Here is a 270,268-nt window from a genome sequence, read left to right as displayed (position 1 = left end):
GGCTATAAAGCCATGTGGAGACCGGTAGGAAAGACAGAGATGAGGAATGGGCAAGTCCCATGCCAAAGTGTGGCAATTAAGAATTGGCAGGGACTTCACGACTACAGAGGTGTCCCCTGAGGAGCAAACGGTCCCAGCCCTACATTGCACAGGGGGCACCGGGATTGCACAGGAAGCAGGGATTGCTTCCAGGAGAGACAAAGGGCCGGTAGAGACTAAGTGCTATTTTTTTTTTTCATCCTTACTGGATGATATGCCTGTTGACTTTCAGAGCAAGAGGAAGGGAGAGGGGGCAGAGGGAGAGAAACATTGATCAACTGCTTCTCGCACACGCCCTCACTGGGGCTGGAACCTGCAAGCCCGGCATGTTCCCTGACTGGGAATCAAACCTGCGACCTTTCAGTTAACGGGACAATGCTCTGACCAAGTGAGCCACACTGGCTAGGGCTGAGGTGCTTTTCTTAAAGGGCTTAAGAACAGGCTCACTCATTCACAAACTAAGCTCCAGTGCAGGGGTAGCTGTTCAAAAAGCACCAGGGACATACGGAAAATAACTAAATTGACTAATTTCAGACAAGCCTACAGGGGCAGGGAGTGGGGCAACTCTGGAATCAAAAATACTGGCAGACACCATTGCTCCTTTGTTGAGCCCGCCCCCAACCCCACTGGCCGAAGCAGGCAGGCACCAAATCTAAGTTCTCCATTCACCTGGCTAACACCGTTCATCCCACCTTGGTGATGCTCTGAGACCCCACCCCACCCAACTCGCTCAGCCAGCCGGAGCTGCTTGCAGCGGCTTTTCCACACAAGCAGCCTGCCTCGGCTCACACTGCATATTTTCCCCCAAATCCACAAACCTCACACGAGTGGTGGCTGCCCTAGGCTTGTGCTGCATACTTCTCAAAGTTCTGCAAATCCCAAAAAAAGCAGTGGCCAGCCTTGATGTGTGTTGTAACAATTGCCAAGCAGCTCCAAGCCCAGCACAAACTGTGACCAGTCTCAGCTTGAATTTCAACTCCCATCAGGTGGCCCCAAGCCCGGCACAAGTGGCAGACAGTCTTAACTTGGAGCATAGCTTCAGCGAAGCAGTCACAAACCGGACACGGTGGCAGCTGGCCTCAGCTTGTGGTGTAGTGCCCTCCAACGGGCCCCAAGCCTGGCACAAGTTGCCGCTGAACTTGGCCTGTGCTAGAGCCCCTCCCAAGAGGCTCCAGATTGAAAACATCCAGTGCCTGGCTTCACCAAAGCCCTGTTAGAATGACTCCCGCCCCTTGGGGTCATCCCTCACACAACTCACCACTGTGATGGCTGGTCACTGATGGGTTGTGACCAGCCATCACAGGCCACCAGCCTGAAGGTCAGCCCCACCCACTGACATGCCAGCAGCAATCAAGGCCCAACTACAAGCAGGCACACTCAACCCACACGGGACGCGCCTGGGGCACTCAGCTCAGGCGACCAAGGACACCACTGGGACCCACAGGACACCTACTAGATAAGGCCATTCTGTCAAGAACGGGAGATATAGCAGATCTACATAATACATAGAAACAATTACAGGAAGGCAGCCAAATTGAGAAGACAAAGAAACACCCCAAATGAAAGAACAGGACAAAACTCTGGAAAAAGAACTATATGAAGCCCTGACCAGTGTGGCTCACTCAGTTTGGTGTCATCCTGCAAAGCGAAAGGTTGCCAGTTGTTCCTGGTCAGGGCACCTGCCTGGGTTTCGGGTTCAGTCCCTAGTCGGGTCACATACAAGAGTCAACCCATCGATGTTTCTCTCCTTCTCCCCCTTTTTCTAAATATAAATAAACAAAATCTTTTTTTTTTTTTAAAGAACTAAGTGAAATGGAGACAATCTATCAGATACAGAGTTCAAAACACGTATAAGGATTCTCAGTGAACTTAGGGGAAGAATAGATGAACTTATAACTTCCACAGAGTTTTAAAACATTAAAAGGGGGGTTGAAAAGAAACAAATGAAAAAGAACCAATCAGAATGAAGAATACAGTAACTGAAATGAATACCTAGAGGGAATCAACAGCAGATTATATGAAGCAGAGGGTCAAATCAGCAATTTGCAAGATAAGGTAGGAGAAAAATACCCAATTGGAACAGCAAAAAGAAAAAAATTTTTTAAATGAGTGTAGTTTAAGGGACCTCTGGGACCACATCAGGGATACCAACATTTGCAGCATTGGGGTATCAGAAGAGAGAGCAAGGGATTGAAAAACTATTTGAAGAAATAATGGTGGAAAACTTCCCAACCCTGGCTAAGGAAACAGACGTACAATTCCAGGAAGCACAGAGTTGCAAACAAAGAGGCCCACATGAAGACACATCATAATTAAAATGCTAAAGGTTAAAGACAAAGAATCTTAAGAGCAGCTAGTTACCGACAAGGCAGCTCTCACAGGCTCTCAGCTGATTTTTCAACAGCAAATTTGCAGGCCAGAAGGGGTTGGCACAAAATATTCAGAGTGATGAAAGGCAAGGACCTATAACCAAGCTTACTCTACTCAGCAAGGCTATGATTTAGAATCAGAGGGCCAGTAAAGAGCTTCCCAGACAAGACAAAGCCAATGAAGTTCATCACCACCAAGCCAGTATTAAAAGAAATGTGAAAGGGTCTTAAGTAGTAAAGAAAAAATATGAATAAGAAAATATAGGAAAGAAAAATATCTAACCAAACAAAGGCAAACAGTAAAAGCAGTAGGTCAACCAACTATAAAGTTGGTACAAAGGTTAAAAAACAAAAGTAAGATCAGGGGACAACAATAAATTAAGGGATAAACACAAAAGTAAAAAAAAAAAAAGGCAAAAATATAAATATGGGGGATTGAGTGAAAATTGTAGTGATTTTAGAATTTGTTCGAACTTAAGCAACCATTAACTTAAAGTAGACTGCTGTAAACATAGCTTGGTTTGTATGGAGTATGTATGAAGTACATGGTAACCACAGATCAAAAATCTACAAGAGCTCTACAAGAAATAAAGAGGAATCCAAACACAACACCATAGAAAGTCATCAACAAAAGAAGAGAGCAAAAGAATAAAAAGTAATACAACTACAAAAACAATCAGAAAATAAAATGGCAATAACTATATACCTATCAACAGTTACAGTGGAACCTCAGTTCTCAATTCATTCTAGAAGGCTGTTTGAGAAGTGATTTGTTTGAAAACCAAATCATTTTTCCCAGGTGTCAGCATGAAAGGATTGTCAAGTATAGAACCAAAGCTTGGTTCAACAACTGAGACTTTTTTTCCATGAACAACTTGGCTGAGAGCTGAATGGTTCGAGATGGGAAGATGTTCGAGGACCAAGGTTTGACTGTACCTCAATTGTTAATGGACGAAATGCTTCGATCGAAAGACATAGGGTGTCTGAATGGTTAAGAAAATAAGACTCTTACGTATGTTACCTACAAAAGAATCGCTTTAGAACAAAAGATACATACAGACTGAAAGTACAGGTATGGGAAAAGACATTTCATGCAGATGGAAATTTTAAAAAGCTGAGGTAGCAATACTTATATCAGGCAAAATAGACTAAAAAACATGGCTTGTAACCCAGCCAAGGTGTGGCTTGATTGGGCATAATCCTGCAAAGTGAAAGGTCACCAGTTCAATTCCCAGTCAGGGCGCATGCCTGGGTTTGGGGGTGGGTCCCTGGTTGGGGCATGTGCGAGAGGCAGCTTGTCGATGTTTCCTCCTTCCCTCCCCGCTTTCTAAAAATATAAATAAATAAAATCTTAACAAAACAAGGGCTGTGACAAGAGACAAAGAAGGACATTTCATAATGATAAAGGGATCAATGTAACAAGAGGAAGTAACTTGTAAACATCTATGCACCCAACGTAGGAGCACCTAAATATATAAAGTAAATATTGATGGACATAAGAGAGAGATCAATAGTAACACAGTCATTGTAGGCACTTTAACACCCCATTGTCATCAATGGATAGATCTTCCAGACAAAATGAACAAGGAAACATGCCTTAAATGTCACATTAGACCAGAGGGACTTCATTGATGTTTTTAGGATATTTCGCTCAAAAGCAGCTGAATATTCATTCTTTTCAAGTGCACATGGAATGTTTTCCAGGTTAGTCCACATTAGGCCACAAAACAGGCTTCAAAAAATTTAAGATTGAAATAATCAATCACGATGGTATAAACCTAGAACTCATACAATAACAACAAAAACCCAGTCCAATTTAAGAAGGGGGGGGGCCTGAAAAGACACTTCTCTGAAGAGACGGCCAACTGCTATATGAACAGATGCTCACCTTCACTAATCATCAGGGAAATGTGAGTCAAAAACACAATGAGATCTCATCACACACCTGTCAGAATAGGTATCAATATAGCAACACACAACAATTATTGGTAAGGATGTGGAGGAAAGGGAACCCTTGTGCACTGCTGGTGGGATTGAAAATCGGTGCAGCCACTGTAGGAAACGGTATGAAGTTTCCTCAAAAAATTAAAAATAGATGACCTGGCCAGTGTGGCTCCGTTTGCTGGAGGAGCATCCCATAACCGTAGTCAAGTGTCCATCAATAGCTGAACGGGTAAAGATGTGCTAGATAAATGCAGTGGAATACTACTCAGCCATAAAAAAGAATGCAATCTCACCATTTACAACAATGTGGATGGACCTAGAGAGAATTATGCTAAGTGAAGTAATTAGAAAGAAAAAGACAAATACTATATGACTTACATGTGGAGTCTGAAAAACAAAATGAACAGACTCATAGATACAGAGAACAAACTGGTAGCTGCCAGATGGGCGGGAGTAGGAGGCCGGGTGTAAAAGGTGATTGGATTAAGACACAAATTGGCAGTTACACCGTAGTCACGGGGATGGAAAATGCAGCATAGGGAATACAGTCATAATATTGTAATAACTGTACGGTGCCAGGTGGGTACTAGGCTTACCAGAATGATCACTTCCTAAGTTACATAAATCTCTAACCCCTATGCAGTACACCTGAAACTAATACTGTATGTCAACTCTAATTGAAACTTTTAAAAATTTGTTGTTTAAAAAGCAAAAACCCCTAGAGGTGAAAACTCAGCACCAAGCAATTCAAACTATTTTCACATACTGCCAATGGAAGACATGTGCTTTTATTTAAATTTTTCTGCAGTGCTCTTTGGTTTTTCCAAATTAAATCCCAAATTTATGAAGAGTTAAGAGGCTGAACAGCCCAGCAAGGAACAAATACAGGCATTATGCATATTGGTGAATTCAGTCAGCAGAACCAAGGGCAAAGAATTTCATCTGGGCTGTGACTGGTTTGGCCCACTGGGTTGGGCATTGCCCTGCAAACTGAAAGGTCGCTGGTTTGATGCCCAGTCAGGGAACATGCCTGGGTTGCGGGCCAGGTTCCCAGCTGAGGGTGTGTGAGAAGCAACCAATTGGTGTTTCTCACATCGATGTTTCTCTCCCTCACTTCCTCCCTCCCTTCTCCTTTCTCTAAAAGTAAATAAATAAAATCTAAAAAAAAAATCATGTAGGGATTCCCAGGACATTCAAAATTCACCTTTGCTTTTGAATATGACGGGATATCTCTTGACTGGACAGATAAGAGGGAGAGTCAGCCTGAGAATGGTGGAGTAGGAGGTAGGAACAGCTGGCTCTCAGGTGAAAGGCTTTGGTTTATTCAAGGAAGCAGAAACCAAACCACAAAAAGGCTGACTTGAACCTGGGGTCAAAATCTTATCAGCCAGTGCAACAGGCCAGGGAGAGGCAAAAGGGAGTGATGGGAACTGCGACTAAGCAGAGAGGGGCAAGCTTTATGCAGCCCCACCAGCAGGCAATGGAGGCTAGCTGAGTTTTTGAAATTCCAATTCCAGATCAGTATATGCAAGTCCCCAGTTTTAAATGTTGTCACCTGATTGCAGATGGCTCAAACACTGGATGGAGGCAAGCATCTTCTAGCCTCATAAGGCCTGTAGGCCTCCTGTTTGCCACCTTTGCCCTGAACAGACCAGACCTAGCTCTGTAAAAGAGTCACAGGACATCATTCCTCCTCTCCCTTGGGTGCCCGAGAAAAACCTTCCCAAACCTGACACAAAGGGGTCTGCAGCCACTTTGCAACCATCGCCCCCTTCTGACAAAATTTGCAAATATGCTCCCCCATGTATCCATCCGTGCCCTGAGTTAGGAATCACGGTATCTTTTGGGTATCCCCAAAGCTAAGATTTGCTGAGCTTTGCTTTCTGAGGTCTGAAAAATGTTTGTCAGTGTATTTGTTTCCCAAACATGAAATGATCATTGAAAAACATGCACACATCTCGGATGGCTTTACCTTCACATCCCATATGTGGGGCACCCCTCCCCGGGGGGGGGGGGTCAGAGCTAGGATTCCAGCTAAAGCCAGGTGTCCCCACCCATACACCAGCACCCACCGCAACCCTCTCCACGGCTCCCTGTGCTCATTCCCTGGGGTGCACGGCTGAAATAAAAGACTTGTTTCCACTTGGTTCCGGAGGCCATAAGTCTGAGATCAAGGTGTCAGCCAGGCTGGTTCTTCCTGAGGCTGTTCCAGGCCTCTCCCAGCTGCTGGGGTTGCTGGTGATCCTTGGTGTCCCTTGGTTAATAGCACATCCCTCCAGTTTCTGCCTCCTCCTTCACGTGGCATTCTCCTCTGTGTCCAAATTTCTCCCTTTTATAAGCACACCAGTCATACTGGGCAAGGGGCCCACTGTGCTCCACTGTGAGCTCATCTTAACTAGTTACGTCAGCAATGACCCTACTTCCAAATTCAGGTCACTGAGGGTTAGGACTTCAACAAAGGAATTGGGGGGGCAGCACTGCTCACCCCATAACACTTCCTTTCTTCCAGTTCAGTATGACTCATTGTGGGGTTTTTTTTTTCCTTGCCTTAAGAGAGAGAGGAAGGGAGAGAGAAACATCGATGTGAGGGAGAAACATTGATTAGTTGCCTCCCATAAGTGCTTAGACCCGGGATTGTACACATCCAGACTGGGAATCGAACCTGCAACTGAGCCAGACCGGCCAGGGCAGGGTGACTCCTTTCTGAACAAATTAAAAAGCCCAGGTTACAACATTAAGTGGGCAGCACCAGCCTTCAGATGACATCCAGTGACTCAGGGGGTGCCCTCTGGCTACTGCTGTCCAGGACAGGTGGGCCCGAGCAGCCCCGCAGTGCGTGGGCAGGCTGCTGGCCCGGGAGGCCGTGCTGGCTTCCATGCTGAATTCCCCTCCCCAGCAAGATTAGGTGGGGGAGGTGACATGGGTCCTTAAAACTGCTGCTGTAAATGGTTTAACATCCTCAGAGAGGGGACGGGCCATCTGTCCAGGGAGTTTGGCTAGAATCAGACTGGGGATAAAAGAGGTGATTTAAAAAAAAAAAAAAAAAAAGACACCTCACAAATCCCCAACCCCCAGCAAGAAAGCTGTAGACAGGGGTCAGATGTTGTCCTCGTCCAGCATCCTGGTGAGCCCGTCACAGATCCGGCGCAGGTGGGAGCAGTAGGGCTCCGCCGGGCCGTAGAGCGCGGCCAGGAAGTCGCAGTTGGCAAAGTGGCCAAAGACATGGTTGATGCGGCCGTGGGACTTGGCGGTCAGGTGTGGGCCCACGGCCTGGTGCAGCAAGTCCCGGCACTCGAGGAGGGCAGTGGCCAGCACACGCCTGTCAAAGGTGAAGTCCACCTGGTGGAAACTGATGGCCATCATGGCCAGGCGGCGCGCCCTCTGGCGGAAGCGCTGCAGGAGCGCCAGCTCCTCCCCGCCGAGCTGGCCACTACGGAGCAGGATGCCCAGCTTCACAGCCACCTTGACCAGGTTCTTGAGCACCTTCTGAGCCTCCTTGCGGCTGCGGGTGAACTCCTTGGTGGCGCGGTACAGCTCATCCAGCACCTCGCTGCTCGTGTCGTCAATAAACACAGACACTGTGGCCTTGGATGCCACTTTGCTCAGGAGCTTTTTCTGGGCCTGCAGAGCCAGGCTCTTGGTGCTGAAGGTGTCCATCGGCCCTGGCCAGGGGAAAGACAGACCCAGCATCAGTTCCCACGGCCCTGGGCCACAGGGGCATGCCTGGGTAGGCCACTTTCGTTTGCTTCCACTATCTTCCCAAGGTCTTGCCTCTTCCCTCGTGAACTCTTTACATTCCCCCCAACCCTGGCCCCTTAGTCCCTGCCCCTTTCCTGATGGACTCACACACATCCCCTATACCCTGGCCCCCAAGCTCCGGCCTCATCCTCTTGCAGATTCATCCCTCAGCTTAGCCGGGACACTACCTCCTCCAGAAAGCCGTCCCTGAACAGTCAAACTGATGGTGAGGCACCTTCTCTGGGCCACACAGCACCCCAAGTCCCCCCATCACTCCTCTGCTCCCCCCAGCTTTGCTCCCCTGCTCCCTGCCTCTTCCCGGGCCACAGCAGAGGCCACAGGCCTGATTCCTTATCCACCGCATCCTTGGAGGCTCTAGAAGCATCTGTGGAATGAATGAGGGGAGCCTGAGACCCACCCCCAGGCCCTGGTCAGAATCCATCCCGGCTAGGGCCCCAGGCCGGCCAGACCAGGAACGTCATGTGGGTACCCACTCACACCCAGAGGTTCCCACAAAGCCCATCTTTGTGGGAGCTCAGGCCCTGGAAGAGGTCCCAACCCTCAGCCGCCATTTTAGAGGTTAGGGCGGGCACAGGCATTACTGGAACAGCTTCCCCGCCCCTACACCACCCACCGGACCTCGGGGCCACATAGGCCGGGGCCAGAGCCAGGGCACTGTTGACTCAGCACCATGTGGCAGGCCCTGAGCTGGCGGCATGTGCCCATTTTGTCATTTCCACCAGGTATTGGGCAGGTGGCCCATTTTGCAAAAGAAAACACAGAGGCCGAGCCACTTCCCCAAGGCCACACAAGAAGACAGTGACTGCCTGCCCCCAATGCCTCTTCACATCTAACCCCTCGTCTTTCCCATCTGACACCTGCAAGTCACCCCAAGTCTTAGACGGTCAGGAGCTGTCCCCCATGATAAAACCAGGCCCAATATTCAGGGCCTGCTCCTGGCTCTGACCACTAGGTCAAGAAACATAACTGCCCTGTGCCTCAGTTTCCCCATATATAAAATGGGGAAGACCAGAGGTAACTGCCCTGGGGCAGAAGCTTGTGGCCAACCCCAATGCCCACCAGGCCGTGACTGTCCCCCGGGTGCCACCGCCCGGGATTCCGCCATTTAAGCGCTAAGCCATCCAACAACCTAGACATGGAGTCAGCAGCAGACTCACCACCTGACACAAGTTCCTCTGGCTCCTGAATGCTCACCCACCAGTTTCTCTAGAACATTCTATCCCATTCCCTTTACCTAGATCCCTCCTCCCATTACTCATCTTATAAACTTCTACTCATCCTTCAAGTATCAGCATCACCATCACCTATTCCCGGAAGCCTTCCCAGAAGTCCCAACCTGGGCCAGGTGCCCCTGAGCTCCCACAGCGCCCTGGGCGTCCTCTGCTGTGGCCTCAGGCACCTTGGTTCCCATGTCCATCTCCCTGGCCCAGTGGCACGTTTAGGGGCTGTGTCTCCTAGCCCAAGGCCTGACACACAGCAGTGGCCCATAGCGTCCGTTGAATGTGTAAGGGAAAGCATGTCTGCAAACACTGGAAACAAGAGGGTTCTCCCACAGCCCTGGGTCCAGTCTCCCCAGTTTACAGATGGGCAAACTTGAGGTTCAGAGAGGAACTTTCCCTGAGTCCAGGGGCCCCGGAGCCCAGCTCTTTCTGCCCGTCTTGGTCACCATGTGAACCTCAGCAAATCCTTCCCCTCTGCAGGTCCTGAGGTTGGGCATGTTGGCTCTGGAGGGGAGCTGAGCCATTCACATCCTTAGGAGGGCCTGGGCCCCCAGCAGCAGCCCCCCTCCAAGCCCAGAAGGAAAAGAGGAGGGAGCGGAGGCAGCTGCAGACTCCCTTCCCAGCCTCCACACCCCTAGCCCCGCCGGCCAGTCTCCAGACCTGCCTGCCACACCTGGGTGAGCCCAGCTGCATGACCCCTCCTCCCTGACCCATTGTTCCTCCAGAAACACCCCCATTCAAGCAGCCAGAGCGCTGACTGCTCTCCCAGGGGAGCAGGCCTTGGACCAAAATAAACCCTGGCCTTCCTTCCTGCCTGCTGTGCTCACCCAGGTCCGAGGGCCAACAAGCCAGGAGACGGCCAGCCTGCGCCATGCCGGCCCTTCTGTGTCAGCCTTCCCAGGGACTGCCCAGAGAGTCGGGGGCCAGATGGCTAGTGTCCCTGGCCCCTGCCCACCAAATGCCAGAACACCCCACGGTCATTACGACCAAACGAGGCCCACTAAAGAGTTACAGGCTGTGCCAGAATATTCATTCAGTTGCTCAGTGAGCATTTATGGACCACCAGCTGTGTACCAGGCACTGGGAATACAACAATGACCAAAAGATATCTGGTCCCTGCTTTCTTGGGGATCCCTCCCCTCCAGATCCTATGCCTCTTATTGCAAAATAATTTGGGCACTCCAGCGCTACCCGGAAATGGAGTCCGCGGGCACTACCACCTATCTCTACCCACCACTTTAAAAGTTAGTAGATGGTGATAAAGGCCACCATCTGTGGGGATAGACGGGATGGGAACTGGAATGTTCCATGTTCTGTTCAATCTGGGTCCACACGAATATCAAATGCCATTGGGCTAGATAGCTGCTAGATATCTCTGCGAATATACTGCAAACTAGTGAAATGTACACCTTTAACATAAATTCACCTTTAAAAGGTGAATTTTATGTAATGTGAATTATATCTAAATAAAAGAATATCTAACATTCTCCAAAGAAGATATACAAATGGCCAATAAACAGCTGAAAGATGGTCCACATCATTGGCCTCTAATTAAATGCAAGTCAAAATCATAATGCTGTATCACCTCACCCCCTGCTAGGACAGCTCTTATCAAAAAGACAGACAATATCAAATGCTGATGGGGATGTGGGAAAACTGGAACCATCACACATGGATGGTATGATGAATGGAAAATGGGGCAGCTGTTTTTGGCAGTTCCTCCATCACAGAGTCACCAGGTGACCCAGCAATTCCACTCATAAACATCTACCCAAAAGAAATGAAAACACACATCCACACAAAACCCTCATATACACATGCTTAGAGCAGCATGATTCATGGCCAAAAAGGAGAAACAACTCCAATAGCCATCAACAAATGAGTAAACAAAATGTGGTCTATACACTGGAATATTACTCAGTCATGAAAAGGAGTGAAGCTCTAACACAGGGTACGATGTGGATGGACCTTGAAACCACGACGTTTAGTGAGAGAAGCCAGACACAATAGATCACATAGACCCCTGCTGGTGTGGCTCAGTGGATTAAGTGCCAGTCTGAGAACCAAAGCATCACTGTTTCAATTCCCAGTCAGGGCACAAGCCTGGGCTGTGGGCCAGGTCCCCAGTGGGGGGCACATGAGAGGCAACCACACATCGATGTTTCTCTCCTTCTTTTTCTCCCTCCCTTCCCCTCTCTCTAAAAATAAATACAATCATTTTTTAAAAAATCATACAATGTGATTCCATTTATGTGAAATGTCCAGAACAGGCAAATCCACAGACACAGAGAGTGGGTTGCCAGGGGCTGGAGGAAGGGGAAGGGGGTGACTGATGATGGGGGCAGGGCTTCCTTTTGGAGTGTTGGAATGTTCTGGAATTTGAATACTTTAACGTAGTGAGTTTATATCTCATCAAGCAGAACTTCTAATTTTTTAAAAAATATGTTTATTGATTTTAGAGAGGGAGAAAGGGAGAGAGAGAAACATACAACCTAGGTATGTGCCTGACCAGGAATAAAACCCCCAACTTTTTGGTGTATGGGATGACATTCCAACCAACTGAGCCACACCAGCCAGGGCTTACCGTTAAATGTAATTTGTTGGAGGGTCGTCCTGCTATGCCAAGGTTGCGGGTTCGATCCCTGGTCAGAGCACATACAAGAATCATCCAATGAATGCATCAATAAGTGGAACAACGAATCCATGTCTCCCTATCTCTCAAAAAAAAAAAAATTAAGGGTATATACTTATACCTCTGTGTTCCTTACTACATATGTTTTAGACCTCATTTTTATAATGTTAAATGAATTTAAAATTTTTAAAACAGGATTTGGTCCAAACTGTAATACAAACAGAAAATAAAAGGATTTCACAGGTTGAGATTTATAAATCACTTCCGCATTGACAGGCACTCAGTCAGTACTCAAGACATGCTTAATTAAAAAGAATTTCCCTCAAAAGCTCACGCTCCCGGCCCTTGAGGATGAAGCGAATGTATCAGAGCTTTGCCCATGTGGTAAACATATACCTATAAAATCCTGTCAAAAAAGAGCTCCATCTCCCTCCGATTTACCCAAGAATATTCACTGAATATTAAAACAGTACAAAACACAAAACAAAAAAACAACCCACTCATCAGCATGTTTTTGGCAGGACATGAGGAAGCGGTGACGCCCAGTGCTGCCCTGAATGCGGCTGGACACCTAGTGTCCCTGGTCCCTGCCCTCAAACACCAGAACATCCTGCTATTTCAGAAGCAAATAAAATAGCATCCCTCCAAATTTCCAACATGGCCCCTAAGAGATGTCCCCCACATCCACACTGGAAGGAGGTGCCAGGCACCGATGAACATGGAAATAAACAGGATCATTTCAGGAGAGGTAGGAGCCATGGGGGCAGGGAGGGGGTGACAGCCGGGAACAGGCACGTGACGTGGGCTGGGGTGGTCAGGAAGGCTTCTCTGAGGTGGAGCTCCTGCAGCTGAGACTGTAAGGACAGGTCTGGGGGAGGCTGGGCCAGGCAGAGGGACCGCCTGTACAAAGGCCCTGGGGCAGGACCACGCCTGATGTGCTGGCAGAGCAGCAAGAAGGCCACTGTCCATACCCTCCCATGGTGGCCATGGACAAGCCCGACGCCCCTAGGGGCAGCTTTCCCATCTGAGAAACGGGTGTCCAGGCACCGAGGGGCTCTGTCGACCCCTGCCCTGCCGCGCACGCTCCTCCCCAGAACGCTGGAGCCCGGTCCACACCTCGGGCTTCTGCCCTCCGCCAACCGCATTCTGTGTTTTAGACTCCAACCTTTGCCCCCATTCCCATTTTGGACACTCCAACTCCCACAATTCCTGGGCGTCACCCCCCCATTTCCCTCTTCTTCCAGCTGCAGGCAACCACAAATCCACTTCCTATCTCTGGAGATGTGCCCGTTCCAGACGTTTCACAGAAATGGAATGACACGCTGTGGGGCCTTTGTTGTCTGGCTTCTCTCACTGAGCGTCATGGTCTCAAGGTCCATCCCCATAGCAAGTGTCAGTGCTTCCCTCCTTTTTATGGCTGAATAATATTCCATACCTTTGCTTCAAATATAATGTGTTTAACTGTAAGGGCATAGTATCATTTTTAATAACAAAATCATTAAACGGTAAAATTCCTGAAAATCCAGCAAGTGGCTCTTGTGAGCTGGGTGAGACAGCTTCAGCATGCCACTGGTCCACAGGCAGCCTGCCCCCAGCCCCCACCACATAAATTCTTCATGCCCCACACAAAGGGTGTCAATAATTGATGGGCCCGCTCAGCAGGTCGAAGCCAGCCACTCCTCTCCTCTCTCAGTCCTTGCTGCAATGGCCCAGGATGGCCTCAGGGGGCCCCAGGCCTCTGCCCACGTTGGCAAATGACCCCACAGTCCTTGTTCCCACACAAAATCAGACACCCACTCCACTGAGACCTTTACTGACCATCACTCACACTGCTCGGTCAGTGTACATTTTAGATATGGCCGAAGGGAGAGGGGAATCTGCTTGCCTGAGTTTGGGGAGACACCAGTGGCTACCAAACTGGGTTTCCCTGAGTCTTTGGGGGCCACTCCGTGGATGGGCAGGGTCTGGCCACCTGCCAGGCTGCAGTGGGAGCTAGGACACTTTTAACTGTGGTCAGACTGAAGAAAGAGTTTGGGGGCCAAACATGAATGTTGGGAGACCACTGTCAAGCCCCAGGCAGGGAGGGACAGGACAGGACAGGCAGGGGCTCAGGCTGAGCAAAAGACACTCAACAGCAAGCGGAAACTTCAGGGTCACATGGCAGGAACGTGGATGCAGCCCCTAAATGAGTCCTGGCTCCACCTAGTTCTCACCTATACGCTCCTCAGCCCTGGTCCCCTGGTGCCCCATGCTGTCCTCCCTGCAGCAGCCACCAGAGGGTGCATGTGAGCACATAATTCAGGTCCCATCCCTCTGTTACTCACTCCTCCCCCTGGGTAAAGGGCACAAGCCCTCCCAGAGGCTCACAGGGCCCTGCACAACTTGCCCCCATCCCCTCCTTGCCTTCACCTCCTCTCTCTCTCCCCCTCGCTCACTTTGCTTCAGCCACAAGGGCCTCCTCCCTGTTCTGCCCACACATCAGGCAATGTCCTGCCCCAGGGCCATTGCACGGTCTGTTCCCGCCACCTGGAATGTCCTGCCTCCTCCTCCCAGGTCTCTGCATGGCTATTTCTTTCTTGTCATTCAGGGCTTAGATCAAATGTCACCCCCTCGGGAGGCCCTCTCAGAACCCCCAACTAAACTAACTTCCCCATCCATCTGACTCTCCATTATCTTTAGGCAGTTGCAAATAAGTGTAATGATTTTTCTGGATGAAAGTACACTTCTTCCAACCCCCAAGCTTGGCTCACAGCAGGTGCTCAGAACCTGTTTGTTGAATGAATAAATGACCTCTCAGAGGGTCACAGAGATCTCATTTAAGGTCTCCACTGTTCAGCCAGGAAAACTGAGACCCAGAGAGACAGAGCTACCACAAGGTTACATAGTAACACAGCACAAGCCCCTCTGGAGGGGGGCTCCCCCAGGTGGAAGGTCCCCAACGTCCACCACCCCAGTGGACATAAGGAGAAACTGAGGCCTAAAGGACGAGGCCTTAGAAGATCTCAAACAATCAGGCAGACGTCCCTTCATCAAAGCTCACGAGGATGGGATTCCAGGGGAGGTCATTTCACGGACAGATGTAGGGGGATCCCAAAGAAGGTGTGCACAGTGTGGAACTGGGCCTAGTCCTGCCAGCTCCAGGCGCCTACCTCTCCGAGTGGGAACCCAGACACACGTGGGTCATTATTCGGCATCTGACCCTGAGTGAGGCTGTTTTCATGCCAACAACTGGAGTTTTTCCTATGCACACTACTGTGGCCCCATTTGACAGACAGGGACACTGAGACCTCCTAAATCCACCTAGTCAGACCGCCAAGCAACCAAAAGTCCCCTTACCTGCCCAGGCCTCAGATGAGAATACTGAGGCTCTGGGCCTCAGACATGCCCAAGGTCACACAGCAGAAGAGGACACCAAAGGGCCTCAAATCTGCACCTGCCTGCCCGATTTCTTCTTAGGGACCCCCCTGTCCTGCTCTCCATCTGGGTGGGGTTTGAGACCCCAAGGGTCTGGGCACTCACCCACCACCAGTGTCCCAGGCCACGGGGCCTGCCAAGTAAGAGAAGCACAGCCAAGGTGTTTGTGTGGCTGGGGCTCCAGCTCTTTGTTCCGGTTTCCATAGGTACAGCGTCCTGGGCAGGCCCCTCCTCCACCCCTCCCAGCTGCCCAGCCCTTGCCTGGCAGTTCTTTGGCCCAGCCCATCTAGGCAACTTGTTATGTTTTAAAGTTGACATCCTGGACCTAGCCCAGCAGTGGAGGAAACAACCTGTGCAAAGGCCCAGAGGCAATATCATGCCACGCGTGTGACTGTGGAGGCTGGTGTGGCTGGAGTGGAGTGAGCTGTGAGCGAGAGGGGGAGTAGGAGGAGATGCAAGCCAGAGACATGCAGGACCCACATTCCTGCATTTAACCTGGAAGCAGCACTCACCCCCAGGGATCCTCCTGTTATACAGATAGGAAACTGAGGCTGGGAGAATCGAATCATCTGTTCAAGGTACTATGGTGAGTGGCGAAGTGGGAACGCAGGTTTGTCAAATTCCAAGATCTGAACTCCCCAGCCATTTGGTAAACTGCTCTCACCCATCAGCAGCCCCTTGGGGTCTTCACCTCCCTCAGCTGGGCTCAGATATACTCAGGAGGTAACCATGAAGGCCTGTTCACACCTGGGGCTGCCCCTCCTCCAGGAGCTCCGGCCCCCAGGATAAAGGAGGTGGTGATGCCCGCAATCTGAGTCAGGGCACCTGCCAATTACCTCAGCGGGTGACAGTCCCAGTTCTCAGCTGGCAAAACTGAGGCCAAGGCTTCAGGCCACTGGGGAGCGCCTCGGTGGCCAGCCTGGGTGGGCCTGGCCTTGGCTATCCCAGCAGCCTGGACCTGCTGGAAGCCACACTCATTTCCACCTCCATGCCTTTGGCAGGGCTGCCCACCACCTGGAATGCCCTTCCGACTCTGGAATGTGGCCCTAGCACCTGGCGCCTGCACGGTGAAAGGGGCAGAGTACATCAGAGTCCCCATGGGGCGGGAAGGGGCGGGGGGGTCGCTGGCCCCAGAACACTGCCCCGTATCCAGGGGTGCAGTTCAGGCCTTCTGTGCCTTCCCCTAAGCCATACAGCAAGAGAGTATCAGAGGCAGAGGAAAAGGGAGAAAAGAAGAAAGGGAGAAACTCAGGCAGGAATACAGACGACAGGGAAGGGGGGTTTGCAGGCGCATGGGGGAGCGGGAGAGATAGACAGAGGGCGGCCAGTGGTCCCCGAAACGCACCGAGATGGGGGACGCCCCGGTATCGCTCTCACCTGGTCTTTGGGGCCCGTCGCGGGTCCGACCACCTGGATTCCGCCCCGCAACCTCCAAGGGATCGCGGCACTCGCACTTGATAACCACGCGGGGCGGGGCGGGAAGCTCTGCCCGCCCTTCCATCGCTCCGCCCCCGCCCTGCCCCGCCCGCTTCGAAGGAGCGGGGAGGCGGGAGGAGGAGGGGATGGGCCAATAGCGGGGGGCCTAGCCAATGGCAGTGCGGGCAACGTACGAAGAAGCCAATAGGAGCAGGTCACCTCCGCGAGGGGGGCGGGGCCCAGGGCGGGGCCAGGAGGCTCGGGGGATTCCTCCGGAATCGCACCAGTAGCCGGATGCTGGGGGTGCAGGGGGCCGGGGCCCGTCCGAAGAAAGGGGAGGAAGGGGACAGTGTGAAAAATAGAGAGAGACCCGGGGGAAGAGAGGAAGACACAGAGAGCCATAAGGAAAACAGATCGACCGTTCTGGACAGGCCCCTTCCTCTCCCTGGGATTCAGTTTACCCATCAGGGTAATAGCAGTTTGGGTAGAAGCTAGTTTCTTAAAGGACAGAAAAATCACCTGGGAGCCCCTTTAAAAATGCAGATTCCGGTATCCCCAGACAGGCTGAATCTGACCCAGAGTTGAAGATCAATAGTTCTGGGTTGCTGATAAATTCTCAGGGTGAGGTTTGAGGCAGTCTCTGGGTGAACAGGACCTGGAGACCCCGCCGGGAGACTCCCAGATCCAGCCTGTGTTTCCGTGGGAATGAGCCTCCTGGCCGCCAGCGGGTGGGGCGGTGGGGCCAGCTGGGGCACCCCCCGCCCCCAGAGGATGCAGCTGTGAGTTCTGGGAACTGGGCCCAGGAGCAGCTCCCAGCTCCTCTGCTGCTCCTGTTTCCTCCCTGCAGCCCCAACCCAGGGTCCCAGTTGCTGCTAGAGCCAGGAGAGGCCAGGGCAGGCCAGACAACAAATGTTTGGTGACTGCCTAGTCCTGTACTGCACATGGAGGTCACACAAGCCTGACTCAGACCTCATGGGGCCCAAATAAATGAAATGTCTCTTTACCCCATTTTGGAGGGGGAAATTGAGGCCCAGAGAGGGTAAGTGAATTGCCTGAGGACATGCAGACACAAGTTGCAGGGCCACAATCCAAAACCCAGGACTGCTGGTCCCACCTCATCCCACCCACAGCTAGATCCTACTCGCTCTTTAGTCCAGGGTTTCTCATCCTCAGCATATTGACATTTGGAGCCAGTAATTCCTGCTTGTGGTAGTGGGGAGCAGTGCTTAGCACTATGGTATGGTCAAGCAGCATCCCTGGCTTTCACCCACTCAGTGCCAAAGTAGCCCCACCAGGTTGACAACCAAAAATATCTCTAGTCATTGCCAAGTGTTCCCTAGGAGCAGAATAGCCCTGGGTTGAGACCTAGATCTATCTCTTCATGTCTCTGAGCCCCAAATTATGGAGACCGATTCTTTGGATCAGGGTAGCTAACACGGCAGAGGGAGCTGTTTTGGGCACCTTATCAAACCACAGCAGATTGTTTCAATGGGTGCCGTGTGGGCTTGGGCATGTGTGGAGTGTGACTGAGGTGGGTTCAATTCAATGCCAACATGTGTTCACCTTTTCAAGACTCAGTTTTCCACATCTGTGACATAAGAATAATAAAGCCACCCTGGCTGGTGTGGCTCAGTGAATGGAGTGCTGGCCTGCAAACAGAAAGGTCACGACTTAGATACCCAGTCAAGGCACTTGCCTGGGTCATGGACCAGGTCCCCATCTGGGGGCATGTGAGAGGCAACTGTATCTCTCACACATTGATGTTTTTCTCCCTCTCTTTCTCCTTCCCTTCCCCTCTCTCTAAAAATAAATGAAATCTTTAAGAAAAAGAATAATAAAGTCTACAGGTCCACAAATAAGACAACAAATAAAAAATGCTCACAAGGACGTGAAGAAATTAGAACCTTTGAACATTGGTGGTGGAGCTATACAACAGTGAAGCTTCTGTGGAAAAGTTAGGCAGTTCCTCAAAAATTTAATCATAGAATCCCCATATGACTGAGCCATTCCACTTGTAGGTTTCTACCCAATGAAATTGAAAGCAGGGACTCAGTGTTCGTAGCAGTGTTATTCACAATAGTCAAAAGGTGGAAGCCACCTGTGTCCATCAACAGATGATGGATAAATACAATGTGGTCCATACATGCAATGGAATATTATTCGGCCTTAAGAAAAAAGAAAATTCTGACATCTGTTATAACATGGATGAAACTTGAGGACATTGTTGAGTGAAATAAGCCAGACACAAAAGGACAAATACTGTGTGATTCCACTCGCATGAGGCTCCTAGAGGAGTCAGATCCGCAGAGACAGGAAGTAGATGGTGGGAGCCAGGGGCTGGGGGAGGGGGAGTTACTGTCTAATGGGGACAGAGTGTCAGTTTGGGAAGATGAGAAAGTTCTGGAGATGGATGGTAGTGACAATTATACAACAACATGAATGTATTTAATGCCACTGAACTATATACTTAAAAATAGTTAAAGTGGTAAACATTATGTTAAATATTTACCACAATTTTAGAAATGAATGATTATGTCAAAACACTGAATTGTATGTATACTTTAGATGGGCGAATTGAATGGTGTATGAATTATGTTGCAATAAAACTGTTTTTTGGGGTTTTTTTTAGAAAGTGCCCAGCAGCACATCTGGTAGTAATAACAACAATAGTATAGCTAATATTTATTGAGCACCTATTATGTGGCAGTCACTATTAGCAATTTAAATAAATTAACTCATTGAATCCTCAAAGCAACCCTGCCAGGGGCTACAACTGTTTCATTTCACAGATGATGAGACTGAGGCTCAGAGGAAGCAAGTGACTTGTCCCAGGCCACACTGCCAGGTTGGTATTAGAATCTGGGACCGTGTGCTTTGGGTATCATATGTACAGCTCTTCTGAGTCTCCTGGACATCCTTGGGGTTGCCACAGCTGGCCAGGGGGCTGGCTGATGGTGCTCCTGAGTCTAGCGAAGAACAGACCAGGGGCTCTACCCGGGGCCAGAGGCTCAGCTCAGAACTGGGGTTCAGGTCGGTTCTCTGGATAGTAGCTGTGCCGATTCCGGCCACGCGCAGCAGGGGGCGTGCGTTGCCCACAGCCAGTCCAGCAGCTCCTTCTCTCTCCCTGAAATGGGTGCTGGAGCACGCGGGATCTGAGTGCGGAGAAGGGTCGCATGTCCAAGTCACCCCAGGCCCTAGACCCATCCAGCTCGCACCTCAAAATCAGGCCTTGCATTCTGCCGGGCTGTGTAACCCAAACAAAGCGATCCCTTTTCTGGGCCTCTGGCTAGTCCCTAGGCAATGGTACCTTAGCGGTGCGGGGGCGGGCGGGGGGGAGGGAGAGGGGGCGGCAGTTGCGGAGGGGCAGAGGTTTCTCCAGGAGCCTCCGGGAATCCCGTGACTGGGGGTTTCCCCACTGCCTGGGGGTTTCCCCACTGCCTAGGTGCTTCGAAGAACCAGTTGTGGCGATGACCATAATACCCCGCGCCATGCCGCAAGTCCCACAATCCATCTGTCCCCAGCCTCTCTTGTCTGTGGGGCGAGACCCTTCCCAAGGTGGACAGACTCCTAGAGGGACAGGGTGAAGGGTGTCGAACCTTGCTGGAACCCCTACCTTGGGCCACTTGGGCCAGGGCAGGAGGTCTCACAGGACTTTCCTAAGGGCACTGAGGTTGGTAGGGGCTGTTATCATCCCTGAGGTCACTGGCTCAACCTGAGGTCAGGGTCACAGGGCCCAGGGGACCCCTCTCCTCCCCTCCTCTGACAGGAAGGCAGAAGAAAGGTGGGGTGGGAAGGTCCTAAAACAACTTCAGTCCTTTGCCTGCTGAGCTGAGGGGCGAGTTGGCCTCAGGAGGAGGATGCATCTACAGCTGTCAGCGGCACAGCCGCCGGCGGGCTGCCGGCGTGTGGGAGGTGGACACTGCAGGGATACACTCCAGCTGTGGGCCTGTGTGCAGGCGTGTATGTGGGGTGTGTGTGGTCGGGGAAGGGGTGGTCCCAGCTGCTGTAGCCTCTGCTGGTAGGGAGCCCCGCATCACCCCTGGCAGGAGGAAACTTCCCTTTTTTGGAGCCTCAGGTCCATTGACTGGAAAACAGGCGCAGTCACAGCACCAGATTCAGAAGTTTGTAAAACTCTGAGGACACAGTGGCTCAGAGCAGACCTGACACACACACGCAGGCGGCCACGTCAGGGCTGCCGTGGGGAACACCCGGGCAGCTGTGGGAGCCCAGACTAGTCACCTGACCCCGCCTGGGGACCCAGGGAGGCATCCAGGGGGAGGTGACAACTGAGCTAAAACTTTAAGAGCAGGAGTCAACATGGGAAGAAGCAGAAAGGAGCGCCCTTTCTAATCTCGGCCTGCCAACCTTGGTCCAATCATAAGACCACTCTGAGCCTGTTTCCTTATCGTTCATGATATCCACCTTGTGGGACAGTTGCAAAGACTGGCTGAGAGGATTCAGGAGGGTCCTTAACCCAGTGTGAGTGAGTGCCCAACATGGAGACTGGTTATTATAATTTTGGGGTTTTGCCTCCTGCCCCTGGGAGCCCCTAGGCCATGGGAAGGAGGCACAAGGATTCTGTGAAAGGAACGAAGTGTTGAGTAAAAGGCACACTAGGTGAGAGCAAGGGGGCAGAGGTTAGGAAGCTCTGGGGACTGACAGGGAACAGGGTGTCCTGATCAGACCACAGGAACCCTCAGGGCATCGAAGGCTGGATATGAAATTCCACATTTCATCCTGAGGCAATGGGGAGCCATGGAGTGTGTCAGAGCCAGGAGAAGGTTAGGGTATTTGGAAAAGCCCTCTGGGGCAGCGTGCGGCAGACAGCAGGAGGCAGCACTGAGCCTGACAGATCAGCGAGGGGGGTGGGGACCGCGGATGCCCTGCGGTTGCATGTGGTGGGTAAAAGAGAAGCCACTGGGGACCCTGAGCAGGGTAGATGCAGGCAGAGCCAGAGTGCGGGGACCCGGCTGAGCTGCCTTTTCCTGGGGGAGATAGTTGGTGTGGGGGTCGTTGGGGGGTCACTGATACGGCGCAGAATCCAAATGTTTGAGGGTGTGACCAAAGTTGAGGACAAGGGAAATGCAAAGAGAGGGTGAAGGTCAGATTTGGGGCAGAGTTGGTCCTGAGCCGCTGCTTTGGTTGTGACTACCATCCCTAGCCCCAGGCTCTGGGGACCCCGTAGACTCCAGTCTCTCCAGGGGAACCATCTCTTCCGGTTTCCCTTGGGCCACCTGCTTCCCTCTGGCGCTGTGTTACTGCCACCACCAAAAGAGCTGCCTTCCTCCACGGCCCAGACTGGCCCCATCCAGGGAGAGGCGGAGAAACTCCCAAGGTCCCTGCCCTTGCTCTGATCAACACCTGCTCTAGAACCCGCAGTGGCTCTAACGGGCTCTGCCACACCCATCTGGAGCGCCCCACTTGTCACCTCGCCCTCATCCCACCCAGCCACCCCATCATCTCAATGCTGACAAAGTGTTCTCCTGGTTTCTCAAGGATGTAGGGCCACACCTTTGGTTAGCTGTTCCCTCCATCCTGAGAACGCCCTTGCACTCCCAGACTCAGCTGGTGAGTTAGCTCCATGCGGGAGGAAGTCCAGCTCCCTAATCCCGCAGCTTCCGGCTCAGGCCCCCTGATTATCTGTTTGGCAGCCTCAGTTCCTTCTAGCCATCAACTGGGACTAATTGGCCCCACTGTGCTGAACTGCAGGGTATCGTGGGATTGGGTGGGCCTACCAATGTGGACCGTTACTATCACCTGTCCAAAGCGGCCAGGTGTCCATGGTAACCCAGGCAAGGAATTCAGAGCTCTGGACTGCCCCACCCTGGGCACCTCCCCACATGCTCATGCATCCCACATATATTTAGTGAACACTTACTTTATATTAAGTACTGTTCCAGGCACTGAGGACCTATTGAGGAACAGAACAGACAAAAGCCTTCATGGAGCTGATTTTCCAGTAAAGCATGAAGCAGGAATTATGCAAATTATTTAAAATTACAATCGTGCAATTCTAAGAGGCAGTGGACACTCAGAGCAAAGCGGGATCCTGGGTTGGACCCTGGGACAGAAAAAAGGGCAGTAGTGGAAAAACAGGAGGAATCCATCTCCCGAGCTGGGATTCAAACTCGCACCCTCTGTCCTCCCTGTCCAGCTCAGTGCTTTCCTTCACCTTTGGAGTACTTCTGCCATCTTCTCTGACTGTCCTTCCCTCCCAGAGCTTAGTCTGGTCAGCCTCTCTGGGGTCCCTGACTATTTCCCTGTGACCCTCCCCCCACCAGGTTTCTGTAAGTCCCCAGAGAGTCAAGGCAATCCAAGAGGGCTTCCTGCAGGAGGAAGCTACAAGGTAGCAGGGTGTGCTGAGGATTACCCAGCACAGCCTGTGATTTCCCAGTTAGTTTGCTCATCCTCAATTCTCGGGAGGCACAGGGCTCAGGTGGAAAATCTATTCCCTCTGCTGTCCTCACACCCACCCATCTGTCTCAATGACTTCATCTGGGCCTGAGCAGGGGTTGCTGCTGACCTCATCCTCCCACCTCAGGGAGGGGGTGTTAGGTGAACCCTGACCTGATAAAATAACTCAGTAGCCCCACACCCAGCCAGAATCTAGGGCAACATGCATCTCTACACATTATTTCAGAGTCCCTGCCTCAGCCCCTCGAGTAGGACATCGTTACAGGCCCCCTTAGACAGAAAAAGAGAAGAAATTAACTGCCTGGGGACACAGCGAATGACAGAACTGGGACTGATCAGCCCTTAGCCACTGCACTCTCCTTTCAATTCATTCTCCCTGCAGCTGCTAGAGGGCGCCTCTGAGCACCTGAGTCCAGTAAGGTCCCCTCCTCTGCCCACTGCCCTCCAGGGCTCCCACCTCCTAGCTTTAAAAGCCCAAGTCCTCCCCACAAGGTCCTACAGGACCTGCCCCATCCCCTCCCTGCCCTCACTTCCTCCCTCTCTCCCCTTGCTCCCTGTTCCAGACATATGGGCATCCTTGATGTTCCTTTAATATGCTGGGCATGGTCCTGCCCCAGGGCTTTTGCACAAGCTGTTCCTTCTGCTTAGGATGCTGTTCCCTGAAGATCTTTATAGAGAATCTCCTTCATATCAGCTGAGGGTGAGGAGGGTGGAGGAGATTCCTGCTCACAGGTTGGTGAGAGGGTGGAGAAGATGGAGTGTTTTCTGCTCCCTTCACCCCTCCCTGTGGAGAAAGACCTTCAGCCCACCCTGCAGGTTGTGGTCACCGGGAAGTCCTTCCCTTACCTGGGCCTCTGTCCCTCATCTGTAAAACAGACAGGTAACCTTTCCCAAATCTATGCCAATGGTTCCTTACACTTTCCATTTCCCACATATCTGTAATTGTTTTAATATTTTCCTCTAAACCTGTTCACATTTGGAACATCAATAAATGTATCAGTTTTTTAAAGTCTTTTTTAAATCACAAAAGTGAAAAGATCAGCATCTCTTGCCATAGGTGGACGGTAACTGAAAATACAATTTAATCTGTATCTCACTGGCTACTGCTGTCTTCAGAGCACTGACCCTGGAGCATATCGTGGGATTAGCAGGTGGAAAAAGTATTACAGACCCCCCAGGGTCCAAATGAGACTAGAAAGAAGATGGAAATGAAATTTAAGAGGAGTCCCTTTGCAACTGGAGTTTGATGTTATTTCCTACCACATCGAGCTCCCCCTGAAGTCATGTTATTCCTTAACTAGAAGCACACAGTACTTGGGGCAATGCTGGCCACAGATTCTAGGACTTTGCCCCCAAGGCAGATGCCCCCTGACAGTTCACGTCAGATATTGTGTCTGTTTCATCAGTTGCATTTCATGTCCGTCTCTCTCACGATGCTCCATGAACACCAGATAACTGTCTATCTTGTTTCCTGCTGTGTCTCCAGTACATAGAACAGCTTGGCATGCAGTAGGTGCTCAATAAGTGTCTGTAGAATGAACGAATACATTCATGTCTGCATCTCCTTGTGGTTGACAGAATAACAATCTCCCCCAAAAGATGGCATGTCCTAGTCCCCAGAACCTGTGCGCATGTCACCTCATGTAGAAGAAGTGACTTTGCAGATGTAATTAAGTTAAGGGTCTTGACATGCAGAGGTGGTCCTGGATTATCTGGGTGAGCTCAATGTCATCATCACAAGGCTTGTTGCAAGAGGGAGGCATGAGCACCAGCGTCTGACAGGATGCGGCAACAGACGCCAAGAACCGCAGTGATACCGTTTGAGGAAAGACTTGACCAGCCTTTGCTGGCTTGGAAATACAGAAAGAGGCTGCGGGCCAAGGAATGCAGGAAGCCTCTAGAAGCTGAAAAAGGCAAGGAAAGGGCTTCTTCCATAGAGCTTCCAGAAGGACTGCGAATCTGCTGACACCTTGAATTCAGCTCAGCAGAGCACACGGTGGAACCCAAGCGGGAGGGTGAAGGTGTCAGGACCCTGGAGAGCTCCACCCAGCCCTGCTCGTCTGGTATTTTCTGAATGCCTACTGTGTGCCAGGCACTCTTCTGAGCTCTGGAGATGCAACAGTGGAGAAAACAGACAAAACACCCTGCCCTCGAGGAACTGGCATTCCATTAGGGAAGCTGCACAATAAATAATAGAATACAATGCATAAGATGGCAGGTGTAAGTTCTCTCATGAAAAAGGAAGCCGGTTACCAGAGGAACAGGGTGCTCATAAAGGCATCTCTGAGGAAATGACATGTGAGCTGAGCCCTAAGGGAGGTGAGGAGGGAACCATGTGCCTATCTGCAGGAAGAGTATCCCAGGCAGAGGAAACAATATGTGCAAAGGCCCTGAGGCATTAACTCTGGCTAGCTGTCGTTTTGGGGACAGATGGAGAGACGATGGAGGAGGATTGATGCTTCTGTGTGCACATATCCAGTGCCCCCAGCGATTCCATTTTTAGCCATAATCTTTAGAGAAATCCTCTGCCAAGTGCATAAAGAGATGTGTAAAAGCTGTTCACAGCGGCAGTGTTCATAATATCAAAAACCAAGAATTAACCTAAAAATTCATCCACAGGAGAACAGATAAATGAATTAGTTGAAATGAAGAAACAGTGTAGAAATTAACTAGATTGATATGATAATAATTTCTAACATTTTAGTGCCTACTATGTGCCGGGCACTGCATTAAGCACTTTGTGTGATAACATTCATCATCCCTTGGAAACCCCTACAAAGTAAGGGAGTATTATTTCCAGACTGGTGTGGCTCAGTTGGTTGGGCATTGTCCTGGAAAGTGAAAGTTTGCTGGTTCCTTGTTTGGAAAGTGGTCAGCCCCCTTTTCTTAAATGCTCTCTCCTCACCCTGGGAAGTTGGTGGCCTTGACCCTTCGTCAGTTCAATCCTCCTTGGTAGGCAACCCAATGCTCTCTACTCTCCTAGCCCCCAATTCATTTTCAGATAAGCCATTTCCACCTCATCTTCTCACCCCTTCCCCCCACCCAGGCACCCCCCTGGCTACCCTTTCTGAACAAAACTAGCCGCTGGAGGAGGGTCCCAAAGCCACCTGGCCCCTCCTACCTCCTGGGTATAGCCACGTTTCCTTGTTTTCCTCTTTCCCATGTTGCAAGTACCTTCCCTATGCTAGTTTGCTTAACTGTCCCCAGTGAAGTGGCACTCTCATTGCCCCCATATAGATGAGGCTGAAGTGCCCAGGTCATATAGCAAGTGATGGCCTGATGGGTCTCACACCAGAAACTGCAGGGGTCCCAGGCCAGGTGCTGCATGACTTTGGGGAGCCCACCTTCCCTCCCTGTTCCCCTCTCCAACTCCCAGCCAGGCTAGGAGAAATAAAGTCATAGAATACATTTCAATCCTGCCTCTCAGCTCTAAATTGAATAGCTGGGGAAGCAGGGAGCAGATGGGGGGCCCAGAAATAGAGGGGGACCCCACCCAGTACAAAAAGGGGAATGTGGAGCTCAGAGAAAGGCAGTGCTAGGGGAGGGCACCCAGCACATCACAGAAGGGTCTATGAGTCCACGCAGTTTCATGGAGGACGGGGAGAAAAGACAGGAGGGGACGGGCAGTGAGGGAGATACAGTGGGGAGGAGAGTTGGGGTGGGGGAAGGGAAGAGGGAGAGAGCCAGGAGGCTGGAGAGGAGGCCGGAGGCAGTAAATGAAGCGGGGTGGGGGGTGGGGGGCACAGAAGAAACAGAGACGGGAGAAGACCTACAAGGAGAGATGGAGAGACAGTCATTGAGATCCAGGAAAGACCTCCAGAGGACATTCAGAAGATGCTTGTTTCAGATGCTGGTTTTTGTCCTTCCAGCAGTTATCTTTGGGTACCTGGGCAGGTCCCGTAGTTGCTGGAGCCCAGGGGGTCCCCCATAGGCCGCCCTCTCTCTACCCATTGCGGTCAGGCTGGGCTGTAAGCATAGAACCAGTGGGGAATTGTCCGGAGAGGAACAGGGAGGGGAGGCTCTAATCTGGGTGGGAGGTTAAGGCTGCAAGGAGAGGGGCTTGGAGCTGGGGCATTAAGGGTTAATAGGCAACCAGTTACTAGGAAGGACTGACTTTGGGGGAAAGGCATTCCAGGCAGTGGGCACAGCCTGTGCAAACGTTCTGGGGCAGGACTGTGCCTGGTGTGTCGGAGGATGGCAAGGAGGCCCATGTGGCTGGAGCAGAGTGGGCGAGGGGGCGAGAGGGAGGGCGAGAGGGAGGGTGAGAGGGAGGGCGTGAGGGCAGGGAGGGCAGGGAGGGGACTGGGGCAGGTCCTGTAGGGCCTTGTGGGAGGGCTTGGGTTTTTAAGCTGAGGGAAGTAGGAACCCTGCAGGGCTGTGGGCAGAAAAGGCATTGATCTGACTTAGATTTTAAATCGATCATTCTGAGTTCTTTCATATGAGAAGAAAAACAAAAGTCTCAGGCAAAAGTGACAAACCATTAACTGTCCGTTAACTGCAGTTGGTCTTTATGTGGTATTATTTGCAGGACTTTGTCGCTTAAGAATTTCTCCAAATATGCATCCACTAATAACTGAACAATGACAGGCTAAATTCAATCTGTAGGTCTCCAGTCTGGCCCCAGCTGAACCCACTGGCTTTGGGGCATCCAGGCCTCCCTCTGGCAGGAACACTTAATCCTTTCCTGGGGCTGGGCACCCCACTGCTGCCCCTCACCTTGAGCCTCTCTGGCAGGAAGCCTGGCTCCTTCCCTGAACTCCTCCACGAATGCCTCAGCTCTGAAGGCCTAATTGTGCGTGAAATCCAATCGAATTATCAGGCCCCGATGAGCAATTTCCGAGATTATTTAGTTCAGTGAAGTAAATAATGGCATTAGCTTTCTCCTGCAAGCTCCTGGAGACGCGCCCCCCCGCCCCCCGCCATTTTAGTCCTGCAATCTAGTTGCCTACAGTTTTTTCCCTGGGTGGTGAGGACCAAGGGGAGAGTGAGGGACTTGAAGTCCTTGGACGTTAGCACCAGAGGTATTCTTGTTTCCCTGCGGATGGGGAAACTGAGGCCCAAAGCAGGACCTGCCTGAAAGCAACACAGAGCGTTAGGGCCTCTGCAATCCATTACCACCTCTTCTGCCTTCCCTGAGGGTGAACAACAACTGTAGGCCCTCCGTCTCCATCCTTGGGGGCGCCAAGGCGGAGCTCAAATTCCAAACAAGAGTAACACGCAGAGTGGAGTTGATAGGGGGTTCCGGTGGGTGGGAATCCTAAGACCTGCTCTTGTTAGGACATACAAAGAGACGTTGATTAACTTTCTGTCATGATAAGCTAAGTATGCATGTTAAAAAGTATAAGGGTTACCACTCAGAGGACAGAAATAGAATGAATAATCTCAATTCACTAGAGGGAATAAGAAAGGAAAAAATGAAAATTCAACAAATTCAACAGAAAGGTGAAGAAGAAGAAAAAAGGAAGCAATGGAAAACAGTCACATTGAACAGAAAACACAATAAAAGGTGACAGAAATATAACCAAATATATCTGTAAATACAATATATATAAATGGATTAAACTTACCACTTGAAAGGCATGGAGCTCAGACTGGATGCATAGAAACAAGAACAAACAAACAAAATCCACCTCTACAAGGTGGGGCAAAAGTAGGTTTACAGTTGTTTGTATGGAAAATAATACAATAATTAATAAGAAATAGTGCAAGAATAAACTGTTTCATTTACTCACAACTGTAAACCTACTTTTGCCCCACTCCATATGTTCTTTTGAGGAAACATGCCTAAAACAGAATGCTGCCTCGTCAGCACATAACAAGGAAGAGAAAGAGATCGATGGGAACCTGCAGACTGAAAGAGACTTACAAGCATATCAACTATTTATATGTGTGGATCTAATTTTGATCCTGCTTTAAACTGTAGAAGGGATGCAAGTGTTGTTCAACATTCACAAAAAAATGTGATTTATCACATCAACAAAACAAAGGATTAAAATCATATGATTATTTCAATAGATGCAGAAGAACATTTGATAATATTCAACACCCATTTATGATAAAAACTCTCAACAACAGAAGGAACTTACCTCAACATAATAAATGCCATGCAAGACAAGCCCAGAGCCAACATCATACTCAGCAGTGAAAAGCTGACGTTCTTTCTCTAAGATGAGGAACAAGTCCAGGATGCCCATTCTCACCCCATTATTGAACATAGTATTAAAGTGCTAGCCATAGCAATCAGCCAAGAAAAAAATAACATCCAAATGAGAAAGGAAGAAGGAAAACTGTCACTATTTGCAGATGACATGATACTATATATAGAAAACTCCAAAGAACCCACCAAAAAATGAATGGACTTAAGAAAATATTTTAGTAAAGTAGTGTGATACAAATTTAATATACAAAAATCCTGTGTTCCTATTTGCTAATAATGAACAATCAGAAGTTAAGAAAACAATCTCATTTATAATTGCATCAAAAAGAATAAAATACTGAGGGATAAATTTAACCAAGGAAATAAACTATACTCATACTCAGAAAAATTATAAGACATTGAGGAAAGAAACTGAAGAAGATACAAATAAAATGGAAGCATATATTGTGCTCATGGACTGAAAGGAGTAACATCATTAAAATGACCATACTACCCAAGCAATCTACAGATTTAATGCAACCCCTATCAAAATACCAATTATATTTTTCTTAGAACTAGAACAAATAATCCTAAAATTTATGTGGAGACACAAAAGACCACAAATAGTCAAAACAAGTTTGAGATGAAGAACAAAGTTGGAGGCATCACACTTTCTGATTTCAAACTATACTACAAAGCTATAGTACTCAAAACAACATGGTACTGACACGAAAAAACAGACACATAGCTCCATGGAACAGAATAGAGAACCCAGAAATAAACCCACATCTGTATGGCCAATTAATCTACAATAAAAGAGACAAGAATATACAATGGGGTAAAGACAGTCTCTTCAATAAACAGCATTGGGAAAACTGGACAGATACGTTGACAAAAAATGAAACTGACCACTTTATTACACCATATATACAGATAAACTCAAAATGGATAAAAGACTTAACTGTTACACCTGAAACCATAAAACTCCAGAAGAGGCTCTGGCCGGGTAGCTCAGTTGGTTAGAGCATCATCCTGAAACCCAAGACTGTGAGTTTGATCCCCAGAAACAACCAATGAATGTATAAATAAGAAGAACAACAAATCAATATTTATCTCTCTATATAAAATCAATAAATAAAAAAAATTTAATCTCCTAGAAGAAAACATAGGTAGTAAATTCTGAGTGATATCTTTTTGGACATGTCCCCTCAAGCAAGGGAAACAAAGCAAAAATGAACAAATGGACTTCATCAAACTAAAAAGTTTTTGCACAGCAAAGGAATCCAACAAACAAAAAGACAGCCTACTGAATGGGAGAAGATATTCGTAAATTATACATCTGATAGGTTGATATTCAAAATACATAATAAATTCATACAACTAAATAACAAAAAAAGTAAACAATCTGATCAAAAAATGGGCAGAGGACGTGAAGAGACATGTCTCCAAAGAGGACATACAAATGGTCAACAAACATATGAAGAGATGTTCAATGTCATTAATTTTCAGGGAAATGCAAATCAAAAGCACAATGAAATATCACCTCACAGCAGTCAGAATAGCTATCATCAATAAATCAACGAATGCCCTTCTCTTCAATGAGATGCCTGAGCAGCCTCCCCAGCAGGTGCAGAGAAGCAGCAGAGCTTTGTGAAGACTGATGGGCAAGACCATCCCCCTCAAGGTCAAGCCCAGTGACACCTCTGAGAAAGCTAAAGCCAAAGCTAAAATCCAAGACAAGGGAGGGCATCCCGCCTGGCCAGCAGCGTCTGAAGGCGTTCTCCTCTGCGAGGAGGCATCATCCAGCCCTCCAGCTGCCAGCTCGCCCTCCCGGAAGTACAACTGTGGCAAGATGATCTGCCCCAAATGTCACGTCGACCTGCACCCCTGTGTTGTCAACTGCTGCAGAAAGGGCGACCACACCAATGTCCTGCGCCCCAAGAAGAAGGTCAAGTAAGGCCACTCCAATATCTCCTCGGCCCACAGGGCAGCCTCCTGCCTGAACCCCGTGGCCCTAGGACCTCAATAAAGTTTCCCTTTCATTGCCTGGGAAAAATAAAATAAAATAAATTGACAAACAAGTGTTGGTGCAGACATGGAGAAAAAAGAAACCACATGCACCGTTGGTGGGACTGCACATCGGTGCAGCCGCCATGGAAAACAGCATGGAGGTTCCACACAAACCCTAAAAATAGTGCAGTCAGACAATCCAGCAATTCTGCTTCCGCATGTTTATCCAAAGAAAATGAAAACACTAATTTAAAAAGATATATGAACCCCTGTGTTCATTGCAGCATTATTTACAATAGCCGAGCTATGAAAGCAACCTATGTGTCCATCGACAGATGATTAAATAAAGATGATTAAATAAAGGTGTGGCTCGTTTGGTTGGCTGTCATCCCACAAAGCAAAAGGTCGTCAGCTTGATTTCTGACCGGGGCAGATGCCTAGGCTGTGGGTTCGGTCCCCGGTTGGGAGTGTGTAAGAGGCAACCAATCGATGTTTCTCACATTGATGTTTCTCTTTGTCCCTTCCCCCTCTTTAAAGATAAATAAATAAAATATTTTTTAAAAAAGGATGTGGTACATATACACAGTGGAATATTATACAGCAATAAAAAAGAATGAAGCCTTGCCATTTGCATCAACATGGATGGACCTGGAGGGTATTATGCTAAGTGAAGTAAGTCAGCTGGAGGAAGATAAATACTGTATAGTTTCCCTTATATGTGAAATCTACACACACACACACACACACACACACACAGAAAACAAAACAAAACAGACTCATAGAAACAGACCAAATAGTTGGGGGGATTAATGAAAAAAAGAGAAATAAAGTCAGTTGCATTTGGGTAAGCTTTCATGCTGAGAGAAGGCGAGGAAACCGCTGTGGTGGTTGCACACAGTAGGGACATTGTGACTGCGGGCTTCCCTCCAGCTCAGGCCTGGGGGGAGTAGACACCTCCATCTCAGGAGGAATGGTGCCACTCTGAGTTCCAGGGCCGAGCCCAGGGCCTCTGTGGTGGGGATACCCCATGTTAGCGACTGTGGCCCCTCGGGAAGGGGGTCTCAAGTACCAGCTGGGGGAATGGGGAGGGGGCAGGACAGAGCCAGAGATACAGGGCCTGGCGTGCCCCAAGAGGACAAGCAGGGCATGGCCTGGGAGCCTCTCTCACTGCATGCTCCCTCTCCCTCTCTCGCTCTCTCTTTCAGTCTCTCGCTGGCTTAAAACAACATGAATTTATTATTTTAAATTTCCAGAGGTCAGGAGTCTGACATAGGTCTAAAATCCAGGTGCATGTAAGTCTGGCTCCTTCTGGAGGCTCCAGGGGAGAATCTTCACCTGCCTTTTCCAGCTTCTAGAGGCACCGCATCCACAGAGCGTGGTCCTTCCTTTGTCTTCACAGCTGGCCTTGGAGGATCAAGCCTTTATCACATTGCATCACTCCCATTCTTTGCCTCCCTTTTTACAAGGACCCTGGTGATTACACTGGGCTCACCTGGATAATACAGAAGACTCAGTTTACCTTAATGTCAACTGATTAGCAACCTTCAAACAACTGAAATGTGTAGAAAAATTCTTTACCATACCACAGTAGTCCTCCTCCCTTCATCCTTCCAGAGTGGCTTCTATTCATCTTCCAGATCTCTGCTTGTGTATCACTTCCTTCAGGAAGCCCACCTGGATTCCCCTCCGGCCCCCACTGCTATCTGTGTGTCCGCATCAGAGCCCTTACCATCCTGTGTGGGTTACCTGGTGATGTGTCTATAACCCCTGCTGGACTAAGTGGCCCCGGGAAGTGTGTCTTGTCCCTGCTGTGTCCTCACACCTACCACAGGGCCCAGCACACAGCCAGTGCCCAATAAATGCTTGTGGCCAGCAGGATTTGAAGGCTGCTCTACTCAGGTCTGTAAATTGCCAGCCTAATGATGATACACAATAGGAGCAAACACAGGGACTCACAAACTAGGCAGTTGGGTGGGCCCGCATGGCCTGGGGACCCCTTAGCCGTGGGCCGGACGGACCAGTCTGGCTCTGCCTAGCTCAGCCCAGGGCCTCCCACCCACAGCAGCTCCTCCTGGCGCCCTCATTAAAGCAGGCCTTTAACTTAGGCGGGAGCTGCCAATCCTAATTGATTGTCTATATATCCCGGGGGGTAGGGGGCGGGGGGATGGACTCCAGTTCCCAAAGTTAGCAGCTGGGCCTGGGCCAGGCCACAGCAGGCAGGAGGGGCCACTCCAAGAGGGAAACAAGGCCCGAAGGCTGAACTCTGCCTCCTGGAGGCGGCCATCCTGGCCACTTGCCCTCCCAGCCACTTGCCCTCCCCACTCTGGCCCCCAGGTCTGAGGTACCCACTGACCTGCAGGCACATGAACAAATGCAAATGAACCCATTACCCACAGACCAGGGTAGCATGGTGATGAGATAAGGGGGCACATAACAGCCCTGTGCCTCAGTCTTCCCACTTGTAAAATGGGAGTGTAACAGTACTCGCCCCCCTACCCCTTCCACACAAATGCATTGGGCTTCTAGGAGAATTAAATAATAGAAAGTGCATAACATGGGCCCAGCATATACTCAGTGTTCTTCAATGCTTATTATTTACATATTCAGCAAGTATTGATCACCTATTGCACACCAAACCTGGTGGTTAGAGTAGTGAACTGGAAATGCACAAATTCCTGTCCTGGGGAGCTGACACTTGAACGGAAAGGGACAGAGTAAAACTAACAGACACACCCACCACCTGGAGAGGTAGTTTCTACAAGGTTCTGCTATTATCCCCACTTCCCAGATGGAGTATATGAGACTCTGAGACGAGAAAGAAATGGGCTTGTTCATGGTCACACAGTTTCTGCAAGATTCTGTGCTCTGTGTGGCCCCAGGGCCTTTGCTCCTGCCATTCCATTGCCAGGCTCCCTTCCCTCTCCTCATCCTCCGGTTCTCAGATCAAGCATCCCTTCCTCAGGATACGCCTTCTGCTCCCTCCCTCACTTGCAGTCCCTGGTTCCTTGAAACTCTCTGGGAGCTTCTTCCATTAACATCTGTTGTAGATGTCCCTAAGTTCCCAGAGCCTGGAACACAGTGGGTGCTCAATAAAGGTGTATTCACCAAAAGCACCAGCATTCAGGCTCAGCTCTGGGGTGCAGCCCCTCCCAGGGGACCTGCCAAGTGCAGCTGGGGAAGGCCAGGCTGGGGTTTCCCACCTCCCCACTTTGACCCAGGCTGTCCCCACCTTGGCCACCACGATGTTTCCAGCTTCTGATCCTCCCTAGAAAGGCCGCATTACTGCTTCCTAACAGCCTGTGAGGCAGAAAGCTGCAGCCTCCTGGGTTTTGAAATCAACACACTGAATCAAAATCAACGCCTCCTCGCACGGACACCCTTGGGCTTAGACATTGGGCTGTGAGCCCCCTAGGCACCTGCTGTGACGTTAAGCCCTTCCTTTGTGAGCTGAAGGGGTGGATGACAGACTTTGGAGCAGTTTGGGATTTGCCCAGAGCGTCGAGAACTGGTAATAACTGTCATTGGGATAATGATTTTTAATTATTATTTAATAAAAGCATATTTAGCAGCATCCATTTTGGTGAACACTTACACTGTTCAAGGCACTATTTTTAAAACACTTTTGTTGACCCACATGCCTCTCCAGTGACCACTGGCTTTTCTGTCCACGCTCATTGTCCCCACTTCCCTTTCTCACGTTCCCTCCAGAACCTGCTCTAATTAGACTCTCTCGCCACCTCCCCTTCCCGCCACACACACAACAGGACACTGTTCTGGGAAGGATGCCACTGGCAGGAGCACCCACCTTGGTGACCACCCGGGCAGACAAAGGGGGCAGCTGGGCCCCTTCTCTTCTCAGGGGAAAGCTGCCATCTCCGCTTGCAGGGGGAGAGCTGGGGAGCCTGCCTGTGGCCCCCCTCCACCCTGGGGAGTCACAACGTAGGAACATGGGGGCTTTGCTCCCTAGGGATTATCCAGACAGGGTCATAGCTGGGTGAGTCTCCCAACTTCAAGGTGGGCTGCACAGCCCAGGCAGAGGAGATGGAGAGTTGGGTGGGGGAACCTACTATGTCACTCAACAGGAAAGGGGACCAGTCCCAGACACAGCTCCCTCAACTTGGGAGTCCAAGCTTGGACCCCATGGCCGCGGCCCATTTACCTGGTTCCAGCCTGTGTCAGTTAGATCTGACTCCCACCCCCAGCCCCTCTTCCCAGGGGCTCGTTCACCTAATGTCCCTGGAACCTCCCAGGAAACAGCGCTCCCTCTGTGTCCCTAGTCGAGGTTTGCCAGCGTTGCCCAGAGACCAGTGGGCAGCAGGCAGGGGACTGCTCTGCACGCAGACCCCTGCCCGCCCAGCCCCCTGGAACCCAGACCCAGGACAATAAGCAGGCCGGGCCTAGGAGGGGGTAGGCGGAGCTGGGGCCTTGGGGGCCTGGGAACGAGGCGACTTGGGGATGGTGTTGCAGAAAGGGGGCATGAGATCAGACGGGGGCTCGAAGAGAAGGTGGCACTGGGCGGGGGTGGGGGACACGAGGAGGGGCGGGGCCTCAGAGGGGGAGGAGCCTGAGTGAGGGATGGCACCTTAGTTCTCCCGTCGCGGCTCCTGAAAGGGAGGCCGCCCACTCTCCCTGGCCTCTGGCTAGCTCCAGGAACAGGTGTGGGGGGTTCTGAAGGCAGGATAAGGGACACAATCCATTTCGGAAGTGAAGTGACATCGGCCACACCGCTATAAATATGGACACAGCTGACTAGGGGGTGGAGGGGAGATAGAAGAGAACCTGGAGGACCCTAGAAGAAGGGGGTAGGGTGCGGGATAGGGAGGCGACTCTGAGACCTGGGGATGCGGCCAGGCTTCTGGTTGGACACGAAACCCGGCGACAAGATACGCCCCGGACCCTGGCGTCCTAGGGCCCCAGGGGAGGGCAGGAGGAGGGCGGGCCTCCGCGTGTCCTCAGCATTTCTGAGCCCCGCGTCTCGCCGAGCTCCCTTTCTTCCTGAACCCCGTCCCTTCCTGAGCTCCCTCCAGTCTATCAGCCCCTCCCGCTTGTGAGCTCCTCCCGGGTTGAGTCCCCTCCCCGTGCTGAGCCCCCTCCCCTCGCTCAGCCCTCTCCCCCTGAGATTCCAGCCCTCCCGGAACCCCGCCCCTTCCTCAGCCCCCTTCCCCGTCTGAATACCCTTCTTCCTCCTCCCCTTTCTCAGCACCGCCGCTCCCCCCCATTTTCAGCTCCTGCAGAGGGGGTGGCCTGGGACACCCCTTTCCAGAAAGAAATGTGACCCTTTGGCTGGTGGGGACCACCCTGGCACTTCCTTATCTGTGGCAGCACCCTCATATTTTGTGATAGGAAGTCCGGCCAGAACTTTTGTGGTTCTGCTCTTTGGCCCCTGCAGCCTGATCACCCAGCAAACATATGCAAACAGCACCGACCTGGACAGGCAGTCCTAGGCTAGGCTCCTCACTGGAAACGTGCGGGAAAGACCTTTACCCACCCATACCCCGACCCTTTCAAACCCCAGCACAGACCTCTCCACCTCACTTCCCATCTAGGAGCCAAATGTGAAATGGGGGAATGAGTAGAAATCCTGACATCGTCCATTCATCTATTCATTTATATTTTTTTCATAATGAGCTTCGCATTTTTTAAAAATTTTATTTGCTGATTTTGGGGAGAGAGAGAGAGAGAGAGAAACATTGATTTGTTGTTCCACTTATTTATGCATTCACTTGTGGCTTCTTGCAGGTGCCCTGATCAAGGATTGAACCTGCAACCTTGGCTTATCCCAACGATGCTCTAACCAATCTAACTACAGGGCCAGGGCTCATGCATTCATATTATTCAACAAACATTTCATGAGCACCTGTTCTCTTCAAGTCTGTGCTGGGGCCCCAGGGTATAGCCTGGGGTACCGTCCAGTGGAGGTCAGAGGGCTGTGATGGGGAAACAGGTAACTGGGGGTCAGGGAGCTGGTGGGTTTGGGAGGACTTCCTGCAGAAGGTGTCATCTAAACTGAAGGCTAAATGTGTTAGGGGTAAAGGGAGTGTATTCCTGGCACAGAGAACAGGAAGTGCAAAGGCCCTGAGGCAACAGCCCCTGGCTGGGGTCCCAGCTTTGCCATTTATTTGCTTTGTGATCTGGACAAGTGGTCAACTCTTCCTGAGCCTCACTTTCACAATCGTGGGCTGAAGGCCCAGAAGGGCACCTGGAACACAACAGGCACTCCATAAGTATTTGCCAAGTGTTGATGAGAAAATTGAGGTTCTAGAGGGTTGTTGTGAAACAGAAGGTTCGTGGTCCCTGTCTGGGGTGAGCAGGTTGGGGCAGCCTGTGACCTTTTTCTGGCGCCCCCTCCTAGGGGCCCCTCTCCCCCTGGCCCACCAGCCTTCCACCAGCTGTCCCTCCATGTGTGCCCTGGTCTGTCAAGAGCAGGCGCCTGTTCCGGAACACCTGATGCCTTGCTTCCCAGGGATTTCAGAGGAGTAGACGCACGGAAGTTCAGCTGCTTCACTGGCTTAACCCTGGAGCCTGGGCGCCGGGTCCTCAGAGGCCCCGTGCCGTCCCTCTTGACCCCATAGAGAACCTTGGCACCGCTCCCAACCTTTGCTGGAAAGAACCCACTTCAACTCCTAGCTCTGGCACTGCCTGGATGTGTGGCCTGGGGAAAGTTAGACAACATCTCTGGTCACCACCACAACTGATAATAATGCCAGTCAACACATCCTCAGTGCATATATGTGCCTGGGGCCATGTTTAGAACCTTTCTATAAATAAACTCTGTCTTGTAGCAGGATTCTCAGTTCTCAAGCACTGTTGACATTATTTCACAAGAGATGGAAACTGAGGCACAGAGCAAGGTTATATGATACGCATGGTGAAATAATCTAATCAGTAATAACCAACATAACATATTGCGTGCTCACCATTTGCCTTCTTTATATGGATTCGCTCATGTAATTCTCCCCAAAACCAGATGAGGTTGTGGGAAATAGATGTCTCCTTTATAGAAGCCCAGAGAGGCTAAGCAATCGGCCCCAAGTCACAAAGCTGTGTAAATGGGACCCCCTGGGAACACTCTAGGAGTAGGGACGTTATTATTTATCATTGCTGCTGTTATGTTATTATTGTTCTTCCAGCTGGTAAGAAATCTTATCTAAAACTTGGATGTGAAGGAAAAGAGACTGCTGCATGTGATTTCTTAAAAAGATACTTTATTTATTTATTTTGAGAGAGAGAGAAAGGGAGGGAGGAAGAGAGAGTCATATCTACGTGGGACCGAACCCTCAACCCAGGCACGTGCCTTGACTGGGAATCAAACCAGTGACCTTTTGCTTTGTGAGACGATGCCTGACCAACTGAGTCACACTGGCCAGGGCTGCAGCATGTGGTTTTGAAGTTCCTCTGGGGCGATATCCAACATGACCACTATAGATTATTTCATTTTTACAGCACCATTCAATATGGGGCTACCAGTCACTTGCAACTATGTCAATTTAAATTTAAATCAAGTAAAGTGAAATAAAATAAAAAATCCAGTTCCTCACTCATACTAGCCACAGTGTAAGTGCTCGATGGCTGGGGGCTGCTGTATCAGAAAAGCACAGATTCCAAACACGTCCATCATCACAGGAAGTTCTATTGGGCCAGGTTTCTCTATGAGAAAGCGCCTCTACTTAGATTTGCTCTTTATCATCAGGTTACAGCCCAGGCCCCTGAGAGTTATAGTTACCTTGTAGATTTCTGCCTGGTACAAAAGAGAAGCCCTATTAGTTTGTCACATGCAGGATGTGCTGCTGCGTTTGTATCACAGCTGAACCTTATTCTAACAGTCTTAAAAAAGAAAAATCTGGATAAATACCTAGTTCTGCAAATGCTCTTAGAACCAGCTTTACCATTTACCTGGTTCCCTGAGTGAGTTAATTAATCATTGACACGTGTTTACCCGGTTGGAAAGAGTCATGTTTTCAACTTTCTGAGAACTGTACACTGCACGTGGGGAAACTGAGGCCAGCTCCCTACCTCCCCCCTCCCCAGTCCAGGAGCCTAGTCATTGCACACCAGGCTCCACACATCAAGGCACCTGGGCCCAGCTCCAAGCAGCAGCTCCAAGAACCTGTCTTCCTCCCATGGTGGCAGAGAACCAGGTCAGCCAACCGCTGGGACATCAAAGGGAATCTATAAATACAGCTGCAGGAGGAAAAATAGACACTTTTCTAGCTCTTCTCGGCCTTGACTCTCTCCCACTCCGAATCTTTCCTGGCTAGGTGCCTACCCCAGTAGTTGCTGGGCCAAAGCCCCCAACCCTGGGTACCCCTGCTGGAAAACGGTAGAGGGATCAATTGGCAGAGCCTCAGTTTACCACAATGATCTCAACTTCTGCCCTTGCTTCCCCCTGCCAGGTGTCTGAGGGACATCGCTCGGCCTGTCACTGGGAAGTGCAGATGAGATATTAAGCCCAGAGCTGAGGATTATGGGTTTGTTGTAAACTTCAGATCCCAAAACTCTGGAATCTTCCTTCTCTTAGGGAACACATAAGACTTCTACATTGTGTTGGACACAGGGAAGCAGGCAGGACCAAGGCAGACAGTTCAGACTTAGGCAGAGCAGTCAGGAAGGCTTCCTGGAGGAGGTGACATAAACTGAGCCCAAAGGGGAATGAGAGAGCTGGAGGGTGAAGAGCCAGGTTGGGTGAGGGGAAGAAGTTCCGAGTCCTCCTGGGTTCTTCCTTCTTCCTCACTCCCCAACTCCTGTGTTTTTGCATCTGGAATGCCTCTCAAATCCTTCTATTTCTCTCTACTTCTGCAGCCCCTGCCCTGGTCTAGGCCCCTATGTTGCTCCCCTAGTTTAATGCAGTCACCTTCTCCCTGGTCCCCATGAGCCTTTCCTGTCCAGGGTGCATCGTTCTCCACAAGATCGCCAAAGGGAACTTTTTAAAAATTAAATCAGACTATCTCACTTGGTCACTATAAACTCTCCCATGATCAGCTCGATTTTGGTCACTGCTATGTCCCCAACACCGCCCGGAGCCTGGTGCACAGTAGGTGCCCAGTAAAGTTAGCTGAATAAACAGGTTGATGAGGGTCAGGACCCATGGGCTCTGCTTCCTGAAGATGTTGGAGGCTTGGTGGCTGGAGCTGAGCTTGCCCCAGGAAGGGCAAGAAGGGTACCAGGGGTCCGGGTGCTGAGCTGTGAGCTCAGCACCTGCCAACAGCGCCTCCACACTCTGACACCAGCATCGCTGGAGCGCTAACCCTGGTGGCGATGAGGGAATCGCCACCGGCTGAGGTCGTTCGCACACCCTCTCCACTGTCGCCATCTGGTTTTTCCTCCATGATAGTTTTTCTTTTCTTTTTAAAATTGTGGTAAACTATCTATAATAATACTTATCATTTTAGCCATTTGTAACGTACAGCTCAGTGGTATTAAATACGTTCACATTACTGTGCAACCATCCCTACTGTTCATCTCCAGAACTTTCTTATTTTCCCAAACTGGAACTCCGTCCCCATTAAACACTCCCCACCCCTCCCCGCTCTCCCTGCCCCAGCCCCTGGCTCTCATCATCCACCTCCCTGTCTCTATGGATCTGACTCCTCTTGGGATTTCCTGTGTGTGGAATTATACAGTGTTTGTCCTTTTGTGCCTGGCTTATTTAACTGAGCATAATGTCCTCAAGGTTCATCCATGTTGTGGTACGTGTCAGAATTTCCTTCCTTTTTAAGGCTGAATTCCACTGCCTGGAAGGGCCATGTTTTGTTCATCCATTTACCAGTCTGTGGACACTTGGGTTGTTTCCACCTTTTGGCCATTGTGGATAATTCTGGTATGAACATACGTGTGCAAAGATCTGTTCCTAACATACAATTATATGTTCTGTCTGTTTTTGATTCTCTGTTGACAATGCCCTAAACAACGTCAAGGGTATCAAAGTTCCTCACAACTTCCAAGGACGGGTGAGGAAGAAATGTGGAATTTCAGAACCTCAAAGGGAGTGAGAAGGAAACTCATCTTTATTAAGCACCTACTATGTGCCAGGCCCTGGCATCTTTTGAAACATCCTCACGTTAACTGATTTGCTCACGCCAGGGAGTGGTGCAGCTGAGGTTTGGACCCCAGGCTGCAGAGAACACACCTAGTCCACCACCGGCTTGCTTGCCTCTAGTGAGAGGTGGCTCACCACTCTGTCATTGATTCCAGAGTGAATTAGTAAAATAATCTGAGCCCTTTCTGGTGTGGCTCAGTGGGTTGGGCCTCATCTACAAACCGAAAGGTCACTGGTTTCACTGCAAGTCAGGGCACATGACTGGATTGCAGGCCAAGTCCCTGGCTGGGGGCGCTGAGAGAGGCAACCCATCGATCTTTCTCCCCCTTTCTCCCTCCCTTCCCCCTCTCTAAAAATAAATAAATAAAATATTTTTTAAAGATAATCATAGAGAAAAATCTGAGGTGACAAAGAACTGCCTCCCCTTCCCTTGGAATGGTAGGAAAGGCCTCTTGCAGAAAGGACATTGGCCAAGCACAAGTGTCTTCCCAAGCCGAAGGAGCAACCAATGCAAAGGCTCTATGGCCGGACTGTGTCTGATTTATTGGAGGAACAGAGAGGAGGCAGGGATCTGTGTGGCTAAAGCAGAGTGATGGGGGAAGCGTGAGAGGGAGCGGGCCCTGGGGGGACTTCTGGGTGAAGGAGGCCCAGGACAGGGTCATGGCCGAGGCTCCTAGACCTGTGCACCAAGACAGAACCACCACGTGGCCTTCCCCTGGGCTGCCTCTGCCCCACAGCAGCCCCATTTGTGCTCGTGTCCTTGAGATTTCTGGATAATAAACATTTATTGAGTACCTACTGTGTGCCAGGGTTGTTCTAGGCAATGGGGATCCTGCAGGGAACAAAATGGTGCCATGAGAGAGATAATATACAATGTTTGGTTGTGAAAAATAAAACGAAGAAAAACAAAGCAGGATAAGAGAAAAGGAAGGACGGGGTGTTGCTGTAGGTGTGGAGGTCAGGGTGGCCTCCCTTCAGAGGTGACATTTGAGCTGCCACTTGGAGGAGGAGAGAGCCACATGGAAATCCAGGGAGAACATCCCAGGCAGAGAGAACAGCAAATGCAAAGGCTCTGGGGCAGGGCAGGCTTGATACAGAATTACACACTCAGAGATACCCTCAAACCCTTAAAAGCTGTACCTTCCACACTTCTGAGTGATGCCTCCTCCCTGAGGAACCCCCCTAGATCCTCAGTGCTCCCAGGTGAGAGCGGTACCCATGATGGGACTGGAGAAACAAGGACGGGAGGGTCCATCCCAGACTCAGATGTGCTAGACAGGGGGCAGGAAGGAGGTCCCACAGACCCTGCTCACTCAGCCCAGGTCCCAAGTCATTTGTCTTAAAAGCCTCCCAAGCTACAGAGTCCCTGAGCCCATGTAAATGATTAAAAGCGTGGGGTTCCACTTCCAGCTCCATTTCCTGACTATGTGAGTGGCGAAGCCATTTCTCTCTGGACCTCAGTTTCCATACCTGAAAATGGGATAGTAACAGCAGCTTTGCTCTAGAATCATGGGGCTGCATACAGTAGATGCTCCATAAGTGTTTGCTTATTATTATACTGATTAATATATGCACAATAGGGGGTATTTTCTGGGCAGCAGGCCCAAGGGTGCTGTGTAGTCTCTGGAAAGGTCCCCACCCTCTCTGGGCACTAGTTACACCCAAATCCTCCAGAAGCCCCAGAAGAGTATTTGAACTTGGGAATGTGTCCAAGAGACAACCCCTCACTCCCCAGTGAAGAGGCAAGGGTCAAAGGGCAGGGTCAGGGAAGGGTAAGGACTGTGACGCACACACAAACCTACCCATCCACCGTCCCTGCCCCCCCAACACAAACCACGGACTCCAGGCTGTTAGCTCTGTGGAGGGACCAGCTGGGCGGATTTAGCCGGTGCATCTGCCACCCGAGCAGCTGCTGTACTGGGGGGGGGGGGGGGGGGGGCGTTTGGAGGGGGATTTGGGACGAGGGAAAAATCTGTCCGAGGAGAATTGCGTCTGCGCCGCCCAGCTGCCAGTTCAGGCTGGGGGGACACCCCAAATCCGCCCGGACTCGGGCCCCTCCCCTGCGGCGACCGCCCCCACGTGTCTTTGGGGGAGGGGGCGCGGGGAGGCCCTGACGTCATAGGAGGCCTCTGCCAATCGGAGCTGCCCTTTCCGAGCCCCAAGGGGATTCCCGGGCCACAGCAGGAACCTGGGGCGCGACCCAACATTGATAATCCCCAACCAGGATTTAAAGGAGGGCCGGCACTTAGCCGGGGAAACTGAGGCTGGGACCTGCCTGAGAGGAGGCGGGACCCGGCGTGCCGCTGCCCACGAACCAGGCTCCAGCGAGGCCCAGAGAGGGGCAGGGATTGCCGGGAGTCACACAGCGGGTCAGCGGGGCAGGGAGTACCCGATGGGTGGCGTGCAGGCAGCGATCAGGGTTTCCCTTCCCCGCTGGCGCCAAGCACCGGGGACTGGTTCAGCCGCAGATCATTTCGGGGCCCCCAAAGGCCTTATAGTCCCCTCCAAGTCTCCCCCGGCCCCCTCCGACCCGGGGCCGCAGCCCGGCAGCGCTGGGCTGAAGGTGTCAGTGGCCGTGGTCGCCCGGAAAACCCGCACTGGATTACTTCCGTGTTGGAGCAGGACGGGAGCGCAGTGTTGCCCAACCAGCAGCTCAGGTGGGGAAACTGAGGCCCAGAGGGGCGGGGCTTGGCTTAAAGTCACACAACTAGGAGGGTGCTGCTGGCTCTAGTGACCTCGGGCGAGGCCCTGCCCCTCCCCGGGCCTTCTTGCCTCGCCCGGAGGGGGAGCTGTGAACTTCCTGCCACCCTCCTCCAGGTCAGGGATCAGACAGTCAGGAGCCCAGGGCGGGGGGAAGGAGCAGCCGGGCCTGACCTTGCCCTGGTCCAGGGCATGAAAGACCCATTCATGGCCGCTGAAGACTGGGCGGCAGCTGAGCTGGCCCGAGGGGGTGGGGCCTCCCTCAGGGCCTTTGTTCAAGCAGGTCTCTCTGCCTAGTATTCCCTTCCCACCCCTCAACCCGCACTCCATGTGCTTCGCCAAATCCATCCATTGTCCTTCTCTGGCCCCCAATTCACCTTCTTGTGGTCCTCCTGGGCCCCCACTCAGTCATAGTGCCCTCGTCCATCTCAGCCTTGGTTCCTCTATCTCCCCTGCTAGGTTGAAGGCAGGTAAGTGGTTTGTCTTGTCGACTAGTCAGCCCAGTGCCTGGTATGCAGTAGACAGATGCTCAATAAATGTGTGCTGAAGGAATAGGTTGCAGGAGAGGGCGGGCATGCCAGGGGTTGGGCACAGCCCAGGCAATGCTGTGGAGGTGGGAGGAAGGTGCAGAGCCTGGTCGCCACCCTGCCACCCCGAGGCGCTGTGTCTCAGCCCCCTCCCTTGCTGGCAGGCATCACCTCTGTAGGTGGGCAGGACACAGGATGTGGGGCTCATTGCCAGCAGGTGCAGGCCCATTTGCCTAGGACTCGGGCTCTGCCGGAAAGCGGGTCAGGGCAGAACCGCTGGCAGGAAGGAACCCCTGCTGGTGGAGGTCTGTGGTCACCAGGACAGCCCCTGGGCAGATGCCTGGGCCCTGGAAGAATCGGGTTACCCAGACCCCATGTGTCCCAGGGAGCAGGGTTCAAGTTTTGATGCCGCACAGGGAAGCCACACAGCCTCTGGGAGCCCTGATACTGTTGGGGTCCATGGACGGGCCTCAGTGGGTAAGGCTCACATGAAAGATGCTTTATAACCAGTGGCAAGAGGACTAATGCTCCCTTCCCATCCACCTGTGCCCTTGGGCAAGCTCTTTGGCCTCTGTGCTTCAGTTTTCCATCTATAGGAGCCTCATGGGACTGCCCTGAGGAGTGAATGGTATGCCTTAAGTAGATATCAAGGCCTCAGAAGTAGCCCAGCATATAGTAGGTGTGCAAGACATGTTGGAAGATAAATACATAATAATAAGCAGTTCATTGAGTGCCTGCTACATACTGGAGATGCTGGAGGGACCAGTGAGACAGACGCACGTGGCCACACCCACATGGAGAGGTGCTTTGGACAGTCGGGAACTCCTGTTGTCCTCAGGTCACAGAGGGTCAGGAGGTTACAGGAAGGTCTCTGGAATCAGAAGACCAGCGTGCCCTGGAGTACCAAAGGTAGGGGCCAGGCATGCTCCCCGTGGGCCCAGGGGGAGCTGCAGCCCCCTAGAAACCCCTTTCTGTGCCAGGCCTCACAGGACGCTGGGACAGAGGACAGCCTGTGTACCATGATCTCTGCAGCCAGCTGGCTCAGGGTCAAATCCCCACTTTCTTACTGGGTGACTTTGGACAAGACGCCTCAGTTTCCTCACATGTCTGCTGAGTGTTAAATTTAATGCTTGCGGATTGAATAAATGACCTCATATGAAGGGGGCCATGTAGACCACGGGGGCTCCTAACACCGCCCCATCATCAACGGGTGTGATTGGGGATGATGGATCCTGAGGATGTGAGTGCGGCCAGGATGGACTGAGCAGGAAGTCGGGGATCTGGGGAGATGCTCCATTGGGCGCTCCACCTGGACAAAAGCAGGGAGCCTTCTCTTGAGTCTCTCTCCCACCCCCTCCCCCGCCCCCAGTGCCGCGGGCCTCTCACCCGGCTCCGCCCTCCGTTCCGCGCAGCCGTTACTCCGGGCCGCTTTTTGCGCGGCTCCGGCCGGGTAGGGGGGGGCCGACGGGGGGGCGGGGTGGCCGGGGGGGGGCGGAGGTGGCTAGCCGCGAGTCGCAGCGGCCGCCGCGGCGGGCGAAGGAAATGGGGCCGCGGCGCGCCCCCGGTCCGGCCGCCGCACAGCGCCCCCCCCAGAGTCGACGCCAGCGCGCGGGGAACCGGGGCTGAGCCCCCTCCCCCAGCGCTGCGCCGCGGCCCGGGGGCGGGGGAGCGCGCGCCCCCAGCCCCCCTCCCCACCCGGGATGCCCGGCTGAGCCGGCCCGGCCAGGACAGGTGCGCGCACCGACCCCCCCAACCCCGTCCCCCCCGCCTGCGCCCTCCCGCCCTCGCGCTCCCTCCCGCGCACTCGCGGCGGCCGCGGCTCGGAGGTAAGCGCCCCGGGGCGTCTGCGAGAGGGGGCTGGGGAGACGCTGCCCTGGGGGTGTCTGTCGGCACTCAGCTGGGGGTCTGAATTGTTGGCTAGGGCGGCCGGGTCAGGAGCTATCATTGGGGGGGCGCTGAAGACCCAGCCACTGGAAGAGGGATGGATTTGGAGCCGGGAGGGTGTTTGTGGAGCACCATACCGGGAGGATCTTTCAGCAACGCAACTGGGGAGGGGACTAGATTTTAGGGGGGGGATCGCTGTATGGAGGGTTATAATGGGGTACAGTAGCAACGCCTTGAAGAGGCTGGATTTGGGCCTGGGGCTCTTGAATGAGGCTCCGTAATGGGGGTGTCCAATGGCACCTCAGCTGGGGGGAGCTGGATGTTGACTGGGGGCCTGTATGTGGAGGTATAATGGGGGTTCTGTCGGCACCGCAGCGGGTGGAGATTTTGTCCGGGGGGGGGTGGTGGTTGGAACCGTAGGAGACAATAATGGGGGCTCAGGGCTGCGCCTCTGGGGAGCTGGATTCGGGCCCAGGTGGGGGGTTCAGGGCAGGCAGGGGGTCTGCGGGCAAGGGATGGGGGCTGGTGTTGGGGGGCGGGGCCCTGAGGGCTAAGTCAAGGGCCACCCGGGGCTGGGGTGGTGGTCCCGGCTCGGGGAGGCCGCTCCACCCGACTCCACCGTCAGCCACCGCACCTTGGACGCCCCTGAGCCCGCTCCAGTCTCCTGCCTGGCCCAGATCGAGTCCAGGGCCCCAGCCACGAGGGAGGGGCCGCGGCCGGGGGAGAGAGCCAGTCCGGATACCACTCGCTGCAGTGGGGACCCCAGAGGGGCTCGCCCCCCCTCAAGAGCTGACAAAGGGACAAAGAAAACATCTCTCTCAGAGGGTGCCAGGCAGGGTGGGGGGCACCGAGTGCGGCCCCCTCCTGCAGGCGCTGATTGGTCCTGAGGGCGGGAGTCACGTGCCCCTCTGTCCTGCTCTCTGCCTCTAGGCCCTCTGGTTGGGGGCACCTCCCAGAGAGGGGTGCCACAGAGAACCCCTGGCCCTGCCTGGGACATGCAGACACTGGAGCTGGAAGTGTTGCAAGAGCCTTGGGACTGGGGCAATTCACATGCCTTTGGCCCCTGTTAGGCCCTCTCGGGCTGGAATCTCTGGCATCCCCCCTGATGTTGTCATCTTTGACCCTCAGACCCGAAGGGAACTGGCACTTGGGGTTTGGAGGGTCTGCATTTGGATTTAAGGAGGAAGGAGAGGGGAACCATTGGCTGGGGCTACAGAAGGGAACCACCCCCTCCCCCCCACCCCATTGGCAAAATTGCATGTCTTCATGTTTCTCTGGGGTCTCTCAGCTTCACAAGGGGTCCAAAATCAAAGTTTAGTGGCCCTGGGCTTCCCTTCCCCCGTGAGTTCCCCACCCCCATTCCCTTCCCCACAGCCTGGTAGGCACCGTTTCTTTCAAGGATAAAAATTTCAGATGTACCTGGACAGTTGCTGAAACTCTATTTTGAGAAAGCACAGGATGTGGGGAGATGGTTGGGGGTCATGGGTGGGGTCAGGACTCAACAGAGAGGAGGTCCCAAGCTCTCCAGGACGGCGACTGGGGGTCAGTCAATGGGGCCCACTGGAGACCCCTTGGATACTGGGTAGGTGGCAGCCTGCCAAAAGCCTCATTAAACTGTAGTGTGGCCACCCTGTACCGGTTCATTCCCAAGAGCAGATGGAAAAGCTGAGGGCCGGGGAGGTGGCTGAGTGGGTAGAGGGAAGCCAGGCCTCTGTGCTCCTGGGGCTGCTAGGTGGGGTCCAGGGAAAGGTGCCCCCTCACGAAACCCAAATGCTCTCCCAAAGTTTACCCTGGAACCCACTCCTCTGTCCACCCTGGGCTCTGCAGAAATTAGACCTGGAGCTTCCAGTGCCTCAACTCCTCTCAAAAAAGAAAAAAAAAATCAACTTAGAGGAAAAGGCTGGGGACTGAGAGATGTGGCCTTGGACAGGTATCTCGCCCTCTGTGGGCTCTGATCTCCCCAGGAGGGCCCCATTACATTTAGGAGCCAAGTGCAGGGAGATGAGGCAGAGCGAGTTCACAGGATAATGCCTTGAATTTGTAACCTCTCCCCTCTCCCTCCACTTCCCATCTGCCTTCTGCCAGAGCGGAGCATCCCTGGGTCCTCAGGGTCCTGTCGCCTTCCCGGCTTTGAGGTGAGCAGGTGCCTCTAAGCCAGCAGGGGTTCTGAGCCACCTAGAAGGTGCTGCTCCTCCTCGGGCTTCGGTTTTCACCTCTATCCACTGGGCGAAGAAAGTGCTGGAGATTTGCTCTGTAGAGGGTTTGGCATCTGCAGTGTCCGCCCAGGGCTTGTGACAAGGAGTTGCTGGGGTTACCTGGGATTGGACCTGGAAGATAGAAATCAGACTGTCCTTGGAAAGGTGACCCTGACGTCAGCCGGCAGGACAGGGGAGCTGGGTCCCCAGGGGCTGAAGGACATGCCGGTTGCTGCCCGTCTCCTGGGATGGAGGGTGTCCCTAGCTGAACCTGGGGTGTGGCCCTGTCCTGTATGCCTGGCCCTTTGCCAGGTGATGATGGGGACGCAGAGAAGACTCAGCCAGGGTCCTGACAGGTGGAAGCAGGAAAGGCTGCCTGGAGGAGGAGATGCTGGCACAGGGCTACGATGATGGAACGGATGTTGCCAAGAGGAGAGGGGCAGGGATTCCAGGTGGAAGGAGACACAAAGATAGCCGCTTCGTGGTGCGCTGTGGGAGCCCTGAGTGGCTGGACTATTTTAAGGGTGGGAGACAATGAACGATGAGGCCTGAGAGGTGGCAGGGACTGTGAGTGCCAGGCTGAGGAGTGGGCTTTATCCCAAGTGGGACAGGGAGCCATGGAAGGTTTTAGAGCAGGAGAGTGAATGGGCAACATTTCAGGCCTTGAGCAACAGTGGGGAAGAGTAGCAACCAGGGGACAGGCTCCTGGAAACCAAGGTAGCAGTCTGGAGCAGTGGTGAGCCGCTCCTCCCGGGAGGCAGGCGAGTGGGGTGGACACCCGTCTTTCCAGACTCCTGGAAGAATAGCTCTGGTATTGGTCAGGCCAGGCGGCCCTCCAGGCTTCTTCTAAATTTCCAGGTGCTGTGGGTTTCCTGGACCTCCGTGTTTAAGATACCATGATCCTGAAATCCTAAGTCATTTAAAGAGCTGCAGATTCTCAGACTGATCCCTCTAAGACCTAGCGGTGATTGGGGTTGACTGTGGGTGGAGCCTCATTTAGCAGAAATAGAGAAACTGAGGCTCAAAGTAGCCCCCAACAGACACAGGCTCCAGCCACCCGCCTCACGTCCTGCTGTTGAATTATCTAGGATCTGACTGCAGGGTAAGGGAGCTCCAGGGACAGACCCCTACCCTAGACACCCCCACCATCATGAATGGGGTGCAAGCTTGGCTTACCAGAGCCAGGGTTCCATATGTGGCCTAAGGGGTCTGGACCTGAGCCACAAAATTATCTTTTATTTTCATGGCCATTCGTCACTGTCCTTCAGGGATGTCCAGATAAAGTGCCAAGAATTAGAACACTAAGGAGGTGACCTGGAAGGGTGGGACCCTCTTCTATTCCTTTGGGCAGAGATACGGGACCCCTACCAGCCACCCTCAATCACCCTACACCCACTTGGGACCCCAGGGTCCCAAGGTGGGCCACCCCAGGGCCTTCTGAGAGGGAGGCCATCTAGTGAGGACTGCATTTCCCAAGATGCACCTTGCCCAGGCTGAGCCAGCATTGCAAGGGCAGACCTAGGAGAGAACTTCCCAAAGGCAGGAGCCCAGTTAGGATTGTGGATTCTCAGGGGAACCCTCATCCAAGGCATCTGGGGAGATCAGTCACTCAATAAATGTCCCTAGTGGTCCCCATAGACTGCGTCCCATGCTGGATGACACTGGGATCCCAGAGAGGGCGGCTTTAGCTCTGTTTGGCTCTCAGAGGGGAAGGGAAACAGAGGCAGGCTTTGGCCCTCGGCTACATGGGGTCAAGGCCTGGGCAGAGTGAGGAAATGGGACTGGTGAGAGCGGGCTCTGCCCAGTGAATCAGAGAAGATGCACTTTGGAAAGACATTGTAACTAGGACCATGATGAATGTGTAGGAGTTCACCAAGGGGCAACCACATGTTTTCTGATAGTTTCAGAAGAACCTTCTTCCTTCTCTGGAATAAGAGCCCCCAAACAGTTGAAATAGCCATCTGACTTTTTGCCCGTAGAGATTGCTACAGCAGCCAGGTCAGACTGGCTACCTAAGTTTGAGGCCATCTTTTTATTCCCTCACTCACTCACTCATGCACCCTTCTCTGAGCCTCAGCTTCCCCATCAGTAAAACATAGATGCTATTCTTCCTCTCTTAGGGTTCAACATTTAAACAAGAGGATGCAGGCAAAATGCCAGGCATAGTCCTGTTGTTTTTCTTACTCCAGAAAAAAGAGTTACTTTGAAAAGCAGAAATTGCGGCCTGTGGCCCTGATCGCAATGGGAGCTGTGGGTCTTTGCTCTCATTCGAAGAGCTGACCAATATTTAACGAGCGCTTTCTGTGTATGGGCCAGGGGCTAGGGACCCAGCAATGACCGAGGCTGACTGGGCCCTGCCCTTGTCATGCTCACAGCCAGGGGGCGATATGGACACAAACTAAAGAGAGAAAGTAAATCAAGTATAATGAGTACTCTGAAGACAATAATGCGGGCTGGTGGAGAAGGGCAGAGCTGATGGAATAGGAAGGGTGTCTCTGAGGAGGTGGCGTTTGAGCTGGGACCTGGAAAATGAGGAGCCAGTCATTCAAAGATCTGGAGAAACAGCGTTCCAGGAAGAAGGCACAGGCTGTTCAAAGGCCCTGGAGCAGGAATGTGCCTGGCACATTGGAGGAACCGGGAGGAGGTCCGTACGGCTGGAGCAGAGCAAGTGAAGGGGAGAGAGGGAGGAGGTGAGGGCGAGGAGGGGGGTGCGGGGGCAGGTTGTACAGGGCCTAATGGGAGGGCTTGGGCTTTTGCCCTGAGAGAGGTAGGAGCCCTGAGGACTGTGGGCAGAGGAGCTCCCTCAGGTAACCACAGGTGCCACTGGCTTCTGCAAGGAGGATGGCCTGTGGGCAGCCGGGGCCAGCGCTGTTGTGGGGGGGGTGGGGGGCAACTGCCCTGGGCCTGCGAGCGGTGACAGGGGCTGGCCAGGCTGGGGCAGTAGTGGGGGAAGAAGTGGGTGGGCGGGGTAGATTCCGGACTTGCCGACGGGCGGATGTGGGGAGGGACCGAGAGCCCCGTTCTCCAGGGGTAGGTGGTGCTGGGGTTAAGAGCATGGGGTCTGGGCCAGATGACCTGGGGTTAAATGCCAGCGTGGCCATTTCCTGGCTTGGGCACGTCACTTGCCCACTCCAGGCCTCTATTTCCTCCGCTGTAAAACGGTGAGAAGAGCTCCTCTTGCCTACTCCACCACTACTGTCTGTAAGCCCCTTAACACATCTGTTGGAACACAATAGATGCTCCATACGTGTGTGCTGTTGCTTCCCTTTGAAGGTCTAATCCCCAGGCTCTGGGGAGAAAAATGAGGCACAGACTGGGTGGCAGATTCCTTGAGGTCACCCAGTAAAACCCGGGGCCCCTCACTGTTCTCCTCCATTGATGCGCATTTCTCACGGCCCGTTCCCCAGAACCCATGTCCCTGTGCCAGTGATTCTGCCATTCTTGAACCATGACTCACTAGGACTTGTGATCTACTCTGACCCCAGGGCCTTCCCTCGGGACCTATTTCCCGCCTTTGTCTTCTTCAAGTTCATTGGCCAGGTCTTCCGTTCCCAGCAGCGCTTGGCACAGCCCTGCCTGCCTCCAGCCCAGCATCTCTCAGTGGTGTTGCCTTGCAGACCTGCCTTTCTGGCCCTGTCCCATCTGGGAATCCCTGTGTCCTCCCAGGCAGGGCCTCTGAGAGGGGCAGTGAGTGCAGGAATTCTGGGTGGGGCGCAGCCTGGGGTAAAGGAGGACCCCCGGAAACCCCAGTGAGAGAGGCTGGGGTCCCCATCTTCTGCTCTCAGATGGAGGACACCAAGGGCAGGGACCAGATCTCTTTGTCCTCCCTCAAGTGGAGCCCTGAGCAGGACCTGACTCTCTATTTCCCCCAAACTGGGGCTGAGAGCAGGGCCCATCTGCCCTTGGCCTGCCCAGGAATCCGTGGGTGACCTGTCCCACAGCCCCAGCCTGGATTCCCTAGGAGCCTCCGGCCCCCTTGGGCGGCCTGTTTCCAGGCCCCCTGATGACTTGCTGGATATAAATGATACTTTAATTTCCTCGAAATGGCCTCAGCATCATGGAGAAAGCAGCCCGTCTTTCCCATTCCTAATTACAAGTTGCTGCTTCCGATTTGCCTCCTGGTGGCCCAATTTCCAAACAGTGATTAAAATTAATTACCCAGGAGCACCCCCTCCCCATGTGGGCCAGGAGCCCCAGGGACCTGCTTCGTCCCCCATTCAAAGCCTTGCCTCTGCCACCTGGTCTCCTCTCTGGTTCCCTTAGTGGCCTGGGAACAGGACAGCCTCTCTCTGGGTCTCCGCTTGTTTAGCCTCAAAATGTCCCTTCAGACTGTGGTCTCATAGACAGGTGGCACATTGTGGGCACTCAATAAACGTCAGCAACAGGCAACGTAACCACACACCTGGGTTCAAATGCTGGCTGTGTCCTATGCTGTGTGACCTTGGCTAAGTGACTTAACCTCTCTGAGTCTCAGTTTTTCCGTCTGTAAATCAGCAGAGAAGGTACTGGGGGGATGGTCCTGCTCTCTGCCTCATCTGGTTGGTGTGGACAGGGAACTAGTTCACGTGTGTGAAGGGCTTGGCCCAGCCCCTGGCACATGTGTACTAGGGGCTTTCTAAATCTTAGCTTAAATCCCTGCTCTGCTGGGCTGCTGTGGAGTGGATATGGCTCAGGCACTCTGAGTACCATTCTCTTCGACAGAGACACCTAGCATTAGTTGAGCGCTGACTGCATGCCTGGCTCTGTGCCGAGCTCTTGCCGCACTGTCCTGGTCGTGGCTCAACCGCTGGCCGCGTTCATGCTCAGGAAGCCTCGACTAAACATACCCTTGCAACAGACATATCCCAGGGGCTGTTCCTTGGATATTCATTTAGCCAGTGTTTGTTAAGCACCTATTATGTGCCAGACCCCCTGCCATTGTGGAGCTGACATTTTCATCCCTGATTCACAGAGGAGGAAGCCAGCCCAGAGAGGGGGAGGCTGTAACCCAAGGCTGTACAGAAGTCTATACAGTTTACTAAGCCCCTACTATGCACACCTCATTTACCCCTTGTGATAACCAGGTGGTGATAGTTATCATGATGGGGAAGCAGGGCGGCGGGTGGAGGATGAAGTGGATGTACTGGCTGCCTCCCGGGCTGGGGAGAGAATTAGCTGGCATTTAGAGGGCACCAGGGTGCCAGGGGGTCTCTCCACAGTCCTCCATGCCCAGGGCCCCAGAAACACCCTCTGGCTGCTCAGCCAAGTTCCTAGACAGCCCCAGAGCCCGGCTGGGCTGTGACGGGGGTCACTGAGGCAGCTGGAGGAGGCAGCTGTAAGCAGAGCCGGTAACTAGACCTGGATGGTGCAGGGGCCTGGCTGTCAGGCCAGGTTACTTGATCTCCTTGGGGACGCAGGGCCCCGGAGCTGGAATCCTAGGGCGGCTGGGCTGACAGGAGCTCCTTCTATGGAACTGAAGACGGGCATCTCACCCCCGTCTTTGCCAGGGCAGATGGAGAAACGGCCTCTGAGGCTGGCCCGGGGTCACTGAGTTCCTGTCATGATACAGAGGCCCAGAGAGTGCTAGCTGCCGGCCCAAGGTCACCCAGCAAGGTCACTTCACATAGAGTGAATGTGTGGACCATGCCCTGTTCTAGCGCCTCATTTTACAGAAGGGGAAATCCCTTTGTCTAGAAGACGGGGAGAACCCCAGGTGTCCTCCCTCCCCCGGGCCGGGAGCTTCTTGCTGCTCCGTCAGTGGTTCCGGCTACTGTGCGTTGGTCACCGGGCTCAGCCCTTCACCTAGGGCGGGGCTGTCCAAAATGGCGGTCACTGGCCACACATGGCTGTCGATTCGCCTTTCCAACATGGCCAGTAGGAAATTTAAAACTACACATGTATATGGTTTTCTGTTGGATGTTGCTGGGCTACAATATGTCCTTTTAACTGGGTAGCAGCATTTTAGTGTTAGACTTATAGTCAACCACAGTTTATAGATGGGGAAACCGAGGCCCAGAGAGGGGAAGAGACCGTTGGCGGTCTTGTGGCTGATAAGCAGAGCTGGGATTTGAACCTAGACTGTGCATTTCAGGGACTGGGCTGCTAACCTAGGGCTCCTTGGCTAGCACTGTTGCCTGTCCAGCCCTCATTCTGGGCCTCAGTTTCCCCAACCTGCCAGCAAGATTGGGTTGGACTGGGCAGGGCAGGAGGGTGGATAGACAGTCTGATCAACCGTTAAGTGGGGTCCTTGGACACTGACAGCCAGAAAGCCATCAATGTTGGGGTGCAGACAGAAGCTTCTTGGGGGTGTGTGCACACTCAGACACACAGGCATGTGCACCCATACGTGCGGACCGCCCACCACGGCTAGGGCACATGGCTGTTCCGCGGTTGCATCTGTGGCTATGTGTGAACATACAGATGCCATAACATGCGGTGGACATTGGGGCCCGTGGACCTGCATGGCAGAAACCCCCCTGCCTGTGGACTCCCCTGCATGTTGTGGAGGCGATCAGCGAAGTCCAGCCAGGCAAGAGGTCCGATCTGGGTTCGAGCCCTGGTGCTGACACTTTTTTCATCCACATATAGCAAGTCATTATTGAACACCAATGATGTGCCAGACTCTGTGGGGACATGTCACTGGCCAAGACACACCGAGTCCTGCTTTCACAGGGCTCACATTCCAGGGGGGCAGACAGGCTCTGAATGAGTTGTTACATGGGTGATTATTTCATTTGGGGAAATCAGTGCATAAGCCGATTCTATGAAGTTCTGCGCATACAGCTGTCTGGAGATCTTGCTAAGATGCAGGCTCTGGCTGGGCGGCTCTGGGACGGGTTGCAGGACTCTGCATCCCAGTAGCTCTCAAATCGGGCTGAGGCTGCTGGTCCGAGGACCACATCTGGAGAAGCAAAAGGTCTAAAGGACCCTTTGAGAGTGTGTCACCAGGTGGGGGGGACATGGGGAGGGAGAGGCTACTGGAGTCCATGGTGATGGGGATCGGGGGACTCTGAGGAAGCAGCATTTCAGCAGAGACCTGAAATAAAGAGGGAAACTTGTGGGCATCAGAAAGAAGAGGCTTCCCGGTGTAGGGGAGAAGCTCGTGCAAAAATCCTGGGGCAGGCACGATGGAGGAAGTCCTGGTGTGCCTGACATGATGGAGGAACAGCAAGGAGGCCCATGTGGCTGGACCCGAGTGAGCAAGGAGGTGAGTGGGAGGGCAGGGAGGAGCAAGTACAGGCAGGTCCTGCAGGGCCTTATGGGCCACTGGGAGGACTTGGGCTTTTACCCCGGGGGGTGGGGGGGTCTGGGAGGGCTGTGGGCCGACTGGTGACATGGCCCTGACGCAGGTGCCAACGTGGGTTCTCTGGTGGCGGCTGCAGGGAAAACAGTCTGGGGGTGCAAGGGCAAGAGCCAGGAGACCAGGGTGGAGGGTACTGGACTGGGCCGCGTGGAAGGTGATGGGGACTGACCAGGGAGCGGACTGGAAAGAGGCGAGAATTCTGGGTAAATATGAAGACAGAGCCCGCAGGACTTTCTGGCATTGGATGTGAGTGTGGGAGAAATGAGGCTGAGGGGAGCAGGGGTGTTGGAAGGAGTCGGAGAGTGATTCCCAGGTGTGGCCTGAGCCCTCAGCTGAAACAGGCAGGACCAAGGAAGCACTGGTTGGGGAGAGGCAACATCCGCTGTGAGTCAGTAGTTCAATTTGATGTATACGTTCAGCACCTTCCTGTGAAAATCCTCACAGGGTTTATGTTTTGTCTGTTGTTTGCTTTTGAACTTACCGGCTGATATTAAAATTTATACTGAAGCCCTGGGTTCCACAAGTAATCCAGACACCCGGGCCCCAAGAAGTGGGAGAATGTTCCAGAAGGAAATTCAACCCTGTGATAAACTTAGGGTAACTAAGGCAGTGTAATACCTGGGAAGTCGGTCCGGGGACACTGGACAATGGGAGGAGGTGAAGTCAGGGAGCCTTGAGGAATTTCCACCTCTGCCTCAGTTTCCACACCTGTACAGTGGGATTGCCTGCCACTACTTGGAGTGATGGTGGAGGGGTCAAGCTGAGAGGCCCAGCCACAGCCTGAGCCCTTCTAGGTGGGAGCCATCGATAGTTTATCAGTTTATGACTGTCCCGCTCCCCCATGGGCAGGTCCCAGGGCTGCAGGCAGGAAGCCCGCCCCTTCACAGGCACACAGACATGTGGGCGCGCGGGCGCCCTGCATGCCATTGGGTGCACATGCTGACCACACACTTCACTGCCTGGTGGCAGCTCCCAGTGGCCAGGTGCCGGGGCAGGTGGCGGGGTGGCTTCCAGGCAGGCAGGCGCCGGGCGGCTGCTAGCAGAGGCGCCTCGAGTTTCATGGAGAGAAGCAGATGGTCTTAGGGGAGCTGGGGGAGGTGCTGAGGCCACTGGTAACCCCAGGTGGGAGGGGTAAACTGAGGCCAGGTGCACTGGGTTGGTCCCGAAGTGGCCCAGACTCCCCAACAAGAGCATATGGGGTTCAGTTGTGTCTTATTGTCAAAATAACTAATAGGAAAAGGCACAGCGTCACTTCTCATTCATTGGGATGGCAACTATCCCAAAAATCAGACAATAAGAAGTGATGGCGAGGATGTGGAGAAATTGGAACACTGTGCGTTGTTGGTGGGAACATAAGATGGTGGAGCAACTGTGGAAAACAGTATGGCATTTTCTAAGGAAAAAAACAACAAAAAAACACCGGCCCTGATGGTTTGGTGTGGCTCAGTGGGTTGGGCGGCGTCCCACAAACTGAAATGTTGCCAGTTCGATTCCCTGTCAGGGAACATGCCTGGGTTGTGGGCCAGGTCCCTGGTTGGGAGTGTTATGAGAGGTGATGTTTCTTTCTCTCCCTCTTTCTCCTTCCTTTCCCCTCGCTCTAAAAATAAATAAAAATAAAATCTTAGGAAACAACACAGAGTTACATTATGATCCAGCAATTTTACTTCTGTGTACCACAATGTGGTCTATTCACACACTGTAATATTATTTAACCTTAAAAAGAAATGAAATTCTGACACCTGCTAAAACATGGATGAACCTTGAGGGCGTTATGCTCAGTGAGAGAGGCCAGACACAAAAGGACAAACACTGTGTGATTCCACTCACAGGAGGTCCCCGGAGGAGTCGGATCCACAGAGACAGAATGTAGACGGTGGGAGCCCAGGGCTGGGAAGTCCCGGGGCTGGGAGTTAGCGTTTAATGGGGACAGAGTTTCAGTGTGGGGCGGTGAGAAAGTCCTGGAGACTCATGGTGGTGATAATTGTACAATACTGTGAATGTTCACGATGCCACTGAACAGTACACTTAAAAATAGTTAAGATGGTAAATTTTATGTTATACATATGTCACCACAGTGTAAAGAATGTTTTTTTAAAATGGCGCAGAGCAGACAGAGCACCCAAGAGGTCAGGGTCCCCTGGGCTGGTGTTGTAGTGAGCAGGGGGCGTAGGCAAGAGTGGGGCTGGCAGCCAGGTTGGGCGGCGTGAATGCCAGGCAGCGGCCGGGGCCTGGATCTTGGATCACTGGGAGGTTGCGGATCAGGGGAGGAGCTGGGGAAGGAAACTCTTAAGGAAGGAATGCCGTGTCTGTGCACACACGGGATCCTGGCATCCTCTAAGTGACAAATCCTGGAAGTTCAGGGTCATGGAGAGGAAGGCCTGATGCTTCATGCAAGGTCTTCCTGTTTTGGTCCCGAAGACCAGGAGGCAGTCACTCCAGGGCCAAAGCTCCTCATCGCTTCCACCTCCGGGGGCTCGGAATTTCCTATGAGGCCAGGGCAGGGCTTGGAAATGCTGCTGCGATGGGGAACTTAAGGCATGGAGCTTGCCGGGACTTCTCAGGAGGACAAGGATGTGGGTTTCTTATTCAGGACCTCCGAACTGCACCCCTTTCTGGAAGGGGTGTGGAGGGCTAGATTCCAGAGGGTGAGTTCTACAAACACTTCCACCAACCGGATCATCACTTAGTGGCAGGGCGGGTGGGGGCTCCCTCCTCTCCATACAGCCTGAGGTTCTGTAACTTCCCTTGAGCAGGAGTGGGAAACAGGCCCCTTGGAGAGGTAGTGAGGCACCTGTCACAGGGGCACAGGAACAGGGGATAGAAGGGCTGGACTCCAGAAGGAAGTCAGGCTTACTGGGGTCTCTGAGGTCCCTTGTCAGCTGGAGTATTCCCTGACTCTTAAGTACTGCAATTCCCAGGTTGTGGTTTATAAGATACCAAGAGCCTTTGAATTTTTTTGAGCCTTCCACTTTAAGATAGTTATGTTTTAATTCTATATTTTGAGATTAATTTTTAAAATAACGTTTGAAATGTTGTATGTATTATCATTATTAGTAAAATTATTTAATATTAAAATTATTTAAATATTCTTATTAATTTTTTGTTAGAAACAGTTTCCTGAGCTTCCACTAATATGTGGTGAGAAAGTTGTTCTGGTAATTAAGCAAGTGCTGGTATTATTATTGTTAGTGCCATGACTGTTGTTAGTTTAAATTATCATCCCAATGGGGAATTTTTCTGTGAATTGAAGGTCCAGGCCGCTGCGGCTTGTGAGCGCCATCTGGTGGCAGATGCAGGTCACGCTGCTCACTGCCCTTCCTCTCACCCGCAGGTGTCAGGCTCGTCACTTCGACCTCGCCATGCGGACCCCGCGAGTGCCCCCACCCCGCCCGGCCCTATTGCTTCTACTGCTGCTACTGGGGGGTGCCCACGGACTCTTCCCCGAGGAGCCGCCGCCGCTCAGTGTGGCCCCCCGGGACTGTGAGTGGGGATCCTGGGGGGAAGGGGCATCCCAAGGGAGGACCTTGCTCCCCAACTGAGTCTGCTGCTCCACCTCCCCCAGGGGCTCACTAGGCCAGGCTCACGCCGGCCCTGAATAACACTCCCCTCTCCCCGCTCCCGCAGACCTAAACCACTATCCCGTGTTCGTGGGCAGCGGGCCAGGGCGCCTGACCACCACAGAGGGCGCCGACGACCTCAACATCCAGCGGGTCCTGCGAGTCAACAGGACACTGTTCATTGGAGACAGGTATGGGGTCTGTCTGGCAGGGAAAGCCGACTGAAGGGAGCATGCGGAAGACTTTGGGGGAGTTTTCATGATGGGATCTATTGTTCGGCGGGAATGTGAATGTGTGTGCCTGGAGTAGCACTTTTAAGGGTGCTGAACTCTGGGTATGGTTGAAGCCCGGTGCCTACTATGGTGTGTTAGCGGATGGGGACAACGGTTTGGTCAAAATTCACTGAGGGCCTCCAGATTTGAAACCTACATAATGAGGAGTCAGCCATGAGGAAATCTGGCAGAGAGAGAGACATCCAGGCAGAGGGCACAGCCTGTGCAAAGGCAAAGACTGTGCCTGGTATGTCAGAGGAACAGCAAGGAAGTCCGTGTGGCTGGAGCAGAGTGAGCGAAGGGGAGAGAGGGAGGAGGTGAGAGCAGGGAGGGGACAGGGCAGGTCGTTCAGAGCCTCTTGGTTTGAAGGGAAGACTTAGGTTTTTACCTGGAGAGAGGTGGGAGCCCTGGAGAGCTGTAGGTAAAAGGAGGAAACCTGAATCAGGTGCTCCCAGTCGCCCTCTGGTGGCTCCTTTGGGAAGAACAGACAGTTTGCAGGAGTGGGGAAGGGCAAGTTGGACTGAGCTGGTCCAGGTGGGAGATGACGGGGCTGGAATAGGGTAGTGGCCACGGAGGGGATGAGAAAAGGTGAATTCTCAATAGACATTAAAGGCAGAGGAGATAGTGTTGGCTGTTGTGTTGGACGTGGGAGGGGAGGAAGAGAAAGGAGTTGAGGGTGACTTCCAAGTTGTGGTCTGCACCCCTAGAAGGACAGAGCTGGAGAGGAAGGTCAGAGGTGGAAGACAGGGGAATGGAGGTAGCAAGTTTGAGGGGACAGGTGGGCTCAGAATAGCCCCACTGAGTGCAAAATGCCTGTGAGCCCTCTGCGTGGTGATGTTACGGGGCAGCTGGGCCCCGAATCTGGAGCCCAGGGAAGGCCCACACTGGAGATAGGACTGTGGGCACTGTCGTGAAGGTGTAGTCAGTATTAGAGTGGACAAGGCCACCCAGGAGCTGTGTTGATGGGGGAGGGAAGAGGCCAGAGAGAGCCTGAGAGGTAGGAAGGAAGCTTGGTGGTTTGGGGGATGGGGGTCCTTGTGAGAACTTAGTTCCCAGGAGGGGGCCCCTGTGGTGTCAGACACTAGAGAGGAAGAGGAAGACAGAGAAGTTACTGACGTGCCTAATACTGGTTGGTCAATGCCCTTGGCCAGGGCAGGTTTCCGTGACATGGGGGGAACGGGGTGAGCCTGTCGTAGACTGAGAGGTGCTGAGCGGGGCACCTGATGTAAAACATTGGAGAGTTCATCATGTTGGGTGTAGCCCCAGGCCATTGGGTATGTAAGCCTGAGGTGGTATGTTAAAGCAGAGGGATGTGCTAGAACTTGTGAGTCTTTTTAGGGCGTGAGGAGACGTGTTAGGCCATATGCATGCATGTGAGGACATGTTCAGTGTTGGACTTGCTCGTGGCAGAGGCATTGTCATGCCCCTGCATGTTACATGTTGGACACCACTTCTGCCACCAGGAGAATGGAACTTGGTGGGGGTGGAGGCCCTTCAATCTCACTAACCGCACCCCTTCCTCAGGGACAACTTGTACCGGGTAGAGCTGGAGCCCCCTACCTCCACGGAGCTTCGGTACCAGAAGGTGAGGAGGGGGCCCAGGAGAGAGAGGAGGGGAGGGGAGGGCGGGGGAGGGCAGGGGAGGGGAGGGGCAGAGGCAGCCTTTAGGGCTTTCACCAGAGGGGGCTGACATTGCACTGGGGATTCGGGCCTACCTGGCGGGGTTCCTAGGGCTGTTGGGTACCCCTCATCAGCTCCCTGTGCCCCCAGAAGCTGACCTGGCGCTCCAATCCCAGCGACATCAATGTGTGTCGGATGAAGGGCAAGCAGGAGGTGAGTGGGCCTGCTCGCGACCCCCAATCAACTACAACGCTGCCCCGAGCCACGCCTCAAGCCACGCCTCAATGCAGCCTGGCCACGCAAGGCAAAATCTTCCTTTCCCTTTATCCAAGACCTGGACCCTGGTGGTGTTATTGCTATGCCCAGAGCCTAGCCAGGACCCCCAATTGGTCCTCAGTCACGACCAAGTCCATAGACGAGGTCTTGCCATAGCCCCACCCATTCGATGGCCGCTGATAGGCAAAACCCCTGTCCTGGCCCCTCCCTCAGTCATGGCCACGCCTCCTTCCAGCCTTATTTTAGCTGCCCACGCCCTCGACGTGGTCTTGAGACTTATACTCGTCCACGTCCCTGCCCCCGCGCCCCCACTGCACACGTAAATCCTTACGTCAGTCCTGGCTCCCCCTCTGCTCTAGCCACACCCTACTACGTACCACAGCCCTGGCTACGCCCTCACACGTGACCACGCCCACTTCTGCATCTCTATTCCCTCCCCACCCCAGGGCGAGTGTCGTAACTTTGTAAAGGTGCTGCTACTTCGGGACGAATCCACCCTCTTTGTGTGCGGTTCCAATGCCTTCAACCCCGTGTGTGCCAACTACAGCGTGAGTCTCCGCCCTCCGAAGCCCTGGTCGCCCCAGGTCCAACTTCTGTACCTTTGCTCATCTGCCCTCCTGGTCGTGCCCTTTCCCGATCCCACATATCCTCTTACAGGAGGCCTTACTGGATATCCCCTGTCCACCTCCTCACCCAGAGCTCAAGAGGGAGGCTTCCAAAGGGGGCCTCTGTGGGGGTCAAGGAGCCCTAGTTACTTTGTCTACGACCCAGCTATAGGATTAACTAGAATTGACTGTTAGACCCATTTACAGGCCAACAAAGTGAGCCCCAGAGTGGTTAGGTGACTGGTCAAGTCACACGACATCCCAGGTAGAGACAGAATTCCCCTTGGAGTGAGGGTGTCGGGGAGCAGGGGGGCTGCCAGGCGTGGCCAGGAACTCTGTCACTCAGGCCCTGTCCCCCTGCAGATAGACACACTACAGCCTCTCGGGGACAACATCAGTGGCATGGCCCGCTGTCCATATGACCCCAAACATGCCAACGTCGCCCTCTTTTCCGGTGAGTGTCCCCCCACGGCCCAACTCTGACCATCTGATAGGGCCCCAGCCCCAAGCAGGGCGTGGCGTTTTCCACTCCTAGAGTCGGAGTCATTTAGAAAGCGGCTGGGAGACCATCTACTCAGCTGTGGAACAGGCAGAATCTCAGCCCGGGGTCAGGGCTCAGTGAGGGCTGGGGCTCAGCCTGGGCTCAGGGCTTAGATGGGGTCAGGGCTCAGCCTAGAGACAGGGCCTCACTTAGTCTCAGGGACATAGGCAGAGTATTGAAAGATGAAGGATTGACCCACACAGCCTCTGGCCTCTACAATCCAGTCAGCCTCTCACCTGCTTCCCCCATCACCCACATACAGAAGGAATGCTCTTCACAGCCACCGTTACCGACTTCCTAGCCATCGACGCCGTCATCTACCGCAGCCTCGGGGACCGACCCACTCTGCGCACAGTGAAACATGACTCCAAGTGGTTTAAAGGTGGGATGGACATTCATTCAATCCCCCCACCACCCCACCAAAATAAGAGTCCCAGAGGAGTCAGGGAGGGGACTCCCATCTCATCTTTGAAACCTACTGGCCCCTTTAAAGACAAAGCTAGAAGACTGAAGTTGGATCTAAAGTAGAACTTGCTGGGAATGGGAGGCTTAGAAGCCCAAAATTAAACTACAAAAGGGGTAGATAGCAGGAGCTCAGCCCTTTAATACATGAGGGAGGAAGATGACAAAAATAGTAGATGTTGCTGTTTGTGGAGGGTAGACACAGTGATTTTAAGATTCTGACACTCACCCCTCCCCTCAAAAACCCAAAAGTTTGAGTCTGTTTTCTTTTGCCTGGGTAATCAACTGATATCCCCCCTTCACCGTAAAAGCGGCCACCCGGGCTGATGTGTTCTCAGCTCCAGAAGCACCCTATCTCATGTCAGGGGCTGGGTTCTGACCCCTCCTCTCCTATAGAGCCCTACTTTGTGCATGCAGTGGAGTGGGGCAGCCACATCTACTTCTTCTTCCGGGAGATCGCAATGGAGTTTAACTACCTGGAGAAGGTAAAACCATATTTCCCCTCCCAGAGAGGCCCAGGCAGTGGGGTGTGGGGCTAAGAGGCATCCATTCATGCACACATCCATCCACTAACTATCTTTTTCATCATCGCCTTCATTATCCTTAATTATCTCCTTCAAATCATTCATTTACCTAACCATCCATCCACTAATCCACCCATCCACTCATTCCTCCATCCCTCTACCTACCCACCCATTCCAGAAGCCAGACAGTTAAGTGTACAGACTGCCTTGGGCCAGTCACTTCCCTTGCTCTGTGCCTTAGTTTCCCCATTTATACAACGGGGATATCAGTAGGCCCTCCTTTGTAGAGCTTTGGGAGGAAAATAAGAGATGATGAGAATAAAGTGCCAGATTCATAGTGAACAATCTGTAAGTGTAAATGCTTATGATTATGATTATCACGTTGCTATGATCCTTATTGTCACCCCCACACTTCCACTGGGGAATCTGGTGCCCAGGGAGGCACAACGACTGGCCGGGACCCCACAGTGTACCAGGTTCAGGCTCCTTCATCCCAGCTCGGGTGGTGGGCAATGCGACCTTTGGGACACAGGGCTCAAGCCCCATCTGCCCGCTGTCATGCCAGGTGGTGGTGTCCCGTGTCGCCCGGGTGTGCAAGAACGACGTGGGCGGCTCCCCCCGCGTGCTGGAGAAACAGTGGACCTCCTTCCTGAAGGCGCGGCTCAACTGCTCCGTGCCCGGGGACTCCCACTTCTACTTTAATGTGCTGCAGGCCGTCACGGGCGTAGTCAGCCTGGGGGGCCGGCCCATGGTCCTTGCCATTTTCTCCACCCCCAGCAACAGGTCAGTGGGTATTGACAGGGGCCGACTGCGGGCACTGGGTGGGCATGAGTGGAGAGGTCCCACATCCACTCAGTGCCTTTTCCCCGGGTCCTAGGCTGGGCAAGGGGTCTGACATGGCCAAGAGGCCTCAGCCCGAGGCCATGGTAGAACGAACCCATGCTGACCCTCCAAGGCCCTTTGGTCAGAACTGGGCAGTTGGGGGTCATCAGCAGACACTGCCTTTAAAGGAGGGGGTCAGAGAGAGCTACCTGGAGGAGGGGACATTGGAACTAGGCTTCAGTGGGGGTGAGATGGAGGAAGAGGGAAGCGCGTTCCAAATTGTAGGAACAGCGTGTACAAGGCTGCGATGAACTTGGTGTATTTAAACAACAGGGAGGAGCCCACGTGGCGAGAATGGGGAAGCGGACAGTGTGAGGGCAGGGAGGTGATGGCTGCAGGGAAGAGCCTGGATTTTGTCTTGGGAGCACTAGGGAGCCATGCGAGAGTGAGGAGTTGAAGAAGGAATGGGTTGTAAGGGGGCAAGAGTGGTGTCTGGGAGACTGAACACTCAGGCAAGCGACAGCGAAGGTCAGGACACAGGTGGCTGTGGAGGAGCTGATATATGATCCCATCTGAGTACTGTTCAGGAGCAGAGTGACTGGATGGGGCAGGTGGGTGACATCTCTGGCCCCGGGGACTGAACATCGGACAGTTCCGGAGCACAAGGACTCCTCCCCGCGCGTGCCCGAGGCGGCGCCTCCCACCAGGCTCACTGCTCTCCTCCATCTGACCTCCCCAGCATCCCTGGCTCTGCTGTCTGCGCCTTTGACATGACACAGGTGGCTGCCGTGTTTGAAGGCCGCTTCCGCGAGCAAAAGTCCCCTGAGTCCATCTGGACGCCGGTGCCAGAGGATCAGGTGCCGCGGCCCCGGTGAGAGTCCCCTCCATCCTGAGGCAGGTCCCCACCAGGGTGGGCCAGGGACTCCCAGGCAGTTGTTTCACCGTTGCCAAGTTCAGCTGTCCCCATGACGCAGATGAGGGAAACGAAGGCGCTCGGGGCAGGGCAATGGGTCCCCCGGAGAATCAGAGCCCTTGTATGGAGACCCCCAGACTGCCCTGACCACCCCCTCATCCCCATAGGCCTGGGTGCTGTGCAGCCCCCGGCATGCAGTACAATGCCTCCAGCGCCTTCCCCGATGAGATCCTCAACTTTGTCAAGACCCACCCCCTGATGGACGAGGCAGTGCCCTCACTGGGCCACGCACCCTGGATAGTGCGGACACTGACACGGTCAGTCCCCATGAGCGGCTGGGGTCCTGTTGGGGCAGAGGGTGAAGATGAAAGCCCAGGAGAGGATGGTGGCTGGGGAGGGAGGACAGGCTGACCGAGGACACGAGGGCAGGATGGGGAGCGGTGGTGGTGGAGACGTGTGCATGCAGCTCTGGAGATGGAGCAGAGACGCACAGGGAGACACACAGGGACAGAGACGGACAGAGAGAGAGGAAGACATTGCCCATTGCGGGTGGTGTGTGTCTGCCTGGTGGGGGTGGGCTCGAAGGGGCTCTGGGGCCAGACTGACCCCTCCTGCCCTGGCCACAGGCACCAGCTGACTCGAGTGGCTGTGGATGTGAGCGCCGGCCCCTGGGGCAACCAGACCGTCGTCTTCCTGGGCTCCGAGGCAGGCACCATCCTCAAGTTCCTCGTCTGGCCCAATGCCAGTGCCTTGGGCACCTCAGGGCCCAGTGTCTTCCTTGAGGAGTTCGAGACGTACCGGCCAGACAGGTGGGGCTGGCAGAGGCCAGGAGTCGGGCCAGTGGGCAGGGAGATGGGACGCAACCCTTGAGTCTTACTGACCTGCTCACCTCCAGGTGTGGACGGTCGGGTGGCAGTGAGACAGGGCAGCGGCTGCTGAGCCTGGAGCTGGATGCGGCCTCAGGAGGCCTGCTGGCGGCCTTCCCCCGCTGTGTGGTCCGTGTGCCCGTGGCCCGCTGCCAGCAGTACTCAGGGTGCATGAAGTGAGTCCACCGCGGGGGCTGGATGGGGCGCGGAGGGGAGAGAAGCATGGGAAAAGGGGACGAGCTGAGTTTGAGTGAAGGGCCCAGTAGTACCCTGACTTGGAAGATGAGTGAAGCAGAAGGCACAGCATCTGCAAAGGTTCCGGGATAGGACCGTGCCTGGGGTTTTAGAGGAACAGTGAGGAGGCCTGTGTGGCCGGAGGGGAGTCAATGAAGAAGGAGGTGATGGGGGCAGGTCATGCAGGGCCCCGTGGGGCACGGAGAGGACTTGGGCTTTTATCCCAAGGGAGGTGGGTGCCCTGGAGGCCTGTGGGCAGAGGAGGGGTGGCACCTGAGTGACATTTTTAAGAGCAGCAGGAGCAGAAGCTGGGAACCAGGGAGGCGGCTGTTTCCCTTCCTCTAATATGGGTGGAAAGATCAGGCGCAAAGTACTGGCACACCCTGAACTCTGTGTGAGCCCTCCACACTGGGAAACCCCACCCACACCCACGTCCTGAGGCAGTGACTCCCGTGGGCAGAGCCCCTGCCGCGCCCCCGTTCCGCTGCACCGCTGTGGCAAAGGTGGACCTTCCTGCGCCTCCTTTTTCTAATCGGTAAAACGGAGAATGAATAGCCCCCACTGCAGAAATTTGTGGCCAGGACTCCTGAGACTCCTGGGCTGATAAGTAGGAGGCAGCAAGCAAGAGGCTGGTTGATGGACCTGCCGGGTCCCCTGTTTGCTCTAGGAACTGCATTGGCAGTCAGGACCCCTACTGCGGGTGGGCCCCTGATGGCTCCTGTATCTTCCTCAGCCCTGGCACCAGGTACGGGGGAAGGAGAGCATGGGGGGAGGGCGCTGGCCCACCTGATGATCAGGGCTCCCTCACTTGGGCTCTGTGCCTGTCTTACCCCCATTAGGGCCACCTTTGAGCAGGACGTGTCCGGGGCTAGCACTTCAGGCCTAGGGGACTGCACAGGTAAGTGGGGAAAGGGAGGAGAACTGGGGACCCTCCCCTGGGGATCTCAGACCCTTTGCTGCCCATGTGCAGATGGGCGGGGGGCCTAGCTTTGGAAGGGCAGGGGGTCCTACTCGCAGGTAGCGGGGTTAGGCAAGAGACCAAGAGAGGGCAAGAGACAGATAAATGGACAAACTGTGCCAGGAGACAGACAGATGTATGGATGCGCGTTGAAAGGGACAGGAAGATAATAAGAGACAATGGATGCCGGGGACAGATGCCAAGAGGCAGGTGGACGGGCAGGCTTTAAAGTGGCAGAGACATCACCAGACAGTCAGCTGAACAGGACCTGAGAGGACAGACAGACCCCAGAGAAACAGAGACTCTGAGAGACAGACAGGCTTTGGAAGGGACAAACGTCACAAGGCAGACAGACTTTGAGAGGCCAGACACATGGGCGGACGAGCCTAAGATGGCCAGAGGTGTGGACAGAACTGTCCCCTGGCCGGCCCCTCTCACACGGCCCTCTTGGCCAGGACTCCTGCGGGCCAGCCTCTCAGAGGAGCGCGCCGGGCTGGTATCCGTGAACCTACTGGTGACGTCGTCAGTGGCAGCCTTTGTGGTGGGTGCCGTGGTGTCGGGCTTCAGCGTGGGCTGGTACGTGGGCCTCCGGGAGCGGCGTGAGCTGGCCCGCCGCAAGGACAAGGAGGCCATCCTGGCCCATGGGGGCAGCGAGGCTGTGCTGAGCGTGAGCCGGCTGGGCGAGCGCCGGGCAGGGGGTCCTGGGGGCCGGGGTGGGGGTGGCAGTGGAGCTGGGGGACCCCCTGAGGCCCTGCTGGCCCCCTTAATGCAGAACGGGTGGGTCAAGACCACACTGCTGCAGGGAGGCCCCCATGACCTGGACTCGGGGCTGCTGCCCACACCCGAACAGACGCCACTGCCCCAGAAGCGCCTGCCCACCCCTCACCCCCACGCCCTGGGCCCCCGTGCCTGGGAACACAGCCACCCCCTGCTTCCAGCCTCCGCCTCCTCCTCCCTGCTGCTGCTGGCCCCCGCCCGGGCCCCCGAGCAGCCCCCCTTGCCCAGCCGGGCCTCCCACGGCGACTTCCCGCTCACGCCCCATGCCAGCCCAGACCGCCGGCGCGTCGTGTCAGCACCCACAGGCCCCTCGGACCCAAACACAGCAGCCTCCGACAGCCTCCCTCGGCCCTGGAGCCCGCCGCCCACAGGCAGCCTTCGGAGGCCAGGCCCCCACGCCCCCGCAGCCACCACCCTGCGCCGCACGCACACATTCAACAGCGGCGAGGGCCGGCCAGGTGACCGTCACCGTGGCCGCCACGCCCGGCCCAGCACGGACTTGGCCCACCTCCTCTCCTACGGTGGGACAGACAGGACTGCGCCCCCTGTGCCCTAGGCCAGGGTCCCCCGACGCCTGGGCTATGCCAGCCATGGGAACAGGAGCAAGAGATCAGGCCCAGCTCCGAGTGGGTGCTCAAGACCCCCACCCCAGCGCACAGGGGGAGCGGGGGCCTCCGCCACATGGAAGCACAACGGCTTGGCCCCCCCCCCTGACCCGGGGCCGCGGGACACTAGGCGGTTTGGGGGGCGGGGGTCGGGAGGATGTGCTATGGATTTGAGGTTGATCTTCTGTGCGTGGGTTTGGGTTTGTTTCCAATTTGCGTTTTATTTTTGCAGTTTTCTACCCAATTGCACAACTCCGTTCTCGGGGTGGCGGCCAGGGGCTTGGAGGTGGCGGGATGAGGAGGGGGCCACAGCTGCAGACCCAAGTGCCCCCCCTCCAGGTCCCTCCTCAACCCAGGCTCCTGGTGTGTGTGAGTGTGTGTGTGTGTGCATGCCACGTCCGTGTGCGAGGGGCCGGGATGGGGAGGGAGGCGTGCGTGTGGACGCCTGCGAGGGCTGCTTTTGGCGAGTGCGTGGGGATGGGCACTCATACAGGGTGCGTGTCTGTGTGTGAGTGCAGCGGCCTCCGCGGCCTGGGCATTGGCTGAGCCGACGCAGGGGCTTCCAGAAGGCTGGGGGTCCTCCAAGGTGCCGGATAGGAATTTGAGGGGAGACAGAGAAGGGGTTTCAGGCAGGGGTGTCCTGGAGGGCCTGCCCATAAGTCATACTGGCAGCAGCTGTGCAAAGGTCTGGGGAACAGCAAGGGTGGGTGGGCCCCCCTGTAAATATGGCCCCAGGGTGGTCAGAGGGTCCCACGTCACCTGTCCCCTGTGACCTCCCCTTTGACCTCCAGCTGACCCTGCATGCCAGCTGAGTGGCCAGCTGAGACCTGGACCCTCTCTGGAATTTGCCTCCCCAACCCCCTCCCCATCAATAAAACTGTTTACAACCACCGGCCGCCAAGGCTCTGGGTCTGCTCTGTCCCCCAGGGGCGGGACCTGGGCGGCAGCGTGGCCCTGTGCAGCTGGGAGCACCTGCAAGACTCGCGGCCGGGCCACGGCAGCCAACAGAACCCGGGGGCGCCGGGTGTGGGAATGCAGAGAGCTGGGGGGAGTCCCTGTCTTCATCCAGTTGGGGGTCAGTTTCTGACTGGTCCTTCAGCAAATATTTAGTGTGCACCTACTGTGTGCCAGGCACTGTGTGGGGACAAAGACCCCTGTCCTCCTGGAGCTCACAGCCTAGTGGGGAGACTGACACATCTGAACAGATTAGGACTTGAGCTGAGGCAGTGACATGTGTCATGAGGTAAAAACCAGGTAATGTGCTAGGGAGGGGTGACTGTGTGGGGGGAGAGGGGGAGGTCAAGGAGGGCCTGCTGGAGGTGGCACTTGAGCTGAGACAGGGACTGGTGAGAAGGCCCCCTGGGGAGATGTGCGGATAGGGCCTTCCAGGCAGAAGGGACAGGCAGTGCCAAGGCCCAAGGTGGGAGTTCACCTGGAGGAGGGCTGGAGAGGCCAGTGAAGCTGGAGCAGTTGGTGAGGGAAGAGCAATCAGGTGAAGACAAGAGGGAGAGAGGGATAGGCCCCCAGGTTGGCAGGGCCTCGCCGCTGAGGAGTACAGTTTTTTTAAACTGTGGTAAAACATGCATAAATATACATAAATTCAAATGTGCCGTTTGAGTTTTTTTTAAGTGCTGAGTTCAGTGGCAGGAAGTCCGTTCACATTGCTGGGCAGCCATCCCCACCATCCATTTCCAGCACTTTCTCGTCTTCCCGAACCAAAACTGCACCTTCATTAAATGCTGACACCTCATCCTACTCCCCATGCACCCAGCCTTATGAGTTTTAAGTCAGACGGGAAGCCTCCAGAGGGTTTTAAGCAGGAGACGTGATCTGATTTAACTTTAAGAGATTGCTTTAGCATTATGTCCTCACAGTTCGCAACCCTTCCTTCCAGCCCATGTCAATTAAGCACCTACTGTGTGAACAAGACAGATCCGGTTTCCCCTTGTCATGGGGGAACCTGATAGTAAACAAAGAAACTCAAAACAGGGATGGCATCTAACAGCTCCTCCTGAATCTGTGCGTGTCTGTTTTTTTCAGCTTGAGATATAATTGACATAAAACATTGTGTAAGTTTCAGGTGCACAACTTGATGATTTGATATATGTATATATTGAGAACTGATCACCACAGTAGGGTTAACACATCCATTACCTCACACAGCTACTGTTTAGTATATGGTCAGAACATTTAAAATCTACTCTCTTAGCAACTTTCAACTATACAATACAGTGTTATCAACTACAGTCACTGCTGTACATTAGATCCCCAGATCTTACTCACAACTGCAAGTTTGTACCCTTAGACCAACATCTCTCCATTCCCAGGCCCAGCCCCTGGCAAAAACCATTCTACTACTGGTTTCTATGAGTTCTCTTTTTTTTTAGAATCCACATATAAGTGAGATCACATAGTATTTCTCTTTCTCTGACTTATTTCACTTAACATGATGCCCTCAAGGTTCATCCATGTTATTGCAAATGGCAGGGTTTGTGTCTTTCTTTATGGCTGGGTAATATTCTGTGTGTGTGTGTGTGTGTGTGTGTGTGTGTCTGTGTGTGTGTCTGTGTCTGTGTCTGTGTGTGTGTGCCTGTGTGTGTGAATAATGTTGCAATAACCATGGCGGTAGACATATCTAAAGATAGTGATTTCATTTACTTCTGATAAATACCTAGAAGTGGAATTGCTGGATGGTGTGGCAGCTCCATTTTTAGTTTTCTTAGGGACCTCCATGTTCTCCATAGCAGCTGCAGCAACTCATGCATCTCCACCAACAGTGCAGAGGGTTCCCTCTTCTCCACATCCTCTCCAACACTTGTTATTCCTTGTCTTATTGGTAATAGCCATTCCAACAGGTGTGAGGTGATATCTCATGGTAGTTTTGATTTGCATTTCCCTGATGATCAGTGATGTTGAGGATCTTTTCATATATCTGTTGGCCATTTGCATGTCTTCTTTGGAAAAGTATCTAGTCAGGTCCTTTGCCCATTTTGGTGTGTGTCTGTTTTGTGTGTCCATCTCTGCAGTTCTGCCTTTCTGTCCCACGTGTCCTGCTCTGTCTGTGTCTCTGTTAGGTTCTTTCCATGTATTTTTGCCCTCTCTGTGTCAGTAACTATGTCTTTGGATTCATGTGTGTCTATCTGTCATTCTTTATCTGTGCCTGTCACTGTCAGCGTGTGTGTCTGTCTCTGAGCCTGTGTGTCCACTAAGACAGAACTCAATTATCCTCACAGCTGAATAGGGACAAAACTTTAATGGCTGTAGCCCGGAAGAAGAGGCTGTGGCCAGGAATGACAGATAAAGATGACAAAGCAGAGGTGAATTTTTAGAGCTCAACAAGAATGAAAGCACTGAATAACCAAACCCATGAGAAGCAGCCAAAGCCATTCTCAAAGGAAAATGCGTAGCTTCCAAATGCATTCATAGTAAACAAAAGATCCAAAACAAATAGCACATCAGCTTAGGATGGAAAAAGAGTAACACCTGAAACCTATGTGATTTTATTAACCAATGTCACCTCAATAAATTCAATTTAAAAAAAAGAACAGGCAGAGCCCTTGGACATTGAATTCTACTTCACCGATGGGGAAACAGAGGCCAAGAAAAGTTAGGCTACTTGCCCATGGTCACAAAGCAAAGCAGTCCTAGCACAGCTGGGATTCAGAACCAACTTTAGTCCCTCCCAGACCGTTGTTCAAAGACTGTGAAGACTTTTGGCATCACTCACTTTTAAATTCTATTTTTTTAAAAATTATTTCAATAAAAATATATCCAACAACATGTCATAAATTCAAGACAAGTGTTTTTTGTTCTCTTCACTGCACTTCCTGGTTGCTCAAATGTGTCATAAATAGTACCTCTTGCTCAAAGAACTGTCCCCATCTGCCAGGCTTGACCCTTGATTCCCCAGTTGGGGGGAGTGGGGACTCAGCCCCAAAGGCTCAAGGGTGCCCGCTTCCTGAAAGCAGGAATCAAGATAAGGAAAACTTGGCAGAAGCAGGGACAAGACGGGTGGACAGACCCTCTGCTGTCCTCCCCCTGCCAGGAAACAATTTTGCAATCCTGGCCCCTCCCTTTCCCCTGCCTGGCTCAGGTTTAGCCACTATCAGGAACAGGATGTGGGTGGGCCTTCCCTATGGTTGGTGCCCCTGCCCCCAGCCCAGGCAGGTATAAGACCAACTCACCTAGGAACCAAAGGAACCTAGATGGAAAAGAGAGAGGCCACCATGTCCTCTTGGAGCCCAGAGCGAAACCAGAGGTAGGTCCCCCCGCTGTTCCTGGGCAGACTTGGACAGTGGGCAGAGCACAGACTTTCTGTCTGACCGCTGAAGTCATAGGGCCAAACGGTAGGCCTACTGGCTGGAACAGACCAACGCTCAGGCTCTGACTAGGACAGGCTTGCTTCCATACGCACACTCACCTGCACACGCCCCAGGCCGGGAGTGGAAGCCCACCCCCAACGTCAGAGGCTTGCAGCAGGGACCGGGAGGAGCAGAAGCCCCAGCCCTCCCAGGGTTTCAGTGCCAACAGTAAACCACCCAATCCCAAGGCCAAAGGTCTGTCCCCAAACCAGTTTCAGGCACTTTTCATTTTCAGAGTCCCATTCGCACCTGGAGCCCTGGGTTGTACCTGAGTGCTTGAAGCAAGACAGAGCTGGACACAGCCTAACCTGGTTTAGTCAGGGCTGAACAGAAAGAGGAGAAGCACAGAGGGGAAACTGAGAGTACTGCTTGGGAAAGTCAGAGAAGGCTTCATGGAAAAAGGAACATTGGAGTTGGGGGCTTTGCAGGATGGGTAGGAGTTCACCGGCTCTGCCTTTAAAACGTGAAGAGGAGGAGGTGGTGACTGCATTATCCAGCAGAGCAATGAGAAGGCATGGCCGTGGGGGGTGGAAGTGGAGATGAGAAGAAGGGGGCAGATTCTGGGTATATTTTCACTGAGCTGGGTGTATTTTTATTTTGGCTCAATAAGTGCCTTCTGTCATTGCCTGCAGCCCAGGGGGCTTGGAACCCTGTCTTTCTAGAACCCTGCTCCTGCTGCTAATAATTGTGGCCCCCTCAGCCCAGGGGGTCACCCCAAATCCTGAAGCCTGCCAAGTGTTCCAATTAGAAAATGGCAGCTCTGTCAACTGCCAACCACCTGCAAAATTTTTGAGTTACCTCCGAGCTGACACCGTCTACCTGGCTGTGGAGTTCTACAACCTCACCCAGCTGCCACCCGACATGCTCCGGGACATGTCTAACCTCCAGGAACTGCACCTTTCCAACAATGGGCTGAAGAACCTCTCAGCCAAGTTTCTGTTGCCTGTGCCTCAGCTGAAAGTGCTCGATCTCACCCGCAATGCCCTGACCCAGCTGTCCCCGGGCCTCTTCCAGAATTCAGCTGCCCTCCACACCGTGGTGCTGACAGAAAACCAGCTGGAAGTCCTGGAAGCCTCATGGCTGTATGGCCTGAAAGCCCTGGGGCATCTGGATCTATCTGGAAACCGCCTCCGGACACTTCCCCCCAGGCTGCTGGCCAACTTCACCGACCTGCGCATCCTTAACCTTGGCCATAACCAACTGGAAACTTTGCCCTCTGACCTTCTGAGGGGCCCCCTGAAGTTGGAACGGCTGCACCTGGAAGGCAACAGATTGCGAACACTCGAAGAAGGCCTTCTGGTGCCCCAGCCAAACCTGCACCACCTTTTCCTGAGTAATAACCAGCTGGCCATGGTGGCGGCCAGCACCTTCCGAGGTCTGAAGCAGCTGGACATGTTGGACCTCTCCAACAATTTACTGACCAGTGTGCCCAGGGGGCTCTGGACATCCCTGGGGAAGCCTGGAGCAGCCCGGGACATGAAGGATGGCTTTGACATCTCCGGTAACCCCTGGATCTGCGACCAGAACTTGGACGACCTCTATCAGTGGCTTGTGGACAATAAAGACAAGATGTTCTTCCGGAATCACACATGTTGTGCTGAGCCTAAAGCCATGAAGGGCAAGACGCTATTGGCTGCAGCCATATCCCATTTGAAGCCTGAGGCTGGGGTGGAAATGGGTAGGGATGGCGTGGCAGAACACTGCACCCCACTAAGCAATTAATCCCCTCCTTTTAAGGGTGAGGCAGGATTTCCATAATTGCTAGACCCATTTTGCCGGTGCTTCCCAAAACACTTCTTAGGCTCTGCAGCCTCCTTGCCTTTGCTCAAGCTGCACCCTCTTCTAGGAACACCCGCTCCCTTTTCCAGATCTCTTGGTCTCCCAGTTCCCTTGGCTCCCTTGCCCTCCCGCTGGCTCAGCCCTGGCCACACCGGGGCTGTCTCTATCTGGCCCTGGCTCTCTCCCAGTTTGGGGGGCTCTCTGAGTGAGCCTGGGGCTCAGTTGCCTCTTACTCATCACTTAGTCAGAGGTCAGGCCCAAGGGGGTTAATAAATAATTGTCAAACAGAATTGAACAAAGTAGCATTCACTGTGTGCCTGCATCTCCCAAGTCGCTGTGTTCCTGAACCTTCCTAAGTCTCCAGGGTAAAGGAGGGAAGAGAGGCATGGCCCAGGGCTTGGGGTGCTGAACTTGAAATTCCAAATGGATGGCAATTGGGATCTGGTGGCCTGTGGCTGGTCCTCCTCCTCCCTTCTATCCTGAGGCTTAACTGGAAATAAAACCCTGACCATTGCCCCGGGTGTCATTTTACTGGTGGATTCCTGCCAGAGCTTGTGCCCTGGGGAAGGTTTAAATTAAACCAGATTGCTTCAGGTCTCCAAACAATTTGTCATGCTGGCCAGTGATAACCCAGGGGGCAGCCACCCAGGGCAAGTGTGGGCAGACTGGATGAGGCTGAACAGATGGGCAGAAGCCCAGGGAGCTGTGTTCTCACGACTCAGAACCTGGAGCCACCTGCTGACACAGTGCTGGGTATAGTGGGAACAGGGTCACATTTGGGGGGCATGGGAACTTTTGGGCCAGGCTCAGGTTTTTCAGATCCCTGGGAGGTGTCATGACCGTTGGTGGTCAATCCAGGCATGATGATGAAAAAGCCAGGGTCTGGAGCCTGGTAGAGCTGGGTTTAAATCGAATCCTTCAGTCGCGGTGGGGCCCAGGGCAAGTGGTTTACGCATTCTGAGCCTCAATTTGCTCCTCTGTAAAACGAAGATCTGAGGCAACGGGCCGGCCTGGCTCCTGGTTTAGTTAAGTGGCAGATTTAAAAAAAAACAAACAGAACAACGTTAAGGACTTGCCTGAGGTTACTGGGCGAGGAGGTGGGAGCTATGATCGCCCTCCACTGAGGGTGTCACGGAAGTAGCTCAACCCTTGGGTATCCAGCGCCTCCAAGCTGCTTTGGCATCTGCACGCGGCTCTGGGAGCACCCGAGAGGAGCAAGCGAGCCTGGAACCCCGCCCCAGCGGCACGCCCCCGCACGGCCTCTCTCTATTGGTCGATCCCCGGAGGCTCCGCCTCCAGAGCCACTATAAGGCGGGCGGGGCTGGCAGGGGGCGGAGACTGGAGCCCGAGTTGGGGTCCGTGACGGTACCTGGGGGCTGAGGCTGCGCACACTCGGGTGAGTGCCACGCGGGTGGCGTCCAGGAGCGCTCCGCAGGCCCGGGGGCCCGGAATGGGGTGCGGGGGCGAGGGTCCAGCAAGACAGAGGTGATGGGCCAGAGCAGGTGGCTGAGACCCTTGGCCCAGTTGGCTGAAGCTCAGGACCCAGCTGGGCGGGGACCACGGCACTTAAGGCAGGGGTGGGGATGAACTGCAGGCGGGGAGTCTGAGGTCAAACTCCCTACTCTGAGTCAAACTTAAGCTGAATGACCTTGGGCTCGGAGTAGACCGCTGTGTGCCTCAGTTTTCCTGATTGTCAAACTGACTGGGTTTATTGGGATTCTACAGCCACTGCCTGCATCCCTGTAGGGGGCTGCTTGTGCAGCTCTGTCCGGGAGAAGGACAGCAGGGACCTTCCCTACTTTGCAGAAGAGGAAGCAGCCCAGAGAGGTGAAGGCACTTGCCCAAAGTCACACAGCAGATAATGGCAAGATTCAAACTCTGAGCCCATGCTTTGAATCACTACAGGGCCACCCCCTTGCCAGAGGCTCTCTCATGTGCACTACTGTGCGCAGAGTCCTGTGCATGCACTATCTGTGCTCCTCATGACATTCTGAGGTAGGTATTATCATTACTCCATTTCTCAGATGAGGAAACTGAGGCCCCAAGAAGGAACAAGACTTCCTGGAGTCACAGAGGCTCTTAGGCTCCAGACAGACCCCAAGGCCTGGGAGGGAACTGGGAGGGCTGAACCCCCTCACTCTGTCCTGCTCCTCAGGTGACCCTGTCCGCAGCAGGCATGTCAGAGGATGAGGCGGCTCCGGGCCGCAGATCCAGCTTGTGGGAGCAGGACCATCCGGTGAGGGGCTCCACCTCTTATGGAGCAGGGCATGGGGAAGGATGGGGTACAGTCCCTCCCTGCACGGCTGCAAGCTGGGTACCCCTAACACCTCTGCCTTCGATGCCAACACCTCACTCTTAAGGCATTTTGGACCATGAAGCCTGGCATCTCTACATCTCCTACCATTTCCCAGAGGGGCACAGAGAAACCTTGCCTCTGCCCACCTTTCCCTCTCCCGCTCTGGATCTCCTCACCCGCATCTCCTTATTCCTGTGTTCGGCATCACGGCACTCTTAACGACAACAACAATAGCAGCACTCACAGCACCAGCTCTGCATCAGTCGCTGATCCAAGTGCTTCACATACACTGGCTCCGGGCGTTTTGATCATAGCCCTAGAAACCAGTTTTACAGAATGGAGACCTAGGCCCAAGCAGTTCACTCACTTGCCCAAGCTCACACAGCTCAGAGGTGGCCGGACCAGAGCTGACTACAGGCAGTTTTGCCCCAGAGGCTGTGTGCCCTTAGCTGCCAGACTCTTTCAGAACTCGTCCCGCTGTGTGTGTGCTATTGAGAACAGGAGCCTGTGAGTACCTTCACGTGGGTTTCCTCTGCTGTACACAGCCAGGTGCTCAATACACACTCCCTCAACTCTTGCCCACCCCTCATTCTGGCCCATAGACAGGAAGTGGGCTGAAGTGTGGCTGAGACTCCCATCTCCCTGTGGGCCCTTCTGATGCTTCCCCTTCCCACAGAGCGCGGTGCAGCGAGTTGTGGCCCTGCCCCTGGTCAAGGCCACATGCACTGCCGTCTCGGGTGCCTATAGCGCAGCCAAGGATAGGCACCCGCTGCTGGGCTCTGCCTGCCGCCTGGCCGAGCACTGCGTGTGCAGCCTCACCACCAGCGCCCTGGACCACGCCCAGCCACTGATCAGCCACCTGCAGCCTCAGCGTGAGTCCCCCTGGCCAGAGAGTCCTGTGGTTGCCTGTGGTTCCACCCTCTCCTGCTCCATCCGCATGACATGCCCCGGGGTGGACCCCGTGACCTGGGTGTCCCACCTCAGCCTTGCCCATCCTCTGTGACTTCAGTCTGCCTGCCTGCCCCATCCATCCGTGTTATCCTCGCTCAGCCCTTCTTTGCCTGTCCCACTTCTCCTCTACCTGTTGGTATATTATATTATATCCCCTGGCTGTCATCTGCCCTTGGCATTTTACTTGTGGTCCCCTCCCTCTGTCCCCATCCCATCTGTCTTGATGTTCTCCGCCCTTGCTGGTTGGCCTGTTGTGCCTTGGGTCCCCTTTGCCTGTCCAACCTCCCTTTCCCGTCTGCCCCCTTGTCCTTGCCTCCACCTGCCCTGAGCCCTACACCTCCCCAGACCTGTGACCAGCCCAGGAGTCCACCCTGACAGCCTGATGCAGGGGAGGGCAGAAAGACTCTTGGCCTCATGTCCGACTGAAGAAGGGAGTCACCTGAGGGTCCCAGCCCAGGGCTTCCCCACCTACTTTGCTGGCTTGAGTGACCTTGAGCCTGCTCGCTGTGGCATCTGAGCTGAACATGGGTGTGGAGTCACCTTGGTGCTGGCAGAAGCTGGTGGCAGGGCAGAGGTGGGGAGAGCAGAGGAGGCGGGGCCCAGCCTGGTGACCCACCCATACCCTCAGGGTCCGCAGCCCATTAGGGACCAGCCAGGTTGCCTCTGCCAAGTAGGCCTTCCTTGACCTCTCCCTGTCTCTCTCCCTCCCACCCTTCTTCCCCCCCTCCCCCGTATCTCCTCTCTTTTTCCCTCTGCTTCTCCCTCCAGCTCCAGCCCTCCCTCCTATGTTCCTCTGTGTATCTATCTCCTTCTTCATCTTCCAGATTGTCCCTGCCTCTCTCTCTCTCTCTCTTTCCAGTGGCTACAGTGAATGATCTTGCCTGCAGAGGCCTGGACAAGCTGGAGGAGAAGCTACCCTTTCTCCAGCAACCTTCAGAGATGGTACAGCACCAGACCATAGGACTGTGGGGAACTGCAGGGGCTGGGGGTGGGAGGGAGGAAGACTGCCTCCCCCTAGGTCCAGCCCCAAATGCTCTGCCAGCCAGACTCTGGGACCAGATCAAAAAACACCAGCCAGATTAAAATAATTGGCACCTATATTTATTTAGCACTTAATATGTGCCAGTAGGTGCTGGTAACCCCTTCAACCACCTTGTAAGGGAGATATTTAATTTTTCTCCAAGTTATAGAGGAGGAATTGAGGCCCAGAGCCAGGAAGGGGCCAGGAATCCTTGACCCCTAGCCCCAGGGGCCAGGGAAGGGAGCCAGAATCTGACAGCACCTGGATCTGGGCCCCCACCCCCCATCTAGGTGGTAACCTCAGCCAAGGACGCAGTGGCCAGCAGTATGACAGGCATGGTGGGCCTGGCACGGCAGAGCCGGCGCTGGAGTGTGGAGCTAAAGCGTTCCATGAGCCATGCTGTGGACGTCGTGCTGGGCAAGTCGGAGGAGCTGGTGGACCACTTCCTGCCCATGACCGAGGAGGAGCTTGGTGAGACCAGTGCCCTCCCCACCCAACCCTTAAAGCCTCCTGCCCAGTCCACATGCCCGTAGGGTACAGACCAGAGAGGTTCAGGACTCACACAAGGACATAAGAGATCAGCAGGAACGTGGGGGCTGGAGCCCAGCCCTGACCTCCCTCTCCACTTCCATGGCCCCTGGCCCACATCTTACTAGACAGAGACCATCCAGACCCCAAGGGCATAACTGGCTTAAAGGTTTGAGAGGGTCATGGTCTCAAACTGGTAGCCCTCCAAATTGTATTGTCGGGCCTGTACCATGCCTTTAAAATCTTTTAATTTATTCCATGCATTTAATAATCAGATATTGTCCTACACATCCCAATTTCTGGCTTGCCTTGAAAAATGACACACTTGGGTTAAATAGCATCTACCCCCTTAAAGCCTTTCTCCAATGTTCTAATATTGTCTGCTGGTCCTGGACACAATCTGGCTGCTCGACCCCTGCTTTATGGCACTAGAAACCATGTTGACATACTTCCTCCTCAGCACAAAGGCTGTGAGGCATTTTTGAAGCACCTACTGTGTGCCAGACACTTGTGATATATTCTTTAAGAGGCAGTTTAATAGATAGGTTAAGAATAGCCTCGTCCTGACTGGTGCAGCTCAGTTGGTTGGACATTGTCCCACAAACTAAAAGACTGCAGGTTCAATTCCAGGACAGGACACATACCTGGGTTGCAGGTTCAGTCCCCAATTGGGAGTGTGCCAGGGGCAACTGATCGATGTTTCTCTCACATCAATGTTTCTTTCCCTTTCTCTCTCCCTCCCTTCCCCTCTCTCTAAAACTAAATAAAACCTTTTTTTTTTTTTTTTTTTAAGAATAGTCCAGAGCCAGGGTGCCTGGGTTCAAGTCCCAGTTTTGCTTTTTGCACACTGTGGGACTTCACCTCTCTCTTCCTCAGTTTTCCCTATCTGTGAAGTGGGGCTAATGAATGTCTACGTCACAGGGTTTAGGGAAGGCTGAATGAGTGGATATTGATAAAGGGAAACTATAAATTTGGGAGCCCATGGGCTTGATCACCCAGGAGGGTGAACAGACATGGAGGTGGTGTCCACGCTGATCCCCTGTCCCCCATCCTGTCCTCCAGAGGCGCTGGCAGCTGAAGCTGAAGGCCCAGAAGTGGGCTCAGTGGAAGAGCAAAGGAGACATCAGGGCTACTTTGTGCGTCTGGGCTCCCTGTCAGCACGGCTCCGCCACCTGGCATATGAGCACTCTCTGGGGAAACTGAGGCAGAAGAAACATCGTGCCCAGGACACACTGGCCCAGCTGCAGGAGACATTGGAGCTGGTGAGAGCCCTCTGCCTGCCCCCACCTGTAATGCAGGCCAGTAAGCATGGGGTTGAGCACCAGCTGAGGACCTGGTCCTATGCTAGACTGAAGGGGGAGGCAGAACTGGGCTCGGCTGCCTCTGGCTCTGATGTTGGGGAGGAGGGTTGCCTGGGGCCGGGGAAGCTCAGGGGCTGCTAAGAGTCAGCATGCGAAGTAAGGAAGGGGTTTTGTGGAGAAGAAGTTGTAATTTATAGGCAGTTAAGGTAGGTCCAGAGAGAGAGAAATTAACCTCTTCCTTCGCTCTCCTGTCACCAGTCCCAATCCTTTCCATCCTTCAGGTTCCAGCTCACAACCAGTTTCTTCCCCCATTTTCCATCCCTCGAAGCTGCAAAGGGACATCACAGCTCTTGCTTACTGGGCTTGATAAGTTTAGATGCGTCAACCAACTTATCCCACATCCCCTCTCCCCATCTCAATTGCCTGCAGCTCCGGGTTCTCTATCCACATTCTCATCCCCTCCCACATCTGACACATCAGCCATACTATCAGTCAGCTCCATCCTCAAAGTCTATCCTCAATCTACTCACATCTCCCTCCTCCTCCTCTATCCACCTGGGTCCAGCCCCGACGATGGCTCACCTGGTCCCCCAGCTATCTTCCCGGACCCATCTGTCCTCCCCTAGCAGCCACCAGAGGGCGCCCGTGAGCACCTGAGTTGGTCTATTTCTTGAGCGTAATGTTCTCAAGGTTCATCCATTTTTGTAGCATGTACCAGAACTTCCTATTTATGGCTCAGTAATATTCTGTTGTATTGATGGGACATGATTTATTTCTGTTCATCTTCTAATACATGCCCTGCCCTGGGTATTGAAGGCACAGTGGCCCCTTTAGGATGCTCACAGTCCAGTAGGGGGATCGAGGTTACAATGGGGAACACGGCAGGTGCTTGTGGGACCCACAGGAGGGATCCATCCAGCCAGGAGGGGAGAAGGGAAGACCTCCTGGAGGGGTGAAGTTTGCATTTAGACTAGAATTGGAGCAAACTAGGAAGGGAGATGGGGTGGAGGGGAGAGTGTACCTGGCAGAGGGACCAGCATGAGCAAATGCCTGGCAGTGAGTCTGAGCTTCAGAGGAACCACATATTGCAGGGTCTGCCGGAGGGCAGAGGAGTTAGTGAACAGGCTGGCCAGGCTGGATCCGCAGGTGTGGCAGTTTGCACGCAGGTGTTCCCTAGACGCTAATAAGGCCAGATTCAACCCCCTCCCCCCAGTTCTCCACCTCTGACAACGACTTCTCCGGTCCCCACAGATTGACCTTGTGCGGTGCGGGGTGACCCCCACTGCCCCGGCCCGCCCTGGGAAAGTGCACCAGCTGTGGGAGGACTGGAACCTGAGTGCCCCACAGAATGGCCGCCGCCGCAGCCAGGTACAACGGTGGGATCGTATGGAGTGGTTCTGGATCCGCCCAGGGCTGCCAGGGGCCAGTCTCGAGCTGTGTCTAACCAACTGGTGAGGTCACCTGGTTGGAGTGTCCATGGGGGAAACAGAGGTAGGGAGATAGTCCCATTGTGTCCATGAGGAAACTGAGTCAGGGTGACAATACCATTGTGTCCATGGGGAAACTGAGGCAGGGCTGTGGTCTCAGCATGTGTCCATCTGGGACACTGAGGCCCCGTCCCTTCCACCCTCCCTGCAGGCAGAGCTGGAAACGCTGGTGCTGTCCAGAAGTCTGATGCAGGAGCTACAGAGCTCAGTGGACGCACTGGAGACCAGCGTGCGGGGCTTGCCCCGGGGCGCCCAGGAGAAGGTGGCTGAGGTGCGGCGCAGCGCGGATGCTCTGCAGGCCGCCTTTGCCGATGCGCGCTGCTTCGGGGACGTGCCCGCGGCGGCATTGGCTGAAGGACGGGGCAGAGTGGCTCGGGCCCACGCCTGTGTGGATGAGCTGCTAGAGCTGGTGGTTCAGGCCGTGCCGCTGCCCTGGCTTGTGGGGCCCTTCTCGCCCATTCTCCTAGAGCGGTCAGAGCCCCCACCCGACCTAGAGAACCTAGTGGATGAGGTCGTGGGAGGCCCTGATCCCCGCTGGGCACACCTGGACTGGCCGGCCCAGCAAAGAGCCTGGCAGGCCCAGCACCGGGACAGGACAGGTTTCCCGGAGGACATTCCAGAGGAGGAGCCTGAGCCCCCCAGCCGTCCCAAGCACACCCTGATGCCAGAACTGGACTTTTGACCTGATGCAGCCAGAGGCAGCGGGAGGCTGCCTACACCTCCAGATCCTGCTGCCCCCTAGTGGTCATGATGAAGCACTAACACCGAATGCCTTAACCTTGGCCTAGGCACAGATTTGGAGGTTCCAGCGGAATTCTGAAACTAGGCCAGCTTCACTGATATCAGATCCTCCCCAATATTTCCCTTGGACATGTGGGGACATGAGCCTAACTCAGGTCTGACTAGTCCTCAGCCGGGTTCATCTGTCTGCGGTCACCTGTTCCCTCACCCCAAAAAGCTGGTCAAATCTCCTCAGAGAAACATTTTGCCCAATGGCTTCTATTTGGGGCTTTGAAAAGTGACACTCCCCTGCTCCCCCAGCCTGCACATCCTGGACTGAGAGGTCCCCAAAGATGCCAGGGTACACCAGCTGGGCCTGCTAGACCCACTTGCTTTGCTGTTTGGGGTATGCTCTCCAGAATAAAGGTGCTTCATGTTGTCCAAAGGCCCACGGCCTCTTCTGGCTTGGAGGAGTCTCAGTTGCAGGGTGCGAGGGGCCTCAGGGATGTGTGACCACATGGCACAAGCCAAGGTTCAAGATCTGAAAGTAGTGATGCCCCCCCGCCCCCACCAGCTTGACATCCTATCTGCAGCTCCACCTTTGGTGCCCAGCCCACCTGGGTTAAGCGTTGCCCCTTCAGATGTGCTTCCCATAGTGAATGTTCACCCTTCAGTATAAGCGAATGCCTTGGAAACTATAGGGAGCAGGATCTGAGAAGAAAGAAGCTATATGGGTCAGCCCCTCCTACACCCACCCCCCTGGACCCCCAGGAGCTGGTCTTGCTGTGGTTTCTGCATGGGCCGGGATTGTGCAGACAGAAATAGAGCACGGGCCACAGGGCAGTCTCATGGGGGCCCTCCCATGCTCTGACTACATACTTGGCTGCCCCTCAGAGGCCCTGGTGGCCAGGCAGGGTGTTGGGAAACCACAGTCTGATTCGATGAGGTCAGGGTGGCCCCTGGCTTCCCTGGGACTCAGCCCTGACCACTTCCCACTGGCCAGACTCAATTCTCTGCCCCTGTTCAGGAACCTCCCGGGCCCCCTGTCAGCCTGGGGTTGGGTCCCAGCCTTGCTGTGGGAAGGCAAGCGATGTCCCCTCTCTGAACCCATTTTTCTCCCCTGCAAAATGAGTAAGTCGTGCCCAATCCTAGTAAACACCTCACCCACAGAAGCTATTAGTCACTCATTTGTTCATTCAACAAATATTTAAAGAGCACCTGCTGTGTGCAAGGCACTTCTCTGCCTTGGGGACATGGCAGAGAACAAAATGGATAAAAATCCCACCCTCTATGACCTGACAATACAGTAGGAGACAGGCAATAAACAAGAAATATAAGTAAATTACTTTTCTTAGTATTAGAATGATGAGAAAAATAAAAGGGAAGGACAATGGGAATTGTGTGGGGGTTCAAGATACATATTTTTAAATAGGAGGTGACATAAAGAGCAAAGACTGAAGAACATTTCAGGCAGGGGCACAGCCTATGTAAAGGCCCTGGGGCAGGGCCTTGCCTGGCCTGTTGGAGAGTAAAGAGGCCTATGTCGCTGGAGCAGAGTGAGGGGGAGAGAGGGAGTAGATGAGGTCAGGAGCTGGTCATCAAGGCCTATGGGCCACGGGAAGAACTTGGGCCTTTACCCCAAGGGAGGTGGAAGCCCTGGAGGGCTGTGGGTTGGAAGGGGACAAGACCTGACTTGGTGTTCACAATCATTTTTATTATTGTTGCTGGGTTCCCCTTTCCCTCAGTGTGCTGTGGCTGCCCTGAGGGGAGGAGCACCCCCAGGCCCCCCCCCATCCCAATGTCACCTTTAGGAAGTGTTGGCTGGAGAGAGATTTAGGGATTTCCCCTTTGGTTCCTTAACTGTTTGGCAAACAGTGAAGGCTCCAAGGAGACAACCCCGGGGTCATTAGACCCAGAGACAGGACCCTCCCTTCTCCCAGCTCAGAGCCCAGAGCCACCAGCTGGGCCTTTCCCCAGCTGCCATGGGCACATGGCTGGGATCCCTGCTTCAGGGCCTGGCAGGAGGGAAACCACCCAGGGAGGGCATGGCAGCCACGTCTCTGGTCACCTGTGCACCTTTCCACAGACAGGTCGCTCTCCACACAGGCTCAGGGTTTGGATCCGAATCCTCTTTCTGCCATTTCCTGGCTCTGTGGCCTCAGGCACAAAAGTCCTCCTCCAGGAAGCTGCCTTGGATGGGCTTGAGCCTACCAGGCCTGGTTCTCATTCTTAGGCTGCCCCCGCTCTGTCAGTGCTCTGTCTTCCTTTACATTTTGGCTCCTTTCTCACGGGAAGTCCCTTCCCAAGAGCGATGTGTCCCCTCCCTGCTGAGGACAGACGCTGCTTCTCTCTGCCTGGACAATGCTAAGCTAATGCCTGTTGAGCACCTGCTGAGTACCAGGCACAGGGATAAACAGGTCACATGTGTGACTTATTTCACACTCACAACCACCCTGTTGGTCCATTTAACTAAACATTTATTAAGTGCCAACTGTGTGCCAGATACTGTTCTACTGCAGGGAACACAGGACAGAGGGAGTGTGTGGGTGCCTGGAGAAGTGTGTAGTAGGCAGAGGGGAAAGCCCACGCAAAGGCCCTGAGGCAGGACCATGCCTGGGGATTTGGAGGAACAATGAGAAGGCCCCTGTGGCTGGGGTGATCAAGGGGGAGAGGGCCAAGGAAAAGAGAATATTGTGGGCCACAGTGAGAAGTCTGAAGGGGAACCTGAGGCCAAGGCATCCCAGTAGAGCTGAGATTTGAACCATGCCCATCTTACGGGTTAAAATAGGCCAGGAGGGCATACAGGCCATGTCTCAGGGACACAGGATGGCCTGTGACTCACTCAGCTTGGTGGGGGCGGTGCTGTGGGCAGATGTGGCCCAATACTGAGAGAAGGGGAAAGGTGCAGGCCCAGGGCCCATGCTGGGCCGGGCAGGCGGGCATGTGACTGCCCAGGGCCCGCCCCCCAGCCCGCTGGCCGCCTGCCTCTGCAGGCCAGGCCTGCGCCTGCCCCAGACCCTATAAGGCCTGGGAGCTGAAAGCAGAGCCAGCTGCCAGCTGCACCACCCGTCACTCCGAAGGACCCTCACACAGTCCAGGTGAGCAATGTCAGAGTGAGGCCAGGGCTCCAGGTGGGCGTCTGGGAATGTCTGGGGGTATGGGTATGGGGCAGGAGGCCGGGAACCGCCACTTACAAACCCTCTCTGCCCCCTTCCAGCTGCTTAGAGTATTAACATGTCTGCTCAAGGGGAAGGAGGCCGGGAGCCCAAACCCAAGGGCAAGGTAAGGGGAGGTCCGGAACAGGGAGGTCCCTGCTCAGGCCTGGAATCCCCCGGAACCTTGGGAAGGTGACCTCCACAGCCCTGGGGTCTGAGAGGAGCTTTCTGGGTGGGATGGGAGGGCTCTGAGACCCACCGTGCTAACTGTCCTCTCCTATCCCTAGCGGAGGGTAAGGGTGGCTCACACAGACCTTGGCTCCTTTCCTACTGTGTGACTGTGGGCGGGCCACAGCCCCTCTCTGAGCCTCCACTTCCCCATCTGTGATGTGGGGGCCATGGAGGGGGCGCGCTTTTGGAGACTAGGCAAACCTTTCCTCCATCCCTGCGAGGCCAGCTGCATCTGCCCATTTTCCAGATGAAGAAACTGAGGCTTGAAACTCAAGGTCACTCACAAGCGGGAGCCTGAGGTGGTGCGGGAGCCCAGGGCTGTCCGGTGCTTCCCCCTGCCCCGCCCCACCACAGCCCAGCCCTGCTTATGCTGCCCCTCCCCACACAGACCCTGAGCAGCTTCTTGGGGTTCCTGCCTGGCTTCAGTTCTGCTCGGAACCCAGCGAGAGAGGTCCAGCCAGTCGCTGATCCTGCATGCGCTCCTACCCCCCAGGCCCAGGGTGAGTACACAAGTTCATAGGATGGGGGATCTGGAGGGGAACCCCAACAATGGGAAATCTATTAGGGACTCCTGGCCACTTTGGGGACATTTTATATGTGACTGGCGATACTCATTTAGCACCAGATGGGGAAACTGAGGCATAAATATGGCAGGTGTGTGACCAAAGTGGCATAAGCAGCAAAAGTGGAGGTACAAACACAGCCTGTCCCCCTGCAGTACCCCCCGTGCCCCCCTCCCCCGCATCATCCAGTTTGCAGTGCCTGTGAACCAGACACTGGGTGTTCTACAGGTATGAACTTACCAGGGATGGCTTTCCTGGTTCCCAGAGGGAGAGTGGCTTCCCTGGGGTGGTAGAGTCTGGGGGTCTCCCCACCCTCATTCTTCAGCCAGGGTACTCAGGGCACACTGGGGGGCTGGTGCAGGGGGGCCAGGGTTGGGGTGGCTGCCTGGGTTGGGCCTCCCTCTGGGCGCCAGAGCCCTTGCTAGCTGACTTCTGCTCCACATACCCATGTCTGACAGGCAACTGCCAGCTGTAGCAGGGGTGGGGTGGGGCTGACTCCTCTTCTTGCGGCCTCCCTGGGTGGGCCTCCAGCACCCAGACTGAGAATACGCCAGGGAGCCCCTGCTCCAGGAAACAGAGACCCTGGGTGGGGGGTCGAAGGGAACCCAGCCCATGGCCATGGATGTCAACTCCTGCTGTGCCTGGCGGAGTGGCTGGGACATTCCTGACCTTTCCGGCTGTGCCTGTCAATTGCGCAATGGGCACCAGGGTGGCTGATGCCAGCTCGCTTCCCTCGCCTTGCCGGGGGTGCCTGACCAGCTCCTGTCCTCGTAGCAGCTACCGACCTGAAGCAGATGGCAAGGGAGGTGGAGAAGATGCCGCCGCCTTCAGACAAGGTGAGAGGGGCTATCAGAGCCTGGTATGACAGCCTCTGCCTCCCTCAGGGGTGTTTTTTTCCTGCCTAAGGAGAGAGCAGACACCTGTGTGTCCTACCATGGGATTCCAGACATACTCTTCCCCTCTGAGCCTCCATTCCCACATCTGTGAAATGGGTACAGTACTGCCTCACTGTCCAGCATGGTCAGACTCCAAACAGCTGAGAGCCTCTCACTCTGTCTAGCTTCATGTGACCCAAACAACAGCAACTCACTCACCACATGTTGGGCTCTGAGCACCATGCTTTACATGTGCCCCTTAATGACTAATCCTCCCAACCAGCCTGTGAGGGAATAAATAATACCCTACACGATACCTGAGGCACAGAGAAGCTGAGCCACCTGCCAAAGGTCACACAGCAGGATGTGGCAGCTTGCTATCTGAACCCAGGGCAGCCAAAGGCTATAATGGACCCATGCTGCATCCACCCTCTGTCCCGAATATAGATGGGAACTGACCATGTTATCCTGTCCCCAAGTCTGGGCCAGGCCAAGGGGCTGGCGTAAGCCAGCTGAGGCCACAGCAAGGGGGCAGAGGCCTGATAGGAACTCCTCTCCCAGCACATGCCCCCACTCTGGTCTTCCAAGTCTCCCTCTGCCCTCAGCTCAACCAGATCTTAGCATTTCACGGGGCGAAGAACCTCAGCAGGTCCTTCCAGCCCAAATGAAAACAGACCCTTACCTCCTCTCCATTTATGCACGCCTTCTCTGCTCCTCCGCACTCGTGTTAACTGAGCACCTACTATCTGCAAAGTGCTTTAGGTACCTTGTGACTTGCTTCCTCCCCAAGGCCTTGAGGGAGGTGCTGTTTTAACCATCATTTTTCAGAAACCGGCTCAGAGTAGGGATGTGGCTTTCACACAGTGAGGGGAGAGAAGAGTTGAGATTTGAACCTGGATCTCTGCAGGCACAGAGCCCAAGGTTCCCACTTAATTCAATGCTGGGCAGGAGGCAGGTAGTGAGGATGAAACTCCAGAGCTTCTCCGCATCAGCACTGTGGCCATTTGGGCAGGACCACTCTTGGTTGTGAGGCTGCCCTGGGCACGGTGGGGTGCTGCACAGGATCCCAGGCCCCCACCCATTCAATGCAATTAGCGCCTTCTCCCAACAGTCAGAACCACCACAGATGTCCCCAGATATCGCCCAGTGGGGGAAGAGTGGGCAGTGGGGGACAGGATCGCCCCTCGTGAGAACCACTGAAGTAGAAATAGCACACTCATGGCTGCTCCTGAGTGGGAGCAACCCTGAGGCCATTACACCCCTTTGGTAGTTTAGGACCTGGTGTGCTCCACAATGACCAAAACCAAGGATGCCATATCCTCTGGAGTAGCCAATGTGATGGACTCAGCTAAAGGTGTGGTCCAGGGAGGACTCAGCATGACCCAAGTGCCCTTGGGTAGGTTAAAAAATAAAGTTATTAACAATTCCCTGTGGCTTGAACCCAGTACTTGTTCCTGTACTTTTCATTCACTACTTTTCCAAACATTCATTCCCTTCACTTAGTTGAACACACATTTTAATGAGCAATTTGATCTCTTCACTATAACAGGGCAAACCAGGTTCATATTCTGCTAAAAATGAACAAAAATATTTAACTCAATGGCTTGCAGACCCCAAGGCAAAGGCACCTTGTCAAGGGTTCCAAAGGTATAAGAGACCTGCTCTCAGCAATGGGGAATCTATTCAATCGAAGGAGTAGTTTGATACTATGACAAAGCTTGTTGAGCCTGAGTCCTGGAAAACCATGGGAACATCAGAGATGGGCAGTGAGGACACGGGGCCTCTGGGTAACATATCCCACTCACCAGGCACGTCAGGAATCATGTGGGTAGAAGTCTGGGATGGGAAGTACCTCCCAGGTCTGCTCTTGAGCACACATATCCTTTCTCACCAGATGACCTCCGGGACAAAGGACCTGGTGTGCTCCACAATGACCAAAACCAAGGATGCCATATCCTCCGGAGTAGCCAATGTGATGGACTCAGCTAAAGGTGTGGTCCAGGGAGGACTCAGCATGACCCAACCTGTGCTCACAGGAACCAAGGATGCTGTGGCCAGCGGGGTCATGGGAGCAGTGGGCATAGCCAAAGGTGCCATTCAGACTGGTGTGGACACCACTAAGACGGTCCTGACTGGCACCAAAGACACCGTGTCCACTGGCCTCACAGGGGCAATGAATGTGGCCAAGGGCACCGTCCAAACCGGCGTGGACACCACCAAGACGGTCCTGACCGGCACCAAAGACACAGTGTCCACTGGCCTCACTGGGGCAATGAATGTGGCCAAGGGCGCCGTCCAAACCGGCGTGGACACCACCAAGACGGTCTTGACTGGCACCAAAGACACAGTGTCCACTGGCCTCACCGGGGCAATGAATGTGGCCAAAAGTGCTGTCCAGACCGGCATGGATACTTCCAAGACCGTTCTTACGGGAACCAAAGACACCGTATCCACTGGCCTCACAGGGGCAATGAATGTGGCCAAGGGCGCCGTCCAAACCGGCGTGGACACCACCAAGACGGTCCTGACCGGCACCAAAGACACAGTGTCCACTGGCCTCACCGGGGCAATGAATGTGGCCAAAAGTGCTGTCCAGACCGGCATGGATACTTCCAAGACCGTTCTTACGGGAACCAAAGACACAGTGTCCACTGGCCTCACTGGGGCAATGAATGTGGCCAAAAGTGCTGTCCAGACCGGCATGGATACTTCTAAGACCGTTCTTACGGGCACCAAAGACACAGTGTCCACTGGCCTCACCGGGGCAATGAATGTGGCCAAAAGTGCTGTCCAGACCGGCATGGATACTTCTAAGACCGTTCTTACGGGAACCAAAGACACAGTGTCCACTGGCCTCACTGGGGCAATGAATGTGGCCAAGGGTGCCGTCCAAACCGGGGTGGACACCACCAAGACGGTCCTGACTGGCACCAAAGACACAGTGTCCACTGGCCTCACCGGGGCAATGAATGTGGCCAAGGGCGCCGTCCAAACCGGGGTGGACACCACCAAGACGGTCCTGACTGGCACCAAAGACACAGTGTCCACTGGCCTCACCGGGGCAATGAATGTGGCCAAAAGTGCTGTCCAGACCGGCATGGATACTTCCAAGACCGTTCTTACGGGAACCAAAGACACAGTGTCCACTGGCCTCACTGGGGCAATGAATGTGGCCAAGAGTGCTGTCCAGACCGGCATGGATACTTCCAAGACCGTTCTTACGGGAACCAAAGACACAGTGGCCACTGGCCTTACAGGAGCAATGGGTGTGGCCAAGGGTGCCGTCCAAACCGGCGTGGACACCACCAAGACGGTCCTGACTGGCACCAAAGACACAGTGTCCACTGGCCTCACAGGAGCAATGGGCATCGCCAAGGGTGTTGCACAAACTGGCATGGACACCACCAAAACTGTTCTTACGGGAACCAAAGATACGGTGGCCACTGGCCTCACAGGAGCAATAGGCGTGGCCAAGGGTGTTGTCCAAACTGGCATGGACACCACCAAGACGGTCCTGACTGGCACCAAAGGCACCGTGTCCACTGGCCTCACCGGGGCAATGAATGTGGCCAAGGGTGTTGTCCAAACTGGCATGGACACCACCAAGACGGTCTTGACTGGCACCAAAGGCACTGTGTCCACTGGCCTCACTGGGGCAATGAATGTGGCCAAGGGGGCCGTCCAAACCGGCGTGGACACCACCAAGACGGTCCTGACTGGCACCAAAGACACAGTGGCCACTGGCCTCACTGGAGCAATGGGAGTGGCCAAGGGTGTCGTCCAGACAGGTATGGATACTTCCAAGACTGTACTTATGGGAGCCAAAGACACAGTGGCCACTGGCCTCACAGGAGCAATGGGTGTGGCCAAGGGCGCTGTCCAGACCGGCGTCGACACCACCAAGACGGTTCTGACTGGCACCAAAGACACTGTGTCCACTGGCCTTACAGGAGCAATGGGTGTGGCCAAGGGCGCTGTCCAGACCGGCGTCGACACCACCAAGACGGTCCTGACTGGCACCAAAGACACAGTGGCCACTGGCCTTACAGGAGCAATGGGTGTGGCCAAGGGCGCTGTCCAGACCGGTGTCGACACCACCAAGACGGTCCTGACTGGCACCAAAGACACAGTGGCCACTGGCCTCACAGGAGCAATGGGCGTGGCCAAGGGTGTCGTCCAGACCGGCATGGATACTTCCAAGACTGTACTTATGGGAGCCAAAGACACAGTGGCCACTGGTCTCACCGGAGCAATGAATGTGGCCAAAAGTGTCACACAAACTGGCATGGATACCACTAAGACGGTCTTGACTGGCACCAAGGACACAGTGGCCACTGGCCTCACAGGAGCAATGGGCGTGGCAAAAGGTGTTGCACAAACTGGCATGGACACCACCAAGACGGTCTTGACTGGCACCAAGGACACGGTGGCCACTGGCCTCACAGGAGCAATGGGCATGGCCAAAGGCGCCGTCCAAACTGGCGTGAACACCACCAAGACGGTCCTGACTGGCACCAAAGACACGGTGGCCACTGGCCTCACAGGAGCAATGGGCGTGGCCAAGGGTGTCGTCCAGACCAGCGTGGATACTTCCAAGACTGTACTTATGGGAGCCAAAGACACAGTGGCCACTGGTCTCACCGGAGCAATGAATGTGGCCAAAAGTGTCACACAAACTGGCATGGATACCACTAAGACGGTCTTGACTGGCACCAAGGACACAGTGGCCACTGGCCTCACAGGAGCAATGGGCGCGGCAAAAGGTGTTGCACAAACTGGCATGGACACCACCAAGACGGTCTTGACTGGCACCAAGGACACGGTGGCCACTGGCCTCACCGGGGCAATGAATGTGGCCAAGAGTGCTGTCCAGACTGGCATGGATACTTCTAAGACTGCTCTTATGGGAACCAAAGACACAGTGTCCACTGGCCTCACTGGGGCAATGAATGTGGCCAAGGGCGCCGTCCAAACTGGCATGGACACCACCAAGACGGTCCTGACTGGCACCAAAGGCACCGTGTCCACTGGCTTCACTGGGGCAATGAATGTGGCCAAGGGTGCTGTCCAAACTGGCGTGGACACTACCAAGACGGTCTTGACTGGCACCAAAGACACAGTGTCCATGGGCCTCACAGGAGCAATGGGTGTGGCCAAGGGTGCTGTCCAGACGGGCATGGACACCGCTAAGACAGTCCTGACTGGCACCAAAGACACAGTGTCTACTGGCCTCACTGGAGCAATGGGCGTGGCTAATGTTGCTGTCAAGACTGGTGTGGACACAACCAAGACCATCCTGACTGGCACCAAAGATATGGCGTCCACTGGCTTCACTGGGGCAATGGGCGTGGCCAAAGGTGCCGTCCAGAGTGGTGTGGGAACTGTACAGAACTGGTTACCTGGCTCTGAGGAAAGCTCCTATGCTGGATTCATCAATGACAGGGACCTGGACAAATGTAGGGAAGATATTATCCTGAGCCCCCAGGAGGCTGAATCTTACAGGGTCTCCCACCTCCCAAACACTCTATGTGCACACCAGGACCTTCCCAGAGAAGCCACCACCGACAGCCATGGCCTTCTTTCTACTGTATTAACATCCACACAAGGCACCAGCCTGGGCAAGGAAAATGCTGGGTGTGTAGCTACGACATGCAGCCATGAAGGTGTCATGGGTTTTACGACACTTCCGGATGAGCTGGAGGAACTGGGGGAGATCTTCCACCCTATGAATGCTGAGGAGCAAGGTGAAAATAAAATGGGCTGGGTCCCAGGTCCTAGTGAGGGCTTTTCATCTGTCCAATCCAAGACCCGGAGGCCTTTGGGCCTTCTGGTTGAGTAATCCCATCTTTCTTTGCAGCTCAGTTGGCGGCCTCTGAGCCTGAGCCCCGAGTACCCACAGCAGACCAGAGCAGCTACTTCGTGCGTCTGGGTGACCTGGCCCACAGCTTCCGCCAGCGAGCTTTCGAGCACACCCTGAGCCACCTGCAGCACGGCCAGTTCCAAGCCAGAGCCACACTGGCCCTGCTTGAGGATTCCTTCAGTCTGGTAAGTGTCTTCCCTGCATGGGGCACGATTCTCAAAACATCTCCCCATTGTCGTGCAGTGATCGAACATCTGCCAGCCACTAAGATCACCACACGCTGCTTTCACAGGGCTTGTGTCCCAGAGAGGGAGACAACCAAACCAAAAATAGCATTCCCCCCCCTTATCTGTGGGAAATACATTCCAAGACCCACTGCAGATGCCTGACACCACAGATAGTACCAAATCCTACATATACTATGGTTTTTCCTACATATACATACCTACGATAAAGCTTAATTTATAATGTAGGCACAGTGAAAGAGTAACAGTAATAATACTTAATGCCACATTAACATTGCTTTCATTGCAGTGTGATTGTTATTCCATTATACTGTAATGAAAGCAATGTTAATGTGGCATGAAGTAAAATAAAGGTGATTTAAACATGAGCACTGATACCCCAATAGTTGATCTGGTAGCCGAGACGCCTACTGTGCCTAAAAGGCAGTGGGGCATCTACAGTGTGGATACGCTGGACAAGGCGATGAGTCATGTCCCAGGCGGGACAGAGCGAGGCCACATAAGATTTCATGACTCTATTCGGAACAATGGGCTATTTAAAAATTATGTAGTTTATTTCTGGAATTTTCCATTTCATATTTTCAAATCATGGTTAACCTTGGGTACTGAAACTACTGAAAAGAGAAATGGAGAATAAGGAGGGAGTGCTATACCTCCAGACAACAGGGATGCGAAGGAAACAAGACAGCCACACGGAGAGGGTCTGGGCCAGGCAGGAGGGCATCCCTTTGGGCCACATTGTGTCTGCCAAGAGAACCATGCAGAACTGGGGGGAAGTGAGGGCTGTAAGAACAGAGTGCCCAGCCTTGGCTGGGTAGCTCAGTTGGTTAGTGTTGCCCTGATATACCAAGGTTGCAAGTTCAACACCCAGTCAGGGCACATACGAGAGTTAACAAATGACTGCATAAATAGGTGAAACAACAAATCAATGTTTCTCTCTCTAAAAAGAGAAGTGTGCTTAATAACAAGCTGGGTGTTCAAGGAGCAGAGAGGCAACCAGGGTTGACAGGGTGAAATGAAGGTGGGGACAGGGTAGCGGGGGCCCAGGGATCTAGGGTTCAGTGATATGCAGAGATTGGGATGAGGTGTCAGTGGGACATAAGGTCTCAGATGCCCTGGGGCAGACCACACAGACCATGGTGAGGTGTTAGTTTTATCTAACAGGCATTGGGGAGCCACAGGGGGTCCTTGAGCTGTGGGGTGACAAGATCCCAGTATCTTATTTGATTTCACTGAGGACCTCATTAGAATTTAGTATTATCGCCACTATGCAAAAGACAAGCCCATCATGGCACAGGTGGCTCTAAACTCGTAGCCTTGCAACCATGCCACACAAAGGTCTAGACACAAGGCTCCAGGCCAGGCTTGGGAGTGTGCACCCTGGCCCCTCCTGCTGCTCCGGGGGGAAAGTGTGTGAAAGGTCCCTGCCAAAAGCCATCATTTCTCTGCTGGGCTTTTCCAGATTGAAAAGGCCAAGCAGGCTCCAGGAGAGCCATGGCCAGATCCAGGTCTGAGAGGCAGAGTGGAAAAAGCCGGAATCCAAGAGGTATGTACAAAAGGCCAAGGCTCCCAGAATCTTCTGCTCTCTGACCCCTAGTCACCTCTCTCCTTCTTCCTGCAGATGCCAGAGTCGGAGACTTTGTCCAGAACCTGTGGACTCATCCAGCAGCTCCATGTAGCCTACAGCACCCTGGCCTCTGGCCTCCAAGGTCTTCCGGCTGAGTTCCAGCAGCGTGTGAGGCAAGCACGGCACAGCCTCTGTGAGCTCTATGGCATCGTCTCCTCTGCCAGCTCCATCGCAGAGCTGCCAGCTGAGCGCCTGGCCCAGAGCCGTGAGAGTGTAGGCCAGGCTTGGCAAGGGCTGGAAAAGCTGCTGGAGAGCGTGCAGCACAGCCCCCAACTCAGCTGGCTGGTGGGGCCCTTTGACTTGCACCCCGGTGGGCAGCAGCTGTAGGCCCCCTCAGAGCCTCTCCAGCCTCAAAACAGCCCCAACTCCCCAAGTTCTGGACCCTGCTGGCTGGCGCAAGGAGGACTTTGTGCATTAAATGCGCCATGCTCCCAGCTCTGAGACTGTGCCATCCACCTTTCTTCCCAAGCTCAGCTGGACCTAGGAGCCCGGGGCTTCTAAGACCATTAACAGAGGGTCTGCACTTGAAAATCCTGAGCAAGCACTCCAATTAGGGAAGAGAAGTGAAATGTGCCTGAGTCTGGAAGATTCTCCATTCAGTATCCGCCCACCCAAGAACCCCATTATCTTTGCAGGGGGCAGGGGTCTTCCACCCTAGTCTGGGCCTTCAGCTACCACCTTAGCGGGTTGTCCTGCTCCTCCACCCTCACTTTAAAGCATCTACCCTGGTCCTTAGCAAGCACCTTGCACCAGAATACAGCAGAATGCCACTGTCATCCTGAGGCAGGGTCCCACTGCCTCTGCTAACCCCAGTGTGGCTAAATGAAGGGGCTTCCTGAGGACACAGCCACCAGCAGCAACTCCACTCCAGGCTTTGCAGGGTCCTTCCTTGAGGACTACATTGCTCAGAGGGTGAGAAGTGTGGTTACAAATCAAGCCCGTTCCTGTCTCTTCCACTCACCCACCTGTCCTGCCCTGTAGGCCAATCACATGATCAGAACTGAGATTCTGGTCTCTGAGACACCTGGGCCCAGAGGCTGCTCATGCCTAATAAAAGGACTTTTCCACTGGGGACAGGGCCCTAGGGTGTATGTGACAAAATGTGCTGAATGATCTTCCAGGTCTCGGAAATGTACCCCAGGCTGGAGACTAGGTTTCCTGCAATGGTTTGGGAGTGTCCCTGCCTTTCCTGGCACAGAGGTCCAAGCCCACAGCCCCTGCACCCAAATATGAAACCTCATAATGTCTGTGCAAGAAACACTCCCTCACTAGCCTCGGCCTTGCTTCAGCTGGGAGCTGTACATCAGAACCGCAGCAGCCCACCCAAGCTGTGCTGAGCTCCCACCTTCCCAAAACCCACACCACACCAACAGTGCACCCCTACACTGCACCATCTTCTCAGAAATGATCAGGGGCTCTGAGCTCAAGGACAAATGGGCCAGCTCTCTTCAAGGGTTACCAAATGCCTCCAGGGTCTGTGAGACGCTCTGTCCTGGGAAGCGGGGGGAACCTTCTGAACCTTCTGAGGCTTTCTTTCCTCAGCCTCCATCATGTTAGGTTATCAGAGGTAAAGACACTGGCATTTGCAGAAACCCAGCGAAGTGACTTGATTTCAAGTCCAGTCAAACCAATAGGGGGTGGCTGTGGAATTGGGCAGGACTCAAGAAGTCTCCTGCCACACCATGGTCTCCCTCCCTCTCAGCCAGGGGCCACTGTTTTACCTGACACTGCTGTGTGCGGGTGCCTGGCTGAGAGCTACACGCATCCCTTACCCAAACCCACAAGGCAGCCCTGTGAGGCTGGAGTCATCCCCCGTCCAGGTGAGAAAAGAGACACCCAGAGTGGGAGTGCCGCTTGCCCAAGGTCACACAGTGAGGGCTGCCCCCAGTGCTTGGCCTCTGAACATGTGAAGACAATGGATGGCTCACAGAGCCCCTCCTGGCCTAAACCCGGTGCCATGCACTGTGGGTCTCACTTTGTGGAGATGCAGTGCCAAGTTGCAGCTTTGGCGAGAGGGAAAACAGCTGAGTCAGTTGAGCAAGGCAGTGGCTTCTGGGGAAAACACGGTGGCCGCCTGGCCTCTTTGCTCCTTCTTCCTGGGCACTGGGAAGCCAAACCCAGGACATCAAACCACAGCCTCCATTTGAGCCTCAAAGTTCAGAGTTTTATTTTTCCTTTATTATTTTTGGAAAGGCCTTGTTCCTAACCCACTGTTTCACTGCCAGCCCTAGTGGGCTGGGAACACCATTAAAACCAAGCTCACATTCACTGAATATGGTGACACTGTGGTTTAAAATACTTTGTCCCCAAATGGGCCCTTAATAGCTACAGACCTCTCCCCAATTCCAGCCCAGCTGCACCAGTAACACTAGAAAACCAAGCCAATAAAAGTGATTTTTTTTTCATTAAAAAAACCCTTTATAGTCATTTCATGTCAGTTGGAAATCACAGAAATTGGGCAGAAAAAAAACCCCAAGAGGGACAAATACAAATGAAGAGCACGGCATCTCCCCAACAGTTCTCTGCTCCCTGGGCGGCCGGGAAGGGACAGGGCAGGCCTACAGGCATCTACATGACGGGCGGGGCCTGGCCGCCGGGCTGCCCGGGGCTCAGCTGTCCTCGTCGTCCAGGGACTCAGAGTCCACGTGCGCCCTCGGGCGCTCCTGCCGGTCCTTCCCAGGCCCATCCAGATCGGGGCCCTCCCTTGCACTGCTGGTGAAGCACAGCACGGTGGGGTGAGCGGACTGCCTTCCTGTCTGTCCATCTATCTCCCTCTATCAGTGAGAGACTGAAAGCCTGAGGCTCCCCCCGCCATGCCCAGCACAGTGGGTGTGCGTTGAATGGTCTGGGGTTTTCAGCACGACCACACACCGGAGTCAAGGGTGCTTGTGAAAGAGGCTGCCTGTTCCCACTCCCGGAGAGTCAGGAGGAAACCACTGTCCCTAGGGCCTCAGGGCAGCTCAGCTCCCCTAACTATAGGGGTCCTGGGGTCTGTTGCTAAGGTGGGGGACAGGAGGCTAACACATGGGGGCCAAGTCCCTGGGACACTGACAAGTATGAGCAGCCCACTGGGAGCAACTCAGACATCAGGTGCTTTCTCGGCAAGTCTCACCCCCCACCTTTCAGAAAGTAACCCCCAGTGCTACAGATCCCAGGGACACTTACTCATTGTGTAACAGGTCTTCGGAGGAGCCCCCCACTGGCCCCTCTTCTGAGTTCTGTCCTTCCTCTTGCTCCTTGTCCTCCGTGCTCCCACCTTTCTCGGATGTGGCCTCACCATTCACTGAGGCTGAGAGATCTGAGGGAGTTGGGGGGTGGAAAGTGGTTTTGGGACACTGTGGCCCTATCATCCAGGACCCCTGTCCCCTTCCATTGACAGCGGGTGGGAAAGCAAGCCAGCTTTGGGACAGAGGACCCGTGACCCTCCCGGAGGGCCCTGGCTCTATGCTTCCACAGTCACTACCTCCCTGCCTCCCAGTCCCATGGGGACTGTCGGCTCCATCAGGCCGGGGCTGGCTGCAGCGCTTCCGGCAGGCAGCCTGGGCCCCTGAGGAAGGGAGGGGCCAGTTAATGAGTGTCCAAGGCTGGGGCAGGAATAAGGAGAAAGACGTCCCCTCTGGGCTATATCCTTGGGCTGCTGAGGCTTCTTCAGCCAAGCCAGCTTGATGCCAGTGTGAAGGGCCGCTCCAAGCATCTGTCACCAGGACCAGGTGACTGCAGCATGAACCCCTCCCACTCCCAGAGGCTGTCCCTGCTACAAATGTCTTCTTTCTTCTCTCAGATCATCCATGACCCTCGAGGTCCAGCCTGAGGCCGGCGCCTCCCCAGAGCACTCACACACACCTGGCCAGCACACACACACAGCCTCCTACACTCTCTGGCTCGGAGGGCTCAGAGCTCATCACCCGCATAGGTATGTGCATGTACCAGGCACCAGCTGCCTTGCGGGTCACAGCCAGGCCTGCGCAGACAGCACCAGCAGGGTGCACCACCCAAGTCACCTGGGGAGGAGCCCACCCAGCTCCTCACCCGCACTGGCCTCATCCTCCGCCCTCTCTGACGGGGCCTCCTCTCCAACCAGAGCTTCCTCGGCCTTCTCTGCTTCAGTCTGCTCCTTTTCCGCTCCAGTTCTGGCCGCCTTCTGGATGGCCTCAATCTTTGGTCCCAGGACCCGTGACTTGAGCCGGGTGTAGACTTCCGCGGCCTTCTCCATCACCTCCTTGTTGGCCTTGTAACGGCGAATCTGCCCCGCAAGAAGCCTGGCTCAGAGAGAGCAGCCCTCCTACCCCGAGACCCTCCCTATTGCTGCCACCACCTCAGCACCTCCCCTGGAAACTGGTACTGCCCACCGGCTTTCTCCCCACCGACTTTCTCCCCACCGACCAAAAGTGGCTGTGGCCAGGAATGCCGGCTCCCTGGTAGACCCCTGCCTGCTTGGACCCACCTTTCCCTAGCCCCCTTCCACCCCTGGGCTCCAATTGTACCTTTTTCAACGTGGCCACCACATCAGTGTTCTTTTGGAGGATGTGTGAGGTCACCTGCAGGGTCCCAAGCTCCTCTAGTGCATTCAAACACCTCTTCACATCCTGCAGGATGGAAAAGAAAGCAGGAGGGGCAGCACTTAGCACATCCGATGGGTCAGAGGATACCCTGGAGCTTCCCCTGTGGGGAGGGCTAAGTGATAGGGAACCCCAGGGACCACGGAAAGACCCAGACTTGGAGGATCCTTGGGGCCTGCCCATAGTGCCACCTGGTAGGGATATCAAGCACACTGTGCCTCAGGATGACCCTCAACTGGGAGACACATAGTAGACACAACGACCCCTGCCCCACCCACCCCGAAGGACCCTGGAGTCACCTCAATTTCTGGAGACTTCTAAGGGAGCTGTAGACATGATGGGGTGGCAGGAACTGCTTCACCCAGGGAAAGTGGCTCCCCGTGGCCCCAAGCAGAGTCTTACCGGATTATCAACTTTCAGAGCATACTTGATCTCGCTGTGCAGCTTCTGAAGCTTCTCCTCCACGGAAGGTTCTGTGGCCAGGAGAGAATGCATCGCCTGGGCCTAAGCCCCCACACCCAGGCGTGGCCAAGAACCTGCCTGAGCACTGCTGTGGTGACAGAAGCAACCGTCCCTCCTCCCGACCTCAGCAACCTCGGGCTGCAGGCTGCAAGAGCTTCGGCAGCGACCGGGACAGCTGGTCCCTCACCTTTCTTCTTCTCAACCTTCCGGTCTGGTGGGAACCCTTCTGACCGCTTCCGGGTTCGTTCCACCTTCATGGGCCTGTGAAGACTCATTCCTCTTAGGCCTCTGATCAATATCCACGAGGCCACCCTGCCCCAACCACCAACATCCTCCTGACCAAGGGCTGGAAACTACAGAAGGAAACCTTTGGGAGGCCCTGGAAGCTGGGAGGAGTCAGGGACCATTGTGACCTGGTCTAAGATAGGTACCTGAGACAAATCATGCGAAATCCCAAAATTCTTTTTTATATGTGGCTGAGAATTAGTAGCTGGGTATGTAAAATTTAGTGGATGAGTTATTAAAAGGCACTCATAGATGACAGCAACACTCGTTAACACAGTTCTGGTTCTACACTCTCCTGGGCAGTCTGGCTGCCAAGTTCCCAGTGGCCAGATTCCAACCACAATCTAACTTGAAATATAACTTGAAAGTGGTGGGTAGCTCAAATGGTTAGAGTGTCATCCCAATACACCAAGATGTGTGTTTGATCCTGAGTCAGGGCGCATATAAGAATCAACAAATGAACACACATGTAAGTGCAATAACAAATCGATGTTTCTCTCACAAATCAACAAAATTTTTTTGGAATGGCATAAATGCACCACCCCCACATCTCGGTGGGCCATGGACTTAAAATTAAAAAGCCTGGGAACCACTGGTCTGGGGACAGCTCCCCCCTTCTGCCCTAACACAGGGGCTGGACCATGCTCTGCGGGAGGCCATCCTGGGCACTGTGGGATGAGGAGCAGCATCCCTGGCTCCCACCGACTCGATGTCAGGAACACCCCAGTCAAGGACCTGAACAGGGGACACTTCAAATAGATCTATCAAGCTAAATTTGGAAGCTGGGTCCCTCTTATGAGGGGTGAGAGGTTCCCCAGGAGGATGAAGGGCCTAGGGACCAGGATGGCCTCGGGGAGCTGTGGAAGGATAGGCTAAGTGAATGCTGACCTAGACCGGGGCTTCTCCTCCGGGCGCCCTCTCTTCTCCTTCTGGTTGGGTCTCTTCACGGGCTCTGTGCTTTGTGGCTGCTTCTTGGCTGATTTCTTCACCTGCAGCAGCAAAACAGGAGTGGGAGAGGCTTGCCCTGAACTCCTGAACTGTCCCTCTTAGAGATAAAGCATGGTGCTTCCTGCCACCACCTTCACACTGTTAAGAGCTGGTGGAACGGACAGGATGAGATGGAAAGATCCCTGTGTCCGGTCCACCCCCCCGACAGCAGATTCTCAGCCTCTGAAAGGACCACCCAACAGCCCACCATATTCCTCCTTCCAAGCAGGACACTTCCTGAGACAAGGAACTTGGTTCCCCCAACTTTGGGACAAAAAGGACAGCGACTGGGAGAACTGGGTGTTGTCAGGCTTCCCTCATGCCCATGCCTAGTGGGATCCTGGGCTCAGTCTAGAATGTGATGGGCCTGGGAAGTTGGACGCTCAGTCGGGCCAGGGTGGGAGCGGACAGGCCTGCACCATCACAGGGTGCCTGACGGTCACCACTGCCCCTTGCTGGTAGAAATGGACTTGCTCCCAGGGAGGACTGTTAGGGAGAAGCCTCCTCAGTCGCCCATGTTTCCCCATCACCCTCCATGGGGCCCCTGTGACCCCACCAGGCTGGGCACACCTCTCTCTCCAGCTCAGCCTCAGGCTCTGAGTCAGAGGAGGACTGGGGACCCCGTCCCCGACCCTTCCGGCCGCGCTGCTTCCTGACGGGCTCTTCCTCATCCCTGAGCTCATCGCCGCTGCTGCCCCCGCTGCCCCCGTGCAGGGCCTCCCCGCGCTCGGCCCGCTCGCGCCTCCGCTCCTTCTCCTCCTTCTCCTGTTCCCGCAGCCGCCGCAGCTCCTCCTCTTGCTCGCGGCGCCGCCGAGCCTCCAACTCACGGCGGCGTTCCTCATCCCGGCGCTTCCACTCGCTAATTCGGTCCACCTCCTCACTGTCGCTGGGGGTGCAGGCCAATTAGAGGGAGGCCTGGCCCTCAGGAGGTGCTGCTTCAGACCCACTCGCAGCTTGGCTGAGGACCCCGCCAGAGGCGACCCAGGGCTGTCACCTACCTGTCACTGCTTGAGCTGCTCGGGGGTCGTTCGGGCTTCGATTTCCGCCCACGGGGTTTTGGGGGAGGCTTCTCAGCTATGAAAAAAGAGGAGGGGGTGGCCTTCTCCCACACCATCCTCCAGAAGGGGTGAGGATACCCACAGGCCAGTCCAGAGGCGAGGACCCGTGGAACCAGGTCAGGACTGCTGTCAGCCATCCTACCTGGCTTCCTGCTCCTGGGAGGTTTCTTTACTGACACGTCTGAGTCAGAAGAGGACGAGGAGGCCAAAGAGGAGGAGGAGGCCGACCTGGCCACTGTCACTGGTTCACCCTTGGCCCCTTCTGATTCTGGTTTGGAGTCTGAGTCGGAGGCAGAGGGCAGCTTCTGGGAGAAGCCGGGGCACAGAGGTGAGAGAGCAGACCCCAGCACCCCTTGTAGCCCCCAACCCACACAAATCTGCCTCCCCCAAAAGAGAAAAGCTTCATTTAGACCTGGAATCGCAGGCAGCCCTGGATGTGCCTGCAGCTGCCTGATCCTTCACCTCAGTTACAGTGTGTGATCTCCCTAGACCTCCTTCCTCCTGGGTCAAGTGCAGGGGATCAAATGAGATACTTTCCCCCTCACCCCCAATGGCTAGAGCTTTATAAATACCACAAAATCTTCCCTGGAGGTCCGAACAGATGAAATGCCCTCTTCCACCATCTCTGCCCTTGAGCTCTCCTGAGCCCTCAGCACACGCATGTACATGCACACACAACATACACTTGTACACAACTCTCACATAACTTATACATGCCAGACAATACACTCGTACACGTGCACATACCATACATACACTCATTCAAGCATGCACATGCTCACACATGCACCATATACACTCATACAATCACACAACACACAGATTTCTCTCTTCCTCTCCCGCAGCCCGACACAGGGAACCTAAGAGTGCTTCACTCCCTTCTGATGCCAGCATCCCGCGTTCTCAACCAGCCTGTAAATTCTGCTCAGGAACAGTGGCAGTCAGTCATCTCCTAATCAGGAAAGTGCTCTGCACACATGGTACTTGGAAACTGCGCTGAGGCCATCAGTGAAACCAGAGGCTGAAGTCAGTGGTCCCCTGGAGTCTCCCTGTAGACTCCCTACGCCCTATCCTCCTCCAAAAAGAACCCGATTCTAATCATGGACAGTGGCTGGTAACCTTGGAGAGAAGCTCCAAGAGTTTCTCCCAGGTGGGCATGGAGGGGGGGCAAAAACACCGCTACCTTTTTCTTCCGTCCTGCCAGAGGGCCCCGCCGTGGCACCCGGACCACAGCTTTCTTCTCAGGGGTGAAGTCCTGGGCAGAGAGAAGGGAGCTGAACAGGCCCACTGGCTGGCCACCGCTCCGCACGGCTCCCCCCTGCGCATCTCTCCCCCACCCACCCAAGGAGCCGACCACTCGCTCACCTGGTCACTGGTCTTCTCTGACTCAGACGAGCTTTCAGAATTCTCCTCCTCAGATGGGGACACGCTGGCCTGGTCCAGGTCGCTGGAGGCCTTCCGAGCTCGTTTTGAGACTGACATCTGAAGGGCAAGCAGCCCAAACAGATCAGTGGCCAGAAAAGCACGTGTGCTCAGCAGAGCCATCTCCCACCTGAACCCTAGAGCCCAGGGAAGAGCTGAGGTTCGAGGACCTTTGTGAGGGCAGTGGGGACCCTGTGTGAATCTGACAAAAAACCAGGGGGTTTAAACCTTGAGGACATTACGCTAAATGAAATCAACCCGTCACAAAAAGACAAATACTGTAGGCTTTCACTAATACAAGGTCCCTAGAAGAGTCAAATCCATAGAGACAGGAAGCAGAGGGGAGCCAGGGGCTGGGGAAGGGGAGTTAGTGTGTAATGGGGACAAAGTTTCAGTCTGGGGAGATGAAAAAATGAGAAAGTTCTGGAGGCGGATGGTGGTGGTAGTTGCACAACAATGTGAATATATTTTAAGCCACTGAGGTATATACTTAAAAATGGTTAAAATGGTACATTTTATGTTATGTATATTTTACTAAGATTAAAAAAAGAAAAAAAATCAAGCCAGAAATACAGTCCCCAGGAAAGCATATATGCACATACTTTGGAAATAAAGATGGTGGTTGCACAATACTGTAATGTATGAAATGCCACTGACCTGTACATTTTAGAGTAGTTAGTTAATGTTATATAGGTTTCTTCTCAATAAAAAATTTCAAAGTGTGTGTGTGTGCGTGCGCACACAGGCGCATACATACAAATCAGTTTCAGGGATCCATGGACTGATGCCCACCCAAAGAAGCCAACTTAAGAGTCCTTATGAAGGAAGAAGCGAGGAAGCATAGAGAACTGAAATATGCCCTGGCTGGTGTGGCTCCATGAATTAAGTACCAGCCTGCCAACCAAAAGGTCGCTGGTACTATTCCCAGTCAGGGCACATGCCTGGGTTGCGGGCCAGATCCCCCGTTGGGGCCATGCAATCACATGCAAGAGGCAACTGATTGATGTATCTCTCATATATTGACATTTCCCTATCTTTTGTTCTCCCTCCCTTCCCCTCTCTCTAAAAAAAAAGGTAAATAAATAAAATCTTTAAAAAACAAAAAAGATCCCTGTTCAGTGACAACCAGTTCTTCCTACTGGGGCATCAGTTTACTTACAAAGTGCTTTTTACCTCTGTTCTGTTACAAATAAGACTCGTTCCTTCTTTAAAAATTGCTTCCTAAGCACGACTCTGCTCCATGCCCTGTCCAAAGCCAGGGAGTCATGGGCTGAATTGTGTTCCCCTAAAATTCAAATGTTAGAGCCCAACCCCTGGTACCTCAAGATGTGACTGTATTTGGAGATGGGCGTCTTTAAAGAAGTCATCACAGTGGGCCCTGATCCAGCAAGACAGGTGTCCTTATAAAAAGAGAGCAGGACACAGAGGGGAGAGAGATGTGCACACAGGAGGAAAACTGCTGTCTACAAGGCAAGGAGCAAAGCCTCAGCAGGAACCAGCCATGCTGGCACCTTGATCTCGGACTTCTGGCCTCCAGAATTGTAATAAAATAACTGCCTGTTGTTTAAGCCCCCCCAGTCTGAAATACTTTCTTATGATGGTCTGAGCGAATCGTATCCTCAGTAACACTCCAGTGAGAGGCCCCTACTCTCATGCAACTTATCTCATTGGGAGAAAGAAACTGAAACGTTAATTAATGATCTGAGAGAAGAGTGAGTCCTGTGAAAATAAAAGGACACACTGGTGGAGAGTGACAGGGTGTGCCTTAAAGTGGGGGCCGGAGAAAGCTGCTGAGCAACCTGCAGGACCAGGACATGGGAAATACAAGAAAGCCTTTTCTGGGTTGAGGAAACAGCAACTACAAAGCACCTGCAGTGGAAAGTAGCTTGGCATTTCCAAAGACATGGAAAGGAGCTGGGGTGGCTCGCAGGTAGTGCCAAGTCAGAAGGCCCAGCTCAGCTCCCCTCCCGCCAGGGGCCTGGGCTGGCCGTCACTCCAGGAGGGCTTGTGGCTGTTATTGAACCCTAATGAAAGGAGGTCATCTATGGGTTCACTAAGAAGGACGACTATGAAGATCACAGAAGGTTGGGGAATGAAGCCCCCAGGATGTGCTAAGTGCAGTAGCATTAAGAATGAAAAGGTCTTTTAAATTCTTCCCCAGCATTGTTAAAAGGTGTAATAATAACAACTTACACTTGTTTAATGCAAAGTTAGTCCCCCAAAATAAATAAGTAAATAAAAATCTGAACATACACTGACTTATAAAGTGATTTCTCTCTAAGGGGAATATGGGATGGGCATTTATATATTTATGCTTTACCTTCTCTAACAACAAATTATGGGGACTTTTAAAAACAATACCACGTATAAATAATTAAAAGCTGAGGGGGACTAAATGCCCCAAAACCTTAATATATTGGTTAGAGCTCATCCACATCATAAACTACTTCTCAACCACTGATACCTACATCTTAAAGTAATATTTAATGACACGGAAATGCTCATATTAGGTGAGGAAAAACAGGCAAGACACATATTCTATGTACATATCGCCAATTCTGTACTTTACACATACCCATACACCGTGTGAGAGACACACATCACAGAGAAAACACTTAAGAATGTTTGTTGCCCTTGGTGCAGAAAACCCTCCGAAAGTATGGGTCTTTTTTACTAGCCTCTTTACCCCTTCTGCATCTTGAGAGCTTATATACAATGAGCATGGCTTATTATTATTATTGGAACCCGAAGCAAATGTTATTTTTAATAATGAAAAGAACGTCTCAGCCTATCAAGAGTTTGCTGGAAGTCCTGGTCCTTTCATTCTGCACCCAAATATTTAGAAGCAGCCAAAAGGCAAAAGAGAAAAAAAGGCAGGAAAAAGAATATATCCAAAAGAACTGAAATCGTATGTCCACACAAACACTTGTATGCGAATGTTCACAGCAGCATTATTTATAATGGCCAAAAAGCAGAAATAACCCAAATGGCTGCCAACAGATGAATAGACAAAATGTGGTCCATCCCTACAAAAGAATATTATTCAGCCATGAAAAGGAGTGAAGTTATAATGTGGATGGACCTTGAAACCATGATGCTCAGTGAGAAAAGCCAGGCACAAAAGACCGGAGTGTGTGATTCCATTCATGTGAAATGTCCACAACACACACACACAGAGAAACAGGATGTAGATTCATAGGTGCCGGTGGCTGGGGGAGGGGAGTGGGGAGCGACTGCTAACAGGGACAGGGTTTCTCTTTGGGAAGATGGAATGTTCTGGAATTAGACATGGTGATGGCTGCACAACTCTGTGAATGTACTAAAAGCCAATGAATTATATACTTTGAGGGGGTGAATTTCATGGTATGCTAATGGTATCTCCACTGTTTTTTAATGCATGTTAAAAAAAAAAAAAAGTCAGTCAGGGTGGGTGAGTAGGCTACAAGGTGCAACCTCAGAGTGGGAGCAGGAAGAGCCAGGGCACTGCTGGGCCACCTGCCCTTCCCCACGCCTACCTTCAAGGCGGATGCCTTTCGCTTCAGGCTACTGTTGTCACTGCTCTTGTCCGAGTCCGAGTCACTCTCCATCCTGTCGCTGGTGGCTGCAGCAGTCACAGCTGTGACAGCCATGACCCCCCTTTCCTCTTCGTCCTCACTCCTGCCGGCTGGGTCAGCTTCTGGGGCCTCGCTGTCGGAGGAGCTCACCGGCTGGGGGACAGAGGAGCAGAGACAGTGAGTCACCCCTGGGTGTCAGCGGGTTTCCCAATCAGGACAGGAACTCAGAGTGCAGCACCCACCGTTGGCAGCGTCTCAAATGCAGGGCCTCCTCATTTTCCCAATGGGGGAACTGAGGCCCAGAAAGCCCTGAGAACTGAGGCAGGAGGTTCAAACAGACAAAACTAAGGTTCAAGCACTGTGGGATTCAAGGTCAAAGCCTGGGCAAGTGACTTAAGCCTCTCTGTGCCTCAGTTTCCACATCAGCAATGAAGATGCCAATGTTTTGGCCTCACAGGGCTATGACAAGGTTTAGATACCAGTGATAAGTGACGTACTGAGGACAGTACCCAGACTGGCACAAGAGGTCCACCACCGCTCCCTTTTCATTATTATTTTCATAATAAGGAGGAAACCAACCTAGAATAGGTCGTCTGGGCTTGAACTTCAAGGCACTGTTATTTCTGTTTTACACAAAATTTCTGCTCAGGCAGTGACAGCCACAAAGAGAGCAAACACATCGCGCTTCTCCTGTGCAAACCACATGCCAGGCTCCTTTACAACTCAGTCACTTTTGGGAGCAGGTTCTGGGAGCCAGGCACTGTGCTAAGTAGGTGGTGAGCACCCAGGTAACAGGGATGACCCCTGCCCCCAGGGAGCTTATAATCCAGTGGGAGAAACTAACCACAGCTATTTGAACAAACCAATGCCACACAGTGGCGATGGACAGCAAAGAAAATATCGGCACATGGGTAGGAAGGAATCAAAGAGGAGGGTGCCAAGTGGTGGCAGTATTTTGCACTAGGAAGGGGTCCCTCAGAGGATGTGACATTTTGGCTGAAGGGTTGTCCCAAGTGTGCAAAAGGATAGGGGCCAGACGCATTTGGGAAGACAGGGTCAGCATAAATGAAGGTCCTGTAAGGAACCTGAATAGGTTGAGGGGAGGGCGGTGCACAACGAAGGAGAAGCAAATGCAGCAGAGAGGCTGGGGGTTGGGCCAGGCCAGATCATGCAGGAGTTATCAAAGCTCAGAGATCAGGCAGATGGCACAATGACAGTCGGGTCATAGGACTTTCTCGGGTCCCTTTTTATACTCCTTCAGGATTATTTTATGTTTGTCGGGGGGAAAAGGATGGGCCCTAGTCGCATTCAACCACCATTCATTCATCCAATGAATGTCACAGAACACCTACTATGTGCCCGGTCCTGTGCTGGGTGCTGGGCCTAGAGATGAGTTAATACAGGGTCCCTGCCCTTGGGGAGCTCACAGTCTAATGGGGAGACAGACAAGTAAATGCGCAATTACAACACAGCACGAGAGGATAACCCAGCCAAATCCAAGTGTGAGAATCTAACCAGGTTATTTCATGGTATGTACTTGTTTTCTAAATAGCTAATTTTTTTTTTTAAAGAAAGGCACTGAGATTCTTAAAAGCCACATTCTCTGGAAACAACCCAAATGTCTATCTACTGATGAATAAATAGAATGTGAGATAGTTACAGAATGGAATACTATTCAGCCATACAAAGGAATCATCCGACACACGCTAACATGGGTGAGACTTGAAAACATGCTCAGCAACAGAAGCCAGACACAAAGGACCCAATATACGGTTCCTTTTATATGAAATGTCCAGCATAAGCAAATGCATCAAAACAGGAAGTGGGTTAGTTAATTCCTAGTTTTTTTTTCCTGAGAGAGACAGAGAGACCTCGATTTGTTGTTCCACTTATTTATGCATTCATTGATTGATTCTTGTATGTGTCCTGAACAGGGATCAAACCCGTAACCCTGGCATAGTGGGATGACACTCTAACCAACTGAGCTACCCAGCCAGGGCCAACAGTTTCTGGGGTTTGGGGGAAGGGAGAACTGGGGGTGACTGCGAATGAGGAGGGGGATGGGAATGTTCTAAAGTTAGTAGCGATGGTTGAACAACATTGTGAATGTAGTAAAAGCCAAATGTGGTGTATGCTTTAAAATTATGAATTTTATGTTATGTAAATTTCACCCCAATTAAAAAAAAAAACTACCCAAATTCACTTGGTGTGTCAACAGTTGGGGTTCAATGGATTGGAGGAGAGCATGCCCTCTAGCCAAGAAAAAAGCAAGGAGGACTAAAAGAGCATGAGGACGGGAGAGGAGCCTCCAGGGCCACAATGACAGGACGCACCAAGTGAGACTAGAATAAGGAGCAAGGAAAGACAGGGGTCTGTGCAGCTGGGTGGCCAGGCGGAGGGTCATGAACAGCTAGACAGAGGTAGAGACCAGGTCTCAGTAGCACATCAAAATGGAAACACACAGAAGAGAATGGAAATGTGAGAGAAATGTGGATGCCAGAGTTGGAGCAGGGACAGCAATACCAGAGGAGGGGCCGGGTGGAGGGAGCGGCGGAGAGGGAACCCAGTCATTCCTCCCTACTCCTGCTCACTCACGTGTGAAGCCCCGTTCTTCCCCCACCGAGAAGTCCTGAGCCCTCCCAGCCTTCACCACAATCCCTATTTTATAGGCAAGAGAAATGAGAATCAGGTATTGACAGGACTTGGCAGCTCAGCACCGAACACCTTTTGTCTGCCTTGAGTTATTGTGACCAAGGGCCTTGGGCAGGGTGACAGGGTCCTTTGTCTGTACCCTGTTTGACAATATTAAAAAGTATAACACTAAGTAGGTCAAGGCCCAGGCCTAAAACGTTAGAAGAATCACATTATGATGGGTTTCTATCACACCTCTGCTCCAGGACTGAGGAGCACCACTGGTAAATAGAGAAGGGAAATGCTATCCCATTTGTCACTTGGAGAGTGAGTGACTAACTGGCTAGTCCAAAGATCTTTACGCAAGCATTAGTTACGTGCGAACGACCAGACACTGAGCTCATCCTCTCTGTTTCTGTAACTCGTGGGAGCTGTCATCCTCTTTTTGCAGATGAGAAAAAAGGCAGTGTGAGAAGATCACACACGCATGCAAGAGACAAAGCTGGGATGCAAGGCAAGGCCACCTTGGCCACTAAGCCGGGGCCCTGAGCACAGCTAGTGCTTATTAAATCCCTCCTCATTTCTGCCAAGCTTTTGACCAACTGCGATCTGATTTGTGCCTCCATGGCTATCGGGCAACTGGGATGAATGGGCATGGTCCACGACAGGGGAAACCAAGTTCTGGGAAGGTAAATGACTTGCCCTATACTTTGCTCGTGGCTAAAGCCAGAAACTCTGATCTGGGTCGGCCCATGGGATACAAGTGCCTGCCAACAAAGGTCTTGGGAACTCCAATTCACATGGAGACGTTTTTTTGGGGGGTGGGGGGTGGCTGAGTGAGATGAGCACTAACTTCTCTCACTACCTTAATGGATCTGGAGGTGAATGAGATGGAAAGGGCAGATCAAATCCAGCCTGGCCTCCTCATTCCCAACTGCCACCCGGCACTTTCTGTGTGGCTGTGCTAGGTCCCTGACGTGTATTTGCTCATCTGAGCCCAGGTCCAGGTAAAGACATGGCATGGCTCTTGCAGAGATTACTCTCTGTACTCTCCTTCTCCTTCGGGGTCCCGCCATGGCTTATATCAGCCAGAGGAAAAATAATCTCAGACTGGGAGGTAGGAGGCCTAGGATTTAGTCCCAGCTCAGCTCTAACCAGCCTGAGAACCTTGAATAGGTCCCCTTATCTCTTCCTCTACTGGTGACCAGAATGTATTAACTGGAATCCTACAGGGTCTGACAGAAGTTATGCATGCTTGAGGGTGGTTGGTAGGGTAATAATGTAGGTGTAATAATTTATAGTTTTAATTTGAACATTTCCCCTAAAATGTTATATGGGGGACTTGAGTGTGATATTATATTAGGGAATTACTTGCTCATGATTCTGTAATAAAAATAAAAGTGGGGCATTATTTGTGCCGAACCCTGGAGGTCAATGGTTTTCACCCAGAGTGACTTTGTCCCCCAGGGAGCATTTGGCAATTCTGAGACACATTCTGGTTATCGTGATGAGGTGCTCCTGGCACTGAGTACACGGAGGCCAGAGATGTTGCTCAACACCCCATGGTGCCCAGGACAGCCCCCAAAATAATCTGGCCTGAGTGCTGGAAAGACCCTGGTCTGGGTCTAAAAAGTCTCAGAGTCCAGCTGGGTCATTTTGGGCAATCAAGAGAACTCTCTTGGCCTCAGTTTGCTCACCTGTAAGAAGGAAAAGATGCCACTGGCCCACTCCACTCTCAGAATTACTGTGTGAATCAAAAGACAATGAAGTGGGAACCATACCAAGATACCATTTTTCACCTCCTGTCTGGCAACGGATGTGGAACAGGCCTTGCCACACACTCCTGGTGGGAGCACCAGATAAGTTAAGGCTGTCGAAAAGAATGGGGCTATTCTCTGCATGTTGCCATGGACCAGTCATTAAAATATATTACTACTGGGGAAATAAAGCAAATTAGAGAATTATATGTTTTAAAAACAAAAGCTATACAGGGTTTTATATGAATAAAGAATCTTAGAAGGATATATAAGGACCTGGTAGCTACGGCTGTCTTGAGAGGAAGTGGAAACAGAGTGACCCGGAGGCAGGACTGACTTTTCACTGTACGTCCCTTTTGTACCTTTTCAATTTTGTACCATGAGTCTGTATTGCTATTCAAAATGTAAAAATAAACTACAGTCCTGACCAGTGTGGCTCAGTTGGTTGGGCATCATCCCTTGGTTCAATTCCTGGTCAGGGTACGTGCCCAGATTGCAGATTGAGTCCCAATGTTGGGCGCATATGAGAGGCAACCAATCGATGTTTCACTCTCACACTGATGTTTCTCTCCCTCTCTTACTCCCTTCCTTCTCCTCTCCCTAAAAATAAATAAAATCTTGAAGGAAGGGAGGGAGGGAGGAAGGGATGGAGAGAGGGAGGGAGGGAGGGGCCACATACAGATAATTAAAAAAAAGAGACTGCTCAAGTACCCATAAAGCACTGATTCTAAAATTAAAAGCCTGTCTGTGGACTGGCTCCATTAGAAGCATCTCGAATGATGCACGGGAAGAAAAACCCCAGGGTCCCCAGGCCTCAGCCCTAATCTGCTACACCTAAACCTCTGAGGTGGACGGGAGGAGGCAGGGATCTGCACTTCAAACCAGTGTTCCAACTGTGGGCATAGACTCGTCAGAGAATTGAAGAGCAGTGATAAACTCTTAGAACTACTTTTCAACTTGAGGACCCTATATGGGGCTGGTTTAATGTGAGTCACACCATTTTTCAGTTTTGTTTCCTCAAGGGCAGGCATCTACACAGTATTTAGCAAGCTGTGGGTGTGCAATAAATATTAAACGGTACGATGATTCACCAGGAGGCAATAAGCTTAGGACACAACCAAACAGAACTAGAGGTGGGGCCAGGAAAAGATCTCATGAAACTCAATGACCTTACAGACCTTCCAATCCATTTACCCGAGCTGGGGACATGCAAAGCACAGGAAAGAACGGGTATCAAAGCAGGAGGACCTCTGTCTCCCAGACCCATCATGGCAGGCAAGAGTCAAATGCCTCCGAACATGCACTGAATGTAAGCCTGGAATGGTTGCTGAGTGAACCCGAATTTTAGGCTGTGAGCTCCTGGGAACCAAAAAATATGTGAGTCATCTCAAAGTCCTGGTCCCTAGCTGTATGCAGGTGTCAATACAGGAGTGTGCTGGACCAGTGGGTGGACTGAGCCACACTCAGACCATCTCAAGACCCAAAGTTCTCAAGCAGGACCAGGACTCAGAGAACTACTCCATCCTTCACAAACCAGATGCTCTCCGCCTCATGCCTATCTCCCTGCAGACCCCACTGCAAGTGCTTTTCATCCCTACCAGCCAAGCTCTGGCCCCTGCGGTCAGTTTGCTCCCAGCCAACCTTGAGTCCACCCCTCCCCTCACACCACCCACAGAAACCCCAAAAACCATGGTTAACAGCAGAGTGGAGATTCCCAGTCCAGCCTCCCTTCATTTGCTTCTTACCCCAAAATACCCAGAACGAGGCCCTCTGCCATCTTCCTGCGGCCTTCCACAACTTTTTATGACTTTACCATCAACTTTTCTAGATCCTTTCCTTTCCCTGAACGTTTCCAGATACTGATTCACCTCTAAGATGTCAATCTCTCTGATTCTTAGCATTATTTTTCCACCTAAGTAAGAACTCTCAACGTCTATTTACTAACTGCCTTTCTGAGTCTAAAATATGGCAATGATGGCAGAAGTGAGAGTTGTTATTGAAAGAGAAAATATTTTCCATAGAAAACAAAAGGTTTTATAAGAGTTCTAACAACACTGTTATAAATTCATGCTAATCCCAAAACACTGGGTCTCACCAGGGAGGGGTGAGCCTGCACCCCTCCACCCCACCCAGAGGACACTAGGCAATGTCTGAGGTCATGCTTGGTTGTCACAACTGGGGTAGGGAGGGTACTCCTGGCATCAAATGGATGGGGTCCAGGAATGCTGCTCAACACTCCACAGTGGCCAGAAAGGGCCTCACAGAGAACATTCCAGCCTGGGTTGACAGAAGTACCAAAGGCGGGGAGCCATATCCCAGAGGCCTCTCCTTGTCCTGAGACAACCTAAGGCTACTTCTAGATCCCAGTGCATATGAGCACCCCCTGACTTGGCTCTGCAGAGTCCATGTCAGCTGTCCCGCACCCCCAGGTACTCACCAGAGGGGCACTATAGCTGGCGTGGGGATTGTTCTGGATCTCCCACAGTCCCTCATTGAAGCCTTTCCTCTTGTTGGGTTTTCCGTACTTATCTTTCCACTTGTCGTATGGAAATAGGTCCTTGGGTCCAAGGAAGGCTCTGAAGAGAGAAACCACGCCAGTCCCAGGTGAGCCAGGGCACGCCAGGAAGCACCAGGTGGGAAAAATCAAGCTCAGTGAGGGACACTTACGTTTCATGTGTACCGAAGAAGAAGATAGGGTACTTGTTAGGTGGGGGTTTCACAGCACCATCAGCGATGTCATCAATCTGCAGTGAGAGGCTGGTAAGAGGATGGCTGAGAGGCACAGCAGCTTCACCCGCTAACCCAGAAAATCACCCAGAAATCAGACAAGTTATTGGGGGGAAAGCATGCTGGGAAAAAGGAAGCCTTCAGCCTAGGAAGATGCATCACCTTCCAGTTAAGCATCTGCATTCTTCTGTGCACCCCTAAACCCCCACTGCCCATCTGTCCCTTCCCCCACACACAGAGTGCTCTCTTTGCTGCCCCAAAGGTAGGTTCTTCACCTGAGCAAAACCAAAAATAGTCCTCTGAACAGCCAGGGGGTGGGGCCGAGCTCAGCTTCTAAGAACTACCAGGACCCTCCCATGGGACCCCCTCCCTCAAAGAGGGGATCAGTGGTGGGATGATTAGTCTCCCAGAGGCTGCAGCTGGCAGCTCCAAGGATGCAGAAGGTGGGGGGTGGGCTGCAGGAGACAGGCCCTGAGCATCCAGGAAGTCCCACCCTCTCCCTACAGGCCCATGGGCTCCAGCAGCTGTCAGTCACCTCCCCACAGGAGGCTAGCAGCCCCTTCACTTCCAATCAGGTGCTTGGAAATGTTCAGGGCTTAAAGGAGCTGGCTGGAAGGGGGGTGGAGGAGAGGGAAAAGCTGATACTCTGGAAAGAAGGGAAGTGCCCACAAAGTTTCGTTGCTCTGGTGTTCCCCAAGAAAATAAGCATGAGCAAATGAGGTTAAAATGGGTTCTACAGTCCCCATTATTTCCGTACCATCCTCTTCCACACCCAGGGGCTGCTGAGATATTCCCTGCTGCCCTCATCCAGCTTCCTTCCTCACTGTTAGAGGCTACTTTTCAAATCCTTGGCCCTGAGCTGTGAGTCTCGGGCATCCATGACAAGCATCTCACTACCACACAGAAGCATCCCAAATGCCGTCACCCTGAGGCCCAGCCCAGGATGCCTTCCAGGCCATCTTCTGCTCTGGCCTCACCCAGGACTCGCCTCTAAGCCTGAGGCCCAGACATCCTAACAGCAGCACCAGCTCCAGACTGCTCTCTGGGCTCCCTGGTCCCTCAGGCTCTCCTGACATCCTGTGGTGGCCACCCCGCACCCAAAACCCCAGCTCCAAGTGATGACCTTCTGCTTGCTTCCACCCAGACGCAGGGAGCATCCAGGCTGAAATCTCCAGCCATTCCAAGGGGACTGCTCCAGCAACTCTTGTACTCCCTCTATTCCAGTCAAACCTTCAGCCTCATCCTTCCACTGTCCCCTGCTTCTGCTTGAGCCTTGCACCTCTACCCCCCATATTCCCTCAGTCCTACGGAGAATATTCCACCAATCTCTGCACTGGGGCAACTTTAGCCTTAAGACCTGGGGTTAACAATAACCTCCAGGTCCCTCTTCCACACAGACCTTCCCTGGACAATACCAGGAACTCCACTCTGCAGATCTGACAAGGGACTCCAGGGTCAGGACCACCCTGCAGACCTGGATGGTACCCTCAGACCATCTGAGTCCTTCGGACCATAGTTTCCTCCAAAGTGGACCCCCTTAGTCCCACTGGCTCAGCCCCCTTCCCTCATATGCTCTCTCTCTTCTGGGCTTGATTCCCCTTTGCAAGGGGCTAGTTTCTGATTCATGCATCTGGGAGGACTACCCCATTCCAAGCCCTCCCTCCCCTCCATGCCCTAACCAGCCTCCTCCATCAGGCTCCAAGGTGTGGTCCCCCAAACATGTCTCACTTCAACTTTTGGTCTCCGCTGCCCCAGGCATTATCAGATCAATCCTTTCAGCTCCACTGACCTTATAAACAGAGCCCCATTTCCAGACCTGGCCCCCCTCAACCTTCACCCTGAACCGTTCTCCTTTGCTGCACCCCTCTTCCTTAGCCATGCTCACACACTGTCCCAGGGACCCCAGCCCCTCAGAACTTGACTTCTCATGGCTTCCCCAATGAGGCCTTCAGTGCGGGACTACCCTCCCCATCAACTTGATCCCTCTCCTCGAATCCCAAGTCTCTCAGCTTCCTTCACAGTTACGGGCCTCCGTCAAACTTGAACCATGCCCGTTCAGGCCCCAGGTCACTCAAACCCCAAGTCCCTCGGCTCTAAGACCCCCGGAGTGCAGGTCGCCCGGCGCGCGTTCTTCAGGACTGGGTTCCCCAGACTTGAAGTGACGCGGGTTCCCCTGGCCCGTGGGGGTCCCCCACTACCTCAGAGTGCCAGTCCCTCAGGCCTGAGACCCACTGGCACCCAGCACGAGAGTTCCTAAGGCCTGGCGACTCCCCCAGACCACAGGCGCGCGGGTGCCCCAGACCCCCTAAGTATCCCCCCCAAGGTTCCCCAAGGCCCGAAACTCAAAAAACACCCGGCGATCGGGTACTTCAGGCCCGGGATCTCCAGACCTCCAGGAACGCGGGTCCCTCAGACCATGGGGCCCTCCAGACCCCCGGCGCGCGGGCCCCTCAGGCCCGGGTCCTCTACTGCCCCACCCCACCCCCACCCTCCGCCTGGCACATCTCCCGCGCGGCCTCACCCGGGCCGGCCAGTGCGGGTAGCCCTTCATCTTGGCAAACACCAAGTCCCCGGGCTTGAAGGCGTGCGGCATGCTGGCGGCGGGAAGCCCAAGCCGCGGGAAGTGGCTGCAGCAGCGGCGGCGGCGGCGGCAGCGGGAGGCGAAGCCGGGGGCGGGAGCAGAGAACGGAGGGGGCGGAGACGGCCGCTTGGGCAGCGGCCCGGCGCGTGCTTATTGGGCTGCGCGCCGCCGCCGGATGTCCCACCTTCCTACCGTCACCGGCGGGGGACGCGGTCGCTCAGAACCACGTGCGGGGATAGAGGAGCGCGGGGACCAATGAGAAGAGGGGTTGGAAAACACGTTAACGGGATTGGGTAACGGGTAGAGCCGAGGGGCGTAACCCAGAGGCCTAATTGAAGGGGGAGGAGGTTATGGAAGGTGAAAGGGGAAAGGGGGAAAGGAGGGAAAGAGAGGTCCTCTGGGAGCGAAGAGGAGAGTGGCCGAGCTCTTTCTGGCCGGGTCCTAGGATGGAAGGGCAGGCCATGGACAGCCACAGGAAAAGGGGTTTTATGTAGGAGGCAGGCCATTGGATACCACAGTAAAGAACACCCAATCAATGTAGGCGGCGGGTCATTTGATAGCCTCCAGCTCCCAGAGGCGGGGCTTACAACAGACCTGCACACCATTGGATACCAAAAGAGAAGTGCCTCGAGCTAGAGAGCGGCCATTAGCTACCACAGGAGGCGTGGCTTAAACATCTGTCCTCCATTGGATATCGTTAGAAGGTTAATACAAAAATAGGGAGGTGTCATGGCGTTCCCCCCCAGGGGGCGGGGCTCAGGAAAGAGGCGGGCCATGGGGGAGTTCTTAAACAGCCATAAAATTCACGGAACACTTAGGAAAAGTTTGTTGAGCATCATGCGCTAGAGCCACAAGGTAACATATGTAGATATTAATTAATTGAAGAAAAATGTTTTGAGCACTGCGTGGCCAAGTTACTTAATGGCTCTGTGCCTCAGTCTCCCCACCTGCAAAACGGGACTCATGTTAACCGATCTTAGGGGCACTATAAATAACTAAACGCCGAAGATGCTGGAAACTGCCTGGCCTCAAGAAATCTAGGAGCACTAGGTACTGTTAGCTTGCCCTCCAAGGGCTCAATGTATTAGGATCCCTGTGTTTAAAAAAATTTAACTTCCAGGGCTGAAAGTCTTGTAAAGAAATGGTTTATTAGGTCGTTAAAAGAATTAGAAGAGCAGGAGGCGGAGGGGAAGGAGAGAGGAAGAGGAGAGAGAGCAGAAGAGTTAGCTCTGGCCGGCTTGCTTGGTTGGTTAGAGCATTGCCCGGATATTCCAAGGTTGTGGCTTCCATCCCCAACCAGGGCAGATACAAGAATCAACCAATGAATGCATAAATAACTGGAACAATAAGTCAATCGATGTTTCTCTCTCTCAAATCAATTTTTTGAAAAAAGAAGACATCTTGGGGTATGGAGTCTAAACTACCAACAAAATAGCTAGATAGGAAAAACAACAGGATCATCCATCTTGGAGTTTGCAAGAGTTTTTTATGCATCAAGCAGGGGTGAGGGGAAGAAAGACATAAGCAATATGAAAGAATTTACATTCGCTATAGGCAAAGAGGTGGGAGAAAGGGAAGCCAGGGCTAGGGGCTAGTTCTGGGATAGATGCAGCAGAGTCCTCAAAGCTCTTGTGTAAACAAGAAGCAGGGGCTCCTGGGGTTCTAGGGCACCTGACTATTCTCTCTTTTTACAATAATCTGGGAACTATCTGCCTGGATGTTAATTTAAAGATTTTTAATTTAATTTTATTTTTTACTTATTTTTAGAGAGAGAAGAAAGGAGGGCAAAAGAGGGGGAGAGAAACATCAGTGTGTGAGAAATATTGATCAGTTGCCTCTCACACGCCCCCAACCAGGCCTGGCCTGAAAGCCTGGCCATGTGCCCTGTCATGAAATTGAACAGATTACCTTTGGGTTACAGGCCAATGAGCCACACCAGCCAAGGTGGCTTTATTATTCTTATATCACAGATGTGGAAAACAAGGTTGTCCAGATGTTAATTTAGTAATTCCAACATACACCAAGAAATATGAGTAATCTTTAGTTTGTTTTGCAAGCAGGTGTTCTCTGAATCACCCCTTTTTGTGTCCTCCTTCCACCCTTTTGGCCTGCTGTGATCTAATTTGAGGCATACCAAAATTTTTTTCCTTGTCACCTGGTAGGAGGAACTCAGAGTATTGTTTTTAAACTTTTTTTTTTAAAGCTGTCCTGGGGAAGATTTCGTGTATACTAGGAACCAGGAGGGCTTTCTGGAGGAGGCGGTTTAACCAGAGATTTGAAAGATAAATAGAAATTGGCCCATATAGTGAGGTGGGTGTAGGCTATTGCAAATATCTGAGTTCAGGATGAAGGAGTAAGTGGGAGGAGAGGAAGATAAGGCTAGAGGGATCCATCATAGTGCCTTGTAACCATTAGTGTGAAATTTAGGTTTTAATTTAACTTCTTGGGAAAACATTGATCACAGGGTACAGAGAAATTACTTTAGTCTGGAAAAACATCCTTATGGGTAGAAGCAAACCTACCTGCCCCAGGACTAATAAGCTTCTGAAGCTGGCAGGCTATGTATGTCTTTCTACATACTGTGAAAATGACACCCTTTGAGACCCCTGACCAAGAGCAGGCTCTCGGCTATTGACACATTGGGAACAGATGGACTACTGGCTCTAGTTTACCTCTGCCCATGAATTCCTCAGTGCCTTTCCTATTGCACTTTACCTCCTGACCAGCCTCCACACTGAGTATGATGCAGCGCACTTCGTCATCAACACAGCTGCATTGCTCATCATACTGCTGCCTAAATTTCCCCAATTCTATGGCGTTTATCTCTTTGACATCAAAAGTACTGAGGGATGGGGCTGGGGATGGCATTGGAACAAAGGGCTGTCTCATCTTTCGCTCCTCCATAAGTCTTCTATATCTTGAAACATCCAGGAAGAAAATAAATTGGAGAATGGAGCTCCCTGGACCCAGCCCTGCTAGGTTTCTTTGAATTGAGAAAGGCAAATAATGTCTGCCCGCCAGGACAAAACAAATGAAAGGCAGGTGAGGCAAGGGCTAAATCACTCTCCTTTACACCAGAAAATCTTTGTGCAGCTTGTTTGGTGATTGAGCTTTTCTGTATCTCTCACCCCCACTGCCTTCCAGCAATGTTTTGCTATGTATTTTCCTTACAATAAAGGGCTTAAACCGCCCCCCCACAGTATTATGCATGTGAAATCTAGCTCAAAAAGACTTTTTAAAATAAAATTAAACATAGACTTACCATCTAATGCAGCAATTCTATCCCTATGTATCTACCCAAGAAAAGTATTAAAAATAAACATCCACACAAAAATTTCTACACTCGCAGTCATAGCAGTGTCAGTCACAACAGCCACAGGAGGAAATAACCCAAATGTCCATCAAGAGTGAATGGAAAAATCAAATGTAGTATATCCTCGTGATGAATACCATTCAGCAATAAAAGGAAATAAGGCACTGATGCACAATGCAGTGTGGATGAACCTCAAAAGCATCAGTCTCAATTAAAGAAGTCAACCAGGAAAGGCCACACGTTGTACCATTCTAACATCACATGATATTTGATGGCATGTCCCCAAAAGGCACATTTTTCAAGACAAAAGGTATATTGGTGATTGTCTTGGGCTGGAAGTAGGAATCCAAAATGACTGCAAATAGGTGTGGGGTTTCTTTTTAGGGTGATGGAAATGTTTTAAAAGTAGAACATAGTGATGGTCATACATCTCTGTAAATATACACAATGGTACACTTAAAACAAGTGAATTTTTAGTGTATAAATCATATGCCAATAAAGCTGTTTAAAAAAAAAAAAAAAAAGCCCTGGCTGGTGTGGCTTAGTGGACTGAGTGCAGACCTGTGAACCAGAGGGCCGCCAGTTCAATTCCCCGTCAGGGCACATGCCTACTTTGCTGGCCAGGGTCCCAGTGGGGAGTCCATAAGAGGCAACCACGTATTGATGCTTCTCTCCCTCTCTTTCTCCCTCCTTTCCCCTCTCTCTAAAAATAAACAAATAAAATCTTTAAAAAAAAAAAGTTTGAGGCCTTGGCCAGGTAGCTAGCTGGTTAGAGTGTCATCCCAGTATGGGAAGGTTGCAGGTTTGATCCCCAGAAAGGCACATAGAAAAATAAACAAATGAATGTACAATTAAGTGGAACAACAAATCAATATTTCTCTCTCTCTCAAATTAATACATTTAAAACATTTTTTAAATGGTTGAGATGGCCCTGGCTGGTATGGCTCAGTTGGTTGCAGTATCATCCCACAGCCAAAAGGCAGAGGGTTCCATTCCCTGTCAGGGCACATATCTAGGTTGTGGGTTTGATCCCTGGTGTGGGCATATGGGATGCAACTGATTGATGCTTTTCTCTCGCATCGATGTTTCTCTCTCTCCCATCCTCTCTCTCTAAAAGCTATGAGAAAAAAAAGTCTTCAGGCGAGGATAAAAAAAAAAATGATTGAGGTGGTAAAGTTTATGTTATACCACAATAAAAATAATAATAAACAATAGTAAATGCACACACCATCAAATAAAAATATCTGGCACGTAGTTCTTTAACAATGATTAATATTGTAAATTTAATATTACATATGTAGCATTAAAGAATTTGTGTTTCACATCTGCAACTAATATAATAATTATGTCAACTGTAATTTAAAAATAAAAAATATTTTTAAAAAAAGGATTTGTTGTTTATCTGAAATTCAGATCTAACTGGGCACACTGTGTTTTTATTAGTCACTTTGGTCACGCTCACACAGGAGTGGAGGGCACATCGTAAGTGAGGAAAGCGGTGCCTGGACCCGGACAGACAGGGCCCAGACGCAGAGGCTGAGTGAGGCCTGGAGAGGAGAACGGTTGCCTGAGGTCCACTTCCTCCCTAGACCTTGAGCCAGAGTAGAAAAGCCAGCCGGCTAGAGAGACTCCCTGCTCAGACCTGGAAAAAGTCAGGCTCCAATAGAAGCCTGGAGGCAGGTTTCTCCAAGAGGGTGGCGAGGGCCCCCCAAAGTGGCCAGCCAAAAGGGGAAGAATATTTATGTCTTGCCACCCAATCAAAGGCCAATAAAACCGAAGGTGGGCCATTAGACATCAAGTGGGGAGGTGATATTGCTTCCTGTTCCCTGAGAGGTGGGGCCTGGCACCTGGCCAAAGGAAGCAAGGCAGCGAAGGCGCTGCTCCTGCCCTCCAGAACTGCACAAGCGGTGCCGTCTAATCAGCGACGTCTAATCAGCATGCGGCCTGAGGGCCTCCTGTGCACAGCAGGCTTGGTCTCCAGCTCACTGCCCCCGGCCACAGCCTTCAATTCTATCATTAACAAATACTGCGCACATACCCAAGTGGAAATAATAAGTAACATTTATTGAGCAGCTAATACTATGTTTCAGGCCATATGCTGTATAGTATACATTTAACATGGTTAATTTTATTCCTGTGTCAGTAGTTATTTTTCATTCCTGCTTTCCTGATAGGGAACCTGAGGCAGAGAAATAGCACCAATGGCTGTTGGGACCCTTGAATATCAGACTCCAATTTACCTAGAGCTCCTCCTCACCTGAGCTGTGAGGGTAACATGCTCATCTACTGCAGGCTTACTCAAAGCCAGAGGAGGCTCTGCCCTCATTCATTCTCCTCAGGCACTTGTCAGAAATGTAGAATCCCAGCCTCCTAAAGACAGTATGCATTATAATCTGCACTTAAACTAACTCTCCGCAGGATTTGAGTGTGTATTGTGGTTTGAGAGGCACCTCACTGAAGTGCAACTGGTGTCTGATGGTCTTGGGTTGGACCCCTACTTCTGCACACTGTGGGGATATGTCTGAAATTTTGCAACTTTCCATATAAATTGATGACAAATAATGAGCATTCCTTTTCAAGGGTTATTTGGCTTAAGGGTTGTAATCATTTCTTATTGCTTCTGTAACTAATTACCATAAACTTAATGGCCTCCAATAATGAACATTTATTTTTACCATTCTGGAAGTCAGAAGTCCAAAATGGGTCTCACTGGGCTGAACTGCAGGTATCAGCAGAAACACACCGCCTCTGGACGCTCTAGGGAAGAACCTGCTTTTTCTAGCTTCCAGAAGCTGCCTGCATTCCTTGGCTTGTGCTCCTTCCACCATCTTCAAAGCCACAACAGAGAGTGGAGTCCTTCTCATATTGCTTCCATCATCACATCTTCTCTGACCCTCCTGCCTCATTCTTAAAAGGACATATGATTACAGGGGACCCATCCAAATAAGGCAGGGCCATTTCAAGGTCCTTAATCTAATCATATCTGCAGCATCTCTTTTGCCACAAATGGTACCATATTTACAGTTTCTCAGGATTAGGACTTGACTATCTTTAGGGGCCATTATTCTGCTGACCACAGAGGTTTTAAGAGAACAGACTCTACAGGGTTGAAGTCCTAGCTCTGCTGCTTAAAAGCTGGTTGACCTTAAGGAAGTGGTATTACTCCTGCGCGCTTCAGATTACTCACTTATGGAATGGGAGTCACAGCATTGCTTGATTTATAAACAGAGCTGCTGTGAACAAGATTGTGAAGATTATACATGGAATATGGGCCAAGCGCTTAGCAAACTTCCTAGCACATAGTATGTGCTCAGTAATTATTGGCACTGACTATTATAAGAGGGAGAGGCTTTGGAGGCTCACAGTAAACTTCAGCATGAGGAAGGCAGTCAAAGAGGGCTTCCTGGAAGAAGAGAATTTAGGGGACAGGTCTCTTCCCTCTGAGGTAGCTGCCTAGACAAAGGTACTTGAGTTGAGCTATGAATAGTTCCAGGTAGAGGCAGAGAGGAAACAGTTATGAGGCTTCTTAGACTTCCCAGGAGTCTCAGGATCTTGAATGTAGGCTGAGGACCCCTGTAGGACTTCACTCTCCGGACAGAGGGTTGGTCTCCACCACTGTCTGGCTGTGTGACTTTGGGCCAATCTCTTTACTTTTTACTTGAGATTATAAAAGATATGATCCTTTATTTCACAGTGCTAAACTGTGATTGTCAATATTTTAAACATTTAAAAAAGATGAAAATTGTAGCACAATGAACATGGTATGTCTTTTTATCAGTTAGCTATTGCTGCATAACAAATTACCCTAAAATGTAGTTGCTTAAAACGATAAATATGTACTCTCTTGTGTAGATCCTGATGGTCAGGATTCTGGGGAGTTCTGCTTCAGGGTATCTCACGAAACTGCAGTCAAGATATCAGCTAAGGCTACTTCATTGGAAGGCTTGACTGGGGCTAAAACAGCTCCTTCCAAGGTGGCTCCCTCACATGGCTATTGGCAGGAGGCCTTAGCTCCTTACCATCTGGACGACTCCACAGTGCTGTCTGAGCCTCCTCACAACATGGCAGCTGGCTTCCCCAGAGTGAGTGATCCCAGAGATGGAGTCATGCTTTTTATATCGAGTTTCAAAAGTGTACACTATCACTTCTGCCCTTTTCTATTTGTTAAAAACAAGTCACTAAGTCCAGCCCACACTCATGGGGAAGGGAACTAGACCCTGCCTTTAGAAGGGAGGAGTATCAAACAATTTAGGTACATATTTTACAACTACCACAACCTTATGCCTATATTCAATGGTTGTTAACATTTCCTTATATGTGCTTTATATATGTGTGTGTGTATATAAACACACATGGGGTTAGTGTGTTTATATAGGGGTCAGTAGTACAACCAGCTGAGGAGTTGGACACCATGAATAACTTTTGATTCCCTCCAAAACTTAACTGTTAAAAAGCCTACTGTTAATGGGAAGCTTTATGTATAATATAAATAATTAGCACATATTTTATATGCATTATATACTCTATCCTTACAGTAGAGTAAGCTAGAGAAAAGAAAATGTTAAGAAAATCATAAGGAAGAGAAAATACATTTACAGCATTTACTGAAAACTATGTATAGGTGGGCTTGCACAGTATAAACCTGTGTTATTCAAGGGTCAAATGTATATATATTTGTTTTTAAACATTTGAAAGTTTCATACATCATGACACTTTGCCCCTAAATACTTCAGCATTTCCTAAGATTAAGAATTTTATTATATAAGCATGATACCTTTATGCTTATATAATGAAGGAAAACCAAAGAAAATTCATAGTTATTCCAGGATACTATTTGATATAAAGTCCCTTTTTAATTGTCTTCATTATTCTAAGTCTTTTTCAGCTTTTTTAAAAAAAGATTTTATTTTATTTATTTTTTAGAGAGGGGAAGGGAGGGAGATAGGGAAGCATTGATGTGTGGTTGCCTCTTGTGTGCCCCCTGCCAGGGGTCTGGCCTGCAATCCAGTCCTGTGCCCTAGACTGGGAATCTAGGCGACCTTTTAGTTTGCAGGCCAGCATTCAATCCAATGAGCCACACCAGCCAGCGCTTTTTCAGTTTGTTTTTTTTTTAAACCAGGATCAAATCAACGTTCATACACTGCATTAAAGGCTATATTCCGCTGATCCCTTGTATTTAGAGTCTTGTTTATTTTTCACAAGATTGACTTTTTTAAGGAACCAAACCAGTTGACTTAGAGAATGTGTCACATGCTGGATTTGTCTGTTTCCTCATGATGTATTTGATTTGTTTTTCCACCCTTGCAATTCCTATAAGTTAGGTCTAGAAATTGAATTCAATTCCTTTTACTTTTAAATATTATTTTCTTTTATATATATTTTATTTTTTTAAAGACTTTGCTTGTTTTTAGAGAAAGGGAAGGGAGGAAGAGAGGGAGAGAAACGTCCATTGGTTGCTTCTCGCACATTCCCCGCCCCATCTGGGGAGGGCCCACGGCCAAGCCACTTGCTCTGACCAGAATCAAACTGGCAGGCAGCCTTTCGGTTTTCAGGATAATGTCCAACCAGCTGAGTTACACCTGTTAGGCATAAATATTATTTTCTATAGTAAAAGTCATAGAGCTCCATTACATAAAATTTGGAAACTAGGAAAAAAGGAAGAAAAGTTCCTTATGGTTCCCCCCAACCCAAATAACCAGTGTTGCAATTTTGCCTCTCTTCCCTGCCTTGTTTTTCCATAGCAGGCTTTCTACATACCATAAATAGATGGGCAGACAGTGTCATCTATTGCACTTTTACCCAGTGCTCTAGTGTAATAGGGAGCCCCTGGGTGATTTTCACCTCCTGATATTCACATCACTGTGAAGTCCTTTCCCACATTGTACCAGGGTTGGCCTGTGTGACCAATACAACAGGCAGAAATGAGAGTATGGCAAGTTTAATATTAGGCTATAAAACGACTGTAGCATCCTTCTTGGAGCGCTCTCTCTCTCTCTCTCTGTCTCTGTCTCTGTCTCTCTCTCTCTCTCTCTCTCTCTCTCTCGGTATTCAGCTGCCATATTGTGTGGATACTCCAGTAGTTTGTAGAAAGTTTCCTGCAGAAAGGACCTCATAACTTCAGTCAGGAGCCAGCAAGGAACAGGGGGCCTCCAACAACCATTTGAATGAGCTTTAAAGTAGACTTTCCTTCAGTCAAGCCTTTAGGTGAGACTGTAGCCCCAGCCAACAGCTTGAACGCAGCGTCATGAAAGCCTGAAGCCAGAACCCCTCAGCTAAGCCACCCCTGAGTCCTGATGCACAGAAATTGAGATGTTTGTTCTTGTAAGCTGCTAAATTTGGGGATAATTTGTTATAATTATCCCCAAAATATAGTAATAATTGATAGTAGCAATTACTATTATTTAGTTCCCATGTTCACACTTTCTGGTGGTTATAGAGTATTTCATAGAGGAGATGATCAGACCACACATTACTTGCTGTTAACAGAGAATATACTCTCCCCTTCACTCATCCTGCTTCGGGTACCATGTTCCCTGAATAAGCTGTCACCTCAGCACCCTTTCCTTTGCTGTTCCTTCTGCCTGGAATGCTCGTCGCCTAGATATCCCTGTGGTTTGGTCCTCCATCTCCTTCCAAGGTCTCTGTTCAAATGTCAGACCTTACTAACCTATCCAAAGGAGAACTCCCAGCACTCTTGATTCCTTTCTCTTACTGTATTTTTCTTCATAGAGGTGAGCACTACTCACTCTATGGGCTCTATATACTTGTTTAATAGCTGTGTCCCTATTTGACTGCGAGCCCCTCAGGAGCAGTGCCTTGCCTGTCTTGTTCCCTGCTGTGACTACTGGCTGACACATAGTAGGTGCTCAGTAGATGTTTGGGGAATGACTGCTTTCACATTCTACCACATGGAGAAGTTACAGCCGTGAGAATTCTTACCTAAAATATATGTGCATCAGTGTGTATGTGTGTGTGTGTGTGTATTATTTTTTGCTGGAGTATTTAAAAGCACATCTCAGATGTCATTTGACCCATAAATGCCTCAGAACACATCTCTGAGAAAAATATTTAAACACAACTACTATAACATTATCACATTTAGCAAAATTAACAATATCTCCTTTCTATCATGTAATGTTCAGACACATTCAAAGGTCCATCGTGGTCTCAAAACTGCCCTTTTCCTGTGCCTGACCCTCTTATTTGATGTTGCAAACTGCCCCCATTCTGCCTTCCTCTATTCCTGTTTTCCACTTTTTCTCCATAGCGCTTAATACCATCTACCCTACCATACATTTTATCATACTGTCTGTCCCTCCCCAACCCCATCGAAAAAGTCATGAACTCTGAGAGATCAGAGAATTTTAACATTCTGACTCAAGAAATATTAAAGAAGTAAAATATAACGCTTGGCATTTATTGATCCTTCCAACTGCATTATCGTGGTTACAGTCCTTCTAAGAAGCGGGTGCTATCTTAACCCCATTTCAAATATAGGAAACTGAAGCTCAGGAAAGTTAAGGGGGATGGAGGGATACTGGGTATGGCTATGGGGCTGGGCTGTGGGAGTCCTCGAACGCCCCCACTATTGAATTGAGACTTTTTCACATAAGCTGAGGAGCCAGGAAAGGTTCGTGAGCAGGGGCAGCACTTCTTCCGTGGGGTCAAGCCCCTCCTCTCCTGTTTCCCCTTGGGGAACAGGAAGGTGCGCAAGCACAGCCTGCAGCCAGAAGCGCCCTCGTCGCCCCTGGCAACAGAGTCCGGAAGAACCACAGAGAGAAGTGTCGAAAGTGTAGAGCGGTCGCCGCAGGCCAGCCAAGCACCGAAAGCTAGAAAGGCGCGCCCGGCCGATTGTCACGTGGGCGAGCGCGGGAGGCGGGACTTCCGTCAGCACCTTATTTTTTTTCCGGTTGTTGGCTCCTACCGACCCCTCCCCGACTGGGCCCTGGGCCCCCATCCCACGCGGCCGCCTGCCGCCTGCCGCCGGGCCTGACGCCACCATGAAGAAGTTCTTCCAGGAGATCAAGGCTGATATCAAGTTTAAGAGCGCAGGTCCCGGACAGAAGCTCACGGAGTCGGTGAGGTGCGTGACTGGCGCTAGGGCGTGAAGCCTGGGGACAGGGACGATGGGGGCGGGAAGCCAAATGATAAGGGGTAAGGAGGGAAGAGATCTTGGGCGCAGGTCGGAGAGCGCGATAGAAGTGAGGGGAAGGGGAGGCCCCTGGGGGCGGAGCGGGATGGACGAGGCCGGAGGGGGCGGGGCAGGAGGAGGGAACAAGGGGTACGGGGCTGGTAGAAGATGCTGAACGGGAAGACTTGGGGATTAGAGGGTGGTAAGGCAGAAGCTAGGAGGCGAAGAAATGCCCCAGAAGATGCATATAGATTTGGGGGAATCTAGGTGATGGGGTTTGGGGGCCGAGCCTGGAGAAGCAAAAGAGTTAGCGTCCATGGTGTGAGGGGTCTGGACCCTGCGTTTGGAGTTCGAGGAGGGAACTGAATGAGAGCCTGGAAGGCCAGGGAGTCTGAGGCATTGTTGGAGGGGTCGACAGGGTGAATTGAAGGAGGCTGAGAGGAGGGTAGAATGGAGGTGGGTAGTGGGGGTGGAAAACAAGTGGTGGGGTGGGGTATGTCTGTGATGGGAAGGAGATGGCGACCTTGTGGGAGATGGTTGAGTTGAATGGGAGGCTCTTGGGAGACCTGGGACTGTGGGGGAGGTGGTCTTTAGGCCTCTGTAAGTTTCCTGGAGAGGACTTGGAGAAGGGAAGGACATGGGGCAAGACTGAAAACTCAGTGGAGAGATGTGTGGAGGGCCAGTGACATGAAGGAGTCAGTAAAGTGGTGGAGCAGGTGAGGATGCTAGATTGTCAGGTCTGGTGGGCTGAGAAGGAAGCTCCACAGGGGAGTTGGAATTAGCAAAGGGGGACTGGGAGGTGCTGGTCCTAGAACGGGGAGTGACTGAGGAAAGGCCCCAGCCTGTGCGGGGGTCTGTGAGGAATAATGAAAGGGATTGTGAAAAGGTTAGGGCTGGGACGGGTAGGAGGGGAGGCAGGGAGTAGGACAGGAAGGGGTGGTGAGAGAATCAAGAGTTGTGTGAGGGAGGGTGGGTGCAGGGCAAGGACCTCAGGGTATCTGTCACAAAGACTGGGGGTTTCTGAGATCCTTGGGAGACTCAGGGTGTGAAACTAGAAAAGTTGGCATCCCTGCTGCCTGTGACTACCAGAACCAATAGGGAGAGACAAGGATTGAATCTCTATGGGTGCTTTATTCAGATGCTGATGATCTGAGAAGATGGTGGCTTATGTACACTAAAAACCATCATAACATCTCTTTTCAAGCCAACCTTTTTATCAGGAGAAGGAAAGGATAGGTAATGAGTTTGGAAAAAGGGTAATCAGATAAGAGTTGCAGGCAGTGATTTTCCTGGTTTTTCTCTAACTACTGATCTCAATAGCTTGCAGATCCCCTGGGGCACAAAGGTTGAATTACTTGTCTGACTTCCTGGATTCACGTAGGTCAGGTATTTCAGTTCCTGGAACAACAACTGCCCACAGGCGTTAATTGCTTAAGCCTGTCAATTATAACTAAAGCTAAAATCTCTAACTCTTGGGTTCCCCTATCAGGTGTGCTGCAGGGTATGTCAAGCAGGGCTCTCCCAGGGCTTGGTGGATATGGAAAAAGAAACCAGTACACAGGATAAAAGATTAGGTTGTGGCTGGGGCTGTGAAAAAAATAAGCAGGGGCAGGGGATAGTCAGTACTGGGGGTGGGAAGCCTTTAGATGGTCCAGGAATTCGTCTCTGAGAAGGTGACATGAGCCAAGAGCTGGATGAAGTGAGATTCAGCTATGTGGAAATCAACCCTGCCCCCCCCCCCCCGCCACATACACGCATGCACAGATGCACGCGTGCACGAAGCAGCTCTGAAACCAGAAAAGCCTGTGTTTGTGCTTCATGTCACCGACCAGACCCAATAAGCAAGAGACAGGGATTGAATATGGGCGCTTTATTCAGATGGCTGGCAATCTGAGAAGATGGTGGGTTTTTGCCCTAACAGACCCTTAAATTCCATTTTAAACTGACCCTTTTTATAAGAAAAGTGTAGGTAAGGGGTTTGGAGTTTAGGAAAGAAGTTAATCAGATGAAAGCTGCAGCATTCTTTCATCTGTGTCCTGGACGATGGGCGTCTCACCCTGGGGTGCAGTGGCTCAGATACCGTCTTGATTGAGTCCTGAGGCTCAAAGGTAGAACTGCTTATGGTCTCTTGGAGTCAAGGTGGGTCATACCTTCAGTCCTTGAAATAATAGCTTTTTACATGCATTGATTACAAAACTTCTTAGCTATTACCTAAAACTAAAAATTTTCCCGCATTTGAGTCCCCCATCAGCTCTGCCCTCTCCCAAACCTCCCTTCCTCACCCCACTCCCAGGTGGCACATGCAGGCAGAAGGCCCAAGAAATGCAAAGGCTCTGTTGCACAAACCAGCTGGCCTTATGTGAGCAACAGCAATGAGACCATTGTAGACAGAAGAGTGAACCAGGGAGATGGAGGGACATAGGTGGCTTTAGGAGTCTGTCATGCAGGCGTTGGGAGGACTTGGTGCAGAGGTGTGATAGGTGCTTAATTAGGTTTTAGAAGGATCCCTATGGCTGCCCAGCAGAGCCACCAAGCGGGTGGGTGAAGTGCCTTGGAAAGTGGCCTGGGGAAATTTTTTTTCTCATTGCTTTAGAGAAGAAGGGGGAGAGAGAGAGCGCGTGTGCAGGAGAGAGAAAGAAAGAAACATCAATGCAAGAGAAACATCAATCAGCTGCCTTCTCGCATGTACCCCCACCAGGGTTGAACTAACAACTTGGGCATGTGCCTTGACGGGGAATCAAACCTGCAACCCTTTGGCTATTGGACAGTGCATTCCAACCAGCTGAGCCACACTGACCAGGGCTAAAGTGGCATTTTTATAGAAAGACCTCAATACCACAAGGGACTATGGTGGGTCTATGTGACCTGTTTTTTCTAACATGAGGTTCTCAGCTGCGGGGCAGGAAGCAGGTCCCAGGGGCCTTGGAATAAGAGGGGGATGCCTGCACATCTGAGCAAAGTAAGAGGAGTGAGGCTATGAACTGAGAGCCTTGGCTTCCAGTAAGGTTTACAGACTTAGCACAGATGATTCTAACTACTGGAGCTGGGAGAAGGTCCTCACAGAAGAAGGTGGGTAAGGTAGGTGAGCCAGACCATGGTGTGACTTCTCTGCTGGGATATTCAAAGCCAGATCATTTTCCTGTTAAGTAGATTAAGAAGTCATCCATCCTCTGGTGTTATTACACTTATTTCCCAGGGCAGAAGTGACTTTAAACCAGATGTTTGTAACGTGCTTGATCCAAGGTTTGCAAGTTGTCTGAGCTTCTGCAAAAGGAGATCTTAAGACCGCCCTCAGAGGAGTGTGGTATGAGGAAAAAAACACTGTGTGCTGTGTGGCACACAGTAGGTGCTCAGTTAATGAAACTGCAGCTGCTCACTGTTACAGACAGTAAGGGTCAAGATTCTTAGGAGGGAGCTAGGGGAGGAATGACACCTTTGAGTCTCATCAGTTCCTGAAGACAGGGTGCTTAACCAGGATGGCCCCCACGTGGGGGTGGGCGCTGTTGCCTGTTACCCCCAATTAACAGATGATGCCTCTGAGGCCCAGGCCAGTGAAGGACTTGCCCAGCAGGGCAGAGCTGGGAGTGAAATCACCTTCTGCCTCCGGGGGCTCTTCCATCTGTGTTAGAACCTTCTGGTGGCCATGGGGGAGCCCCCGGCAAAAATGGAGATGTCTGTCTGATGGGGCAGGAGCAGAAGTGGGAGAGGGGTAGAGGCTCTTCTGTCTGACCCTATATCACCTCACTTTCCCTCTGTTTCTCCCCAGGGAGAAGGCCCCCAAAGAAAAGCCCAACCAGCCAGTGGTCCGGCCGTCCCGTCAGGGACCTACTGATGAGGCACAGATGGCAGCCGCAGCGGCCCTGGCCCGGCTCGAGCAGAAGCAGCCAAGGGCCCGGGTCCCCACGTCACAGGACTTCACCCGGAACCAGGGTGAGCTGCGCTGTCCTTGGGCTGCAGTGGGGGGCAGGTGAGACAAAGTAGAGTGAGGCCTCTGCCCCCTCCATCTTCAAGGCCTGTCCATGGCAGGTCACAGGTTCCAGATCCTATGCTTGGCCCTGGATGAAGATAATTACGTAGCCAATGACTTTGGGGGGCTTTAAATTCACAATTGTGAGAGTAGGAAAGTTCAGGGTGAAAAGGAACAAGGGTCTGATGTAATCTGGGTGCCAGGAATGTCAGGGAGGTTAAAGAGGGCAGGGAGCGAGGAGGCGAGGTCGGAGGCCATTCAGGGGGTCGGGTGAAGTGTGGGGGCATGAGGCAGTGTTGCAGGAAGGTGGGCCAGGACCTCACGCTGGAAGGAGGCCTAGAACTTGACCTGCTTGAAGGCCAGCCCTAGCAAGGCCACACCCTGACCCATTTCTGCCTCTCCCCACAGTGAGAAAGGAACAAGTTGAAGCAACTGTCAGTGGGAACTCAAAGGCCCCGCAGACTAACACGGTAACAGCATCCACCTGGCAGCATGACACCCCAAGGGGTGGCCTGGGGTAGGGGAGCTGGGTCACCTACCCCCGTTCTTGCCTACATTTGTCAAATTGGCCATCTCTTCTTCACCTAGCCTTGGGCTGTAAGCACTTGGTGCTGGGGACGCAGAAGAGACGTCAGGGTGGGCAGAGGTCACCTCTAGCCTTGGAGAATGCTGCCTCAAAAGATAGAGGCAGATCGTGGCTGAGTGTGATGTTGGCTGGGACCTCCACACTCAGCACCTAATGATGCCAGGCTTGGGTGCTGAGGGTAGAACTGGACCCCATTAGTTTGTACCCCAACTCTGTAACCCCATGAGGGTGGGTGCTATTATAATTCCCACTTTTCAGAAGAGAAAACAGGTTCAGGAAGTTCAAGGCAGTGTCCTCAGTCATGCACCTCAAAACTGGCAGGGACAAGATGGGGACCCCAGTCTGTGGGACCCCAAAGCCTGTGCCCCTAGTACTGCCCTCTGCAGCCTTCTGGGGAGGTAGAAGGGCTCTGTGGAAGGCAGCGCCGTCAGAGGGGGTCCTGGAGGAGGTGTGGCTCAAAGGGGAGCTCTGCAGAAAGGGCCTTCCTAGCAGTTCAGCCCAGAGTTCTCACTGGGTCTTAGAGGGGAAGAGACCCCTAGGTATTGCCTGGGAATTGAGGCCCAGAGCTGGGCCAGGACTAGTCCAGGGCACCGCGACTCAACTCCCTACCACAAAACCCCTTTTCTACCTAGTGGCAGGGACAGGAACAGCAGAAGCCATTGATTAAGCGCTGTGTTTGAAGCTGCTACACACTTTTATTTTGTTCCTCACCTTGTTGAATTCTCAGCTGGTCCTGCAGAGACATTTTGCAGACCAGAAAACATCCTCAGAAGGGCTGGGTCACTGGGGTGTGGTGTTTCACGGTAGAGGGGACAGTACTGAGACCAGGGATGTCTGGCTCCCAGGGCCATGCTTTCAGTGACCTGGGCTGTCCTCTGTCCACAGTCCAGGATGAGACACTTTCATGTCCATCTCCCCAGGTGCCTGAGCCCAAAGAGGAAGGCTCAACCCACCTGGCAGTGTCTGGCGTGTACTTCACCTGCCCGCTCACAGGGGCCATCCTGAGGAAGGACCAGCGGGACACCCGAATCAAAGAAGCCATTCTCTCAGTGAGTGGAGGCCTCGTGCCCCCATCCCTCACTTAGAGGTTCTGAGGTCAGAGCTGCCTGCAGGAAGCCCAGTAAGGCTGGGTCACATAGGTCCTTCCTAATGTCCCCACCTGTGTATTTTGTGTCTGTTGTCAGTTCTTCAAAGAGGTAATGCTTATGTGTGGTACAGAATTCAGAATACAAAAAGAAACGTGAAAAGGCAGACAAAAGCTACCTTCCACCTACCTCTTGGCCACCATCCCCGGTGACCACCCCTGTGGGTAGTTTAGGTCCCTTTCCAGAGACATTTCAAATATGTACGAACTATTGATGTACTTGTGTCTCCCCTTCACTTGTTTTGTTTTTTCATACCACTCATGCTAAACATAGGAACTGCCAGCTATTATAGCAGTACAGAAAGAACTTCAGCATTATTTTTTCCTTAAAACTGAATTTGGAAATAATTTCAAACTTAAAAAAAATTGCAGGAAGAAAAAGAACCCCAAACCGTCTTCCCCCTGGGTCTGAGTTTCCCATTACCCTTGTAACATCACTACAACCTCGGGTTGTGAACGCGCACGTCTGGTCTCTTAGAATTCTGGAAGTCAGTGTGACATGGCTCTCACTAGTGGCAGGAGGGGCTGCGTTCTTTCTGGAAGCTCTGTGGACAGTCCGTTTCCTGGCCTTTTCCAGCATCCAGGCCACCGGTATTCTGTGGCCCCTACTTCCGTATTTGCAGCGTGCAATGCCAGGCCAAGCCTTTGTCCAGCTGCCCTCTCTCTGGCTCGCTCTCCTGATGGGCTCTTACGATTACTCTGGGCCCACCAGGATTGTCTAGGCTAATGTCCTGTTTTAAGGTCTGCCGGTTAGCAGCCATAGCTTTATTGTATAATCTGGGCTGCCGATGACCCCTCCTCCCTAGAGATTAGGGCACGGCTAAAGCTTTTCTCCTCTTTTTCTGCTGAGTGTGTACAGTTGATGTGCTTCAGCTAAGCGCTGCTGGCTTGTGTGCCACGAGACTGTAACTCTACCGCTGTTACTGCCACCTCCTGAGTAATGGGGCCTCCAGGCTGTGAGGGAAGTGCTTTCTGACACTTTCCTCACTCCTCCCAGCACTTCTCTGTTGACCCGGTGGCTGCCTCCATCATGAAGATCCACACGTTCAACAAAGACCGGGACAAGGTGAAGCTGGGTGTGGACACCATTGCCAAGTGAGTGCCAGGGTGTGAGTCTTGGCACCCTGCTGAGGGGACCCAGAAGGGGCCTGGCCTTTTTGGGCCTCAGTTTACCTGTCTGTGAAATGAAGCGGTTTACTGAATTGGGGATTCCCAACCCTGGCATCCCTTTGGGGGTCATCAGAGGAATCCAAAGGGGGTGGCTTCCCACCGCACTTCCCTGACTGAGCAGGTCCAGGGGTGTTGGAAGTCTGTTTTGCTTATAAGCTCCCAGGCCAATCTGGTGACCCATTGGCCCTGGTGGCCCATCTGGGCTCTGTCCACTTCACCCCCACACTACGGTCCATTGGTGCCCTCCAGGGGAGGCAGGACCCAGGAGCAGGCACAGCGATGGGCCCCAGGTGGACAGTGGCTGGGGCAGTGGTATTTTCTGCGGACCCAGGCTGTTGGCACCAGGGGCTGGGCTCCATGAGGTGTCTGAGGTGTGATGGCACCGCCTCCCCCTCTTACCACAAGCCTGGGTGTGGCTCTGAGCAGCTGTCCACCTGGGGGTGGGAGGTACAGAGGAGACAATCACACAACCCAGGACTGTTGTTCCCCAATTCTGCCTCAGGTATCTGGACAACATCCACCTGCACCCCGAGGAGGAGAAGTACCGGAAGATCAAGCTGCAGAACAAGGTGTTCCAGGTGAGGGCTCCGTGGAGTGACTTAGCTTGGTGTTGCCAGCGCGGCCGGGCCTGCAGTCACACAGGGCCTAGGCTGGCAGCGCGGCCGGTGGGAGGGCTCCCTCAGGGGTGGCAGGTTGAAGTGGGCAGAGGGGGCCAGTGGAGAGGGGGCTTTATGGACAAATGTCATACACAATATCTGTGTTTAATCTGCTCTCCTGACCACCCCTGGTATATTTTGACTCCAATTTGAACTAGTTGGGATCACGTCTACACTGGGGGGATTTCTTATACAGATTTCTGGCTTCTGTGGAGAAATCAAGCAGTCCCGCCACCCTGGTCCATGCTACCTCTGCTGCTGGCAGCGCACCCACTCTCCCTACCAGCATCATACATAGCCCCTCCCCTCACTTAAGACACCGCACCCCCCATGCTGTTCTTTAGCTCCTCTTCACCCTGGTTGTTGGCCTTTGGGGTCCCATGCTCTCTGTGACCAGCTCCTGGAAACCCTGCCACCTCTCCTTAGGCAGCTTTTTGGGGTAGGGGAGGGGGGGTTGTCCTGTCCAGGGGCAGCCAGTCCAAAAGGGGGTGCTGGGCCTGGTGGGACCAGTTGGGCAGTAAGGTTCGTGGGGCTCGAGGAGGCCCATGGGCCCTGCGTGACTTTGGCTCTGCTCCCAGGAGCGCATTAACTGCCTGGAAGGGACCCATGAGTTTTTTGAGGCCGTTGGCTTCCAGAAGACATTGTTGCCAGTTCCAGATCAGGGTAAGCTGAGTAGAGAAAAGTCTTTGCTGAGTGGGGAGGTGGCATGGGAGGGGCCCAGCTCGGGGGTTTCCTTGCCGTCATACAGTGACATCCCTGTGTGTCCCAGAGGGCCCTGAAGAGTTCTATGTGCTGAGTGAGGCCGCCCTGGACCAGCCCCAGAGCCTGGAGAAGCACAAGGAGCAGCTGCTGTGTGCCGAACCCGTGCGGGCCACACTGGCCCGCCAGCGGCGTGTCTTCCAGCCCTCACACCTGGCCTCTCAGTTCGACCTGCCTTCTGACTTCTTCAACCTCACAGCTGAGGAGGTCAAACGGGAGCAGAGGCTCAGGTCTGAGGCGGTGGAGCGGCTGAGCATGCTGCGGACCAAGGCCATGCGGGAGAAGGAGGAGCAGAGGGAGATGCGCAAGTACACTTACACGCTGCTGCGTGTTCGCCTCCCTGATGGCTGCCTCCTCCAGGGTGCGTGCTGCCTACTGGCCAGGGTTGTGTGGGGAAGGGGCAGAGCGAGGCCTGGGAGGTGGTTGATGTCTGTGCTGATTGGCTGAGCTGTGTGTGGTATAACTGCATCTGTGGGTTTGCTTTGCCTCCAGCAGGAAGGTCTCTGGTCTGAGTTTGTCTGAGCTCCTCTAGGCTGGTCTCCACTTGGCTGGGTAGGCCCTGGCGGGGGCTGCCATGATCTCCAGCCTCACACTGACTGTTCCACCCCTCAGGGACCTTCTACGCCCGGGAGCGGGTGGCAGCACTCTATGGCTTTGTTCGGGAGGCCTTGCAGAGTGACTGGTTGCCCTTTGAGCTGCTGGCCTCGGGTGGGCAGAAGTTGTCAGAGGACGAGAACTTGGCCTTCAACGAGTGTGGGCTGGTGAGTGACAAGTTCCCGCATGCTGGATACCCGGGTTCTCGCCGAATCTGCACATGCTCCCCATGAGGGTGGTGCTCTTCAGTAAAGGGTGGTTCTGGAGCAGGGGTCCCAGGGCCAGGCTCCGAGTCTTAGTTCTGTCTTTCTGTTTGTTTATACGCAGTGTGACCCTTAGTAGCTTTTCCGAGCCTTAGTGTCCCACCTTTAAAATGGAAAGGAAGGTGGCAAGTATGTTGTTTTGAATCCTCTGAGGTGAACCCAGATGAGACTGGAAGTGAGGATTTACTGGGGAGGATGTAGGAGGAGGCCAGAGGGCAGCCACACCCTGAATGCAGGGAGACCAGGAAGGTAGGTGGCCTGGGACGGAGGTCCTGACTGCTGCCCAGCACTGGGACAGCCTTGGCCAGGCCAGGAGGTGTGCCTGAACCCAGGTGCTCTGTCGGAGGGGCCCCTGCTTCGGGAATGGGCTTACTTTACTGAGGGACTGCCTGCACTGTTGTCGCCAGTGGAAACAGCCCTGGGAGGATGCGGCCCTGGCTCCAACACAAACATTTGAACGTGAAGATGTTAGCTCTCTCACGTAAAGGCCAAAACAAGGCTGAGGCTTCTTGCCCCACCACAGGTGCCCTCAGCCCTCCTGACCTTCTCGTGGGACAGAGCAGTGCTAGAGGACATCAAGGCTGCGGGGGCTGAGCCAGACACATCTATCCTGAAACCTGAGCTCCTGATGGCCATCGAGAAGCTCTCCTGAAATAAAAGCAGGGTTGGCTTCAGTCCCCATGGGTCTGTCTCATGCTCTCCTGCTTCCTCCACCACTGCCCACGTTCCCATTCCCCCTGCACCTCAAGGCCTCCCCACCTCCTCTAGGACTGTTTGCCCAGCCCAGGGGTAGGGGAGAGCCACTGGTTGGCCTGTGAATGCCGACCAGAGGGCTTTCAGGGGACAGCTGCTGTGCAGTCCTTAGTAGCACTGGGTCTGATTAATGGAACTAGGCATGACAGGCGTGAACGCCTCCCTGGGCACGACAGTGGGCCTGTGGCATGGGTCCAGGCCCACATGCTGTGGCCCAGGCACCATGGCTGGCCCTGAGGCTCCCCTGTGGGGTTGCTGGTGACAGTGGCATAGGGTGGAGATGCTGGGCCTGTCAAAACAGGATCCTGTAGCTCTAAATTCTGAACCCAAATAAACAGGCTCTTTCACTAGTCTCTTGGTGGTGAATTTCAGCTGTTGCAGGGCAGGTCAGTAGCTGCAGTCACCCAGTAGACAAGCCCATCTCCCTGAGGGAGGGTGTCCCAGGGGCCCTGGGCTGTGGCGTTAGGGCCTCGGCCCTGGCAAACAAGTTTCCATAGATGTCCAGGTCCTCACCCCTGGAACCTGTGAGCATTTACTTTACATGACAAAAGGAAATTTGTGTGTGATTAAAAGACCTTCAGGTGGGAGATTGTCCTAATTTCCCAGATGCACCTGGTGTCATCCCAGGGCTTCTTACACGTGGGAGGAGGAAGCAGAAGAAACGGAAGATGCTGTGCTGCAGGTTTCAAAAATGGAGGAAGGGGCCAGGAGCTAAGGAATGCAGTGGCCTCTAGAAGCTGGAAAAGGCACAAATGAATTCTCCCTTGTAGCTTCGAGAAGGAACCAGCCCTGCTCACACCTGTATTTTAAAGTAGTGAGACCTACATTAGTCAGATATGATACCCAGACCTGTAAGAACAGATTTGTGTTTTCAGCCATCGTTTTTAGTGATGTAGTGATATGTTACAGCTACAGGGACTAAGATAGGAAAACCAAGGCCTGGATGGTCAAAGGTACTCACCCCTGGTCACATCCAGGCTGGGAGATGCCTCCTCAGCCACTCACCTGGATTGTCCCCTCCCTCTCGCCCCCCAGCAGGCTGCAGGCTCCAGCTCCTGTTAGATACTCCCCTGCACAGAGGCCAGGTGGCTGGTCCTCTGACCACTGCCAGGTGGGTGAGACAGACTTGAAGCTTCAGCCCTCAAATAAGATTTAAAAAAAAAATTTAAATGTAGGTTTAGAGAGAAGGAAAGGAAGAAAGGGAGAGAAGCAACATAAGAAACGTCCATCAGTTGCCTCTTATACACGCCCCACCTGGGAACTGAACCTGTATCCTAGGCACATGCCCTGACCAGGAATCAAAGTGGTGACCTTTTGATTTGAACCACATTGGTCAGGACCAAATGTGATTTTAAAAGCAAAAATCCCGTGACCCCGTTGGGCAGCAAGTTGCCTGCATGCATACCCTTGTCTCATACCTGGGCCACCAGCAGCTGTTGGACGCAGGTCTGTCTCCTTTGCTGCCAAATCTTGGGAGCCCAACATGGCCTTGACCTTTCACTTAGGTTCTACATCCCCTCCCTGTCCCCAGCTGCTGTTAGGACTCAACTGTATGTTGTCAGATATCCAACTACAACAGGCCTAAGGAGTCTTGACAGGTGGTTGTGACTACAGAAGTAACAGGTTTCTGTTCTGTGCACACACCTGTGTTCCCCTGCACCCTGCCTCCAGGAGGAGGTCCCGGCTGGGGCCCATGCTCTCTCCCACCCACGCAGGGCCTCTGAAGGAGGATCAGGGTATGGTGGTAGAGGAAAACCTGGAGTCTCGGCCCACCACACAGCAGCAGGGTTGGACTGCCCTGTCTGGCTGTATCCAGCCAATGTAAACTGTTCTGCATGCTGATATGCCTGCTGGCTCTTCTCCCTTGGGAACAGCAGGCACAAAAACAACTCAGTATGAGGTATTGGCAGGACAGGAGTTCAGGTTGGATGGAGTCTGTGATTTCTGCCAAAATCTCAGCTCCCTGAGGCCCTCAACATGTGCTCTGACACCTCAATGGGGCTACCACTGCCCTAATACGGGACTGTTCTAGGGTCTTGGGTACCAGGACTCCAGCATCTTCAGTTGGTTCCATGCAGTTTACACTCCACTGTGGTATGTCTGACCCAGAAGTCCATCTGAAGCCAGGATTCAGATCTTGAGAGGCCCAGAATAGGCCCTGTTAGCCTCCCAAGGGGCAGGAGGGACTGATGGGCATGAGCACCTGCTGAGAAGCCCCACCCTGAACTAGGTCATTGGGGAGGTGGAGGATTTCACAACAAAGAGATGGGACAGTCCTCTTGCAAAGTAGAATGTAGATGCCACAGTACCATATGCGTGATACAAAGTATGGACACCTGACAGTACAGCACAGGGAACCAGACTCAAGCCACAGGTGAAGGTAGATACCCACTCACAGAAACGTGTTAAAAGGATGACAGACACACCAGGTCAGGACTAGACAATAAGTTTATACATGTTCATGTCAGGTCCTGGTGCTAAGCTGCACCAGCAGGGCTCCAATTCATTTATAAGTATTTCATCATAGTGCCTGCTCAGGGTCCTTTAGGGCAAGATTAGGCTTCCCCATACAGGCCATCATATTGCGATAATGCTTTTATTAAAGGGCAGGATAATATGCAACTTTGGGGGAAAAGTTTTTACAAATATCAAAAAGAATGAATCAAGCATCCTATATACTTTCCAACCCTTGGTGGGGGATGGGTATGCAAAGCAGGACAAAGTGCTCTTTACACAGGAATTTTAGGATTTTCAAGTATCTGAGAAGCATCTGAGAAAACCCTAACCATTCTACATACACACACGGACCAACTGGGGTGCTCAGGAGGGGCCAAGTGAGCTGGTGGGCATGGGGCTCTCACTGGTGTCCATTTCCACAGGCCTTCCGGCTCCAGGAGTGGTTCCACACATGTCCTGGACCTCTGCAAGGCAAGAGAGGTAGGGACTTTAGCCAGCTGTAACTGTCACTGGAGCCTAAAACAGCGCTGGAAGCCTTCTTAGGATAAGACGTCCCGCCCACCCCACCCAGATCAAACTAGTTAGAGAAGAGGCTTGGCTGTAGCCCCCAGGTCCCTCCCCACTTTCTAGATAGTCCCTCACTGCCTTCAGCCAGACCCTGTCCACTCTTTAGCTCACAGCGAGGAAGAGCCAAATCTGGACCTGGATTTCCATGGCAAAGGTGAGGAAACCAGGGCACTGAGGCCAAGTGGCTCTGTTAAGGACCATAGGACTTCAGGCTCCTTGAGCCCAACATCACTGCTGCCCTCCTTTTCCCTGGGGAAGCTCAATTCAGAGGCAGTTCACTGGTGCCAAGCCCCTGCCTTCTGGACCCTTTCTGTCTGACACCTCCCATCCACTCTTCGCTTTGGCAGCAATCAATCTTCAGTTCTTTGGTTTCTTAAATGTAGCTTAGGAAACAGACCCTCCAGGTCATGACTGGACTCAACTGCCCACTCCCACCACTGGACCAGCCCACCCAGTGCCTTTATGTACATTATATGCAAAAGAGCCAGTTAAAAAGTGTGAGGGTGTGTGCTTTCCGCCCAGCTGCCAGTCTGTGGGAGGAGGGTCTGGGGCCATTCTCACCAGCAACATCGGAGATGTCCATCATTCCACAGTCACCATCCTCTTCCTCCTCTTCCTCTGTGTCTGCCTGGAAGCCATCCAGGTCCCCAGCTCCTACCTGAACAGACAGGGGGCATGGGCTGTCAGTACGGGCACTTTGGGGCAGACCAGTGTGTGACCCCTCCCACTACATGTGCCCACACTCCTGACCTCCTCTACCTGTTCCAGCAACCTACTGGAAACCATCTGATAGCCAATGACCAAAGGAAATCTTGGGGAGTTCCCTCCAATGAACTAATTCAAAGCTCTGAAAACTACCACCATCATATTTACCTTATTAAAAAAATAATTTGTGAACTGTTTTGAATTAAGAGTCTGGGTTTCTGGTTTGGTTTGAAAGGAAAATTGATAAAGCGCACACTTTCTCTATGTTATTTGAAATAAATGGCTGAGAGTCAGTTGGTCAATGCTTTCTCTGTCCCTCCTGTCTGATACTTGACAACTCTCAATTTATACTCAGACCAGTTTGGCCTGTGCAGGTACCGTCTGATTAACTGGACAGAAATTGGAACAGACAGGGGAGAGTGGGGCTAGAATTTCCAACAAAATTCCTGGGCTGTTTTTACTGGCATTCAGCAGAGGGGACAGAAAGGCAAGGGGGAAAAGTAGCAAGACTGATTTTAAACATAAACCATCTACACAAGCGCTCACTCTTTCTGTAAATGAACAAAGGGAACCGGCAGAGGAGGTAGGACCAGACTTGTTTCAACAGAGAGGTTACTTCTCAAAACACTTTGAAATTTCTCTGCTACAAAAACCTCTCTTTGCCTGGAAAAAGGACGACAAAGCAGCAAGATATGGACATTGGGTTCCTGGTCAGGTCGGCAGACTGGACTCAAGTTTGCAGCAGCATCAATTCCTGGTCTGTATGGTCCACATCCAGACTCCTTGGTGGCTAGAGGACCACTAAGATAGCAACAGCCCCCAGAGCAAAAACAGGAGCTGCCACTGTAGGATGCTGAGGGTGATTTCTAACAACCTGTTCTAAAGAATTGATTGAGAACAGCCGAGAGTTCAGCGCTAAACTACACATATCTGGGAGTGTTTGTTCATTTGGATTTGTTAAGGAAAAGGAACAGGTTTCTTCATAGCTTCCCCTGGTCGCTGGACCCTCCAAACAAGAAATGTAAGTATAGGGGAACCACCATCCATAACCCTCCACACAAAGGGCAGGTTATAAAATACTCTACAATGGTAATTTTGGGTGACACCCTGAGCCCACTGTGCTGATCTGCCAGTAGCTTATTGTAACGGGGAAGCTCACCATCCCACAGCCATTGGTGCATGCAGTGAATGCAGAGATGGAAAAGGGAGAACATGCGGAAGAGGCAGGAGTTAGGGAGACATCTGGCAATTGTCAAGAACTACAGCTGTGTAACACCTGTTGTCTGAGTTTTGCTTTGATAATAGAATACATTTGGGAAGGGAAAGCAGAACCTCTCGTTTTAAAATAAAACCAAGGCCCACAGATCTGAGTCACCTTGGTGCCACAGACATTTAGTGGCAAAGCTGGCTGGCTTTTCAACCATCCAAAGCACTGACTTTTCCTCTAATACCTTGTAAACCCACAGTTCATGATAATTTAAATCTAAATAATGATTTAAAAACATTCACACACATTCATAGTTTAGCTCCAACTACTTCGAAGGGTGCAGAAATACTAGTTAGCAGCTTTACCAAAATGTAGGAGGAAGTGTCCCACATGCTCCTCCAGTCCTCCCTTTTAGAAAGTTGTACCTGTCTCCCACTCTGGGTAGGCGCTGTGTGCTGGCAGGCCTTGCTCATTGCAGTCTCTATGCCCAAGAAAGAACTGCCCTCCCATTTGCCAACCTCTCTTGCAACCAGCAATGGCTGTGCCTAAGTATTTTGACCAGAAAGATATAGGTGGAAAACGGCTGGGGTGGGTGTCCCTTTCCAGCTAAATGGGCTTCTCCCCAGGGAAGGTTCCACTACCCTCAACCTGCTGCCTGGCCACACACTAGGGGATGAGGGAGTGGGAGAGAGGAGGACTCAGCTACTGGACTAGGATGTTACTCAAGCTCAGGACTTGTTGCTGCAGACAAACCCCCACAACATAGGGGCTCTGTTACCTGAGGCCTAACAGTTCTGAGGACCCAGTGCTGTCAAGCAGGGTGTTGCAGCTTGAATGCTCCAAGGAGTAGGCATGAGGCAGACTGCCCGCAGAACCGCTCCCCGAGCATCCCAAAGAGCCAGTACCCACTGTGCTGTGGCCCATGCAGTGGTCCTAGACCCTTCCCACAGGATTCCGAGAAGGGGCTTTGAAATGCAGACTTTAGCCCCCTTACTGAATTAGGGTTGTGGGGGCCAGCATGACCAGATTCCGAAGGATTTAACCCCCTTCCTGGGTAGTGCTTCTGCAACAAGGAGCTGAGCCCGCACTGACTGTACAGAGCTGCTGTCGTGTGTATCACTGAGTTACACGACCTGCTCCACTGATTCCCAGGCATACGCTCTCTTCCATAGCTACCTCTCACCTGGGAGGTCACACCCTGGCTTAGTCAATTCCTGGAGGCTCAATTAGAGAACAAAGCCTCTTACCACCAATGAAACACAGGCATTCACATAAAGTGCCTGGGACAGTGCTTGGTGTGTAATGGGCAACACCACCATTTTCTACATAGGGACACATGGGTTATATACACAAATGAGGGTGACCACAAGGAAGTGGAGCTCAGAAACGCAGCTGTGCTCCCACACAAGACTGTGCAGGATTCCACACCACACCAATGAAGCAGACAACAGCAGAGATGCCTGAGGGAGGGCTGATAGGGCAAAGGCCAGCAAATGCTGCTTGTGAGCTCACAGAAAGGGTGTCTTCCAGCAACACCCATTTTCAAATCAAGGGTCCCCAGTTTGTTTCAACCAGAGCAGCCACATGTGAGTTCCCCTTAAGACTGTTTGGGTAACAATGAGATCGACCATTAATGGTTCTGTGTGGTGCAAACACTGTATAGATCTAACAAAGGCCATCGCTTTAGGCTAAGGCCCAGAGAGAGGTGTTTGTGGGTCTGGGACCCCTCTCTCCTTACCCAGTGGCCTCCCCACAGCACCGAACTGAATCCACAGGCAGGCAGAGTTGTGCACACGAGGCACATGGACGGGGTTCTGGGGAGTGACAGTTGACATTTGAATGTTCTGATGGCCCCTCCTGCGGTGACAATTTAAGGTTTATGAAGAACAGACATCATTCCAGGAGCAATTTAATTTCTCTTGCCTCCTTGCTCTGATGATCATTCTATTTTCTAAGCCGCATAGTAACTCATGTCAGAGGAGCAGGGGGCCAGAGCGGAGAGTGAAGAGGTTGAACATGGACTCTCCTCCTCCATCACCATGGCTATAGCCTTGGGAGCACAGCTGCCAGAGCAGCACCACCCTTAGGAAGAGGGCTCTGGACATGAGCAGGGGACTCAGCTCTTATCACGCCCTCATCAAAATCTATAACTCCGTAAGATGCTGGCCTAAAGTGAGGACCCTAAATTGAGAAACCATCGAGCCATGAAGGACCTGTAAAGGCAAATAACTAAGTAAAACAGCCAATCTGAAAAGCCTACATACTGTATGATTCCAGTGATATAACATTCTGAAAACGACAGAACTATGGAGTATTGGTATGGAATACTGGTAAAAGGATCAGCAGTTGCCAGGGGTTAGGAGGGAGGATGGAACAGGAAGAGCAGAGGATTTTTAGGGCAATGAAACTATTGTGTGATACTGTAATGGTGGATACACATCATTACACATTTGTCCAAACCCATAAAACAGACAACACCAAGAGTGAACCCACATGTCAACTACAGACTTTAGATGATAATGATGTGTCAAATGTAAGTTGATCAACTCTTAAAAAGCATACTGCTCTGGTGGGGGATGTTGATGGTGGGAAGGCTCTGTGAGTGTGTGTATTGGAGTGTAGGTAATATGTAAACCCTCTGTACTTTCCCCTTAATTTCGGACAATTTTGTTGCCTCAATTTTGCTGTGAATCTAAAACTGCTCTAAAAAAATAAACTATGTTAAACATAAAAAACCCACTTTGGGGGCCTCCCTGCTCTGCCCAGGCCCTCAAGGACCCCCGCTGCTCACCTGCCCATCATGCCTGCGCTTCTTCATGAACTGGGTGATGCACATGCTGCCCGCTGACTTCCTCTTCAGTGAGATGGGTGTACCCTGGCTGGGCCCTGCAGCCGGGACACTGCCACTGTCCTCCCTGGTTGCTGAGGGCACCATGGTGACATAACTCCATTGGCACGGTACAGGCAGGTGCTCCTGATCAAAGCTCTTCAGCACCTGCGGGTGGACGTACCAGCACATCCTGAAATCAGGCCTCTTCTCATACACTGAGTTCTCGGAAATAATCCGCTTGAGCCTGGCCTTGGAGGGGACAGTGTTGTCCTCACTGGTGGTGGGGGTCTGTGGGCGGGAGGAACCAGGGCTCGGAGGGCTGGCAGAGCTGTTCTCAGGACTGCTGGTGTCCTTGCTGAGCAGTCCTTGGCGACAGCACTCTTGGAATTCCCGAATGATCACTTTGCTTCCATTCACGTTTCCATGCAGCAGTGGGAGCAACTGGGCCAAGACTGGTGGGAAGTGGGGGGGAAACGGGTGGGGGGTCAAACATGGGGAGAAAAGCAATAAACACTGCATATGGTATCTGAACCTGTCACCAAAACTGAAGGACATGATCAGCTTCAGGTGGCCTTTTAAGGATAGATTTAAGACACACAAACTTGCTCCGGAAGAGATTCTGTGAAGCCCAAAACTCACAAGTCAGGTTCATTCAGATAAACTATCACATCTGACTTTATGCACCTGGGTTTCCTCAGTCAGGGTCATCGTGCTCTCATTCTGAGTCACTGGTCCTTCCCAGCTTTAGCGAGTAAGGAGGCACAGAGGTGGGGGATGTGAGTGACCCTGGGCCAAGCACTCTGGACCTGTGTCCCTTCTTTTTGGTAAAATGGACTAATTAAACTACCTACCTTGTACTGCTACTATTGGGAGTCTCAGAGAAGAAACATATGTGCCCACAGAGTGCTGGCCTTTGTGACTTATTGAAAGAACTTCTAAATTATTAATCCACTCGCCTAAGAAGTCTGCCCTTGGCCCTGGACCAACCTGGGCCTCGGAGCAGGTGGGAGCCTGACCCCCTTCTGCCCCTGCCCCAATCCAGCACTCACTGTGCTGGTCCCTCTTCTCTCTCTTGGAGGCCTTGGGCGTCTGCTCCTCCTCGGAGGGGACTGTCTCTAGAAGGCACGCCGTGAACTGCTCTAGCACCTTCAGGTCGGCGCTGTCATCCTTGTCTGCTGCCCAGATGCAGCCAATCTTCACGGGCTGGAGCACGCGGAACCGCTTTCCCTTGGCTAAAAACTCATCCCACTCCTTGGCCTTCAGTTTCTGGCGGACCTTGTGGTTCTCGGGGTCAGCACATTCCTTGCAGGCAAGAGAGCAGACGCTTACTCAGGGTTCCCACTCCCCTCTACCCCAGCCAATGCAGTCCCAGCCTTGGGGACAGTGAAGGACAGAGCATTTGGGGGCAGTTATTCAAAGAGGGCCAAGGCAGAAAAGCATCTTTATGTTTCCCACCGTGTCCTAGTTGTCCCTTTTCTAATATTACAGGAGATGAAAAATACAGACAGCTTTTCTAGATTGAATGGTAATCAGTATTTTTGGTGCTCAAGACGCATCTATCCTGTCTGGATATGACTGATGAGTTACAGGTATACAAGAAGCCTCTTAACTCCACTCCTGATTTTCCAGTTGACATGTGATCCTGGGAGCTATGGAAATCAACCCAAAATCAGAAGCCCAGTAAAACCACAGGGCTCAGCCTCTCCCGCAACAAATGATACTATTCTCTAAGACAGATATGCTTATGGGCCCAACAAGACACCAGCTTGCCTAATTGGCCGGCAATGTACATGGGATTCATCCCCATTTAGTCTGACTTTGAGAGACAAAGTCATCCTATAAGTTTATCATACATGTCACTGTCTTACCACTACCTAAACACCAAATGACAGGCCTTTGGAGCCCTAAAAATGGCTTACTCCAAAGTTCAACCACGTGGCGGCAGTGGTGGGGTAAACTCGAAGGGGAATTGGGGGAAACTTCGGAAGAGATGAGAAGTTCTATATTTTATTTCAGGTGGTAGTTCCACAAATGTTGTCAATTCTTAAAACCTGTCAGACTGAGTAATAAAATGTGTATTTTTAAAATAAAATTTTTTGTATGTTAAAATAAAAATTTGTTGTATGTTAATTACATTTCAGCTAAACAAATGTTTAAAAATGTTTGTCAAGCTGACCCAGGAACCACAGGCAATCTGTCCTGGGTTTCTTCTCATCTCCTCCTGTCACTGGGAATTTTCTTCCACCTTTGCAAACTCTCCCACCCTCCCAGACAAACTCCAGCGCAGGATCTAGCATTCCCACAAATGACCACACACTGGGGATCACCTTCATAGCTATGAGGAGCAAGATACACATGGGATCAGCCGTGGGTGTGCTGGGACCCATCAGCACTGTCCCCAGGTTAGCAGCCATCAAGTTCTGGCCGCAGATTGAGCTCTTCTCTGAGCAGCTACGTCCCCATGCACTCACTCACCTCAGTTACTCCCTCGTCCTCAGACAGGTATCCATGGGGCACAAAAAACCCATCATCCTCATCTTCGTCGTCTCCTACTTCATCATCATCATCCTTAAAAAAAAAAAAAGTATGTTCACATGTGCAAACAATACATGCTTCATTAAAAACTTAAATCTGTGCGCTATGGCCAGGTAGCTCAGGTTGGTTAAGAGTGTTGTCCAGATAAACCAAGGTTGCAGGTTTGATCCCTAGTCAAGGCACATACAAGAATCAACCAATGAATGCATAAATAAGTGGAACAATAAACTGATGTTTCTCTCTTTCTAAAAATAAATAAAAATTTAAATCTGTGTATATCTAAAGGGAAAAAAAGCCATCTACTGCTCCATTGTTCCTATGGATACCGCGAGGATCAACTGAAACCTCATGAACTAATCCCACTGTACTGCAGTGTGGGGTGAGGGCCAGGCAGAACACAAAGGACTAAAGTCACCCAGTAAGTCAAGAGGGAGTGGTGGAGACCTGGGTGAACCAGAGAGCAGGTGTGCCCCATCTAGAAGGGGTGACTCTGCTAGGTAACAACCCACTACTGCCAGGCAGATTAGTGTTGCCAAATAAGGTGTTCCAAGAGAAGCTGGAAATCGAGATGTGAACCATTAACTGACACTTTCAGACAACTCTTTAGATGACAAGAGAAGCTACGTGAGTAAATCCAGCCCAGGGCTACTGTGGTCCTCTGGTGTGAGCTGTGATCATTCCAGGTCTGCACTCACCCCTTCACTGTGAGAGAGAGACTCTCCTGGCTCTTCCTCTTCCCATTCTTCATCACTGTCTACCTCATAGTCCAGGAGCTTCTGAGAAAACAGACACGTAGTGCGTCACTGCCATCTCTCAGGGTTGGGAGGAAATGGCAGAGCAGAGAAGCTAGAATACTTACGGAACAAGAGACTAGTGTAAACAAAGACAAACCGAGAAGGAAAAACTGAAAGACAGGTGTGCCTGGACCACTGGCATTTCTGCTTGCATGCTCACCCTGTCTTGGGCCCAGGGGTCCCTTGGATGGATGACCGTTGTCCTCTTATTCCACGTCCCCCAATATGCTGGTCGATGATTCTCAGAAAACTGTAAGAGCTTCATCCTGCCAAACTTCTTCCTTTCAGGAACACCGTCTACTTTGCTGCTCTCCACAATTACCACATCACTGAAGGGTAAGACACTGCGCTCAGTCACATGCCTCCCCAGCGATGCGATCACCCAGTCTTCCCAGGGAAGCAGGCCACCAACAGTCTACAAAGGCAGGTAACCATTAAGCAGCAACACCACCTGCCCCTGAAGAAGGCTAAGAACATTTATTCCAGAGATACAAAACAAGGAGGGAGAAACAAGAGTGCTGCCCTGTTGCTGCCCCCTGGCATGTATTGTGAGCGGCATCATGAACAGTAAGTGAATCAGCCAAGAATAGGGGAGCACCATTCCAGGGAGGCCAGCATGGAAATGGATCCCTCCCAGGAGAGACTGGGACTCTAGAACAGGCAATCTGCACTCCAAAAGGACACCTCAGAGATTTCAGAGGCTCACAGGAAGCCAGAAGACAAGTCAGACAAAGCACTGAAGCTAGGGCTGGAGGCATGGGAAGGAGATGACTGGCCCAAGGCCACAGTGGGTCTGCAGTGGACCAGAATTTATAGCTAGGCCAACTGTACTGACTTTACCAACAGGCAAAGGACAGTCTCCCTGGGCACTAACCTGTTTAAAAAGTCTGCATTCCGGTTAGAAATCACAGTGGGTCCAGACCTGAGAGGCCGCCGGCCTTTCAGATCATTCAGGAAAGAGAAGTTGCCACTCTGCTGTTGTAGGAGCTGGTCTAACTGATCACAAAGGTCTTGATCAAAGGTGATCCGACAACGAGGGGCGAGGACCATGTTCTCTTTAATTTCAAAAGGGGCAAACTTCCCACAGGAGCCAGCCAGGGTCTGAAATGGAGATAAGACATGATGGCACACCTGGGCCACTCCCTGGATGGTGGTTAAGTCAAAGGAGAGATGCCATGTGATGACATTAATACAGGGTTTTGGAACAGGTAAAACTAAAGGGACAGAGCACTGATGGCCAGGGGCTGGTTGGGGAAGGAGGGAGGTGCCGACGAGGAAGCCATCAGGAGTGATGGAAACACTCTAGATCTTGATTATAGCGGTTGCTGTGTGGCTTCATACATTGTTGAAACTTACTAAAAAAATAAGAAGACAGTAAGACCTGAGCTGTCAGGTGAGAAAACTGAGACCTGGAAAGTGACCAGCTTACCAAAAGACACACTTTTATGATATAAAGTGACTTTCAACACAGGGCCAACTTTGACACTGAAGGAAGACATGAACCTGAAACACTGGTGTCTGTGTTCTAAGAACCACCCACTGTAAAATCCAGGTTTGATTTACCTGCTCAGGCTCCTTCAGCATTGTTAATTTCTGTGTCAGTGGATCCCAATGCTGGCAGCATATGTGGGCGCATGAAGTGAGGACAATCTGTATCTATGAAGTCTAATATAAGAAAGCCAATCTTTCACATCAGCAAGGAAAGAGCGGCCAGAGTCCTCATCGTGGCCCCATGACAGGGTCATCCAGGAACTGTCAGAAATCCTGGTACCCACACCAGGTCCATGGTGTTCTACAGGATGGGACCCAGGCCCTAGTGTTCTTTTTTAAAAATTATATTTTATTGATTATGCTATTGTAGTTGTCCCGATTTCCCCCCATTTGCCCCTTCCATCCAGCATTTCTCACTCCCTCAAGCAATCCCCAGGCCATTGTTCATTCCCATGGGTCATGTGTATAAGTTCTTTGGCTACTCTATTTCCTATACTGTACTTTACATCCCCATGGCTATTTTGTAACTACCTATTTTTACTTCTTAATCCCCTCACCTCCTCACCTATTCCTCCATATTCCATTCCCATCTGGCAACCATCAAAACGCTCTCCCCACATCCATGATTCTGTCTGTTCTCTTTTGCTTAGTTTTACAGATTCATTTGTTGATATGTATTTTCACCATTTTATTATTCATAGGTTTGATCTTTTTTAAAAAAATTTAATTTTAGAGGGGAAGGGAAAAAGGGGGAAACATCAATGTGTGGTTGCCTCTTGTGTGCCCCCTACCAGGGACCTGGCCTGCAACCTAGGCATGTGCCCTGACTGGGAATCGAACCTGCGACCCTTTCGTTCACAGGCCAGAACTCAATCCACTGAGCCACACCCGCCAGGGCTGATCTTTTTCTTAAGTCCCTTTAACATTTCACGTAATAATGGTTTGGTGATTATGAACTCCTTTAGTTTTTTCTTGTTTTAGAAGCTCTTTATCTGCCCTTCGATTCTAAATGATAATCTTTGCTGGTAGAACAATCTTGGCTCTTTACACCTTTGCATATTTCTTGTCAATCCTTTCTAGCCTGCAAAGTTTCTTTTGAGAAATCAGCTGACAGTTTTATGGGAACTCCCCTGTAGGTAACTTTTCTCTTGCTGCTTTTAAGATTCTCTTTAACCTTTGGGACTTTAATTATGATGTGTCTTGGAGTGGGCCTCTTTGCATCCACCTTGTTTGGTACTCTCTGTGCTTCCTGGACTTGCATGTCTAGTCCTTCGTCAAATTAGGGAAGTTTTCTTTCATTATTTTTTCAAACAGATTTCTAATTTCTTGCTCTTTCTCTTCTTCTGGCACACTTATAATGTGAATGTTGGACCTCCTGAAGTTGTAGCAGAAACTATTTATCCTATCTTCATTTTTTTGTTCTAAATCATTGATTTGAGTCTCAGCTTCATCCATTCTACTGTTCTTTCCCTGTAAATTGTTCTTTATTTCAGCTAGTGTATCCTTAATTTCTGACTGGGTCATTTTTATGCTGCTGAGGTCCTCACTGAGTTCTCTGAACATCCTTATAACCAGTGTTTTGAACTCTGAATTTGATATAGTGCTCTTTTTCTGGAATTTTGATCTGTTCTTTCATCTGGGCCATATTTCTTTGTCTCCTTGTTTTGGCAGCCTCTCTGTGTTTGTTGCTATGTATTCAGTAGAGCTGCTTTGACTCCATGTAGTATGTGTCCTGTAGGGTCCAGTGGTACAGCCTCCCTTGTAACCCAAGCTGGGCACCCAAGGTGAGCCCTTCGTGTGGGCTGAGCACACCCTCCTCTTTGTTGAGCCTTGATTGCTGTTGGCAAGTCAATGGGAGGGATTTACCCAGGCTGTGACCACTGACCACCAATGTTTGCCCTCCGTGGAGGATCAGCTGTGCAGGGGCAGGGTGGCGGTGCTCTAAGGTGGTCTATAGCTAGCTGTCCACCGAGTGAGTTGGCCCTGGGGTTTCCTGGGGTGGTGCAGGCCAAGGTCACACCCACTGTGTTTTGCCCAGGGCCACCCTGCCTGAGCTATAAAGCAATCTGAGATGGCTGCTACTTGTGCTGGGCTTGGAGGTTCCTAGGTGAAGCCAAACTGTGAAATTAAGCAGGCTGCTTCTGCTGGGCCTGGAGCTCACTGAGGACAGCTGTTGCTTGTTTGAGAGGATTTAGGAAGTTGTGAATCCTGAGCAAAGACCTGCCACCCATATAGAAAAGGAGGTTAGGTCGGCCCTTAAGCTTGGTGGAGCTGAGTCTCTGGGGTTCTACAAGGAGGGCCAAACAGTGTGAACCAGGCTGATAAAGTCTCAGATATGGCACCCACTTGACGGCTCAGTGGCTCTGTGGGGAGCCACTGAAAAGGGACAATGGCTTCTACCTGCTTTGATGTCAGAACAACCCTGTTTCTCCCTGTATACCACTGGTGCCTTTCAAGCTGCTACCCTGGTGCTGGAGCTCAGATGGAGTAAGTCTGAGCAGACGAGTCTGTGGGGATTCTTTAAGGGGAACTGTTTGGAACTCCAGCAGTTTCTTCCACTGATTCAATCCCTGCTGGCTTTTGCAGCCAGAAGTTTTAGGGACTTATCTTCCTGGCACTTGAACCTTGGGCTAACAGGCCTGGTATGCGGCTGGGACTCCTCGTTCCTGAGATATCCCTCCAGAATTTTTATCCACCACATATGGGTGTGGGACCAGCCCCTCCGCATCTCTGCTACCCCTACCAGTCGAGACACATATGGTTTAATTCTGTAGTTGTCAGACTTCTATTCAACTCAATTTCTGATGGTTCTTAGAGATGGTTGTTCTATATTTTAGTTGTAATTTTGATGAGGTTGTGTGAGGAAGCAAGCCGTGTCTCCCTATGTCAGCACTGTGACTAGAAGACCCCAGTGTTCTTTGAAGCTCCCTGGTGATTCCAACATGCACCCGAGGCCAACAACCAGCTGATTGTTCTAACAGGCGGTAATGGGAACTTTGAGTATCCATATCGGAAAAGGGATATGCCCCACATTACAAACACAGGGATTTCCGTTAGGCTAAGGAACTAGACATAAAAAACAAAACCTAGGCCCTGGCTGGTGTGGCTCAGTGGATTGAGCACTGGCCTATGAACCAAAAGATTGCCAGTTAGAGTCCCACTCAGGGCACATGCCTAGGTTGTGGGCCAGGTCCCCAGTTGGGAGCGTGTGAGAGGCAACCAATGATTTATCTCTCGCACACCGATGTTTCTCTTCCGCTCTTTGTCCCTCTCTTCCCCTCTCTCTAAAAATAGTTAAATAATCTTTAAAAAAAAACCCTAAACAAAACAAAAGCCTGAAAAAAAGGAGAATGCATCTATAACCATATCCGAAGGCTTTCCAACCAAAAGCCAATTGCCATTAAAAAAAAAAAAAAAAAAAGAATTGACATTAAAACAAAAAATTACAAGAAAAGAAACCACACAAATTAAAAGGCAAGTTAACAGCCCTGGTTGATAATGCTCAGTGGATTGAGTGCTGGCCAGCGAACCAAAGGGTTGTGGGTTCAATTCCTAGTCAGGGCACATGCCTGGGTTGTGGGTCAGGTCCCCAGCTGGGGGCGTATGGAAGGCAACTGATCAATGTTTCTCTCCGTCTCGTTCTCCCTCCCTTCCCCTCTCTCTAAAAGTAAATAAATAAAATCTTAAAAAAAGAAAGGCAAGTTAACAGACTGAAAATATTTGTGGTGTGTATCACCAAGGACAAAATCCTGGCTATATAAATAACTCCTGGAGACCAGGACAGAAAGCCAATCTTGTAAAGAAATACCATGGCAAACGGTCCTGACTGGTGTGGCTCAGTGGATTGAGCAATGTCCTGCAAACTGAAGGGTTTCTGGTTCATTCCTGGTTGGGACATGTGCCTGGGTTGCAGTGCAGGCTGGGTCCCTGGTTGGGGACATGTGAGAGGTGGCTAATCGATGTTTCTCTTACACATCGATGTTTCTCTCCCTGTCTCTCTCCCTCCCTTCCCCTCTCTCTAAAAAAATGTCAAAATCAAAAACATACTCAATTACACTAGACATGAAAAATGTAAAGTGAAAAAAGAATATCAATTTTTTACCCATCAGATTGGCGAATTTAAAAGAAAATCTGAAAGAGAGAGATGACTATGGAAGAACAATCAGAGAGACTCAAGGCTACTAGCTTTGAAGGTGGAGGAAGAGGCCACATGCCAAGGAATATGGGCACTTCTTTTAGACGAAAAAGACCAGAATCTTCTCCACTAAGAGTCTCCAGCAAGAAAACACAGAGCTTCTAACACTTTTTACTTAAGCCCAATGAAAACTACGTAAGACTTCTGATCTGCAGAATTGTGATGTAATAACTTTGTGATGTTTAAGCTTAAAAAAAAAAAGGTTATCACATCCAGTGGTGGTGGCAGGTAGGGAAGACTGTACTTTCATGTTTTGGGGAACATACACCAGCATTTCCCATTGGGAGGGCACTTGGACAATAACTCATAGAATCTCACTTAAGTGTATACCCTTGGATTTAGCAGCAAGTCCACCTCCAGGTGGCCATCCTAAAGGAAGGCACCTGTGCAGATAGTAGTGTCAGTGACATTCATGGCACCACTGATGGGGGTGATCAATAGGTGAATATTATGTATACACCATGATGCTATCCACCTTATGAAGCATTATGCAGCAACAAAAAAGAATGAAGTAGACCCAAATGTGTTGACCTGGCAAGAATCTATGTTACAGTGATGCAAACAAAGGAGTAACACCATAAATATAGATCAATGTTGATTTATATATGTATAATTGCACAAACATACAAAGGGATCTAAATGCAGAAGTATCTGGAAGGAAACCCTTGCAATAGAGGAGATGGGTTACCTCTGGAGTATAGAGGGAGAAGGGAAGGGTGGGGAATCTGGGGTCTGCACCAGCAGATGCTACTTCAGAGGGTGACACTGGGGAAGAGGGATTATGGACTCTTGCTTTATGCTTAATCTTGCTTCTTATCTTGTGTGTCAAGTTCCAAGGATAAGGACTAGATTTTCTTTTATACCTTCCCACACTGCTCCTCACACAGAACTGTTGACGAGGCAGCCTCTGAACACACGACTTTTAGCAAATATGCCACTTTTTGCCTTTTCTAGAACATATCGAGAACCTCCAGGCTCTACCAGAAACAGAAGCTCCCTTTGATCAGAAGATACCCTTTTATTTTCCCAAAGGAAAAGCCTGACAGCAACAAAAAGCAAGGCTAAAGAAAGCTGCTGCTCACCTTGGGGGCCTGTGGAGTCTTTGGTTTCTGGAAGAACCTTGTGATTTCGGCTTTTTCTGCTTTAATGCGCTGCAATTTAATAGATGATGAGAAAATGAAACTGCATTTGTCTGCAACACACAAAGGCTCCTAGAACTAAACCCTGAGCACTTTTAAGTTGAAAGCATTATTTTGATGTTAATTTTTAAAACCCATCAGCTCTCAACTGGGTACTGAACAATCTCAAGTGTCACAGGTGCTCCTGTGGGCAGAAGGCCTGGGGCACCAAGCTAGCAGGCATGGGACAGGTCAGCATGACAACAAGCTACAGGAACATACGTACACAGGTGACATTCCCTGTGGAGACACCGGACCTCCCATGACTTAGGGAACACTGGGCGGCATTAGGCAAAAATACTGTTTTTGACAATTTTAGGACCCATCTCTCAAACACGCTGAAATATGGAGGTTCTGGGAGGATGCCTACCTTTTCCTCTTCTCTCAATCGTTTCTCCTCTTCCTTTTTCCTCTTTTCCTCCAGCTTTGCCCTGTGGGACATGAAATTCAGTTTCAGCCAACCAGAGCCCGATGCACACAAAGCAAGCCTGTGTTCCCAGACAAGAACCCACAAGTCAGGCAGGAGTCTGCACAGGAGTCCCTGGAAGACAGAGGCAGGGGAGAAGGGAGAGAACACCGGGGTTCTGGCTTCTTTTATCCCTTCCTCGGGGAAGATACAGAAAGGGAGGGAAGGAGGGAGTGGCCTTGCCCCAGAGTGCTCATGCCACCCTGGGGAAGGCACTCACTCCAGGGCCTCCTGCCGTTCCTTGCGCCGCTCCTCCTTGAGCCGCTGCTTCTCTGCCTTCTCCTTTTCTTCCTTCTCCCTTTTCTCACGCCTCTCCTTCTCTTTCAGCTCCTTCTCTTCCTCCCTCTTCTTTCTGGCTTCTTCTTTAACCCGCTTCGCCTCCTCTTTCAGCTTCTCCTTTTCCTCTTTTTTGGCCCGTAACTTCAGCTGCTTGTTCAAACGCTCCTTATCCTGCAACCAAGAGACAATTTGACAGCTGTTTCCCCTGCAGACCTCCCGGGAAGGGTCAAGTCAGCATCATGGGACAAGAAGTTCAAACAAAAAGGGAAAGAATGTAGGAACCAGCTCTAGAAGCCTGATTGTCAACATCCTTTCATGGAAGTGATTTTTCCGTCACATTTCCTTCTGTTGTCAGAATTAGCTATTACCATAGGACCTTGTGGGCCATTTAAAATAAGATTCATTTAAAACACCTTCTTTATAGATGGAGTGGAGTTAACTTTTTACTTAATTGAAAAAGGTTAAGTACCCCAGGGCTGCCTATGCAGGGTGCCCACTGTTCTTTTGACCTGCATTTATTTAATCAGAAATCTGTAGTAAAATAATGATAAACATAGGTTTTGCCTCCTGGTCTCTAAAACAAAAGCACTTTTGTTCCAATCCTCCCCAAAACCATACCAAATGACAGGGTTTATTTTACTTCTTTTAAAACAGAAGATAAGGTGAAGCAAGGACAGGAAACCTGATGAATAAAGTCTTAAGACAGTGGGGAACAACTGAAAACACATTAAAAAATAAAAGCAAAAAAAAATTATTTTTTTAAAGCTTTAAAACCATTTCCCAGGATCTGAAAAGAAGGGTAGATGTGAAGAAAGGATGAAAAGTAATTTGTATTAGTAAGGAGAAAACAGCTAGTGTCTTTGATATTCGTTAAGATGATAATGCCTTGTTTTAGCACAGCAGTCCCTCATTCCACAGAACTGGTATGTGGCCTGGGGCATGGAGTTACAGAATCCTGAATTCATGTGACCAGAGGGCAAGTAAGCCTCTAACACAGCACAGGATAACTTTCAAGGACCATTACATTACCACCAAAGATGGTCTTCCCAAGGTGAGGAGCCCAACAACTCCACTTTTGGTCTTAGTACATGATTATGCCTTGTCTTTAGAGAATTTTCTACCCTTTGCCCTGATAACTCTTTGGTTGCTTTAATAAAAGCCATGGAGTCTGTTAGAGATGTATGAATGTTTGCTTCTCGCCAAGTATCCTCAGAATCTTCACTTGACACACAGGGTACTTATGATAGTGTCTGGCCTGGATCAAGTAATGAGACTAGCAGTTTCCCACTGCTTAAAAGAAGACAGAAGACTCTAGAAATCAAGTGTCGATCAGATAAATCAGGTCCCTTCAGCTTTATTTGAGTCCAGTCTCCACTTGCACCCACGTGTGGCCATCTCTAAAATCTCAAGGGAGGATGAGATAAACTCTAAAGAAGCCACCAAAATCAGATCCACAAAAATTGAACACAACCATAGATGGGACAGCACAGGAAGCAACTGGTGAACCCACAGCCAATTGTCACTGGTGCCCCTTCCACGAGCTGGCGTAGGAGGGAAGAGGCCCACTGGCCTTCTCTGTTTTTCACAGCAGTAATAAAGAAAAACCTTGCATGCACTGCTTGATCCCTAGATAACAGAGTCCACAACTCAGCAGTGTACCACTAAGTGGTAATTACCCATCGACTATTGGGGCCATGAAAATGCTACAGTACCTGGGAAGGAATGGAACTTAACTTTATTCATAGGAGCCTGGGATGCAAGGAAAGGGAGTAGGTTCTTGTGTAGACAATTTTAAGCTACAAGATACACAATTATTATTATGGTAATAATAATAGCTTAGAAAAGCCTACATGCAAAGCCTTAGGCTTCAGCAAAGCTAAAAATGATGCAATCTACGATGCCCTGTTATGTAAAATGAAGCAAGAGTCACAATGAGGGTCAGGATAAACTGGGAGAAGTAAAAACTGGGCTGAGGGAAGTGCAAAGGGTTTAGCTTATATTTAATGCAAAAAGCATAGCAGGTTAATTTTCTATTTCAGGGACAATGTCTTACTCTTTGTAGTTTCATCTTGTTCTTCTCAGCAGAACCTTTGACCAATTTCTTAGTTATCTGAAACGAAAGACATGTATCTTTAAATGTGGGCTGTTTCAGTCACTGTTATACATTGTCCTTCAGGGGAGGGAAGAAGGAAACAAGTGATACACTATTAAGAACTCCTTTGTGGCCCTGGCCAGGTAGATCAATTGGTTACAGTATCGTCCTGATAAGCCAAGGTTGCAGGTTCAATCCCCAGCCAGGGCATATAGAAGAAACAAACAATGAATGCATAAGTAAGTGGAATAATAATATGATGTTTCTCTTTCTCTCTCTAAAAACCAAAGAACTTCTTGTTCTGGCTGGTGTGGCTCAGTGGACTGAGTACTGGCCTAGAAGCCAAAAGGTCACCTGTTCAATTCCCAGTCAGGGCACATGCCTAAGTTGCAGGCCAAGTCCCTAGTTGGGGGTGAACAAGACACAGCTGATCAATGTTTTTCTCCCTCTCTTTCTCCCTCCCTTCTCCTCTTTCTAAAAATAAATAAAATCTGAAATAAATATAAATTTAAAAAACTTCTTTGCAAAATAAGAAAATTGAAAACCTTTCTAGTTACCAGTTTCCACCATACAGACCAAAATGTCTTAGCAGGGTCATACACTCCAATGACTGACACATGTGTGCATCTGGGGATGAGACGGAAAATGGGAGAGGGGCAGATGGCACAAATGACAAGGGCCAAACAAAAGAAAAACATGGTGAGCTCAAAAATAAAAGCAATGCAGGTGACATGGAGTGATAAGATTTGCAGCCAACTAGAGATGATGTGCCCTGGCCAAAGAGGATGGAGCTCTTACAGGCAATTTGCAAGAGAGAATTGTCAATTTTATGTGAATTTAGTACATAATATCTAAAAACTAATGCTATGTGGCCTTGGCCAGGTAGATCAGTTGGTTGGAGCATTGTCCCAGTGTGCCAACGTTGCAAGTTCAACCTCAGTAAGGACACATAACAGGAGTCAACCAGTGAATGCATAAATAGATGGAACAGAAAGTCGATATTTCTTTCTCCCTCCCTTCCTCTCTCTCTAAAATCAATAATAAAAAAATAGCATCCTGTCTGGTATGGCTCAGTGGATTGAGTACCAGCCTGTGAACCAAAAGGTAGCTGATTAGAACTGTGGTCAGGGCACATGCCTGAGTTGTGGGCCAAGTCTCCGGTTGGGGCATGGATGAGAGGCAACCAATGTCTCTCTCACACATCAATGTTTCTTTCTCTTCCTTTCCCCTCTCTCTAAAAATAATTAATTAATTAATTTTAAAAATCTGGATTGAGAGAGAGAAAAAGGAAGGCCTAAGGGGGGGAGGGATACAAAAAAAGAAAGAAAAAGAAAATATAGCAATAAAAACTAACACTATGTGAATCAAATAAAACATGTTAATGGGTTAGATTTCCATGGGCCACCAATATGTGCTTCTGCCTGGTAAAGTTCTGCTTTTGTACAATGTGAGTGAACACTCAGAAATAAAAGATCAACTTGCCAGAGGAGGCAATCTTATCTGGAACCACTATATTCTAGAGCATAATACTATCACTATGCTTCAAACTGAGCATGGTGACAAAGACACATGGTTGGATTCATGCACCATGCTGGCCAAATGGTCTGAGATCAAAATACAAACTGTTTAGACTACTGGCCTAAGCTCTCTCCAGACCAGGGAGTCCTGGCAACCAAACCATTAGGTTGAAGAGCAGTGGGGAGTAAGTTCAGGCTGGGACAGGCAGCCAAAAAATGAGACTGAAGTAGAGGTGGAAAACCAAAGGTCCATTTCTCTTAAGGTGGCCTGACAAAACTATGTAACTATGATATTGAAAAAGCTATGTAACTATGATTTCTCTATCTGGGGAAGCCTCTGCCCTGACAGAATAAAACAGGTCAAAAGTCTCAAAAAGGCATCCTTCTTATATGGCATACCAAGTTCTTTCTGGACTCAGTCTTTCTATAGGAAAGGGTTGAGCAGTCATCTGAAAGCTATGTGCTGGCAGGAACTCAAACGCCACTGAGACTGTGCCCAAGTGAGTGTGTACTAACAGAAATGCCAGTTACCAAAATCATCTCCAAGAGCTTAAGAAAAAGCACCTGCCTCTTCAGAATCCACTTTGTCTGCTAAATCTGTGGGCTTCCCTTCCACAGGAAAGAATTTAACAGCAGAATTTTTACTTTGCTATACCACTGTCCTTTGTGTTCAAAAATTATAGAGAATGTGATTATCAGACTCCTATGTAAGAGTATTTGGTGGAGAGGGGTTGGGCACATTTAGTCTTGCCCATACTTGTGGAATTTCAGCTGCACAATCAAGTGCCTTTTATACTACTTCCCCTTTGCGGTGAGTCTGGGAATACTACAGTTAAAATGACTATCAGAAGCCTCCTTAATGATATCCAACAACCTCAGCAATTACAATTATTACAAAACCAGTATCTCTTCTGGCCCTGGCTGGGTAGCTCACTTGGCAAGAGCACTGTCCCATTATGCCAAGGTTGTATTTGATCCCAGGTTAGAGCCCATACAAGAATCAACCAATGAATGCATAAATAAATGGAACAATGACTCGTTTCTCTCGCTCTATAATCAATAATAAATAAATTAATTAAAATAAACTAAACAAAACCAGTATCTTTACTGCTTTACCAGACATTTGGGAGGACATTATTAGTCTGATACAATTTTATCTTTGTGACATGGCACAAATATTTATAGAACTCTCTCAAAATCACGTGCCATACATTTTATCTATCTGGAACACAGATGCCAAAAAGAAGACCCAGGATCCCTGAAACACATACCAACTACCTCCGGTCAAGGCAGATTTAACTGTATCTGCACATTAAAATTCCTGCATTTTATTCAGGAGAATCCTCTTAGAGCCTATTTACTTTGGAGATCTAATTTCTAAGCTTAAAGGAGACAAGCTGCAGCAAATGACATGAGAGGCTGGTATGGATGGGCTCAAAAGCGGCAGCTAAAAACCTAATGGCAGAAGAGAAAAGGCAGAGGGGAAAAGACACAGCCAAATTGGTCCAGTCATATTTGAGTGCAAGTGGGGAAAAATTATTCAATGACAACGTGCAAAACTACTGACTGAACAGCCTCAGAAAACAAGCAGAAGAGAATTCATCACAATTACTGTTTTGTCAGGGCTGAGAATTAGAGACAAGAGAAAATCCATCAATGAGGCTGACTTTGTCAAGTGCAGTATATCCACACCATTGCCAGTTAAAAAGAGATACCTTTCCCCAACCCAATATAAAAAATATGAAGCACCTCTCACTGAAAAAACAAATTTACAGTATATGTTCACATAAACAAAATGACACTGTGCATTCCTAAGTGATCTCTCATCTACACCAGAAATAGAAGATGATAATAACGACAACCTGGGGGAGAAAAAGGGGGGCCAAAAGGGACTATTTTGTTTTAATAATTTTTTAAAAATCCTCACCTGAGGATGTTTTCTGATTTTACAGAGAGGAAAGGAGGGAAAGAGGGAGGGAGAGAGAGAGAGAAACATCCATTGGTTGCCTTCCATATGGGTACCCCGACCAGGGATCGAACCTGAAAACTTTATATGTCCTGCCTGGGAATCAAAACTTGGAACCTTCTGGTGTTCAAGGTGATACACCAACTGAGCCACCCAGTCAGGACAAAAAAAATTTTTTTTCTTAATGTGGAGAATTTAGTACTTGTAGAATTAAAGTTACATAGGAAAAAGTTCCAGCAATCTGGGCTCATTTATAGGCAGAAATTCCAATAACACAACTGTATCAACATTTTCATTGTGGAATAATTTGTATATCTCATTGACAACACACTTGGGAAATGGTTCTAAGGCTAAAAATCTCTAATGCTAAACAGAAATTCTTTAAGCTAGTCAAAAGACTTTGGGATTATCTAAAAAACATGTTCTAAACTATTGTTTTTCAAAGTGAGAGTCTCTAGATCTCTGGGAAGGGACAGAAGGATCTGCATTTTAACAAGCTCCTCATGAAGAAAACAAAACACCTAAAACAACAACACACAAAATAGAGGAAAGTTCCCAAATACAGAGGTACCAACTCCAGGACTAACAGAGTGCAGTAAAAAAAATCACATACGTTACACAGTAATATGAAGCAATCTGTAAGCTTCCAGCGAGTGTCTGCCTATAATCTGAAAAGGAGATAGAGGGAAGATGGAAAAACAAAAGTGTTCCCCACAGTAACAGGCATCAGGAAAATCTCTAATGCCAAGGCAGGGAAAGCTGATTGAGTTACAGAACAACCAGAGAAGGCACAAACAAATCAGGAAATCCAGTACTCCCAAAAGGGAAGGAGATAAACTGGAAGGCTGTGTGTGTATATGTATGTGTGTGTATGGTTGGAGCTGCTCTTCAGCTCTCCTCTCAGGAAGTCCCGCCATCACAGCATCCAGGTGCTCCTGATGATCACTTCACTTTACTCTCATATCTTTGGTGTCACCCAGTATTAGGGGGCTCCATTTCCACTCTTGCCATGGAAGGGCCCTCCTGGGACAATTTTCTGCCACAGGCTCTGGGGCAGCCTGAGCCTTCACCACTTGCAGTGTGAACTATTTGCTAAGCTATGATAACAATGCCTTCTAGAGCACTTCAAAACTCCAAGCCTGTGTTCGGAGTAAGATTTAGCATCTCAGATGCAGGATTTCCCAAATTGAGCACATTTGGTTCCTGTGCTCAGCTGTATCAGAGCCATTTGGGCCAGTGGACAGAAGTAAAATTGTTTCATGACAATGCCCAACAATGTAACCTCCCAATTCTCAGGCTTGGCTATGGACATAAAAATATACTCAATGAAGTTATTAATGGAAACATGTGTAATGTCCTATTCTCCAAGCTAACCGGCCATGACATATCATGTGACATTGTAGTTCTATAAAGGATTAGCAGCAGTCTGGAAGGGTTTCAACCACCCAGATGGAAAAAACAATATAGATTACAGCAAGAGGGACTCAAACTCTGATTCTGAGAGTATATCAGCTCAGGTGGAAGTTTAAAAATGTATATCCATCTGCCACACTGAGAAACTTAGAAGAAAAAAACTTTGCTCCACAACTGATTGATACTTTGTGAACTTACAGAGGAAGTCATTTTCTCCGTTCTCTTATACACGATATGAAAAACAAGAAATGAAATCAGCCCCGGCAGGGTAGCTCAATTGGTTAGATCGTTGCCCCAATATACCAAGGCTGTAGGCTCAATCTCTGGTCAGGGCACATACAGTTGGCAACCAGTGGATGCACGAATGGGTAGAACAACAAATTGATATTTCTTTCTCTCCAAAGGGGAAAAAAAAGATCAATCAATAAAAAAATGTAATCATCTAGAAAAATAATTAACTCTTTGGAGGTCAAAGTTCAGAAAGTAATCAAGGTTGGTGGTTTATGGTCAAATTAAGCAGGAAGAAATTGAAAGACCCATCCCGGGATCCAACTATATATATTAAACAAACAGAAGTTCCATTAAACCAAAACACTGATAGACACACTTTGGGATTCTTAAGTTGATTTTACCAGGTTTACTCAAAAGACCACAAAGACAGATGAGAACAGTGACATTTGCCATTGTGCTGATCAGAAACCAGTAACAAAGCCATCCTTCTGGGGTCCTTAAAAATGGTGCCAGGTTCCCCTTCTTTTGTTCCTATTGCTCTGAGTTTTTAAAGATGGGTGGCCATACTGACAAGAGCTGACTCTAAAGAGTCCCCCATTTTAGTCTTCCTGCTGTCTTGGGGTCTCTTCACCAATGCTGACTCTTCACCACCAACACCCTTACAAGTCTGTGTTGTAACAAGAAGGAATGGAGGGAGCTGAAGCTAAAGTATGACACGGAGGAATACAGGTCCTGCTTACTGCCATCATCCTAAAATGGCTAAATTGACCAACCACTAACTAGGTGTGAACAACAAAGGCTGCCAAAATGACCTGGACATACTGTTGATTAAACTAGCCACCAACACATCTCAATGTACAGTACATATCACCGAATACCTCTTTTAAAGGTCTTTGATATTGAAAAACAAATTAAAATTCTGCATCAGAAGTTACAATACCTAGTTTGTTGTCCCACTCACTCAACTACTAACCACCTGAAGGACACCATGCCCCTGGGTAAAAAGGGGCTAGACTAGAAGTGCCATCATCCCTGACATGCTGGGATTTGGGGAGATACTCACTCTGCGGACAGGTGTGGAGGTGGGGAAGGGACTAGGACCGCTGTGCTGATTTTCAGAAACAGACCACCCCTCAGGTGAGCTGGTAGGAGAGGAAGAGCTCAGGGACGAATGGCTGAGGACAGAGTCTTCTTCAGGGCCAGACTCCAGCATCTCACTCTCAGAGGGCATGCCCTGGTCCAGAGGGGTTGCTGTAGACTTAGCTCCAGGTTTTATACTCAGGATATCCTGCAAGACCACCACGGGCACCTTCCTTCTGAACAAGATGTCCCCGGCTTCACTCCAACCATCCCGGTCCTTCTCTGAGCACATTCTCAGACAATCTGTCAATGTGGGGCAGCTCTGAGGTGCTTTCTGCCTGTCTCCGCTCCTCACTGTGCCCCCTGAGCCAGCACTCTCCTCCTCTGTTTTGTATGGAATGTCTAAAAGAGTCTCCTCAGGAAATGCCAGCTCGTCCTTCTGACTAACCTTCAGCAGCACCCCCTCATCTTCAACTTCTTCTCTGACCCCATTTACAGCTTCCTCCAAGGAGGGATAGGCTGCAGAACTGAGTTTACTGTAAGCCGCAATGTCGTTTGGTTGGTCACTTGAGTCCTCCATCAAATTGATCGCTGTGGTCTTGCCAACATTTATTTTGACTCTACTTTCTAAAAAGTTATCTAAGGGACCCTTCTCATTGGCAAGTTTTGGCCTAAAATCTACATCAGAACCCATGTGAAAGTTGTTCTCCAAGTTGTCCAAAGAGGTTTCCACATCAGGGACTTGACTTTGTGCAGGGGCACTTGGAGAGCTTCTTATGTTGTCTGACACTTCCTTGGTTTTCTCCTTTGGGGCAAGATTCAGGCGCTTGAAGGGCAGACGAGCTGAAATGAAGACAGGAGGACGTCTTTATAGTGAAAATGTGAAGAGTAGCACTCAATCGATACTTTAACATTCCGCAAGCTAAAAAATGATTAAACTTTGCCCTGGCGGGGTGGCTCAGTTGACTGGAGCGTCATCCTGTATACCATAGGTTGCGGGTTCGATCCCTGGTCAGAGCACCAACGGGAGGCAACCAATTGATGTTTCTCTCACATCAATGTCCCCCGCCCCCCGCAAAAAAAAAAAAAAAAAAAAATCAATAAACATATGCTCGGGTGAGGATTTTTTAAAATTAAAAAAAAAAAAAAAAAAGTCAACCTTAGTGGGCTTGGCAGTGGGCATTTTCATAATTTATAAAGCAACCATGCCCTTGGGTCCTATGGTTTGCCCCTAATCCTTTAACCTCAGGAGACTGTTGCCCTTAACATAGTTCCTACCACCACCAAACTTGCTATCATTCATCACAAGAGAAGGTAAACCGCTACAGGGGAGAACTAGATACCAAGCTTTAAAAACCAGAAACCAAGTTTTTTAATACAATCCAGCCATTAATCTGGCCTCCTTGTAAATGCACTCCCTTTTTACACAGAAGGACTCAGGACATTTATCTTCCTGTACAACAATAGTTCACCTGGGGCACCTGTGCCTGCCAAAGAACATCTACCAATGTCTGGAGACATTATTGGTTGTCACAACTTGAGGGAAGAGGCCAGAAATGCTGCTAAACTCTTTACAGTATATGACAGCCCTCCACCCCACCCCCCAAAATTATACAATGTCAATAGTGCTGAAAGACTGTGATAAAGGCAGCGATCTCTGGATTTGCTCCTGGGAACCTAGGGAAACAGTAGTGTAATAAAATGAGTTCCCAGGCTTCCAAATGTAAACTGCAACTGTTCTTCCCTCCTGTCCCCTTGACACTGCTGCTAAAGACTCCAACAGATGACCTCTGCTCAAGTAAAATTAAAAGTATAATTGAGGAGACAATGAAGGGTATAAATTAGGAACAAATATTTAACCTATTCCCAGAAAGTTACCTTGTATTAACTTCTTTACTGGAAAAGCTGGTCTGTCTTTGCAATCCATTGCTGTGAATAAAAGTGTCAAAGAATAAGTTCTTAAATGCTCAAAATAATGAAGGATTAAATACATAAGTAGCACCTATGATGTACAAAGTGGTTATCCAGTTCTAGTGACTTTGCCAACCTCACCCCAGGGAGTTGGTAATGTCTAAGGACAATTTTGGTTGTCATGACTTGGGGGAAGGGTGCTACTCGCATCTTGTGGGTAGAAGACAGGGATACTACTAACATCCTCCAAGGCACAGGATGGCCCACCATGACTAAGAATTATCTGGCCCAAAATGTTAATAGGTTAAGAAATCTTGCCCTGGACACTGTCACACCTTCTTGGTTTATTTTCCTAGGGTCATTTATTGCTCTGAAACTTACGTTGTTTATTATGTCTCCCCCTGTACAGAATGGCAGCTCTGTGATGGCAGGGACACTTGCTCTACACTGTACCTGCAGCACCTAATTCAGGGTCTGGCCCATAGGGGGAAATCAATGAATACAGCAACAGCAGCAATGAAGAAGGGGATGAGTAAAACTAGAGACGAAAGAAAACGCTATAGCACCAACATCACAATTAATAGGGTCTCAAAACATCCACCTTCAATCCAACCAGTTCTATAAAGTTAGAATAGGGTTTATTTTCTTTTTAAATAAGAGTTTATGAAGGTAATACAACTTAAGCATTTTGAGCTTGCCAGGCAGGAGGAACTGAAGCATTGTCAAAAAATAAGGAAAAATGTTGTCCTGCACCAAAAGTCTTAAGAAAAGTAATAATATCAAAGCTGATGCAGAAATGACCATAAATATTTTTAAGCTCATACCTCAAATACCTGACAGAAGAGATGGCTTGGAAGAATCTAGTTGATTTTCAGCAATCTACTTATGTTTTGTAAAAGATATATACAAGTGAATATTTTTAAAAAGTAGACCCAGGTTTTCTGAAAAACTCAGCTGTCCATAGATGAAACTGCCTTCCCCTCATCCAAGCTTGAAATGTAAGGTACCCGGAAAGCTCATACTTCCTTTTTACCCATTTCAAGACAATATCATTCTCAAGTTTTCAGGCACCAAAAACATGGATTCCCCCCCTCCTCAACTGAAGGATACAAAATTTTTAGCCACTTGAACTTATTTTTAGGACAATCACAAGGATTTACTGGTGTAGTCCCGAGTCACCAGATTTGATGCAAGTGGAACATAAATGACCCGGGCGCAGAAGCAACCTCCGGCCAACCTGAAAAGGTGCCCCCTTCCAGAGAGGGATATGGACTGTTCAAAAGCACTGCGCACAGTTCATGCACATGTGCGTATAAACTTACCACTGTTTCTTATCTTGATATTACATCACTCCTAACTTTATTTGTTAAAATATCCTTTCCCTTTATAATAGTATGGTCATAGCAAGGTGATACTTTCTTTACTTTTAATTAAACCCTCCTACTAGATCAAAAACTGTTCATGACAATCAGTGCCCCTAACTTTACATGAATTTTACTGTGTAAAATCCCCAAATCTGGAAACAATTACAGCAGCGATTCTGCCACCCCAGTGCCCCCTCCCCCAGCTCCTCCCCACCCCGGGGTCCTTGATAATGTCTGGATACATCTGGTTGTCACAACCGGGAAGGAGAGGTTTCTACTGGCATCTAATGGGTGGAGGCTGGCGATGCTGTTTCACACCTTCAAGTGCACAAGGGGGCCCCACATGTCAATAGTGCTGCAGTTGAAAAACCCTGAATTAGTCTAGTTAATGTCCCTGCCGATCTTTAATTCAGTCAATCAACACATTTATCAGGCACTTATTAAGTGCCAAGCATTGTGCCAAGTGCTTGGGATAAAATGGAAGTCAAGCAGGGGAGAGGGCAGTCTAGTTTTCCTTGGTTCACCACCCTGTTTCCGAGGCCCGCTAGGTGGTGGGAACCCCATCCCAAGACACAGGAAGGAGAAGGGCAGGTCTTCACCTTGTATATTCGACAGGACCAAGAATGTGGGAGCCTCAGCTTCCTGACAATACCTACCATCCAGACCTCTTACCTGGGCCTGTTCTGGCCCGCAGACGCAGCTGTTCTGGTCCCCGAGCCCATGTGACCCCGGGCCTCAGTTTCCCCACCCGGCCAGAGGGTCTGCAGGGTCCAACTTGCTCAAAGGACACAAACGCAACCTCCAGAGCTGGCCCTTTCGCCTCTCTGGATCTCACTTTCCCCTCCTGGCCACACTGACCCGTCACCGCAGAGAGCCCTGAAAGAACGAACTTAACGCAAAAGCACGGGCGTGGGGGGGAATGGTCGCGGTCGCAACAATAACGTCAAGGAGGGCGCCCTTCGGATCACAAGGCCCTTCCTCCGGATCGTAACGACCCCACGAACCAAACACCAGGCGTAGAGAAGCGGCCAGAGACCGGACCACCCGTCTACCCGCAGCCACTGCCTCAACCCACACAGGCCGCTCGCCGCGCCCCCACTACTACTCCGCGCGGGACCAAACAGACCTATGGCTGCTCCCCTGGCACCCGGCGCCCCGCACTCCGGTTCCTCCAGCATCGTTCCGGCGGCAGCGCGAGATCCTCTCGGGCGGCGGAGGCGCGGGCTTCGGTCCGGCGGCCGCTGCTGCTCGCCCTCCCGCCCGCGCCGCTGCTGCCGCGGCCGCCGCGCTCGTATTTGGCGGGAACCGCGGCGACCCCTACAGCCCGTGCTCCGATTGGACGAGGCTGCGTCACGTGACGTCCCGCCTCGGGAAATAGGCACTAAAGGGAGCATCCTCGCGAGATCCGTGGCTTCCATTCCTCACCATAGCTCCCCTATTGATATTCCTGCAGAGGAGCGGGCTTTCTCTGGGCGGCCTACTAGGAAGAAGGTGTTCTGCGATTGGGGATGGGAGGTGTCAAGCCATGAGATCGACACTGTGATTGGCTAAGTGCGTGGGATAGGATAGGTCGATAGGAGGGAGGTCCATGCTTTTACGTCATTACGAAACGTTTTACGTAGGGCACTGGTGACAATCTGAAACTGCGATTTAGTTGAGGACCGGAGTTTTGAATTTATCCTAATTGGACATCGGCTGAATATAGCAACAGCAATTAAGAGTATAAATTACTTTTCATATGAACAAAATAATAAAATCTGGGTAGCGCTTTAAAGAATTTAATATGCTGTAAATATATTCAGAGGGAATGAATGAAATAGATGTTTCTGGTTTAATGAGGATTTCTGAACATGCTGTTTTCTCGCCTAGAAACTTTCCGCAACTCTCTTTCAGGCTAATTTCTACCTAACTTTAAGATCTTAGATTGATAACTCAGAGAAGTCTTTTCTCCCTTGCCCCAAGCAAGTGCCTACAAAGTTGTTTGTTTGTTTGTTGAAGCAATTACAGGTTATGTTTATTTGCATGTTACTTGGTTAATCAATTAATTTCTGTTTTTGTCATTACCTCCATGAGGGCAGGAATCATTTACCACTGTATCCCTAGGACCTATCAATGACTGATACATTAGTAGGTACTCAGTAAGTGTTTGCATGAATGCACAGATATCATTTAATTGGACTGTGTGATCATGTGGTTTAAAAGTCTTACAGGACAGAGACCTTCAGTGTCAACCTACAAGCCTTAGAAATAAGTTTTCTTCAGCACAGATTTAATCTCAAGCATAGCACAAGTGAGAAGAGTTAAGAGTGAGTGAGCCCAAGTTTGAAATTCTATTGATACTATAGATTGGATAATTAAATCAGTAGAATTGGTTGGAAACAGTATGTGAAAACTGAGAATTTGGAGACATCAGTTTGGGCTAGTCGTGTATTATTCAAGGCTTCAGTTTCTCCATACGAACCAAGAGGATATTTTCCTTCTCTTTGATATTCTGGCACTATGCAATGATTTAGACCAGTGGACTGCTCTTGAGGGTGCCCATCATAATCACATGGATGTTTTTTCAAACCATTCATAATAGCCCCTTCAGGATCTTTGGGAGGGAAGTTGGGGCATACATATTCTGAAACAAGCCTCTGCTCTAGTCCATTACTTTCTGTTAGGACTTTGGAAACTTCTAGTAATCTTCAGACAAATCACCAAAATCTGTCAGATTTCAGCACTGAAGTTACACACACTTTAACTGTAGTCACTTTCTTGTTCCTGTTTTTGGATTCATTTACTCATTCTGACTCATTATTAATTTCCAACTCATTCAATACATTTTCATCAGTAAGAATTTATTTAAAAAGTTACTGTGAATAAACATGTATGACTCGAGGAAGGCTTCTTGGAGAAGGCAATATTCCAAGCAGATTCCTTTACTATGCACGAACAATGGGGGAAAAGATTAGGGAAGAATGTACAAGAGAGGGAAAATATTAACAAAGGCCCATAGGCAGCAAGGTCTATAAAAGAGGAAGAGAGCCGCCGAAATCAGAGGGTTGAGGGGGCCAAATTATGCAAGCTTCGTAGGCCATATTAGGAACTTGAGAGTGTGTTCTGAGGGTAGTAGGACTTTAAACGGGGAATTTGGATATGAATCGTGTTACAAAAGCATCTTTCTGGCTTCCTGGTAGGGGATAAATTGGAGAGAAGAACCCGAACGTGGGCACACCAAAGAAGCAGCTGTGGAATCAGTGGTTTGGTCAGGGCAGGGCACAGTGAGGAGAGCGGAAAGGAGGTAGAAGCAACACCCTGATGCTTTACTTGGGCAACTTAATGAATGAACATGGGGCAGGGTTTGGGTGGGAAGGGAGGGACTAAACGCAGGGTGGAATTTGGTATCGCTGAGACCTAGTCTCGAACCTCTCCAGAAAGGTTTAAACGCCTTTCCTAAGACGTTAGAGCCACCTCCAGGACTCAAGGGGTCGCTGCAGCCGCCACGGCCGCTCTAGATCTCTCACCGGCTACTAGCTGGTAGAAGCGTTGGCTCCCGCAGCAGAAGTGCGCTTGCGCTCTCTGGCCAGCAGGGCGCGCGCGCGTGCTCAGACGGGGCGGGCGCCGGAAGTGTGTGGTTGCCATGTAATATCCTGGCCGTGCGGGCGCGAGAGGGGCTAAGGCTGCGCCCGGACGGGCGCGGAGCTGGCTAGGGCTGCGGAGGCGGCGCCGACAGGGCCAGTTGAGGCGCGCGGGGGGTCGGCGGCGCCTGGGAGCCTGCCGCTTGCCCTGTACCTCCGGTTAGCTGGGTCCCGACGGGAGGTCCCACGGCCAAAGGCAGGATGTCGGTGGCGGGACTGAAGAAGCAGTTCTACAAGGCGAGCCAGGTGAGCGGAGGGCGAGTCCAGGCATCCGGGCTTCCCGGAGTAAGGGGTCGAGCTAGGGTTGGCTCTAGTACGGGAGGGGGCTGTAAGTACCGAGGGTGGGGCGTTGGCACGTGTTCCTCGCAGGGTGGGGACGGCCCAGAAAGGCCGGGGGCTTCCTGCGAGGTGGCCCAGGCCCTGCCCACCATGTGGGCTCCAGTCTCCCCGAGAAGGGTGGATAGACCCCTGGGTGGGGCAGAGAGACCCCCAGAGGTTCATCTGGGATGTGGATCCCTCCCCCCGTGCTTCCTCCTCTCTGAAAAGGCAGAGAAGGCGGAAAGACTAGGGGAAGAAACAGGATTTTTGCCAGATAGTCCAGGGGGAGGAAAAATAACAACAACTCTTTGGATGGACACGGTACAAAGTAGAAAAGGTAGAGTAAAAAGTCAGTTTCTCACCAGTGCCTCAGGCATTCAGACCATCTCTCGAGAGACAAGGACTGTCACTGACGACTTATGTCTCTTTTCAAAGATATGCGTATGTCTTTCATTTAAAAATACACACAGGCAATGTAGTACAGTCTACATAATCTTGTGTACTTTTTTTGTGAAATCTGTCGGAATTCTCCACCTCGGGTTACACACTGTTGGGAGGGGGTGTCCTGGGCTCTGTGGGCTGTTGAGCAACATTTCTGGCTTCCACTCCCTCACTGTCAGGAACACCCCCAGTCGTGATAATCGCATTTGTCTCCAGATGCTGCCAGATGTCCTTAGGGAAACCTCCTCTTTCCCCCTCCCCCAGAATTACTGCACTAGAATATACCCCTAGAGTTTCTAGGATCTTTTTAATAGGTTCCTGGTATTCTATTCCATGAAGTGTGCCAAAATTAATTTCACCAGTCCTCTCTTGATGGACGTTTAGATTGTTTCCAGTAGTTTTCTACAGTTAATATCTTTGTTCACAGCAGGTACTGGATTTATATGATAAATTCCCAGAAGTGGAATGCTGAATTCAAAAATATATGTCTTTTACATGTGACAGATTGTATAGGTTTTTTGGAAAGTCTGGGGCAAGAAGCCTAAGAGTCCCTGCATCCCAGGTTATGAACCTTAGGTGTGGAGTTTGGTGGATAGACTCCCTGGAAGAATGAGCGATAATCTTAGGAATTGTTTGGGCCATGCTGGCAAACTGGACTATACTCGCGATTCGAAAATGTCCACTGGGAGGGAAAGGAGATGAGTCTCCTGTAACATACAGATGATATCTGTTATCCCTTAAAGGGGAAAAGTCACAACCCTAGTGGTTGCCTATGGCTAAAGGCATTTGGGGTTTGTCTGTAGACCTCAGATGATGGCTGAACCCTAGAGGAAGAGTCTAGAGGGATTCTCGGCTTATTGCTGAGAGTACAGTGCTTTGCCCTAACAGGATGGAATTACGTGACCTGGCCCTAGGCTAGAGCCTGCCCAAGCAGGCATCAGAACTCCCTGTGCTTGACTGGAGCACCTGGAAAAGCTGCTCACTGTCTTGGGCCCTGATGCAGTCCCTCCAGCAGGACTGATATCTCCATAGGTCTTGGAAAAATTCCAGAGCTACTTTGTTCCCTCATGTAGCCAGGTCTCTAGAAGCCCTCTCTGCCCCATCCCCAGCTGTCAGGGCCCGTGCTGGTGGTACATTCCATCCTGAACTAACTGGGCCTTTCAGGACAGCCACCGGAGCTTTTCCGCTCAGGGTGAAACAGGATGGCCTGCATTCAGATCTGTGTGAGAAGCACTTTGAAACCTGGAAAGCAATTTATTATCTGAGGCCCAGCTTCAAAGAAGTGCTGCAGTGGTAACATCCTAATCTGAGAGTACTCTTTGCGATCTGGTCAATTCCACATTGAGTTTTTCTCTCAAGAGTCACCCTGGCTGTGCTCCCTTCTCTTCTGCAGTAGTTTCCACAGTCTTCCAGCATTTCCATTGTTCATCTGGCCATGTCCATCTCTCTGTATATCTCTTTTTCTTGATCTTAGCAACACTGCTTCTCATTCTCTTTTATGCCCTCAGAATAGGGTTGCCTGTTGAAGAGTAACATTTCTTGTTAATGTAGTAATAAGTAATATTTATTGAATTATTGGTGTGAACAGGCAATCTGCTTTAACCAGTTGATCTCAGCTGGCCTCATTTATCTGGCCTAAGGGTAAATGTAACCTCCTTTTTAGGCAAAAAATATTTGGGGACATTTGTCTTCCTGTAGAACAGCGCTTTTTAACCAGGGTTACTTCCGCCCTTCAGGGGACATCGGGAAACATTTGGGTTGTCACAACTTGGATTGCTACTGGTATCTAGTGGGCGGAGGCCAGAGATGCTGCTCAACACCCTACAATGTACTAGGCAGCCCCCACGACCAAGAATTTCCTGGCCCCAGATGTACTGTACTAGTGCCAAAGTTGAGAAACCCTGTTTTAAGGTTCGGGAAAAGAGAAGACAGTTATATCAAAATAATCCCATTTGGGCATTCTTGTGGAGGCTGCCTGCTTTTCCCAGTTTTTTCATTTTTTAAGATTTTATTTACTTTTAAAGAGAGGGGAAGGAGGGAGAAAGAGAAGGAGAGAAACATCAAATGTGTGAGAGATACATCGATTGGTTGCCTCTCGTACACCTCCAGCTGGAGACCCAGCCTGCAACCCAGGCATGTGCCCTGACTGGGAATCAAATCAGTGACCCGTTGATTTGCAGGCTGGCATTCAACCCACTGAGCCACACCAGCCAGAGCCTTTTCCCAGTTTTGAAAACACAGATGGACATGTACATAAAACTCAGCATCCAGTTCCCTAATCTTTAGGATCCCAGAATGTCTTCTGGCATCTGGTATCAGCCAGGGGTGGCTAACTCTGCTGTCTTTCATCTACTCCCACACATCTTCCTGGGGACATCTGCAGTGTCTGAGGCAGGTTTTCATTGTCTTTACTTGGGGGGAGAGGGTACGTCTGGCATCAAGTGGGTAAAGGTCAGGAGTGGTTGCTAAACACTCTGCAATGCACAGGACAGCCCTCCCCACAACAAAAAATGACCTGGCCCCAAATGTCGGTGGCACCCAGGTTGAGAAATCCTGCTTTGACACAGTTTCCTTTATTTTTGGAGAGAGAAATATCGATTTGTTTTTCCACGTGTTTATGCATTTATTGGCTGATTCTTGTACGTGCCCTGACCTTGGATTATCCAGATGACACTCTTACAACTGAGCTACCTGACCAGGGCTTGAAACAGGGTTTTGATTTGATTTTATTTTTTTTTAAGAGAGAGGAGAAGGGAGGGAGAAAGAAAGGGAGAGAAACATCAGTGTGCAAGAAGCGCATCAATCAGTTGCCTGTCGCATGCCCCCAGCTGGGGACCTGGCCCGCAACCCAGGCATGTGTCCTGACTGGTAATTGAACGAGAGACCTTTCTGTCGCAGACCAGTGCCAAACCCACTGAGCCACACCAGCCAGCGCTTGAAACAGAGTCTTGATTTTAAAGGCTTGTAACTGTCATTTCTAAACTGAGAAAGAGAAGCCAGGTGGATGTGTGAGAGAGTGTTAGGGTGGGCACCAGGAATAGAGAAATTTGGTTTCTAGCAGGTGAGGCTGTGTGTTAATTAAAAATTTCTAATTTCATTGATGATACTAGTAACAAACCAGTTACCAGTATAGGCATAGCAGTTTTATTGTACTTCACAGGTGTTGCGTTTTTTACAAATTGAAGACGAGCCCCCACTCCCACCCCAACCAAAAACATTATGACTTGCTTTATTGTGGTGCTGGCTTCATTGTGGTGGTCTGGAACTGAACTTGTACTATTCCAAGGTCTGCCTGTATCTGGCAGTATGTTGGCAAATTCCACACCCATTTCATCTCAGCTGAAAATTTTCAGGCCTTGCATAAAATCAGTTTGGGCTTGAGTGGGAGGTTAGTGAGGTTTTACTTTTTAGTATGAACAGGTCACTGCCTGGGCTGCGTGCCTGGGCTGAGGACAGTTGAAGAATCTATAAAGGAAAGCAGTAAAAGAAATAGGCAGCTATGTTCAGCCATCGTTTTGATCCCCCTGGACTCCCTGGGTAACACCCACCCCCTCAATAGCTATCTGGTACTTAGGGAAGACAAAAATTGGGGAAGATGCTTTTATATGCATATTTCTGGGGAACTATGGAGGTGAAGGAACCTTAGTAGTGAAATACAGACTTGAAAGTTCACTTCTCATTGTCATGTGTTTTTAATTTCCAGACCTAAACTGCTAACTGGTTTTCTGATAACTCTTGTGGCCTATCCTGTAGAGATTTAAGAGTGTAACTAGGGATAGAGCTGGCAGCTGGCTGGAATGCTGGCCTGACCTCCCCTGTGCCACCCGCCCCCACCCCGCCCGCCTGAAAAGAGGGAGAGGGTTTGAACTGAAAGGTTGATCCTGTCTGAGCTAGGAGGAAAATTCACAACCACCGTATCCCATAGCTTTGAAGTTTGTCGGTCCTCCCACCCCTCTTTGTGCCTCAGAGGAAACATTGAACTTCCTGTGCGATGCATGGGGTGGAGGGAGGGTTGGAGGGCCTAGAACCCTAAACTATTAGGGTGTTTCTGGGTGATGTGGCTAGTGTTTGGAATGTCTGCAGATACCATCGGCACCAATCTATTTTTTAAACTTCAGTTTGTGGAATCATGCTTTGATTTCCTAGTAAAGTGTAAGTAATAAACTTGGAATGATCTTAAGATACAAAAATCTGGAACTTGTAACCCCTTCACTTCAACGTGGATAAAAGTTGAATGGAACCTGTGCACTGCGAATGACAGGTGACAGGCAAGGTCTGAAGAGTGGGGTCCTTGAGTTCAGCAGCTGCAGCTCAACTCTGGAAGACCCGTCTTTCCCAGGGCTGCAGGCATGGGAAGGGCTTTGGCTATCGGGATGTCCATGTGTGATTGGAACTGGGTTAATTCTGCCCTTACAGGAAGCCACCCTGCTGACTTGATCTGTAAGAAAACCCTTGAATTAGCCTTGTCCCTGTGGGACCCTGGGTGGAGACGTTCTCTTTGTGCTCCATCAGTGGACTGGCCCGGCCACTCCCCCAACTGCTTAGGTGGAGTCACCAGCCTGTGTTTTAGCTACAGAAGAGGTTTGACAGGCTGTTCTTCCCTAAAGGATCTGGGGAAGGTGTTGGTGGGACTCTTTAAACCCTGCTCCCACCCGACAACCCCCACTTCCTAGGTCTGTCTGTAAAAGCAGGTTAACCTGACCTCCTTCACAGAACCCACTGCGCACAATCACAGAGCCTCTGTCACCATGCTGCGTCCTGTGCGTTCTTGTTATTAACAGACCAGGACTAAGGGATCATCACATTCTGATTCCTTCACTGTGACTGCTGAATAAGAGGCTAAAAGCTTACCTCTGACTCTGAATACTGTGTAATAAAGACCAGTTCAAAAGATTTAAAACAAAAAACAACAACAACAACAAAAACAGTTCAAGTGCCTTGTAATGAAATCGCCCTGCTTATCTGGGTGTGTTTTAAGGCAGAGCCATAGGACACTTTATTATATTCCATGTGCCACTTAATAACAGCCTTTGAGGTTAGAGGTTTCACAGACTCTCCCTGTTCAGTTTCAGAAATTGGGGGCTGTCAAATTTTTGAGACCCCAGAATTATCAAAGACTTAGCAATGAGCCCAGGAAATCCTGCTGTTTATCCACCCACCTCTTTCCCCAGCCTTCCCTTCACCAAACCAGCATCTGAGTGCTTAGTGCACTTTGGAGACTGTGCTCGCCCTTTTGCACTGCTGTCTACATGTGCATCTGTTGCTTTTTTCCTCAGAGAAAGAACTTGCAGGTTGTGACCAGGCCTGCCATTTACCTTTGGCACGTGTGTCTCTGGCCTTTGGTTCAAGGGCATAGGCCAGTTAGCTCTGCCCTGGCCCCTATCTCAGCCCTCCTTTTCTGAGCTGCCAATATTTTGGAATTGATCCAATCTGAGGAAACTTGGTTTTTAATTTAGGGCTTGTAGCCACCTTCCTCTTTAGGATTTCAGAGGCAACTGCATGTTTTGGCACTGTGGTCTGGAGGCTGGGTGGGGGAGTGGCTGGGAGGAAAGTCAAATTGTTTCTGTTTCTGAGTTCCAAGGTGGGGTGAGGTTTCTAAACTTTAGAGGGTTTGATGCTGAAACTTTTAGGCCACAGGCCTTTTTGTCCCAGGGGTTAGGAGCCCATTGAGGAGATTCTATACCCTGTGCTCAAGTCCTAATGGCTTTTTAATGTGCCCGGTGAAGTGTTAGGGGCGGTCCGTGGGTTCTTTTTCAAGGCTGTCCCTGGAAAGCTAGATGGAAGAATGTGTCAGAATGTGGCAGCAGCTGGCTTCCTTCTCTCTCCCCTCCCGCCCTCTTTTTCTCTCCCCACCCCTCTCCCTCTCCCTCTCCCTCTCCCTCTCCCTCTCCCTCCCTCGCCTTTCACAGGGCTGGCTTTGGCAGCCACTTCCCAAAAGACAACTTCATCTTCCTTTTCCGCTCTCTCCTAGAAAAACCTGCTGACTGGGCTCTGAGACTGGGGTCAAGTGGAGACTCCCAGCCACAGCAGGACAATAGCTGTGCGATTTCCTCCGAAAAAGTGCAGTTTCCTCTGGAGGACCTGACTCAGCATCTGTCCCCTGCCTGCTTTGGAAAGGGCTGCTGCCTGGCTGCTGGGATTACACCTGGGCATAAACGCTTCTGGTGGGCATCATGCCCCGGGTATGAGACAGCCAGCCTGGCTCAGCAGCCACGGTCTCAGCCGCGTTCATTGTCCCAGGAGATGCTGTTATAGCCCAACGATGAGAGATGCCATCCCTGTGCTGGGCAGCTCTGCTTGCCCTAGGTCTGGTGAACATGAGTTCATCCTCCGTGTATCCCTGCAGCCTTTTCATATGGCATCTTCCAGGACCTCTGATCCCTCAGATCCCCCATCTCCAGTTTCGTGGACTCCTGTATAGCAGCTTCTCACTAGAGGACCGAGGTTGACTTGAATGACTATTCTGTTGCCTTTGTTGCTGGATTGTAAGTTCTTTGCGGCCAGGGACTGTGCTTTCTGCTCACTGCTCTGCGCCCAGTGATGAGCCTGGCCCTGCATGTTCCAGGAACTCAGTAAATACTGAAGGCATATTTGCCTCACATGTGAGTGAGCAGATGCTGTGGAGTGGATTGGGAGAGTGCAGAAGTGGGAGCAGTCGAGTCAGCACGCCTGGAGAAAGCAGAGTGCTGGGATACGTGGTGAGCAGGCTGTCCCCAGCTGACCTGGGTGCAGTTGGAGCTTCAGCCTGGCATTCAGGACTTTCCGGAGCCCTCGCCCTAGTCCTGGCTTCAGTGTCCACCTGTCCTCTTCTAGGGTCACAGTCCTACCAGTCTGCTCAGGCCCCACCCAGCTACCTGTACCTCCCCCCGCTCCGCCCCCCGCTTTTGGAGGCAGTGCTTCTCTCACCTTTCCCAGCCCACCTGGGGTCCCTCTGCACTTCCTGGTTGCCCTTTAAAGCCCTCTGTGCATCTTCCTTTAGCCTTGCCATCTCCCTGACCACCCACTTCTGCACCCTCTGAGCATCTGGTGTGGTGGTCTCCCATCGACATGCCACATACCAAGTACATTCTGGCATCAGATGCACATTTCTTCAAGTCAGAGGCCAGCTCCTGAATGAGCAGGGCTGTCTAGGGGTTTGTGACAAACCCCAGTCCCCTGGGTTATGGCTTTCTGACTGTGTCATCAGAAATGGTGGGCCCCATCCACCCTGGCTGTGGCTCAGTGGGTTGAGCGCTGGCCTGAGACCCAAAAGGTCTTCAGTTTGATTCCCAATCAGGGCACGTGCCTGAGTTGCCGGCCAGGTGCCCATTTGGCGGCGTGCAAGCGGCAACTGATCAATGTCTCTCTCACCCTCTTTCTCCCTCCCTTCCCCTTTTCTCTAAAAATAAATACAATCTTAAAAAAGAAAGAGAGAGAGAGAGAGAGAGAGAGAGAGAAAGAAAGAGAAAGAAAGAAAGAAAGAAAGAAAGAAAGAAAGAAAGAAAGAAAGAAAGAAAGAAAGAAAGAAAGAAAAATGGTGGGCTCCTTCTTAGAGTGGGAGTTTCTGGTAGCGTCCCCAGGGGTGGTTCACTACCAGCCCCCTCCTGGCCCTGGCAGAACCCCAGGGAAGTAGGGTGGCTGGTGAGACCATTGAGGCCTTGAAGGGCTCCAGTGGGAAAAGGTCTAACTAGTTTAAAGAACAAGAAATCAAAGCTCAGAGCTTGTTCCTTTGGCTTAGGATCTGCCTACCTCCAGGGCTGTGGTTGAGAGGGATCTGTACTTGGCTGGGCCAGAAGAGCCTGGCCTGTGTCTCGATCAGTCTCTATTTCCTGGGCCCCAAGACCAAACCCAAACTTCCTTGGAGGGGCCCGGCCTGCTCAGAAATGGAGTTTGTTGAGCTGCATCTTCTGCTAGACTACTCCCTGGCCTCCAGGAGCCTCCTCCCCGGCCCACTGGGCTTCCCAGCTTCAGCCTTGGTTATGTTTGCCAGCCTTGGCTTTCATACCTGCCTGCTCTTTCTCCTTATCTCTTTTCATTCCCTTCTCTCCCACCTTCCCTGCTTGTCCCAGTTGGCTCTCTGGGTGGCCTTTTCATTATCTCTCCCTCTCTTCTCACATCTCTGGCACACACGACCCCCTCATGCATCTTGTCCTCCGGATTTACATCTCTAGTCACTCCCAGCTACACCCTAAACCTGCAACCATCCCAAAGGTAACTGAAATGCAAAATGCTCCTAGTCTCAGTGCACCGGAAGCTGGCCTCCTTACACACCCGCCCCCACCCTTCCCCGTCTTCGCCCTGACTGCGTACAAGGACCTCAGCTCACTGCCACCTTCTCCACATTTTTCCCCTTCTATATTGACTCACTTTCTAAATTTATTTTAAAGGGATCTTGATGTTCTTTGCTATCACATTATAGTAACCGAACCACCAAATACAACTGAAACAAAGCAGGGTAATCAATTTTACTGGATACCTTACCCCTGAGCCTGGTGTCTGTTCCCTCTTGCTAGAGTTGTTGAAACTAGAACAAGGAGTTTTGAAGGAGCTTTGGAGAACAGGAACCCCTCTAAACAACATTACCTTCCTTCTTCTTTTTTAAAAGAAGAGTCAAAATGCAATCACAGTGTTGCCATGGTAATTAAGTTAGGAGTTAAAGTTCTATTGCTGTCGATCTGTCTGCATATGGACTTAAGTCCCGCAAGAGCCATCCCTTTTCTGACACCTACAGCATATATGATCAATATTTATCATTCTTTTTTACTTTTTTATTGAGTTTATTGGCATGATATTGGTTAATAAAATTGTATAGGTTTCAGGTGTACAATTCTATAATATATCATCTGTATACCTTTTCTACCTTTCTTCTTTTGGCACCCACAACCATCCGCCTGATAGTCTTCATGGAGAGTCAGGAAACCCTGCGGATTTGAATTAAGGCTCAGAAGAGAGAGCTGTGGGGTTAGGGTGGATTCCCAAGTGTCTGGGAAGAGGCATGATAGTAAGTGGCACAGTTCAGTTGATATTTGTAGACCCCAGAAACCACCATGGCCAATAATTCAAATATCTTTTCAGCACAGCTCAGTCCAGCCTATGTTCTGTAAAGTGGAACAGTCGGTCAGTGATTTTTCTGCTGTCATTTTGGGCCTCAGCCCCAGGAGTGAGAGGAGACTTGGGTCTTTAGGAAGTCCCTTGGGAAGGAACTTGGGAGCCTCCCACCTCCTTTGACCTCCAAGGCCCCTCATTGTCCCCTGCCACCTACCTCCCCAGGATGATGCCCCTTGGCTGCTTTGGACAGGTGGAAAGGTGTCCACCATCCTTACAGCCTCAGCTCATCAGAGCTGTGATTATCTAAAGACAGACAGGTGGGCAGCCCTGGCCTTAGGCCAACCTTTGTGGTTCAGAAGAGACAGACAGGGAATGAGGACAGGATTTTTCCGTCCTTTAACCTAACCCACCTGGCCTAGCATTGTTCCCTATCTCTGCGGAGGTGGGGAGTCCTTTCTAGGCATTAATCCCTTGCTTCTTGCTGCTCATAGGGCCAGCATTTCACCCTCAGGGAGTCTTTGAGTTGCCACAGCCCCTCACTGATTGCAGACTAGGTGTCTGGGCAAGGTCCCTGCATGTATGTATGTGCTGCCCCCACAGAGACTGACTGGCTTTGAGGTCCAGGACATCAGAACAGAGATCGTCTTTCTCTCCTAGGTGACGGGTTCACTTCCCAGTGGAGAAGTCTCATGCATTTCTGTCTGGAGGTTCCTAATCAATTCCGTTCTTCCCAGGGGACTCAAGGGCAGCTGAGTGCTCTCTTCAAGCTCCTCGCCCTCAGCATTGGGTGGGCAGAAGACACCAGTGGGCCCTTTTGTTTAATAGAGTCCCTCTACCACCTCTGGACTGGTGGGCCTTGGAGTCCTACGTCGGAAGTGCAGAGGCAGGGGAATGTGTGGGGCGCAGGAGGAGTGGATGTACGCTCACTGGGGGAGGTGGGGTGGGGGGGCCTTTTGCCCAGTCTGAGTCCAGGAGTCCTCACAGGAGAGCCTGCAGGAGAGGAGATGTCCTCCCAAGAGGAGATTGCACTTAGCAGTTCACAACACATTCCCCAGGCCCACCAGCCAGTCGGCTCCAATAAGGGGCATATCCCTTTCTAGGAACCTTGTATTTGCATTATAAAGTGTCTTAGACGTAGAAAGGGGTACAAAGAATGACCAGCCCTGGCTGGCGTGACTCAGTGGAGTGAGTGCCCGCCTGCAAACCAAAAGGTCATCAGTTTGATTCCCAGTCAGTACACATTCCTGAGTTGTGAGCCAGGTCCCCAGTTGAGGGTGTGTGAGAGGCAGCCGATCAATGTTTCTCTGCCTTTCTTTCTCCATCATCTCCATAAACATAAATAAAAAAACAATAACAAAAGAATCATTAGCTATAGCCAAGTGCCCCCCCCAGAACTTAAATAAACAACAATACAATTAAGAGTACTTTATACCTTCACTGCATATGGAATTAACACTGCAAAATGCACAATATTGTTTTGCAAGTTTATACATCCCATAAATGGTATCGCATGGTTGTTTTTGTGTATAATCTGCTTTCTTCGCTCAGTACTATTTTTGTTCCATTCACACTGATGCCTGTGACTCTAGTTTATTTCCACAGGCCTATGGCTCCCTTCGTGCAACTATTCCACGGTGCTTTTATCCATCTCCCTGCCCGGGGGCATTTAGGGTATTTCCAAGTTTTTGCTCTTTCAAACAGTGTGGCAGTGAGCGGTCTTGTAGTTGTCCCTTTAGGCACATGTCCAAGAGTTTCTTGAGTCAAACCTTGTTTAACGTAACCATATAGGTTTTCAGTGGTACCAGCCCGGAAAAAGAACAACGTATTCAATTTGCATGGACTCAGAGCTGACAGGGGTCATGTTTTTGAGCTCTCATAAAGGATGATATTTCAACTGTGCTCCCCTGGGCTGCATGTGCCCAGGAGCCCTGGCCAGGAAATGGCATGTGTGGAGAGGGGGCTTGGTGTTAGCTCAGTGTGGTCTAGAAGGAGCACAGACTATAGATCAACCCAGGGAAGCCCACAGCCACTGCCAGCACCCAGGACCCCATTTCTGCCCCATGTTCTCCTCATAGAATTAAGTTCTTCACCAGCCTGTCAATTCCTCAAGAACCCGTGTTTTCTGTTTTGGTTTCGGCAGTGAGAGTAAGCCAGTCCCCAGTTGAGGGTGTGTGAGAGGCAACCGATCAATGTTTTTCTCCTTTCTTCCCAGGAAGAAAAACATCAGTAGCAGCACCTGGCATCTTCTCAGGCTGGGGTGTACAATTGATCCTCACTGTTGGCAGAGTCTGTCTGTATTTGCAGTTTCACCTACTTGCTGAATTTTTTTTTTTTTCAGTAACCCCAAATCAGTACTTGTGCCACTTTCACAGACATGTGCAGAGCAGAAAAAAACAAAAAAAGTTTCCTAACAAGCTCTGCCTTCGCGTTTCAGCTCTTGTACGGTAAACCAGCGTCCTTTTTGCTGTTTATTTAGTGGCACATTTTTTTTTGTACTTTTGTGCTTTTCATAGGTGTTTTCACTGTTTAAATTGGCCCCAAGCGTAGAACTGAGGTGCTGTCTAGGGTTTCTAAGTGCAAGAAGGCTGTGCTCTTCCTTGCAGAGAAGATATGTGTATTAGAGAAGCTTTATTCAGGCATGACTTAAAGTGCCATTGGCTGAGTTCAATGTTAGTGAAGCAACAGTGTTTGTTTGTTTGTTTGTTTGTTTTAAAGATTTTACTTACTTTCAAAGAGGGGAAGGGAAGGAGAAAGGGAGAAAAACATCAATGCGTGGTTGCCTCTCACATACCCCTAACTGGGGACCTGGCTGCCACCCAAGCATGTGCCCTGACTGGGAATCGAACCAGAAACCTTTCAGTTCACAGGTTGCTGGACCTCAATCCACTGAGCTACACCAGCCAGGGTACAACAATGTATATTAAATAAATTGTCTCTAAATAGAAATACACATAACACAAGATTATATAACCTAACCCAGTAATCTCTGCAGGAGCAGTGGTTCAGTATTTGCTAATTCATTGTTTGTCTTGCCTTTATAGAACAGAACCACTATGAATAACCAAAGTGACCCTAGCTCCTGTGGCAGGTAGAATACCACTCCCCCTTCCCTGCCAAGGATGTCCCTGCCCTAATCTGGAACCTGTGGATGTATTCCCTTATTTAGCATAAGGGACTTTGCAGATGGGATTAAGAGTACAGACCTGGAGGTGGAGAGAGCATTCTGGATCTAACCGGAAGCACCCTTAAAAGAGCAAACCTTTTCTTGCTATGGTCAGAGTGAGGAGGTGTGACTGGAAGAGAGAGCAAGAGGGAAGGCAGCACAAAGCCTTTGCTGGCTTTGAAAAAATAGGAAAAGGCCATGAGCCAAAGAATGCGGGGTGGTTTCTAGAAGCCAGAAAAGGCATGGAGATCCCTAGAAGCCCCAGAAATGGCCCTGGCTGGTGTGGCTGAGTGGATTGAATGCTGGCCTGCAAACTGAAAGGTCGCTGCTGGTTCATCCTGGTCAGGGCACATACCTGGGTTGCGGGCCAGGCCCCCGGTCAGAGGTATGTGAGAAGCAACTGATCGGTATTTGCACATCGATGTTTCTCTCCCTCTCTTTCTTCCTCCCTTCCCCTCTCTAAAAATCAATAAATAAAATCTTTTAAAAAAAAAAAAAAGCCCCAGAAATGAACACAGCCCTGCCAACACCTTGGTCTGAGCTGGTGGGATCCATGTCAGACTTCTGACCTCTTTAAGATGCCTCTGTTGTTTTAATGTTATGTTGTTAGTGTTTTGTGTTGTATTTAATTTTTTTACTTTTAAAAAGTTATTTTCTTCTTCCACCTTTCCTCCTCTTTGACAACTGTCAGCTTATTTTCTGCATCTATGGTTCTGTCTCTAATTTGTTTTAGTTATTCATTTGTTTTGTTAGATTCTACATATAAGTGAAATCACATGGTATTTGTCTTTCTCTGTCCAACTTATTTCACTTAGTATAATACCCTTCGGGTCCATCCATGGTGTCACAAATGACAAGATTTCATTCTTTTTTATGGCTTAGTAATAGTTCATTGTGTATATGTACCACATCTCCTTTATCCCGTCACCTATGGATGGACATCTAGGTTGATTCCGTATCTTGGCTATTACTAATAATGCTGCAATGAACAGAGGGGTGCATATATCTTTTCAAATTAATGTTTCTTGGGTTTTTTTGAATACTCAGAAGTGGAATTGCTGGATTTTATGACAGCTCTACTTTAATTTCCTGAGGAACCTCCATAGTGTTTTCTGTAGTGGCTGCACCAATTTACAGTCATACCCACAGTGCACGAGGGCTCCCTTTTATCTACATCCTGGCCAACACTCGTTGTTTGTTGATTTATTGATGATTGCCATTCTGACAGGTGTGAGATGGTGCCCCATTTTAGTTTTAATTTGTATTTCTCTGACGATTAGTGAGGTTGAGCATCTTTTCCTATGTGTTGGCTGTCTCTGCGTCTTCTTGGGAGACTTGTCTCTTTAGGTTCTCTGCCCACTTTTTAAACTGGTGATTTGGGGGGTTTTGCTGTTAAGTTGTATGAGTTCCTTATATATTTTGGATATTATCTCCTTGTTATTTGCAAATATCTTCTCCCATTCAATGGGTTGTCTTTTTGTTTTGTTGATGATTTTCTGTCCTGTGCAAAATATTTTTAGTTTAATGTAGTCCCATTTTTTTTTTCTTTTGTTGCCCTTACCTAAAGCTAAGGGCACTGTCAGAATGTTTACTGCCTATGTTTTCTTCTAGGAGTTTTATGGTTTCAGATCTTACACTTAAGTCTGTAATTCGTTTTGAGACTTTATATATGGTGTAAGAAGGTGGTCCAGTTTCTTTTCCTTTTTTTTTTTTTTTTTTTTGCATATATCTGTCCAGTTTTCTCAACACCATTTTTGAAGAGACTGTCTTTATCCCATTATACACGGTGGGGCAAAAGCAGGTTTATAGTTGTGAGTACACGAAACACAGTTTATTCTTTTATTATTACTATTATTATTATTAATTGTATTATTTTTCTGTACAAGCAACTGTAACCCTCCTTTTGCCCCTCCCTATATAACCTAGCCTCCTTTGTCATAGAATAATTGATCGTATAAGTGAGGGCTTATTTCTGGTCTCTCCATTCTATTCCGTTCACCTATGTGCCTGTTTTTATGCCAGCACCATACTGTTTTGATTATTGTAGCTTTGTAGTGCAGGGATATCAGGGAGCATGATACCTCCACTTCGTTTTTTCTCAAAATGTCTTTGGCTATGTGGGGTCTTGTGGTTTCATATTAATTTTAGGGTTAGTTCTAATTCTGGAGAAATGCCACTGGTAATTTAATAGAGATGGCATTAAATCTGTAGATTGTTTTGGGTAGTAAGGACATTTGAACAATATTAATCCTTCCAGGCCATGAACAAGTTCTGTCCTTTCATTTATTGCATCTTCTAGGAAATTTGTGTTTCAGATCACTAAGTTTGTGGTAATTTGTCAGAGCAGCTGTAGGAAACTCACACAGGTCCATACTTGTTTTTATGCCTTGTGCTAAACGTTTTCCACTCAACCTTTTCCGGGGGGGAGGTGTGGGTGTTATTCTTTATTAGCTTTTTTCTCCAACTTAATGGGTGAAGTCGGCAAAAAAAAAATGGGACCAAGTTGACTTACAGGTACAGTGCTAAGAGTGGGTCTCCCCCGAGCTGTCATCAGTTACAGGCGTCTGACACCTTTCCAGGGCAGCGCTTGCTCCTCTGTCCTCTGTTGGTGCAGAACCCTGTGCTCCCTTCTCTCTGTCTTTTCTCACATCATGTCCTTTTTCCTTCCTACATCCAGTTTCAGCTCATCCTTCAAAGCCAAATCCAGGGTTGTCACCTTATGAATCCTCCCTATAGGTTTCTAGTCAGCGGTCTTTATGTTATCATTTTGTGTGCGCTTTTGTTACTAATCTTTTTTCCCCCCTCTATATACCACACACATATAATTAGAAAATTTAAATCGTTGAATGAGTAAGAGCAACCTTCTCAAAATGAGATATCTGGTCATCGGACTTTGACCCCAGATATCCAGCTTAGGACAGGAGAGTGTCCCAAACACAGACAGTGGCTAAGTGATTGCAATAGGGCCAGTACGGTGACACAGGGTCCTATGACAAGGGCCTTGTAGGGAGAAACCAGGCATGATTCATTCACAGGGAGTTGACTAGGACATTGGTTTTGAATTTGAACATAGGAAGGAGAAAGGAAAGGAGAATGGGATACAGGGTTTCCTGGCGGGCCTCTGGGTCACTGGTCTGTCCTGTTGTGTTCTCATCCCTCTTCCAGGAGCCCAGACACTATTTGTCTGTGGGGGTCAGTCCTCCCAGGGACACGGTAGCTGCTACAGGTGCTGAGTCCCGGGAGGAAGCCCTGGCTACTAAACCATCATTCTCAAGTGGAGAGAGATTTGAATGTTCTTATGGCTCCTAGATCAGGAAGTGGCCACACCAGACATGCATTACACCATGACAGCAGAGAAGCAAGACCTGGCAGGGAGGGCAGGGCAGCTTTTCTCTTGCAAAAAGTAAAAATAAAAGATGAAAAGCCATTTCTGCTGAGCGGTGCCTTGAGTCAGCACTGTGTAACCATCTTGGCAAATGCATCAAGACCTTCAGCCTTACGGTGGGGGAGCCCTCATACCCAGGGTGAAAGTGCGGCTTCCTGAGAGGGATGTGCACCAGCTGGAGGAAAGAGGGCAGGGTGTCCCGGGGCAGGAATCGTGTTAGTGAGGATGAAGGACAGAAAGCTGCTTAGGGTGATCAGGGATGGCCAGGGGGCCAGATTGTTTGGAAGAGGAGCAGCGGCCTTGAGACTGTTGTGCCCAGGTCAGGCATGGCAGCGTTTCTGCTGCAGGTGCTGCCGTCAGTGGAATATGGGGCGGGGGGGCGGGGGGTTCCTACCTGTCTTCCTTCAAACCAAGTCATTTTATTTCCTGGCACTTTGTTCCCTCTTTTTCTCCCAAATAGAGGTTCACAGTTGTGTATCTTGGTCACCCATCAGCAAATGTACTGGGGCCGTGGGCTTCCTGTAGTTTGGGTTAGACCCCATTACTGATCTCTAGGGCCTTTTGATACAATGGAAAAGCGAGAAAGCAGCCTGCTGTCGATGGTTTTTTATTTATTTTCTTAAAAGATTTTATTTATTTATTTATTTTCAGAGAGAGGGGAGGGAAGGGAGGGAGAAAGAGAGGGAGAGAAACATCAGTTGGTTGCCTCTTGCTCACCCCCAACTGGGGACCTGGTCCCCACAACCCAGGCATGTGCCCTGACAGGGAATTGAACCAGTGGCCTTTCAGTTTGTAGGCCGGCACTCAATCCACTGAGCCACACCAGCCAGGGCTGTTGACAGTTTTTACACATGTCCCGATGTGTGGGGTGATGTGTGTGCCGAAGTACAGATCCCTCAAAGGAGAACCACCCAGGATGTGTGTTCCCTCTTCTTAAAGAGTCTACACCAAACCTTTCACTTACCCCAGCACTCAGCAGGCTCTGCTTCTGAATGTTCCCCATGTCCTGAACCCTGCCGCAAGCCGTCTGCCCTAGGCCCTCCTTGCCTCATTCCTTCCTCCTGAGAGCATCACACAGCTTAGGGCAGGCTTGTATTTGTAGGGCAGTTTGTGGTTCTTAAAGCGTGTTCACGCCCAAGTCCCACAACAAATCGTCATTACCCCTGTTTTACAGTTAAGGAAAATGAGGCTCTGAGAGGTCCACATTCTTGCTTCAAGTTACAGCCTGGTGGACAGAGCTGGACCAGTCCTCGTTCTTTGGTCCAAGCCCCCTCTACTGCCCCTCTCATCCCCTGCATTGCTTTGGGACCTCGGGCACACCCTCATTTTGGCTTGTTACTAACACACCTGAGGGTGACCTGGTGGAGGGTGGGGTCTGCACACAGGTACGTACTTATCGCCGCAAAGAGCGTTTGCCCGAGCTCTCACTGGACCCCAGGCTCATGCCTCTCTACTGACTCAGCCACCGCAACCAGCGCTGCGATGGGACGGCAAGTTAGTGTTTGGGGACAGCGTGTGTTTGGAGTGGGGAGGCAAGGGAGAATGAATCTGAGCCTCAGGGGGGGAGAAAGGACCCCTGAGAACTGGTATTCTCTGTCTGTGGCCTGAGGACGGTCCTGGGCACTTCCAAGTCCGGGTGCCCATCCACTGCTGAGGCAGGAGAGGGGGTGTCAGTGACCATGTGTGTGCAAGGCCCGAATGCGCGTCCTTAGGAAGGGCGGGCCCGCCTGCTCTGTTCGCTGCAGGCTGATGGCACCTGTGGGACAGGGGCGGTTTGCCCTGGCAACCGCCTGGCCCTGGCAGCTCCCTCTTCCTTGGCCCCATTGGTTCCCTCGTCCGTGCTGAGGTTGGACAATGATCCCGAGATTCCTTCCAGGCCCAGGTCTCCAAGACTGACTTCGCAGTTTAGAAGGGCGGGGTGTCCCTGGACAAAGAAGATGGGGTACAGATGAAGATACGGCCACGAAGGGTAACAGGACACTGGCATCTAATACGTGGCCGTGGCTTGCAGTGCCCATCATCGGCCCATGTTAAGGGCTGGTCTGCAGTGCCAAGAGCTGCCCCAGAATCGTGTCCCACAAGGTGCTGCTGGTAGCCACACCTAAAGAAACTGGTCTTGGTGACTGGGCAACCATGGCCATGAGTCACTTGGCATCTGAGCTTGTTGTCACCACCTTGGTGTGGCAGGCGAGCAGTGGATCCAGGTGAAAACACATTCCCTAGTACCCATTCAGAGCTTCTGCCCAGGGCTGTCAGGTGGACGAGAGCTAAGGCCATGCTCTGCTGTCCCTGGCAATCCACAGGGGACCTAAGTGTGTTCCCAAACACACCTCCCTGCTCCAGCCCAGTATGTGTTTTCAGGTGTGTGTTTTTGGACCATTCCAGTTTGGCCTTCAAAGCCTGTTTGCCTCTCAGCCTTCCTTTTCTGTGTCCTGTTTTCTCAAACCACAGACCCTTTGCTTCCATGGGGGTTCCTGTTGATAACAAACCAGTGTGTTCCGGGAATGGGGTCCTCTGGATTCAAGCCAGCCTGGGCCTGGCTTGCTCAGATTTTTCATCTTTGCAAACTTTCCTGAACCTTTGCTCCCAGTGTGGGGGCCAGCTGTGGGCAGACCTTGGGCTGAGAGCAGGGCACAGTTGGCAGCCTCCAGCCAAGAGCCAGCCTAACTTGAACTTCCTGTAAAGAAAAGTCGGGGGTTGGGGGCTGGGCTTTCATCCAGCCATCTTCCTAATCCACTGCCCTCCCAGAGCTCAGCCACCATGGTTTGGAGGGATCAGATTCCCCCTGAGGTTGTATTAGCTAAGCACCTGTTGAGTCTACGATGCCATTCTGAGCACAGGTACAGCAGTAACCAACTGCTCGCTTCAAGCTCAGAGTTCAGTGGGAGGAGGGCTGTAAAGAGGTGGGCATAAGGCAGAAACCTTTGTGGAACAAAAGAACTCAGCCTGGGTGAGCCAGGTCAAAGGTGAGGTCCAAACGGGACCGCTGTTTGAGAGAGGAGGTGGCATAGTGTGATAGGAGAGGCAGCCAGCAGCCAGGTCACTCCTGCCTGGGTAAGGAGGTGGGTGATGGAGAATCAAGAGGGCTTCCTGGAAGAGGAAGCTTCTCATTAGTTAGACCTTTAAAAATGGAAGGGGTCTTAGAGACAGGGAGATAGCATCTGCGTTCCAGGAGGCAGGGCACTCTGGGCTTTAGATCAGTCCGTTGTTTACCCTAGATTGTCATTGTTGGGGTACGCTTGTCTCCTCACTGAAACTTGTGCTGAATACCTACGGTCTCTTGTGCAGTAGGCTGTGGTCACAATGTTGGATGCAGAGTCTATTCCAGTGCATTGTGCGTCTCACGGGATTTCCAAGCATTATTTCCTGTCCCTTCCTGAAGAGCTAGTCTTACTCAGCTTTGCCACTGATAACAGATTAGTTTGCAGAAATACTGTATCGTTTCTGTGCGTAAGGGTAGCAGAATCATCCTGTGCCAGCTGGGCTGTAGACCGTGGGCAGCAGCTCCCGAAGCAGACCCAGCTCACTATTAGTGGTATGGAGCTGATGCTGCACCGCCAGGCAGGCCCCCGGGGATGTATTGCCTCATTTGTTTGTGGGTTGGGTGTTTCTTTTTATAAGTTTTCATCTGAAATTGATTTTCCCAATTGTATGACAGGTAGCCCTCCTGCCTCGTCCCCAAGATAAAAAATTAAAATACACAAGGCTGATGTATATTCAGCCATTTTAGCTCTGGCAAGAGGTTCAGATGTGACTTGTTCCTAGGAACAAGCGCCTCCAGCGATTGCTGGCATCCCGGGTGGAGGTTAAAACCCTGGGCACTGGCGTGGATCAGGCCTGCTCCCAGGGCCCTGGGTCACGGTCTCACACTCAGTGGAACACTTCTGAACAGGCAGTGCCCAATCCCGAGCACTGGCCCTCAGTCTCCCACAGCCTCTTGCTTATTATTATCAGCTCCTTCGTCCCTCCAACTCCCTGACAAGCCTGACCAGTCTCTGAAAATGAGGAAACAGATCAAGAAAGGCTTAGGGCATCCCCTGGAGTGGGTGATTTCAGATTGTGGGGGCCCAGTCACCCCCCCGTCTAGCTTGGTATCGCATGCACACGTAAATACACACTTCATTGCTGGCCTCGGGCACGGCACGCCACCTCCTGGGGCCTTAGTTGTCCCGTTTGTAAGGTGGAGACGCTTGCCCAAAGGCTGCAGCTGGGCCAGGCGGGCACTAGAGGTCCCGAAGGCTCTCTCCCTTCCTCTTGGGGTTTCTAAGGATGACAAAAGGGCTGGCAAGGCAGCTGGTCCAAGGAGCTGGTCCATGTCGTGTCTGCCATGTCTCATAGAAATATTAAAAATACATAAATTCTGTGGCCCCTTCTCAGCTGCAGCAGGCCTGCCTCCCACTGCAGCCGTAAGGGCTTCAATGAAAAGCGAGCTTCCCTCACCTGAGAGACTGTGGAGTCCTCTCAGCGCTCAGTGGGGACCGCTTCCTCCCCAGACTCTGAGATCAACCAAGAAGCTGGTCACCCATGAGTGACTGTGAGGAGCAGTTTTTGTTAAGTACTTCTGCTTCCTTTTGGGGAAACTTGCCAGTGTCTTAATGGAAATCCCAGGACTACCTATCAGCAGAGTTGAACCTGGGCCAATGCTCTTGTTAATAAATGAGGAAATTGGGAGGATCCCCAGCAGAGCTAGGCCTAGGAGCCCTGGTGCCCTGACCCCCACCCCCACACACCGTGGTGGATCGGGAGGTTGTTCAGGGCCTGGCCTCTGGCCAGACTGGCTTTGAGGGGAAACCCCTCAGTCCCATGTGAGGTGAGCCAACACTTACTCAGCCTGCCCTCTCCCCCCACCCTCCACATGGAGGTCAGGCCAGGCAGGGTATGGGTTCCTTGTTGCCCTGTCTCCAGGAACCACTGAGTCGCCTGTGGGAAGGGAGGGAGGCACTTCCTTCAAACGGAGAGGGCTGAGGCCGAGGCACCTCACAACCACCTGTGTCTGCCCAGCCCCATATTCCCCCTTTGTCGCCCCATGGTCACAGATCTCCCCCAGGCTTCAAGTCCCCCTGTGTTACTGCACCCCGGTTCTGCTAGCCACGCTTTTGGGAGATGAGGAAAGGGCCACCCACAAAGGAAGGGGTGTGCGCACAGCCCGCACTCCCCTCTGACCCTGTCCAAGAGCGCCTTTGTAGGGGCCAAAGGGGCCAGCAAGAGTTGGCCCTTCGGGGCGATTTGGGTGAGAGCATTGGGCCAACCGGTCTGTCAGATGGTACCTCCCCCACCCCTGCATGGTGCCAGACGGAGTGCTGAGTGACCGCAGGAGGCAACACCTGGGGTGCCTCAGGGGCTTGCCACTGGCTACTGGGGACAAAGAAGGACGCACTGCATGCAGAGTTAGAACTCAGGAGCTCTCTGAATAATGGTGTGCAGAGCTCTGATGGGAAGTCGTGCCCAAGCCAATGCCTCTGAGCTCACAAAGCAGGGAGATGGCTGGAACAGAACTGACAGGCAAGGGAGGAAGGGAGAGCAGTCTGAGGGCTGCTGTGCAAAGGCAGGAGAGGGCTGCAGGCACCAGCGCGTGAGGGATTCAAGACAGGCGGCTGGGGCAAGGTCTGGGAGGGGAGACGAGCGAGGAGGCTGCTCAGGGTCCTGTGGGGTGAAATGATGCAAGTGCAAGCCAGAGTGGGGACAGGCCTGGTTCAGACAGGTGGAGGGGTTCCCGGGGCTCACAGGGGGCCCTCATGAAGGATTCCAGGGTGTTCAAAATCAGCGTTTAAAGCCTGTGGCTCAGAGTCTGAGGCCTCAGCAGGAAACCAGTGTGACAGCAGCATGAGGAGGGGGCTAGGCCCTTGTGGAGGTCTGGCGACTTTGATGTCAGCAAAGAAAAAGTCTTTTCAGCCAGGAGTTGAAGGGGCAGGTCTTGGCGTACGCCCTGGAGGAACCTCTGGCTGCGGGTACTGGGACCTGCAAAAGGAGGCCAGGGCTTTAAGGCAACGACTCAGCTGCATCCCGGTTGTATCTCAAGGAACTGTGTCATCTGGCTTGCCATTCCATCTTCTTTTTCTTTTTTTTTTTAAGATTTTTTAAAAATCGTGTTTACTTTTAGAGAGAGGGGAAGGGAGGGAGAAAGAGGAGGAGAGAAACATCAGTGTGTTAGAAATATACATCAATCGATTGCCTCTCACATGCCCCCATCCAGGGACCTGGCACACAGTAGCCATATACCCTGACTGGGAATCGAACTAGCGACCTTTTTTTTGGTTCGCAGGCTGACGCTCAGTCCACTGAGCCACGGCAACCAGGGCTCACCACTCCATTTCAACAATCACTTCGTGATTGTCTTTCATGTGCTGTTACCACTTCCTCTAAAGTCAGTTCTTTCTAATGGCCAGTTCTTGCTTTGCTGCCAGTGCCCATGCCGTGTCCGGCTCAAACTCTTGTATTAAGCAGACAGAAGACTTGGAGAGGATTTTTATTGCTTAAGAGTTCCCCTCCATTTTAACAGCATGTGCCGGGCAGAGAAGCTGCAGCTGAGGCTCACGTGACAGTCAGCTCACTGCATTCCAGATAGCAAAGAGTTTATCATCCCGTGCCAGCCCGGAGTCCTGTTAAACTGGAGGAGTCAGGAGTCAGGAGCCAGGCTGTCCTGAAATGTGTATGTGCTGGGAGGTGGGGAGCTTGAGTCATGCTGACGTGTGATGTAAATGGCCATCACTGCCGGTGGCAGAGAACTACCTGGAGTGTGAGAGGTCAGGTCTGACCAAGGGCCCTGTGCCAGGCTTCTCTCCACAGCAACAGCCAGCACTCCCTAGCTGAGAGACCCGGCAGCTTGCTTGTCCCCAGCCTGCGGGGCCTGAGTGTTCGGCTACCGCTCAGGCATCTCAGCCGCCATCCCCAGGCTTGAGTGATCAACCCTCCTGCTAAGAAAACACCTTGGGCTTCAAAAGCCACTCATTCTGCCAGAAGTAGGTTCCCAGCACACTTATGACACTGCACTACAAGTGTGTCTGTGGGCCTGTGTTTGCCCCTTGGGATCTGATCCAGAGGTCACTGTGCCCAGTTTGGAGTTCCCACATACAAAGTAACTTTAGAAGCTTTTTCCTAGTTGATCATTTCCACCACTCCCATTCACAAAGATGCTTTTTAAAAATATACCAGTATTTAGCTTTGATCGCCTGGAAAGGAAATATGTGCCCAGAGGCAAATCTGAGGAGATTTCAGAGTTCCCAGGAGGCCAAAGTAATTTCTGACTTGTCAAACACCTCCTTCTGTGGGGTTTAGCGAAGGGGTGGTGACTCTGTCAGTCAGCTCACCAGTATTTACTAGGGCTGTGCTGGATGAGGTCTCTCACTGGCTGCCAGAGCCTGTGTCTTCCTGCTCACCCAGTTCCTTGGGTTGAGGGATTGATTTCTACCCTCCACTTCCTCCCAGGTGGGGTATGAAGGTTCATTCACACAGTGTTTCTGTGGCCTCTATTGTGTGGCACCTCCCCCTTGCAGCTCACCCCCACGTCTCATAGCCTTCACTCACAGGAGCCACATGGGAGCTCCAAGTTGCCTAGAATCAGAGCACCGCCCCCATCCTCAAGTATTTCATAATTGAACCATTCACAAGGGCCTCAGCTTTGGAAATCATTCTGAGTATCTTGGCGACACCGGGGGCCACTAAAGTTTTCTGGGCAGGGACAGACATGGCGAGAACAAAAAGATTCAGGGCAGCCAGTGCACTGCACATATTACCTTCCCAAGAAGCATGCTTGGCTCACCTTTCTAGAAAGAGTCTGGTTACGCAAAGAGTGCGCCATCTTGCGTCTCAGCCAGCATCTCTGAATAGGGGGTCCAGGAGCGCAAGCAGAGAAAGGAAATCGAGAAGGCCAGTGGCTTTGTGTGTCGGCCGGGCAATAGACCAGCCAGGGCCCTGCCCGTGTCATGGACTCTGAGTCACGAGATAGGAGACTGTAATGGAAACCAGAGAGGTTGCTCAGAGGTGTTTGGCACGCGTCTCTTCGTATGTTAGGAGGCCAAGAAGGGAGGGGAGTCACAGTTGGATTTAGAAACGAATGGGTCCTCCCTCTCTCCCTTCCCATCTCTTTGCCATCATCACAGCTCAGGAATTTCTCAGCCCTGCCCAGGATCATCAGTCGCCTCTTGGGACCTCCCAAGTCCAGCACTGCACACGGGGCGCTGCCCTTGGAGGCACCATGTCCTCCGGGTCGGGCCCTGCCTGGGCCCCAGGCTTCACCCCATTCCATTGCTGACTGGTTTTCCTGTTCCGGGCATGGCACATGATGGACCATCCAGTTTGGCAGGTCTGGGCTCAGCCCTCAGCTCTTCCATTTACAGCTCCGTAGCCTTCAAATTCTGCCATCTCTTGTCCCTCAGTTTCCTCATCTGCAAAATGGGTGTGCTGGTCCCTGCATCATTGTTGAGTGAATGTGACAGTCAGTGATACCGTGCAGGATCATGAAAACATGGTAGACCAGGAATGGCGGCCCTTGTACCCCTGAACCTGCATCTCACCCAGAATACCCTCTGCCAGTCTAGCCAGGCTGTGCCTGTTGGGACGCTGCCCTTTGCGGTCCAGTGTGGACAGCACTGGTCTCTGCAGCCCATCCAGCCACGACCACACCCCTCTGCCATGTTGGCGTGTTTATACCTCCCTGTAGCTCCCGTCACGTTTTCTCTGTGTTGCTGTTATGTCTGACGTTCTTGTCTCTCTTGCCAGAGGGGTCTCCTTGAGGCCAGCGCAGTCACCCAGGCCTCCCGTACCCCTCTCCCACTTCAGACCCGGTTACCTAGTGGTTGGTTAGTGCTGTCCTGTTGCCCACGACCCCCCACCCCCGAGAGCAGTCACTGGCTAGAGTCAGAAGTACTCCCACCTGAGAGCTGAGAGTCCGAGCGCCTCAGTAAGGGGGCCAGGCCTAGACCCTCAAGACCATCTCACCCTCGGGCCACTGTCTCCATGTCTATTGCTCTGGCTAATGAAGGGGCTGCTCCATAGCGCAGTGGGAAGTGTCACCCTTGTGCACTCACAGATGGTCAGGGAGAAGTCAGCCAGGCAGAGGCAGGAGGTGAGGCCTGCCCCCAGACCCTGGCCCTCACCAGGAGAAAACGGGAGGCCTGGGCGTTACCCCATCATGGAGTGTTGCCCATGGCCACCCAGAGCATGATGTCTGGACGAGGCATGAGGACGCTGAGCAGGAAGTGCGGAGCACCCATCCTGGACCGCAGGGCCCTGAGCAGCCCGGTTTGTCTCCTCTCCTCCCAACTCCCCCAGGCCAGCTCCCCCTCGCTTCTTCCATAAACTCAATTCATCAAAGTGAATTGTCTGCCCAGGTCATGAGCCTGCAGATCAGCCTGTTTATTTTCCGTGTGGTATTGATCAGGTTTCCCCTTCTGAGATGACCCAATTACGAGGCCTGCAGTTGGTGTCATTGTCCCACTTGGCAGGATTGAGGTTGCTCCTCCAGTAGCCACCAAGGGGCCACCACAGATGTGCCTGTCCAGTGAGGGGCAGTCATCATCCAGCAGCCCCAGGCAGAAGCTTCTCCTGCCTTTGTTCCCTGCTCTGCTCCCCCCAGCGGCTGCCCTGACAGGTCTCGACGCACAGTATCGTCTCATTTCCTTTTGTGGCCTGTCCACTGTACATTCCCTCTTTCTCTCCTGCGCTTTGGAGTCCTTGCTCCTCTCTAAAGACAGCCAAAGGTCTAGAATGCTGAAGAATACATCTTGGAAAGGACAGCCCCCTTCTTCAATTGATTTTTATTTTAAGTGTGGGGGGCACACTCATAATTCGGGGTACAGATTCAAGCCAGCACGAGAACAGAAATCATGTAGGTGCCGTGGGCCGAAGCCCCACTTCAAGCCCGCTCCCTCCCCCAGGTTCCTGGTTCATGGGTATCATTGTCAGACAATGCAAGAGCCTGAAATAGGCCTGCATCAATCTGCCCATCACAATCACTGGCGGGCATATTGTAAATATGACCATTCCAAGTCCAGGTGGGATGGGACCCGGGGGTTCCCCGGAGAGCAGCCTGAGTGGGTCGGGCATTTGGGAACGTGAGCAGGGCTGGGGAGCTCTTTTACCTTCTCACTGGCAGGAAACACCTGTGCAGTTTAAGCACAGTTTGAACTTAGGAGAATATGGAGCTGCAGGTCCCATCCTGCCTGGAAGGGCCTGCAGCCTGAGTGGGGAACAGAGTACACTCTTCCCAAAGGTGAAAAATACTAACATAGGGTCTGGGTCCATCTGGCAATTTCCAGGAACAATACCTAGACAGGCAGACAGCAAAGCAGGAGTTGCGGGGGGGGGGGGGGGGCAGGAATGACAGTATGGCCTGAGGGACTTCCTGTGCTGGAGGTGCTGTCACTGAAACTCATCAAGGTGTTCGCTCCGGGTGGGTCAGTCATGTGATTAGTCCACTTAGTAAAGCTCAATGAAGCCATTTAAAAAGAGAGGGACACAGGCAGGCGAATGCTCAGAGCTGTCACAGAGCAGCACTGAGCGTCTCCTGGCTGGCCTCCCCCCAGGAGAGACCCTGCTCCAGACCCTTTGTGGGGCACACAGTTGCTGAGCGATTGCCCAAAGCCCGCACTGTGCCAGAACAGGAGGAATACAGCCACCAACCAGGCAGGTACGGCCTCTCCTCACAGGCTTACATCAGGCACTAGACAGACAAAAGGAACAGGTCCAGGTGAAAAATGACATGTGGCATGCAGGCACCGCTGGGCAGTGGGCACAGGAGGGCATAGAGCCAGGTCTGGCTGGATCTGGGATCTGAGAGAGCCGGAGCCAGTCTTGCAAAGACCAAAGAATCGTCCAGTGGGCAAGAGGCTGCTCCCATGCCTTCCTGGGTGGCAGCCTCTCCCACCCATGAGAAGTCACAGTGACTTCTCAGCCCTGGGTCTCTCTTAGCTGGGATGGCCCTGCCCCAGCCTCCCGGTGCCTCTGCAGAAGTCTCCACAGGGCCCTGGCTGGCACCTGAACTGGGGCAGAGTCTGGGAGGGCATTGTGGCTTGGGTTGGGCCCTGTGTGGGGACCGGCATGGATTTGACAATGACAACCATGATGGGGCTCAGTGCTGGTGACTCAGGCTCTGACCCGCCAGGTGGAGCCCAGAAGGCATTGCTTTCCCCACACCACCAAGGTCACGGCCCTGCGGGAGAGGGGGAAGCGGTCATCCATTTGCCCTGGTTTCCCCTGGGGGGTGCTGTGGCCACACAGGTCTCAAACAGTGAAGGACAGACCCTCACACACACTGAGCTTGAGGGGTCCCTGGCTCCTCATTAGATGTGAGAGGAAGCGTGGGCTTTAGTCCTCAGCCTCTTGGACTCTGCCAGGTGCTATGCCTCAGTTTCCTCCCTTGCAGTGTGGGAACACAATCATGTTGTAGGGAGCACCAGGTGAGAGGGTATGGGGGGCACACTGTTCATTTGGGGTAGATTCTACACATGGGTGTTATTTCCACAGCAATACCTACCACTCTCGTTGGGCCCAAGAACACGTGGGTAAGCCTGAGCAAGACTGAAGTGTCAGGGTGGTGGCCTCCCGGACGGACAGGGTACTTTTGGGCCAATGGCCCCTCTACCCAGACAGAGACCTGACCCCTGAGCATCCAGGGCTGGCAACTCGCCCCCAGACACCCCCTAGAAAAGGCTGCTCCCTCCACCCAAAGGTGCTTCCTTGTACCCACACATGGCCCCCAGCTCTGTATGTGGACCACTCAGGCGCCCTGTCTGCTGGGCCATGGCCATGCCTACTCGGGAGCTTCACACTCAGCACTGCGTCCCTTTGTTCCTGTGGCTGGGTTGGCACATGGTTTCTTTGGTTTTCCCCTTTTTCCTTTTTAACCTCTTGTCATTTTCTCATCCATTTGTGCTGGTTCTAAGACTAAGCCTTGGGGAGCAGGGATGTGGGGGACAGTCAGCCACCGCCTGAGGGATTTGAGCTCAGAGCTCCCACAAGGGGTGGAGTGGGCGGGGTGGGGAGAGAGGTAGGAGCCTCCTAGTTCCTTCAGGGCCTCCCAGGTACCTGAGCACGAGGATGGCCAGGTAAATCTGGCCCTGAGTGGGCTGGAGTGGGGAGCGGGGGCGGGGGCGGGGGCGGGCAGAGGAACTGTTTGGAGGGCTTAGAAAAGCAGAGTCCCAGCTTCCCAGGAGAGGTGGGGAGGTGACACTCCTCGAGGGCCTGGAACAGGCTGCAGGGACTTCTCCCTGGGGGAGCTGCTCCCTTCGGCGCTGCACTGAGCGGGCTGCCTGGCCCAGGTGCCCTCGCCCGGAAGGTGTGGTTTCAGGCACCGGTGCCTCAGCTCCCTGCCCCAGCTCCCTGCCCGTGCACCAGGAGCGTCTCAAGTCAGCCAGCTCACTCACTTCCCTCTCTGGCAACCACCGAATTTGAGAACGTCCTGTTTTCCCGTAATCAAAAGAAGTGAAACTGCCCCATGAAACAAAGTGGAACGCCCCCAAAACACCTCAGACAGGATCTTTTCCTTATGAAGTCATGATGTCCCCTCAAGCAGCAGTGTTCAGCCAGTATGCTGTGGCCCACTGGTGTGCCACAAGGAATTTTAAAACATGCAATTCCTGATTTAGTCATGGGCATTGACCTTTTTTTCCTTAGATTGTCAAATTTTAAAATGACAACAGCTAACAGCAGTAGGTGTCCAGGGTGAATGAATCAAAAATATTTTTTGGTGTGCTACTGAATTTTAGTTATTAGTGTGTGCCGTGAGATGGAAAAGGTTGAAAATCGCTTCCCTAGAGGATGGTGCAGCACAGAGCACAGCCCAGCAGGTCCAGGTGGTGACGTTCCCTGGGCCAGGCCCTGCACCAGCCCCGCCTCCTCCCTGTCCCCCTCACTGCAGTGGTCTCCTCTCTCACTTGTGCCCAGTTCCCTCCTGGGCTCCTTGAGTGCAGCCAAGTTGAGAACCACTGATCTTCAGGGGCATGCAGCCCCCTTCCCTCTTGACTCCCATTGAGATGGGGGCACAGCAGCTAAAAACAGACAGGCTAGGCCAGCCCTAGAGTTCTGCTCAGTCCCCTCGGAGCAACAAGACACATTGGGAAAGTAATGGTAGTCAGCGATGTGGGCAGTTGTGAGTACCCAGTGCTTAACCGTATGCCAGGCACGCCCCTAAACACACTTGGACACAGCAGGCCACGGAAGTCAGGATATGGCCCTGAGTGTGCATGCCTGTCACCCCATTTCACAAAGGGAAAATCTCAGGCCCAGTGGAGATTACCTGAGACCACACAGGGAGAAATTGGTGGACGCATCCCCGTGTGCCAGGGGTCTGGCTGTTCCTGCCGGCTGGCAGCCACTGAGCACCCTAAGGAGCCCCAGGAGGGGTTTTTGTGGGTGGGCGGAGACTGCTGCCGGCCACCAGGCAATTGAGTGTGTGTCTGTGTATGGGCACATGAATGTCTGTGATTAAACATCAGAAATTCATCCTGTCCCACTCTGCTCTTCAGAGTTGTGTATGATTAAGCATGCCAGACTGCTATTCAGATGTGTTTGCATGCACATGCATCGGCATGAGAAATGACTTCTAGGCCACGACATGCGGCCTGAGGGGGGGCAAGTCTATCCCTCCCCGTCAGTGCTTGTGAAATATGCCGCTTCCCACGTTCACTCAGTGATAGAACCTCCTCTCTGCCAGGCCTGCTCAGCTCTCAGGTTCCCCTGGAGGATGCACTTTGGGGGAAGTGCCATATCCAGTGGCTCCTGAGATTCATTCCAAGAGAAGGCGCCCCTGCCCTCATTGAAGGAATGTGTGGATTTTGAGGCAGGGCCTTGCTCGGCCACCTGTCTCGCCGTTGGTATCTGTGTCCAACATCCCTGGGAAGCCATCATGCGTGTTCGGACCCCCTCAGCCTCCCACTGGCAATGGGCGTGGCATGGCGGGAAATTGTCCTGGGACCTCCCCTCCTCCTCTTCTGAGACTTACTCTTTTACCTCCTTCTGTTCCTCAGCTGGTCAGTGAGAAGGTCGGAGGGGCTGAAGGGACCAAGCTTGACGATGACTTCAAAGAGATGGAGAAGGTAATGGGAGAGGCGGTGTGCCCTGTCAGGTGCCCAGCGCCATCAGCCGAGTCCCTCCTGAGGCCCTACTCTGAGGGGGCAGTGCCCCGATGGGCAAGGTTTACCAGAGTGGCCTAGACAGGTAGCAGGCGTCCCACAACCCTTCCATGGGCTCTGAGAGAAGCAGGAACTGGAGAGGAGGGCAAGGGGTGTCCAGGGGTCCCTAGTTTGGCCTTGGGGGTCCCAGTGGTCTTGAAACCGCACATTGTCTCTTTATAGAAGGTCGATGTTACCAGCAAGGCTGTGGTGGAAGTGCTGGCCAGAACCATCGAATACCTGCAGCCCAACCCAGGTAGGGGCACCAGCTAACTGCAGGGGATCTGCCCCGACTCCCCGGTGTCTGTCAGCCAGGAATCTCCGGTAAAACTAAAATGCCGTGGGGTAGGCATGGCTGCATCCAGGGGTCTGAAGGATGTCCTTGGGGCCCTATATTCCTTTTTCCTTCTTCTGGCAGCTCTCATTGTGTGTGTGTCAGTCCTTGCCTTAAGTCATCCTTGCAGCTAACAGTCCCCACCCCCAACTGAGTGATGAGACCAGCTTGAGTTGGGCGCTCATCCCTAGTGTCTCAGACCCCAACCACACACCAGCCTTTGGAGCATGAGGTGGGGGTCTCCTAGGAAGAGAAGGAAGTAGGGGCCTTCCCTCAAGGAAAATCCAAATGCTAGTTCCCACAGCAGGAGCCTGTGGACATGGGACAGGTAGCAAACCCAGGCATGTCCATTCAAGGCCTGTGCCAAGGACAGACCTAAGTGGGAGAAATAAGCGGACTTCGGGGAAGGGGGGCACCCAGGGCAGAGGGAGGCAGCCAGCAACGCTGGCCGAGAGCAGGCCTGCTGACTCCTGAAGTGACCACCCGCATGCCCACCTGGCCCATTCTGTTCCAGCCTCGAGGGCCAAGCTGACGATGCTCAACACAGTGTCCAAGATCCGCGGGCAGGTGAAGAACCCCGGCTACCCGCAGTCGGAGGGCCTGCTGGGCGAGTGCATGATTCGCCATGGGAAGGAGCTGGGTGGCGAGTCCAACTTCGGTGAGGGCCGCCACGAAGGCCACAGGCCTCGGCGGGGTTGCACGGGCAGGCGGCCAGGCTGAGGGTGGAAGGCCAGAGCTTCCCCACACTGGCGAGCGGGACACTTCGCCCCCATAGCTCTAGAATCTTCTCTAGTGCTGGCTGGTCCCTGGATGAGGGCAACAGAGGCTCCTGAGAGAGCCCCTCTGTGCCCCCGTCGGGGGTGAGGGAGGATCCCAGCACTGCCAGCAGTTGTCAAGGCCAAGGGAAGGCCCCCTTCGTGCCCTAGCTGGTTCAGGGTAAACTTGCTCCCTCGTAAGAGCATGGAAGGGCGGGTGGTTTTGACACCTGTGGTTACCAGCTCCAGGCCACTGCAGCTCACATTTGACTTGACAGTCTGTTGCTCTGAATTCTGGTCCACGTCCTGGCCTGTGGGGTCAGTTTAGAAGGTGGGAGTGTCTTGGTATCTCAGGCCAAGGCCTCCTGTGATAGCTTCTTCCCCTACCCCTGCCCCTTCCACAGGCGACGCCCTGCTGGATGCAGGGGAGTCCATGAAGTGCCTGGCCGAGGTGAAGGACGCCCTGGATATAGAGGTCAAGCAGAACTTCATCGATCCCCTCCAGAACCTGTGCGACAAAGACCTGAAGGAGATCCAGGTATGCCTTGACGGCCTGTGCCTCACGCCTGCTTCCCAGTACAGCCCTCAGGGACCCCTCACGGGTGCTTCGCTTGGCAGTGAGCACCTTCCCATCGTGGGCCCCAGCTTGGCCCACCTCCATGCATACTTGAAGCCAAAAGGGCCGCAGGGCGTTGGGGTGGCCCTGCAGTGTGACCCTCATCCCTGCCCCCAGCACCACCTGAAGAAGCTGGAGGGCCGCCGCCTGGACTTTGACTACAAGAAGAAGAGGCAGGGCAAGATCCCTGACGAGGAGCTGCGCCAGGCCCTGGAGAAGTTTGAAGAGTCCAAGGAGGTGGCTGAGACCAGCATGCACAACCTCCTGGAGACTGACGTATGTCCACGGGCCTGGGGACCACCCTTGGGGAACCCCTAAAATGAGGAGCCAAGCAGGGGTGCAAGCTTCCAAAGGCTCAGTGCTGGTTTACAGGGTGAAGGAAATGAAAGGGGAACAGTGACCAGAGGGGGTCTCCTGAGGCTTTGGGTCTCTTCTGGCCCTTCACCCTCACTGCTACTCAGAGGTCAGCTGGCCCCACTGCGCGGAGCAGTATGAGAAGGCCCCTTGCAGGAGTTAGCCTGGAGAGGGGGGTTAGAGGGCAGCTCCCTCTTCAGCTCTGCCTGGTTGTTTGCAGATTGAGCAGGTTAGCCAGCTCTCTGCCCTGGTGGACGCCCAGCTGGAATACCACCGGCAGGCCGTGCAGATCCTGGACGAGCTGGCCAACAAGCTCAAGCGAAGGTGAGCCCCTCTCTGCTCCGTGCTGGCCAAGAAATGCCTAGCAGCTGTGGGGGTCCCTGGAAACCTGGAGTCCATGCTGTGGATTCCTGGGCTGGCCCCTGAGATGCCCACATACCTTGCTCCGATAGCCCAGCCCTGTCCAGAGCCTGGGGCTGGCTGTCCCTAAACAAGCTCCGGGCTGTGAGGGTCGGAGTGGGGGCCCTACTAGGGAGCACGACCTCTTCAGGCTCTTCCTGGTCTCTGAAGGACCGGATTGGGGTGGCCTGAGGATGGGAGGCAGCTTACCCTGGGTGTGACCCACTGCCAGTCTCCTTGCCTGGCAGTGGTTCCCTTCTGGGAATGGGGGGGCTTTAGCAGAACACAGCCCATTATTGGCAACCTGAAAAATGCTCAAGTCTGGGGATGGGGCCCAGGGTTCCCCCCAGGATTCGCCTGTGTGTTGTGTCCCCTCACAGCTTCCCCAGGGCCCACCGCTCACGCTGAAGCAGCATAAACAGCTGGGGGTGGGGGTGTTGTTTCCTGGCCTTGACACTCTGGCTCATGACAGGCTCTGTGGCTGCTCACGTCCCTCCCTTTGTGCGCAGGATGCGGGAAGCCTCTTCGCGCCCCAAGCGCGAATACAAGCCCAAGCCCCGGGAGACCTTCGACCTTGGGGAGCCTGAGCAGTCTAATGGGGGCTTCCCCTGTGCGCCAGCCCCCAAGATCACAGGTAAGGGGCAGGAGGGGACTCTGCTGTCCCAGGGCCTCAGAGACGGACTCTGCCGGGGCAGCTCCCAGCCCCTGCTCTATCCAGTGGTACAGCCTGGTGCCTCCTGCCCACCCACTCGCCCTCTGCAAAAGGGGCCCCAGAGATGGGACCCACGCCCCACCCCAGCACTCTGAGCGCACCTGTGTGTTTTGTCTACAAGCAGCTTCGTCATCTTTCCGGTCTTCTGACAAGCCTGTCCGGACCCCCAGCAGGAGCGTGCGTGAGTGTCCCCCTGCCTCAGTTTATAACAGTGCCTTCCAGTCCATTCTGGAAAGGTCTTGCTAACTCCCCTTCTCTGGTAGAAATGGGCACCCACTGTGGTTGGTACTCTCAGCCCCTCTTAAGCAGCTGGGTGGCAAGACTCCCTGCCTCTCTGGGCCTCGGTCTCCCCATGCAAAAGAGGGGCTGCTGTGAGCGTCCAGGGCACCCCCCGGCTCTAGGTTCTCTGCATGGTCCCGAGGGCGGTAGGCTCTGGTCGGCCTGTTGTCCTAATGCCAGCGAGCGTTCCCGGCTCCTCCCAGGAGCCTTGTGGTAACCACTAACAAACCCTTGCTGTTCTTCTTGACACTTGCTCCTTATTCACAACCACCCTGGGGAGCAAGAGGAAGGAGTGGTTCTCCTTGGGGGAAACTGAGGCACAGCAAGGCAGCAGGACCTGGTGGGGTCTCAGCTGGACACTCAGACCTTAAACCCATGCCCTGCCCACCCACAGCGCCCCTGGACCAGCCGAGCTGCAAGGCACTGTATGACTTTGAGCCCGAGAATGATGGGGAGCTGGGCTTCCATGAGGGTGACATCATCACGCTGACCAACCAGATTGATGAGAACTGGTACGAGGGCATGCTCCATGGCCAGTCGGGCTTCTTCCCCCTCAGCTATGTGGAAGTGCTGGTGCCCCTGCCTCAGTGACAGCGTCGGCCTGTCTGCCCCTCTGTCCAGATCACCTGTATTCCACTTGGCCCAAAGTTCAAGGGCAGTGCCCCTCCTAGGGCCTTCCGAGGTACTCCCAGGGCACCAGGGACTTGGGGCAGCAGTCCAGCGGGGGGCCGGGGCCCTGTTTACACTAGTGCTCACCCACAGCGGCGGTGGGGCCTCCCCTCTCTACTCCATGCAGCTGTGTGGGGCTCCGCTGCCCTGAGGGGGCTAACACTAAGGTGCTCTTAGAAACACTAACTTCCTCCCGCTGCCTCCAGGACTGGTAACTCTGGGTGGTCCCCCCTGCCCCACTCACAACAACGACACACACATACCCTCTGTCCTGTCCACAATGGGGCTTGGCCCACCCTGACTTGGCCTTACTGGGAGCAGATTGAAAGTCTGTGTGATGGGGTGGTCCAAGCAGGACCCCTGGCTGAGTGAGGCTCACCACCCTGCTTTTAAATTCCTGTAAGATACTCCCTTCTCAGGCCCCTACACACCCACAGATGCCACCTCCCTAAGAGGGCTTTGCCATTAAGGACAGGCTGGCCTTTCCTCAGCTGCAGGGTGCTGAGCCCCACATACCTGCCCACCACCCCACCCCCCACCTGCGAGGTGCCCCACCCCCAACCAAGCACATGAACGTTTCTCTCTGGCACAACTTGCTTCCACCAGCTACGCGCACACACACTCAACTCGACACACATGGGACCATGGGAGCCCTCAGCTTCCTCTCTCCTGAAGGTCAAGCACAAAGGCTTTGATGAGTGAATGTTCCCAGACCCCTAGCTGCTGGGGCTGTACTGGGGGTCTCACAGGCCCTCCCACATCCCAAGCTGGCTGCCGTCCCCCTCTTGACAGTGTCCCCAGCTGTCTCTTCCAGACCAAGGTAGGCAGCTGTGCAGATGAGCACGCATCCGCTTCCCCTCTTGCCTAATCTGAAATTGGCTTAATGGAGGGACCTCTGGCCTGGTTCACATTCCCTTACTTCAGTGACCCTGCTCAGCCCCCAGACACAAGGCTCTGCTCGCCCCCAAGGCCCCCTCACCATCGTGAGTGGGAGAGACCCAGGCATCCGGACCAAGACAAGCAGTACAGCCTTGGTCACTGTCTAGGGCAGGTGGAAATGTAATCTTGACTTTAAAAAAAAAAAGTATTAAACGTTTCTTTCTACAGTCTCTTGCCTGGTTGTGGTGCAGAGAAGCCTCTGCTCATCCGAACATGCACAGCCCTCCTCAGGGGACCCTGGTCAGGACAGGGCCCACGTGGTTGCCCACCCTCAGCCTCCCCGCCCAGAGCCACTCCTGGAGTAGGCACAGGCCTCACAGCCCAGGAAGAGTAGCTGTCATTTACCTAGTCACCAGCATGGGAGGTATGACCAGCAAGAGTCCCCTTCCCACAGCCCCAGAAGGGACACAGTCCACACACAGCAGCACGGATGCTTTGCTGCCCAGACAGCCAGCGTGCCCAGCAGCAGGTGCCGGTGGGCCCCCCACCTCAGGGTGAGACACGTGCCTGGGCTGTTCCTTTCCTTTATTACATAAGCCCCTGCCATTGCACAAGTCAGTCACAGGAATGGAGCGCCACAGTCACAGACAAAGCCCCTGAACGCGCTCCCCCTCACCCAGAGCTGCCAGGCGTGGGGCCGGGGGTCCCGAGTCTGACTGGGAGGCCTCCCAGGTCCTCAGAGGCCGGCGCCCTCAGATCCCTTGCTTGAGGACGCTGTAAACCTGCTCCAGCACGTGGCACAGGCCCTGGTCCTTGGGCATCCTGCTGGCCAGGGAGATCTGCAACAAGCGGGGCTGGCACCTCAGGGCTGTGCCCAGGAGTCTGGCCTGGCCTCGTGCTGCCACCTGCCAGAGGGGTCACCTGACCGAGGCGCACGGTGGCATCCAAAGCAGTGCTTGCTTTTTAGCAGAGCAGTGTAGCAGGCTTTTTAGCCTGAACAACTTCAGGCCCAGCTGACTAACGTTTGGGGTGAGGGCATTACCTGCATTTTCCAAATCCTGCTATCACCCCAGGCTAGATCCCACACACATCAACTGCCAGGGGCCACCCAACTCCAGGGCCTTCAAAGGCAGCAGGCCGCCCCACCCAGCAGTCCTGCGCCTGAGTGGGAGGTGGCCAGGCGCAACTTTAGGCCCTGGTCACTGTTTTCTTTAGAAGTTTCAACAAAACAAGCAAATGTGAAACTGTCCTTTGCAAGGCAGAGTTGAGTGTCTTCTGAGAATGACTTTCAAGCAGGCAATAAACCAGACACAGGAGGCCACCGAAAGCCTCCTTTAAATGTCCCACTGCCTGCGGGGCCAGTGCGCACATTCACACCACCAGCTGCTCTGAGGGCTCTAAACCAGGTCAGAACCCCTCCAACACCCTCCGCAGGTGGCAGAGGAATGAGGGACGGTCCAGAGTGGCCTCTGCCTGAGTTTGATGGTGATCCCCCCCAATCTTCACATAATAAAACAAGGCTTTTTGGCGGTGTTAATGTCCATCTGAAGTACTTTGTACCAAACAAGTTAGGAAATCACTGTTCCTCGGGTCACCCATTGGGTGTATTTTACGGGGCTCCCCAAGAACTGTCTTCCTACAGGAGAGGTTCACATGGGACTTGGGGTAGAAGCCTTACCTTCAGCTTGTCGAGGTAGGTGTGCTCCTGGTTCCAGGACTCCTGGAACCTCACCAAGTCAGGGGCGCCCTTGTAGAACTCCACCAGCAGCATCTACGGGACGGGGTGTGGTTGGGACCCCCGGCTCCCGGCCTCCCCACACCGGGCCCTGGGGATCCAGCAGTGAGTGGGCCTGGCACTGTCACTATGTCGTGACAGCTTCCAGGTTGATGCAACAAATAGACGGTACCACTCTCCAAGAAAAGCACCGAGCGGTGTGACCCAGCAGAGAGAAGGGGGCTCTCAGCAGGAGGCCTCCGGAGAAGGAGAGGGAATGCCCCCTCTGCCGGAGGCCGAGGAAGGCATGCTCAACGTGATTATGTCGCACAGGCCTGACGTGCGCTCCCGGCTTCAGCCTCATTCTGATGATGCCCGTAAGTCACAGGTGTAATGAGCTAGCTTGGCGTTTTAAATGCCTGTTGAGCCACATGCATTATAAACTGTCCAGGTAACACCTGAAGTCCTCCATGTGTCTCCACTTGGAGAAGCAGTGGCAGGTGCAGAGGCCCAAGGTGGAAGCACCCCTAGCATGTTCCAGAATTAGATAGCCAGGTGGGTGAGCAGGTGGGCAAGGGAGGAGCCGCCACAAGGACCTGGGACTTGATCCCAAGAGTCATGGGATTATATGCAGAAGAGGAAACTGACCGGGGCCCTGATGTGACAAGTTCCACCACAGCTTCCTGAGTCATAATTTGTGCATCCAGCTAAGCACTTTCAGCTCCCGCCTGTCGCAGGCAGTGGGGTGACATGCCCCCCACCGCGCCCCCTGGGAGTGCGCTCACCATCTCATGAAGGATGTCATTAGTCAGGAAGCTGTCCTGAACGTAGGCCATCTCCACGTCCATGGGGATGCCGTAGTCACTGGGCCTTTGCTGGTAGGAACACCAGCCAGTCACCACCAGCCGCCCGACACCTCCCATCCCATGACCCAAACTCCGCACGTTGGCCCTTGGCCTCCCCCAGGAGCCCTGCCTACCTCGGGGGGCGGCATCACCCAGAAGGGGGAGATCTTGGACTCAGGGCCTGGGTTGCCGGAGTAGTAAGGGGCTGTGGGAAGAGAGCATGACAGGGGGCTGGGCCTGGGTACTCGTGGTCCAGGAGACACACAGGCACGCATACGCTCACCCGCACACCCACACACCCCCAGCCCCAGCCAGGGCCTTACAGCAGAGCAGGGCGAGGCAGGGCTGGAAGCCGTTGCTGGAGCCCTGCAGCCGCAGCTGGTAGTCCATCTGTGAGTCAATGTCCTGCAGCGAGGGCAGCGCCGGGCTGTGTGGGTGGCTGTGGTACCAGCCCACCAGGGACAGGCCCCGCAGGAGCAGGCTCTGGTAGATCTGGGAGGCAGAGGCAGGGCTGGGGCAGGTGGGGAGCCAGGGACCCTACCAGCCTTGGGGTGCCGCCAGCGCTCCTGGCGCCTACCCAGCCCCACACGCAGGCAATACATAATGAGTACCTGCTGTGTACCAGGCCTGGGGACATAGGAGTGACCAAGACAGATGCTGCCCCCCCCAACAGTCCAGTGGGGGGACAGCCAACAAATACGTTAAAAAGATGCACCTGTCATGAAGCAAGGGCAAAAACTTTTGTTCCCTGCTGTGTCCCCAGCTCATGAAACAGTGCCTGGTACACAGTACATGCTTATGAATAGAGGCGTGGATTTGCACGCATTGGAGAGGCACAGGCACTCTTGGGTGCCTCCAGCAAGTGGAGGCAAGCAAGGGCAGAAAGAGAACCCTTCCTGGTGAATCAGCATCTGGTCACCCACCCCCGAGGGACACAGGTGGGGCCACGAGAAGGCAGGGGTAGAGTGCTGAGCGCAGTGCCTGGCACACACTAAGAACCGTTAGGAAAGCATTATCGAGGATGGCAGTTAATGTTTACGCAGGCTTTACTAGGTGCCAGGAGGGCACAGGGGCTCGAACGCACTCATTTGCATATTTTTCAAGCACTCTGCTAGCTTCCAGGACATGATAGCTAGGACAGCTGTGTCCACCCCAGCCCACCCAGTGTGTCCCCTCACCTCCTCTTCCATGGTGGCTGCAGTATCCGCGTCCCCCAGCCGGCTGCGGCAGGGGAAGGCTCTCAGCACCGTGAGCACTGCACACAGCAGGAAGAAGGCATGGAAATCGACCCTGGCCCCCAACATCCCTCTGCCCACCCCATCCCCAAATACCCACTCTGGCTGTTGATGTCCCAGCGGCCCCCCAGGTACCCCACGACCTCGCTGCGAGTTAGGTGGCTGTGGAAGTCCTGGAGAAGAGGTACAGCAGAAGACTTGCTAAGGCTGCAGCTGAGCCCAACTCCATCCTGGGGGCCCAGGGCCCTTGTAATGGGCAGGGCCCAGCCCTCCCACCTCCTCCTCCATTCAAACACTGAATGAGTGAGTGCCTATGAGGAGACAAAGTCCCCACCGACAAGGAGCTGACATTTCAGAGACCGCCCTCCTCCAGACCACCCCAGCCTTCTGCCCAGGTGTGTGGGCCCCTGGCCCACAAGAGACACGGTAGGAGTTGGACACACACCAGCAGGAACAGCACGTTGCTGGAGATGGCCACGTTGAATGGCTGGAACTTGTTGATGGCTGCAAAGGATGTTACTTCCACCAGGGTGTGGGGGTTCCTGTAGGAACCAGAGGGCCCCACAGCTTCAGGAAGACCTAGGCCCATGCCTCGGCCTGCCCCTCCCCCAAGCAGCTCTGAGGAGGGGAGGCCTTGTCCCTGCCCTACTCCTGCTCTTTCTCCCCTCCCTGCCCCCACCCAGGCAGGAGCTCAGGTAAACGGGGGCTGACGTGGGGGGCATGGGGCATGCCTGACCTGGCAGAGTCACGACTGCCCAACATGCAGTATCGCACAGGCACCCGGATCCTGCTTTCCACTCGCTTCCCCAGGGGTGAGGCCTCTGTGGGGTGAGCATAAGGAAAAAGGGAAAGGGGGAAAGGGCAGCACCCGTCCCTCCCCAGCCCGGAAGTGGAAAAAGAAGACAGGGCAACCCAGGAAAGGGCGGGGGGGGGGGGCACGGATAGGAAAGAAAAATAAGGCAGCAGGACTGGGAACTACGGCAGCAGGTTGACAAGTTGGACAGATTTAAAACCAGACGAAGGACTCAGGATATCAGGTGAGGATCTCCGAAAACCATGTCGGGAGAGAGCAGGGCATGGGGTGCGGAGATGGATTAGGCACCAAGTTTAGAAATCAGGCAACAGGACAAAGAAATCCCATTGGGGACCAAGGAAATCAGGCAGCACACTGAAGAAATCATGCCACATATTAAGAAAATGGGCAGTGAAAGCAAGAGATCCAGCAATAGACCTGAAGAAGTCAGGCATCTTGAGAGTGCAAGGAAAAGGCCAGACCCGTCCCCAGCCTCCTCCTGCGTGCCTCCTGCCCTGCCTCCTCCTCTCCCTCATGCCTCTCACCTGGGTGGGCAGGCTCTGAGGGGCCCTTCACAGGTGGTCTTCGGGTTTTGTCCTCCGCTGAGACCCCTGCCGGAACCTCCTCCTCCTCTTCCTCCATCAACAGATCCTCCTCCTCCCCTTCGCTGGCCGGGCTCTGGCAGGGTAAGGGTGAGGACAGTGGTGGGACCCCCAGCTGGGTGCCCCCCACCCTCCCACATTCCACTCAGGCAGCTGGCCTGCCTGAGTCCCAGGTCCCTGTTGTCCTGGGTGTCCACGGGAGGAAGTGAGTGGGGAGAGGCGGCCTGAGGCTCTGGCACAGCTCAGGTCTGAGCTCCTTCAGGTGGCTGACTCTCAGGTTTGAATCCTGGACAAGCTGTGTGACTTTAGGTGAGCACCCTAACCTCTCTGAGCTCTATGGTCACCTATAAAATTCCACAATGACCTCTAGCCCAACAGAGTTGATGTCAGGGCGAAATAGGTTAATGCATGCAAAGAATTTACCATATGCCCCATTGCTCCATCCATGGAACAAGCATGCATGTCACATGGATTATTTTATTAAGTTCTCTCAATAACCTCCCCTCCTGGTCTCTCCTAAACTTCTCTCTGTGTCTAAACCCAACATTCACATCTCAGTCTCTGTCCCCCTTCCCCTCCCAGCAGCACCTGACCCAGCTGGTACCCCCACCTCCTGGGAACTCCTCAGGGACCTGAACTTGCCCAGCTTCCCTGCCTCCCTCCAGGGTCCCCTTGGCCTCCCCATCTCTCTCCTGTTGCCTAGGGCGGTGTCCCAGGGCTTCTTCTCTCAGGATAGGATGGTCCGCTATTGGGGCTCCAACCCTGCCTATGCCCCAATGAAACCACAGTCCTGTCTCCATCCTGGGGCTCTCCTGAGCTCTAGACCCAGGGACAGGCTGCCCCTCAATGCCCCCACATGTGGGGCTCACACTCAATACAGCCACAACGTACCCAGCTGTTCCCCCCAAATCCCCACATCTCCGATGAGAGCAACCCCATCCACCCACTTGCTCAGAACAAAACTGTTCACACTAACATCTAACCTACCGACAAATCCCATCAGACCCGCTTTCAAAATTAGCCAGAATCTAAGCACTTCTCCTCCACCTCAATGGCGGGCCCAGTCTCCATCATTGCCCACCTGGACCAGCATCCCAGTCTGGTCCTGCATAGCCCTTCCTCAGTCGGTCTTCTCCAAAGCAGCCAGAAGGGGGCGCCTGTGAGCATCCAAGTGAAGTCCAATCCCCTCCTGCCCACAGGCCCTGCAGGACCTACCCGATCCCTACCCTGCCCTCGCCTCCTCCCTCTCTCCCCCTTGCTCACTTCTCCGCCAGCCAAGGGGCTTGGCCTCCTTGCAGCTCCTCCAACAGCCACGGACAATCCAGTCTCAGGGACTTTGCACATGCTGTTTTCCAGATACCCTCATGACTCTCCTTCGCCTCCTGTGGTACTCCGCTCAGATGTCACCGCCTCGGTGAACCCTTACTTGACCACCCTGTTTCCCCACCCCCAACTTCCATCTATTCTTCAGAAATACTATAAGATGGACTTTTGATTTTGTTTCTTTGTCTCCCGATGAGAGCAGTTATTTTTCTTTTTGCTCTCCCCTTTACCTCCAGCACCTAGAGGTAGCATTTACTAAATGCTGAATAAATGGCCCTATGATATAATGTGAAGGTTAGTTCTCTATGTCATCTTGGCTACACTCTATTACCCATTTACTTAATCAAAGACTAACCTGGGTGTTGCTGTGAAGGCATTTGGTAGATGTGGTTCACATTTATAATAAACTGACTTGCAATGAAGGTCAATGTGGGTGCGCATCATCCAACCAGTTGGAAGCCCTTAACAGCAAAAACCGAGGATTCCCAGAAAAGAAGGAATTCTGCCTCAAGAATGCAGCACCAACTCCTGTCTGAGTTTCCAGCCTGCCAGTGGCCCTCCAGATTTCAGACTTGCCAGCTAGGTATACATGCATATTTTTACTCCATCTAAATATGTATACATATGGTAGTTATCATTTCCATTTTACAGATGATGAAGACTAAGGGCCCAGAGAGGGTCCTTGGCCAAGTTTACCCAGCTGGTGAATATTCAAGGAACATCTGTTAGTATCAAGACCTTTCCAGATATGGTCCAGCCCCCTCAGCTACCCAACATATCTGAACCCCTGGTTGCATCAGCTAATCATGCTTCCCTAAGCAGCTTCATGCCTACGTGGCTTGGTATTTGCCATTCCCTCCTTCTGGAAAGCTTTTCACTTCATCTTGATCTCACAAACTCCTACTTATTCCTCAAGGCCCCAGCTCCAATGTCCTCCCTGAGTACTCTTTTCTGACAATTAGTCAGAGGGGACTTAATCCAGGAAACCAAAGGACGCACCTCATCAGCGGTAGCTGCAGGCACATGGAGCTGGTGTCGCCGGAGCCAGGCAGCCTTGTATTTGTCCAGTTTCTGGCCCTTGTACTTGACGGAGGCCCAGCCACAGCCTGACTTCTTGGCTGGATTCACCAACTTCTTGCAGTGGGTGGCCCAGGCGCTGGGTGAGTTGAACACCTGCCCCGTTTCCTGCCACACAATCCTCCCATCTGGCTGCAGGTCTCCCATGAACTTCTTCCCCTGCAGTGACAGTGGGCTGGCTGGGCCCAGGACCTGGTACCCACCAAGCCCTCCTCCAGAAAGTCCTCCATGATTCCATGCTGTTCCCAGGGCTTAGCATCCACCTCCCACTTCTGCACCCCTTCTAGGAAGCCTTCCATCTTAGGTGCCTCCCAGTACCTGTACGTCCACTGTCACAGTCCTGATCAGCTCGGAACAAACCTGCCCAATTATGTGTCTATCCCCCCTTCCTCTCACTGGACTGTGAGCCCCCAAAGGGTGGGGACAGGGTCTGTCTTGATCACTGCTGTGTCCCTAATACCCCACATAGAGCCTGGTACACAACAGGTGCTCAATTCACAAACTGCACCATTCACAAACTGAACAACAGTAACAATAATAGTAATAACAGCAAACACAAAGCACCTACTGTGTAGCAGGCACCTTCCTGAGCGCGTTATTTATTTAATCTTCATACAACCCCATGAGAGAGAAAAAAATCCCATTTTCCAAATGAGGAAACTGGGAAGCTAGGATACTGAGAGGTTAAGTGAGGTCACACAGCCAAGGAAACAGTAGTATCCTCTCTGAGCCTCAGTTTCTTCTTTGTAGAACTGGGTATTGGGTGAACGTTGTCATCGAGCCCTACTGGGCTCCTGCTGGGTCTGGATGCTGCCTGCCTCGGTTTCCCCTCCCCATTCCCAGGTCTGCTGCAAAGAAGCTCTGGGCCTCAGTTTTCCCTTCCTGCCCAGCCAGGATGGGAAGGGAGGTGGAGGGTGCTCACCAGGTAGTAGATAGAGAGCACCCCAGCGCCGGGCTCCAGCTGCGCGTCTTTGAGGAGCACCCGCAGCGTTACCGAGCGCCTGGTGAGCGCGCTCCCCGGGCCCACCCCGCCCCCAGCTCCGGCTCCGCTGCTGCCACCGCCGCCGCCGCCGCCGCGCGCTCCACTCGCTCCCGCCGGCCGCTCGGGGTCTTCGGCCTCCGCCTCATCCTCGTCCTCATCCGGCGCCTCCTCGCCTGCACCGCCCGCGGGGGAGAGCGGTTCCGGAGCTGCGGGCAGCGACAGGCTGCAGCAGGGCCGCGGGCCCCTAGTAGGTCCAGTCACCTCGCCCAGCTCCTCGTTGACTTCCCCACAGTCCCGACGTACCTGCCATGGCCGCTCCAACCCGGCGCCCCGCTTGTTCTTTCTTCAAGGCACGTGACTCGGCTCCGCCTCAATTCGGGGGGCGCCCCAGCCATTGGCCGTTGCCGGTGGGCGGGTTGGAGGCTCGGCCCGCCGGTGCCAGCTGGAAACTGAGGCCCAGGTCTGCGCATTTGAGACTGGGAGTACGGGGCTTCAGCCCCCCGGGACCATTCGGGAAACTGAGGCCTGAGGCCTCATGGGAGGGGGGTAGTAACCAAGAGCTCATAGGTACTAATGGAGAAACTGAGGTACAGGACTTATGCTTTAAGGGAACTAGTGGCTATACCCAGGGCTACCTCGCAGGGGTGTCCAACTTTTGGCGTTCCTGGGCCACGCAGGAAGAAGAAGAGTTGTCTTGGGCCACACATTAAATACACAAACACTAAGGAAAACTGATGACCTAAAAGGAAAAAAAAAAAGTTTAAATAAAATAACGATTTTGTGTTGGGCCCCATTCATAGCCATTCTGGGCCCGATGCAGCTCCCCGAGAGTTGGACAGCCCTGTCAGGATCTAGGCCTGGGACTGGGGGGCGCGGGGGTTCGGCCCGCTAGAACGAAGAGGTCCGAGGCTAACTCTCTTGAGGGACACAGAGGTCTCGGCGGTTGGGACAGAAAAACTGAAGCCCGGAGAACGAGCCACTAACCCCCCGGGGCTGCGAAGCAGACTAGGGAAGCAACCCGTGCCACGGGTCTAATTCACCGAAGCCCGGAAGCAATCTCTTAAGGGTTAATTTCCACCCTTCCAATGGGCCCTTGGCTGATTAATATCACTATTGGGCCAGAGCGGAATATGCCAATCAATTATCGGAGGGTTTTTTTTTTTATCTCAACCAATAAACAGTAGTCGCTTGATTCCCTCTAGCCAATTAATGTTAAACTGCTGCTCCCTCCCTACGCCGACTGAGCCGATGGGCAGTCGCTCTCGGCCAATCCTCAGGATCCCCGGACCTCACTTATCCAATCAGCTGTACGGTTTGGTCCTCAACCCTCCCATCAGCTCCCGGATCGAAACCTGCACCTTGGGTCTAGTGCCGCCCCACCCTTCACGCGGGCGGACAAGTGGGCAGAACCTAGCTGGGTGTGTGTCTGGTCAGTGCCTCCCTGTTCTTTGTCCCAGACCTCTGTTCTGGGACCTTTGCTCCTTAGCGCAGAGCCTCCTCCCATCGCCGGATCTTCTCAGGCCCGTCAGGACTAAAAGGCTGAGGTGGGGCTCCCCGAAGGTGCTGTGAGCCATTGACTGGGTTTAGCCGCGGATAGGTTTACCTGGACCCCAGTCTGGAAGAGGGGACAGGACTTGGGGACGGGCGCGTCCAGCCAGGATGGTGTGGAATCAGACTGGAGCAGACTCCAATTCCTGCCGCACCAGAGTGAAGCTCTGTGACTTTGGCCAAGTGGCTTCCACCTCTCTTTTCCTCGTGATATAATAATAATTACATTTCAGGGTTAAGGGTAAGAGCTGGACAAAAGTGAATTATTCTCTTTTTGTCCTGCCCAGAACTCCTTTGGGAGTGCCCCCGCCCCCCACCCACCACGGGGCCATCCACCAATTTAGGACTCCCCTGCCTCCCAAACTCTAGCTTCAGTTTCTTCCCTCATATCCCTGCCCGCTTCCCCTTCAACCACCTTCCAAAACCCAGCTCCGTGCCTCTCCCACCTGGACCCTTGCCATCTCTTTGGGCCTCAGGTCTCCATATTTACCCCGTCTATCTTGCACCCTGGCCTGAGAGGCCAACTATGCCACTATGATCACCTCCCTTCCCTGTTCCAACTCCTTCAATGGTTCCCCGATGCTTTTGATAAATAAAATTAAAACTAACCTCTATGACCTTATTAACCATTTATAATGCCCCTTTATGGCAGATATTGTTACCAGCTTTATTAGACAATTCAAGATGAATAGACTGCCCGGAGTTGCACAGGTCTCCAGTGTATTCCAAAGACTGTTTTTTGCCATGTGCATGAAGTCCAAGCAAGCAGCCTTACCCTATAACTATTAAAGGCACTGAATGTGCAGTTTTAAAACTCCCAAAAAAGAAATCTTCAGGTCCAGATGCTCAAAGAAGAATTAACACCCCTTTTACATAATCTCTTCGAGAAAATTGAAGAGGAGGGAACACTTCCCAATTCATTAGATGAAACTATCATTAATTACCATCATACCAAAACCAGAAAACAGCGATCCAAAGAAAGAAAACTATAGACCATATCCTTCATTAATAGGGACAGAAAAATCCTTAACAAAATATTAGGAAATAGAACTCAGCAATATATAAAAAGAATTATATACCATGACCAAGTGGTGTTTATTCCAGGAATGCGAGGTGGGTTCTGTATGCAAAAATCAAGGATTTCTTCCCTGACGGTGTGGCTCCATTGGCTGAGCGTAGTCTTGCCAACCAAAAGTTCGTGGGTTTGATTCCCGGACAGGGCATATGCCTGAATTTCGGGTTTAGTCCCTGGTTGGGGCACATTGGAGACGCAACTAACTGATGTTTCTCACATCAATGTTTCACTCCCCCTCTTTCTCCCTTCTGTCACCTCTTTCTAAAAATAAATAAATAAAAATCTTTTTTTTTAAAGAAGTTGAGGTTATCCACCATATTTAATAGGCTGTGGTGGGCAGAATTATGATTCCTTAAAGATTCCCTGTCCTAACCCCTAGACCCTGTGAATATGTGAGGTTACATGGGGAAGGGAATTTAAGGCTGCACATGGAATTAAAGTTGCTGCTTGGCTGACTTTTGTTAAATTTTTATTTATTGATTTTAGAGAGAGGAGGAGGAGCGGGAAAGGGTCAACAATGTGTTGCTCTACTCATTCACATTCATTGGTTGATTCTTGAATGTGCCTGGGCAAAGAATCAGACCTGCAACCTTGGCACATCTGGATGATGCTCTAACCAGCTGAGCGACCCTGCCAGGCCACTGTTGTGGGACCAAGGAATGTGGGATACCTCTTGAAGCTGGAAAAGGCAAGGAAACACATCCTTTGAGCAAGAAATGTAGCCCCACCAACACCTTGATTTTTGCTTTGGGATATCCATGTAGCATTTCTAACCTACAGGGCTGCAAGATAATACATCTATCTGCATTGTTTTAAGCCCCTAAATGAGCTATAAACTTGCTACAGCAACCATAGAAAATAAGGACATTGGCTAAAAAAGAAACATTGCACAATCATATCAATAGACACAGAAAAAACACTTGACAAAACTCAGTGCCCACTCATGATAAGAAAAAAATCTTAGGAAATTAGGACAGAGGGAAACCACCTCAACTTCATGGAGAACATCTACAAACCTTCAATTAACATTGTACTTAATGGAACTTCCAGTCAAGATGGAGGTGTCGGTAAACATGTCTTATCTCTGCATACAACTATGGCAAAAAAAAATACAACTAGACTACAAAACAAATTGAGCTGCATGGAAGTCTGACAACCAAGGATTTAAAGAAGCCACATTCATCCAGATGTGTAGGAGGGGCGGAGACACAGGGAGATGCTCCGAGAGGCACAGAGAGGAGGACAGTCGCAGAGAGGGGCGGAGACAGGAATCTGCAGGTCTAATATCCACATGTGGTGGATAAAAATCAGGAGCGATACCTTGGGAGTGAGGGATCCCAGCCCCAGACCAGACCACCCAGCCCAGGGTTCCAGTGTCAGGAAGATAAGACCGCATAACTTCTGACTAAAACCAATGGGGATTGGGGTGGTGGAAGAAACTGTGGGATTCTTAAGAGACTCCTCTTAAAGGGCCCGAACCAGACTTAGGACTCATGCAGACCCACCTGCTCTGGGATTCAGCACCAGGGCAGCAGCTGGAAGGGCACCAGGGGCAGATGGGAAGAAAGTGAAGTGACTGACATCAAGGCAAGTGCTGGGAGACAGCTTCTTCCCGGGCAACACTCCAGAGGCCAGGAAGCAGCATTGTCCCCTCTCCGAACCCTGTCCCACACAGAGCAACAGAGCAGTGACATGGGTTGCCCTGCCCAATACCTAAGGCACCGCCCCATACAACTTAATAGGAGTACTTTTCTACAATAGGCCACACTACTAAGACCGGGAGTCAAAGCAGCTCTAGCTAATACCCAGAAACAAACACAGGGAGACTGCCTAATTGAGGACACAAAGAAATATGGCCCAAATGAGAGGCAGAACAAAACTCCAGGAAAAGAACTAAATAAAATGGAGATAAGCAACCTATCAGGTGCACAGTTCAAAACACTGGTTATCAGGATGCTTCAGGAACTCAGTGGGTACTTCAGCAGCATAAAAAAGACCCAGGCAGAAATGAAGGCTGCATTAAGTGGAATAAAGAAAAAAAAATCTACAGGAGACCTACAGTGGAGGGGATGAAGCCGAGGATCAAATCAACAGTTTGGAACACAAGAAAGGAAAAAGCATTCAGTCAGAACAGCAGGAAGAAAAAAGAATTCAAAAAACGAGGACAGGTTTAGGAATCTCTGGGACAGTTTTAAACATACCGACATCCAAATCATATGGATGTCAGAAGAAGACGAAGAGCAAGAAATTGAAAACTTACTTGATTTTTAAAAAATATTTATTTATTTTCAGAGAGGGGTGGGGAGGGAGAAAGAGAAGGAGAGAAATATCGATGTGTGAGAAAACATCAACTGGTTGGAAGAAATTGCTGGTCTCTCAGGAGAGTCTGTTTAAAGGACCCACACAGTCCTACAATATATGCAAACCCACCCACTGAAATTCAGCACCAGGGGAGCAGCTAGAAGGGTACCAGTCACGCACAGGAAGTAGAGTAAGTGACTGGAAAAAGGGTGAGAGCTGATCAAGCGGAATTGTTTCCTCTCCGAACCCTCCCACACACACAGTGCCACAAAGCAGTGAGGCCGGTTGCCCCACCTGGGCAAATACCTAAGGCTCCACCCCTTACAACGTAACAGGTGTGCCAAGACAGGGAGTCAAAGCAGCTCTACGGAATACCCAGAAACAAACACAGGGAGACTGCCAAATTGAGGAGGCAAAGAAATGTGGCCCAAATAAAAGAACAGAACGAAACTCCAGAAAAAGAACTAAGCAAAATGGAGATAGCCAACCCATCAGATGCAGAGTTCAAAACACTGGTGATCAGGATGCTCAAAGAACTCATCAAGTATGGCAAGAACATAAAGGAAGATATGAAGGTTACACTAAGTGAAATAAAGAAAAATCCACAGGGAACCGACCATGAAGGGAAGGAAGCCAGGATTCAAATCAGCGATTTGAAACATAAGGAAGAAACGAACAGTCAACCAGAACAGAAAGAAGAAATAAGAATTTTAAAAAACAAGGATAGTATACGAGGACTTTGGGACATCTCCAAACGTGCCAACATCTGAATCATAGGGATGCCAGAAGGAGAAGAGGAAGAGCAAGAAATCAAAAACTTATTTGAAAAAAAAAAACAAACCTTCCCTAATTTGGTGAAGGAAATGGACATACAAGTCCAGGAAGCACAGAGAGTCCCAAACAAGTTGTACTCAAAGAGGGCCACACCAAGACACATCATAATTTATATGCCAAAGGTTAAAGTTAAAGAGAGAATCGTAAAAAGCAGCAAGGGAAAAGAAGAGAGTTATCTACAAAGGAGTTCCCATAAGACTATCAGCTGATTTCTCAAAAGAAACTTTGCAGGCAAGAAGGGGCTGGCAAGAAGTTTTCAAAGTGATAAAAAGCAAGGACCTCAACCTAGATTACTCTATCTAGCAAAGCTATCATTTAGAATTGAGGGGCATGTAAGTGCTTCCCAGACAAGGTAAAGCTAAAGGAGTTTATCATCACCAAGCCCTTATTATATGAAAAGTTAAAGGGAACTATATAAGAAAAATAAGAACAAAACTATGAACAGTAAAATGACAACAAACTCACAACTATCAACAACTGAATCTAAAAAAAAAAACAACAAAGACAAAAAAAAACTAAGCAAACAATTAGAACAGGAACAGAATCATAGAAATGGAGATCACATGGAGAGTTATCAGTGGGGAAGAGAAAGGGGAAGAATGGGGGGAAAAAGTCCAGGGATTAAGAAACATAATTGGTAGGTACAAAATAGACAGGGGGATGTTAAGAACAGTATAGGAAATGGAGAAGCCAAAGAACTTATATGCACGACCCATGGACACGAACTAAGGGAAGAATTGCTCGCAAGAATGGGGATACCGGGTAGAGGAGGGCAAAGGGGGGAAAAATTGGGACACCTGTAATAGTATAATCAACAAAATATATTTTGAAAAAATTATTGTACTTAATGGTTAAATACAAAATGCTTTCCCCTTAAGATTGGAAATATGGCAAAAATATCCTCTCACTATTCTCATTCAACAAGTACTAAAAGTTCTAGCCAGTGCAATAAGTCCAGAAAAAGAAATAAAAGGAGTACAGATTGGAAAGGAAGAAATAAAATTGGCCTGATTTACAGATGTCATGATGGTCTATGTAAAAAAACTCCCAAGAAATCTACAACGAACACCCCTAAATTGATAAATGAGCTAGTTCAGCAAGATTGTAGGATACAATATTAACAACACACAAAAACTAATTGCATGTCTGTATACGAGCAATGAATATGTGAAAATTGGAATTAAAAATATAAGGCCAGCCCTGGCTGATGTGGCTCAGTAGATTGAGCACTAGCCTGTGAGCTGAAGGGTTGCCAGTTCAATTCCCAGTCAGGGCACATGCCTGGGTTGTGGGCCAGGTCCCCAGTAGGGAGCACGCAAGAGGCAACCACACATTGATGTTTCTTTCCCTTTCTTTCTCCCTCTCTTCCCCTCTGCCTAAAAATAAATAAATAAAATCCTTTTAAAAAAATACAAGACCATTAATAATTGCTCAAAAGAAAAAGAAATGTTTTTTTCCCCCCTGTAAATCGGGCAAAATAGATACAGGACTTGTATACTGAAAACTACACGACACTAATGAAAGAAATCAAAGATTTAAATAAATGAACAGATATATCCACGGACTGGAAGACTTGACCTAATAAGGATGTCACATCTCCCCAACTGATAAAAGTTTAGTACAATTCCTATCACAACCCCAGCAAGATTTTGGGGCAGATCTAGGCAGAATTATTCTATTGTCCAAACAGCCTAACAGGCATTTCAGGCCTTCATGTTATATTCCTGTTATGTCCTCTCTAGTTGTATCCCCAAGGCACTCGGGCACAATACTTCCAGGCCTTTCTCACTTCAAGGCCTTTGCAGAAGCAGGTCCCTCCTCCCCGTGCACTGTCAACCGCTGTGGCTTCCTCCTCCATTCCATGACTCCAGCATAACTTCCCTGCTCCCTGATCTCTGGGAGAGACCAGAAGGCTGGGATTTCCCTAGGATCCCTGGACCTGCCCAGGCCCAGCCTCCGCCCAGCACTGGCAGGGGAGGGAGCTCGGGAGCTGACAGTAGAGAGGAAATTCCCCTGGAACCTGTTTCTCCGCTTCCCGGCAAAGCTTGGCTGCTGGAAGGAGAGACCAGGCCAAAGACCGGCCGCCATGGCCTCGGCTCTGAGACCACCCCGGGTCCCCAAGCCCAAGTGTGCCCTGCCCTCACACTACTATGAGAGCTTTCTGGAGAAGAAGGGACCTCGTGACCAGGTAAGGTGGGACAGGGAGCCTGGCTCTGCTGGGCGGCCTGGCAGGTGAGGCACCTCTCTGAATCTTAATCCCCCAAACCTGGCCAAGGAGGACAGGGTGGGTGCTGGATGGGGCAGGGCGTATGCTGGTGGCTGGGAAAGGTTCTGTCCATCTGTCTGTCTCTGTCTCTCTTGGTGTCTCTAACTCTTATTTGATCTCTTTCTCTTTCTATTTGTCCCTCCCTGCCTGTATCTGTCTGTTTCTCTCTTGGTCTCGGTATCCCCGTTGGATACAAACAAGATCTGGACTTCCTCCAGGAAATGAGGAATTAAATTAATTAGTTCCCCTTCCCTCAGTCCTGAACTAATGTTGTGAACCTTAGCTGCAGGAGACAAGATCCAGACAGCTGCATGCGGGGACAGTAAGAACTGGAGGGGCACATTCAGCAGAAACAGATACTGGTCACAGGACCAATGCACACTTGAAGACTTGTGTTTCTTTTTGTTTGTTTGTTTGTTTTGTTTTGTTTTGTTTTTTAAATCCTTGCTTGCAGATATTTTCATTGATTTTAGAGGAAAGGAGAAAGAGGAAAAAAAAAACCCACCCATCAGTTGCCTCCCTACATACCCAACTGGGTGGGGATGGAACCCACAACCTAGGTCTGTGCCCTGACTGGCAATCAAACCCATGACCTTTTAGTGTATGGGACGACGCTCCAACCAATTGAGCCACCCATGCAGGACTGCATGCATGTTTTGTTTTGTTTTTTTAAAGATTTTATTTTTATAGAGAGGGGAAGGGAGGGAGAAAGAGAAACATCGATGTGTGAGAGATTTATCAACTGGTTGCCTTTCGCACATCCAAGCTGGGGACCTGGCCCACAACTCAGCCATGTGCCCTGACTGGGAATCGAACTGGCAACCCTTTGGTTCACAGGCCGGCACTCAATCCACTCAGCAACACCAGCCAGGGCGGTGTCACCATTTTATAGGTGGGGAAACTGAGGCACAGAGAGCTTAAATAATTTGTTCAATGGAACATAGCACGCACATTACTATACTGAGTTGAATCACTTGTTACTTATATAATCACTTATTACTGTTTGAGGCACTTAATTCAAGTGCCTGGCACAGTGCTTGGCACAGATTAGGTCCTTGGTCAATGTTAGTTAAATGTATGGATGTATCTGTCGATGGGTGGGCGGGTGGATGGATGGATGGATTGATGGATGGTTGAGTGAATGATAGCTGTCATTATAAGCACTATCGTCATTATCATTACAGACTGATTAAAGTGCTTCCTCCTTCAGGAAGTCTTCCCAGATCCTCCAGTTGGAGGGCCGCTCTCCTCCTCTGTGATCTCATGGACCAGGGTCTGTCCCTCTCCAGGGGTCCTAGTTTTTCTTCCCTGGAGGACTTTATTATCTGTGCTTTCTCGATCCTCTGGAACATGATATATTTAGAAACAGAAGTCATGTCCCGCTTATTATTTTGCCCGCAATAGAGCTCATTGCAGAATAGTTGCTCAGGGAATATTTGGTGGAAAAAACCCTAGAATCTTATGATCTGAGCTGTATCAGTCCCTTAGTCCTCCAGAGAGTTACATTTGGAGTTCAGAAACTTGTGGGTAAATCTTGGATTTGCAGACATCCCAGAGTCCAGAACCTTGTGAAATTCTGAGACTCCATACTTAGCACCTATCTCAGGACCTGGCACCTAGGAGATGCCAATACATATTTACGGAGAAATATGTGTGGATGTGTGGAGGGGTGGGTAGATGGATGGGTGGATGGGTCAACAGACATATGGGTAGGTAAATGAATGGATCATCAAAAATCCAGTTAGCTCAACTGACTCCTAGAGCTACCCCCTCCACAGACTGGGGGATTGCTCTGGGTCCCCCTTCCCCTCAAGGTTCCCTTTGGTCACTTCTCGGAGAATAGCAGATCCCCAGAGGCTGGGCCATGAGTGAGGAGGGCCTCCCTAAGAAGGCGACATTTGTTCAAAGACCCAAAGCAGGTAACAAAGGAAACTAATGTGAGGATCCGGGGGAGGAGGGTCTAGGCAGAGAGAGCAGCCACTACAAAGGTCCTGAGGCAGACATGGGTGTGTTGTGTGTTGGGGGTACCCAGTTTGCCAACTCACATCCTTCTTTCTCACCTCTCTCCCTCAGAATTACAAGAAGTTCTGGGCTGGCCTCCAGGGTCTCACTGTCTATTTCTACAATAGCAATCGGGACTCCCAGGTAAGGATGGGAACAAGTGCACAAGAGCTGGCCCATCCTTGACCCCAGGGACCAACAGAGGGTATAGGTGATGTGGCCAAACCAGGGGTGTACCACAGGCCTGGTGCTCAGATGCCCGCTTTTGTGCCCCCAGCATGTGGAGAAGCTGGACCTTGGAGCATTTGTGAAACTCACAGATGAAGGTCCCCGGGGGAGTTCCAGTGATCCTGGTACCCATTTCAACCTGGTCCTCCGGAACCAGGAGATCAAGTTCAAGGTAGGTCTCTTGGGGAGGGATACCCTGCCTCCCCATTGCACCCACCATTAACACATGCTAGTATGAACTCATACAAAGTATAAGACTGGATTGGTTACACTGGGCAAGTCACCTCTCTAGGCCTCAGTTTCCTCAACTGCAAAGGGGGATAATATGTTTAAAGTGCCCAGAACAAGATCTGATCCACAAGGATCATCCCTGCTATCATCCAATCCTTCAACAAACATTAGTGAGCACCTAGTGTGGGCCAGACCCTCTTCTAGTTGCACAGCAGTGAACTGACAATTGAAAATCCTTCGTGGAGTTTAGAGGCTAGTGGCAGACAATATGAATGTGTAAACTATATGGGGCGTCAGATGGCGGTAGATGCTAGGAAAAGGGGATGCAGTGTTAAATGGTGTGACCGAGGAAGGCCTTACTGAGGATCTGAAAGAGGTGAAGGAGCCAGCAGTGCAAATATCTGTGAACTGGCTTTTCAGCAGAGGGAATAGCACATGCAAAGGTCCTGAGATAGGACTATGCCTGGTGGGTTAGAGGAACAGCGGCTGAAGCAGAGTGAGGAGGGGCCGAGAGGGAGGAGGTGGGGGCTGGGAAGGGACTGGGCCGGTCTTGCACAGCCTTGTGAGCCATGGAGGGGACTTGGGCCTCTCCCCTGAGGGAGGTGGGAGCCCTGGGAGGGTTTAAAGGATAAGAGATACATGACTTGATTTATGTTTTTTAAAAAATGTTGGTGTAATAACATTAAAGAATAACATTCCACATTACTGAGGACTTACATTCAGACATCATCCTAAATTAATTTGTCCTAATTCATTTAATTTTCAAAACAGCCCTTAGAAACATGAACTGTTCTTCCTCACACCCACTTCACAGATGAATAGACTGAGCCTGGTCAACATGGCTTTTTCCTTTCCCTCCCTAGGCAGAAAGCCTCGAGTCCCGGGAGATGTGGAAAGGCTTCATCCTGACAGTGGTGGAGGTGAGTGGTGCTTGTCCTCTGCTCCCCCTCTCCCACTCCCCAGTAGTCCCCCTCAGAAATCTTTTTTTCATCTTTCATTCCCCGAAATAAGCCCCTCGAGTATAGCACATTGGTCTCAAACTGGTGGCCTACAAACCAAATGTAGTCCATAAACATCTTTTGTTTTGCCAACAAAGTGCTGAGAATTTAAGACAGCTGCCATCACTTAAAAACCAGGATTTTAGTCAACATTCCTGATTTCTATTTTACTTATTTGTTCCCAGCTTGACCCCTGCAGCCTGTAGAGTTTGAGACTCTACATTCTAGCATCTGCTCTGTCATCCTTCCCATCACTAGTCTCTGTCTCCGCATCCTCTCCAAAATCTCTTTGCCCCTGAAGGTGTAGGGCAGCTCTGGAGCCCCCAGACCCAGGTTCCCATCTTGGCTGTCTTCACTCTGGCCTCAGTTTGCTCCTCTGTGAGTGGGCACAGCTGCCCGTTCCACAGTTGCCCCGATCGCCCCTCAGCTCCGTGTCCCGTACAATTTGACCTTGCTGCCCGGACACATATACATGATGGCCGAGGTCCTGACCAAGGAGGAGGTGCGCCGCACGCTCGAGATGCCCTCGTAAGTGCTCCGCTTGGCCTGAGGGGCTCCGGGAGGGGGTGCTGTGAGTGGCGTCTTAAGTTGAATACAGGGCTGTATCCCAGTGGGGTGGGGATTAGGTTCCATGCTGGGAGCCGGACTTGGGGTTTAGGGGCAGGTCTGGGCCTCCAGCGGAGGGTCTAGGAGCCTGGCTGACCCTACTGTGAGCCTCCAGAAACGGAACCTGAGCCTGGGAGGCAGGCTAGGGTCTTCTGGACCATGGCCTGGGCTTGGGCCGGGGCCTAGGGGATAAGGTTGGGTCTCCGGAGGCGATTCTAAGTGCCTTGGGGTGGGTAAAGATCTCCGGAGGAGGGTCTGGTTGCTTGAAGGGCCAAACAGGTTCTCCGGGGGGCGGAGGGGGGGGGGCGTCTAGGTGCCTAGAAGGAGAGGCTGGTTGCCCCAGGACTGGGTAATAAGCCGGAAGGAGTGACTAGATGTTGAGGTCGGAGTTGTCGGCGGAGGCGGGGCTGAGTGTCCCGGGATAGGGTTACGTTTGGGAGGACGCTTTGGGTCTCCCAGGTGACAGGGCCTTTTCCGTACGAGTGATGCAACCCTCGCCAGGTGCTTCTTGAAGGTGAGCCGGCTAGAAGCGCAACTGCTCCTGGAGCGCTACCCAGAATGCGGGAACTTGTTGCTGCGGCCCAGCGGGGACGGCAAGGATGGAGTGTCGGTCACTACGCGCCAGACGCTCAACGGGTGCGCAGGCGCAGCTCTGGAGCCGGGGGCTGGGAGGCAGGAGCTTGGGGTTGGGGGTCGTTGGAGAGTATCGCATGGGGTCTTGGCCCGACGTAGAGGCGGAGCCGGATCCTAGAGCAAATGAGCCTAGGGACCGTCTGAGCTGGGACTGTGGACGACTTGGGCGGCGGGGCCAGAGGTCAAGGAGCGTGGAATCCTCAGGCTGGCCCTACCCGGTTGCAGGATTCTGGGCAAGGTGACGTCCATGGTGGAGTCAGAGCCGGGGGACAGAGCCAGGGAGAAGGGCGGTGTCTTCCTTGGGGGTGGAGTCCTTCGGAAGACAGTCCTCCCTGGAAGTAGACCCAGGGCTAGGGGCGGAGTCTTTCCTGGAGGTGGAGCCAGTAGAGGTCCTGGTCTGCCCCGAAAGCCCGAGCAGGGAAGGGCGTGGTCGGTGTGCAGGGAAGTAAGAGGGTGTTAAGCCCTCCATGGGGGCGGAGACAGAATGAGGGGCGGGGTCTCTTGGGGCCCACTTGTCCACTGCATGTGCAGGACACCGGTGGTCCGGCACTACAAAGTGAAGCGCGAGGGCCCTAAGTACGTGATCGACGTGGAGGAACCGGTGAGCCTTGGGGAGAAGTCTGGGGAAGTACACCGGTGGGGTCCGCGCCCCTTTCCCACCGGCCCTAACCGGACCCCTTATCCGCTCCTAGTTCTCCTGCGCCTCACTCCAAGCAGTGGTCGACTATTTCGTGTTGCAAACCAAGAATGCGCTAGTGCCCTTCCTACTGGACGAGGACTATGAAAAGGTGCTAGGTGGGTGAGGCCTCAGGGGACTCGGGGGCCCAGCCTCTGTATCTCCTGCCTCTGCCCCAATGGGGCCACCCTTAGGTCAGCCCCGGGCCCCCGCGCCTCCTCCAGGCAGCCCTCTCTGTTCTAGGCTACGTGGATGCGGATAAAGAGAACGGCGAGAGTGTGTGGGTGGCGCCCTCGGTACCAGCGGTCCCCTGCCCAGGTGATGCCCCTCTGCAAGGCAGCCACTGGGGCATAGGGGTAGAAACCTAGAACCCACACGATGCCTCCTGTGTCCAATCTTGCACCCAGAAATGCAGGGACCCAGAAATTACCCAGACCCTGCCCTCTGGGAACTTCCAGGTTGTAGAGGGGAAACAACCCCTCTACAGACAGAGCTGGACACAGACACTCCCAGCCCTGTCGGGTTGAATCTGGGGCTAGTGCCTATGTAACTTAGAGTTGAGGAGAAAGGGGAGGCAGCCTAGGGGGAAGCCATCCTGGAGGGCAGAAGGTGCACCTGGAGTAAGAACTACTCAGAGATGGGAAGCAGGGCGGGTGTTGGGAAAGGGATGGGAGGCAGTGCAGCTTCATGGAGCAGGAGGAAGAGGCTGAAAGCAATGTGATCTGCCCCTGGCTAGGCAGATGCTGGGGACCCCATGTACACAACGGACATATATGTACCCATACACATGCCACAATCACCAAACACGGACTATGGCCACCTGAATGATCAAAAGTTCATATGAAGACAACGGCTCCACACATGCACGAATACATGTCATGATCCCATCCCCTCTAGCATACATATGTACCTTAAGTCACAATTACATGTGCACAGCACAAATTCAGACATTTATAGACATGTGTGTACACAAGTAGAGACAAGTACCCCAGCACAGACCTTAGCATCCATGCAGTCATACACATATAGACATTTACATGTAATCAACTTATACAAAATCACCCAGTGTCCATGTTTATGCTACACAGGGACAACAGCTCACACTTATAAATGGGCATGTATACAGACACACAGGGACACCTGCCTGTATCCAGGCACGCACACACACATTCCTGCTCACAGAGGCACACAGACCCACCCTGCGGTATCCCTGCACCATGTGGGTCCTCAAAATGACTGCCATTTCCCACCAGATCCTGCCTCCCCTGCCTGTGCCCCCAAGCAGCTGCCTCCTGCACCCAACATGCCTGTGCCTTGCCAGGACAAGCTGCCCCCGCTACCGAACCCGGATGAGAACTACGTGATCCCAATCGGTGATGCCCCAGATGCCGACTACGTGAATGGTGATGGTGGGTGGGGGACCAGGGGTGGCTGAGAGAAGGGTGAGGGGGAGCAGGTTCATGGCCAGATGTGATACGCCATATCTTTGTCCATGCAGTGGTTTCCCCTGGTTGGCCAGGGGTCCTGAAGACAAAGAAGTGTCAACCAGCCCCAAAGTTTCAGGCAAAGCCTTCAAAGCCACCCACCGCACCTAAGCCAGGTAGGAGACCCTCCTCCCCAGCCCTTCCCTCATCCAGTGGAGGGCCGTTCTCAGCCGCCATCTGCCTTCTCCTCCAGAGCCCAAAGGCCTTGTCAGCGGCCTGGCCAGGAAGCCGGCCATCAGCTCAGCACAGACTCTCTTCCCCAGAACAGGTAAGGGACCTGGGAGGCCCGTGTGAGGGGGCGGGGGCTTCACAGATGTGTGACCCATTCAGTCACACAGGACCTGTCCCTCCAAAGGGCCCACATTTGGTTTAATGCTTCTTGAATACATTTCCGTCTTGCACTGGGCCCCGCGCATCCTGCAGCCAGTCCTGGGTGGATGTGGGGGAGCAACATGGACTTGGGATGCCTGGCGCAGCTGAAGCCTAGGGTACCCACCCCCCAGGGTTGGCCAATGTGACGGCAGAGCTGGAAGAGAAACTGCAGAGGCGGCGGGCATGGGAGCACTCAGCTGGGCTCACTGGGGATCAGCAGGCCGGTCTCGGAGCTTGGCACGTCAGTCGGAATTAAAGTTCAAGTGACCCCAGGTCCCATGAGTGTGACTTGGCTTAGGGGGGCAGTGTGGGGTCCGTCAGATGCCTGCCCATGGCTGGCTCTATTCACTCCTAAAGATCCTCAGCTCAGCAAAAACTGCCACCTGACTTTGCCAGAAAAGCCCACTTTACAGCTGAGAATGCTGAGGGCCAGGGCACAGCCAGTGCCACCCAGCCCCAAAGAACCAGCAGCACAACCTGGCCAGTGTTCGACCTTTATTAGGAAGTGAGGTGGGGAGGAGGGCCTGCACTGGTGCCTGCTCCCTGTCGGTGACCCCCATTAGGAGTTAAGGCTCCAAGCAGCAAGTTAGAGGAAGGTGCCTGGCTGAAATAGCCAAGACCTGGAGGTGGCCCCCAGAATCAGCCCAGCTGGGTGTGTTGGCCTAGGTGAGGCTGGTGTTAGAGCTGCTGGTGGCACTGCCTCGCTTCTGCAGGCAGCGCACAGAGCTGGGGACCTGTAGGCCTGTCATCACCTGGAAGCTGCCACACCAGACCTGGGGAATAGGGAAGGGAATGAAGAGGCTCACCAGCAAAGCCAGGACCCAGGGCCACCCCCTCCCAGGCCATGGAGGGACCCTTACTGTGAAAGCAGGCAGCAGTGGCTGTGTGAACTTGGCCTTGAAGGTGTGCAGCAGCTGTTTGGTGCGGGCGTTGTAGAAGGACAGGAGGCCTGGGTGGAGGGCAGAGGGACATGGGACCAGTAAGAAGGATTGCAGCAGAGAGACCAGACAGGCAGAGGTGGCTGGAAATGCCAGCTGGGGCCCAGGGTCACCTTGGTGGAAGTCGCAGTGCACGCCCAGGCAGTCAGGCACGGGGGCATCCAGCACCTTGGCCTTGTTGGCATGCTTGGCGGTGAAGCTGACCTGCAGCCAGTTGTTGACGTGCAGACACCAGGACGCAGCTGTCTTGCCTAGCTGCTCGAAGCGGCCGAGGCTGCGGTAGGCCACCCCCACGCCAAACGCCTTGCTGTCTGGCTCATAGTGCACCTCCCAGTAATGTTCTCCACCATCGATCAGCGTGTCCCCTGTGGGGCAGGGTAGGCAGTGGGGACTGGGTAGAATAGGGTCTCAGGTGCTCTTCCCCAAAGGGGCAGCCACTTAGGTAGGCACTCCCCAGACCATAGCTACTCCGTCCAGATATTCCTCGGTCCCCAGTTATTCCTTCCAGGTATTCCCCAGGATTCATCAACTCCCTCCAGATAGTATGTCCAGATTGTCTCCAAGCTTCCACTAGTCCTTTCAGATTCTCTGCAAGTCCAAGCTACTCCTTGCAGATGCTTCCAGGCTTTAGAAACTTCCCTCAGCTCCTCCCCACGTTCAGTTACTCCTCAACCCTCAATACTCCCCAGGGACTAGATAATCCCCAAGCCCTTGCCCCTGGCACACTCCAAGTGTTCCCGCGTGCCTCACGTCCCACTGGAGTCCAGGTTCTCCCCAGGGCTCCAGACACTTTCCTGTTGCTTCTGAAACTACGTTCTTCCCAGACTCCCAACTCACTCCTGGTGGAGACCAGGTTCTTCCAGGCCTCACTTTCCCTGGGGTCAAGACACCCTCCAGATGTCAGCTGAATTCAGGGTCCACATCCCTTCCAGACCCCAGATCTGGATTCTTGCCATCTCGGTTACTCCCCAATCCAGCTATTTCTGAGTTTCAGCCTCTCCGCACACCCCTGCCCCGCCCTGACCCCAGCTCCTCTCCACCTGAGCGCTCAGCTCCGCCCCAGACACAGGACTAACCCCCAGATACATTTCTTCTCCAGGCCTGCTCTTCCCTGCCCTCAGCTACTCTCTTGATCACACATAGTCTAGGCTCCTCCCAGGACTTAGACAGCTAGACACCCCCACACTTCCCCCTGCTGCCTCTCCGAACCCCAGCTCAGGATAATTCCAGACGCTTTCCAGAAAATCCAGATCCTCTACAGAACCTTAACTTCTCCTCAGGCTTTAGCTTATCCCCACTACCTAGCTACTCCCAACCTTCCTCTACCCTCAACCCCCGGATATTGCCGACCACACCGACTTCTTCGAACCTCAGCCTCTTTTTCCAGTCCTTTTCTGGACAGTGGCAATTTCCCTGAACTCCACTTCCTTCATGGATTCTAGCTCCTCCTTCACAGGATCTGATCACGCCTGTGGTGCCAGCCTCTTCTCCAATCCTAGCTATTCACTCAACTCAGACACCAGCTACTCGCACTGGCTCTTCTGCGCATCCTTAGCCTTGCTTCAGCTCCTCTACAAACCCAGCTGCTCTACAGGCAATCATTCTTTCTAGCTACTTCTCAAATCCCAGCTACTCCCCAAGTAAGCTATTTGACAGACCCCAGGAAATCCCTCATGAAGCTCCTGACCAGCCACTCCCCCGTCTAGAGCCTCTTTCCTCAGCTCCAAACCTCTGGCTCCCCCTAATAATCACCTCTCCCCTCCCCACACCTTCCTACTCCCCCAGCACTACAACAACCTATTACTGAGACCATTCCCAGAGCAGCTTCGCGGGTGGCCGCCTCAGTTCCCCAGCCAAGGGCGTCCTCTCCCACAGCCCACCATCGAGCCCTGATCACAGAGCCCCACTCTCCTCCCAACTCCGCCCCTCCTTACCCAGCACCGTGTAGGACTCGGCGGTGAAGCGGTCCCGTCCCCCACGACCGGACGGTATCCTTTTGGGAGACGGAGTACCTCTGCGGGTGACAGGGAGGGGAGGGTTCAGTTCAGCCCTCACCCCCCCATAGGAGCCCTTCTCTGGTCTGCCCCAGCCACTGCGGGCTTTTTGTCAGTCCTTGACAGTACCTGGGTCTTTTCATACACTGGGCACCTCATGTCTGTGTCCTTTCTCATCTGGAAAACTCCCATTCAACCATCAATACCCAGTTCAAAGTCCCCTCTCCCGTGACTCATAGTTTTGGCTCCAGCTGCATGTCCCTCCCTCCACCCCAGCCTTGACTACACTGGGTTGTGTGTTCATGCCCATCATGATCTGCTCCACCAGACACTCAGGAAGGGGAGGGGGAGGGCTACCTGGCTGGGGAGTTGACGGGAGACGCCGTCCGCCCCTTGCCATCTTTCTCGCGAGCCTTGATATCCTGCACCTTCCCGCCCATGGCGTCCCACTCCACGGAGAGATCATCCACCCGCAGGTTCTGGTGGGATGTGGATGCATCCAGGCGGAACATGAACGCTGGGGCCGGGCAGACGTGGGAGTCACAGAGATGGGGAAACCCGAGAGACACAGAGAGTCAGACAGACAGTGACCAAGACAGACCATGACAGGGATAGAGAACAGAAAGAGACAAACAGACCAAAGCAGAGACAGACAGACAGACAAAGTCTCAGAGACAGACAGAGGTAGAGACAACAGGCGGAAAGACACCAAGAGACGTAGATGAGGAAAAACGGAGGGGCAGACCACAGAGGCAGAGGAGTAAAGGCCAAGGGCTTGTTGCCTAAAGGTTTCCCAGGTCTGGGGCCATTTTCAAGCCACCCCTGCTGCCCTGTGCTTCTGTTGGGGATTATTCCCAGAAAAGGGGCTGGTCTCCAGCACGTCAGAGGAAACTTTGACTGCAGAAGGACTTCCTATTAGGGCAAAAGGGTCACTGTGGGAGGCTAAGAAATCTGTCCTTGCTACTGATAATACCCTCTCCAACTCTATAGAGTATTTTCCCATTTTTTGGAAGAGAGAGAGAGGGAGTGAGTGTGTGTGTGTGTGTGTGTGTGTGTGTGTGTGTGTAAAAACCATCAGGTATAAAGTGAAAGCCAAGGACAAAAGCAGGTCTATACTAGACACTCAGGCTGAGGAATTCTACTGTGGACTAAGCTCTGAGCTTCCTGGCAGCTGGGGCAAAAGGGCTACAAAACCCTGATCAGAAGATTCTTATTTTACACCAGGCCCTGGGGCCCCAGGAGTGAAAGGTTATAGAGTCACAGCCAAGGTAGGTGTGGGAGCCAGTCACCTGGTGTCTCCAGAGTCACCGGCTCGGAGAATTCGCCTGCAACTGCCTTATTACAGGCCTTCACACGGAAATTCATGTACTTCATGTCAAACTTGAGACCTAGGAGACAACAGAGGGAATCTTAGCATCATACAGACTGAGCAATAGTTAGTCGTCCCTGTGTCCCACTGCTCATTCTAAGGAGCACCTTGCAAACGGCATCTTATCCCTGAAAAACCTTGCCCACGTACACCTGTGGGGCTGTGGATTACTTCAATCTGCCCCCAACCCAGACTTGCTAATCAGAATGTTTTATGACTGAATCATAGTGATTCGTTTAGGCACACAACCCAAACTGGCCAGTCAGAATCTTTTCTAGGACTTTGGTTGGTATTATGGGGAGTGGAGCAGCTCTTTTCTCTGGGCTGGCCAGCTCCAAGGAAGTACCTCCTGGGAAAATTTGCCAACGTACTTGGCAAGCCTCTGAGAATGCAGGCCCCAGGGCTAACAAGCGCAAGGACCAGAAATGACCCAAGTCATTTGCTGGAACCCCTGGATCTAGCCATGCCTGGTTACTTATTAAAGATTTCCCCTACTACTAGGACATATCTCACCCTCCCTTTCTGTCCTTCCTATTAGTTTATTCTCATCATCTTAAAAAATAAAAAGCATCCCTGGCTGGTGTGGCTCAGTGGATTGAGCGCTGGCATGCGAACCAAAAAGTTGCTGATTCGATTCCCAGTCAGGGCACATTGATTGGGTTGCAGGCCAGGTCCCCAGTTGGGGGCACATGAGAGGCAACTGACTGATGTATCTTTTGCACATAAATGTTTCTCTCCCTCCCTTTCTCTTTCCCTTCCCCTCTCTCTAAAAATAAATGAATAAAATCTTAAAAAAATAAAAAGCAGCTACCGAGCTATCTTCCTCCTGAAGTTGACCCTCTTCGGAGAGCTTAGGGACACCCCCCCTCCCCACCCCCCCGCTCCTTCACTCCGTCTCCCTCCTCTGGCCTTGTCAGTCCCACCTTGCGGGACCTCCTCGCTGGCCACTCTTACCCTCCTGGAACACTCTTTCCTTGGCAGCCATGGCACTGCCCTGTCCTACCTGCCCCTTCTGGGTGCTCCCCCTTGGTCTTCTTTGCAGGCTCATCCTTCACAGTCTGAGACCCTTGCTCAGCTCACTGTCCCTTTCTTATCCCTCAGGCACCATCCATCCACCCACAGCCCAACCTCTAGCGCCAACCACAAGTCCAGTTGCCTCCTGAGCATCCCCCGCAGGATGCCCATTCTCGGGGTATACCAAACGGCACAGCACTCAGCACCCCCTGCTCTTACCACTCCTATAGCTCCCGTTGCCCTTGGGGCAAAGGCCCCCATTCCTCCTCACTGCAGATACTATTCTCTCTGCACACTTAACTAGTTCCAGACACAAAAGCTCAGTGCTCTGGCCTCTGAGCCCCAATCAGGCTGCTCCTCTGCCTGAAAGGCTGTTCTCTACCCCCTCCCCCTTCTTTGGGCCTCAGCTGGGCTGCCACCTCCTGGGAGTCCCTTCTCTGAATTCAGCAGTTTGCTCAGCAGCGCCATCTACTGCCCCAGAGCTAGGACTACCACCCAGAAGACGGTTTCAAACAGTGCAACTCGGTCTAGACTCACTGCATGTCTCAGTTTCCTATTCTGCAAACCAGCAATTGTATTCCCCATGCTGAACAGGGCTCCCATGAGGAGGAAATGGGTCTTTCCAAATAATCAACGAGATAGTAGGTTGGTTGCAAATAATCACATAGGTTATATCCATAGGTGAGCACATTCATATACAGTGGTAGCTCGGTACTCAACGTTATTTCACTGTGGAACTTGTGATGAGTGCCTAAACCAAAAAGTAACAAAACCAACTCACACAAGTTCTAGCAAGTGCGACGAGTCCCGAGCAAGTGCTGAGTGCTAGAACATCTTTTTCCTCACCAAAATGCGACAAGTACAGTGTTCAATGAGTTCTGAAGCCAATGAGTAGTGAGGTATGACCGTATGTCCTTAATACCGCACACCTTTTAATAGATTCAACTTCCCACCCTGAGGAACTAACTCATTAGGAATTCTGAAAAAGGCAAGAGGGTGTGGCTAAAGAAAGGATGCATCAGAAAGCATATGACAGAGCAGATCTATACCTTGATTGTGGTGGTAGTGACAATTTATTATATGTGGGGTAAAATTGCATATGGGATTACACACGCACACACCAATGAGGGCATGTGAAGCTGGTCAAATGTGTATCAACGCTGCGGAATGTAGCCGCATCAGTTTCCTGGTCTGATATTGAACTACAGCTGTGTAAGCCACCGCTCCTAGAGAAACTGGGACACACCCCGACAGTGGACTATTATTTAGCCTTAAAAGAGGAAGGAAATTCTGACACCTGCTACAACATGAGCGAGCCTGGGAGACATGTTCAATGAAATAAGCCATTCACAGAAGGATAAACATTGTATGATTCTACTCATGAGAGGTACTTATAGTAGTAAAAATCATAGGAACAAGTAGTCGAATGGTGGGAGCCAGGTGCTAGGGGAGGAAAAGCAAGAGTTAGTGTTTAATGGGGACAGTTTCCATTTTGCAAGATGAGAAAGTTCTGGAGACGGATGGTGGTGATGGCTACACAGCATTGTGAATGTGCTTAATGCCACTGAACTGTATACTCCACAAATGGTTCAGATGGTAAATATTATGTTACATGTATTTTACCATAATAAAAAAGATTGAGGGGAAAATGGGGTGTGTTTATTTTGATTCCCACGCAAAGGATAAGCCAATAGCTTCTCAGTCCCTTTGGCAGGCTGGTGGCTTTTCTTTCCTGCAATTAGCACACTCATTATTAACCATGTATGCTAATTACAGACAAGGAACAGGCTGATTACAGCCCAAGAGCTGTGGTGCTAGTTATCTTGTCAGCAAGGCGCTCCCCACCCTTGAGGGTTGCCCTGGCTCAGGCAGCTTCAGCAGCTCATTAGGGACCCCAGACTTTCCTCCATTAGACCCTCCCCTAACCAGATGGGGGGATTCCCTGAAGCTTTCTGCTTTTCGGTAACTGCCAAGGAAATCCCCAAATGCTGAGAGGGTGGCCCCAGAGCGCCAGCTCTGTGAGGGGCGGGATTTTTGTCTGCTCTCTCACTAATGCAAGGACAGTGTGTGGTGCAATGCAGTCACTCAAAAAACTAGAATGAATGAATGAATGAATGAATGCATGCATGCTGGGGAGTGGAAATAAGATGCAGATAGAGGGTACCTTCTCCTCATGCCTTAGTTCCTTCATCTGTAATACAGTGATATGCCTGTCTGTTACATGTGGGTAAAATGCTTAGCACACAGTGAGCCTTCAATAAATGGTACGGTGGCTGTCATCCATATCCTTTGCATTATTATTACCTCCTGCTACGCCTGATCATCCCAGCCAGGCTGTTCTCACACCCCATGAGTTCTGGGGATCATCCCCTACCCTCCAGCTGGCTGATGGGGGAATGGGAGCCAGGAGGCGCTGAGCAGCACAGGGGCCTTGGCAGCCAGGCTGAGCTCCCCTCACCGGTCAGAGTGTACTCCGTCTGCCGGATGCCCTCCACAACCATCCAGGGCTGGTCCTCCTTGAGACGGGGTGGGCCCTCAAAGTTTGTCCGCCGGTACTCCAGCACGTAGTGGTCAATCTTGCTGTCCTCTTCTGGCATGCGCCACACCAGGGTCACACAGTTGTCTGCCACCAGGGACTCAGCCAGGTCAATCACAGGGGCGCTGGGGACTGATCAGGACAGAGGGGAGAGGGGGTCAGGGTCCGGCATCATGGTGCAGGGACAGGCCTTGCTGAGCCTGCTCACTTCACAGACTTCTTTGGGTGTGTATCCCACACTTGGTAGGGACCCCTCCGAGTTCTGGAGTCTGGGAGTGCAGCCTTGTCAGGGTTCCACCAGAGGGTGGGGGGTGGGCAGAGCTTTCTCAGGGTTCAACCAACAAATGGCTGGGCCTTTTTAGGATTCCATTTGGAGGCAGAACATTTCCATACTTCATTACCACCTAGGGGCGTGGCCTTCATGGAACTCTGCCACTGGTGGGTGGGGCTTTTCAGGGCTCTAACAAGGGAGCAGGGCTTCCTTAGGTCCACCCAGGGGTGTGGCCTCTTCATGGGGTGGAGCTTCCTCTTGGCCCCACCCATAAGGCATTCTTGGGGTTCCCACACCTGGCTGTCAGCCTTACTCCAGGCCTTGTCTCAGGGCCTCCCAGACTGTCCAGCTGTTTCTCTGAAACCCTGGTGAGTGCCCCTCTTACCGGGCAGGAACTTGAGTGCCTGCAGCATCCTCCTCTCCTGTGCAAAGTCCACCATGAGGTGACTCATGTTGTCGCTGACCTTGGCTTTCAATGACAGCCGGAAGGCGGGGGCCATTGTCACACTGCAGGGAAGGAGGTGGAGGCAGCCTGGAGGCAGGCATTTCAGGGGGCCCAGGCCTGGTCCTCTGAGGTGTGGGGGGGCCCCCTCCCCCTTGTTTTGGTCCAATGGTCTGGGCCAAAGGACCCTCACCTGGATGTTCCCACCTTCACACCAGGGGAGGGGCTAGATCCAGTATCTTACCCATCTTTGAGTTGCTTGGCAGCCTAAAAAGAGGGACAGAATAAAATTCAAAGAATTGTCTCAGCTGAATTAGAAAGCCACTGTACGGACAGGAAGACTGAGGCCCATGTGGCAGCCATTTGCCAAAGCCCCTCAGCATTGGGGCAGAAACCCTTGGCTGTGCCCTGAAAAGATAGGCTCCCACCCCTACCCCCGCCTCCTGCCCCGTGCCCAGAACATACAGTGGGCAGATTTAGCAAATAAAAACACAGGACACCCAGTTAATTTGCATTTTAGATAAACAATGAATGATTTTTTAGTATATGTATGTTCTATCCTATATTTATAACATACATGTACAATAAGTCCTCAATTAATGTCCTCAACAGGTTCTTAAAAACTGTGACGTTAAGTAAAATGACATGTAATAAAATCAACTTTATCATAGGCTAATTGATATACACATTCCTACAGTCTCTTTCTGGTCACAAAAAAGTCCCCAAACTTCTAAATAAGGACCCCAAACACTTCCAATATTAAACATTGAACTCAGATTGAGACAATGTGGACACACCAATTCACCTCCTGTGCACCTTTGGGATGTGGGAGGAAACCGGAGTCCCTGGAGAAAACCCACGCAGACACGCGGAAAACGTGCAAACTCCGCACAGACAGCGGCCCCGGCCAGGAACCAATTTTTTTTCCTCATCAGCGTTATAACAAAATGACATTGAATGAAATAACATTATTCCAAGACCTGCTGTATTAAATACTGCATGGGATATATTACACTAAAAATGTATTCATTGTTAAATTTGTCAGGTAAATAATTATTTTAGTATAAATATGGCCCATGCAACATTTGGCAAAGACTTACACTAAACATTTTCATGGGATATACGTATACTAAAAAAATTATTCGTTGTTAAATTTGAACTTCAGATTAACAACGAATTTTTTTTTAGTATAAGTATGTCCCAAACATCACAAGAGACATACTTATACTAAATATTCACACGGGCCAAACTTTACTGAAAAAAAAAAATTACTCATGGTGGATATGAAATGCAAATTTCACTGGATGTCCTGCATTTTGACTGGCAGCCCTACCAGTATGGCTCCTGAGGCCCCACCTGAGGAAAGTCCTCGCTGTCTGTGGCCTGTAGGGTCTGGTTGGCCGTCTCCAGAAGCTCCTCGGAGCTCTCCAGGGCCCGAGTGCAGGCAGCCAGCTGGTTCTGCGGGCGGCACGGCACTGAGGGAGGAGGCACCTCACCCCAGCGCATCAAACACTCCCAGGCCTCCCCACTGCCTTTGGGATCCCGGGTACCACATCCTTCTGCAACTCCAGATGGAAGAGGGAGGCTGGAGAAAGGTTGGGTGTTGCTCCTGGCGGGATATCGGAATCACCTGGGGATCCCTTCCTGGAAAAACTGCCATGCCCAGGCCACACCTGAGCCCCAGGGCCCACATCCCCTGGGGCCAGGGATCTGGGATGTTAGGAAGTTGCCCAGGAGGCTTCAATGCAGCCCCAGCGACCCCAGCTTGGAGTCGGAGATCCCACAGGAGCCATGGGGCAGGGGGAGGGGTCGTCATCCGATCTGGGGGACCAGTGGGAAGGGCTGTGAAATTGGAATTGTTGGGCGAGGACAGAAGGGAGGAACAACCAGATGTGGGGGGCGGTGGCTGTGGCAACGGAGAGGACGGTGGTGCATGGGACAGGGGGTTAAGAGGGAGAACAGGTGGGTGGGGAATTGATGGGTCATGGCCAGGGAGGGGACAGGCAATTGACCAGGGAAAGAGGAGGTGAGGACAACATTAGGGTGTCTGGCTCTGGACACTGGGGACATTTGGGGGCATCTCCAAGAAGGCGCACAGAAAAAGGAACAGGTTTGGATAGAGACGTGAGGCCAACTGGGCTCTGTTGAATCTCTGGGGTGCAGTGGGGATGGCATCTGGGCAGGGGTCTGGGGGAGTCCCCCAAAACGCATACCTGCAGCTCGTAGGTTCGGCTGGCCCGGTCCTGCTTTATCTTCATAAGCATCCCCTCCTTCAGCTCCTCCAGGAGGGAGAACAGGGACTGGAACTCCGCCTCCAGGTCCTCCTGCACCTTGGCTGAGTTTGCCTTGGAGAGATGGGCAGGTCTGAACAGCCAGGACTGGCTAAAGCCCACGCTCAGATGGGGAAACTGAGGCCAGAACATAGCAGCCAGGCCCCGAGTCCCATAGGCATCAATAGCAATCGGCTGGTTCCTAGGGCTGCCCCCTCCCTCCCTTCCAGCCACTGCCCTTACCTCCATGTTCAGCAGCATCTGCTTGAGGGAGTAGATAAAGCTCTGAATCTCTTCATTCTTCACAGCCAGTGTGGTGATGATCTTCCGCAGAGCCTCCTGCCCCCACAGAAGCGCACACACGCAGGGCCAGTAAGCCCCTGCGCCTGGCCCAGCTCGCCCACCTGGGGCTCCCCACTCCCATCTCCAGGGATCCAGAGAGATGTGGGCGCCAATGAACTTGGGCACCCACCACGAGGCAGGCCCTGGGTGAAGTTCTGGTCCTACTGTCCTTCACCCACTAGGTGCTTCCTAGGCGGACGCCCATTTTATAGGAGAGGAAACTGAGGCACAGAGAGCCTCTCAGGAAGGAAGAGGCCCCAGGCTGGAGCACAAAGCCTTCAGCCTATATCCTGAGGGCGGGGCGTGATTCGGAGTGGGGGGCTGGCTTTGGGAAAGAATACCCCGGAGGAAAATGATGGCTGCAGATAATGGGCTAACCTGGGGAAGGGGCGGCCCTTGGGAAAGGTATCAACAAGGAGAAAGGAGGAAGCTTAAGAGAAGGGGGGCCACAGAGCCCAGGTAGGTGGGGAGGGGGATGGTCTGTCTGGAGGCGAGGACGACAGGAAGGAATGCCGGTTGGGAAGGAGGAGGCGTGGGAGGATCCTGCTGGGGCCTGTAGCTCTGACCGAGGCCTCGGAAGGGTCTGCTTTCTGGGGCCGCAGGGTCAGTGGAGTCACCTGTGAGGTGGGGCGCCCTCGGGGGCGGGGCGGGGACCAGGACACCTGGACTGCAGTCCAGACTGAAGGCGTGGGGGATGGGGTTAAGGTTGGGTCCGGAATACTGGGCAGAAGTGTGGGGCGTGGAAGGGACGCGTCTGAACCCAGGCTAAGATGATGGAGGGTCTGGGCGAATGCGGGGAGGGATATGTCCCCAGTGAGGGGCTATACTGGGCCGGGTTGCGGTAGGGGTGGGGCCTCCGCAGCAGAGCGGCTGGGGGCGGGGAGGACGCTGCGGCATCCTCTGGTCCCCTCTCCTTGGGTACCCCCTAGGCGGGTCATTTCGCGCCCCGCCCTGGTCTTACCCTCTGGTCCTCCATGGCAGCAAGACCAGCTCGGGCCGGCCCGGCCCGCGGGCCCCGCTTGCTCTTCTAGTGCCCAAGCTGCCTTTGCCGCTGCCGGGAGCCAATGGCCCGCCGAGCCCTCGCCGCCGCTACCGCGCCCCCCTTCAGCGCTCCATCACTGGCCGCAGCGCGCAGGTGCGCCTCCTGCGCGGCACGCTGGGAAATGTAGTTCCGCCCTGGGGTCTCCGAGAGCCAGGACACCCCCAACTCCCACCCCCGAGCCTGGTACGTACCAGGCTACATCGGTATTTGGTAGTGATGGCTGAACTGGAGAGAGCTTGGAGTTGGGAGACAGGATACCTAGGCTCGACCCCAGGCCCTGCCTTGTGACCTACAACCCGTTCAAGTCCTCCTGTGCCTCAGTCTACCCATTTGATCACCCACACTGCTGCTCAAACTGGAATTCTACCACGCAACCCCTCCCCCCGAGATCTGGCCCCTGGCTAGGCACAACCTTGCATTTACTGAAAAGCCAGGACCTTTGCCCAAGCGGACATTTAGCCTGTCAATGGCTTCTTTCCCGGCCGGCACCACAACTGAACATCCCACCAAGCCCAAGTCCCCTAAGTCTTCTGCAGAAGCCTACCTGCCCACCCAGAATCCACAGGGCTAGGAATAGGTCTGTCTTCCCCCATCGGCCTTGGATTGACTCTATACACAATCTGTAGCATCGCTCCTCATCAGAGGGTAGGGGAAAATGAAGCTTGAAAAAGTCCAAAGGAGGGGGAAGGACTAGGCAGGAGTAGGCTGGGAGGCTGTGTTTGTTTGCTGGGAAGGTGTGGGCAGAGAGCCACCCCAGGGGCTTCCCTGCAGTCGATTAAAAAAACAATTCTGCAAAGAACACAGGCCCTATTTCCTTCTGGGTGAGAAAGGAGGTCATACTGTGGTTGAGGCCTAGGGGTCTGCCCCCTCCCCCCGGGGAGCACTGCTGGCCCCGGGGGTGACAGGTGCACAGCTGGGAGGAAGTCCAGAGCTTCTGAACCCCCTCAATTGAGCCCTCAAAGGTCTCTCCAGGCCATGGGGTCTGCTGTGGGACCCGAAGCCCTCAGCAGAAATCCATGCTTCTGACCCTCAAAGGAAAACATCTTGGGGAAAAATAATTGAGACTAGATTCTGCTATTCCATCTTCCACTGCTCCCCTTCCCCACCACTGCATCACCTACCCTGCCAATGACCCCCAGGCCAGATGTGTTTATATAAAGGGTTCTAGAAGCCCTTTACTGGGGTTTCTAGGACACATTCCCACTCACATATGCATACTGCATTTCATACTAAAAAAAAAAAAAACCTTTGGGAAACTGAGGCAAAAGGAGGCTGGAAGTGGAGCCCTACCCAGCACTGGCCGCCAGACATGCTGTCTGATCCAGGTGTCATGTCTGCCTCTGTTCCTGGGGTAGAGATTGCGGAAGGAAGCCTGTGGGATGGAAGGGGTAGAGGGTACCAGCCAGAAGAGGAGGCCGTGCTGGGGCAGGAACGGGGTCCGTGGGCATGGCGCTGGTCGGCCTGGTGCAGTCCTGTGGTGAGCACTCGGGCCTCTTTCCCTTCTGCACTCCCTTCTGCTGTCCATCACTCCAGCTCTCTGGCCCTCCCATTCAGAGCCCCTCTAAACCTTAGTCTCTCCGCTCTGCCAAATAGGGCCCATCTCTCTTTGATACTAGGAATCTTAGGAGACTTGAAGGGGTCTAGCAGGGGTCCTCTCAGAGGGGGCTCCTGGGATAAAATTCAAACTATGACTTGCATTTCAGCCTTGCATGACCTGGCCCCACTGGCCTCTCTCACCTCCACATCATCCCCTCTGCGTTCCCTCCCTCCCTTGACTAACCTGCTGGCTTGTGTTTCTTTTTTTTTTCCCAGCACACCAAGCTTGATCCCACTTCTGGGCCTTTGTACATGCTGTTCCCTCTGCCTGAAATACTCTTCCCTGGATCTTGTCTCTCTAGTGTCAGCTGCGATGTGTCTCAAATGACAGGAGCTTAACATAAAGTCATCCCCTCTGGGGGCTCTATAAGGTGCCAAAAGCAAACTCTTCTTTCCTACTCAGCCCTCCTCTCCTCTCAGTGCCCCACATCTTGGTAAAAAGCCACCACTATTCACAGTTAGGCACACAGTGTCTCGGGCTAAAACCTTGGAGCTTGCCATCATCCCCCCTTGCTTCTCTTCCAATTTAGTTCTTCTTGCAGTTCTCCTGGGAGTCGCACTCAAAATCTGTTCAGAGCCTGACCACTTCTCTCCAGGGTCTGGCCCCCACTGCTGCTCGCCTGGATCTTCATCACCTGGGTCCTTATCTCTTCTGCTGGCTGCCTCTGACCCCGCCCACCCCTTAGTCTGTTCTCACTGCACAGTCAGGGTGATCTTTTCAAAACCTAAATTGGCCCTGGCTGGTGTGGCTCAATGGATTGAGTGTCAGCCAGGGGACCAGAAAGTCACTGTTTCGATTCCCAGTCAGGGCACATGCCTGGGTCAGGGACTGGGTCTCTGGTTGGGGGCGTGTGAGAGGCAACCAATCAATGTATCTCTCACACATCGGTGTTACTCTCCCTCTTTCTCGCTTCCTTCCCCTCTCTAAAAATAAATAAAGTCTTAAAAAAAAAACCACCTTAAATTGGACCATGCTTCCTTCCTGCTCTACTAAAGTCCCATCAGTCAGATGAAAAACTAACTGCACCCCTTTCCCCATCTGCCCCTCCCCACCCCGACAAAACTCCACTGCCCGCTGACCTCTCTGATCGTAACCGCCCCACGCCACCCCCGCTACAGTCACACAGGCTTCCTTGCTGTTCCTCCAACTCATCAAGCACAGTCCAGCCTCAGGACCTTTTCACAGACTGTTCCCTCTACTTGGAACACTTTTCCTCCCTATCTTCCTTCCCAAGACTGGCTGCTTTTTACCATTCAGCCCTCCCTGGTGAGGTCATCCTTGACCGCCCCTGATAAGTAGATTCTCACTTCATCTTTATCCGCTGTTGCCACTCCCTGTTCCTTTCCTCCACCAAGACTCTCATTTCACGACTTTCTGTGTCTCTCTCTGCCTCACACCGTCAGCTCTACCGTGTCCAGAACTGGGCCCTGCACACGCAAAGTGATGTTTGTGTGGCTAAGAGCTAGGAATGTACTAAAGTCCATCTTGAAACTTCACAAGGGCTGAGAGAGTTCTACCCATTTCACAGAGGAGACCATTGAACCTCAGCAAGCAGAAGTGAGCTTGCAAAAGATCACACAGTCAGCAAACTCTTAACTTCTTACTGCCTCACTCCACTGAGCTTGCTCTGGGAGTAACACACACACACACACACACACACACACACACACACACAAGCAAGGCCTCACTCACCCCTTCTGTCTCCCAGCCCTGCAAGGAGCCGCAGGACTAAACATGCAACAGGGGCCCAAGTCGCTGCAGGTGAGGCAGGACAGCTAGGTGACCTTGACCTGTCAGGCAGTGCAATGTCAGGCCTGGGAGCAGCTTCATGTCGAATGGGCCAAGGACGGTGTTGCCTTGTGCCCACCATGCATCAGTAACAGCAACCTCAGCCTGGAGATCTGTGGGCCACAGGGCTGCTCTTTGGGTTGCCGCCCGCATTCTCACCCTCCTTGCAGAACCATGTGAGCCTCAACAACAGTGGGAACTACCTGTGCTGGGCAACCAGGGCGATTCCTGAGTTGGTGCAAGCCAAGGGCAACGGAGCAAGCTCCTAGTGGAGGCAGTATGAGAGCAAGTGGGGAGACGAGGCAGGGACTTGGAACTTCCAGAATCTTAAGACTCTCAAATCTCAAACAGCTAGAAACATAAACTGTAAATTCAAATCAGACTCTTAGGAACAGAAATCCTGCAAATGCAAGAACATCACATTCTAGATCACAGAACCAAAGTCGTGCTTGAACCTATAACTGTAGACCAGGGATCCAGCAAACTTTTTCTGTAAAGGGCCACATAGTAAATATTTTCTTTCTGTGAACCGGTGGTCTCTTTTGCAACTACTTTGCTCTGCCCCTGTAGCATGAAAGTCTCTGTAGAGAGCAGCAGGTGAATGGGCAGGGCTGGGTTCTGATAAAACTCTTGTCTGAAGAAGGAGGCAGTGAGCCATATTTGATCCACACTTTGTACATTTTGCTGAACCCAATTCCAGAGTATCACAATCATAAAGACTTTTGAGTACATGTAATTCAGGAGCTGTTATTTAAAGCAATTCCAGAATCTTTGTTTTTTAATACATCATTAAAGCATGCCCTACATACAGAGGAATGCACGGTTCAATGGATGTTATTCCAGCTTATGTAACAAATTACTGTACTCTAGGTGGTTTATAAACAACTGAAATTTATTTCTCATAGTTCTGGAGGCTGCACGTCTAAGATCAAAGTACCAGCATTGTCATGTTCTGGCGAAGAACCTCTTCCTGGTTCATAGGCAGCATCTTCTCACTCTGTCCTTACATAGCAGAAGGGGCGAGGGACTCTCTAGGGTCTCTCTCATAAGGGCACCTATCCCACTCACGGGGGTCCCACCCTCATGATCTCATCACCTCCAAAGGTCCCACTCACGATATGGGGCCTTTTGGTGGTTAGGATTCAACAAATGCATATGGTAGGGGAGACATATTCAGACCATGGCAATGGATTTGCATAGCCAGAGCCACCCACACACCCAGCACCCAGCTCAAGAAATACATTTCCAGCCTCCTAGAGACTATGCTCACAGTGCTTCACAGCTAGTCCTTCCCACCACAACACTATCCTAAATTATAGCAGCATAGATCCATTTGGCTGGTTTTCCATTTTATTTAAATGGAATCACACAGTATATTCTCTTTTGCATCTGACTTCTTTTACTCCACATGCCTGGAAGATTCACCCATATCAGTGCATGTAGAAGAGGCTTGTTCTTTTTCCTTGCAGCAGAGTATTCCAACGTGTGACTCCACTGCCATTTATCAGCCTAATTTCCTAATGCTGGGCATTTGGGCAGCTCTGGGTTTTGGCTACAATGAACAAGGCTGCAGCGAACAATCTAGAATGTGTCTTCTGATCAACATATGTACCCCTTTCTGTTGTACCTAGGACAATTCTAGAATCACGAACCACAAAATAGAAACTTGACATTCTAGAATCCTAGGGCCATAAAATCCTTGGCTCTTAGAAATACAGTATATGCAGAGTGGTGAACACACAATGTACAGATGATGTATTATAGAATTATACACCTGAAACTTATATAATTTTATTAACATCACCCCAATAAATTCAATAAAAATGTTTTGAAAAGTAGAAAAAAAAAAGATCTATAGCATATGTTCTCAATGGGCACACCACTCTTAAGGAGGCAAAAACTGGTTCTTGGGGAGAAAAGAAGATCTTACTCCTTCTATATATCAAGCATAGATATGTATAATACAAAAAACAGATTTACAGTATATCTATGGTATTAAAATTCTATGGGGGAACAAATTAAAATTTTTAAAAAGTCTCCTTAGGGGAGTGACAATAAAAATTGGCTGAAAAACACTGAAATAAGGGAGTGAATGATTCTAGAACCTTAGAACTGCAGTATCTTAATCACTTTAAATAGATAGGCTCTTAGAACTTTGCCATTTCAGAGTAAGAGCAGAGAATTCTAGAATCCAGAAGTGAAAGTCACCGACTCTCAAAGCTGAAAGGAACTCCCCAGATCAGCTAAGCCAGCTGCCCCGGTTTACAGAGGAGAAAGCTGGGGCCCAGGGAGGGTCAAGACGTGTCCAGTGACACGCAAGCCAGTGATGCAGACACTTTCTCTCAAGCCTGACTCACACGCCCCCCTCACTCTACATAATACCCATTTATGGATCAAACCCTGAGCAGGGGCAGGGGACCCAAGCTAACTCAGACAGGTCTCCCAGTCTCAGTGGCTCCTGGTGGCTTTGGGCACATGCCCCGCCCATCGGGCAGAGTGAAGCACCACCCTGGGTCCCAGCCCCAAGGGATGCCCACTGCTCTCCAGCCGGCAGGCCCCGCCCACTGCCCGCCTCCAGGGTGGTATGCTATGGCTGTCCTGCCAACCTCCACCCCTCCAGTGAGGAGGGGCCAATTACCAATTAGTGACTCCAGGCTGCGAGTTGTTTGAAGCTTCGAGGGAGCCGGTGGGCATGGGTCCAGCTCCACACAGTTGGCTTTCCCACCCCCAGACAGCTGCTTCGCAGTCCCCAGGGATTGCTGCCAACGTTAGAACGTGAAGATGAACGGGTTGAGGGTGCTGGGCTTCAGTTGCAGCAGAAGGAACCCTTGGCTGGGGTTCATGTCAGTTATAGACCTGGAAGCTTGTCCCCACCCCGCCATTCACTTGCTGTGTGATCTTGGGCAAGTAATTGGACCCCTTGTGATTAGGGTGATGGATGGAGGTCACGGTGAGGTGACTGCAGCTCTTGACCAGGATGATGGAGCACATGAGGAAAAAAAAAACCCAGTTGGCAATTATTCCACAATAATTGCCACAAGATGGGAATGTTAGCCTCATTTTTCAGAAGAGGAAGGAGACTTGGAGCAAGCACCTGCCCAAACTCACACAGCATGGCAGGTACAGGCACTCTGAGGTGCCACATAGGGTTCCCATGTGACCCTGAAGGATAAAGGAGGCTGGATGGGAAGATGAGCTAGAGGCTTCTCTGTCGGTGGCCCCGCCACCGATGGAACCAGATCTCTGGCTTCCCAGGTGAGCCTCGCCAGTCCTTCCTCCTATCCCACTCCTGCCCCTCTGTTCCCCCGCCCTCGCCCTTTCACCCCCGGATTCTTTATGCTGCCGCTGGCTGGGGAGCATTATCATCGAGCTGGGCACCTGGCTGTGGGGCCGCAGCTGTGGGGGCACAAAGACGCAGGCAGCAGCAGATGGCGCCTGAGGCAGCAGCGGATGGTGCCAGTCCATCCACTGGCCACCTCTCCTCCTTGTGGCGGAGTGAGGAACTGCAGCTGATGACAGAGATGGATTGTGTCCCTATCTACCCTTCTGGAGGGAGGGAGGTTGGGGCTGACAAAAAGAGGGGAGTAGATGGAGAAGGCTGCCCACTACATCCATGCTTTTCAGAAGCAGAGACGAGGCCCCCAGAAGTGGGCTGAAAAAAGCCAGGATCTCTTAAGAGACTGTCTCTTCTTTGCCTTTGTCGTCTCCCCTCCACAGGTAACGTCCTTTACAGCAACATCCTATACCGGCCCAGGGGGCCCCCAAAAGACTGAGTCATGGCTTATGGAGGGGAAGGTGCTGCACATCCCCAGGGAGGACCAGCAGGGCCATGGCTTCCATTCCATCTCGGTTCTCCACCCCCCACCACTCAGTAGCATCTGGCCCCCAAACCTTGCCCCCGCCCCAGGTCCAGTCACCCCATTTCTACAGGCAAATCTCTCCTGGCCCAGGCTCCACTGGACGTCCAAGATCAGGAGTGTTCCCTGAAACTGAGAGAGGCATCAGAACCCCTGGAGACTCAGAGAGGCCCCTCCAGTGGCTATGTGAAGATGGCTGGGCCGGGTATGCTCTCCCTCCTGGGAGCAGGCCCATGCCTTTCCCTCCTCCCCTCTCGCCCCACAGGCGTGCATCTCCTAAACACTAAGGGGCCCATGAGACTTGCAACCAGGGGAGCAATGGGCAGCAGACGCTCCTCCCAGGCTAACCCCCTGAACCTGTCTCCACAGCCCCCTTTTCTCTGACTTCTCAGTGAGCCAAAGCAACCCCACCTGGGCTCTCCTGTTGCTTCCTCTACCCTAAGCTCTTCCTTGTTTCACTGTCCCCAGCTTTAACAAAGTCAAGGGAAAAAAAAGAGAGATGTTTGATTGCAGGGGTGTCAGGGCGTCCAGCAGCCCACTCTGAGACCCATCTTCGTCTCTTTGACAGTGGGCCTCTCCCTTGCCCATCAGAACACCCTGTAAAGGGACATGAAGAAAGCAAAGCCAGACTTTGTGGCAATTGGGGGTGCTAAAGACATGTGAGAGGTTATCTGGGGTCCCAGGGCCCCCAGAGATGGCTGGAGAGGTCCACTGTGGCAAGAGGGCTGTGACAACTCACCAGCTTCCCCCTCTTATCCTTGGAGGGACATGTTCAATTAGCAGAGAAGGGATGCCCCCAGCCTCCAAATGGTGCCTGAGCTGGAAGTCCCCTCGCCAGCTGGTACCTCCCCCTAGGCACGCTTGGGGATGGGGGGCGAGGAGGGAGATCGGACTCCCTGGCATTTATCAGCATCTGGGGTCTCCTGCCTGACAGTCACCTTGAAGTGACACCAGCCGGGCTGGCTCCCCTCCCCCACCTCTGCTGTTTCCATGGGGACAGATGTCCTTTGAGCCGCAGCATCAGGCCTCAGCTGCCCGCCCTCACGTGGAGGAGGGGCTGGGTGGGCGGGGCTGGCCTGAGAGCCCTCTCTCCATTTCTCCATCATTATCTGCGGGTTTGCACTGTCTACAGCTTTTCTGAGTTTTGGTCCCTCCCTGAGAGCAATTCAGGCTCCAACCCCAGCTCTGACCCCAAAATGAGGAGCTGAGGATGCCCTTCTCCCTCCAAGAGTCAATCTTTTTCATCCTTCCTAGGGGCTGGGATCCCGGCCTCCCAGAAAGGACGCTTGAAATACGTAATAACTTATTTATTTTCCAGGACAGAGTAGGACTTTCAGACACAATCCCAGACCCTAGAACCCAGCAGGGGACTGAGAGGGCAGCCCTAATGAAGACCCAGGGCCTGGAAGGGTAGGAAGCCTTTCCCTTGGGACTTGAAAGACCTCCAGCGTTTGCAGCCAGTGAATCTCAGGCTCACGGAGCAGGGCAAGGGGCAGAGGCTGCAGGGCAGGGGCTCTGGGTGACCACGGGGTAGAGCAGGGCCAGGTGCTCAGCGCCCTGCACGGGCAGTGGGCGTGAGCTGTAATGGAGCACCAGCTCGGGCACGCTGGCGAAGGGGCCGCTGTGCTGACCCAGCACCAGCTGGTTCTCTCGGGTCCGTGCAAACTTCAGATGCAGGAAACCCTGGCTGCTTCTGGAAAACGAGGTCACAGGGGGCCTTGAGCACTCGAGACAGACTCCAGCATGCTCTCCAGCCCTGAAGTCACCCCCTCATGGCCCCTGGGAGCGGGGTGGGGTGCGGGGCTGGTATCTCCAAATATTTCTGGTAAACAGCCAGTTGGTGCCAAAGTGTTGGCTTGCTCCACGCAGCAGAAATGTCTTCTATGCTTGTCCCCTATCAAGGCAGGCTGGAGACCCTGCCAGAGGACAGTCCCTCCCCTAGAACACAAACTGCACTTTCTCTCCCAACCTTCTGATCCCTCCTGGCCTTCCTACTAGTTAACCCCCAGTCTGGGGTTCCTTTCCTTTCTCCCTCTCTCTGGTGGGTGGAATAATGGAGAACGTGGGGATCATTTTATCAACATCATTATTATGAGTCAAGTACTTCCTGTTTCTGGGGCACTATTTTCAACATTTTTTCATATTTTTTCCATTTAATCATTGCAGTATCACTGTGAAGTTGATGCTATTATCCTCCTTTCATAAATGAGGAAACCAAAGCTCAGAGAGGTTGAGCAATTTAGCTTTGGTCACACAGCTAGAAAGTGGTAGAGGCTGGATTTGAACCTGCCTCCAAAGCCCTCTTCAACCTTGGCCTTTTAGGAATCTCACACTCAGATGCCTAGTAGAATCTTAGGAGTGTTGTATAATCAGACACACTTGGACTCTTAGGCAGAGAAGCACGTAGAACCAGGGTCTCAAACTCAGATGCCTACAGGGCCATTCAGATTCTGGCCCCAGACAGACACAGAGAAATATGCTTTAATTTTTGGATTAGGGGAGTCCAAGGAAAGCTGGCATCTGGTTCCCCGTCTCACCCAAGTCCTGGATCTACTGTATGGCTTCCACTCCATCTTCTTGCATACCTACCATGACAGGGAGTTCATTCTCAGTAGGAACCTTGCCTGTGGTCTTCCTGGAAACCCCACTCACAGGTCCCATAAGTACCATCCATTGGCCTGGAAGCCCAGCCCCACTGGCTGCTGGAGCGACATCCCTCGGCTCCCACTGAATAAACCCCAAAACCTGATGCATGCAGTCCTGTGACCTTCTGTCCCTCGAGGAGGCTGGGGTCTCACCTGAGGGACAGGGAGCAGTCCTGGGGGCTGGTCTCACTGAGCCGCACAAGGTAGCTGCCTTCCTTGCAGAGCAAGAGGAGGTTCTCGGCATCTGCCCGGCTCAAAGGGCCATGAAACCACCTGGGGTGTGGGGGCAGATGTCTCAGGAAGGGTGACCCCCCTTCAAACACAACCCGGGGTCTGGTGCAGGCACAGCTGGTTAAAGGACTTTTGACCTCCAGGCAATCAAAAAAAAAAAAGACCTTGAGTTTCTCAAGAGGAGCCTGGTTTCCGCAGGGAGGCAGCTGAGCCCAGGCCACTGTGGAGCTGTTCCCACCAATCCAGCAGTTACTCCTGGCGCTGATCTCAGCCCCCCTGGGGCTGGGTAATTCAGCCCCCTGCCTAATCCCCCAACTTGAATCACTTGTGTATCACTTTCATGAGATTGCCACAGCCTGCATCCCCACCCACCTGTACTATCCTTGACTTAGTATTTTCCTTTAACACGCTCAAAGAGAGGTGGCAGTTGTGAGCAAGGTGTCAGAGACAGGTGAGCATCAGGGACTTCGTGGTTGTTTGTATGGAAAGAAAATTGAAGAGAATAAACTTCTCACCCTGCAATTCAGGGTTAATTAGCCAGGTATTGCCCACCTACAAGCTTTGGGAATGGCCGTGATAAATAGCCTCAGGGCTGGGATGGGGCAGCACAGGGCTCAGGGAGTCCCTCAAGGACTCCTAGGCTGGGGGGACACAGGGAAGACCCAAACCCTTCCAGCTTGTGTGCCTCACCCCAGCCCAAAGTTGGGGCCCCCTCAAAATCCTCTTCTTTCCGGTTCTACCCCAGTCCTGTCCTGGGGGTGAGGATGATTTCTGCCTCTTTGTTCCCAGGCTTATAAGCTCCACTCAAGTGAAGGGAGGAAATTCCCTTTTACTCTGTTTGAGCTAGGTACCTTCTTGGGGGTTTTAAGCCCAAGGCTCAGTTAAGTTAAGTGACTTGCTCAAGGTCACACAGCCAGGGAATACAGAGCAGGGATTTGAATCCAGAATCTGATGCCAGAGGAAAGTGAGACTCCACCTGATCTGCTTTGCACCTAACTGCGTGGAGGGGACACAGCAAGGGCTGGTGCCCAATGAAGATTACTTGAAGAAATGAATGACTGAATGAATAGATTAAGTTCTTCCAGCCCCACCCTAGTCCAGGGAATCTGTAGCTGGAATGGGGCTGGGAGAGATTCCACCCAGCTCTTTCATGTTCGGTTTCCTGACTCACGGCTGTTTCTCCAAGGGCAACGCAGGGTCCACGCGCTCTGCGGGATGGGGACTTCTGGGCGGGGGCCTCCGGAGCTCCTTGGCTGAGCCTGGGGTCCTTTCCCACTCTGGACTGTCAAACTGCACTGGAGGGAGAGGGTTAGAGAGCAAAGGTTTAAGTCCAACCAGGGAGGGGGGAATGGGGGTAAGCCAATGGAATCTCAGTAGAAAGGAGGTACCAATGGAATCCAGAAGAGGAGGGTTGGGTTTATGGCTGGGGCAGAATTGGTATAGGACCAACCAATTGGCTTTCAGAAGAAAGCAGGGGAGGCCATCATCCGTAAGTCAGGTGTCACAGATGGGCAGAACAGCTCCATGGGTGACAAATCAGGGAGCAGTAGGCATGGCTAGAGTGGTGGGTTGGAAGTTCTGCCCCATTCCAGGCAAATCATGGAACTAGAAAACAACCCCCAATACACAGACAAGTAAACTGAGGCACCGAGCCCAGATTCCCCTCCTGCTCATACAACATATGTGGAAAAGCTGGGTTCACACGACTCTTCCTGATCCAAGCTATTTTATTTCTTGAAGCAGACCTATTGTTACTGCTTTCATAGAAGCAAAAACTGAGATTCAGAGACTTGTCCAAACTTACCCAAGTCTACCTGGTAACAGCTAGTAAGAAAAACTACCCTCTCCCCAACAACACCTATGCAGTTTGAGCACTTTATAGCACTCAATTTCCAAGCACCAATTCAGTAGGTATCATAAGGCTCCCCATTTTACAGGTAAGGAAACTGAGACACAGGGAGATAAGATGATTTGCCCAAGTAAGTGACAGAAACCCAGATCTAGTCTAACACCAGGGCCTTTCCCTGCACTATACTGAGCAGAATGAGTAGCTTCTACTGCACTCTAAGAGGTGTTTCTGTTTCCAAGGAAGATAGTTTCTTCTGGGAAGAGAAATTTATGACTATCAGTCATTCACACTTTAGTGAAAACTAAAATGGTTGATAATTGGGGTCTACTTTGTAAGTCGAAACAGGGGATGGGACCAGGGCAGGAGCTAGAGGGACTCAGGCACTTAGACATCCGGGTCTGGGTTGGAGAAGCACCTGCAAATGCCTTGGAGATGTGGTCTTTCTTCCACTCCCAGGGCTGGTCATACTCATCCGCTGGCCGTTCATCTTCCTGGGGCAGCCGGCTCTGTCGAGGCTTCTGCCCTGAAGGAGGTCTGTCTCCTGGCTCCCCATCCTGCTCCTCATAGGGAGTGTCATACAGCTGCACTGCCCTGAAAGGCAGTTCTGGGAGACCAAGGGCATTGGTCAGGTCCCACTCCCACCTGGGCCCCTGTAATCCTCCCCCAAGGTCTGCTCACTCACCGCTCACGACCCGCTGGGCATCATAGGGTTCCATGTAGCCATCATCTGGGGGTGGCGGATGAGGCTGGGCATCAAAGGGGTCGGAGTACTCGGTGTCAGCTTCCGACTGGGGAGAGAAGGAAAGGAGGGGTACAGGCTGAGGGAGAGCAAGCCTGGCTCTGGATACGCCCTGCTGGGTGAGGGTCCCCCCTCTGCCTTGCCCTCTCTGGGCCATCTGACACATCCCCTCCCAGCCGTTCTCTTTGTGTGCGTGTGGGTGGGCGGGGGTTGGAAGTCTACCACCCACAGATGTTTACAAGCAGATGCCAGCTTCCCCTGCTCTCTTCCTTCATGCTGCTCTGATCCTCCCCTATTGAGACTCTCTCACTTCCCTCCTTCAGTAATTTTAATGTTTATCAGCTGCTAGCATTGTTTTAAATGCTTTACATATATTGTCATATCAATCCTCAGTAAGCACATTATTTACATTTTACAGCTGAGGAAACCAAGGCCCAGAGAGGGTAAGTGACTTGCTCAAGGTCACAGAGCTAGGAAGAGGCAGGATGTGATTCCAGGCTCTCTGAGTCCCTGTTTCCTCCTCCCTTTCTATGTGCCATCAGTCAAACACAGCCTCTCCTAACCCTCCCCAAATCCTTCCAGCCTCCACTGAGGGATTGCAGAGATCCTTTAAGAAAAATACTACAAAAAGCATGGGCATTGGAGGCAGGACTGGGGATACAGCCATGTGACCTCAGCAAGTTGCTTCTCTTCTTTCCTGTGAGCCTCAGTTTCCAATTCTCTGAAATGGGAATAATAACAGAGGGAGTTCAAAGAGCAGCGGTAAGGGTAAGGATGTGTTAGTGCCCAGCGGGGGGGTGAACCCCTCAGATCTGCTTTATGAAGATCCCTCCAGCTGCGAAGAGAAAGGGAAGCTGGGGGAAGGAAACTGGAGAGGAAAGTCAGGGAGGGGAGGACAGGAGGACAAAGCAGGGCGGTCAGAGAGGTAGGTGTGACCAGCACTGTGCATTGACAAGGGACAGATCAAACTTCACCCAGCAGTCAAGGACTGGGGAGTGTCCAGCTGGCACCCTGGCCTGTCTCTGGGGCCACACATTAAACGTGCTCCCCAGAGTCTAGGGGCCCAGCCTGGCCCTCCTCACCCAGTCCCCTGAGGCCACCCAGCTTCCCACACTCAGCCACGCACCTCTGCCCCTGCACTGCCCAGCAAGACCTTGGTTCTGGCCACGTCTGCCATGTCGGCTGTCTCCACCTTGATGAGTCGGTGCTTGGGAGAGTCATACTTGGAGTCCCCTGACCCCGTGGGGTCTGGCTCCAGGCGGCTGTCCGCGTCCTCATAAGGGTCCTCGAAGTCCAGGTTCTTCTGCTCCAGGTAGGCCCGCAGGATGTCGCTTTCCGTGTAGTCGGGAGTGGGTGGCTGCGGAGGGGGCCTCCGGCCACCAAAGCTCAGGTAGTCCCGTAGCCACTTGGCCATTTGGGCCCGCGTCACCCCAAACCTGGCTACTGTCAGAGGAGGACCCACATGCCCTCTTCCGGGCCCCCTTCCTCTGTAGAGCCCCCAGGGAGGAGGAGGAGGGGTGGAGAAGAGAGGAGGAGGAGGAGGAGGAGGAGGAGGAAGGGGGGAGTAAGAGAAGGAGGAGGATCAGGTGTGCCCCTTGGCTGGGCTCAGGAAAGGGTAAAAAGGGGAGGAAAAGGAGGAGACAGAGGAGGGAGGAGGCGCAAGATCCCACCTTATCCCGGCTCTGAAGGAACCGCGCGAAAAGGGGTGGCCTCGCAGCGCACCGAACGCTGTCCGCGCGGCCGTCCGGCCAGGGCGAGGGGCAGCCACGGACGCGCGCGGAGTTTCCGCGGGCAGCGAGGTCTCCGTGTGCAACTGGACCACCAGCCGCCGCCGGGAAGCTCCGGGATCCCTTCCGGGGGTTCAGGGGTCGAGGAAAGCGCCTCCTGCGGACGCCCCCAGCCCTGGCTCAGCCCAGATCCCTGGGTTCTCAGGGCAGCGGGCGGGCTCCCCTGGGACGCGGGCGCCCCGCCCAAAGTTGGGCCGCCGGGGCCGCGACCCGCGACCCCGCTGCGGAGCGTCCTCCGTGGCGCTCCCCTCCGCTCCGGGGGAGCCACAACCCTCCGGCCCCCAGCCCTGCCGCCGCGATCCGGCCCCAGCCACCGGCACAAAGGGAAATAAAACCTCCTGCAATCCCCCTTCACGTTTTCGAAGCGACTTTACCCGCCGCCGCCGGCGCGCGGCCCGGGGCGGGACCGTGGGGAGGGGGCGCGCAGGCGGACGCCCCAGACCCCACCGGCCTCCGGCCGTGTCCGGGGCAGCAGCGTCAAGGCTTCTCCGCCTCCCCCTCCGCGGCTTTCCCCACTCACTGCCCTCCTCCTGCGTCCCCCCTCGGAGGTGACTGAGACCTTCAGCTGTTCTGGGGAGGGAGGGGACCCGCTGCCCACGAAGGAAGGGGGGATCAGAGGCCGCGGCAGCTGGACACTGACCCGGCGGGCCGAGGCTTGCGGGCGGGAGCGAGCGAGGAGCGCGGGAGCAGGGAGCCGGTCGGGCTGACCTTCAGGAGTGCGAGAGGTGCAGCGGAGGGGTGGGAACAGGGAGGGAGGGAGGTGGAAATTGGCCAGGAAAGGGGGGGCTGGACTGGACCACGGGACGGGGCAAATTGACCAGCAGAGGGGGTGAGAGTGACCACTACTGAGGGCTGAAATTGAACCAGGGGGCGAAACTGACCAGGAGACTGGAGGTGTGGAAATTGTTGCGGAGGTCACCGGCGACAGCGATTTTGTCGCAGCTGAAGAAAGAGAGGCAAGGGAAGGGACGGGGGTCTGGTTTCCCCTCCCCCAAGAGGGCTTCTCTCTGTATCCCGCTCCCTAGGGGGACTAATTGTAGGACGGGGGAAGAGGGTTGGGGCAGCTGGCCAGGGGAAGGAAGATGGTATCTGTGCCTGGCGAGTGTCCTCAGCATCTGTCCCTTTGTGGCTTCCGGGGGTGGAGGCAGGGAGGGGGACAGAGATGAGAGGGGTCTCGCCAGGCCAGGCTGCCTGCTGGCAGCCGCAGCTGTCTGGGGGCGCGGACACTAAGGGGTTTGTGGAGGACTTAGAACAGGCAAAGGGGGCTTCTGGCCACTTCCAGGGCAAACACATTTTGTCTTCGCCTATAAGAGGGCTTGCTCATTTCCCCTGATATTGGAATAAGAAAGGGGTGGTCAGGAAGGATGGGACCCAGCTCCCCAGTGTGGGCAGGTACCTATGGCTTGGAGGGCCGGACAGAAGTCAGAGCTGACAGCGCTGGGAGCCGCCCCTGAGAACAGTGGGGCCAGGGCTGTGTCTGTGCCACTTGCACCTTGCTTTCCCGGCTTGAAAAATGGGGCATCTAATAGGAAACCCCCAAAGAACTAGTGGAAGGATTGCCAGAGTTTCCTGATGGGGAAACTGAGGCACGGTGCAGCAGAAGGACTTGCTCAGAGCCACCCTGCAGCTCTTTCTCCCCAAAGGCCATGATATGACCTGCCTTGGGGTGGCATTAGAGGCCCGCCAGAGTCTCTTTATGGAATCAGTGGTTCTCCATCTCCCCTCCACTGCTAGCCCCATTTTCCAGATGGGAAAACTGAGGTCCAGAGCTGACAAGGCAAAGCAGAGGCTTGCTTCTCCTTGTCCTCCCCCGCTTTCCTACTTTGGCTGTGTGGCCCAACACAAACCTGTTGAACTCAATCCTCCCTCCTGAAGCACATTCACTCAGCAATCCCCCACACCCTGCCTGCTCCGTTCTGATCAGTGACAAGGCAGCCTCCCTGGGGACTGCCTGGCGGGTAATAGTCCTGTTTTCTGTCAGCCACCAGGTAATTCCGGGCTCGGCTCAGGGATGAGCTGATGACAGATCTCATCAAATCCGAGTCCTCACCCTGTCAGATAAATACGAGGAGCCTGAGGTATAAATATTTGAAAGGGGCCTTCTAATTACAGCGTGTGTCAGGAATAGCAATGAGAGGCCCCGAGGCAGAATCAAACGGCATTTGACTTTCCTTCGCTTTTGAGCTGGCTTCTCCTGAGGCTGCCCCTCCGCCACAAGGCAGGGCCGCGCGCGGAGGGGGCGCAGGAAGGAGCTGGAGGAGGTGGGCTGGAGAAGAGGCAGGCAGGGGTCCGGCGACCTTGAGATGTGTCCTGTAGAGCCACATAACTTCATGGGTTTGGGTTTTCTGATTGGAAAGGAGGATGCCCAGGAGCAATGCCTGGAGCGGGGCAGTGGCTGGACAAAGGCGGGGAGGCTGGTAGGTGGTCTGGGGTCTGGGCTGAGGGGGCCTCCCTTCCCCCAGCACTTCCCCCAGGCAGTTCTACTGGGGCTCCTCCCACCTGGCCTGGGGCAGGGCTTGGGGCTGCTGTCCCATCTTTGATCTGGGAGCAGGATGGCTAACCTCTGTTGAGCACTTACTGCCTGGCACTGTTTGGGGCACTTTTGCTTTTGAGATATAATTCATATACCCTATAATTTATCCACTTAAAGTGTACATTTCAGTGGGTTTTAGTACGTTCAGAAGATTGTGTAACCCTTACCACTATCTAATTCCAGAATATGTTACCACCCCAAAATTAGCAGTAATTTTTTTATTCTCCCCAAATCTCCAGCTCATGGCAACCATGAATCCACTTTTTGTGTCTGTGGATTTGCCTAGTGTGGACATTTCATATATATGGAATCTTACCCTCTGAAGCTTTCTGCATCGGGCTTCTCTCGCTGAGCACCGTGTTTTTAAGGCTCATCCACATTGTGGCGCGTGTCAGAGCTTCACTCCTTTTCATGGCTGAGTGATATTCCAGTGCATAGAGCAAGTAGGTGCTCAATATATGCCTAGGGTGGATGGGAACTCAGGAAGGAGCAGGACGGGGACCCTGCCTGGGGGCTATGCCCACCTCTCTGTTCCCCCTGGAAAACCAAATATGGAGTGGGGATGGGAGCCTGAGGACCAGGACAGAGGGGACAAAGAGCAGATGGCTCCCTGCTGTTCTGATGGAGGAGCCATGGCTCTGCCTTAGGAGCTCCTAGTCTGATAGGAGAGAGAATCTGCCCTCAGAAGCTCATAGACATAACCATGCCTTTCTTAACACACAGTCTGATGAGAGAGACATGGTCTTGCCTTCAGAAGCCCCAGTCTGACGGAGGATGTACGTGTTTGCCTTAATACATCCTCAGTCTGAGAGGGGAGGCACGACCCTGCCCTCTGAAGCACCCAGTGTGATGGAAGGCATGGCTGTGACTTCAGGGGCTTCTGATCTGATGGGAGATCCATGCCCTGCCCCTGACAAAGAAGCCACAAACTTATCCTGCCTTTTGAAGTACCCAGTGTGATGGATGGAGGAGACATAGCTCTGATTTTACAGGAAACCAGTCTGATGGGGGAGGCATGAGCCTGCCTCCGGAGGTCCCAGTCTGATGGGAGAGGCATAGTCCTGTGGCTATGAGTCTTCCACCTGGTGGGGGAGGCACAGCCCAACTCCTGGAGATCGGATCGATGGAGCGTGGTGATCAAGGGTGCAGCCCTGCAACCTTGCAGTTTCCGACCCAGGCCCTGCCCTTCACTAGCTCTAAGCCCTTGGAGCCTCCCCACTCTGCAAAATGAGGCGGCAGTGGAGCGTGTGCCCGGGGAGTGGGCAGTGCGCTCCGGTGTGGAGGGAGTTTGGTGTAGCACCTGGGCCACCGTGAGGGCAGCCCCTCAACGCCTTTGTGAAGCCCAGGCTCCCGTAGGAGTGCGCGCTGGCAGGAGGGGCGGCCACCCGCTACCCCAGTCCCTCTGATGTGCTCCAGCAGCTACGCAGTCCCCAGGGGAGCTGATGGAGATTCTGGATGAGGCCCCACAGCTCCCGAGGACCAGATGACAGACACGGAGCTCTTGGGAAAAGGGGACTGTCAGCAGTGAGGGGGGAAGGGTGGCCTCCAGAGAGCAAGTGTGTGTGGGGGGGTGTTCCAGGGGAAGAGAGGGGAGGGCGGGAGTGGAGGCGGGGGCGGGGGAGCAGGCAGAGGCCCACACGACAGACCCCAAATGTGTTGCTGTCCCTCTGCTTGCTCGGTCCTAGGAAGCCCCGCAAGGAAGTGGGGGCCAAGAGCAAAACTGCTTGCAGATCATGGGGCCGGAGAAGGAAGTGTAAACGCCTGAAGGGCAAAAAGAGTGAAAGGAACACTGCCAGTGGCAGATGGAGGGGGGGGGGAAGGGGGTGGCACAGGCAGAACCAAGGGCCTCCCTGGGCCTCCATTCCCTCATCCGTGGATGGGGAGACACCCACTCAGTCAGGTCACAAACATTGACTGAACACCTAAGTGTTTGGATGGTTTTAGGAGCTGAGAACATACTCATCAACATGGCACCTACCCTGGCAAAGTTCATTGTGGACTTCGGGGAGGGTCTGGCATCAGGTGGCCCCCAATGACCCCAGCCTCCTGGTGGTGACGCCCATGTGCAAGCCCCTCCCCTTGGACGTATGTGGCTGTGTCCTGAGACTTGCTTCTAATTAGTGGAACGTGGCAAAGTTGGAGTCACTTCCAGGAGACTCTCCTCCTGTGCTGGTCTCATAAAGCAAGACAATGGAGGGGTCCGTAGGCAGGGAACGGGGGCAACCTCTGGCTAAGAGGCTATGTGTCAGGACCTGAATTCTGTCAGCAACCACATCGTGAGCTTGAAAGCAGACCTTGTCCCCTTAGGCCTTCACAGGGTGACCCCAGGCCTGGCTGACATCTAGGTTACAGCTGTGAGGGACCCTGAAGCAGAGACCCCAACAAAACCATGGCAGAGTCCTGTGGTTTTAAGCTGCTAACTTGGGATAATCTGTTATGTAGCACTAGATAACTCATACAGGGAGAAACAGGCAGGAAACACACCTCCTAAAGGCTCCCCCTCAGAAGTGCCTTACCTTGCTTTATTCCCATTATCATTATCACTTCTAGTATCCATTTATTTTGCTTACATTTCATTATTATACTTAGATATGTTTACTGTATTATCCCCCGTGTTCCAACAAGAACATCACCTTTATGAGTGGGGACTATCTCTTTTTCTTCACCTGCTGTAGCCCCAGTGCCTAAAACAGAGCTGGGCGCAGAGCAGGTGCCCAATAAATATTTTTTTTTAATTATATTTTATTGATTATGCTATTACAGTTGTCTGATTTTCTCCCTTCGCCCCCCACCCCCACCCCGTACCTCCCTCACTCCCTCAGGCCATTCCCCCGGCCACTGTTCATGTCCATGGGTCATGTGTGTAAGTGTTTTGGCTACTCCATTTCCTATACCGTACTTTACATCCCCATGGCTATTCTGCAACTATTTATTTGTACTTCTTAACCCCCTCCCCTCCTCACCCCTTCCCCCACAACTCCCTCTCACCTGGCAGCCATCAAAATGCTCTCCGTATCCATGATTCTGACTCTGTTCTTCTTTGCTTAGTTTTTTAGGTTTGATTGTTGATAGATATGTATTTATTACCATTTTATTATTCATAGTTTTGATCTCCTTCTTTTCTTAAATAAGTCCCTTTAACATTTCATATAACAACAGTTTGGTGAAGATGAACCCCTGTAGTTTTTTCTTGTCTGAGAAGCTCCTTATCTGCCCTGCGATTCTAAATTATAGCTTTGCTGGGTAGAACAGTCTTGCTTGTAGTACCCTGCTTTTCATGCTTTTGAATACTTCTTGCCTTTTCCTTCTAGCCTGCAAAGTTTCTTTTGAGAAATCAGCTGACAGTTTTATGGGAACTCCCCTGTAGGTAACTAAGTTCTTTTCTCTTGCTGCTTTTAAGATTCTCTCTTTATCTTTAACCTTTGGCATTTTAATTATAATGTGTCTTGGAGTGGGTCTCTTTGCATTCCTCTTGTTTGGGACTCCCTGTGCTTCCTGGACTTGCAGCATGTCTATTTCCTTCACCAAATTAGGGAAGTTGTCTTTCGTTATTTTTTCAGATAGATTTCCAATTTATTGCTCTTTCTTTTCTCCTTCTGGCACCCCTACGATGTGAATGCTTGAGGTTGTCCCAGAGGCTGCCTATATTATCCTCATTTCTTTTGGATTCTTTTTTCTTCTTGAAGTTCTGATTGGTTTTCTGCTTCCTATGTTCCAAATCATTGATTTGATTCTCAGCTTCATCTGCTCTACTGTTGTTTCCCAGTAAATTGTTCTTTATTTCAATTAGTGTATCTTTCATTTCTGAATTGATCTTTTTTATGCTTTCAATATTCTCACTAAGCTCCTTGTGCATCCTTATAACCAATGTTTTGAACTTTGCAGCTGATAGATTGCTTTCCTCCATTTCATTTACCTCTTTTTCTGGAGTTCTGATCTATTCTTTCATTTGGGCCATGTTTCTTTGTCTCCTCGTTTTGGCAGCCTCCCTTTGTTTCTTTTTATTTAGGTAGAGCTGCTTTGACTCCATGTAGTAGATGTCTTGTAGGGTCCAGTGGCATAGCCTCCACTATCACCTAAGTTGGGTACTTGAGGGGAGCCCTTTGTGTGGGCTGAGTACACCCTCCTCTTGTAGTTGAGGCTTGACTGCTGTTGGCAAGTCAATGGGAGGGATTTACCCAGGCCAGTCAGCTGCAAGGACTGGCTGTGACCATTGATCACTGACCTCCACCCTCCACCCTCCACCCTCCGTGGAGGATCAGCTGTGCAGGGGCAGGGTGGTGGTGCTCTAACGTGGTCTGTAACTGTCCACTGGGTGAGTTGGCCCTGCGGTGTCCTGGGTAGTGCAGGCCAAAGTCAGCCCCCCTGCCCCATGTTTTGCCCAGGGCCACCTTGCCTGGGCTATAAAGCAATCTCAGATGGCTGCTACTTGTGCTGGGCTTGGAGGCCCCCAGGTGAATCCAAACTGTGAAATTAAGCTGGCTGCTACTGCTGGGCCTGGAGCTCACTGAAGCCAGCTGCTGCTTGTTTGAGAGGATTTAGGAAGTTGTGAAGCCTGAGCCAAGACCAGACACTCATACAGAAAAGCCACTTGGATGGGCCCTTCCTTAAGTTGGGTGGAGCAGAGTCTCTGGGAACCTTCAAGGCAGGTCAAACAGTGTAGACAGATTGGTGGATGCTCAGATGTGGTATCAGCTTACCAGCTCTATGGCTCTGTGCGGGGAGGGTTCAGAAGAGAGACAATGGCCTCTGCTCGCCTTGATGCCAGACACTTCAGTTCCTCCCTGCATACCACTGGTGCCTTTCAAGCTGCTGTCCCAGTGCTGGGGCTCAGAGGGAGTGAGTCTGAGTAGGTGAGTCCGTGCGTGGGTTTTTAAAGAGGAACTGCTTGGGGCTCCAGTAGTTTCTTCCCCGACATAATCCTCACTGATTTCTTTTATTGTTTTTGTTTTAAAGATTTTATTTATTTATTTTCAGAGAGGGGAAGGGAGGAAGAAAGAGAGGGAAACATCCATATGTAGTTGCCTCTCACACGTCCCCTACTGGGGACCCAGCCCACAACCCAGGAATGTGCCTTAACTGGGAATCAAACCTGCAACCTTTTGGTTCGCAGGCCAGCACTCAATCCACTGAGCCACACCAGCCAGGGTCCTGCTGGTTTTTGCAGACATAAGTTGTGGTGACTTATCTTCCTGGCACTGGAACCCTGGGCTGGGGGGCCTGGTGTGGAACTAGGACTCCTTACTTCCAAGATATCCCTCCCAAATTTTTATCCACCACACGTGGATTTGGGACCAGCCTGTTCCACGTCTGAGCCTCTCCTACCAGTTTGGATGGATGTGGTTTCTTTCATTCTGTAGTTGTCAGACGTCCATTCAATTTGATTTCTGACAGTTCTGAGTGACAGTTGTTCTATATTTTAGTTGTTAATTTTGATGTGATTGTGAGAGGAGGTGAGCCAGGTCTGCCTACGCTGCCATCTTGACTGGAAGTAATAAATATTTCTTTTGAATGAGCGAATGAATTTATGCACTTGCACTGGGAAACTAAACAAGCAAGCTTGTGTAAAGAGCTTAGCACAAGGTGTGGCCAATGCTAAGTGCACCACAAACATTAGTTGACGTTAATCACTTGTTAAATGACCCTGGACACTCCATCCACTGTGTCACACTGAGGAGAAGGAAGCTGGTCGCTTTCCTAGAGGTGACTACAGCCTGCAGAGCTGCAGGGACAGTGTGAGCTTAGATATTGGAAATGGAGCTGTCTTGGCCCCCGTACCCTGGAGGCTGTGGGGAGCAGAGTGGGGAACCCACACAGGGGCTGGCAAACTTTCTTTATAAACATGTTTGCTTGGCAAGCCATGGAGTGTCTGTTTTAACTGCTCAACTCTGCCACTGGAGAGTGGAAGCAGCTATGCCTGCTATGCATGCAAATGTGAGAGCCAGTGTGCCAATAAAACTTTATTTACAAAAACAGGCTGTGGGCTAGGTTTGGCATGGACTATTTTTGTAAATAATGTTTCAGAATGGAGTTAATAGTTAATAATAATAAGTAAAACATAGTAACAGAGGACGCAGGCACACAGCAAAAATTGTAGTGGATCAATAATGACAGAAGTACCCTGACTGGCATGGCTCATTGGGTTGGGTGTTGCCCTGCAAAACAAAAGGAAGCTGGTTCAATTCCCGTCAGGGCACCTACCTGGGTTGTGGACCAGGTCTCTGGTTTGGGGTGTACGAGAGGCAACCGACTGATGTTTCTCTCTCTTTCTTTCTTCCTCCCTTCCCCTCTTTCTAAAAAATAAATAACATCTTTAAAAAAATAAAAAGAATGACAAAAGTATAGGAAACAGTCTGAAAGAATGAATCAAAGTGCACCAGAGAGGCCTCACTTGCCCCCTCCCCCCATCTGTTTTCAGAACTCCTTAAGCTCAGTGGCTTGTTTTAACCAGGAGTCTCTGGCTAGACCGCAGCCCGGGCACAATTCACAATGCTGAGCTGGGGAAGACAGGTGTGGTGCGCTGGTCCATACTTCACAACAGGGTCTCTGGCGCGGAGCAGTGACTGGCAGCATTCACTGATTTCCATGGTGGAAATACTCCTGTTGTGACTAATTTTAAGCCACAAACATGATGCTGCTGAGCACAGGGTTGAGACAGGCTATGCACGATGTTCTCACCAGCTGCCAGTCCAAGCCGGCCACGGCCCACCGCTGTCAGGGCTTCAGAACCAGGGCCCGCGGGTCTGGTCTTGGCAGCCGTGGAGCCGTGATGCGAGGCCCCCAAGTCCCCATCAGGAGTCCTGGCTGGATCCCAGGTCGTCTCTTGTATCTAAGCAGGAAAATTGTCATAGGAAGGTGGACCCCAAAAATGGGGGCTTTTCATCCCCCATACTCTGACAGTGAAAAACACAAAACGTCATTATCAAATACCAAATGAAAGGGTGTGTGTGTGTGTGTGTGTGTGTGTGTGTGTGTGTGTGAGAGAGAGAGAGAGAGAGAGAGAGAGAGAGAGAGAGAGGGCTGATGTCAGGTACCATGGGAGGGGTGGGGGAGAAGAGAAGGCTGTGAAGGGGTCTGGTGACAGCACAGGACCTTTAACTAGAAAGCACTGGAGTGGGAGAGGATTACACCAGAGTTGAAACTGGCAACTTTGAAAGAACGTGAGCTTGGAAACCAGACTAACCGGCCATATGACCGTATTGGCTATCAGCTGATTCCCACAAACGATTCCCACACTTCACACGCTAAACAACACACATTTATCTCATGGTTTTTGAGGCAGGAATCCAGGACTGGCTGAGCTGCGTGGTTCTGTGCCCCCTCCCCAGACCCTGGCGGACAGAAGTGGCCCAGGCGAGGTGGGTGTGTTCCCTTTATTGGTTCCAGATGGTTTTGTGGCAAGAAGGGAGGGAGCCAACCAGGGGTGGGTGGGCGCATCCACACGCCCAAAACATGGCCGATGTTTCCAGGACTGTCCAAGAGGGGACCGTGAAGGCCAGCTGAAGCTGCTCCAGGGACGCCCAACCCCTGAACTAGGAGGGTAACGATGTCAGCTGGGGACCCCGAGGTCAGGAGAGCTGGTGGGGGGTGGGGACGGGAGAGAAACCAAGTCCCTTGGTTAAAGCCCTTGCTGTCCTTGCCAGCCTCAGAGGACGTTCATGACTGTCAGGTTGTGACTCTTGTTGGTCCCAAGGCCTCCTCTCCAGATCACTGGCTGGAGCTTGACCTGGGGAAAGGCCTTGGTGGGGCTCAGTCACTGTCCTCTGTGTTAGAATACACACATACCTGGCTCAGAGAGGGGGTGACAGGAGTCCAGGGTGCAGGGTCAGCCGCCTTCCTGTTCTTTGTGGCGCCTGGGGAGAGGTAAGATCAAGCCGACCACGCCCTGTCCCCAAAGCCCATCTCTGGATAGTTCCAGAAGGGCTGAGCCAGAGATGAGGCTGGGAGAGTGGGGATGGTTATTTCTGCTTGTCCCCAGAGGGTATGGGAAGAGCCCAGCCTTTCTGGAAAACTCCTGGCAGGACCCATTACAATTTAAGCTGCATGCTCCTTGACCCAGAAACTCTGCTTCTGAAAACTGACTGATGGAAACCCTGACCCAGGCAGGCAAAGGCGCCTGTGCCAGGCTGCAAGTCTGAACTCAGAGCCATGTCCTGCGATGATTCAGAGGGGCAGACCTTGGCTTCACCACTCTCTCACGGCTGGGTGGCTTTGGGCAAGTGGCTTTGCCTCTCTGGGCTGCCACCTCTTCATCTAGTAAGTGTGTGGCAACTGCACTGAGGACAGTGGCTCCCCGCCACTGGGCCTGCCCTGGAGCTGCCGCCCAGACCTGTTTCTTTCACCGAAATACAGCCCTGTAGGTGCCAAGAGCGCCCATGCTCCTCTCCCAGCTCTGCCCTCCTCTTGGCCTTTGCGGCCTGGGGGTGCTGGGGGGTACGTGAGTGGGTATTCTTTCCCAGATCCTGCCCCTTCAGTGGCCTCCTTACACCTAGCCT

General features: G+C 51.8%; 13 protein-coding genes and 1 pseudogene across 22 annotated transcripts; 8 read left to right on the top strand and 6 right to left on the bottom strand.

The window, feature by feature from the left end:
* Positions 1 to 4,818: 4,818 nt before the first annotated feature.
* TNFAIP8L1 (TNF alpha induced protein 8 like 1) lies at positions 4,819 to 16,839 on the bottom strand. Its single transcript, XM_054582852.1, has 2 exons — positions 16,755 to 16,839; positions 4,819 to 8,014 (listed from the first exon to the last, which is right to left on the bottom strand). Exon 2 carries the CDS (start codon positions 8,007 to 8,009, stop codon positions 7,449 to 7,451), a length of 561 nt encoding a protein of 186 aa, XP_054438827.1. The 5' UTR covers positions 8,010 to 8,014; positions 16,755 to 16,839; the 3' UTR covers positions 4,819 to 7,448.
* A 4,699-nt stretch (positions 16,840 to 21,538) lies between these two features.
* Positions 21,539 to 31,300, top strand: LOC129078178 (ubiquitin-60S ribosomal protein L40-like; annotated as a pseudogene).
* A 28,021-nt stretch (positions 31,301 to 59,321) lies between these two features.
* On the top strand, positions 59,322 to 69,298 carry SEMA6B (semaphorin 6B). Its single transcript, XM_054582851.1, has 16 exons — positions 59,322 to 59,457; positions 59,602 to 59,725; positions 61,331 to 61,391; positions 61,577 to 61,639; positions 62,149 to 62,250; positions 62,671 to 62,761; positions 63,111 to 63,230; positions 63,707 to 63,795; positions 64,400 to 64,617; positions 65,396 to 65,527; positions 65,737 to 65,886; positions 66,196 to 66,378; positions 66,465 to 66,611; positions 67,337 to 67,414; positions 67,509 to 67,567; positions 68,083 to 69,298. Exons 1-16 carry the CDS (start codon positions 59,337 to 59,339, stop codon positions 68,958 to 68,960), a joined length of 2,616 nt encoding a protein of 871 aa, XP_054438826.1. The 5' UTR covers positions 59,322 to 59,336; the 3' UTR covers positions 68,961 to 69,298.
* A 3,848-nt stretch (positions 69,299 to 73,146) lies between these two features.
* LRG1 (leucine rich alpha-2-glycoprotein 1) lies at positions 73,147 to 75,402 on the top strand. Its single transcript, XM_054582850.1, has 2 exons — positions 73,147 to 73,267; positions 74,003 to 75,402. Exons 1-2 carry the CDS (start codon positions 73,215 to 73,217, stop codon positions 75,090 to 75,092), a joined length of 1,143 nt encoding a protein of 380 aa, XP_054438825.1. The 5' UTR covers positions 73,147 to 73,214; the 3' UTR covers positions 75,093 to 75,402.
* A 473-nt stretch (positions 75,403 to 75,875) lies between these two features.
* PLIN5 (perilipin 5) lies at positions 75,876 to 83,898 on the top strand. Of its 3 annotated transcripts, XM_054582849.1 has the most exons (9): positions 76,493 to 76,545; positions 76,875 to 77,144; positions 77,305 to 77,385; positions 78,122 to 78,317; positions 79,256 to 79,338; positions 79,708 to 79,888; positions 81,008 to 81,207; positions 82,498 to 82,614; positions 82,885 to 83,898. In XM_054582849.1, the coding sequence occupies exons 3-9, from the start codon at positions 77,326 to 77,328 to the stop codon at positions 83,413 to 83,415; spliced, it is 1,368 nt and encodes a 455-aa protein (XP_054438824.1). In that variant the 5' UTR covers positions 76,493 to 76,545; positions 76,875 to 77,144; positions 77,305 to 77,325; the 3' UTR covers positions 83,416 to 83,898. The 3 variants fall into 3 exon arrangements, with proteins under 3 accessions (XP_054438822.1, XP_054438823.1, XP_054438824.1); XM_054582847.1 differs by lacking the exons at positions 76,493 to 76,545; positions 76,875 to 77,144 and adding an exon at positions 75,876 to 75,902; XM_054582848.1 differs by lacking the exon at positions 76,875 to 77,144 and having other exon boundaries at positions 76,483 to 76,545.
* A 2,536-nt stretch (positions 83,899 to 86,434) lies between these two features.
* PLIN4 (perilipin 4) lies at positions 86,435 to 97,110 on the top strand. Of its 4 annotated transcripts, none has more exons than XM_054582841.1 (8): positions 86,435 to 86,551; positions 86,671 to 86,735; positions 87,228 to 87,339; positions 88,177 to 88,238; positions 90,172 to 94,021; positions 94,135 to 94,322; positions 95,845 to 95,928; positions 96,004 to 97,110. In XM_054582841.1, exons 2-8 carry the CDS (start codon positions 86,688 to 86,690, stop codon positions 96,334 to 96,336), a joined length of 4,677 nt encoding a protein of 1,558 aa, XP_054438816.1. In that variant the 5' UTR covers positions 86,435 to 86,551; positions 86,671 to 86,687; the 3' UTR covers positions 96,337 to 97,110. The 4 variants fall into 4 exon arrangements, with proteins under 4 accessions (XP_054438816.1, XP_054438817.1, XP_054438815.1 ...); XM_054582842.1 differs by having other exon boundaries at positions 86,471 to 86,584; positions 88,180 to 88,238; XM_054582840.1 differs by having other exon boundaries at positions 86,471 to 86,584.
* Positions 97,111 to 98,157: 1,047 nt separating this feature from the next.
* Positions 98,158 to 118,119, bottom strand: HDGFL2 (HDGF like 2). 2 transcript variants are annotated; one of them, XM_054582845.1, is made up of 16 exons: positions 117,973 to 118,119; positions 115,392 to 115,468; positions 115,162 to 115,300; positions 108,298 to 108,489; positions 104,726 to 104,842; positions 104,544 to 104,615; positions 103,503 to 103,665; positions 103,301 to 103,376; positions 102,873 to 103,188; positions 102,204 to 102,304; positions 101,218 to 101,291; positions 100,971 to 101,041; positions 100,494 to 100,595; positions 100,039 to 100,252; positions 99,175 to 99,307; positions 98,158 to 98,721 (listed from the first exon to the last, which is right to left on the bottom strand). In XM_054582845.1, exons 1-16 carry the CDS (start codon positions 118,042 to 118,044, stop codon positions 98,619 to 98,621), a joined length of 2,022 nt encoding a protein of 673 aa, XP_054438820.1. In that variant the 5' UTR covers positions 118,045 to 118,119; the 3' UTR covers positions 98,158 to 98,618. The 2 variants fall into 2 exon arrangements, with proteins under 2 accessions (XP_054438820.1, XP_054438821.1); XM_054582846.1 differs by having other exon boundaries at positions 98,158 to 98,718.
* Positions 118,120 to 129,234: 11,115 nt separating this feature from the next.
* Positions 129,235 to 140,038, top strand: UBXN6 (UBX domain protein 6). The gene is made up of 10 exons (XM_054582839.1): positions 129,235 to 129,428; positions 133,243 to 133,406; positions 133,852 to 133,913; positions 134,950 to 135,078; positions 136,171 to 136,268; positions 136,846 to 136,921; positions 137,578 to 137,662; positions 137,769 to 138,119; positions 138,371 to 138,519; positions 139,139 to 140,038. The coding sequence occupies exons 1-10, from the start codon at positions 129,346 to 129,348 to the stop codon at positions 139,265 to 139,267; spliced, it is 1,326 nt and encodes a 441-aa protein (XP_054438814.1). The 5' UTR covers positions 129,235 to 129,345; the 3' UTR covers positions 139,268 to 140,038.
* A 2,150-nt stretch (positions 140,039 to 142,188) lies between these two features.
* CHAF1A (chromatin assembly factor 1 subunit A) lies at positions 142,189 to 170,843 on the bottom strand. Its single transcript, XM_054582837.1, has 15 exons — positions 170,773 to 170,843; positions 168,250 to 168,300; positions 166,355 to 167,214; positions 160,126 to 160,182; positions 158,014 to 158,243; positions 157,698 to 157,758; positions 157,232 to 157,300; positions 151,338 to 151,564; positions 150,624 to 150,792; positions 150,365 to 150,445; positions 149,610 to 149,702; positions 148,184 to 148,436; positions 147,096 to 147,586; positions 142,954 to 143,050; positions 142,189 to 142,289 (listed from the first exon to the last, which is right to left on the bottom strand). Exons 1-15 carry the CDS (start codon positions 170,822 to 170,824, stop codon positions 142,189 to 142,191), a joined length of 2,892 nt encoding a protein of 963 aa, XP_054438812.1. The 5' UTR covers positions 170,825 to 170,843.
* A 2,443-nt stretch (positions 170,844 to 173,286) lies between these two features.
* SH3GL1 (SH3 domain containing GRB2 like 1, endophilin A2) lies at positions 173,287 to 208,959 on the top strand. Of its 2 annotated transcripts, none has more exons than XM_054582836.1 (10): positions 173,287 to 173,512; positions 203,565 to 203,633; positions 203,892 to 203,964; positions 204,557 to 204,700; positions 205,202 to 205,335; positions 205,531 to 205,689; positions 205,988 to 206,091; positions 206,676 to 206,800; positions 207,003 to 207,059; positions 207,552 to 208,959. In XM_054582836.1, exons 1-10 carry the CDS (start codon positions 173,468 to 173,470, stop codon positions 207,746 to 207,748), a joined length of 1,107 nt encoding a protein of 368 aa, XP_054438811.1. In that variant the 5' UTR covers positions 173,287 to 173,467; the 3' UTR covers positions 207,749 to 208,959. The 2 variants fall into 2 exon arrangements, with proteins under 2 accessions (XP_054438811.1, XP_054438810.1); XM_054582835.1 differs by lacking the exon at positions 173,287 to 173,512 and adding an exon at positions 180,053 to 180,723.
* Positions 208,960 to 209,125: 166 nt separating this feature from the next.
* MPND (MPN domain containing) lies at positions 209,126 to 217,621 on the bottom strand. The gene is made up of 13 exons (XM_054582882.1): positions 217,580 to 217,621; positions 217,217 to 217,482; positions 216,217 to 216,453; positions 213,838 to 213,970; positions 213,236 to 213,320; positions 212,945 to 213,041; positions 212,600 to 212,672; positions 212,443 to 212,519; positions 211,588 to 211,756; positions 211,399 to 211,469; positions 211,205 to 211,294; positions 210,384 to 210,476; positions 209,126 to 209,544 (listed from the first exon to the last, which is right to left on the bottom strand). The coding sequence occupies exons 1-13, from the start codon at positions 217,584 to 217,586 to the stop codon at positions 209,458 to 209,460; spliced, it is 1,485 nt and encodes a 494-aa protein (XP_054438857.1). The 5' UTR covers positions 217,587 to 217,621; the 3' UTR covers positions 209,126 to 209,457.
* Positions 217,622 to 225,109: 7,488 nt separating this feature from the next.
* On the top strand, positions 225,110 to 232,793 carry STAP2 (signal transducing adaptor family member 2). The gene is made up of 13 exons (XM_054582881.1): positions 225,110 to 225,222; positions 227,374 to 227,445; positions 227,579 to 227,701; positions 228,624 to 228,680; positions 229,186 to 229,286; positions 229,866 to 230,000; positions 230,529 to 230,598; positions 230,690 to 230,792; positions 230,917 to 230,991; positions 231,927 to 232,082; positions 232,172 to 232,273; positions 232,351 to 232,425; positions 232,661 to 232,793. The coding sequence occupies exons 1-13, from the start codon at positions 225,121 to 225,123 to the stop codon at positions 232,783 to 232,785; spliced, it is 1,296 nt and encodes a 431-aa protein (XP_054438856.1). The 5' UTR covers positions 225,110 to 225,120; the 3' UTR covers positions 232,786 to 232,793.
* A 218-nt stretch (positions 232,794 to 233,011) lies between these two features.
* FSD1 (fibronectin type III and SPRY domain containing 1) lies at positions 233,012 to 244,728 on the bottom strand. 2 transcript variants are annotated; one of them, XM_054582878.1, is made up of 13 exons: positions 244,667 to 244,728; positions 243,607 to 243,702; positions 243,307 to 243,438; positions 242,450 to 242,551; positions 241,338 to 241,360; positions 241,037 to 241,158; positions 240,303 to 240,512; positions 236,751 to 236,849; positions 235,819 to 235,978; positions 235,402 to 235,481; positions 233,581 to 233,832; positions 233,390 to 233,478; positions 233,012 to 233,302 (listed from the first exon to the last, which is right to left on the bottom strand). In XM_054582878.1, the coding sequence occupies exons 1-13, from the start codon at positions 244,679 to 244,681 to the stop codon at positions 233,192 to 233,194; spliced, it is 1,491 nt and encodes a 496-aa protein (XP_054438853.1). In that variant the 5' UTR covers positions 244,682 to 244,728; the 3' UTR covers positions 233,012 to 233,191. The 2 variants fall into 2 exon arrangements, with proteins under 2 accessions (XP_054438853.1, XP_054438855.1); XM_054582880.1 differs by having other exon boundaries at positions 233,149 to 233,302; positions 233,672 to 233,832.
* Positions 244,729 to 253,337: 8,609 nt separating this feature from the next.
* Positions 253,338 to 259,281, bottom strand: SHD (Src homology 2 domain containing transforming protein D). Of its 2 annotated transcripts, XM_054582876.1 has the most exons (6): positions 258,580 to 259,281; positions 257,397 to 257,502; positions 257,130 to 257,318; positions 256,037 to 256,160; positions 254,788 to 254,907; positions 253,338 to 253,682 (listed from the first exon to the last, which is right to left on the bottom strand). In XM_054582876.1, exons 1-6 carry the CDS (start codon positions 258,865 to 258,867, stop codon positions 253,463 to 253,465), a joined length of 1,047 nt encoding a protein of 348 aa, XP_054438851.1. In that variant the 5' UTR covers positions 258,868 to 259,281; the 3' UTR covers positions 253,338 to 253,462. The 2 variants fall into 2 exon arrangements, with proteins under 2 accessions (XP_054438851.1, XP_054438852.1); XM_054582877.1 differs by lacking the exon at positions 254,788 to 254,907.
* Between the last annotated feature and the right edge of the window lie 10,987 nt (positions 259,282 to 270,268).

The sequence above is a fragment of the Pteronotus mesoamericanus genome, unplaced genomic scaffold (genome assembly GCF_021234165.1).
Source record: "Pteronotus mesoamericanus isolate MK-2021 breed Mesoamerican mustached bat unplaced genomic scaffold, CSHL_Meso_final contig_726, whole genome shotgun sequence".
NCBI classification, from domain to species: domain Eukaryota; kingdom Metazoa; phylum Chordata; class Mammalia; order Chiroptera; family Mormoopidae; genus Pteronotus; species Pteronotus mesoamericanus.
The sequence above is the reverse complement of the archived record's forward strand: the minus strand, read 5'-3'. Positions and strand labels throughout refer to the sequence as shown.

Excerpts from the sequence above, each read along its gene's own strand:
- LRG1 (XM_054582850.1), top strand. The coding sequence starts at position 73,215 with ATGGAAAAGAGAGAGGCCACCATGTCCTCTTGGAGCCCAGAGCGAAAC. Across the intron at positions 73,268-74,002 it reads AGCCCAGAGCGAAACCAGAG|CCCAGGGGGCTTGGAACCCT; the intron begins GTAGGTCCCCCC and ends CATTGCCTGCAG.
- CHAF1A (XM_054582837.1), bottom strand. The coding sequence starts at position 170,824 with ATGCTGGAGGAACCGGAGTGCGGGGCGCCGGGTGCCAGGGGAGCAGCC. Across the intron at positions 157,301-157,697 it reads GATTGAGAGAAGAGGAAAAG|CGCATTAAAGCAGAAAAAGC; the intron begins GTAGGCATCCTC and ends ATTAAATTGCAG. Across the intron at positions 148,437-149,609 it reads AGGACGAGGGAGTAACTGAG|GAATGTGCTGACCCCGAGAA; the intron begins GTGAGTGAGTGC and ends CTTGCCTGCAAG.
- FSD1 (XM_054582878.1), bottom strand. Across the intron at positions 241,361-242,449 it reads ACAGCGAGGACTTTCCTCAG|GCTGCCAAGCAACTCAAAGA; the intron begins GTGGGGCCTCAG and ends CCCTCTTTTTAG. Across the intron at positions 236,850-240,302 it reads GACGGAGTACACTCTGACCG|GTCTCAAGTTTGACATGAAG; the intron begins GTGAGGGGAGCT and ends GTTGTCTCCTAG.
- HDGFL2 (XM_054582845.1), bottom strand. The coding sequence starts at position 118,044 with ATGCCGCACGCCTTCAAGCCCGGGGACTTGGTGTTTGCCAAGATGAAG. Across the intron at positions 115,301-115,391 it reads TTCTTCGGTACACATGAAAC|AGCCTTCCTTGGACCCAAGG; the intron begins GTAAGTGTCCCT and ends TTCTCTCTTCAG. Across the intron at positions 103,189-103,300 it reads AGCAGCTCAAGCAGTGACAG|CGACAGTGAGGAGGTGGACC; the intron begins GTAGGTGACAGC and ends CTGCACCCCCAG.
- MPND (XM_054582882.1), bottom strand. Across the intron at positions 211,470-211,587 it reads CTGCCTCGCCCTGCTCTGCT|CCCCTTACTACTCCGGCAAC; the intron begins GTAAGGCCCTGG and ends CTCTTCCCACAG. Across the intron at positions 211,295-211,398 it reads GGGTGATGCCGCCCCCCGAG|CAAAGGCCCAGTGACTACGG; the intron begins GTAGGCAGGGCT and ends TGTTCCTACCAG.
- PLIN5 (XM_054582847.1), top strand. The coding sequence starts at position 77,326 with ATGTCAGAGGATGAGGCGGCTCCGGGCCGCAGATCCAGCTTGTGGGAG. Across the intron at positions 77,386-78,121 it reads TGTGGGAGCAGGACCATCCG|AGCGCGGTGCAGCGAGTTGT; the intron begins GTGAGGGGCTCC and ends CCCTTCCCACAG. Across the intron at positions 82,615-82,884 it reads ATGGCCGCCGCCGCAGCCAG|GCAGAGCTGGAAACGCTGGT; the intron begins GTACAACGGTGG and ends CCCTCCCTGCAG.
- PLIN4 (XM_054582841.1), top strand. The coding sequence starts at position 86,688 with ATGTCTGCTCAAGGGGAAGGAGGCCGGGAGCCCAAACCCAAGGGCAAG. Across the intron at positions 86,736-87,227 it reads AGCCCAAACCCAAGGGCAAG|ACCCTGAGCAGCTTCTTGGG; the intron begins GTAAGGGGAGGT and ends CTCCCCACACAG. Across the intron at positions 88,239-90,171 it reads TGCCGCCGCCTTCAGACAAG|ATGACCTCCGGGACAAAGGA; the intron begins GTGAGAGGGGCT and ends CTTTCTCACCAG.
- UBXN6 (XM_054582839.1), top strand. The coding sequence starts at position 129,346 with ATGAAGAAGTTCTTCCAGGAGATCAAGGCTGATATCAAGTTTAAGAGC. Across the intron at positions 135,079-136,170 it reads TCAAAGAAGCCATTCTCTCA|CACTTCTCTGTTGACCCGGT; the intron begins GTGAGTGGAGGC and ends CACTCCTCCCAG. Across the intron at positions 138,120-138,370 it reads TGATGGCTGCCTCCTCCAGG|GGACCTTCTACGCCCGGGAG; the intron begins GTGCGTGCTGCC and ends TCCACCCCTCAG.
- SEMA6B (XM_054582851.1), top strand. The coding sequence starts at position 59,337 with ATGCGGACCCCGCGAGTGCCCCCACCCCGCCCGGCCCTATTGCTTCTA. Across the intron at positions 63,796-64,399 it reads AGTTTAACTACCTGGAGAAG|GTGGTGGTGTCCCGTGTCGC; the intron begins GTAAAACCATAT and ends CTGTCATGCCAG. Across the intron at positions 67,415-67,508 it reads TTCCTCAGCCCTGGCACCAG|GGCCACCTTTGAGCAGGACG; the intron begins GTACGGGGGAAG and ends TACCCCCATTAG.
- SH3GL1 (XM_054582835.1), top strand. The coding sequence starts at position 180,640 with ATGCTGTGGAGTGGATTGGGAGAGTGCAGAAGTGGGAGCAGTCGAGTC. Across the intron at positions 203,965-204,556 it reads ATACCTGCAGCCCAACCCAG|CCTCGAGGGCCAAGCTGACG; the intron begins GTAGGGGCACCA and ends ATTCTGTTCCAG. Across the intron at positions 207,060-207,551 it reads GACCCCCAGCAGGAGCGTGC|CGCCCCTGGACCAGCCGAGC; the intron begins GTGAGTGTCCCC and ends GCCCACCCACAG.
- TNFAIP8L1 (XM_054582852.1), bottom strand. The coding sequence starts at position 8,009 with ATGGACACCTTCAGCACCAAGAGCCTGGCTCTGCAGGCCCAGAAAAAG.
- STAP2 (XM_054582881.1), top strand. The coding sequence starts at position 225,121 with ATGGCCTCGGCTCTGAGACCACCCCGGGTCCCCAAGCCCAAGTGTGCC. Across the intron at positions 230,793-230,916 it reads GGACTATGAAAAGGTGCTAG|GCTACGTGGATGCGGATAAA; the intron begins GTGGGTGAGGCC and ends TCTCTGTTCTAG. Across the intron at positions 230,992-231,926 it reads ACCAGCGGTCCCCTGCCCAG|ATCCTGCCTCCCCTGCCTGT; the intron begins GTGATGCCCCTC and ends ATTTCCCACCAG.
- SHD (XM_054582876.1), bottom strand. The coding sequence starts at position 258,867 with ATGGCCAAGTGGCTACGGGACTACCTGAGCTTTGGTGGCCGGAGGCCC. Across the intron at positions 257,319-257,396 it reads TGCCCAGCGGGTCGTGAGCG|AACTGCCTTTCAGGGCAGTG; the intron begins GTGAGTGAGCAG and ends TTGGTCTCCCAG. Across the intron at positions 254,908-256,036 it reads TTGCCCTTGGAGAAACAGCC|GTGGTTTCATGGCCCTTTGA; the intron begins GTGAGTCAGGAA and ends CCCACACCCCAG.